General features: G+C 42.9%; 7 protein-coding genes across 9 annotated transcripts in view; 5 read left to right on the top strand and 2 right to left on the bottom strand.

Moving 5' to 3' along the window:
• Positions 1-11,037, top strand: part of syt10 (synaptotagmin X) — a gene marked incomplete at both ends in the record, with an annotated part of 14,567 nt that extends 3,530 nt beyond the window's left edge. For both annotated transcript variants that reach the window (XM_083934777.1, XM_083934776.1), the window contains 5 exons: positions 981-1,542; positions 4,144-4,264; positions 6,028-6,199; positions 6,307-6,436; positions 10,966-11,037. In XM_083934777.1, coding sequence (XP_083790903.1) covers positions 981-1,542; positions 4,144-4,264; positions 6,028-6,199; positions 6,307-6,436; positions 10,966-11,037 — 1,057 coding nt within the window. The remainder of the gene's footprint in view (positions 1-980; positions 1,543-4,143; positions 4,265-6,027; positions 6,200-6,306; positions 6,437-10,965) is intronic.
• Positions 11,038-30,047: 19,010 nt separating this feature from the next.
• Positions 30,048-30,893, bottom strand: tnnt2c (troponin T2c, cardiac; the record flags this gene model as incomplete). The annotated part of the gene is made up of 1 exon (XM_083935641.1): positions 30,048-30,893. One exon carries the CDS (start codon positions 30,891-30,893, stop codon positions 30,048-30,050), a length of 846 nt encoding a protein of 281 aa, XP_083791767.1.
• A 6,866-nt stretch (positions 30,894-37,759) lies between these two features.
• On the top strand, positions 37,760-41,628 carry LOC310963010 (transcription termination factor 2, mitochondrial-like). Its single transcript, XM_083935640.1, has 2 exons — positions 37,760-37,798; positions 40,392-41,628. Exon 2 carries the CDS (start codon positions 40,399-40,401, stop codon positions 41,587-41,589), a length of 1,191 nt encoding a protein of 396 aa, XP_083791766.1. The 5' UTR covers positions 37,760-37,798; positions 40,392-40,398; the 3' UTR covers positions 41,590-41,628.
• Positions 41,629-43,697: 2,069 nt separating this feature from the next.
• cry1a (cryptochrome circadian regulator 1a) lies at positions 43,698-55,916 on the bottom strand. Its single transcript, XM_083935210.1, has 13 exons — positions 54,982-55,916; positions 48,678-48,786; positions 48,440-48,582; positions 48,139-48,323; positions 47,801-48,030; positions 46,857-47,168; positions 46,413-46,564; positions 46,099-46,301; positions 45,862-45,972; positions 45,661-45,750; positions 45,451-45,522; positions 45,243-45,341; positions 43,698-44,110 (listed from the first exon to the last, which is right to left on the bottom strand). The coding sequence occupies exons 1-12, from the start codon at positions 55,137-55,139 to the stop codon at positions 45,247-45,249; spliced, it is 1,860 nt and encodes a 619-aa protein (XP_083791336.1). The 5' UTR covers positions 55,140-55,916; the 3' UTR covers positions 43,698-44,110; positions 45,243-45,246.
• Positions 55,917-61,077: 5,161 nt separating this feature from the next.
• btbd11a (BTB (POZ) domain containing 11a) lies at positions 61,078-250,525 on the top strand. Its single transcript, XM_083935417.1, has 17 exons — positions 61,078-62,098; positions 190,117-190,263; positions 218,768-218,981; positions 225,038-225,190; positions 226,815-226,980; positions 231,320-231,409; positions 233,554-233,655; positions 235,379-235,472; positions 236,746-236,881; positions 239,444-239,676; positions 241,327-241,505; positions 241,781-241,886; positions 242,791-242,893; positions 242,980-243,061; positions 243,981-244,049; positions 244,157-244,270; positions 245,640-250,525. Exons 1-17 carry the CDS (start codon positions 61,234-61,236, stop codon positions 245,871-245,873), a joined length of 3,087 nt encoding a protein of 1,028 aa, XP_083791543.1. The 5' UTR covers positions 61,078-61,233; the 3' UTR covers positions 245,874-250,525.
• Positions 250,526-254,268: 3,743 nt separating this feature from the next.
• Positions 254,269-262,827, top strand: LOC310963000 (uncharacterized protein). Its single transcript, XM_083935629.1, has 7 exons — positions 254,269-254,368; positions 256,146-256,348; positions 257,074-257,175; positions 257,262-257,357; positions 257,486-257,596; positions 259,842-259,965; positions 260,156-262,827. The coding sequence occupies exons 1-7, from the start codon at positions 254,341-254,343 to the stop codon at positions 262,747-262,749; spliced, it is 3,258 nt and encodes a 1,085-aa protein (XP_083791755.1). The 5' UTR covers positions 254,269-254,340; the 3' UTR covers positions 262,750-262,827.
• A 9,297-nt stretch (positions 262,828-272,124) lies between these two features.
• igf1 (insulin-like growth factor 1) lies at positions 272,125-287,209 on the top strand (the record flags this gene model as incomplete). 2 transcript variants are annotated; one of them, XM_083935468.1, is made up of 5 exons in its annotated part: positions 272,125-272,364; positions 273,712-273,871; positions 284,334-284,509; positions 285,641-285,676; positions 287,132-287,209. In XM_083935468.1, the coding sequence occupies exons 1-5, from the start codon at positions 272,317-272,319 to the stop codon at positions 287,189-287,191; spliced, it is 480 nt and encodes a 159-aa protein (XP_083791594.1). In that variant the 5' UTR covers positions 272,125-272,316. The 2 variants fall into 2 exon arrangements, with proteins under 2 accessions (XP_083791594.1, XP_083791593.1); XM_083935467.1 differs by having other exon boundaries at positions 284,334-284,590; positions 287,132-287,191.
• Positions 287,210-288,358: the final 1,149 nt, after the last annotated feature.

Raw genomic sequence — 288,358 nt, 5'->3', positions numbered from 1 at the left:
TCATTTCTTGCATTCAGCTATCAAATGGTTCTTCAGTTAATATTTATGCTTCTGCATGAGATCTCTGTCCTTCTTTCCTCAAAGACCAATTCAATTCAATTAAATTCAGTTCAATTCAATTTTATTTACAGTGCCAAATCGGAACAAAAGTTATCTCAGGACACTTTACAGAGTAGGTAAAGACCACACTCTATGACTTATTTATGATTTATATAGACCCAACAATTCCCCCGTAGAGTACCGTGGCAACGAAAACCTTCACTATAACAGACAGGAACGTCAGACAGACCCAGCTCTGTGGAGGACGGACATCTGTCTGCACCGGAGAGAGGGAGAGAAGGAGAGAGAGAGAGAGAAAAGACGGAAAGATGGACAGAGAGAGACAAAGACAGACACACTTCCAGTAACTATAATAATATCTATAGTAATGTGAATATAACATATATATATGCATATAAATATAATGTTATGGCAGTTAATACGGGGCAGACAGATGTGCGTCCTCCACAGAGCTGGGTCTGTCTGACGTTCCTGTCTGTTATAGGGAAGGTTTTCGTCGCCACCGTACTCTACGGGGGAATTGTTGGGTCTATGTAAATCATAAAATGAAATAAAATTGAATTGAATTGAATTAATACAGCAGAATAGTAGAAACAAGCACAGCTAAGGTGATAGAATATGAAAATGATAATAATTATGGTTGCAAACATGGTCAATGATGAGGAGTGGCAATAGCAGCTACGATACAGCGAGACACACCACTGATGGTGTTTTTATGGCAACAAAACCAACAAAAGACCATATCTCAAGCTATTCTACCAGATGGTAATAAGACGGCATGAGCGCCACATTAGTATGTATGATGCTTTCCAAATGGAGTTCTCTCCTGACAAACCATTAGTGCCCATCATAACAAAGCCACTCATGCATAGCAGTGACACTTGAGACATTTACCACATGCCCTTTACCCTTTTCAACAGGCACAATTCATTTCGGCGCCACCTCCCCCGTCAGATGAATGTCACCAGCGTTGACTTCAGCATGGACACAGTGCCTCTCCGCCAGTCTTCTACGGTGAGCATCGGGAGAATAAAGCCGGAACTCTACAAGCAGAAATCTGTGGACTCAGAAGACGGGGCCAAAGAGCCCGTGGAGACTTGCGGAAAGCTCAGTTTCTCGCTGCGCTACGATTACGAGGAGCAAGCTCTGGTGGTGAGGATCCTCAAGGCCTTGGACCTGCCTGCCAAAGACTTCATGGGCACCTCCGACCCGTACGTGAAGATCTACCTGCTACCGGAGAGGAAGAAGAAGTTCCAGACGCGCGTCCACCGCAAGAATCTGAACCCCATGTTCGACGAGACCTTCTGTTTCCCCGTGGTGTACGACGAGATTTGCAACCGCAAGCTGCACTTCAGCGTCTACGACTTTGACCGCTTCACCAGCCACGACATGATTGGCGAGGTGGTGGTGGACAACCTCTTTGAACTCTCTGATCTTTCCAGGGAGGCTGTCGTGTGGAAGGATATTCATGCAGCAACCACGGTGAGTTGGCGTTCACACTAACACACTGCCAAAAGCCTCACATATGTGGACACAGACACACCGGACGTCTGTGCTGAAACACACAGTGGTTGGGAACTTCTACTATTTTTAGTGTTGACCCGATGAATAGCCAGAATTCATCAAAACCTTTCCACAATCAAGTGTCTTGGGAAATGCCAAATCAGCCAAACACCCACACGCGTTTTCCAGAAACTACTTGGTATTCCACAAACATGAATACAGCAACTGAGAGTAAAATGATCCAATCACGAAATATATATATACACTGCATCAATGTCCTTTGAAACCTTGAAGTATTTACATCAGCAGTTGTAGCATACTGTGGATAGTGTTGCCTCGTAGAAATCGTTCTGAAGAAAGACTGATTTAGACTGATTTCACTCCTACGCTAACACACTTATCACCGTTTACTCAAGAGCCTCAGCTTTATATATGAATGTTTTCATTGTGATTAACACTGAGCCATTGTTGTCAGGTACACAATGGCTTCTGTTGGCTATATTAATAGAGACAAATAACTATATATTCAGCTTTGCACACACACTTACTAGAGATGATTCCCAATTAAGTTCAACTGGGTTTATTGGCTTTGAATAACAAAGGCTGATTTTGAAACGAGGCTGTTTCTTAAAAGCACTTATTGTTAATCTGTTAACACATTATTGCTTTTGATTACATCACTGGTGTTTACCTGCTCACCCCATTAGTACTGGAAAGCGATAATGATGCAAGGCAAAGCCACAGTCTGTTGTGCCTCTTAGGGTGTTTTCACACCTTCACTTTTAGTCTGGCTAAAAAGGATCCCCCTTGGTGTGACTGTTTGTGCAGGTGTGAACACAGTAATTGCATTCTTTAGAAGAGGCGGCCCAAAATAATCTCTAACATGAGCCGACCTTTACCTCCCCTCACCCTACTACCAGCTGTACTCCGCAGGTGTTGGGTTCTGGGATGCAGCAGATCACGCAGCAGATCATGCAAACTGTAGCTGCTTGCGTAGTAGTAAATAGTAAATGGACTTGTACTGATATAGCTTTCACACTACTTACCACATGCAACCATTCACACAGACGGTATTGGATCTATATACCATCTAATCTAACCATTCACACACCCATGTGCCACACAGGGAGCAATTTGGGGTTCAGTGTCTTGCCCAAGGACACCCAAGCCACAGCGGCCCCTAAAGTAGTAGGAGAAGTAGTAGTAGTAGTGCTAGGGGCTAGCTAGAAAATTGCATTGCAGCACCAGTTGCTTGCTAATGTTAGCTCAACAAAACCTAAGCTGATGTGGGTCGGCTGCAAACTTCTGTAATTGATTTTACAGCATTATACCAACATGATGCTGGTGAATTATGTTCTGCCTCACAGTTTTGGCTGGTAGTTGCTCATGGACATGGAGTGTGAGAGCATATGGGAACGAGCAACAAGATGCTTACTGCAGTTCAGTAACGGCCACCAGTGTCGCCAATAACAAGGTTTTTTGAAAGCTACACAAAGAGCCTTTAAACTCATACATGTGTACATGATAAAGATGTTTGCTATATTAGTTAACATAGAGCTACAGTTTAGGCTGTGAGCTCATAGTTGGAGCCCATTGTTAACTCTATCAAGGAGATTATGTTTTCATTGCATTTTATAAGTAAGGATAAACTGAAAATGTGGTATTTGGTGTAGTGTGAGGTCACTATTACTGCAGATCCACACCCTTTTCATAACACTGCAATACAGGACATTTTTTTTTCCCCCAAAACATTTCCAGGTAATCTAGAGAGTAAGATGTATGCATTCTTGTTGGTGCATTTACATGTCTTGGTAAACGAGAGTTAAATATGTACGTTTTTAAACTAGTTGTAGTAACATTTGAGGGCTTGCTTGTGAAGTCTAGTGAAAAGATTACATTTTCCTCCTCAAACTGCAGGTCATGAGTCAACCTTGAAAAAAAAACTTCCTCCTGTGTCGAATCGATACACCTGAGGGCAGCTACAGTTATTTTGTGGAGTTATACTTGAGATTGAGGTCTTGTATTAATCATTCTTAAAGGGTGTATATACTGTATGTATGTGTGTGTGTGTGTGTGTGTGTGTGTGTGTGTGTGTGTGTGTGTGTGTGTGTGTGTGTGTGTGTGTGTGTGTGTGAGAGAGAGAGAGGGGGGAGCGAGAGAGAGAGTTAGAGAGAGAGAGAAAGAGAGCTTTTATGATATGTGTAGCCATTTCAAAGGGTGTGAGTATCCAGGGTTACCCTCTAGACACAACCATCCTCTTAAAAAATGTTATGTAGTTGTTGACATGTTTCTGTTTGGACCAAAGTAGGGGACCACCTACTGCCATCCCTAGAACCCGCTGCTAGTGCGGCTAAAAAAGCAGATGATTCATCATTTACTATGAAGAATAGAGAGAATACTGACAAATAAGGAATACTGCATTTAAGGAATATCAACACGACCTGCCATGCTGCTAAAATGTTAAGTACCAGCTGCAACCTACCTTATTTACTGACCTGTTTACTCTGTTGCTTTGGCATTTAGATTCACAGAATGTGGTCGAGGCCTTTTAAATGCATGTCCTTCTTCTGTGTCCTCCAGGAGAGTGTTGACCTGGGAGAGATCATGTACTCGCTGTGCTACCTCCCCACAGCAGGGAGAATGACTCTAACAGTCATCAAATGCAGAAACCTCAAAGCCATGGACATCACAGGCTCTTCAGGTAACCCGACGGCCAATAAGATGTGGCTCACATCAATAGCACACACTGAGCCAGGGATCAAACTTAGCTGCAACGAGACAGCAGGTGGCCACTTACAATGGAGTGACAGGAGAGACGTAGGGAGACCAGTGGGAAGAAGTTATTGAAGGTGTTTGTATAGTAAAGTATAGTATTTGTATTCAGCATAATTTCCCTTAAAGGTCCCGTATTGTAAAAAGGGAGATTTCCATGTCTTTGTTTATTATAAAGCAGGTTGAGGTGCTGTAGATGCTGTCAAAACGCTCAATCCACAGAGAAATGTACACAGACGTATTCAGAAATTGTCTTTAAACGACCCCCAGGTCTTCTGTACCGTAGTGATGTCACAACTATACTATATAACTGCAGAAAGTGCAGATACAGTGCTGTTACAGTCATTTCCAGGCTGAAATGACGATGCAGAGACACCGACAACGCAAATGTGGGAGACCCGGAAACACTGACCAATGAAAGCAGACTGGGCTGTTTTAGGAGGGAGGCTTAAAGAGACAATTCACCCCAAAATCAAAAATTGAATTCCTCTTATTTTGTTCTTTTTTACTTTTTTTACCTCTTCCCTGTAGTGCCATTTATCAATCTAGACTGTTTCGGTGCGAGTCGCCCAGTGTTGAAGATGTCGGCCGTAGAGATGTCTGCCTCGGCTTGTGGTGCTCAAAAAAAAAAAATTCATTTGAGAAATTCAACATCAATGTCTCTTTCCGTTAATCATGACCTGGTTACTCAAGATTATCCATAGACCTTTGGTTAGCAGTTTCATGTAGGAACTATTTTCTTTCTACCAAACTACACCCGCTAACCGCATCACTAAGCAGAAGTCCCTCGTGGACCATGTTGCTATCTTGTGGTGATTAGTTTAATGCTAACGTTACAGCTCAGCCGAGGTGGACGCCATAAATGTTTACATCTTATGCTATCACAAGCACTAGCCTTTCATCCGTGAGTATGCTTCCTTCTGGGTGGTGATACAGTTGGCAGGTGTAGTTTGGTAGGAAGAAAGTACTTCCTACATGAAACCGCTCACAACAGGTGTGTGGATCATCTTAAGTAACCGGGTCTTGATTTCTGGAAAGAGACGTTGCTGTTGAGTTTTTCAAATATATTTTATTTGGCGTTTTGAGCACCACAAACCGAGTGCCATGCAGTTCCAATCAAATCAAATCAAATCAACCTTTATTTATTTGGCGCTTTTCATACAGAAAAGTATCGCAAAGTGCCTCACAGAGATGTACAGAAGAAGAGAAACATCAAATAAAATCAGGAGAAGAAAGTTAAAAGAACCCAACCCTCCCACAGTCATGCACAGAGACATACACAAATGTATATACGTTCATTCACACATTCACATAAACACACACAGCCATGCTGACACACAGACACACACACTCACACCTACACCAACGCTAGCTGTCACTACAGAGACATGGCCGGGCAGTGAGACCTGAGGTACAGAGGAGGCTAGAAAGTCTATATCCAATGATATTATAGAGAAGGCAGACACCTCTACAGCGACATCTCCAACATTGGGTAACTACTGCCAAAAATCTAGATTCATAAATAGCACTGCAGGAAAAATATGTAGTTTCGATTTTGAGGTGAACTGTCCCTTTAAAGAGAATAAACGTTTCAGACAGAGGGTAAATACAGGTATATTCAGACAGGATGAAGTATGATTGTTGATATCATCATCATCATCATCATCACCTGACGGTAAACGTGTCTCCCAGACCCTTATGTGAAGGTTTACCTGATATGTGATGGACGGAGGTTAAAGAAGCGGAAAACAACCACCAAGAAGAGCACGCTCAATCCAGTGTACAACGAGGCCATCATCTTCGACATTCCCCCGGAGAACGTGGAACAAGTTAGTCTGTCCATCATGGTGATGGATTATGATCGGTGAGTCAAGCAGCCGCTGTATAAAAGGGTATTGCGTCTGTTCCAGGACTACTCGAGGCTTTACAATGTGCATCCAAATGTGTGTTAATGTGTCTTATTACTAACAGGGTTGGACACAATGAGGTGATTGGCGTGTGTCGCACGGGGCCAGACGCTGAGGGTCTTGGACGAGATCACTGGAACGAAATGTTGGCTTACCCGCGGAAACCCATCACACACTGGCACGCTCTGGGAGAGGTACAGACACTACTTTTTAATCCCTGACAGCCTCAAAGAGCTCATATTTACAGAGCTTTCAAGAAGCTCCTGAATGTGACACTGACAAGAAGCAACACATCAGGGGCTGTATTCACAAAACATCTTAAGGCGGAGAGTAGGTCCTAACTTGCTGATTTTCACTGCTGATTTAAGGACTCCTAACTTTTTAAGATAAGTGTAATTCACAAAGCGTGTTACCGCTTAAAGTAGCTCCTAAATCTATAAAAACATAAGAGGAAGGAGCTAACATGTCTGCTGCAGTCAACATTATGGAGAGATTAAACGATAGTCAGCTTTAAAAAGGTATCGTCTTAACGGAGATGGCGTTATGAACGTGGTAGAGTTGGTCAGGGACGCCATCCCAACCAATAAAAACCACCCAGTATCACTGCAGATTAAAGTTGGTTCACCTCTCCGCTGTTTGACCACAGGGGAAATGCAGCTGCAGGATAGAGAAGGCAGCATGGACATGTGTGCAAACAGTTTGCCGTGCTTCTTTTTTTGTTTTTGTAGAGATCCCAACTCCAAACTTTCCTTTCATAACATCTTTCCTTTCATCTACAAGTTGAGCGAAAGAGTTGGTCACTGGTCCAGTTTGGTTTTCTCTTCAGTCTTGGCAGAGCGGACGTGACCGTATCAGCCATGGTTATTCTAGCCCTATAATTAAAATGCTTCTTATAGGACTACATATCCACTTAAAGTCTAATACGCTGCCCGTAGGCCTACCTGGCGGACAATATTCTAACCATACTTGACGAATAAGTATATTCCTGTTTTTATATTAAATCACATAATACATTTTTATTTATAACTCTTTATTTGCACATAGCAGGCTATTTCCCAAAGTGTTTCATCTTAAATTCACTCTTAGGGACTCATTTTCCTCTCAGCCAATCACTGTGGGCATAGAAGGTATGAACATAAGCCTGTGAATGTTCTCATTTGTCCAGGTCGTCGTTATCCCCAAAGCAATTTCAGTCAAAAGCAACTGGACTTGGTTATTTGTCTAGGAAGACGTTTCACCTCTCATCCAAGAGGCTTCATCAGTTCATGTACGCACCTGACCAGGCTGGGACTGGACCAGGACCAGGACCAGGCTGGGACTGGACCAGAACCAGGACCAGGCTGGGACTGGTCAGGTGCGTACATAAAGTCCAGTTTTGACTGAAATTGCTTTGGGGATAAGGTATTAACATGATTTCATCCATAGCATCAAGGTCAACCCCGCCCTCTAGTCTTATCTTAGGAGTCCTTCCCACTCCTAAGTAAAAGTTGGTTTCAGAGGCTTTGGGATGAAATTACTCTTTACTAAGAACTTTGAGTTCTCCTCCTGGCGCTAAAATAAAATGTTCTGTGAATACGACGCCTGGTGATCTGTTGAGCTTCTACCTTAATTACCTTTATGGAGACTACATTGTTTTTATTCTTCTTATTTATACAACAAAATCCATCAAATCAAAAACATGAACTAATGGAAAGATTGAGATGAAGATCGAATAGTACAAATGCCATTTCCTGTGCAAACACTTACATTTAGTAACGTTTCGAGCTTTCCAGCTTTCCAACAACTCCAATGCTGTCTTACTTGTTTGTTTGGTTGCGAATGTAGAAATGAAATAATTATATAGTGTTTTAATGAGCATTATGGCACTTCTCAGAACGTATGTGCTCATCGAGAAGTCGCAAACAGAACCCAGCGGATGGTGCTTTGCTGTTGAGTCCGTTAGTTAATCAAACAGCATGTTTAAATACTGTAAGACAGTTTCACAGTTGCTGGAAGGCTAACTGTGCCCCCCCCCCTTAATGTAATTGCCTATTTCACATGTTATCAATGTTTCTTCCTCTTTTGCCACACCCACTCCCCATCTGACGAGTAGGAAAAAGCAGGTGATTACCCGTTTTCAGTGGTGAATCTACTTTGTAATATAAAAACTGTGATCATAAGCAAAATCCGTGTCCTCTATGGCTCTTAAATAATAACCTAATAAAATAAGAAAATACTTTATCATGTTATGTATTTAATTCACACGAGAGTATACAAAAATAGGCAATTTTGGAGTTACCAGAGAACATGCATCCTTATCAAGATTTGAAATGACCTTTATCAGGATAGAAGACTTTGACCCTATCGTCCAGCGCTAAACTGCATTTTCAGCTATATTTTGATGAAAGTATGAGTTGTTTTTTTTTAACATGCCATGTATGCGAACAGAGAAGAGGATGTTGTTGTCAGAGTGGTTTCACATGTGTCTAACGATGTTTTGATAGTTGTGTCTATCTGTATTTTTATTTTTTTCACTGTACAAAATGCTGTAATCTGTACTTACTACCTAGATATTTAACAGCCACTGTGCTCCAAGAAGGAGCAGATGCTTTTACCACCATCTATCAGGCCTACGCAGAGGGTGTACTGTAGGATTCATACTCATAATATAAGACAACGTATTGTTTCATTGCATACAACTCGCTGTTTCAGAGGTAAACTCCTTAATCAACGACGCAAACAGTAAAATCGTCAATCCATGCACAGTCACACAAGTGCACCCAAACAAAAGAAAAAAATGTCAACGGTGCAATACCAAAATTAGGGTGGATTTGCATGATTTTTCAATGAGGGAAAACATGGCAAGAGGAAGCGAGAGTCCTTTCCCATTGCAGGTAGACAAGTATGCCTTTGTGTCAGAAATCAGGGTAATCAAAGAGTGGAAAGCAGAATTCAGAATGTGCTGCCTGGACTGAGACAGCCAGAAGTTGAGGCTGAGATGCTAAAGATTCGCAGAAGTTACAATTAGTGCGGGTGTCATGTTTCAATCGCTGCAGATCGGAGCTGGAGCCGCTGGAGACCGGCTATAATAATCTAGAATCTGGCCTTTGAATATTCTCATTTGTCCAGGTCATCGTTATCCCCAAAGCAATTTCAGTCAAAAGCAACTGGACTTGGTTAATTGTCTAGAAAGACTGGTCCAACTATCTGGTGTGGAGATCCAGGTATTTAATCTTTCACAAGGCCGATGATGTCACTGGAACCCGTTGTGCTCCAAGTGCCAACGACCGTCGTTAGAGTGAAAGTTGTTGGTGGGAAGTAGGTCTGGACTTCGTTAGTGCTCTATTGAGTCTTAACGACAGTCGTTGGAGACACAGGAGGCCATTTGTGAACAGTTGTTCTCTGAGGTGAGATTGTTGAATCTCCTGGGAAGGGATGAAAGGGCAGCATTGTAAATTGGAGATAAGTGGTGTCTCAGACCTCCTCCTCTGTTTAGCGTTGGTTTCTCTACTTTTGCATACACGGCTTCTTTTACTCCTCTTTCAAACCGTCTGTCCTCTCTGTCCAGGATGTGGACATTGTTGTCATCAAAGGAGTGGGCTTTCTCCTTGAGATGTAAGTGGACAGCAGAGTCCCGGCCTGAGGAGTTAGCTCTCCTGTGTAGGGCCATGCGTTAGGCGTTTATAAACGCACTAACGAAGTCGAAACCTACTTCCCACCAACGACTGTCACTCTAACAACGGTCGTTGGGGTTCCAGTGACATCATCGGCCTTGTGAAAGGTTAAATACCTGGATCTCCACACCAGTTAGTTGGACCAGTCCCAGCCTGGTCCTGGTCCTGGTCCTGGTCCTGGTCCAGTCCCAGCCTGGTCAGATGCGTACACAAACTGATGAAGCCTCCTGGATGAGAGGTGAAACGTCTTCCTAGACAAATAACCAAGTCCAGTTGCTTTTGACTGAAATAACTTTGGGGATAATCTAGAATCTGTAAACAACGGGAGAAGATCTGAGTAGCAGAAGCCGCCTGGTTTCCGTTCGCAGTCCAAGGAGTATTTACCAATCATGTTTGAGCCTGTTTTGGTTGCATCCGCTATTGTCTGATGAAGATTAGGTTCAATTAGCTTTTTGTTATTATTCTCATGCCTTATGTTGCTAATCGAGGTTGCCGCGACTACCGCAGAGTCATTTGTCCCGAGGATGAATGCCGACTGCAACCCTTCCCACTAAAGACAAAAGCCAGGTGTCAGAGGGTGATAGTGGGTTTTTTCGTCCAGTGGGTAAAGGGGGCTCAAGTTTCAAAGTTTAAAACTGATGTGGATGAATAAGGCATGCCACACATTGTCTAAAAAAGTAAAAGTAAATCGCTATAATAGTTAAAAAATATATATAGACTTCTTTTTGGCCACATCCCGTGGCTTGCCCGGGGAAAAGCTGCCTTGAAAAGAGAAATAAACAATTTATTCCCACTCTTAACAGACCTCGTTTGTGCCCTGCAGCAAAGTATTTCGTCTGGATGTGTACACACACTTCTTCACATCGCCTGGCCGACACAAACCCCCTCTCTCCTAAAAACAATCATCTGGCTCTTCTGCCTAATGTGACCTGACACAGCTGGGTCAATACAACTTTGCCTATGATCACAGTACATCCTAGAGGACTAGAGCAATAACCTGCTTGGTTACCACAAATTCACACTGAAAACGCTTTTATAATGTGTCGTGTTTCTGATGTTTTACCTTGCAGTGGCCTGGAAGAGCAGCAAGCTTTGAGAGTCAAGGTTCGTGTCCTTCGCCCAAGCCTCCGCAGACGCCCTGACGATCGCAGGTGGAGCGGTAACGCCCCCTCTGTAAGGAAGCAGACAGCTTGTTAAGAGTTGCTGAGATGCCTATGAGTCTCTTGTGAGCATGTTGTATGAAAATTCACCCTGACGCGTTTGCTGTATGTCAAAAAAAAAGAAAAAAGAAGAAGGCTGTATTGAAATTGTTGTTATTCGTTCATTTGAACTCGGGTCCTTCAAGTGCTCTACAGAGCTGGCTATGCACAGCACTCACGGTCACAAGACTCAGAAATTGCTGTATCACACATCTGCTAAATTCTTACTTTAATTGCAATCATTTACACAGACATGAATGGTAGGCCTCTCTGATTCACCTACACCCGCCTGTGTATCGACCCTTTCAAGACATTTTTCTGGCCCCAGAGCTCCGTAGTAACTGAGCATTTTACTTTGAAATGAAACAAAAACAAAAGGGCTACGCTGCTCAACGCCATGAAAACATTTGCTTGATAAAATACAGTCAATAAGGAAGAATGCAGGTAATTGAGCGGGATTAAAGGGCTGGGTAAATCTTGTATAGTCAGTCATAACTGTCACGGTTGTGTACAGTAAGACCGGCAAGATCTATTACCTGCAGGCATTCGAGACGGGACTCTCAGACTTAGAGAAAGTGTAGCAGACACATGTAGCACACGCTGAAAACAATAGTCACATCAAAGTGACATTAAATTTGTTTCTAAAATAAGCGGGAAAGACATGGAACATAACGATTTCACATTTTTGAAGACACTTGATCGATTTCAGCATTTTAAATTGAACCAGCATCTTAAACACATTAGTTAGACTCATCCTGTTCTATTAAAGGTTGAATATGTAAAATCTTTATTAAAAGCTATATTTTTATATAGTTTCGAGGGTAACAGAATCAAAGTATTGGTTTTCCATAAAAAAAAAATATATAGTCTGAATTATCCATCCATCCATCTTCAACCTCTTGTCCCTGTCGGGGTCGCGGGGGGCTGGAGCCGATCCCAGCTGACACCGGGCGTGAGGCGAAGTACACCCTGGACAGGACGCCAGTCTATGACAGGACACATAGAGACGCACAGAGACAGACAACCATTCACACCTACGGGCAATTTTAGAGTCATCAATTAACCGAACACCTGCACGTCTTTGGACTGTGGGAGGAAACCGGAGAACCCGGAGAAAACCCACGCAGACAAGGGGACAACATGCAAACTCCACACAGAAAGTCCCCAGCCCGGATGCTGTGAGGCGACAGTGCTAACCACCACACCACCGCGCAGCCCCTGGTGTGAATCAATATTTTTTAAATTATTGACAGGTTCGGTAATGACTTAGTCACGTTCTGTTTACATTGTATCAGTCAATAGCATCCTGCATAGCGGGTCACTAGGGTTGTCTGTTGTTTGGCGCAGCTACTGTAGGCTGGCACCGGGTGAATTTAAAAAGAGAAAAGAAAAATAAGGGAAATAAATATTTCTATAAAATGAAGAATTTACAGTCAACCGGAGACAGAATTCCAACCAACTCGTGAAGCTAACGTTGGAGTATTCAAGCCGTTTTTTTCATACTATCCAAAGTTTCCATTTCACAAATTCGGCACACAAAAAAGGAGATCGTCCGTGTCAGACGCGTTATCACTTCCTGGTCACTAAGCCAGTTTGTAATTTGGTGGTGAACAACAGAGTGTCTTGCCGTTTGTTGAATCTGTCTGCTGACCGAATTTTTGCGTTGCCGTCTTTGTGTAAATGACTCTTAAAGTTCATCTTCGGATGCTTGTTCTCTTTCCGTTTTCGTGCGAGCAGCATGATAGAAACGTCATCGCTGTGAATCCTCACCCTTTGGATGCAATCGGACATCACACAGACGTTTTACCAGGGAGCTGGCAGGGCTAAGTCCCTTTGACGTCCGGTCTAAGTGATTCAGACACTTGCATTGTCACATACAGCTCCTCTACTAATGTCTCAATACATTCAGGTTTGCAGTGCATGTGTGAAAGGGCGTCTTAGTTAGTCAGCAGATCAAATCTGCCAGCAACAGTTGTCATTTCAGCCAACACAATTGAAGGTCAACCTCTAACTGCTATTGCTGCCATTGTTTGGATGTTGTCACTCTAAGCTGCATGAGGCGCCGTGTGAAAATGGAAAAGCTTGACACGCGTAGCAACAGTAACTAGGGAGGGTGGATCTCCGCAAACACTCAATCAGCCGAATGCAGAGTATCAAAGACATCTCAATCCAAAAACTAGAAAGAAAAAAACCTTTTCCTCGCCAGTTGCAAATTCAGGGAATTATAATCCATAACACATTTGCAAATGTCGTGAATTATTTTCTTGTTTTACATAAAGCCATATGAAATTAAGTGTAAAGCATCGAACACAGAACAGCTTCTCCTCACGTCAGTAATAAGAAACTAATAAGAAACCAACATAGCAAATAGAAAAAGAAGGCTATGTACTGTTATCTTTCTTGCACATGCTTATGATGATGCCCCCCCCCCTCCCCCCGCACTGCCCTTAATATTAAAAAGAAATATTTTTACTTGTAGCATGCCTCTCACCACTTTAAAAACACAAGCAATTAATATGTTAAAGGTATTTAAAATGTCTAAAACTGTGTTTACATTTGTACATATATACTTGTCAATGGCACTGTTTGTATATATTGCAAAGTGAAATCTAACAAGTTGTCGTGAACTTACGGAGATAGAGACATCACAATGTATTTCTATTGTTTGGTGATCATTTGAAACGGCTCCGACTTGTACTCGAGTGAAAATTTATACACGTTCTGTAATAGTCGTGAACAAACAGTCCAGCCAGCTCGACTGCGTCACCTTATTATTCCATGTTTAGGAGATTAGAGCTTTGATCTGTAACTGTTTGCATATTTGGTTGAATCTATATGGAGCAAGAACAAACTCCAACTGCCGTCATGATGTGTACAGTTTGTGATAACTTTTGTAACACTTTAAAGTGAACATTTGGAATATGATTTATTGTATGTTTCTTATGTATTTTAACTAAATAAAGGGGGAAAAATGAAGAGTCAGTGTGCCGCTCTGTTATATGTTCATAGAAGTGTTTTTGACACAGCACACAACACAAGTTCTGAAGCGTTATTCAAGAGTCTGTGTTTGTTTCATCTGTCGTTTTGAATCGTTGGGATCATTACAAAGGAGAATAGACAATAATGTTGTCGGTGGGATAAATGCGGCGTGTTGGCATCAAACTGAACGGATGTATAACTCGAACTGAACTCAAACTGCTACGGAAAACGTATGTCGTCTCTTGGCAACTTGAATTCAGCTGAAACGTGTCGGTGAGTGACACATTCACATTAATCCCAAAGCGACTTAACTCTCCTCTAAGAGTAAGATAAACAAACACAAGAGAACATGGGGACAGGATCTAGAGAAAACAAAACACAACTAGCCCACATACAATAATACACTCCTCCTGCAAACACAGGTGAGGGTTTTTACTAAAGCTAACATCACTACTGTTGATGTATTGGTTATCAAATCAGTACAAATAGAGTTTTTTTATGGTGCCTGATTCAATAAATTTAAATTTATAGTGCCAAATCATAACAAAAGTTATCTCAAGACACTTTACATATAGTGTAGGTCTAGACCATAGACATTCACAGAATGGACGTAGCGTCTCCGTCAGGGTCCAGGGTCTATCAACTTGATCCAATCGTCCTCGCCTACTGGAGTCGCCATCTTGTCAGACGTTGACTCCGCCTCATTTCCTCTTACCAAAAAAGGGCATGTATGTGACGTTGGGGGGAGGGTGATACGTCCATCTGGCTGACGTTTACCTCCGAGGAGAAGTGAGGGCCAGAGGCTAGCTGTCACTCAAGAGACCACGCCCCTAATTATTCATAAACTTTAACCTCCAATAAAATAAAAACTAACCTGGTACAAAAAAATTCACCCCCCTCAGTGTCGTCATGGAGATATGACCTAAACATACAGACTAGAATGGTTTTTGTACCAGGCCTTAAACAGGTTTAATGATGCTGTGAAAACGGCTTGTTTAACATGGGGGTCAATGAGAAACCGCTCTATCGTGCAAACTACCCTAGTGGACACTCGGAGAACTGCAGTTTTTGGTACTTTGGTATTGGATCACCAGGAGGTCGCTGTGGTGGGGGCCTTGTCTAGACCACACACTTTGTGACTTATTCATTACTTACAGAGACCCTAGAAGTCTTTAATAAATGTAGTAATAATTATTATAGATAATTTAAACAGTATTAATCCAGCAATCTTGTGCACACAGTGGCAACGAAAACCTTCCCTTTAACAGGCAGGAACGTCAAAAACAGACCCAGCTCTGTGGAGGACGCACATCTGTCTTGACCGGTTCGGGAGGAAGAAAAGCAGAGAGAAAGAGAGAAGAGACAGCCTTTTGGTAAGTGCAAGCGGCTTCTCAACATGGTGTTTACACAATAATCAGAATAGCATTTCAATTTCACTGGAGTGCAAGAGATTTGACCTCTCCAGACTGCTGAAAAACATGAAAGAAGACAAATTCATCATTGCAAATATGAACTGGGTCACTGGAGCAGCCCTTTTCTCCAAACACCTGTTTTTCTCTGGTCGGCTGGCACCCTGCTGACCCCCTCAACCACTGCTCTGCTAACACTCGAGCTGAAGCGGATAAAAAAAATATTATACCACCACTCCATCCGACGAGGCCACGCGTTTTGTCGGAAGCTGTTAAGAAAGCTCGTCACATTTCCCCTTTCTCATCTCGCATCTGTTTGATGGTGAAACATGAAGAGAACATTTTGTGCTCTTGTACAGCGGGACACGCAGAACGCCGTCCTTTTGATCTGGAGTATTGGATGGAAACAGACAAAAGGGGCGGGGGGTGGGGTGGGGGGGCATTAGTTTCCCTGGCGATGAAACTGAAACATTAAACCCATATTTAGAGTGGAGTTGTATCTTTAGCTAGCACGGGCTTAATAGCTCCGTGTGGTGATGCATATAATTAAAGCTTTGTCGTTTCCTGAATGCGCCGCTTTAGCCGGGTGTTGTTCAGATTTAGGAGGAGAGGGGACGGGCCCATTGGCTCATCAAATGCATCTGCAGGATTAGTCATAATTTGGGGGGGGGGGGGGGGGGGGGGGGGTTATCCATCCCACTTTGTCAGCTTCTTTCAAATTCTCCTCTTTGAAGACATGTCTCGTTTTGAATAATGGCACCTTTAATCAGCCGACAGTAGCTTATCAAAGAGCCTCATTAATGCTAATTTAACACACACCCTTAAATTGAATCAAAGATATTCACTAAGATTTGTTCCGAAATATTAATTAAGTCGTGTTATCAAGTCCGTCTGGTTGCACCGGTGCTTGTGTTTACCAGATTTCCCAGACAAAAACACTTTGCAGCTAAACATATCGGTATGCACAGACAGGTCCGCTTTATTATAGCTCAATTCTCCATGCCACGCTGGATACAGAGGGTCAAAGGTGAACTCATTAATGCAGAGGTAGCGGGAGCTGGTTCTATTCTAAGAGCAATTACAGTTTAAGGGGTAAATGGACAGGCAGTTATGTAATGCCACCATTACCTTTTACAGCCTATAACGGGCGTTTTTATGGCCTTCGATTTTTCTCCATACGAGGAAAATCATGGCTCTCATCATGGCACATGCTTAGGGTACATTTGGTGGGAGCTTGGTTACATCATCCACACAAAAAAATATGATAATCATAAATGATTACATAACAGTTAGGTCCGACCAAAGAAACTGTTTCAATCCATCTCTAATAATTAAAAATCACGGGTGATATTAGACCGAACGAGAAACTCACAGTCGATCGATTTAATGAAGTTGAGCGAGGCGAATCACCTCCTGGGACATATCTGGAGAATCAGGGGGAAGCCTCGTTGTTTCTAAAGCCCGGGGCACGGTACGGGCGGACAGTGTGAGTGCGCCCGTAATGACTTCTTCGTCTGGCAGAGCATCAGACGCTCGTCTACATCTCGACACTGAGCTGTCAAAATCAGGGCTCTCTTGTACGGGTGAATAGATAAAAAAAAAGAATAAATAAGAGTGGGTGGAACTCGATGTTTGAGGACGTTTGGCTGTGAATTTTAAACAGCAGCTTCAACGACTCAAGGTCAGATGTGTGTTTTAGTCTAAAAGTCAAACTTTGGTTCAAGTAATCTGCCGTTTTTTACATTTTTTAATAGTTGTGAGTAGAACCTGGTGTATAATATGGAAGAAGCCATCACCATCACCATCACCAGCACCAGCAGAGAGGAGATAAAAGGCTAAGTGGCTATAAATAAATGTTTTACCCCATGGGTAGAAGAGCTCAGGAAGCCTCCCTCATTACAGTTCCTCCTCCAATTGATTTGTCTCGATGGAAACGTCCAACTCATGAATAACCACGACACGGACTCACATTTAGACCAGCAGTGGAAACAGCTGTGTGAAAGGTTTTATTTGTGACATTCAGAATGTCCCCGAGTGTTGTAATTACTATAGTTTAAGATTCAGATTGACACGTAGATATGCAAAGCGGGAAAAGACCAGAAGACGCATGGTCTCCCCATTCTGTATACTCATCATTGTGGGATTAGGGAAGCAAGTAGATTGGCAGCTGTCACTTGCAGCTATGCAGCGTGATGCCTTCAGGTGCTCCACACTTAACAGGTCCGAACAAAAAATGGGAAGGACGTAAAAAGGAACGGCGTAAAAAGGAACGGCGTAAAAAGGAATGACGTAAAAAGGAACGATGTAAAAAGAAACTGTGCGGCTCATTTGATTTTAGCGCAGTAAAGTCACAATGGACACTGTGCGGTTTATTCTTTTTAATTTTTAAATCTTATTTTGGCAGTTTTTAAGCCTTTATTGTACAGGACAGACAGGAAATGGGGTGAGAGAATGGGGGGAAGCAGGGGCCACAGGCCGGAGTCGAACCTTTGGCCGTTGGTCATCCGTACCCCCCCCCCCCCCCCCCCCCTCCAAGCCCATTTGTACTCACACTACCTTGGCCTCGGAGAATGCTTCTTGCTGCCTATACGTCATCACGCCGTAACATGTCTCACGCATTGATTGACGTCATCGCGATGCGTTGCTTTGTTTCTAAATCTTTCCGTAGACCTCAGAGTTTTTGTGCGTCTTGTCGACTGTTTTTGAATCTTTTCATGGACCAAATCTGCAGTAAACACTCCACCTCCACATCACACCAACGTCAACCTTTCGCCGCCATTGTCTTAAATGTCCGTGCATGGTCCGTCCTTCGTGTCCAAACAGGCGCATATAAAATGACGTCAGAGCCGCCGTAAGCCTCTTGCTCGTGGCTCGTACATGCTCGTGGCTCGTACATGTGCAAACGTGCTTTACAAAAGCCCACCTCTTCCAAACGGGCCGTGGACGATGGGCGCGGTACGGTTGCACTCACACTGGTCAAACGAACTAGAATTTACCCGTGAAACCTGTTTGGGCACGGTACGGATGGACAGTGTGAGTGTGCCCTTAGAGAGACGTGGTAGGCTGGATCCGCAAAAAGCAGTTTTTGCACACAATGTGTATTAGTGAAAAAAAAAATCCCTTGTATTAACATAATACGCCAACCAGAATCTAGCAGATTGTGTTAAAGGTTTTCATCATCCTTGCTGCTCTCTTCGCCCTCTGAATAAGACTTGTATCAACATATCAAGACCCTTTTCAAAATAAGGTTGGTGATTAAAGAAACCGGGAGCACCAGTGAGATGGGAGACACAAGGCTTCACTGTGGCTCTAACAGGTGTGAGCGCCGTCACGGTGTGGTAATAACAGGTTGTGTGCGCCGACAGGCCAATTCAGCTCCTCTGCTGATTTACATGGTGAGCAGAGGTGGAGGAGTCGGCATGAATCAACCGGGAGACAAAGAGGACACAGTGGCGGATGTGAGCTTGAATCCAAATGCAGCCGTTTATCAAATGCCTCTCATGCCGTCACAGGTATGTCTCATCAGGCAGCGCTGGGATTCATAACCGAGGACACATGCACAATGTCCAAATGAAACAGGTGGGCCGGGACGTACTGGGGAAACATTTGCCAGAGTAAAAATACAAACGTCAGATCTCTTCAGCGACAAGAACAAAGACTATTCTGCAAACTTCATCAGTGGGATGCTCAATTTGCATCACATCTCGCAAAGCCCTCGTAGGCACATTATCCAACTCATAAAGACGCACAATTTAAAATCATATTATCCATAAGGGACATTACGCCCACTGTGATGGACTGACATTTGTTATCAGAAAAACAGGTGCAGAAGAATCAGTCTTGGAGACATATGAGGATGATTATAGTTGGGAGGGTCAGGCGAGGACGACGCACTCAAGATCCAAGCAGGAGTCCTGCAGGAAGAACATAATTGGATAGTTTGCGAGTCGGAAATTGAAATTCATACATCAGGGTTCTCAGTAAAGCTACGATCGGGTCCAAACAATCAGGCTCGACCCCACATGAACCTGCAAAGTTTCTGTCCAAGTGCCAGAGCTCGAACCACGGCAGCAGTTTAGGGCCCGAACCTGATTAAATACCTGAATATCCACTGTAGTTTTTTTTATCCTGTGCTGATCACACCATTCTCATTTATCTAATTATGCATTCATTCATTCATCTTCAACTGCTTGTCCCTGTCGGGGTCGCGGGGGGCTGGAGCCGATCCCAGCTGACATCGGGCATGAGGCGGGGTCCAACCTGGACAGGACGCCAGTCTATCACAGGACACATAGAGACGAACAGAGACAGACAACCATTCACACCTACGGGTGATTTAGAGTCATCAATGAACCGAACACCTGCACGTCTTTGGACTGTGGGAGGAAACCGGAGAACCCGGAGAAAACCCACGCAGACACGGGGACAACATGCAAACTCCACACAGAAGGGCCCCAGCAGGGATGCGAACCGGGAATTCAATATGCACCTCTAGCAACCATCACTAAAGGTCATGCAAACCTGGGACCTTCTCACTGTGAGGCGACAGTGCTAACCACTACACCCCCGTGTAGCCCTCTAATAATAATAATAATGCATTTTGTAGCTAATTATTGTTCACTCTTAATTAAGTGTCTCCTGATTGAAATGGAGAAAGTGACCTTTTCCTTCACACTGTGATTTAACAACATATAAAGTACTGGGGATAAAAGGACCTTGAAATGCTGTCTGGGTACTTTAAAACTTACTTTAACCTGAAAACACAGATAAAAAGAAAGTTACAAAAGAAAAAAATATAAAACCATGCTGCAGCCAAACATGAGTGATGAAGGACTTACACAGTGAATAATAGCTGGAGTTGGAAATGGACCTCAAGTCTATCTCACACTCCAAAGTCCCACATTAGAGCCATATAACCTCCAAACTTCCACCTTCTTCCCGATGATGGTTTTAGAGTGAGACTGAAAACTTGACACAGCACCCGCCTTTGGCAAACCAACAGTTTTACACTGGAAATAAATTTATCTAAATTCTGAGTCATGATTTTAACCCACCATCAGCCCCAGAGCTCACGTACTTACGTCACGTCAACTCTTCAGCTAGCAGGTGTGTGTGTGTGTGTGTGTGTGTGTGTGTGTGTGTGTGTGTGTGTGTGTGTGTGTGTGTGTGTGTGTGTGTGTGTGTGTGTGTGTGTGTGTGTGTGTGTGTGTAGTATCTGAATTATTTTTCAATGAATGAACAGCCTGAGCTCCTACGTTCTGATGAATGGTGAGTCATAGTTTGACCTGCGTCCTCACAGTGTGATTGTGGGCGGCGGCGCCAGGAAACTGTTAGGTAACTGCATTGCTTTATATTTATAGTGTTTCCCCGCGATGCATGACAGAACAGGAACGGTACACACACACACAGACACACACACAGGCCCTGTGTCTTCTACAGGAGGCTATAGTCCAATACATCTGTATTTGTCACACTTAAAATGAGCAAGTTTGCTTTTATTAAAAACACAAGCAGGAAGAACACGATCTAAGAGCCGCAGCTCGATCGTGATTCCTCGTTAGATTGAAAGTGTTATGTCACTGTTAAATCACAAAGCTGGTACTGCACCATTCACAGAACCCAGTCTGACCTTCATTCATTCATCTTCAACCGCTTGTCCCTATGGGGGTCGCTCTGGGCTGGAGCCGATCCCAGCTGACATCGGGCGTGAGGCGGGGTACACCCTGGACAGGACGCCAGTCTATCACAGGGCACATAGAGACAAACAGAGACAGACAACCACTCACACCTACGGGCAATTTTAGAGTCATCAATGAACCGAACACCTGCACGTCTTTGGACTGTGGGAGGAAACCGGAGAACCCGGAGAGAACCCACGCAGACACGGGGAGAACATGCAAACTCCACACAGAAGGGCCCCAGCCAGGGTGCAAAGCCTCCTCTGTCTCTGTTTGTCTCTATGTGTCCTGTGATAGACTGGTGTCCTGTCCAGGGTGGACCCCGCCTCACGCCGATGTCAGCTGGGATTGGCTCCAGCCCCCCGCGACCCCGACAGGGGGAAAAAAAAGTGACATTTCCATGTCTTGTGTCAAGGTGCTGTATAAATCATGGGAAAGTATCAAAACACAAAATCCACAGACAAATGCACACAGCCTGTGTTCAGAAACTGTACTTAAACAAGCCGTCAGGACTTCTGTACGGTTGTGATGTCACAACTGTACTATATATAGAGATAGAAATTGTTGTTACAGTCATTCCCCGACTGCAGTGATGGTGCAGAGACACAGAGAGCGCAAATGCAGAGAACCAATCAGAGCAGACTGGGTTTTTCAGAAGGGGGTAAAGCCAAGTGTTTCAGACAGAAGGTGAATTCAGTCATATTCAGAATAAGGGGGTCAAAAGTATCAGTACTTCGACTGTACTATCGCCATTAATTATACATTGGATAGTCTCAAAAGTACCCAAGGTATAAAAAAACAAAAAACACAGACGACACAGCGTAGCTACCGGCGGTAGCATGCACTAATTAGCTTACCAATAGCCTGCAGCTGCATTTTTTGAGACCATTGCCACTGCCGGGGGCATGGATGATGAAGAAACAAAAGAACTGGAAAGTCACCGGTAAAGTCTAGAACATGGGTGTCAAACTGATCCAGTAAAGGGCCGTGTGGCTGCAGGTTTTCATTCCAACCAAGCAAGAACACACCTGACTCGACTTACTCAATCACCTGAACTGTCTTCACACAGGTGACTTGTTGGACCAGGTGTGTTTTTGATTGGTTGGAATGAAAACCTGCAGCCACACGGCCCTTTACTGGATCAGTTCGACACCCATGGTCTAAGGGATCCAACTGGACTTCATGGTGCACTCCGAGAAACTTTATCTGTTGTTGTGAAGTACGCTTCTGCCATCTGGATATTACTTTTTCTGTACCAGCCCTGTGGGCAGGTTGTTAGTATTTCTTTTGTGTGTGTCTAGGATGTTTTTCTCCTTTTTGCCATGGAGTATCATTTTTAATACCATTATCGTATCCAAGGTGACGACCTTAATTCAGACGCACAGTTTGAGAGGAATTATGTGTTTTTTGAACAGTAAACATGTAAACAGGTTTAACCCTAAATACGAGCTGTTGATTGGGATTTTCTCCAGTCCCCAGAGACTTATTATAGTTGCTCTTTTTGTTGATACTGTATTTTATGTATTTATGAAGTGCGTGCTGTTCTATTTACAATAAGCTGAGTTTCTCTTGAGGACAGTAAAATAAAGTGGAAAGAAGTAGATATTGTGGCTCATGAACAACAATTTCTATGCTAATGAACTCAAAACAGGCTCTTTTACTAGTGTGGAGCACCAGCAACCAAGTACATGGACCCTCTGTTACTATTCCCATATAGACTGTATAGTGTCGCTGCATTCCAGCGCTGAAGCTGTGTACTCAGGAAGTCATTCTCAAAGGGTTTCATTGAGGCGCCGTTGGATGCATGGCGACACTGAATCTTTATGTGGCCGGAGGGATCGGGGCTTGAAAAGTTGCAGCATGCTGAGGAGGTTTCTGAGATTAATGCCCTGTCGGACGGGCTAAATCTCCTTTATACCTCTGGCTGCCACCAACTCCCACCTCAATTTGGAGAAGGTTGGCGATAAGCCCAAACGGCACTGTCCCCAGGGCAGGATAATTTATCCACAAGGCTAAAGGCATCCGGAGAGCTGGAGCACAAGCATTTCTCCAACCTCGTTTCCCCTCTGGTATTCTGTGTGCATGTGTGTGTTTATAATGGAACAACACACTGAAGTCTGTTTGACATAAGGGGAAAAAAACACCTGTCAGAAAAGCTAACAGCCTCACATATGAGTTTTATTGTTTTAATTCTTACTTGACTTGTGAAGTTAATTTAATAAGGTGTCACGTTGCATAAATCACCTCCGGGGATCAATCAGGATTATTACTTGAGTACCCACTTCTCTGCCTGCCACTTCAGTTAACACATTAGTTGATTAAAGTGATTAATTTGCCCAATTATAAGGCTATTTTGAATTGAGATTGTATACGTCTGTATTACCTACAGAAGTACCTACAGAAGTACTTGCGGAGCACAGACACAGAAGCTACGCAATGTACTGCTGTGGACAGGGGCAGCATTTTACCACCTACGTACGTAAGTTGTCTTATGTTGGCTACTTAAAGTTATAATCCGTAACATTTGAGATACGTTGTTTCTAGCGGCCTCTTTGGTGGTAAGACGTAACTGCAGCAGATCTGGGACTTCATCTCCCAGAGTTCCTTTGGAAACCGAACAGTGTCGACTGTAGGTCAGTAGATGGGCAGCTCTCACCTGCAGCGATGCGACGTGGTGCCTTCACATGCTCCACACTGACAGGAAGTCTAGAAAAAGAGAAGGTGAACGGAGTAAAAAACGTCACTAACTGCGCGCCACGTTTGATTTTAACGCGGGAAAGTCGTCACAGACACTCAGATCGTATTTCTCTGCAAAGAAGCAAATACAAGCGCTTTCATTAGTCGGTCATATGATCAATCTCCATTGTTTTAACTCACTCTTTGATGGATAGAAGCTTAAAGTGAAATTTCCAGGGTCTTTTTCGGCAAATACATACATCAAATAAGCCATCGAGACAGTTTTTTTTTTCGGTGTATAAACTATTAACAGAGAAATACGGTAGAGTCGCTAACAGCCAATCGTGGCTAACACTGATTAGCTCGGGGCAGTACGGTGAAGGCAATTAAACGTCTTTTTTAACCACTAATTCTGCTCAAAATAACATTAAACGTCTTCGGTAGCATGAGAAGAGTCCGTACACGTAAAGCGAAGCAGCAATGGGCTCCTTTTACTTTGGGATTGACTTTGGTAATCCGTTTTAATGCATACACCGCGCTGCCCCGAGCTAATCAGTGTTGGCCGCATTACATTACATTAATTACTGTTAGCGACTGTCCGTTACTTCTGTTAATAGTTGTTACACGGAAAAAACGTCTCGATGGCTGTTTGGATGAGTGTATTTGCCAAAAAAGACCCTGGGATGATTTTACGCCGGATTTTCACTTTAACAGACATTTAACTAGAGGAAAATCTTACACACTACAACTTGAACTTACGTGTGTTAGTGAAGTTACATAACAAACATACTTATTATAACCCAAACCACAACCTTCTACTAAGAAGTTCTGTTTCAAAACTGCAACCTTTGCATTATTTGCACCTGTCCCTTGAATGTTTCTAGAAGACTATAATAAAAAAAACACCTCTTTTCCCTGATCAACATTTATGTCTTCATTTGCAGTAAAGATGAAACAAAAGTTGTACGCTCTGTTTTCTTTGTGGATTGGTACAAAATGTTGACAAGTGAACTATTTCAAAACAACAACCCACTGCCTGCCAGATGAATGAAAACTGGTATAATGAGAAAAGCTTTTAACATTGTCCCATTATTATTTATTTAACAGTTTCATCATTTCATCAAACTGACATTTCTCTTTGCAGTCATTGGATGTTACACTTACACTGTCGGGTGTCACTGAAACAAGATCAAAACAGAAACGTTTACAATTTAATTGAATAAAAATGGAAAAGCACACAGGAGTGGAAATGTGTTTTTATCTCTCATTCAATAAAATCGTGAATAATTAATAGGTACCATGAAGGGCTACATCGCCCGGGCTCGTGGCAGCCATTACCCAGGATCCTGTGCAGTTAAACACACACTGAAGCACACGGACATATTAGAAATTCAGACATTATGACTGAATCCTGAAAGCATCTTGAATCGTTTTGTTCCTCCGCGGCTACATTTAGATGCAGGCAGTCGCCTCGACCAGCTGCTGTTTATATCATGGTTACAGTCCCTATACGTGCTCGTGTATTTACATGAACCGTTGGGTGAGAATCAACTAATTAAACCACAGATGGATTAAAAAATAAAGCAAAAAACAACCTTAAAGAAGCCATCAAGGAGTGGATTGTTAGTTATCTTCTGCCTTAACTGTGAAATATTGGTTGTTTCTTCTGTAACACAGTGAAATGATCCTTTTTCGACATACGGGGGAGCAAATTTGTTGTGTATGTACATCTTGATTTACCAAATACAAACTGACTTATATGACAACAGATATTATCTCATCATCGCTCCAAAAATAAGACGTTTGCTTGCAGGACTCTTTAATCTTCCCCTTGAGCGTTCTGCTTGTTAGAAATGTCCATCATCCGTCGCTAATGCAGACACGCAATTTTGTCCAATTAAGTCATAAATGGTCCAATACCTAAACGGTGTGAATTCCTAACTGTTACATTTTAAAGAAGTCATGCTCGGAAAAATCTTAACACAATTAAAGGCCGACCGACGTTCATTCATTCATCTTTAACCGGTTGTCCCTGTCAGGGTCGCGGGGAAGGGGGCTTGAGCCTATCCCAGCTGCTACGGGCGTGAGGCGGGGTCCACCAGGACAAGACAAGACAAGACAGGACAGGCGGCAGTCTATCACATGGCACATAGAGACGAACAGAGACAGACAACCATTCACACCTACGGGTGATTTAGAGTCATCAATGAACCGAACACCTGCACGTCTTTGGACTGTGGGAGGAAACCGGAGAACCCGGAGAAAACCCACGCAGACACAGGGAGAACATGCAAACTCCACACAGAAAGGCCCCAGCCAGGATTTGAACCAGGAAACCTCTTGCTGTGAGACGACAGTGCTAACCACGACACTGTGTTAAGACAGAGGTAGGTAATCCCGGTCCTGGAGGGCCACTGTCCTGCATGTTTTAGGTTTCTCTCTGCTCCAACACACCTGATTCTAATGATTTGCTCGTTATCAAGCAGCTGAAGCCTGTCACAGTTTGATTATTGTTAGACTCAGGTGTGTTAGGTTAGGGAGACGCCTAAAACATGCAGGACAGTGGCTCTCCAGGACCGGAGTTGCCCACCCCTGTGTTAAGATATCTGCTTCAATGCAGAAAAAGTATATTAAAGCCTATTTTCGAAGTTCTGAGAGCAAAGATTTGATCAAAATACAGATCTAAGCACATAAGTTCCCGGTCAGAGTTGAAAGTGTGCAAGCGTCAATCCTCCCGTCTCTGCTGGGTACTAACGAGCAGGCGACGCCCCCCTGATGAGCCTGCAGCTGCTGGCAGGCACGTTTCAGCTCCACACGCATTCACCATAAAGTGCATTTTTAAAACTATAACAACAGAGCGCTGTAGCAGGTGTGGAGGAACCGAATCAACATCCAGCAACAGCTCGTTGTCTAATTAACCTCGAGAGTTTTGGGCACATCGTGCTCCCTGTTGCAGCACGGGCAGTTGATGGATGCACCAGTATGTCAAGAAGACGCCGTCCAGTCAGGCATTCCTCACAACATCATCAATACAGCGGGCGCGTTGAGGCGGACGGGGGTGTATATAGATGGCTTCTCCCAGTCTCTATGGTAACCTGTTGGCATACTGTGACTTGAAGGCTTTTTAATGGCTTGTCAAGGCCAAGAGAGCAAAACAGCGGTAAGGCATCTGCAGTCCAAAGTGACAATCAGGAAACACAGAGGAGAGAAATGTCCACACACCTTGGTCTGGCCTACTGCGGTTCACCGGCCCGCTGTTGGTAAAGTGGTGTTGAAAGAGTCCGTCTGTAAATAGGTAATTGGCATGCAAGGACAAAGACAGGACGTCTGTATCCACTGACCTTTCGCTAGGTACAATACATTCTGATTTAAAGGCTTTCCAATTATTTTGAAATCAAATATAACCACAAAATGTACAGAAACCCGTCCGCCTGAGATCATTTTAGGATTTAATGAGTAAACAGAAACATAAGTGTGTGTGTGTGTGTGTGTGTGTGTGTGTGTGTGTGTGTGTGTGTGTGTGTGTGAAAAGCTGTTTGATACAAACTGGTGCTCTAGTGCCACCTAGTGGGAATGACATTTCAATACCGCACGCATGATATTTAAGCACTACCAAGGACTAAAACTGAATACATGTTGCAAATCCTACCATGTGTAACAATTCTCTGCAGTGTGCTTTCAGCCTTTATATCACTTATTATATGTTTTTTTAGGTTTAAATGTGTTTTTTTTCAAAGATTAAGATCACGTTGCTTCCAAAAATGAGGATTTCCTTGTGTTATGAATAGAGTATATACTCACATTCAACACTTGACACAAAGCTTCTTATTCTAAATCTATAACCTGAGAAACATGTTGTTGCTTTGCATCTTTGTTTCATGCAAAAACAGTTCTGTCGCTCTCCTGGAAGAAGACCAATAAACAGAAGTTCATTGATTGGATCAAATAACCGTCCATAACTCTGCCTCCGTAAAGATTATTTACATTAGGGGGCGGCAGTGCATAGGTGACTTGGCTGGGAACTGTAGGGTCACTGGTTCAAGTCCCTGTGTGGACCATGTATGGATCGTGGACTCATGGTTGGAGAGGGGCCAGTTCATCTCCTGTGCACTGCTGAGGTGCTGTTGAGCAAGGCACCGAACCCCCAACTGCTCAGGGCGCTGGTCACTGGCAGCCCCCTCGCTCTAACATCTCTCCTTAATTGCATGGATATAGGTCCTGTTTGTGCATGTGTGTATTTCGGGCCTGTGTGTGTAACATGATTAATAATAAGAGTGAAAAAATTAAATTTCCCCGTTGCGGAATAAATAAAACAATTCTTCTTCTTCTTCTTCTATTAAAGGGAAATAATCACTCTTCTTGGTGGAAATTTGAGCTTGATATAATGTACGGATAATTAAAGTATGACATGAATATTATAACATGGGAAACATATTTTAAACAGAGAAATTTGATTTTAATTCTGTTATCTTCTCGTTGATTTAATACTACGATGACGTTTATTGTTGTTCTTTTTATTGGAAATAGTATAATTTGGAGGAAATTAAGTTAAGAATAGTTTCAGAAACATTAAATACTTGAGTGAGTGAATGTGAGGAAAATACTGCCTTTATATAAACCAACAGAACTATTTAGAATATCCTTGTCAAGTGTAGTGTGCTGCAAATAACGGTTATTGTCATTATGGATCGATCTTTCTTTCTGCAGTTACTGATCAACAAGTTTATTTTAGTTTGATATGATTAAAAATCTTCAGATTTGAGAGGCTGAAAACGGCCTTTTCTGCCACTTGTATGAAATATTACTTTAACGACCCAGCTTGGGATCAATAAAGTATTTCTATTCTAAAAAAATAGTTTACAATTCTCTTTTTTGCTCGATAATACAATAACTTTTCTGGTGCTACAGAATCCTGACTCTGAATTGATAAAGGAAATAAGAGAGTAACTATTTATTTAAAGTACTTTATGTCTTTTCGGTTAATGCGGTAACAATCATCCAGCTGATGTAAAGTCAGAGGTCAATAGTCGGAATTATCTAATAATTATTTCACCTAAAATCAGCTTGATTTGTCTAATCTTTCATTGCAAAAAGGTGAGAAATCATCTGTACATAAAGAGTTTTGAAGACGTTGGTCTTGTTGACTGCGGTTCGATATCTTTATGACATCAAACGCCCCTCTGTGAAGCCACTCCGGAGACTCTGTGGGTCGTGGGTTTGACCTTTCAGTCAACAGTTGGGTCTTTTTGCTAAAAACACTGCACAGCCAGTCCTGAGCCCCGGAGACTAAATTAGCTCCTGAAAAAGTCAGCTGTGCGACACCTGTTAGATCTTAACATAACCAAAATGACTCTCTTTAGCAGTTACTGGATTACTGGAAGTGACACAGCAACAAAAAGCCTTGAACAGTGACATGTTTAAAGAAGTTTACTGGGGAAAAGACATTTTTGAACCGCGTTTGGTGAGAATCAAGTACCCGGAATAACTTGATTTAAGGCGGATTATTCACCATGAAGAGAATAACGTCTCTTGACTCAAAGATATTAAAATGTGCTTCGATTTATTGCAAACAAATGACATTTTGGCACCTTTTTAAAACCCTCGATCACACATTTAAAACATTTGTGGGCATATAAAACAAACCCCTTAGGTACAGGTGAGAACACTGTTACTGGTACACAAAGATAAAACAACCACAAAAGCACTGTTTACGCTAGTGAAGCAGTGAAATCAACACCACTGAACACTGTAAGATTTAATCTTCAACCACAGCTTTGAATGCATGAACTGGTGAATATCACAACGTCAGATATTTATACGTCTTTTAAGATGAAATGGCCTGATTGACTTCACGAAGCCTACTTCAGTCTAGAGCTGCAACGATTAGTATATCAATTGTTCCAGATTGTTCCAAATTCTCTGATTTCAGCTTCTCAAATGTGAATATTTTCTGGTTTCTATGACATTCGACTGAATATCTTTGAGTTGTGAACAAAACAAGACAATTGAGAACATAAAGTTGGGCTTTAGGAAACACTGATCAACATTTTTCACCCTTTTCTGACATTTTATGGAGCAAACAACCAATCTTTCATAAGTGGAAGTCCTACTTCAGTCCCCCCTCTAATCCACACATAATCCCTGTGATAGCCTTTATGAGTCATGTTGAAAATAGGAGACGAATAGTCCAGAAATAACTCGGCAGTCCAGTTTACTTCCAGGAGCCAGACTTGCCCTTGGCCCCGCGGGAGGTCTTGGATGCTTTGGAGCCCCTCTGGTGGTCGCTGACTCGGTTTCGGAGCACGTAGATGTCGTACTTCTGCCTCTTGAGCTTCTCGGCCAGCTCAAACTTCTCTGCGTGCAGCTGGTGGAGCCACTGCCACAGGTCCTGCGCCTTCTCCGCCAGCTTCTCCTGGTTCAGGTGGTCGATGTTGAGCGGCTTCCGGCGCTCCAGCAGGGCCTTCTTCTTCTCCTCTCGCGCCGTCAGCTTCTTGCCCTTCTTCTGGTCCACCTTCTGCAGGTAGCCACCGAAGGACTTGTTGGTGAATATCTTCTTCTTCTTTGCCTCCTCTTCGTGGCGCAGTTTGGCCGCCTCCTCCTCACGCCTCGCCCTCTCCTCGGCCAGACGCGCTTGGCGTTCACGGTCCTGCTCGGTGCGGACGCGTTGCTGTTCAGCTCTGTCCGATCGGCGGCGTTCAATGCGGTTACGCAGCGCCACCAGCTCTTCCTCCTCTTTCTGGCGGGTGGAGAAATGGGACTCGATCAAGGTCTGGAGGTCGTTGAAATCCTTTTCTACTCTCTTGCGGTGCAGGTCATCAAAGTCAACCTTCTCACCGTCAGGGAGCTTTGGAGGAGCAATATTTGGCACATAAGTTGTCTTAGGACGCCATTTGGAGTCCTCTTCGTGCTCATTCTCCTCTGCATGCTTTTGTTTCGTCTCGGCTTCACCCTCCTCCTGCTCTTCTTCTTCTTCAACTTCTTCTTCTTCTTCTTCTTCCTCCTCTTCATTCACCTCCTCCTGTTCGTACTCCTCCACATTTTCCTCAGAGTCTGACATGATGGGAGGCGTTCTAGGGAAGAGAAAGCAGGATGAACGCCAAGACCAGTTGGTGTCTTGCACAAATGATGACTGGGGTCTCGGACGTGCAGCTTGGGGGGTGGGTTTTTAAGGGTTTGCCTTTACCATGTGACCGCAGGCACAAAAAGTCTCCAGAGTGTAGGTCAGCAGCGGGGCGGATTTTGAGACAGATGGAATAGTCTATTTTCTCCTCAACAAACTCTGTCAGCCACACCCCCCCGCGTGTCCCCTATAGACCCCCCTGCTCTCTACTCTGACCCTACAGCGCCTCCTCATTCCTTTGTAAGGACAAGATGAGAGACTATTTCAGATACACAACAGATGCGCACACACACCCAGCCCACAAAGCACCACAGAGTATCATCAAGAACACATAACATCCATGCTTTTAAAAGGCCGACTGAGCCTCCCGTGCTGACGAGACGAGACAGAGACGTGGAAGCAGAAATACAGGGGATAAATAGAGAGCGATGCACCACATCATCTTCAGTAGGTATCTCACAGCGGCTGAAATTTGAGGACCTCGCTAATCCATCATGATAGTTTAAAAGCCGCCGTGACAAAGTGCGCGGCGTTTAGGAACTTCCATTGACAAAGCTCAGCGCAATTTCTTAAGTACGTCAGACCACGAGGGAGGAATTTAAATGACGGGAAGTTACAGCTGTCTCACAGTGGCTAGTCCATTTCAAATGGGGGCTAGGGTTTTTTTCAGCAGTTGGTGAGCACTTCTGCTGTGGAAACTGCCCGGAAACCCCCTCCGCGATATCCGTAGGAAAGCCGTAAATCCTCTGAATACTCCAGGTCTCTTATTTGTGGTATTAAGGTTTCATGAGGCTGTGATTATCCTCGAGGTCACTTTATACAGTGACGTCAAAGAATGGTCCCTATACAAAGAATAACATCATCAAACATAAATACACCTGGGCTCATTGGATCCACAAGAGTCCCAGCTTTAGCTTCGTGGGACCATTCTGATCTCGCGAGCGTCATTGTATTTTACTCGCAGATCAGTCCGGTAATGCGCCACGGATAACATTTGGAGCTGTTGCCAAGCGAGCATCCAATCAGCGTTGGTTTTGAACAGTTTTGTGACGCAACAAGAAGTGATTGTTCAGTGTTAACAACATGGCGGCTTCCACGGATGAGATGAGCGCAGCTATATCGAGCAGGTTTTATCAGAATTAGAGAGTATTCCTTCGCTGAAAGAAGAGCAAAAAACAGCACTCTAGGCTTTTCTCAGAGGAAAAGATGCTTTTGCACTTCTTCCGACTGGTTTCGGCAATAGTTTGATCTACCAACTGGCTCCGCTTGAAATTGTGCCTTTTATCCGTAAATTCGCATGACACAAACGGCAAATATCCTTTACCGACATGTTTAGTACGTCATACGCTTCGTTGAACTCCCACCAACATAGGTGGTGATAGACAGATGGTTTATCCAATTAGCGAGCAGTATTTTCGCCCCTTCCCAGAAGATCTCCAAACGAGAGTTCCCAGATGGATGCGAGTTCCCAGATGGATATGCTGAGCAAATGAGAATCATGAGGATCAATCCATCTGGCGGAGTCAGATTATTTTAGCTTTCCAGTGAGACCAAATGTATGCAATTTATAAGACTGCATGGTTTTGCACCAAACTGTCTGGGATTATCAGAAAGTGGGTATGTCTGTAAATGGGAGACTCCTGGGTATCCACAGAACCCAATTTCATTAAGATATATTGAGGTCAGAGGTCAAGGGACCTCTTTGAAAATGGCCTTCGGTCTTATCAGCCTGATTCTTTATCGATTTCCTTATTGACTCCTGATCCATTTTCTGTGTGGGAAAAAAAGTCGGCCTACACAGGATTTCAGCATCACCGCACAGTTGTTTTGTTTTATCTTTGAGTCTGAACACAGTGTTGATGAAGTGAGAGAAAATGTGTACAGCTTTCTTTTTCATTTAGGGTTTCATGACTCTTAAAGAAAAGCATGCTCAGCCTGCCTTTGGCGCTAATAATGTTAGAACGTCACGCTTCGGACCGTTTCTTTCTCTCCATCATGACTACTTCACGTCACAAGTTTCAAGCAGCGTAGATGCAGAGTTTAACATCATTATTTAGCAATGTGCAATCGGCAAAAACATGCAGACATTATGAAATGAATTGATAAGCTCAGAGGCATCGATTCACCTATCAATTCCAATTTGTTACCAGTATCCACCTGGAACCCGTTTGTGATTCCCATTCCTCTTTTTAATCTACCTTTGGAGCATTTTTAGCCCCCTTCCTTACAAGCTAGCATGACACGGTTGGTACAATTGGATTCCCGATGGTGTTTGGTTTCATACAATCCTCACTATAGTCTGCTACAGCATCTTCAAGACACCCCCCCCCCCCCCCACCATTGCTGTCACATTTTCCAAAATGAGCCATTACTTTAAATATCCTAAGCCCCATTGCATTAACACTGTGAAGATAAAGGAGAATCCGTCTTTATTCATTTTTTGTCTTTGTCTGTTTAAATATCTGTGAAAAACTTTGTAAAGTTCATGTTGCTGCAGCAGACATTATGTTGTTCTTTGAATACCAACAGTTATTTCTGTAAAGCAAAACAACACTTAAAAGAGCATCAGCACCGGACAAGACCCTCAGTAAGAACAATGACGTGCAAGATGAGCTTTACTGCTCCAGCCCGGTCTCCACTTTGGAATGTAATTAAAACATTCTTGCTGTCGGAGACTGTCGGCTCTCAGCGCTGTGTGGATTAAAGTGTAATTGCTCCCATGCTGCGACACTTAAACGCCGATGTCAAGAATGTATGTTCTCGAGTCTTGAGTTATCAGTGGAAAGGGACAAATGCAGTTTGTAGAGGATGAGATAACTGACGGGGAGAGACAGGTGCTCTGTTGTGTCTGAGAATCCCAATTAAAGTGTTACCCGCGCCCTCCTTAGGATAAAGTTCCCGACGTTATTCTGCTCACGTACGAGGCAGATAACACATCATCTCCAGGGTTGGATTTCAGTCTCAATAGAAGTCTTCTGGAGCTCTGAGTGACGATAAATGCGGACCAAAAGACAAATCTTAACGCCTATGAGAATGTCCCATGTCTGTCTCATCCCAGAGTGGACTGAGCTCCCCTGAAACATGCCTGTGCACAACATGAGGACAGCAGGTGGTCCCATTATAATCAAGGCACTCTTGGTTGCTGGTGGCAAGGGACAACTGTGTCTATCAGCAAAGAAAGGCAACATGATGAGGGCTAGAAATAGCCGCACTCTCTGCTGTTTAACCGTCCGAAATGAACAAATAGAGTGAAACGGTGAAACGCAGCGCAACCGGTTTGTCAAGTATGTTTTTTAGGTGGTTAACCCCCTGCTCCTTTTTCAAAATAAAAGCAGTTTAATGCAAATAATGAACCAGCAAACAGAGTAAAGCCATCGTTTGTCGTGACGCCTGAAGAACTGACAGGATTACATTTCACTAGAATTGTATTTTTATAGGATTTAACGTGACAAACAAATTGATTGATGGTCGTAAAATACCTACCAGTGCTTCTTCACAGACAAAGTCAGTAAATTAAACCTTTTACAAGACAGAAAAAGTCTGTGCGGTTCATGGATAGAGGCGGTGACACTTCAGCAGGCAACACTCGCTGCACAGTGACCTCATCTGGTCAAACCTGTGCAGTACAGTTAAGTGTGTTCGACACTATTTCTCTCTACAGTAAATATTTTCTGCCACAGTGGGGACACTCACTGTCCATGCTGGTAAAGGCGACAGATTTATAGATTATAGCACAATATATTGTAACAGTACCTATTATCAATGTACACAACTGACTGAATTGTCGTGAAGGACCCATAGCTTCTAAAAATCATTCATTCATCTTCATCCGCTTGTCCCTGTCGGGGTCGCGGGGGGCTGGAGCCGATCCCAGCTGACATTGGGCGTGAGGCGGGGTCCACCCTGGACAGGACGCCAGTTTATCACAGGGCACATAGAGACAAACAGAGACAGACAACCATTCACACCTACGGGTGATTTAGAGTCATCAATGAACCGAACACCTGCACGTCTTTGGACTGTGGGAGGAAACCGGAGAACCCGGAGAAAACCCACGCAGACACGGGGAGAACATGCAAACTCCACACAGAAGGGCCCAGACGGGGTGTGAACCTGGTGTGAAGCTTCTTAAAATGGTTTAGTAAAATAAAATATCTAAAAATAAAACAGGTCTGTTCAAGTGGATCCACGTCGATGCAGAGAAACATTTAACATTTCCAAAATCTTTCTTAGCACAGGGGTGTCAAACTCCAATTCACAGTGGGCCAAATTTAAAAACTGGGACAAAGTTGCATCCCAAATTCAATATTTACTAAAAAAAAAAAAAAGGGCCGTGGTGTTTCTTCTGTTTATTCTTTGGTTACAGCCACAGTGGCTCTGCAGACGAGACAAACAGCTCTTTACCTTCAGACACACAGATCATCTGCCTCCCACCGCTGCTGAAAATATCCTGTTCTCCATCTTTCTTTGGGTCGTTTTTGTGGTGTTTTGCGTCTGTTTTTATTGATTTTGTCATGTTTTTGTGGTGTTTTCATCTTTCTTTACTGAAAAACCAAAAAAAAGACTGCAAATGTGCATGTTTCCCTTCTCTCCAGATGTGTAACGTTGAACCTTTCCAGTGCAGGTCCTTGTTCTTGTCGTGGTGTTTCTTCTGTTTGATTCTTTGGTTACAGCCACGGTGGCAAACAGCTCTTTACCTTCAGACACACATCATCTGCCTCCCACCGCTGCTGAAAGATCCTGTTCTCCATCTTTCTTTTGGTCGTTTTTGGGGAGGGGTGGATTAAGTTTGTCTGCAGAGACTGGTAGCACGGATGCTCATGGTTGTTAACAGAAAAGTAGACGTGGATGTGCTTTATACTCCCGGGCCAGCTCTCAGAGAACCATGATATGATCTTGCGGGCCACATATAATAACACCGCGTACCAGATTTGGCCCACGGGCCTGAGTTTTACAACCTTGTCTTAGCACTATTGTTAAGGGTAACAACAATGTTTACTATAATACATGGAAACCCCTTCTTGACTGTCTTCCTAATGATCTTGTTAACCTATTGCAGGCAGGGCGCCCGCACCTTGTCTTCATAAATAAGCCGTATAGATTGTTTAACATCTTGTCTTTGACACGACTCTAATTCAAACAATAATATATATATGTATGATGATCATATATATGTGTGCTGTAACCCATGTGCATTATTATTCTGTGTTTTGGCAAGACCTGAGCAGTGTGTTATTGTTTTTGTTTGCTTGTTATGTAAGAATACGATAGAAAAAAGAGGAAAAGAGGAATAAAATCCAGATTTACTCACCTCTAACATTTGTGTACAGGAGCCAGGAGGGTCCTCTTCTTTCTCCAAAGCTACCTGTGTGCAGCCTACATCTAAAAAACAATGTTACGTAGGTTTTTGAGCTGCAGAGGAAGAAGCAGGAACTCAAACAAAACATGCAACAAACAGCAAACAGCAAACAGCCAGGCCTACAGTTGAGCTAATTAGCCTCAGTTTATCACAATGTTTTTATGTTACAACGTTGCATTTCACCATAGTTTAGTTTAGTCTCTTTATTCCTGTAGGGTTATTAATGCATGCCCTGTTAGCTTAAGTGTAGCTAATGTTAGCTACGTATTTACAGGCTGAATGCTAATTATTTAAGTCAGGTTGTGTAGCTTATCCTTACATGCTAGCTTATGTTAGCTTACGTTAGCTTATGTTAGCTTACAGTTTAGCTGCAACTAACAACCGGAAGTGGATTGAAACGGACAGAAACCCCGTTACTTTTTTTTCTATATATTTATAATTTATTGTTTATTATTTTATACGTATTGTTTAGCTTTATTTTATGTATATTATTTGCACACTCGTCTTATTTGTATGATTTTTTTTTTAAAGAAAAGAAAAGCAATATTACATTTTTTATTTTTATTTTTTATTTTGAAATATATTAATTTCAGATTAGGAACAAAGCGAGGCAAGTTTATATTATAATTATTTATTTTATAGAACAATTCAACAACAAGGTAATTTAAAGTGCTTTAAATATAATAAAACATTAAAAGCATTGGGGAAAAAACGCAAGTAAAATTATAAACATTTTAAGAAAAGTGTTGGAAAACATAAAATGACATTTGAGTAATATATAAGTAAAAGATCATTGAACGCATTCATTGTCAATTAAGTATTATTTTCAAGACATGTATGGAAGTTACAGTTACAGTGCAGTACAAAGCAATATATAGATATTCATACAAATAAAACTAGTGTGTAGGCAATATCGAAAATATACCTAAACAATAGAGATAAAATATATATGAAAAAAATGACAAAAATAGTCACAATATGTCAAAACAATTCATCACAACACGTCCATGTGCGCTCGACTTTTCTCTTAAGATTCAGATCATTCTGCTTTGTGAACATGACATTTTTATTATTATTATTATTATTATTATTTATTTTTTAAGTGCAAAATACAATAACAATAAGCGTATTCAAATGACCAAACACAAGTATAAATAATGTTCATGTGACTTAAAGACTTTGGACACTATTGCATCGCTGCAGTGTGATTGTATCATCCGCATCCATGAAGGTCGGTGTCGGGGGGGGGGGGGGGGGCGGGTCAGGCGAGGATAGGATGCGGCTGCGGCGGCGGCCGTACATGGTCAGACGGGCGGGGCTGGACGCTCACAGCGCCGCCCTCCTCCGGGCTGCGGGAGCTCACATGCCTCCCATGTGTTCGCTCCGTGCCTCCGCCCAGCTCCGCCCAGCTCCACCCCTCCGTGTTATGAAAGCAGAGCAGTGGGTGTGATAACCGGAGTCATCTGGGAGGCTCTTCACATTGGTAAAGTCACCTATTTTATATATATATATTTATTTATTTTAACATAATAATAATACATTATGTTTGCTTTGCTATCATCACACCCTGCGTGATGTATCCGGGTCTTGTGTCGTGTGCAGCCGGGGTCATTAACATATGAATTACACATATATGTAACATGTAACATGGCGTGTACCGTGCAGCAGACAGGACACAATGTCCCAGCCTCCTCTTAAACCTATGGACGTTTCGTTATTCATAACTCCTAATTCGCATGTGTGCACTCGAGTATGGATATGAATGCGCTGCAGTCTTCATTCCTCTGCAGATGCTTGTGTAACGCAGTGGAAGCATGCGTGTAGGTCCTGGAGTCACCTCAAAGGGGTCTCAAGGGTCATGGCTTCAGTGGAAATCTTACATTTTTGGTTGCAGGAGTCAAAAAACAAGGTGATTTTGAGGATTCTGCAGAGAAATAGTGCTTAAGTTAGACACATCTTGGACATTTGGGTCTATTTATTTGAGATATTTGCAGGTTTTCTTGTGGTAAATTAGATTAAATACAAATTAATCTTGGTTAATGACATATGTTTGTGTTTTGGACTGTTGTTTTGACAAAATTTGATCAAATATTCTTAATGTGTTGGTGTAGGTTTTACAGTTTTCTGCGATATTATTATAGACCAAACAATAAATCAGTGGAATTGAGAAAACAATGGGAATATCAATCAGGAAAAGAAGTAACAGCTCAACATTATGCAGAGAAACATTTAACATTTCCCATATTTTTATATATATATATATATTATAATAATATAATTAAACAGCGGGCCAGATTTGGCCCACGGGCCTGAGTTTGACACCCCTGTCTTAGCACTATTGTTAAGGGTAACAACAATGTTTGCTATAATACATGGCAACCCCTTCTTGACTGTCTTCCTAATGATCTTGTTAACCTATTGCAGGCAGGGCGCCCGCACCTCGTCTTCATAAATAAGCCGTATAGATTGTTTAACATCTTGTCTTTGACACGACTCTAATGCGGGAAAGAAGGAACAGCTCAACATTAAAAAACAAAACAAACATGGCAACATTGAGCTCAAAGAAATAACGAATAACTGAGAAAACAACAACTGACCAGAAGTATAGATAAATGTTCTCGTAGCAAGTGTACAGCAGAAAAGGGAAGGAAATAAAACAATGAAAAGGGGAAATAAGGTTTTAACTAAAAGGTTACTTTTTCCTACTGTTCCTACCGTCACTACTTTTATAAATTATAAAATCTGTAGCCATAAAAAACACCATCAGTGGTATGTCTTGCTGTATCGTAGCTGCTATTGCCCCTACTCATCATTTTGTCATAATTATTTTCATTTTCATGTTCTGTCACCTTGGATGTGCGTGTTCCTGCTGTTCTGCTATGCAGACTGCCATAACATGTGGGTCATGCTCACATTACTATAGATATTGTTATAGTTACTGTTACTCGCTGGCTGCTTGCATCTCTGGAAGTGTGTCAGTCTCTCTGTCTTTTGTCTGTCTTTGTGTTTCTCTCTTTCTCTCTCCTTTTCTTCCTCCCCAACCGGTGCAGACAGTTGTCCTCCTCCACAGAGCTGGGTCTGTCTGACGTTCCTGTCTGTTATAGGGAAGGTTGTAGTTGCCACCGTACTCTACGGGGGAATTGTTGGGTCTTTACCTACTCTGTAAAGTGTCCTGAGATAACTTTGGTTATGATTTGACACTATAAATAAAATTGAATTGAATTGAATTGAATTGAATTCATAGCCCACCATTCATCACTCAAACATTAACCCGCTTTGTAGCTTCATTTACCATAAAGAACATAAAAATGAAATGCATATAATAAGCCTGTGAATGTTCTCATTCGTCCAGGTCGTCGTTCTCCTCAAAGCAATTTCAGTCGAAAGCAACTGGACTTGGTTGTTTGTCTAGGAAGACGTTTCACCTCTCATCCAAGAGGCTTCATCAGTTCATGTACGCATCTGACCAGGCTGGGACTGGTCCAGGACCAGGACCAGGACCAGGACCAGGACCAGGACCAGGCTGGGACTGGACCATGCGTACATGAACTGATGAAGCCTCTTGGATGAGAGGTGAAACGTCTTCCTAGACAAACAACCAAGTCCAGTTGCTTTTGACTGAAATTGCTTTGAGGACACATATAATAACTATAATAAACTGGCAGCTTAGTGTTTAACCAAGATGTTAAGAAGTCACTGTGTGTGGAGTGTTTGGAGAACTTGGTGACACAAGGAACCAGAATCAAATTATAATAAAAACAGCATTTATTCCTTAAAAACAATAACAGCATGTATTGTTCACTTCTCCCCCTCAGTTGAACAGTAGCGGTTGTCATGGTGATGCATTTAGAAAACGTAGTAAGTTATCTCGGCTCTTCCCATCGCAATCGCCGACTCTGTGAGAAAAGGTCCCTGTTCACACAGTGAAAGACAAAACGGTTAATGCAGAGTTCCCACGTTTAACTAATAATTACATTTCTACGTGTTTCCGTCAGAAGACACCAAACCAAAAAGCTGCATGAGTCCCGATGTAGTGTTGTTGTACATTTATGGCATGTTGTTTGTCCCCTATACAGATCCACCATGCTCCGCGTCACCTCTGCCTCCCTGTGCACCTACTGCCAGAGGATGAGGCTTCTCATCCCTGCCTCCTCCTCCTCCTCCTCCTCCTCCTCCTCCTCCTCCTCCTCCTCCTCCTCCTCCTCCTCCGCCTTCACAGTGACTTCTCCGAACAAAAGACAGGAAAACCAGCTCACGGTGGACTCCCTCTATCAACTGTCAGTGGACATCCGAAAGGTACGCAAGTTTAAGGGCTGGGTCCTGTCCGAGAGCTCTGCGTACGTGTCGGAGACCGCTGCCCTGCTGCAGGACATGGGTGCGGACGAGACAGCGGTCGCCCGCATCCTGGAGACTCACCCTGAGGCCGTCCTGTGTCAGCCGGAGGAAGTGGCCCGCCAGCGAGACCTCTGGGTGTCCGTGTGCCCCAACAAGCGTGAACTGATGAGCATCATCGAAAAGTTCCCGGCTTCTTTCTTCGCTTTAGCTCACCACGGCAACCAGCGAGCCAACATCCTTTACCTCCAGAGTCTACGCCTCAGCAACAGGATCATCGGCAAGCTGATGGCCAGCGCCCCGCAGAGCTTCAGTCGACCTGCGGAGCTCAACAAGGAGGTCATCCACACCCTGAGGGAGACCTACCTGGACCTGGGCGGAGACGAGGGCAACCTGCGCGTCTGGCTGCAGAAGCTCCTGAGCCAGAACCCGTACATCCTGCTGCGGCCGGCTGAAGCCTGGAGGGACAGCCTGGGCTTTCTGAGGGAGCAGGGCTTCACCACAGAGGAGCTCCTCAGCCTCGTGTCAAGCCTCAGAGCCTCCATCGCAGAGCTGCAGCCAGAGGCCATGCAGCGCGCGCTGGCCTACATCGAGGGGACTCTCGTCTGCTCCAAGGACGAACTCAAGCGAATTGTGATCGACTGCCCGGCCATCCTGTACTACTCCTTGCCCACACTGGTGGGGCGGTTCCAAGGACTCATGGACGTCGGAGTGACGGTGGAGCAGGTGAAGGATTCCCCGAACGTCCTTGAACTCACCACTCAAATCGTGCTTTATCGCGTCCAGAAGCTGGCCTCCTACGGGTATGACGTACGCTCCGGCAGCCTGGACGTCATTGTGGGAACCAAGAAGGACTTTGAGATGAGCTATGGCAAGCTGCACCTCAGGCAGCAGAGGCCGCTGTTCAACCCCGTCGCTCCCCTCAGATCTGCTGAAGAGTGAAGGGCAAAAATTCGATATGTGGGGGGGAAAAAAAGGTTTTGTGTTGTTGTTTGAGGCTGATATTGGGAAGGGGTTCGGAGTTCGGGGTTCGGGATTCGGGACTCTACCTTTAAACAAGACAAACGAAGAAAGGAGACATGTATCCAGCAGTGCACTCCTTGGAGTATTGAGAACAACTTTATTATGAAACTGATACGTTTCAGCCCGTGGCCTTCGTCAGTTGTTATTCGACGCAGCTCCTGTGGAAACATGACGGACTGTTTCACACTCTTCTTGAGAGAACGTCACGGCGCTGCATCTAATATGCCAAATATCCCGCCCCGTCTTCCTCGCAGTTTAAGATTCACTGCTGTTACTGACAACACGATTGTGATAACTGAGCGTGATGTGCAATAAACGACACGTCTGAATTTGTACTTGTATGTTTTTTTAACATTCATTTCTAAGTGTCATGAAGCTTTTTTCTAACTGCAGAGAAAACTTGTGCTGTACGTCCTGATGAGTGGTCTTCCAACAGTTCAGTGGGTTAATAACTGGTGCTCCATCATAATCATAAGTACCATTTAAATGTGCTTTAGAGTAAAACCGGAGCACCGATCTCGTGTAACGGGAGACTCAGGAAGATGTCAATCCATCACAGTTTACACCCGAGAGCCTTTGAGAAGAATTCCTTTATTAGTCCTACAATGGGGATATTCATGTTACACACACACAGGCCTGAAATACACACATGCACAAACAGGACCTGTATACATGCAATCTATGGAGAGATGTCAGAGCGAGGGGGCTGCCAGTGACCAGCGCCCCGAGCAGTTGGGGGCTTGGTGCCTTGCTCAACAGCACCACGGCAGTGCCCAGGAGATGAATTGGCACCGCTCCAGCCACCAGTCCACGCTCCATACATGGTCCACACAGGGACTCCGACCGGCGACCCTCCGGTTCCCAGCCCAGTCACCTGTGGGCTGAGCTACTGCCGCCCCAGTCGCTTTGTGGGTCGCCACAGATGCATCTTTAAACATCATTTTAATTCTAACCGTGCGACATTTTGAATAAATTCATTGCTTTCATTCTGTAATAAAGTCACAGCCTCACTGAGATGAAAGTGAGGGGTTTGATGTTAACAGCATAGGAAAGAAGAAAAACAGTTGTCGTCATCTTCCCTTCTTTTCTCTTGCAAAATACTGGATTCATAATCCAAAATACCCAAAGAAAACACGGGTCCCAGCTTCTTAAAGGCATAATATTTGCTGGTTGTCTTGGTCTTCCATTGTAGTAAATTGGGGCGACTGTGGGTCAGTGGAGAGTGGGTCGTCCTCCATTCAAAAGATCAGCGGTTTGATCCTCATCTCCCCCGGTCCGCATGTCGAAGTGTCCTTGGGCAAGACACTGAACCCCGGATTGCTCCTCGTGCTGCGCATGGGTGTGTAAATGTGGTGTGAATGGTCAGATTAGATGGTCTGTAGATGTTCACTGCCATCAGTGTGAATGTCTGTGTGAACGGGTGAATGTGACAAACACTGTGAAAGCGCCTTGAGTAGTCAGAAGACTAGAAAGGCGCTATATAAGTACAAGTCCATTTACCTTTTAAATTTGTTGGTGTTTGGATGCATTTGTGCGTTTAGGTTTAGGGGGAGTGTGTTCGTTCACTCCAGATTTAAAGAATAGACTGAAAACATTTGTATAATTAAGCCAGTTTTTATTAAAACACACACGTTGAGAAGGAACAAGAGGCAAGTGAAGCAGTTCTCTCAAGTGGTACATTTATTGGGGGTTACACAGGGAGGACACCATGATATGGAGAATTTGTCTTCCTGCCGCCTTCGTCCTCGTGACCATTGAAGTTAACGCGGTCATAGCGATGTTGCTACAGTGGTTATGATTAAAATGAGTACGGAGATAGAGAGAGGGAATGGTTAAAACACTCGTGTGGATAATATCTCGGCTCAAACAGGAGAAAGACGGGAAGTAGAATAAACGATTGATGATGGACCGGCAGCTTTATTAGAATAGATACAAGATTGTTCACTTTCTTTTTAAATGGACGGTCTATAAATGTTTTCATTTTTTATTGAAAATCCCCCCCTCCCCCCCCCAAAAAAGCTTTTTAAAGATCCATCCGCAATGATTTCTCATATCAAAAATATATCAATGGGTCTATGGCTACACAAAGAGAAGACACACATACAATATTAAATATGTACAAGTCTGTATGTCAAATTAGCAAATTCATTATATACACAGGGACTTTTGTCCCGGCAATATTAACCAAAAAAAAGAAAAGAAGATGAGCGCAGTGTAACGGCCGCTCCAGTGACGTCAGCACCGGCGGGGGTCCTGCAGTCCACGTGATAATGTACAGTCTTGTTACTCGAGGAAACTTGTGTGTGTGTGTGTGTGTGTGTTTAACGACGCTCCTCTTGAAGTCGTGTCCATGCAACAGTGTAGTAATAAAAATACAAGCCTCAAACGTCCATTTTGTTTTGGCTTAACGTCCATTTTGTTTCCGGCTCTGCGGACGCTCCTGGAAGGGAGACACAAAGGTTCACAAACGATTAGATAATGTAGATTAACAAACTTTCAGAGATTAACTCCTCCTGATAAATGCAAGCTAGCCTTCACCTTACACGACACATTACGGAAAAGGAAGATAAGGCAAAAACACTTTCATGCACTGGTCAATTGGGATGTTTTGAGCTCTTTTAGGTGTTTATTTAACTTCACTTTGTCCGTTTGTTTCTGTAGATTTCTACTATATTCACCAAAAGGTAGCATGAGATAAAGCCTCATTTACTTATTTAAACATGACATTTCAGAAAACTTGTAAAACAAAAAATAAATGGTCTTACTGGGAATGTTTCATGATGATATTTGTTGTTTTTTCTTTTAACAATTTGTGTCTTTAAAGGTCCTTTTCTCATATCACCTTCCATAACATTAAATGCAGCTTAAAGTGCATGAAACATTTTATTCCTTTTATTTTTATTATTGATTTTTTTAATGGCTGTTGAGGTTTTTTTGTTTGAAGGGATACAAATAGATATCTTAACCCTTTGTATTCTCTCTTTTTGATATTTCTGTTCTGGAAAAAAGTATGTAAATGACCAGATATTTTAACATTTCAGAAAACTAAATAAACTAAATAATTGTGTTTGGTAAATGGTAAATGGACTTGTACTTATATAGCGCCTTTCTAGTCATCTGACTACTCAAGGCGCTTCTCAGTGTCTGTCACATTCACCCATTCACACAGACATTCACACTGATGGCAGTGGACATCTACATACCATCTAATCTGATCTAACCATTCACACCACATTTACACACCCATGCGCAGCACGGGGAGCAATTCGGGGTTCAGTGTCTTGCCCAAGGATACTTCGACATGTGGACCAGGGGGAGATGGGGATCGAACCACCAATCTCTCGAACAGAGGACGACCCACTCTGCCACCAAGCCACAGCCGCCCCACTGTTTAAGTCAATAATCAACTGGGGATGTTTTCGTGGTGATATCTGTTTGTTAAATTTTTAAATATTCACCATAGTAGATATAATTTAAAGTATTTAAGGATCCATCCTCCCATTTCTTTCCATTTAAGGTCTGTGGCCTGAACATTTCAGCAGCAATAAGTTTGAACTTAGTTTCCGACTGACCTTTTCAGCGTGTACTCTGTCTCTGGACTTTAGAGCCTTTGCCATGTCCGGAGTCTTCGCTGTGCCTTTTGCCGATGGTCTGAGTGCTGCAGTGTAGTTCTAATCGTGACAAAAACAAACAGCACAGTTCAGAAAGTTTACTATCTCAGTATCAGACAAGAAAACACGGCTGATACAGGCTGGTGCCAAACGTAGAGTCATTTCTCACCTTTCTGAATCGCAGGAATCTGCTGTGCACCTTGGGTGTAACACACCATACTGCTACTGGTGCCCGCGTAACCTGCAATTAAAGCGAAGATTCGAGCGTTAGCCGAGAAGTTATTGCACGACAATATAAATGTGACATGAAGGGGAACATTTGGCGCACATGTATGTGTTCATGCAAAGAGTTTCATGTGTAGTGGCCGAGCGTCCTTACCCTGCTGGTTGCTGGTTTGCTGATCGCCCTGCATGTACATCCTAATGCCGCTTTGCCAGTCTCCCTGGGACTGAGCCGGCATCTGATAGCCTGTAAAACAAAGAAACAAAACAACAAATTTGAATTTTCACTATAGACACCACTTCATCTTAGCAGAGACGGAACATTTTGAAGAACTACTTTAGGTATTATTCCACTTACTAGATGGAGCTGCAGCATTGTGTGTTGCCTCAACAGGGAAGCTCATCCCTTCTGAGGACATCTCGCCGTTACCGTTACCGTGAGAGGTGGACGGTACTGTGGCCAAAAGACCTAAGGAAACATACAAGACAGTTAACAGCTTGTTCAAAGTAAAATAACATTAGACAGAAGTGTTGCAACCATCGTTCCTGCTTCATATTAATATTAGATATCTGTGAGGAATGACTCTCTTCTTACCGAGGCCTCTGTAACAGGAGAGCTGCTGGTAGATCTGTTTCATTCGCTCGATGTTGAGACGGCTGGCCTCTGCGTGGTGCACCATGGGCTTGGGGTAATGTACTCCGATAACACATTTGGCCGCCTTCTGCACACTTTCTGGGGCATTCCACGGGTCATAAATATACTTGGCTGGAAACCCTCTCAGAATGGGCAGGTAGCGCCTGGGAGAGACGAAGAGGTTTAGTGAGCATGTAAGGTTGTGACTTCAGTTTAAAATACAAGCATCGGTATCCATCAAGGTTCCCGACGTGCACTGCAGTTTCTCGGTTTACCGTATGTAATCTCCGTTGGGGTCCGTGCGCCGACCGAAACCCACGGGGCAGTAGCAGTGGAAGAACTGCTGGAAGAAAGAGCTGCAGGAGAGCCACATCCAGCTGCCTGCGTTCACACTCCAGTCTGCATCCAACAGCAGCTCCTCAAACACCTGGAGACACGCAAACAAGCCTTGTGTTAGCTGAGAAACACTCTGAGCGGAGGATCACAAACTGAATTCTTTAATAACAAGGAAAAATGGGGCGGCCGGGGGCTGAGTGGTTAGAGCAGTCGCCCTATGTAAACAGGCTGAAGGTCCTCGAGGCAGCGGCTGCGGGTTCCACTCCGACCTGCGGCCCGTTGCTGCATGTCTCCCCCTCTCTAACACTCTATTTCCTGTCAGTCCTAAATAGGCTTTTAAAAAAAAAGGAAAAATGTCTATAAAAAACTTCAACGTGGTCTACCTTCATGCCCTCCTCCCAGCCGATCCACAGGTCTCCTCGTGTCAGGAAACAGGCGACGGCGTGTCGGGCCAGGTGGTGGATCCAGCCCTCCTGCCTCAGCTGCGTCATGATGGCGTCGATCCAGGGGAAGCCCGTCCGACCCTCCGCCCACTTGGCCAGCGCCTCGGGGTTGCGATCCCACGGGATCTGAACGCAGATGGGGTTACTCTCCATCTTGTCGAAGCAGGGGTTGTTGGTGGCTGCCGTGTAGAAGAACTCGCGCCACAACAGCTGACCGTAGAGCGAGAGCGGAGGTGAGCTGTTCTTCTTCACCTGGAGGGGTCGGAGAAGTGACAGGATACGTGTTCATGCTTCAGGAAATCATAGTATTACTCATCATACATAAAGAAGTGGAAAGAACTAAAGGAGGACATAAACTGACATTAAAATAAATAAACTAATAAATGAATAAATAAATTAATTAATTCAAAAATGAAAGCCTCAGTTATCAAAAAACATGCAGGTTAATTTGAATATAAATATGCACATATTACTTTTTTTTTCAATGTATTATTTTCTATTTACACGTTTCTGTTTTTATCCATTTCGCCATTTATTCATTGATATTGATTTAATGTATGTACATTTGTCTAATACATAAATACATCTTATTATTTTTATTTATTTCTGAACCACTAGGTGGTGGTATAAACAAAAGACACATGCTGTAGCAGAAGTTATCCTGAATAATATCGCAGTGTGCAGAAAGACACAGTATAGTTCTATGTCTTTTGCATTTACTGTAAATCCAAAATAAAAGTAAATGTAGCACGAAAGCTAATTTTAATAACTGTAACAAATATAAGACAATCTCTCCTTCTTTCAGTTTTAAGATAATGTAATTCAGCCAATTGTTAGATACCAGAACCGCTCGTTCATATGTTCAGAGGTGATTGATGTCGTACCTTCTTGTAAAGGTCAGTGAGCTTGAAGTAGAAGAGGCGACAGGAGAGGCAGCCGAAGCGCAGGTACGGGCTGAGGCCTGTCGGGCTGGCGAGCAGCGAGTTGGCGTTCATTCTGGGACGCTCAAAGTTGGCCACCCACGCCTTCCTCTCCAGATGCCTCTCAAGCCGCGTGAGGGCTTCCGTCTCTCCCCCCGGCCACACGGCTGAGGACAGACCTTCAGTATCAAAACCTGCAGAAATCACACAAAGTATAAAACACATTAAATTCAGTCAATAATGTGTTCAGTTGTTGTTGTGCATGTGCATATTTCTACCTAATTCCTTCTGGCACCACTTACCTAGCTCCTCCAAGGAGGGGACGCCGAACTTGTCATCGTGGTCGTCAGACAGGGGCGTGCTGCATTTCCCCATGATGTCCGCCGTGATGGACTCTGCAGGCATCTCTGCCGGGTCCATACGGCTGATGAGGGTCTGGAACCGCTTGTAGGTAAGTGGGGACTGACCCCCATTTAACTCTATGATCCTGCAGGAGTGAAGTGAACACACAATACAGAGTCAAATACCTAAAAAATAATAATCATTCTATTGTTTAATGGATGCATTTAAATCAGAAGTACTAAAGGAAGGATATGAACTCACTTGTCCAGGTCATAGAGTGTGTGGGAGATGCGAACTGTCACCTCCACCCCAGCCTCACTGGCCAGTTTCTTAATAGCTGCATCTCGTTCTTTCCCGAAGGGCTCAGAGTCGTACTCGTAGGACAGGCGAGAAATATTCCATTCCTGGAGAGCCGAGAATTAACACAAGTTAGCTATAGGATAAACAAATAAAGGCGGTCGTGGGGCTTTTAGCTTTAAGGTTCAAATCAAGACTTCACCTTGAAAAGTCTGGGAAAGACATCAGTGGGTTGGCCCCGTATCACAAACAGTCGAGAGTTGAGCTTACGGAGACTAGAGTCCAAGTCTTCCAGACTCTGCAGTAAGAACCTGGGGGACGACAGGAATGAAGAACGAGTGGTTAAAACACTGACAGGAACAACACACTGCTAAATATTCAACAGTTTTACAATGTCGTGAACTCTTGTGAGGTTGAAACTGGGACAAAGCAAAACAGCTGGAGAAGAAAACACTGTTTGGCTATGCAGGAGGAATATTCAACATTCAACCTGCTCTTTGATACGTTCCTTTTATGCAGCAAGATACAGCAACATGTGTTCAAAGAAGGTGAATTAAACAAAAAAACAAACAGACAAATGCTGGTTCCCTTCACAAAACAATGACAGTCATCTGCATAGATCTGAAATATCATTTAAAAGGTTTCTGAATACGGGCTGTGCGCATTTCTCTGTGGATTTGATACTTTCAAATATATTTATATACCTTAACCTGCTTTATAATTTTTAAAAAAGGCATGGAAATCTCTTTTACGGGTAGTTACTGTTTCTGGTAAATGCATCACTGTGGGTTAGAAAAATAGGAAACTGGACATTCTGGACAATTATTAAACAAATAAAAGCAACTGGTGATGCATCAGGGAACCCTATTGTAACACTGGTATTGTTTCATTAATGTTATGGCATGCAAATGTCCTGTAATAGAAATCTCTGGACATGAGTTTTCTCCATTCTTATGACTATTATGCCTCCAACATTCACCCCTAAACAAATGTGACCAGGTAGCCGACAGCATCTCTCACACTGACTGTAGCATTACTTTGAGGCAGCATGCTAACTTTTAGTTTTTGTGTGTTTCCCTTCAGAAACAAGGGACAGAAGTGACCTCGGCACATCTTTCCTTCAACTCGTCCTCAAGGCTGAATCATGCTGGCAGTGGATGAGTCAACTGACCAGAAGCTTAATCATCACTGTGTGTGACGTCAGTGAAAAGAAATAAACAAAACACACCGACTCCACAAAAGTGAATATTACTTAAACAACAATGTGTGGTTCATCATTATACCATAATATCATTTGTACTGTGCTTTTGTTTTTTTATCTTTCCCTGAATAAAAACTGTAAACATCAGAGCACACACACACACACACACACACACAGGCCCACACATGCATGCAGACAGAGCGGGAGTAATACGGTGTTTCCCGTGCTGTTGCTATAGCTACCAAAGGTCGTAGGTGGAGGCTTCCTGTATCATTCGTATTGTGTCTTCGACTGAAATAAAATCCAGGTGGGTGCTGTGAATACTCACACACTCCCTGTTATTACCCCAATGTAAATATTTAAATTATTAACCAGGTTGTGATTATATTATTCCATGTGCAGGCCACTGGTCAGGGTGTCGGTCCGCATTCAAAGGCAACTCGTGAGCAAAATTATAAATGGGGATTGAGTTTTGAAGCAATTTCGTCATATATATATATATATATATACACTAAAGAATACATTTTATTCAACATCCATGTTTCTTGTTGTTCTTCCAGCCCCATTGCTCAGACCTCACCCACCTTTGAACTCAGCCTTCATTTGATCTCAACAACACACCTGTAAAGTGACAAAGTCTCTCCACAGATATAAACTGTGGTAGTTCTCACTACAGTAGGTGTCTCCCAGGTACTTTCAATTGCTCGCACACACACACACACACACACGCAGGGATGCCATTTACAAAAGGGCAAGCTCAAAAGAATAGGAGATGTGACACAGAGGTAAAGCTAGTTTATGGTGTAAAATGTCAGTATTTTGGGGAATCTAAATAATCCAGGAAGAAGCGGTAACTGTATCAGTCTAGCAGCCACTGGCGAGTTCGTTTTGGACCCTCTTCCTGATATAGCGGTGTCGTCTCTGCTGCTAAACAGAGACCATTTTCATTGGTAACTTCCTATTTTGAACAGAAGGGAAGTCGTAAAGTGGATTCACACTGAGTGATGTATTTCTTTTTCCCTAGAAGCAACCGGTCCTACTCTCAGACTCTGACACTTTGTACATGCACATCTGAAGGCAGCTGACGCTACAGTCTTATCTAACGTCTAAAACGCCCTCCAACATCTCAGCCAGCGCGTGGTCACTCAATGCTCCTTCCTGACCTCAAGGGTCAGTGTGCTGCAACAAGGACAGACCATCTGACTGCAGGAGGAAAGCACCGAGCCGTAATCTATAATCTAAAGACAAAACTGCAGTGCAGCGGCTGTTTTTCATTACTTTGCCATGCTGTCCTCCTTCAACACTCCTACGTTCCTCTTTCATGGAGCCACCCACTCTAATGACATCCTCATGAACTTCTTTCCCTTTAAATGTGGTCCGTCCGTCGTGATCATGGGCCACCCCGCATAATTCTGTATATTAGTATACACAGTTTTGAGCGTAAAGTGTGAGCATAGATATCAGATGGTATCGCAGCTTTGTTGGGATTAGGGCTCACCATAGATATGCGGGGTCTCTTGTAGCAGCATGAGAGGGAAAGTAGGTCAAAAAGACGTTTGAGGGAAGGTCCGCTCCAAACACACTGACCTACTTGCACCACGTGTAGAGATGTTGGGGGTGGGAGGGGAGCGGTGGAAAGTTATTGCGGTTATGTCATCCGCCATTGAACCCGCTGCCTCATTCACTGAGGATTGTCCCCCGGCTCAAGGACTGCACACTGCACACACTGCTCTCTGCTTACGTCTACAAAAGCTCTCGAATGATAGCAGGAGTGCAGGAACTACTGCTGATTACAGGAGCTGCAGCGCTGTGGCGAGCTTTTCGTAGCCCGAGGCGCAATTCTCATGTTCCATTTTGTGACGGTGAGTTTTTTTCTGCTTAGAGAAATGTAGAATCACAGACATACGCGTTGCAGAGCTACATAAATATCTCCATGGTTTTGGGCATGGGTATGACTCAGTTGTGATTCAGGCATGGTCCACTGTGTCACGCTTAGAACATTCAAATGGGGCTGCAACTAATTTGATTTTCTTGATTAATCATGGTCTACAAAATGTCAGAACATGGTAAAACAAAATGTTCATCCCAGTTTCTCAAAGACCAAGGTCATGTTGTTTAAAAAAAACATAGAAAAGCAGCACATTTCCATGTTTGCAAGGATTTATTATCAAAATAGTTGTCGGTTCTTTTTCTGATGATCGACTTAACGATTAGTTGACTAATCTTTGCAGCTCTAAATTCAAATAAACTTAACTTGTGTTGTTGAGAGTAAAATTCTCATTTGTAACCATTATTAAGCTTGTACAAACCCTGTATAATGTTCAGGTTTTATGGAAACTGTTTTAGAGAGCTGTTAATTAAACTTCAGGTAGTTTAGACGTAGGCCTAATGGTGGCACTGTTGAATTGTATCACATTAAACAGGTGACAGGTGTTTTTTATTATACCGTGCACCCATTTTGTATCACTGAGGGTAAACAACAGAAACCCCTCTCTCATGTGCATCACACGTTTAGTTACTAACCTGCTCCACTAAACCTCTTTCTGTAGACTTTCACATTATCTGTAACAACAAAGTGACGACACAGACAAAAATAAATAGAATATCTTGACTCTTAAAAGCGAGATTCTGATCCTTTGAAATATGTTTTTTTTGCTTTGTGCACTGTTTCTACTGTTTTTGAGAGATAAGGGGGTTTTACTTCATGTTCCTGTCTGATGTGTGCATAAAAAGGTGAAACAAAAGGGGAAAAACGAGGGATTCATCTGTGTGTGTGTGCTCTGCCTCACCCAATGCTGTTGTTGCATAACTGTAAAAGCATAACAGGCACGCCTTTGGTGCTGCTGCCCTACTCTTTCAGAGACGGCGTGGGACCAAAATCCAAACCCTGAGTGCACAGACGCCAGGAAAGGGAATAAAACCCACCCAGCGAGACACCTACTGTACTGTAAACCTCAAGAGGTCTATTATTCAGCCAGTTTCCACTCAGAAGCACTTTGCTGACAGCAGGATACAGCGCACATTAGCGATGAATTAAAGGTCCGGGTCACAGTACACGCTGGGTCCGAAAAGATGCCAACTGTTTAAAGTGGGAAGACTTTCCATGTGACACAGAAGGTCAACCCAGAGCGTCTGCTGGGTGGCTTATAGGGTGTCAAAGCGGGAGGACAAACGCTCCACTAATGATAACAGATCTCGCTCTTATCTCCGTCACATGAGCCTGCAAAGCTTCATATGTGTCACCGGACTAAAAACGGCGTGTCCCTATCTTGCACACAAGCACAAACACACACTTTTGGACCGTCTGGACTCTTCGAGAAATGCGAGTTATATAAAAGTGTTAGGGTTGAATAATGCATTGTCCCTTCACGACAGGAATGTGGACATGCAGGTCAAATTCAAACAGTATGTCATTTGAGAACAGACGGGCTGAAGGAGGAGCAGACGCACTCTCCTTCTGTCCCAACGTTTCGCTCCTTTCATTACTCGGAAACGAAAGCGAAGAGATTAAAACAAAGCTCGCTAACGCAGTATTCTCAGCGTTGGCAAACGAAGACTAATTAAGCTCCAGACATTTCGCTATTTCTATCTCAGGACTACATTTTCCACGCATTAGTCACTTAGGTACACCTCTGTCACGTCTCTAATCGCCGTGGAAGAAATAACCACCGTCATTTATAGTGCCAGGGTGCAGACCACAGATCAGGGAGCTGATGTAAAAAGGTCTGGAAATAGCTGCTGTAAGGACCAGGGGCGTAGTGATAAACCATTTAGGAATACAACACTAGCTATAAACGATGCTATAAAGCATTTTGCAATGGCGTATTAGCGTCATTGTAGGTAAAAAATAAATTACAGAGCAGAGGGACGGGGGTAATACCCCCAGGAAAAAACTCAGAAGTCAGATCAAACTTTGCAAAGTGAAGCTTCTCCTTGACAACAACAACAAAATCCTTTATTTATCTCATGAAGTTTTAATTCTTGTAAGTTTTCCCCTTAAAATTATCACTTTAACAGACCATTTTGACTTCCACAATAATTATAGTCTAGCAGGGAGGTGAGGATCAACACACCAAACACCATTTTAACAAATTGAGATCTTACACACCCTCTGAGGGGAACTTATGAATTATGTGTGATACCAGCGCGTGTTATTAATCTTGCCTCATTAAAATCATGCATCTAAAAGATCTAATTGATGTTTGGTTTTGTGATGATTACCAGGTTGATGACATGATGGTTTTAATTTGCCAATACGTGTCACAATTGACACTTTTACCAATAAATATTCATTAAGTGTTATGGTATCACTCTGTAATACAGCATAACTGATTAAATCTAGAGATATTAACCTCTTTAAGCTCTAAAAGTCAACTGTTTGTGTCCCCGGCATCTGTGTAACACTCAAAGATTAAATGTTCCTCCAGTGTCATAATGAACAAAAACACGGGGACAGTCAACATCTCAAGGATACACCTGCTGAGACCCAAAAGCTGCCACGTTTTTGTTATGGCTTACGTGTTTTCGATATTGGATATGAAGCGTGCTTATCTCTTGCTGCAGACGCTTCACAACAATGCGGTGTGTTTTGTAACAGAGCTGCAGAGGGCCAATGAACAGTGCTGAGACATCTGCATGTGCACAGGCACTCATGGCAGTTCAAATGTACTGGTTAGAGAGTGAAACTAACCTTTATCAGTGGCTTAGGGCTGGGACCGACAATCATTTTCATTATCAACCAATATGTTGCTTACTTTTGAATCAATCTATCCAAAAATGTCATGAAATAGGATCATGATAACATTTACACATGGCTCTGACCATTTATGGCAGACCCATACTCAGTTTACATCACAAGCATTCCTGCACGTTGCTAAAGTCACATTTGTGCACAATTTAAGGTGCATTTTCAAGCTTTTCCCGCACCTTGCAGCTGCGGTTAATTACATATTTACATAACAGTAAATACGGTTTAAGGTATACTGATCATTTCTCCCCTTCATCACATAAAATTCAGCTTTCCCATACATTTAAATGAAGCACAAACTAATATGTATAATAAGAAAGAATGCATAAGAGTGTCAAAAGAAAGGTGCATCTCAAAGTTTAAGCTGTGCATGATATGAATCGATATATAGATCCAGATGTGTGTGTTACACCCATCAATTACCAGCATAACAAACTAGCTAACAAGCAACTATGGCGCAGTACATGCACAGCCTCCAGAGGTGCATGGATGACACGGTGCATCAACTGTATTGTACGTGACTCGATGCTCGGGTGTGTGTTGTTTTTGCCCCCTCACCTCCACCTGTTGATCCCAACGTTGGAAGATCCAGCGAACCAGGGGTCGAGGATGTACACGCAGCGGACGGTATCCGCTCCCTGCAGAGATTCCTTGAGCGCCGGGTTGTCGTGGAGCCGCAAGCCCTTCCTGAACCAGTGGATCGTATTAATGACCATTACTCAACTGGATGAGCTTTGTTTTTTTCTGGAATTTTTTGTTTTTTTGGTAAAGCAAAGTCTCTTCGTGCTCAATCCACTCTTGTTCCGACTCCCTGATTAAAAGTATATATATTTCTGTATAGAGAAATATATAATGTATCCAAGGCGAAAACACTTCTCGACGTGTATGCAATAATTAGCACACAACTGACGCAGTCCAAAGCTCGCAGATTAACCTTGCTCTAACAGGACCTTTTCCATTATGTCGAAGAATTTTAAAACAGTGTGCTGCTGAACCATTTGGGCACGAGACGGTGCGCGCACTCCTGCAACGTGATGCGCAACCCCGCGGGCTTTAGGACCCGGTCGTTCTCGCGCTCTCCGGCGGCGCAGCAACCTCGTTTTTAGTGTTGTATAACTTGTTTTTCTGAATGATGAAAAAAAAAGCTTGTATAATTACACAGACACTAAAAAACGCTTTAAATATATATTATATAAGCACTGCGCGCGTGTAGTTAAGTAACAGAGTATTTACCTCGCGTGAAATTTGAAGGTTTCGCTTCTAACGGTCGAAAATAAACCGTTGGTGCTCGCCGTCGTGTATTAGCTGGTTATGTAAAAGAGCGTTTCAAGCGAGTTTAACGGAAAAATGTCGTCCGAGTGTCGTCTAAAGAAACACGTAGGTGTTGTAAATCCTTCTCGGTTCTTGCGTGAGTCGTCTCCGGGGTGTTTCGAGCGGCTGTATGACACAATTGTCCTCAACGGTCCGGTAATAGCTGCTCAATCTGCTCGCCTCCTTTCGCCGCACCTACACACCGTGACTCCGCCCACTCGTGGACGCGCACTAAGCTATGAGCTCTGTGATTGGTCCAGCGTGCTGCGTGCGTTCTCGCAGCGTTGTCACGTTTCTGCAGCGTGTTCTCTGTGTGTGTGTGTGTGTGTGTGTGTGTGTGTGTGTGTGTGTGTGTGTGTGTGTGTGTGTGTGGGTGTGTGTGTCTGTGTGTCTGTGTGTAATCTAAAACAGTGGAGGCAGTTTACAAGGAAAGTGTACATACTTTTGGGGATTTGTTGTTTTTACTGATTTGTGACCTGTTATGGTAATGATAACCAGAGCACACACACACACACACACACACACCCCCACACACACACACACACACACACAAGAAAAAATTTAAATTTTATCATTTTGGCTGCTTTAACCGTTGGTTGCTCAGTTTTCCTGTATATTCTTATCCAATTATTTAGTTTGTCTTGTGTGACACCTTTTGATTTGCGCATTTATCACTTTTAAAGCTTCTTATAATGTTTATGTTTTTAACATAAAGCACTTTGAGTTGCACATGTGTACGAAATGTGCTCTACTGAATTATTATTACCAAATAATACCGCGAGTTAAGATAGATTTGAGCACTATTCTGCTGTTTGTTTGTTTTTTGGTGTCTCATAAAAGTAGAACAACACGTTCATAATAAACACATATTAATAAAAGTTGTATAAGACGCGCACGTGCACTTAGGCCTAGTGTTGGTGTAAAACAAAACACAAATGCTTTAACTCATCAAATCAAATGTTTTGCTTGTCATGTAAAGCACTTTGAGTTGCATTGTTTTGTATGAAAGGTGCTCTATACATTAAGTTATTGTTATTATTATCAAATAATACGGCGAGTTTAGACCGAATCAAGCCCTATTTAGCAGTTTTGGGGGGTTTATACATGTTAAACAACACGTTAATAATAAAGAAATAAATGAATATAAGTTGTATAAGACGTGCACGCTCACTCGGGCCTAGTGTTGGTGTAAAAACGTAAAACAAAACCCTATGAACACGGCCCGCCTCCGCGCAGAGGCACCGGGCTTGTTTACCACGAAAGAACCCGGATGAGCACATGAAGTCTGGCATGAGCGGGGCGGGCGGGGGTCACGCGTCTGTGTGCGTGTCTCTTTCTCTCTCGGTGTGCGTGTGTGTGTGTGTGTGTGTGTGTGTCATAGTAGAGATGTAGGCTAGTTGTAGCTGACGCACTTCATATTACACCAGTTCTTTCGCGGTCAAATTCTCTGCAGTTGCATAAATGTGTTGCGCAGTGACGATCACACACTCTGATAATAAACTCCAGTGTTCATAATGCAGACAGAGGAGTTTTGCTGTATGTTCAGAAGTTAAGTGAATGTTATTGGCTTCATTTTCACATTATTTGCCTAACTTTGTGTAAGTCCAGGTCCCAAACTCCATTTAAACTCGGGACTATTTATTCTTATCTAACTTGTCTTTTTTGTTTGTTTTAAACATCACTTTTGTTTCTTACACCCCTCCCCTGAATGCAATCTATTGCGTTAAATACATTTAATTACCATGTTGTTATAATTCAGTTAGAGCCCCTATGCTTAGAGCAATATCACATACTTTACCTTAGACATGGTAGATTATATTAGGATCATTATCATTATTAGAAGCTGTAGTGGTTCGCATGTTTCTTATTTTCTCCATATTTTAGGTTTTTCACTGTCTAAATAAGAAATGCGTCACAATATTCACTTACATAAAGTGTTTTGTAATTATGCAAGAGATAAAATGCAGCCTTTGGACTGTAGAGGTATTAAAGTCTTTTGGCCACTGAGGGGCAGTGTAACACCATGCCACTGACACCCTCCTTATGTGTCAGATGATAACTTAATGTAATTCATCCATACATGATAATAAGAAGGTTTTATGGTGGTTGCTGCACTTTTTTTCCTCGTCTTTCACACTTTACGGTCCAATATTACCATTGAATCACGTTACTATGGTGATACACATGTTAAATAATAAAGTACAATAAATAAACAACATTCAATAGTTTAGAAGTGTCATTGAAGAACAAAATACACTGATAAAATTAAGATAAAACAAGCAAAACAAAAATGATTTACAATATAAAGAGATAAAAGAACTTTACAACAAAGAGACTTTTTTAAAAATCACATTATTTATTAAATTACCAAAGGAAAAACGTGACTGTGCAGCATGACTAAGGACGCATGTTCATATGAAACGCTCATCTTGCTGCGGGCAAAAATACTAACAATCCATCATCTTGCTGGGAAACTCATGATCATTTTTGCTGTTACCAGGCAACCGAGGCCAAATACATGAGGACGAGCTTTGGAGGACCACAGTCGGTGCATGTGGAGAAGCATCTGACAGCTGCCCACCTCCGCCGCTCTCACCTGAGTTAGTCAGCAAGACGATATGGTGCATTGCATCAAGAGATAAACCGAGCTGATGTCACGGAGCGGAGGAACGGATGTGCTAATGGTGTCATCTGCTTTATTTACAGGGAGAGTTCTCGGTGCAAAATCATCATTATAATCATTTAATTGAACGTTCAATTCACCGTTTTCTCTTTGGAGTTCACAGGTTTCCCTCTCAGCACCTTGGCAATTAAAAAAAATATCATATTCAGTGAATAAAAATGCTCCTTTTAATCCAAAAATGTCTTATCAAACAGCACTTAGAGACCAAATATGTTCCCACACAGAGATGCTTTGCTGTAAAACATACATTATGGAATGAATGCTATTGTTTACCATTCGTCAGACAAATAACGACACTTGCACGATTGGTTTTTGCATTTCTCCCCGTCAGTCACTCTGTGTGTGGGCGTCCCATCCTCCCTCAGAACTCTAGTCAGTGTAATGAGGTGGTGGAGCTGTTTAGCCCCAGTTCTGGCATGGGTACTGCAGTGTCATGCTAAGAAAATATCAAAGAGCCTCTGGCACGGCAGGCGGCGCGGACAGATGGTTGGTCCAGCTCAGGCGTACAAGGAGAAGCCCACCAGAACGGATGAATCATCGTTCCACCAACTGTTCCCCTCAGCGTGTCGTCAGAATTCAGAGTCAAACTCTTTGTTTTTTTTTATGGAACCAACAAAAAAACATTAGAGAATAAATTTGTTCAACAACATGACGATGGAGTGAGAGCTTGACGCAGGACTGCAGCATCACTGGATGTTGAGCAATGTGCTTTGAACAGTAAAATATTTATGATGTGGCATTAAAGCTTCTGGTGTTCCTCAGGAAAACTACTTTTGCTGCAGCCTCACTTTCACTTAGAGTTATCATTAGGTGTAGACACCATCACAAATGAATGATATGTCTCGATGCAGGACCCAGGGCTGTGTATTTCATCTGCATTTCATCTGCATTTCATCTGTATTTCATCTTTCTGGCATTAGAGAAACAGATTTTCTCAACGCAGGTTTGAAAGTCAAACTGGATATAATATGTTCTCCACTGTGATTTTGATTCGTGACTGTGATGGGCGGTCCAAATACATTTTACAGCTGGATATTCAAACAAAAATATATGTATATTAAGAGAAATGAAAAGAAAAAGGCCGAACAGAAACAGAAAGAGCAGGTGCGAATAAAATAAAAAATGTAAAAGCCACATTAAAGTTCATCTCATCTCATCTCATCTTCAGCCTCTTATCCGCGGTCGGGTCTCGGGGGCAGCAGCTTTAGCAGGGGACCCCAAACTTCCCTTTCCCGGGCCACATTAACCAGCTCTAACTGGGGGATCCTGAGGCGTTCCCAGGCCAGTGTGGAGATCTAATCTCTCCACCTTGTCAGTCATACAACAAAAATCAATAGTAATATACAAGTACAAATAAACAGGACATTATTATTATTATTATTATTAGCTGAGCAGAATGGGATATTACAATTTAGTGACATTTCCATGTCTGCTTTCATTATAAAGCAGGTCAAGGTGTGATTGTACTGTAATATAAATACTGTGAAGTATTTATTAAGTATCAACAGTCTGGCTTGTGTATGTTCTTTAAACCAATCACAGTTGTCTTGGGTGGAGCTATGTTGCTATGGGCTTGACATCTGGTGCGTGGCCTTTATCCCAGCATCCCTGCACACGGCCCTTATTCAGAAACTGTGTCTTTCAACGAGCCATCTGGACTTCCTGTACGGTTGTGATGTCACAACTACACCATACATAGGTAGAAAGGGTTGCTACAGTGCCGTTACAGTCATTCCCCGGCTGCAATGAGGGTGCAGAGAGTTCAAGAGTGCAGATGTTGGAAACACGGAAATGCTGACCAATCAGAGCAGACAGGGCTTTTTTCAGGAGGGGGTCTTAAAGAGACAGGCGCTAAAACAGAGCGTTTCAGACAGAGGGTGAATACAGGTGTATTCAGACAGACAGGATGAGAAAAATAATGTGTTTTTGAACATTAAAGCATGTAAACATGGTCTAGTTTAAACCCGAAATACAAGTATGAACCTGAAAATGAGCAGAATATGGGACCGTATGAAATATGTGTATCTCATTGAAGTTATTTCTACTTTAACTGAGGGAATAAATTGCACAGCCGGCTGATTTTACACACCTTTAACTGCTATCATGCCAGAACTGCTATGATTAGAATCAGGATAGCTGAAAGAGAGTAAACAACTGCAAGATCTTTGACCTCTGAAAAATGAATCATAATAATATTCCGGAGCCACTCTATCTCCTTGACAGTGTGATTGACAGCAGATTAAAATAAAAAGGTTAGATATGTTGTTATGCTGTCCTTCTCCTGGTGGGAACCCACTGTCTCTCATCCTGACACTCGATCACTTCCCTGCACACTGCAGCCACGACTACTAATTACGCATTGGTTGGCAAAGCTGCCTACGTGTGAACCTGTGGTCCTGCTGCTGTGTTCCACCAGCACCAGGTAGGCAGCCTCTGCTCAAAGGTAGCAGGTGGGTTGTCTGTGTCAGTCAAAGCTGACGGAGATGCGGATTGGCTTGTTGCAGCCCGCGGGGCTCCAGGCTCCACCTCTCCATCAGAGTCCTGCCTGTGCTGCGCTCGTTGCAGTGAGCGCGGAGGGTTTGTGCGCTCTCGGGTTACGCGTCTGAAGTTGTGGGCAAGAGGATATCGAAGACACCCAGCCACTTAGAGGAGGAGGAAAGTATACACAGAGGCTCCAGTCTGTCGTTTCTCTCTTTGAGCCGTGGAATACAATTAAGTCTTCGGACAGCTGCTGCTGCTGCAAAAAAAAAAGCAAGAGACGAGTTTGTGGCGTTTATCTGGGAAACCAAGCATACCCAACAGTATGCGGTGCAGTTATGGCAGGAAATGGTAAGACAGTCGTGAGGACGCTGGAGGATTTAACGCTTGATTCTGGTTATGGTGGAGCCGCGGACTCAGTCAGGTCGTCCAGCGTGTCGCTGTGCTGCTCCGACACGCATCAGTCCATCGTGCATGGGGGCAACTGCTGGCATCTGACGGAATCTATGCACAGCAGACAGAACAGTTTGGAGACAGTCAACACCGTCCTGGCGGAGGACACGGAGATACTGGAGTGCTCGGGTCAGTGCGCCAAGCTGCCCGAGCTGGAGGACGTGCCATGGAGCCTCGGCGAGGTGGAGGGCGCACTGAGGAAAGACGAGGAGCTGATGGTGGGCGACCCTCCACCGGAGGTCCTGGTGCGGCTCTCGGCTCTCATCAGCCGCGCGCTGGTGAGGGTGGCCCGGGAGGCGCAGCGGCTCAGCCTGCGCTACGCCAAGTGCACCAAGCATGAGATCCAGAGCGCCATCAAGGTGGTGCTCTCATGGACCATCTCCGTCAACTGCATCACGGCGGCTCTCAGCGCCCTGTCCCTCTACAATATGAGCACCGGGGACAAGTTCAGCCGAGGCAAGTCGGCGCGCTGCGGGATGGTCTTCTCCGTGGGGAAGTTCTTCAGGTGGATGGTGGATAGTCGGGTGGCCCTCAGGATCCACGAACACGCCGCCATATACCTCACCGCGTGCATGGAGAGTCTGTTCAGAGAGGTTTTCAGCCGCGTCCTGCGCAGCGCGCTGGTGGAGAGGGACAACGGGATCCCCAAGTTTACGCTGGAGTCACTGGAGCAAGCCATCAGCAACGACTCGGAGATCTGGGGTCTGCTGCAGCCCTACCAGCACCTCATCTGTGGGAAGAATTCAAGTGGTGAGAAAAAGTTCAAAAGAAAGGAAATACTTGTGATGCTAATCAGTTATTATCTGTTATTATCTGTCATATGACATGATCTGACTCTCTTTTGTCCCCTTGGTGGTCTATGCCGTGGGCTCATTTGTGTTTTGTGTATATATTCAACGCTCACACTGTGAAATCCACCATATCATATCAAGTTTTCCCCTGGAACAAGTACCACTTTATTCAAAGTGACGTGTTCCAAGAAATATCTAGAAACAAGTGTCTGTATCTCTTAACAATAAGGCAGATTGGTGACTCAACTGGGAGTGTTGGCTGAAAAAAAGTGTTTTTTCCTAAGAAACAAACTGAAAAACATACCTCTATTTCACCTTTTTGCCATTTCTGTTGAGAAAATATTATGTTTTAGATGAACACCACCTAAAATTAAGATTTCTAAAATGTCATTTTCAAGGCCTATAGAAAGTTCAATCAATATTGGTGAACATGAGCTGCTCTCTCTTCTCCTGTCTCTTTTTTTTTTATACCCAGTTGACCTTTATTCTACAGAACACAGAGTCATCTTTAATTTCTTTTCTGATTCATTGTCTATGGCTCTCAATCTCCAGGCTTTTGAGTTGTACCTCTACCATGGGTGGATTACCTAAAGGGTCTACCGGACACAGACCCAGGGGCCCATACAGTCAGGTGCCTTGACTCATAAAATCTTGCTGAAAAAAACACCAAATATGGAGATGGTAATTGACCACAAGTATACACAAAATGACAAAAAAATGACCAGAAAGAAACAAAAATGACTATAAGGGTGCAAAGCGACCACAAAGAGACAACAAAGACACGCACAATTACAAAAAATAGATATAAAATGACCCCAGAGAGAAACAAAATGACGACACAGAAATGTAAAATGACAAAAAATTGATGCAAAACCACCACAAAAAGATGCCAAATTACTAAAAATAGATGAAAAACAATTACGGAGATACAATACAATCACAAAGACATACATAACAACTAAAAATAGACGTAAAATGAGCAGAAAGAGACCCAAAATGATTACAAAACGACTAAAAGTCAACTCTTTGATTTTGGCTGTCTTGTTCCTACGTAGACAGAGTGGGGAGGGGGCTCTCAGACATCTGTGCCCCGAGGCCCATTGTCTTGGAATACGTCCATGATGTTTGCTAGTATCTCTTGGACTGTCTTACACCGTAGCAATAACATGGACAATGGACATATCTCCCATTGACGCAGCATGTTGTGATTGATTTTTAAGAGTATTTGATTGAGAACAAAGTGATAATGTGCTTAGTGACCAGTTGGAAAAGTAATGTGACTGCAAACTGTGTAATTATGCTGGTAAATAGCCACTGCGTGTCTAGCTTGTGTAATTGCATTCCCAAACAAAAGGACTTGACAGTTTCTTGACTATTTATTATCCTCAGCTTTAGACCCTCAAGGCTCTGAAACAGGAACTGCCTACGTTGGTTATCAAAAGCCCCGGAGCAACAGAATAGGTATTTACGGTCGGGGAAAAGATCAAACAAGCTCCGACTTCTATTGTCAGACTTTCACCGGAGACGGGAATGTTAATGATAATGATAATGATTGTTTTGCTTTGTGTGTGTGTGTGTGAATGATATGTGAGTCGTGATGTTGCAGAAGCAGGCTTGGTGTTTGCATTGTGTGCCGGGCTTGTTGGAAATGCTATTACTGTCTCACTCCAGAAGGTGTAAGCTGTCAGTGTGGGCCGGCCCTCTTATCCAAAGCCCTGAATGAGTTGGCTGGAACTATAAAGCAGAAGGGACTTGAAATGTTATTCTACAGCGACAGGGAGCCAAAACTGGGCCGCGCAACGTTGACCAAAGAATCATATTGCAGCTCGTTTGCTAATGGTTGCAGCGCGATTCGTTGTCTTTCAGCACTTATGACCTAATAGAGGTGAAAAACAAAGATGTACATGTGCAACCTGTCTTGCAGAATAAGCTATTCCTCTGTTATGGCACCAGAAAAGATGGTTCCAGAAGCAGAATTAGCTCTCAGGTTCCTCAGTGATATGACGGGATTTAATGTTATGGATGCAGCTTTTCCTTCCATAACAGGTTCTTCTCTGGAATCTGGACCCTTTAGCCTCAGTCACGCACAATTCATACACCAATAACCCCCTACCAGAGTCGTCACGAGTCATTTTTTGCAAGTCAAGACTCAAGTTTCTTACTTAATCATGCATCAAGTATCATCATTTCTTTATCTACTAGCATACAGTATCAGCATTGATCCGTTGTTTGGCATATAATCACTTTAAATAGGCTATTGCAATGCACCTCGAAAGAGACCGAGATAAAGATTGTTCACAAGTTCGAAGTCCAAGTAGAGTCTCAAGTCGCTGTGTGCTTCCCATCTTTGCCCCCGATACACTGACATGTGCAATGAGAAATTAGAAGCTAAACAGTCAATGAATGAATTGACGCCTCCAGTGAAAAAAACACCAAACATTTGGATGCTTCCAGCTTCTCATATGTGGATGTTTGCCGCTTTACATCTTAGTTAACTGTTGGTTGTACCACAAAAGATGGTACATTTAGTTAGGGGTGGGCCATATACATCTCATCTCATCTCATCTTCAACCTCTTATCCGGGGTCGGGTCTTGGGGGCAGCAGCTTTAGCAGGGGACCCCAAACTTCCCTTTCCCGGGCCACATTAACCAGCTCTAACTGGGGGATCCTGAGGCGTTCCCAGGCCAGTGTGGAGATCTAATCTCTCCACCTAGTCCTGGGTCTTCCCCGAGGCCTCCTCCCAGCTGGACGTGCCTGGAACACCTCCCTAGGGAGGCGCCCAGGGTTCATCCTTACCAGATGATCCTGAACCACCTCAACTGGCTCCTTTCAACGCAAAGGAGCAGCGGCTCTACTCCGAGTTCCTCATGGATGCTGAACTTCTCCCCCTCTCTCTAAGGGAGACTCCAGCCCCCCTCCTGAGAAAACCCATTTCGGCCGCTTGTACCCGCGACCTCGTTCTTTCGGTCATGACTCAGCCATATACAGTATATTGTCAAATTGATATTTGATATAAAAATTCATGTTGTTTATATGTATCTATATTGTCTTTATCGCGTTGTTGAAAAACCAGCAGCCAACGACCCTTTATGGTCTGATTCTTGCACGTATTTTTCATTCGACACATATTTAATTCACAAAGAAGTAAACAAAAATAGGCTTCATCATGTGCTTATTTCATATAGATTGATTTATTGATTATATACTGTATATCGTTATCGAGATATAAAATGACCTATATCTGGTATAGAAGATTTTAGCTATATCGCCCAGCAATACCTTGAGCTTTAATTTATCACCTCAGAAATGATAGGGAGCCCAGTTTACAGAGGCTGAAAGTCCTCGCCGCAGTGGCCCCTGGTTCCACTCTGACCTGCAGCCCTTTGCTGCATACCCCCCCCCCCCTCTCTCTCCCATCTTTACTCTCACTCTCCGTCTGTACTATCACAATAAAGGGATGAAGAAAAGCCGAATGAATGAATGAAGAGTGATGATGGACATTTTTCACTAAACAATAAGTAACTAATAGATCAGTGAATAATGCAGATTACTTGCAGCCCTAAAGAAATTGCAACTATCATCTGCTTCTCAGTAAATCCTTTGGACTATAAAATGTTCAATGATATTAGGGGGAAAATGCTGAAAAATGCAGTTTCCCAGAGCAAACAGTCTTCATATGTCTTTTTTACTCAGTTTAAAACCCCAAACCCAAAGACATTCCATCTTTAATTATACAAAACAGCAAAAAGCAACAGATTTGAGAAGCTAGAACCAGAAAATGTTTGTCATTTTTGCTTGAAAAACACCTGAAACCATGAAACAGATTATCAAAATAGTTGATGATTCATGTTCTTGCTTTATCAACAAACTGTTGCAGCTCTAAACTGGATGTGAGACATTTCCTCTCCCTCTTTAATCCCCTCATCCGTCTTCTTACGCCTCTTTATGTGACGTGTCGCTGAAGATGCTGCACACGACTGCTGCTTTCTCTTGATATTCCGACTGAGAAACAGGTCGTTCTCTGCAGACAAGATGCAGAACCAGAGCATGCATCCCCCTCCGCTCCACTCCTACTCATGGAGCGGATCATTTCCTGATGGTGCAGAGGAGGCTACAATTTGCACTCACACAACACGGCGTGGTGACGTCATTCTGTGACAGGAAGGAACGACGAAATGTGAGGGTTTTAGAAGTGTTATGTATTTAAGTAACGCATTAAAAAGTGATATATTTCAAACTGGAATATGAATCCAACATTCTCTCCTATGTGTGGAATTTCCCCTTTTCTCTATGTAATTCTGAGCCTTTGCAGACAAAGCTGAAAGCAATGAGTCAGAGGTGGGAGAGAGGAGGGTCGCCCCTTTTCTGAAAAATGTCACCTGGGTAATAAAAGCAGCACAGCACATAATAAACAAATCCATGCTGCTGTGCACTCCCACTGACCATATGCGACAGCCTCTTTGCTCAAACTAATGAGAAGAGCTAAATGCAGGCTTTTGTTCGCTTGCTTTATTTCCTGCCACTGCCGCCGTCTGAACGGGTACATTCTGATCATGTAGAGGATTTCTAACATTCACCGTTATAGAATAGAGACACCGCCTGCACTGTGTACGAAAACAAAGAGTGTGCAGACAGCTAGGTGAGTCATGGGGTTTGTGATGTGCTTACTAATAAACATACTGACACTAATTCTGATACGAGTTACACCCAGTATGTGAGGCGTTCATTTTTTACAGGTGGAAATGATTGGTTCATCCGCGACAAGCGAACCGCCCCATTAACGACTCTTTTGGTTCTGTATTTTTTTAGAGTTTAGAGAACATAATAAATCCGAGATAAAAGACTGAGAGAAGAGTTATTTCCATGCGATTCAATGTGATTTGTTACAAAATGTCATGTTCTATTTAACGCCATGAATCAGAGTCTAATGATATCTTACATAATATATGATATACTCTACTGGAGGCTTCGTAGTCCGAACCAACAAGGCAATCTTCTCTCCTTTCAACTTTGACAAATGACAGTGCATACCAGATCCATTTCTCCCGTTCTAATCTTTCACAATAAAAGACCTAGAATACGGTTTACCTGCTGGTATGGATATTTAAGCATTTTGCACTTTTATGTCGTTTATTTGTCACACCACCAGTGCGTAAAGGCCTTTAGGCTGCTGATATTTCAGAGCCATGGTCGGGGCCAAAGGTTCGACTTTCACAAATGTCAGTCGGATCAGTGAGTCAGGCCGACCAGACTAACTTACTCAGCTAAACAACCCCTCTGCCCCCTGAGCTCTCTTTACTGATAGGGGATGGAGAGGGGGATGGGAGGTTAACAAGGGACATGCATTTTGGTCATTTTGCCAATGAGGGGAATGACATACTGGTTACACCTATAATATGGTAACTGTCTACAGGTGGAGGGATCGTCAGAGATGAATAGTCGTACCAAATGACATGATGCTCCATTGGTGTGTGTTGTCAAAACCAACAAATCGGTTTACCTAACTTGTGGTCAGACATCGGACAAATATTGTGTGTGAAAATGTTTGTTTGACTCTCTGAGTCATGTTAAACCACCTAATGACAAGTGACGTCAGAGACAAACAGCGTGGTTATCAGCTTCCAAACCTGCCAGGGCGGCGTTTAAATTTGGGATCCCTAATGACTTGATTGCATTTGATAATGTCATTCTCCGTGACCTTGCCCCAGGAACCGATCCAAGCCCCGCAGGACAGATGACACAACATAATGGAATTGCATAGCCTGCTATAGCCAGTTTATTAAATTAGCAGTGGGGTGTCTGCTCTCTCTCCTTCCCCACTCCCTGTCTTTCACACCATATTTTATTGTGTTCCCTGCTAGAGGGCGGTCTCGACGTTTGCATATTTATTTTCCACTGTGGTTTTTAATAAGCTCAACTCATAACCACACCATCCTGGCAAAGCCTTTTGTTGTCCTTTCTGTTATTATTTTCCGCCTGTCCTTCCCCTCCTTGGGGTGGACTCACAGATGAGCTGACAGATTGCTGACATTCTGGTGGAGATGCGAGCACCCGGGCAGGCAAGCTGGTTGTGATGGATTTTTATCTCATGGTAATTTCATAAGACCAAAGGCTGCACACACATCCCTCCACCCTGACTCATTTGCAGCTACGATCAGCGATTGTGAAGGTATTTCAAGTTGTTTTCGGGGCCAAGATGTCTTTTATTAGCTGCATCAGTTTCTATTCTTCCTCCATGTTGTGAAAATATTGACTTTCAGTTCATATGCTTCTCTGTAATTTCACTGGTAGGGATTCCACAAACACCTATAACTCTGCTCTGGGCAAGTGGGACAGCAATGTTGTGGTTTTTATTACTTCCATGTCATTGGAGCACGGAGCCCCTTCAGAAACTAGGTGAAAGCACTGGGTCAGGATGAGATAATGAGAGAGCGTGAGCGTGCTGAATGCTTAATGTTATGAGGGAGTAAAAGTGCGGGAGGAGAAACCAGGCTTGAGTGTCAGCTGGAGGAGGAGTCGGCGAGGTTGCATTGGCGCAGGTCCCTCAGATATAATTATGCAGCTCTCTTTAATTAACGCTTTTGCTTATCTGGTAGTCATTAAGATTAGGAATTAGCAGCGGGAAACACAAGGGAGCTGGAGAGAACAAAGATGGTAATTCCTCTCATTCATTTTTAATACCCCTTGTGCAGGTCCACGTCCGCATGTTTCATCTGATCGGTCTGTGTGGCTGAGATAAAAGACATTCAGACCTGTGGACTTTCTTTGCAACGGCTCCTTCCTTGCACAGTGCCTCAAAGAAACTTGTTACGTCATTCGTCCTTGATGTTGACACTTTTTTTTACACCCTCAACAATAGATGTCTGCACGGTTGATCAGGGAAACAGCGTCGCTCAACAACACTGCTCATAGATTCCTGCAAGATTACATGCTATTGTATGCTAGTCAGCTTTTGGCAAATCTTGGAACCCATCAGCTATCGGTCTGATGGTGATTTAACCTTTGGGGGCAACGGCCAATAGTTCAGGTGTAGCCAGTGGATATCCGGGCCAAGACTTCCTCTTCTGTGTGCAGGGTTCATTTAACAATTTGAAATGCAAGAATATAATTGGGAGAGAACTTTTCCATAAACAGATATGTGCATAGGATACAGATACAATACTTAAAAGCGTATCTAGTATGCATAAATTATTCTAAAAATGTTTTTTATGTGACCCAAAGTCTACTCAGTTGGAAGAACAAAATGTTGATGCAAGTTAAGAAATATTTAGCATTAAAACAAGTGCAACAAGTGAGGAAAACCAGCAGTGTTCAGAGCCAACCGTAACATTAATGCTACAAACGTTAGCATCAACAAGGACACCTGCTTCCTTTGTAATGTGCTTATTCATTTTCTTAAAGACAGGCATACATTAGCTCCAGCTTGTTCCTCTAGTGTATTGTATAGACTACACATTAAGACACAAAGCTAGCTTGTAGCATCGGTTTTGCTAAAGGAAATCCCTGGTGAACCCTTGGACTGTACAGTAAATCCAATAAAACTATATTAGCCAATACCACTACTACTACTACTACTAATATTATTTTATTTTTTGGTGCCTTTTAAACACCCAAGGTCACTTTACATGTTAAAAAAACTCCAAAACAAAACAAAAACCATTAAATACAATAGCACATATAAATACATACACATATACAAGGACAATACAATGTTTGTAGATAAATAAGAAGGATATACATGACATATTGCCAAGCTCATATTCTAGAATAAAACATGTAATGGTATTATAATGGTAGATATACATGATAAGACTTTAATTTAGGTTCTGTAGCGTTACCTTTTCAATGGAATGCCATTGCTAGGCAACAGCCTGAGTCCCTGTTAACTTCCTGTGAGCAGATGTTAACATCTTTGTTGCACAGTCAAAGCTTAGGCACACATCTGCATCTTTTTACTCTTCATATCAATATTGTAACTACGACTAAAACATATCTGTTATAAGACATTTATTTGGTCTGAATGTGTTGATTCTCTGGTAGAAAAGTAAGAAATAAGCACCAGGATGTGCAGCTTCCTCATCTCTCTCGCTTCTTCTTTACACTTTCATCTCTTTTTGTTTTTCACACACACTTAATCATGACCATGCTAAAAGACGTTCTGGCACTGTCGCGTGTAATCACCTCCATCTGTTGACCCTAGACCCCCTTCTATGGGTGTGAAGTTGGAACAAAAGGCGGGCGATTGGTTAGCTGCGTTTGATGAGTTCATCCTACCCTCACACCTCGACAGGCGAGGAGGAAATCGATGGAAACAATGCTGCGATTGTCAAGATGACCTAATTGTACTTTCCCCGAGTTTAGCAAATTCACAACATCCTTGAAGTGACGCCGTGGTGAGATAAGATGACACATCCTGAAAGTCTGGAGATTCCTTCAGCTGCTTTGATGTCGACACAAGTTGTGACAGCGGCTGTCAGAACATACCGCGTGTTTGATGTTATCTGTCAGCAGTGCACAAACTAACTTCTATAGTTTTTTTGGTCCTTTGTTTCTTATAATAAAGACATTTTCATGGCCGTTCATCAGTGAAATCACTTCGACAGGTTCTTGATTTATCTCTCCAAAGGCATCTAACAAGTACAATGCATGTATAATTTAATTCTACTCTTATATCCTTTAGGGACTAATGAAGGGCCATCAGTTGTACTGCTACTTCTGTTTTAATTTTACCTTTTTTGTACCATATTTCTTTTTAAAAACGGACTAAAGAGAGTCACATTAATGCCAGAGGATGATGTTGACAGTCTCAACATGCCTGAAAAGGCCCGTTCACCCAACTAACAAGTCAACATATTTTTCTCCCTTACTCGGAGATGGTGTCTGGTCATGCAGAAAGTTTGATTTCACTTTGGATTTCAGATCACAGAGGGCATCTTTTTTCCGTTTTTCACTTCTGCTGTGAGTCAGTCAGTGTTGCATCTTTGTTTCTTTGCTTTAAAAGGTCAGTTCATCCAAATAACCAAACTAAATTATTTCCTCTTCAACATCATTTGGGGATACGACGTTATCCATTACATTTCAAGAAAACTTCGCTAGGAATTACACTGATATTGAACGATTTTGCACCTCCATGACTTACGTCAAATGCCGTTACAAAATGTTTCTACATCATATGGTCCTAAACTACCAGTCTGGTAGTTCAGCAAAAGTGAAACCAAAAGTGAGACCGTATGCGGCTGCTGTGATGTTGATTCATCGGTCTGTGAACCTGTGAAGTTTAAATCAGGCAGTTTGCATGTGCGGTTAAAACCCACATTATATCTTGTTAGCTATACTGTATGTTTTCCTCCTTGCTAGGTGTCTCAAGGTGCCTCTATGTGTCTCTAGGTCTCTGTTATCTCACTCTTGTTGCATTAGACTTGTGGTTTTCTTCTCTGAACCCTGTGATTATGCTTCTAAATTAAGGAACTAATATCAGGACTTCTGAGAAAGCACTCCTGTGACTAAAGCTGGTGACTGGTTGTGAAATGTTTGGTTTTCTGTAATACGGATGTCATTCTTGGACACAGGATGAGGATGTTGGTCTAAAAAAAACATCACATCCCCTGACACTCATTTATTGAGTCAGAGATTGTTGTTTTTTTTTGTCTTTTTGGGACTTTTCATGATTGCTTTTCAAACCACAGGCGGTGTCACTTCAAACTGTTTGTGTTGCTCTGTGGTGATTTTCCCCATGCTGTCAAAGAGGAGAATTTTCATGCTAGGATCAACAAAAAGAATTAACATTACAAAAGCTTTATGTGGGAACTCATCAAAAGATTTGGTCAAAAAAAAACAACAGAAAACTGGCTACTGGCTGATTGCTCTCTTGAGTTCATCGCTTCATTAAATCATTTGTTAGAGAAAGAATCGGCAATTTACGATGCAATCATATCACTTCAACAATATATTCATGTTTGGTTTTGTTACTCATTACTTCATATCCCTGTTGTGCTTGTGAATTATGCAGCGGGGCAGATGACTTACATTGTTCCTGCGTCGTGTAGGTTGTTTTTTAAAAGCGGCAGACATCAATCAGAACTCCCCCTCGTGCTTATTACCCTCCCACTGCTATAACTTAACACACCTGTTACAGATTCTTGGAGTTTAGATTGTTTACATTGAGAGAAATGCATGGAAAAGACAAACAAGCTATATGTTATTTCTTTTCTATACTGCTATGCTTGCTCCGAGTGCTCACTCAGAACTCACTACATAAGCAGTCGTTGATACCCGCTGACTGTACTTTAAAATGAAGGAAAGTGACAGATGCTTATCTCTCCGCTGACTTCTTTCCTCCAGACTATATTTCCGCTTATCCTTCCCTGCTCGCACTTCCCTTCAAGTGGAACTGAAATATGACAGTTCCTGCGTGAGGAAATACAATCTATTATGGCACTGGGGCTATATTGTATATATTTTTACATTTTTTTGGACACATTTGTGGAGATGGCGTCTAAGCTACGGGCCTCTGGGTTGGCAAAAGCAGAGATTGACTGACATCTGAGACCTCGCGCTGCTAGGAGACGAGCTGTCAACTTTCCTGACTGAGGAACTTCATAGCCCCGTATAGACCGAATCACTGGGACGTTGAGCTAACTACAAGCAAGCTAGTTTTTATCCACCCTGGTTGCTCCTTACCTTCAAATTGTATGTATACAGGGCTTTTCTATCTGGAAATTATGGCAAACAAATGTTGTGATTGGGAACAGACATAGACAAAAACATTTCTGTTGGTTTTTTAGCTGAATAGTTAGTTTAGCTTACTAATGTTAACACTGACTCCCACTCTACGTTTCTCGCAACATGAACCACTGTCATGCCGGTTTTTTGCCTAACTTGGCGTGTTATTTAGCCCCTTTCCCAACAAGTTAGCATGTCATCCAATGGATGCTCTAGGTTAATTTCATATGACACCCTCACTCTAGCTTTAAAAAAGAGCCTGTTACAGCCTCTTAAAATATGTAATGTCAGCTGAGATGTACGGTGTAATGTACGGTGGAACTAACTGTACGGGGTAGGAAACTCTCCCTACCCTTCCTCTGGTCTCTAGTCCACTCTCCCCTGCTGTACCTTCCTCTGCCCTTTCATTCTTTAAACTGACATTTCTTCTTCTCCCTAGTAGACCTGGTTTCCTGTAAAGAACTTCCCACAGCAACAGGAAGTCTTTTGTCTCTCGCCTTTACCCTGTGTACAAAGTCTTTTATGTGTCTGCTTGTGGTGTCTCAGAGCATCTTCAGTTGACCTCAGCTTGTTTGCAGCTTTTTTGCTGTCGCCTTCCTGTATGGCTGCACGTCGGCGGGTCCCATTTTAACAACTCTCATAGTTAGCTAACGTCTCCCAGCAGCCACGATAAGCACAGATTACCACAAACTATAACATGATTACTTGGCTTCCATTAGCATGTCCCTCGTGTTCTAGCAGGAGTGATTAAAGGCTTTGCTAGAATCAACAAGAAAGGTTTTTCACGTTTTTTTTTCAATGCTTGTCTGTGCTTTTTAAACAGGATCCAAATCCAGAGAAGACATCAGCACTTCTCCTTTAATGTGTTTTCATTTTTAATCATCACTTTAACTTCTGACAAAAAAAAAACCCAACAACATGGAAATAACCGTTTTTTTGTTTACTTTTAGTCAGCTGTCATTTAAGTGTTGAGGAGCTGCAATAAGTCGGTTTTAAGGGATCAGAAGGAGATTAAGAGCTGAATGTTAGCAAAAACACCTTTAATATGATGGCTTCCAGCTGGTGGCCAGTGGTGATGGATGCCCTTCGTGTAGTTTCATCTATGGGCTTACAAAGAACTCAAGCCTCCATTGAATTGTATAATGCGTGTGTAACACTTGTGTAACTTACGCAACAAGAAGAGTTTCTAAATGCAATAAGTCTCCTCTTTAAGCTTGCACACCGAAAGCAGTAATTCTGCCTGAAATCACAACAATTTATGGGCAAAAAGGTTTAATTTGATGTCTGATTAAGTCAGAAATGATTTGGTGACACATGCGTTTTGAAATGGCATTACGTCACGACTTAACGGCTGAATAGCCACCGCAATTTTTTGAAACATTAAACCCAGATTTTAAAGAACGGCAGCCCGCAAAACTACGCCTTAAACTACATACACCAGGGCTGTAACCAAGTCCAACAAGGCATGAGACCAAGACAAGACTTTGAAAAAGTGTACTTGAGTGCGTGTACACTACACCGTACAATTGATTGAGTGCAGGCGTTCCTCTGTTTGGTTTCCGATCAAAGGATTCAGCGAATTGTGGTGTTACTATGGCGATCAGCTGAGCATCCCGCCTACACTGAAGGGTTACTTTACACATTGGAAAATGAAAAAGAGAATTATGGTGGAAAAAAGTGCGTTGAGATGAGTCAAGCAGAGCCATCCTTGCAGTGGAAACACAAATAAAAGTAGACCTTTGAGCTTTTGTTACCTATAAATATCTGGGTTTTTGTCATTTTCCATTATTCTTTAACATTGTTCATTGTGCTGGGCTGAATACTGTCATCTTTTGACCTCCTGTGGAATTCAATTTGGCCAATATTCTGCAAAATGATGTTGTTTAATTTAAAAGAAAATATATAATTGAAATGAAAAAGCATCTTAATTAGTTTTGAAATGTTTAGTTTTTGATGATGAAATGCAACAACATGATTCATCAGAAAATATTCTCATTACTATTGTGAAATTAAGCCCAGACAGATCTCTCAGCTCAGTTTGAGTAGTTTAAACAAATAATTGATAATGAAAATAATCATCTTGTTCATCCACAATGCAGATTTGTTTTCATGTTTTTAATCGTGCACTAAATCTAAAGACATCAGGAGCGCATAGGGACAAAATTCTGCACTGGTCAGTAAAGTAAACACAGATAAATAGTGCTCCCTGCACTTAGTGCACATCCGCGTCCTCGTGTCCACCGAGCCACAGGGCTTCAGTGTTGTTGTGTCACATCCTGACAGGACAGGCACTTACTACCGCATGCCATTACAGCGTTTAATTAATGAGGGGTGAGTGCCGGATCAGTTTCTGGCTGTTCCCAGGTGGTGATGGGAAATTAGACTCCTTGCTCTGGGGAGAACCATCTGTTGCCTCAGTGACACAAAGTAGGCTATTGATGGGTATTCTTGGCATTCTGGGCAATGCGGTTTAGGGGAATACCGTTTGTGATCAAGACCCACGACCCACACTTCTACTAAACTTGGACTTGAACACATCCTCCTTCCCACGAGGCGGATTATGAGACAATGGGTCCATGGGCACTGACATGCAAAAGGCCGCCCCCATCTTTCTTTCATAGGAGCGAGGCACAGTGATGCTTTTGTCTGTTTTTGTTGTTGTTTTGTGTCTCTTTGAGGTTGTGTCCTGTCTCTTTGTATCTCTTTGTGGTCCTTTTGTGTCTGTTCTTTGTCTCTTTGTGGTTGTTTAATGTCTTTTTGTTTTCTCTGGGTAGGCGTTGTGTGTCTTTGACTCTTTGTAGGTATTTTGTGTCTCTTTGTTTTAATTTTGCATCTCTTTGTGGTGTTTTTGTGTCTCTGTGGTCATTTTGTGTATCTTTTTGGTCTTTTTGTGTATCTTTGTGGTCTTTTGTGTCTCTGGTGTCATTCTATGTCTGTTTGTGGTCATTTTTGTGTCTCTTTGTGATCTTTTTATAGTCATTTTGTGTCTCTTTGTGGTCTGTTTGTGTCTCTGGTGTCGTTCTGTGTCTCTTTGTGGTCATTTTTGTGTCTCTTTGTGATCTTTTTATAGTCATTTTGTGTCTCTTTGTGGTCTTTTTTGGTTCTCTTTGTGGTCATTTTGTGTCTCCTCGAGTGACATTTTGCTGGTGAAGGCCAGGAGGGCCCCTGACACTTTTGGCCCCTGGGCATGTGCCCGGGAGGCCTGTTCAGTAATCCATCCATGCTCCCTCCCGTGTTCTGCTTTTTTCTGTTGACTCTACCACTTAATCCTGACTTGACAAGTCAAATGCAAATGCCAACTCTTGTATCCCACCATAACAGACGGAACCCCCTTTTTTGTTTGTTTTGAAGCCTCAAAGTTACATAAGCTGTTTCTCAAAGAGTGCTCATTGAGAAACGCCGACAGCGACATAGTCCCACGACAGTATGCCTGACACTCTTTGAGTTGCTCACAACTTGACTCGTGAAGATGTAGCAATTTTGTTGAATGCTATTGTGTAGGCAGGAATACATCCTCCCACTGACATGAAGCATTTCATAACGATTACAAGATAGAGGTTGGAGAAAAAAAAGCAGCTACACAGAGAACTTCTGCTCAGCTCATTGCAATCAGTACATGGCTGCTGCTCCCACCAGCTCCCCTTGGTGACGTTTATTATTCTGAGGTTATTTAATTAGACATCTGTTGTCATCTCAGCCTGATCTTTTGTACCCTCCGCTAATTGCTGTTCTTTCTTAATAAGCAAAGTTTTGTTCATATTTTAAAGGGTTAAAATGGCAGCATGTATCTGCAATAAGGCTTAATTGTTATAAGAAAGCTAGATTTGACATTCTTGTGTGGGAGATTAGTTTGAACTACCAGGGTTCTGTGTTCTAGCACTCATGTCGGTGTTTGAATAGCGCTACTGACCTTAACATACAGTGCTAAAGTGTTTGGATTGACTAATGGAGCTGGTGATAATTGGATAATTTTGGTGTTTATGTTCGGGTTACTTATGTTCAGGTCCAAATTGGTTGTGTGTAAAGAAGAAAGCATGAGGGACAGAAATAGAGAGAAAAGAGCATTATGAAATAATCAATAGACAGCAGGATTCTTCAGAGACTAAATGCAAACAAGAAGTGCCACTCCACCCCACTGAGTCCTACAAATCAGCTCAAAGGAGTTCAATTAGAGCATTTGTTTAGTGAAGATGAAAGTGAAACTGTTTGGTTAGAATATTCATTTGTATGCAAAGCAAATATTTCCCACTTCAGTTAGTTGCCAAGCTTGGTTCCTCTGTTTATATAGTATTTCCTAATACTTGTGTACACCTGTAGCCTGGACATGATATTGCATATTAACAAATTATAATTACCCTCTGAGGTTTCTTTTGTGTATTTACTTCACTCTGCCGTGACTGCTGTCTGGTTGAACCTGCTTTGCATCATCCTGCAGCAATGTGGCCGACGTGACAGACGAGTAGAGGCACAGTGAAGGTTTAGACAGGTTGCATCACACTCACAGCTCCTGCTTACCGAACCCTGGTTCACTGCCAGTAACCGGCTTACTGCGGGCGTGCAGATCGACTCACAAACAGGTGTGTGAACACACATATGCACTTGTGCTGGAGTGTTTTGTGACAGCGATAAACCTCAAAGCTACACGCATATTTCCTGAATCCCAAGTCAATCATCATCAGTTAAACTCTAAACTGAAATTAATCTCTTAGAGGAGTGACTGTGAGCAACGTGTTGTCAATTTGCAAATGTCTCACCCTGAAAGTTTCCAACACCAAATGGTTCCCACTAAGGGTGCATTCACACACACTCAGGTAGATCTGGCAAATGAAGGGTTGCCCTGCGGTGGGAGTGTCATTTATGGCCCGTTTGTGTGACGCCCTTAACCCCTCAATGTAGTGTGTACACTTTATATTTCAAAAAGAGAGAGAAAATGTATTTATTATATCTTTGGGCATGGGAAAATCATTAGAAAATACATCAGGCTATACATGCTATAGTATGTGGTAATAAATTAATGTCCTATGCTTTGTAAAATATAAACATTTTAAACATTTTGAATAAACAAACATTTTAAAAATATACATATAAAAATAACATAAAATAAAGCAAACAAAAACTAATCATATATATGATCAAATTAAAATAAACAATAAATATAGATTGAAAATAATGTAAAATAAATAATAAAAAAAGAAAAAACTGAAAACTGAAATATGATGAAATATGATATAATATGTCACATAATAAAACAATAAAATAAAAATGAAAATATAATTAAAACACAAAGAAAACTATAAAAGAGAGGAAGAAAAGAGAGAAAAGAGGGACTGTGCAACTGTGCTGGTGCTTTTTGCAGGAAACAATCAGCTGTTACACAAACTCCTGGGCAGTTAACTGCTTGTGTTGTTGTTGTTGTTTTTCTCTTTGTTTTTTAAAACCCTCCTGTGGCAGTTATAGAGGCAGGGATGTTTACTGTTAAGAGACTCTCATGCCTCCTCAAACGGACTGTGACAAGTCTGATCACATCTGCCACCGCAGTATGGCGTCAGGTTGCGTTTCTCCAAACACTGCCGCTGTCTATAACGGCACAGACCCTTCACCAAAACCACTGTATCCTGAAACAGTCCTTTGAATTAATGAGAATTAACCCCTATTTTAAGGATTATCATGTCTAAAAAATACTTGTTTGTATAAATTACTTCCCAAAAATGTCCCCACATACATGTTTGTCCCCTCTCTTAATTTCTAAAACTCAAGGCAGTCCTCACAAAGACAGAAGAACAAGAACACACACACACACACACCGAGGATATGAGTGCCAGCCAACAATGCTGCATTCTCACTCACATGTTGCTTCAGCTGCACCCATGTGTAACAAAAAAAAGCTTGTGTCACTTACAGCATCTGTTGAATACGGTAACAGATATTCTGAAAACATTATCATCATTTCATGACATGCTAATGTAGCCACATAAAAAGCTCTAGTAATCTCAGAGTACAGCCACCGTTAAGTGCAGAGACAGTTATTCACGCGTATCCTGCAGTGCCAAGTTTATTCACCCAAGAACTCATTCACCTATGCTAATGCACACCTACACACGGCAGCTGCATGACGCCGCTCCTGCTTCCGTACATTCAAAGTCCATAATTCCTCGGGCTTCATGGCAGCATATTTCCAAAACAGAGACTGACTCTCTTTGCAGTACCCATAATCTAACATAATGTCCCAGAGGCCACCTGATTCCGTCATCAAAATACAGTTTTCTGGCTTGTTTTTGGCTGGTTAATGTGTCATCAGGGGGTGGTAGCATCTCTCTCCCTGACCTGCATTTTTACTCAGTGAAACCTTGGTTTAGATGTGTGAGTCAGGCGTGAGTCAATGTGAGTATACATAAAAACGCACGCTGAACTAGAAAATATCAAGGACATTTTTCTTTAGTCGATAAAACATCAGAGAATAGTGAACAATTTGTAATATCCTCTCAAAAAATACCGAACTGGCTGAAAGACTAAAACACAAGGCGGTTCAGTTTATGTACAACAGAGAATTTGGTACCCAATATTTTCATGTGACTAAAGAATGAATCCACAAATGGTTTCAGCATTAGTAATCCCCGATATTGAGATGAAAGGTGTGATGTACTTGGAATATGCTCAGTTGCCATGGAGACGGTTTAGTCATTATTACATGACATAAGTACTTAATTTCAGTCAAAAAGACATAGATAAACAGTATGTATATATATATATATATACTGTATATATATATATACTTAGGGCGCACTCACACTGTCCTTCCGTCCCGTGCCCCGTGCTTTAGGGTACTTGTCCCCCCCTCCAGGACCGTTTGTACTCACACTACCTGGGCCTCGGTCAATGCTTCTTGTCTCTCCATACGTCATCACGCCGTAACACGTCACACGCATTGATGACGTCATCGCAATGCGTCGCTTTGTTTACAAATCTTTCCATAGACCTCAGAGTTTTTGTGCGTCTTGTCGACTGTTTTTGAATCTTTTCATCGACCAAATCTGCAGTAAACACTCCACCTCCGCATCACACCAACGTGAACCTTTCGCCGCCATAGTTGTTGTTGTTAAATGTCCGCACATAAATTATGTCAGAACCGCCGTAGGCCTCGTGCTCGTGCTCGTACACGTGCGCACGCTCGTGCTCGTACATGTGCAAACGCGCTCTACAAAAGACCACCTCTCTCAGACGGGCTGCGGACGGCCAGCTGGCCTCTGCTATGCGCGGAGCGGTTGCACTCACACTGGTCAAACGCACTAGACTGTACCTGTAAAACCTGTTTTGGCCCGGTGTGGAAGGACAGTGTGAGTGCGCCATTCATTTAACTGGTTAACTCCCACTTTAAGCTGTTTACATCTTAGTTTTAGTAACTTCCTGCAGACTGTCACATCTCAAGGTGACTTAAGATCACGTACTCTCTTTGTTTGTCGGCAACAGTTGACAGTTGTTTCTTTCTTCTCCCTCTCGGCTGGAAGTCGGGGGACTGTGAAATAGTCCCGGAAATATCAATCACGCCTTTATTTCCCAGGCAAACCCTCCTCGACTCCGGCCCCGCCCCTACCACTGCCTCTGGTGGGCCCTCGGGGGTTTTCACCACGGCTGTTCTTATGCTCCTATCATTTTTAGTGCCTTCTCCACTGCATAAATCCCTGCATCCTCACAGGGGAGGAGGGCGAGGCTGACGGAGTACCCTGCAATAAGTTCTTGTGCAACAAGGTGTTGATATATTTATGTGTTTAGAAAGCTCATTCCAGAGGTTTGCCAGTGTTACAAAGAGGAGATATAACAGAGATTTCCCCCGCTGGGAGACGGAGCGAACGCCAGAATTTTATTTATTTTTATCCTTTTTAAGGCCCGCATGGGAACATCATTAGAAAATACATCAGGGTATAAATGTTATAGTATGTGGTGATGAATGAGTGTCTGTGCTGTTTACTCCTCTTTTAAAAATAGTAATTAATATTAGAAACATTATGAATAAACGAATAAACATATAATAAAATAAAGCAAACTGAAATAAATTATATATATGATATAAATGTATATATGAATTATGAATTATATATGAATTTAAAACACAAATACACATTAAATATATAAATATAAAAATGATTGAAAATGATTTAAAAGAAATAATAGTAATACAAATCTGAAAAATAAAATATTATGATAAAAATATATGTCACATAGTTAAATAATAAAATAAAAATGAAAACATAATAAAAACACAAAGAAAACTATAAAATATAAATTCAGTCATAATAAATAAATACATAAAAAATGAACCAATTAAGACAAAAAATGCTAAAATAAAAAACTAATTTTAATAAAAAATATAAATCATAAAAGAACAACAACAACAACAAAAAAAATAGGTTAAATAAATATTTAAGAATATATAAATAAAAAAATGGAGCCTAAAACAGCCTGTTTGTATTCTCCCCACTTTCCGCGGAGCAGATTAAGACCGTTCTCTCCGTCTCTCACAGTTTCATCACTGCAGAGACAAGACAGAGCTGACCAGCCCTAAATAATTCCAGTGTTTATAGCGAGCTGTCAGGAAGGTGACAAATAATGTGATCCGACAGAGTAAATTATACGCAGACGACAGTTTACTGTGTGATAGATGGAGCAAAATGTTGCTGCCTGTCACCTTGCTGCATATATTTCCATGCCTCCTTTTCTCATCACTCCTCAACTTCATCAAACTTTTAAGTCTGTCATCATTTTGTTTGTGTGTGTGAGGGATCCTTAGCATGACAATGCGTCTACGGGACCAGATGTACTCATAGACCAATTTCTGCCTTCAATGTCGGACTCTCCCAAATGCTGCCAGACACTCTTTGTTGCAGTTATTGTGTGTGTTCATCTGTGCATGAGCCTTTACTTCATAGAGATACTGCTCTGTCAGACGTTTTACAGCTGACACCATTAATCACTGAAGTATACACACACACACAGATACACAAACAGCCTGATGTGCATTCATGCAACGAGTCCAACAGGGGAAATAAACAAGTTTGCCTCCGTGGAGGAAAAACGGCAAAGACTTCTCAGGCAGCCGCTCCGAAATCAGCTGTGATCACCTTTCTTGTGGAGAATCGAGTGTCTGAAACGTTCTCCTGGGAGAAATGTGTTGAGCAGGATTAATTGAAAACACACTTCTGTCACAGTCAAAGATTTTTCACACTCTCTGCATCCGTAATGAAAGAAATCAGAGGCTTTCCCCTCGAAGGCTCATCAGAAGCATAAACACGTCTTTTGATCTGCAACAGAAAGGAGTTGTTTCTGTTGGTGTGTCTGTGTGTGTCTGTGTGTGTGTGTGTGTGTGTGTGTGTGTGTGTGTGTGTGTGTGTGTGTGTGTGTGTGTGTGTTTGTGTGTCTGTTTGAAATTCTGTGTTGGATTAATTTTGGCATTTAACTTTTGTTTGTTTGTGCGTGTGCTAGCTTTAACTTCTGAGGATTGGCAGCTTTGCTCCGTTTAAGATCACTGTGTTGAATATTTATCGGTGTTGAACACAACATTCTTTGACATTTTGTGAATACAATCAATACGCTGAAGCTATGAGCAGTACTAGACTATAAAATGCCGAATTATCTGCAGAGGTCTCCTCGTGTTTCTCTTAGGCTGCTCGGCTTGATTCTCTGATAACTTGAGATCCAGGCGTTTAGGATGTTTTGACCAGGAGCTGAATTATCCACAGAGGTTAATCTGTCAATAATTTTCTCAATTAATCAATTGGTTTGTGTCAGGCCCAGGCGGGAATGAGGACTCAGATGCGGAGGTTCGCGGATCAAAAAACTACACAGGAACGTGGCACAGAACAAAAGTCACAAACAAAAAATCTCTCCGCACAGGAGGAACAAAACAAAAGTCGCCAGTAATAAAACAAAGTACAAAATAAAGACGCTCCAACCAGGAGGGAAAAACAATGGAAAAACGAGAATTCAAAAACGCTACACTTACTTTGAAAAAACAAGAAATACTATCAGCAGAACATGGAAACGATAAACTCGAGGGCATGAACAAGACTGTTGGAACAAAACGCTGGATACATTCAACACAAGGCACAAAATAATCTGGCACGGAACAAGGGGGAAGACACGGACTTTATACACATGAGGGGAAGGGGAACCACAGGTGGAAACAATCGGGAATCAGGGAATGACGTCAGACTCGTTACACAAGAGGAAGGGCAAGTGACCTGGAACGAGAGGAGAGTTACTTTTCAAATTAAAACAGGAAATGCACAAGACAAAAACCCCAAGACATGACAGACCTCACCGCGGCGTGACAGTTTGTACATGAAATGTCATAAAAATGTGGAAAATATAGATCATTTGTTTACCAAAGCCCAAGATGACATCCCTAAATGTCTTCTTTGTCCACAACTCTAAAGATATTCAGTTTTTTGTCACAGAGGAGGAAAGAATCCAGAAAATATTCACGCTGAAGAAGCTGAAAGCAGAGGATTTGGACATTTGCTATTGAGGAATGACTTAAATGATAAATCGATTGCAAAATAGTGGGCGATTGATTTAATAGTTGACAACTAATCGACTGATTGCTGATAAACTTATCATCCAATGATTAAAATCCTTCATCCGGTTAAAATATATAGTTAAAACTGACAAAGATCTAAAAAATGTGTCCAAAATTACAACCTTGAATACAATGTCATGTTTCTCTGGTTTGAACTTTGGGATTATCCACAAACATAACTCAACAAGAAACATAACCTTGTTGTGTATGAACCTTTAAGTAAAAGTGCAGACGTTTTAGCAAATCAACTATAAACCAAAAACAAAATTGTCTTAAAGTATGAAAGTAAAAGTAGTCCCTGCCCAGAATGACTTCTGTATGTAGCAGGTAAAGGTGGGTGACTGCTTCATATACACTACTGTTGCGTGCAGTTTATAACAATGCAATAAACTGTAATTTTCAAAAGTAACTATAACAATTTAATAAATGAATTGACTGTGGCTTATTGGGTGAGTGGGTCATCTTCCATTCGAGAGATTGGCGGTTCGATACCCACCTCCCCGGTCCACATGTCGAAGTGTTTTTGGGCAAGACACTGAACCCCGAATTGCTTCTCGTGCTGCGCATGGGTGTGTAAATTTCGTGTGGATGGTTGGATTAGATTAGATGGTATGTAGATGTCCACTGTTGTCAGTGTGAATGTCTGTGTGAACGGGTGAATGTGAAAAACACTGTGAAAGCGCCTTGAGTAGTCAGAAGACTAGAAAGGCGCTATATAAGTACAAGTCCATTTACCATTTACCATGAAATGGTGGAGTAAAAGTATAAAGTAAGCAAAATGAAAACACTCCAGTAAAGTACCTCAGAACTGCACTTGATTACAATGCTTTAGTAAATACACTTTCCATATGGTCTTCATTAAAGACATTTAATACACATACAGTTAAAGATGGTAGCTTGAAAATGATTTCATATCTATCTTTGGTCCCGTCTGAAGTTCCTCCTTGATCTCTGTAACACCTGATTCAGCTGCTGGAAGTAGAGTCACCTGATTTTTCAGACGCATGTGCTCATCCTTTCAGGGTGTCATGTGGTTTCAGAATGACTTGATCCAAAAACCACAGCAAATATCATCAAACAGCTGCCACAATAACAAAAGCACCTCGTTATTTACTTCCATGTTGACCGTTTACCACGTTGTTCACTGACATGTGTTGTGGGTGTGGAGAGGGATGTTCACTGAGAGCCAAATAGCTGCAGGTCCCATCACCATCTGAATATCACTGAACCATTCAGGCACTTGTAGAGAGGTCATTGAGTGATGTAACTTAATACATCCTGATCCGAAAAAACATTTCAGTTGAAGTTTGCATTATGGGTTTATACTCTCCCTGTGGTTGAATTTATGCAACAGATTTGTGGGTGCAGGATGCAGAACTTCTTTTGGCTCCTGATATTGATTTTAAAACCTGAACTCCTGAACTTTAGTCGATGCTGGGTATTGATCTAACTGCAGTGCTCCTTTTTGCCTTTTTCAACAGGGATCATCCTTCTGTACATAAGGTTACATCAGGATGAAGATGTTCACATATACAAGTTATTTTTAGGCTTGTGCAAACTTGTATTACATTGTTTTTGAACTCAATACAAAGTTAGTTGTAATGTCAATGTCTGGACAGGACGCCAGTCTATCGCAGGGCACATAGAGACGAACAGAGACAGACAACCATTCACACCTACGGGTGATTTAGAGTCATCAATGAACCGAACACCTGCACGTCTTTGGACTGTGGGAGGAAACCGGAGAACCCGGAGAAAACCCACGCAGACACGGGGAGAACATGCAAACTCCACCACACCATTCTGTTTTTTTTAAATAGTTAACCAAGGCCCTCTTTAGACGAAGACGATCTAGAAAGGACACACAAAAGTGGCGTTGCATTCTCACTTTTTATCCCAGGTTTAGACAAGCGTCTTTGGGGGGAAATCTTTGTGGTGACGCAAAAGTGAAATTTGATGTAGTTTGCACGTCAGGTGGCTAGGTAGTGCTGTGAACCTGAATGTCAGACTGATGGAAATAGTCGGATATGTTAGTTGTCGATTACCTGTACTCTGCACATGGATGTTACGTAAACACGTATGCGCCGTGAGCCAGCGTGAGCAGATCAGAGCACACTTTTGCCTTTTTACCCCTTTACACGGAAACACAACGGTGAAGCGTTAAGATTTCCACTCTGGGGGGCGGTTTCACTTTTTTTGCGTTTTTAAACCCCAAAAACGCTGTCGCCGTCTAAAAAAAAGGCACACCTGATAAAATGTTGAGTCGTTTTCACCCGTGAGCGTTGTCGTGCAAACAGGGCCTTAAAGATTCAGTAAAAGCAACTCCTGGTCTGTTGGTCGGCCCACCACTGTGGTCCATGCTGAAATACCTTAACAACTGTTGGATGCATTATCATGAAGTGGATGGCGCCCAGAGGATCCGAAAGTATCCTAATGGCTTTGATGATCCCGTGACTTTGCCTCTCAACTGTTGAACAGATTGCCGTGACATTTGGTGCAGACATTCATGTCCCCCAGAGGACAAATTGTGTTAACTGCGGTGATCACTTAAATTTTGTTCCAGCCCAACATCATTTCAAAAGTGTAATTTTTCCAATACTTTGATTCGTGACCAATTATCATCAAGACTAATGACATTCACATTCCTCATCAATTAGCACTGGAGGACACATTGTAGTCTAGAAAGATGATGGCAGTGTGTATGTGCATACTTAGGGCGCACTCACACTGTCCATTCCTACCGTGCCCTGTGCTTTACCCTGCATTCACACCAAAGGCGTGGAGGCCATTTAACGCCTGGAACGTGAGTTGTGACTTTCTCACATTTGTCACATTTTTGATCATCGCTTCAATGGCAGGTAGCAGCCGAGGTGGCTAGCTAACTGAAGCTAACCTGGCTCAGCCTACTCTGTTGTTGTGCTAAATGGAAGTTATGCTAGTGCTAACCAGGGATCTGAATGCTTTGAAAGAACAGAAATGAGCTCTCAGATGAAGTAAAGAGCCGTTGTGTTGTAGTGAGATCAGGCCGTCAGTGATTTAACCTCTGAAGCCGTACAGGCTGCTGCCCGTTCTCCGGTGGATCAGACCGGGACAAGCTTCACTCAGCACTGATGGCTTTCTTCGTCTTCTTCTTCTGGATTTCCGGCAGACTAGTTGCCTAAAGGCGCGTCGCTGCCATCCACAGTTCATAGTTATATCCATTATATTATATCCATAGGAACAGTCTGGTTTCCCCCAAAGAGTGCAACAATAGTGGCTTTGGTGAGCCTCTGGATCTATCACGGAGAACTTTGATGATGCTTTCCGCAATCTCAAACGCTGATAGGCTGTTGCGGCACAACGCCACCCAATTGTCGCTTAAAAAGTTCAAATTTTTCAACTTCAAGCGACACAGGCGATGAGGCGATGGACGTTATGGACGTTATGGAGGCGATGGACGCATCATTGCACTTATCGCCCAAATTGCGTCGCCTTAAGCAACATTGCGTGTAATCTCGTCATTTACATTGATTTTGAATGGCAGCTTAATCGCCTCCATCACTTTTGGTGTGAATGCACAGTCGGGTGATTGTGATTGGCGCAGGCCTGCTGGTACTCCCATTACTTGAAATGATCTGGTCCGAGGCTCGATTACTTCTTGCTTATATGTCATCACCCCTTGGAGATTTAGTTTTGTCTGACTTTTTTCTTTCTAAGATTTTAGAGCACTGGAAGGTTTCAAATACAGTCCAAATTTTTAAGTATATGACCCAATTATGCATCACAGTGTCCCCCCGTTACCTCCTTTAGTGGTGTACATGCTTTTATAAAAACATCCCTCATTTTCTCCATTGTATAAAAACCTTTTTAGAATTGTTAACCACTCAGCATAAGTGGGGGGATCCCTCTAAAGCCATCTTAATGCTAATGATAAGAGACATTCTTTTCCTGCCATGAATATCATCCGGTTTCATCCTTGCTTTCAAAAGGGTCCCGTTTCTAACGCTGGCCATGTTTGTAAATGTGCAGCCCTGGTCTCTCCACATACGCTACAACATCTACTTTCTTTTTGTTTTTGCTACCAAAAAAAAAATGAAAAACCTGTTAATTAACTTGAAATGAGCCCCCTGGTTTTACTTACAGAGGATATGCACTGGAGAAGGGGGACTCTGCACTGCTCTACGTCTCTAATTTGCTCAGAATCCCCCTTTGAAAAATCTCTGACATAATTAAGCCCACCGCTTGAAAACCTCTACCTAATGCACAAATTGACAGCTGAAAAAAAATAAAATAACAACCTCCCCGTCGAGTGAGCTAATTTGTCACTGTGTGCGTGATGATCTTCAGCTGTTATCCGCCGTTCATGAGTCAGCATTGGGCAGAGCGGTAATTGAGGCCGGACTAATGAGGAAAGACTACTCTGAGGTCTAGTTACGCACTGTGTGGGACAGCGGGAACATGAGCATCTCAGTGTATTTAAGTGTCAGTTTAGGGAGCTTACAAAGCAGCCAGTTATAATTGGAATAATCTAGAGAAGTGAAAACAGACAGAAACATTGAGGCACATTCAGGATCTTCTCTGTTTGGCCAACACTACCATGCACTGGTTTCTTAGTCTGTCGTTGTGCTGTCAAAGTAATACTGCGTTGATTTATGTTTTATGTTTTCCTGTTAGACATGAGACAACGTGAAACATCTTATGTCACGATTATCCTGGCAAATATCAAATGAATTTCCCATCACATAGCAGCTAGAGTCTGAAAAAAAAACAACCAGGAACACATTTGAATGTTTTCCGATTGTGCCATGGGCCTACACACGAGGTTTTTGGAAACAATAGCAGTTGTTGAATAGCACTGACTTTGCTGTCATGCACCCACTCAGTCACCCTCATCAAACCCACATGTTGTGGATCAAGATGAACAAGCTCCCTGCGTTTGCTGTGCTCCTGCTTTCCCAGCATTGTGTCGTGTCCTGAGCGAGACAGCACGTATCAAAAGGTTCATAAATGAAACGTTGGCTTTGTGATCAACAGTTATATGTGAGCACATGAGAATCTAGTTGCATAAGACAGTACACAGTTTAACAAATCCAATCATTCCTCCAACAGCAGCCACCAAAACGCCCATCTCCTTACCTGCATCCTCCTCCTCTTGAGCCATCACCAGGCCTAATGGGATTTAAACTCACCAATGTGTTTTAATTCTGTCCCAGTGTTTCCTCTCAGTTGGACATGCTCAGAAAACCTCCAATATCTAAAAAACCGAGAGTCTTCATCTTAATTGACGACGCTCGCATCACCTCAGCTGACTTCTTTTGATGTGAATGCAGTAGCAGCCGCAGACACGCTGAGAAACTCCACTTGTAAACTTTTTCTTTTGATTTCATACCCTGTGTTTGCGTAGGTCATGCGGGGGAATATAAATCTATTATCAAATGAAAAACATCGCCTTCAGGCTCCCTCTTCAAGAAGTCAGGGGTGTTGTTTGAAGTTTTGTGATACTGGAGTTGCAGTACCACTTCTTTTTTTGATACATTACTGTGAGGAACATATTGCTTTTTCTGTTTTAGTCTGCATTTAACAAAACAAGACCAACTTCTCAGATGTATCGGTGTTCAATGCTGTCGTAAGCACGCAGGAACTTTCCCTAATAGCGTTTAAAATTAGCAAATGTATGTTTTAAAGTAAGGAAATGAATAGAAAGGACTTAATGGAAACAAAAAACGTCGTTAGCGATGCACAACTTTCCTGGTTCCCTGCATCAAAGCATATTAACTCTTCACAGAAACATGCATTTTGTTGCACATGCTAGGCAGATTGATGCATCCAGACTACCTTACCTTGCCCTTTTGTCTTATTGGTGTGAACTGATGTGCATCAAATGACGTTAAAAATCTGGCGGAGCATTTGATTCCAATGGTCTTACAGTTTGTGACAAACATGTGCAGTAAAGTCTTTATAGACTTACTGTATTTTACATATAGTATTGAAGTTTGATAGCCCTGAAGGTGCAGTATGCCAGAAACTAACTAGTCTGTGTGGTGTGCGGTCTGAAGAACAAGGTCTTTAAAGCTGCTCGATCAGAGAGCGGCAAGATATAAAGACTAAAGAAATGAAGACAGTGTTGCACCGATGGAAAGTAACACAAATAAATGAAAGAGAACTTCAGAGGGACGTTTAAACCTTGCCTATTGGCAATTCGCTGCATGAAATGGACATGATTGCGCGATTTTGAGTTCGAATACGTATAGAAATGATCGGACGCAGCCATCTTGTCACTCAAGAGGCCGCGCCCCTAATTATTCCTAAACTTTAACTTCCAATAAAATAAAAACTAGCTTGGAACAAAAAAAATCACCCCTCTCTGTGTTGTCATGGAGAAATTACCTAAACATACAGACTAGAATGTTTTTTTTGTACCGGGCCTTAAACAGGTTTAACGATGCTGTGAAAACGGCCTGTTTAACATGGGGGTCAATGAGAAACTGCTCTATTATGAAACCTGCCCCAAGTGGACACTCAGAGAACTGACATTTTTGGCACTTCCTTATTGGATCAACCAGGAAGTCGCTGTGGTGGTTGCTTGGACGCAGCCTACCCCCAAATTCTGAGCTCAGATAGGTTTGGGTGGGATGGAGCTGTTCGTATGCTCCAACAGAGCTGCTTGTCAGACGCCTTTTAGACGTCTAGTAAAGCGTCTCCACGATGTGTCATATACATTCACCCAGTGAGTTGTTTTTGCATAATGTGGTGTTTCTGTTTTATTATAACTGGTAGGGTTGTGTGAGGGATGTGATGTGGTCAGGAAGGGAATGTTCTGTGTTCAAACAACGAGAGAATAAGAAAACAGGATGTAAATTGCAAATGTAATCATGGTTTGTGGCATTGTTTTTTACACATTTGCACATCATTTTTCTTGCATGATTATGAGGTTAGGTAACTGCACTATATGTCTGTTTTACAACTGAAATCTGCTTGCAGAAGGTAATTTAATGCACTGATGCATGTTTCCCCTCGATGCCTATTTGGGCCATAGACAGGCTACATCCATCCAAGTGCCCTAAATGACCACTGCCGCCTGCTGTGCCTGTGTCTGTATGTGTGTGAGTGTGAGTGTGTGTGTGAGTGTGTGTGCATGTGCGTGTGCGTGTTTGTAAGGCTTGTGATTCAACCACAGATGGGGGTCATGACTTCAGTTGAGTGTAAATGGACCAGCAGACAGCGAGGACATGCTTTAGCTGACAGAGCCCCTCAGTGGATCTTCCCAACCTCTTCTGAGGGCTCAAAATAATGGTGGCCAGCAGGATGAGAGGTGAAGGAAGGCCAGACTAGTTCAGCCTGTTTGGTTATGCAGACCGGGCTTTAAAGTAGGCCAACTCATGCCTGCGAGCAGCCGTGCCAAATGAACTTCCTTGGTCGTCTTGTGAGGCGGCGTTTTAGAGGAACCTCCAGGGAGCCGGGGCTGTCAAGGCGATGAGAAGCATTGCAGTGAAAAGGAAACTCGCCTGGTTTGGTTAACAGTCCTTAAAGCAGTGCAGAAAGCTTCATCAAAAGGGCTGCAGCGGATTTTTTATTTTAGATTTTTATTAACATTCATATGTAAGTTCATTAAGGAGAGATCATTGAAAATTGAGACCAAAATTCATGAAGATTGAGACGTGAATCTTGTGGTTGACGAAGTATTTTGATATTTTACTTGAGTAAAAGTAGAAATTCTACAGTGTGAAAATACTCTGTTACAAGTAAAAGTCCTCATTCAAAATGTCACTTAAGTAAAAGTTTATATAATATTAAACTGCTGAAAGTTAAAGTACTGTGCAGAAAACGACCATTTCATAATTATAATGATATTACTGGTTAATAATATAATATGTGACCCCGACAGGGACAAGCGGTTGAAGATGAATGAATGAATATAATATGATGCATTCATGTGTACTTTAATGTCGCAGCTTGCAAGGGTGGGGCTGCTTTTAAATACTCTGTATAATGCTGGGTAGCTTACCTTTCATAATATATCCTCATTTACTAGTTGATCTATATTTTATATATTTTGTAATAATCTAAATTTGTAAAAACAAACAAACAAACAAAAAAAAAACAACTAACGTTAAGTTCAAGTACATTTGTCTCCTAAATGTAGTGGAATAGAAGTATAAAGTAGGATATAATGGAAATACTCAAGTGAAGAACCTCAAAACGATGCAGGACTTGAGTAAATGTTAAAGCTCATATGAATATTGTATATAGGACAGGACGCCCCGGTGGTGTTGGAGGAAAACCAGCAGGTGATTGATGGAAACTCAGTTTAATCCCATTGGTCACGGTGGTGATGGGGAAATGGTGGTTTGCACAACAGTAGGTCTGAGAGACAGTACGACAGAACTGCGGTGATGTTTAAAGAGTAGGGAAGATCATTGGTGAGGGATGGAGACGCCCGGGTTGGAAACGAAGTCAGCCCTAATCTGTTTTTGTCGATACTCCTTTTGATTTCAATAATTGAAATTGAAAGCTAATTTTGGTCGATTTTTGACATTTACCTTTTGGAGCGGACAATTATCCAATACTTTCTTTCTGTTTTCATGTTGCTTTGCTCACCAGCTAGTCGCTAACTTTGTCTGTGTGCCTTTAAGCGCTGGGAAAGTGGTTTACAGTGGGGGGTTTAACGCTGTTATGCTAAAAAAAACAAAAAAACAACAGGTGCCTCCTGGGGCCAAAAACGCTGCTGTGAGAGTGAAACAAAACTGCAAAGTTGTGGCCCTGAAAATCAAAACAATGAGCTCAAAGACACTATAAACCTCTGAAGGGAACTGAGCGATAATAATGTGTACGTTCATTACTAAGTGTCCCCTTTCATGTAGAAGTAATCATGTGACCCATTATTAATATAAAACTTCAGAGGGACGTTTATTGGCAATTCGCTGCATGAAATGGACGCGATTGTGAGTTTGAATACGTATAGAAATTATCGGTCGCAGCCATCTTGTCACTCAAGAGGCCGCGCCCCCTAATTATTCCTAAACTTTAACTTCCAATAAAATAGAAACTAGCCTGGAATAAAAAAAAATTCACCCCCCTCAGTGTTGTCATGGAGAAATGACCTAAACATACAGACTATAATGAAAAACAACAGGTGCCTCCTGGGCCCAAAAACGATGCTGTGAGAGTGAAACAAAACTGCAAAGTTGTGGCCCTGAAAATCAAAACAATGAGCTCAAAGACACTAGAAAGCTCTGAAGGGAACTGAGTGATAATTATGTGTACGTTCATTACTACAAGTGTCCCCTTTCAGGTAGAAGTAATCATGTGACCCATTATTAATATAAAACTATAAATATATATACAAAAATATTGATTTTAGTTGCAAAAGTGCATATTTTACTGTAGGTCATTTTACTTGAGTATTCCTTCAGGGAACACACCAATCAGCCATTATTTCCCTGACCTCAGCAACTTTTGGTTGGCTGAGGAAAAACCAATACTTCCATTATAAGAGCAGCCGACACCTTTAATCCTACATTTGGAGAGAAAACGCTCTCAGGCAAACAACCCCTTAAAACAAGAGTCTAACTCCAGAAACTTACAAAATATATTGAATTTCACATGCAGGGGTGCTATCAGAGGATTATTCCATTAAAAGACATCTCCACTCACATAGATAACCTATTGATATACATGTTTGACTGCCACTCACAGCAGGACTGGGATTATACACTTATTTAACTGTCAAAAATCCACCAGGAGAGTCTTTCAACAGTTTACTCGATGAAAAGGCAAAAGGTGTTAAACAGTCGAGGGAATCCCCCCGCTGCCAGACAAAGCTGTGTTAATGAAACTGCGGCCTTCCTGCTGTCTGGGGACACACAAAGAGAGACTCATTGCATTCATGTATTCACACATAGACACGCTCCAGATGTATGTATCATTCATGTTGATCTTTACCGTGTAGGAGAAAGTGAAGTGGAGAGGTGAGGAGATAATTGCACTGACTGAAGGGGAAACTAATACAGGAAGACAGAGGAGAGGAGGACTGAGAGGAGGAGGTGGAGAAGGGGGCGGCGAAGACTGGAGCGGCAGGGGCCCCCGTTCCCGCCGAGCAGGTCGGGATAATCAGAGCAGGGAAATGAGCCGAGTCCCACGCAGTGCTCGCCAACCGCCCCGGAGCGACCGATGACAAGCCTGATGGATGGCAGCGCACAGTGAACACACTCCTCTGGGAGCGAGGGAGGAGAAGGGAGGCGAGGGGAGGGATGTGAGGAGGGAGCTGCAGGTGGTCAGAGAGGTAGCCAGAGACCAGGAGACACGGGGAAGACGAAGAAGGGAGGATAAAAGTGTTATCAATGATCACTGAGAGGAAATGTTTGAGATGGAGTTATACAAATATTTGTTGGAGGTTGAGTTAAGCATCAGTTGCCTCGTTACACGCCACTGAACCGCCGCCGCCATCTCCCATTTTTTTGAAGCCCCTGGTGTTTTTCACTCAGGTGGGATTCAGAATGGGGACGCCATAATCTTGGATATCACGATTATTTAACAGTATTTATTGGTTTTTCTGCATTGAAAGAACATATTTTCATACACACAATACGCAATTCCCTCCCCCCACCGTTAACACCGACAATTCAGGGTAAAATAAAAATAAATATCATGACCGAAAGAACGAGGTCGCGGGAACAAGCGTCTGAAATGTGTTTCCTCAGGAGGGGGGCTGGAGTCTCCCTTAGAGAGAGGGGGAGAAGTTCAGCATCCGTGAGGAACTCGGAGTAGAGCCGCTGCTCCTTTGCGTTGAAAGGAGCCAGTTGAGGTGGTTCAGGATCATCTAGTAAGGATGAACCCTGGGCGCCTCCCTAGGGAGGTGTTCCAGGCACGTCCAGCTGGGAGGAGGCCTCGGGGAAGACCCAGGACCAGGTGGAGAGATTAGATCTCCACACTGGCCTGGGAACGCCTCAGGATCCCCCAGTTAGAGCTGGTTAATGTGGCCCGGGAAAGGGAAGTTTGGGGTCCCCTGCTAAGGCCCCCGGATAAGAGGCTGAAGATGAGATGAGATGAGAATAAATAAATAACATGAAATAAAATACAGATAAATAAATAAATAAAAATACACTACAAAAGATGATTAAGCTAAAAAACAAAACAAACAAAACAACAACAATTAATTAACATGTCTTAATGTATTTTAATAAATATATTAAGGAAGTTTATTCCAACAACAATAATAATGACAGCTATAACAATAACAATAATACTACTTTTTATAATAATTATAATTATAATCTCAGTGCCTTTTCTTTCTCTCATATCTGTTCTTTTTACTTTTACTCATTCATTCCAGCTTGATCCTCCTTCCTCTCCAGGAATTTCATGAAAAGTGTCCCATATTTTTCCAAATGCATTTAAATGTATTTGATTTTTAAAGAGAAACTTTGTATCAGTGGATTTTCTTGAACTCAAAATATAATTACACCGCAAAACAGCAAAAAATACTGAAGACGTAGCAGAATAAGCATCAGGAGTGCTTATAAGAATTCTTGTTCTGTCTTTTTTTTGTTGTATGACGCTAACGCCAGTCGTTTTACCTGCACGTTAGCAGCTGGTCTTACAGGCAGACAGAAGGAAACATGCTGGTTTTTATGTAAACTACTCATTATCGCCCTATCGGGAGAATTCAATTGAAAGGTCACCGCGGTAATTAAAATGCCTCACCTACTGTACATAGCTTCAGGCTGGTATGGCTGAAGTGAACTGGGATGGTCATTAGGATAATTGTCTTACGTGCATTACTTGTAGTGGTTTTACTAGACTGTGTTTTTCAATAGCTAGCAAGAAAACTAGGACTTCCAATCACAGTATGACTGTAGTTCTTTGGTCCACCGATAAAAGGACAGTCAACCAAAATGACGGCAGCTACGCGCCAGTCCGAAGTGCAACAAACAATCTTTAATGTTCAAAAGGGTGCAAGCATAGGTGCGAGGTGGAGGGGTAGTGCGAGGTCCCAGGATCCTGATGTGGTAGGTGAAGTCGACGAGGAGCGCGTGGATGCAGGTGGCGCGATGTGAGGTCCGCTGTAGGGGAATGGTGATGCAGTGAGAGAGCTCCGGGAAGTTTGCAGCAGGCAGGCAGGTCAACAGGCAGGCAGGGAGGAAGCAACGCTCAGGACTGCGCAGCAAAGCACAGTAATGTGAAGCAGGTAGCAGAAACACAAGGAGATTAGCTTCACAAGCTAAACACAGAGCACAGGGCAATAAATGCAATGATGCCAGGATCCAAACCAACACATAGACTGACGAACGATCTGGCGATGAGCAGGAGAGAAGCCAGTGGCTTTATGGGAGGCTTGATTGTAGAGTTCACCTGCTTCACCTGTGGAGCAGAAGCCACGCCCACAAGCACACACAGCACAGACAGGGGGAGAGACACAGGAGGAATAATACAGACAGGGACACAAAAACACACACAAGGAAAACTCAGGGCTGCCACGGTGGAATCATGACAGGGGCAATAAAAGTTCTGTTACCAAAATACCCGTGTTCGTGTGGACTGGGCCTAAGTTAATTAGAAAACGGTCCTAATTGGAAAATGAGTAGACTGTTTCTCAACACTTGTAGATGCAGTGTGAGGCGTTACATAATTGAACAGTAAGTCATCAACAATTAACGTGTTCACATAAGGAGCTCCTGATGACGTGTTTTCTTCTGCTTGAGCTCAGTGACATGAGAGATGTCCAGTGCCTCCTGCTCTTAACTGAAACCACTGTTGATCTATTATACTGCAGCTCCATAACGGGAATTGTGTCCTGCTGCCAAAAAATAAAAACAGTTTGTTCAACTGTCTGGAAAATAGACACACTATACTTCCCCGTCTTTCTCGCTCTTACACTTGCCCCTTTACCGCACCGCCGGGTCACACTCGGTGAAACATAATGTAAGAGAAGACGGGCTAGACTGTATCGGGGAATCTGAGCTCTGAGTTTCCAATTGGCTACACCGTATCCCCCCGGTCTGAATTGCACCTTGCGGGCCCATTGCTGGGAGCTCAGCAGCCAAGAGAAATAAACAAGGCCGTAAACACTAACTGCCAGAGGAGCAGCCACAGGGGAGAGCTTATTTTTCATTCTCCACAAGAGGCTTGCCCAATCAAAATATGTCCCAACTCCCCACAAAATCACACCAATCAGTTCACTTGAGGGTTTAAAGTATCGGGTGAGAATTATGGCTGTTTGGAGTGATATAAATGTCACCAACACAGCAGGGTAACGCTGTAATAAGGGAGGATTTTATGCCAATCTCGCCTAAATCAACAAATTGGGCCTCCCACAGTGCCAGACCCATAACTTATCCACCGCAGGCAATTAAGAGACATTGTCAATCAAGTATTGAGTAAGCGTGCATTGTTCCTTAAGCATACACAATTACCGCTTCTCAAACATGAGGATTTTCTGGTTTTCTTATGCATTTTGCTATTGATGGTGCAAAATTAGCATTTTTTTTAGATGTCACCTGTGATTTTCCACCTGTTGAAGCTTTTTTTTATAAATATATCCGAGGTGGATCACATTACCTCGTGTAGAGGGATCGCTTGTAGGGATAAACCCACAGAGAATCATCATCTGACTCAGGGTTGTCATTGGCTGCAGGTGTGTGCTACCAAAGTCGTACTGAGTGCCTGAGTGTACAGATGTTTTCCTCAGTAGATAGCGGAGAGACCACGGTCTCTGAGAAAAAAGAAAGGATATAAAAATAAGAGTGAATTTTAGACTTGCATTCATTTGTGTGTGGACACAAAAACGTAGCTTCATATCTGTTGGATGTGTAAAACGACACTTATTTTTCCACTAGAGTTGTGCTTAAATGTCCTTATTTGTGCAAAGACACACTGGAAGTCAGGCAGTAGAGCATGTGTGCGTTAGCATGTGTCGGGAGTAAATGCAGCTCACATTAGGTGCAAAGTGGGTTGATGTATTAGAGTGCGATGCAGATTGCAGATGGAGAGACGGTGCCAACGGTGAGCGCAGAGCAGCGTGCACCTCTGCCCCTCTCATCTGAAATGCATGGCAGACGTGCATCAGCAGGCGCCACTCGGCGATGTCAAAGACAAACATGTCAGGGTTGATGAAAAGTGACTGATTAGCATATCGGTGTCCAATTTAAATTCAGCGTGTAACAGACGCTGATGAATAAAGCCATCAAAAGTTTCAGCGGGAGCCGGCCGATGTAGAGGTACATTAGCTCATGTTAAATGATTTGTTAAAAAGATATTTGACTAAAGAAAACTCCAGGCGGACTGATAATGACTGATGAGCTCCATTTCTGGATAAAATATGAATCTCTGCTGCAGTTATTTTGTTATTACAGCCATTGTCGCTACAGAAATCTATCCTGTTAAGTCCCCTTTGGCAGTTATTAAGTCCTCAATGCTTTAATTTAAGGTAATTTAACCTGCTTCCAATGCTTATTTCAAGAACTCTCAAGACTAATTGTCTGCCCTGTCATCCACCTACCTTCAAGAGCGTTTCCCAATAAAGGCAATACACTACCTCTGCTTCCCCTTTGCCCTCTGCCCTCATTGAAATGAATAGAGGTTGCGAGTTACCACCCAGTGGTGTGAAAACAGCTTCAGTCTCATTGGTGCTTTGCGCTAAATGTTAACATCAGCATCCTAACTTATAGCCACAATGTCAATGCTAGCATACTTCTGTTTAGTAGGGATCATATTTACCATGTTCACCATCTTAGTTTAGCGTGTTAGCATGCTAAGACTTGTTAATTAACACTAACACACAGCTGAGGATGATGGGAATGTCATCAGTTTTGCAGGTAAAGAGATGTTCTGTTACGTCCACATCTAAGATTCTCAGTCAGGCTTTCCACCGTCACTCAATCTCCATCTCCTGTGTTCTTAAGCTGCCATGGCAATCAGAGAAAGTGTTTGTGTATCCTTGTGTGTGTGTCACTTTTTTAAAAGCCAGGTCTTGAATTATAGAGAGACGAAGCTTCTTTCCTTCAGGGAACGCACCATAAATAGTTTGTGGAGGTGCTAAAGTCCTGAGTACCTTCTGCTTTACTTCCAAGTTCAACATAAGGACTGTTTTAAGTTTCCTATCAGAGAAATTCAAGGATTGCATGCAAGGCTGTCTCTGTTGTGCTGCTTTCTGCCAAACCTCCACTTAGGGTGTTATTTATTTACTAGTAGACTTGCTTTGACTCCTATCCAGAGTTTAGGTAGAACATATCCCTGTATAGTGGATGATTTTTATGCAGTGTTGAGAATTAACTCTTCATGCACAAAATATGGTAACAACAATCAGTTCTCATCAATGAAACTGAAAAATATAATAAAATTTGAGCAGAAAATAGTTGTGGTTTGATGATAGCTAGTTTTAGCTAGGTAGCTAGCTGAAAGGGGGAGCCTACCTATGTTCCCTGGGTCGTATGTTCCCCACTTTGTATGTGACCGGGGACCATCGGGCCCTTATTTTGAAAAAAGGGTCCTATGTTCCACGCTTTCTATGTGACCGGGTAACAACGGACCCTTATTTTGAAAAAAGGGTCCTATGTTCCCCACTCGTCACAGAAAGGGTCCTTATCTTCCCCGGTCTGTTACATCAGTGCCAAATTCCCCGACAAATAGGCTTATGTAGACCCTAGCACTATCTCCTAACCCTGACCCTCAACATAACCCTTGCTGTGACCTCTCACCCTAACAAAATGTTGAATTAAATCAGCAAAGGCTAATGCTTAGTTTGTTTAGCTAGCAGTGTTTCAAGTGAATAATATATATTTTTACACTCCATTTTAATTAACAATATTATTTTGGGTGTATTCTGTTATATTGGTAACCATTCACTGAGTTTGGTCATTTTCAGAGCTCCATAGTGGTGTAGTGTGTCAAGAGCTACAAAGTAGGGAGGGATCGCAACGAATTGTTAGTTTGAGCCACACTACCAAATGCTGTAGTGAAGGTGAAGAGGCCAGATCACTGGTGAGAGCTGCACCGGGGTGTTTTCGAAGCTGAGAGGCTCTTGCTGGAGTGTGGCGGTCAGTGTAGCCTCAGAGTATAACCTTTCACACCAGCAGTTGGACCAAAATGAATGCCTCCCTGCAGGATATATGTATGAATGTGCAACAGAGATATAAAATTCAACAACAGCCATCACCCCCGGCCTCATATTCCAGACCCACATGCTCCCGAGGGCCTTATGAATAAATGAGCAGAGCAAAACGACGCCGCCTGACACTCCCAATTCTCTAATTGACCAGAACATGGGCCCCAAGGCCAGTTCTGGAGATGATGTTGCCTCTTTGTTCGGCGCTACTTACACCTGATTAAGCATGCATGTGATCTTTACTGTGAATGGCAAGCGAAGCCCTTAGCCGGGTCACTTCTGAGCTGATCTCGACATTTGCGTTTGTAAAACAAATCACCAACTCGTTTATGAATAACAGGGATGGCTTAGTTATTCGGGTGGCTCACAAGAGACGGCTAATATTTCTTATTGTCTAAAAGAAGTGGAATGATCATGCAGGTAGGATCCAAATAATACCAAGGCAGCAGTGTCACCCATGTAGATTATTACCGTGCGTGTAGCTTTAGTACAAAATGCCCCTAAAAGTGCCTGGAGTTGTGCAGATGGTATTTTGTATTCTGCATGCGTAAAAGCTGTGCTTCCAGCAGCGTCTACCCTCAAACATGAGACCAACACAACTGTAAAACTGTGCAGCTGCTACATGCTGTGTACTGTACCATGCCCTTGTGTGTGTGTGTGTGTGTGTGTGGTAAATGTTGCTTGCACCCTGCACTTTCTCTTCCTTTCACGTTAACTTTCCCAGTTCTCACCACCAAACGAAACCATTAGCTTTATTGGTAGCCAATGTTCCACCACACTGACATAAATCAGAGCCTAATGAGGACATCTGTATGCTCGACATATCATCTGTTAAATTTACTGCAGACAGCATCAACACTATGGCATCTTCGACATGCTAACAAGCGCGTGAAAAATGTAATTTATAAGGCTGTTGTTTTCTTGGTTTGGAATTGCTCCTAAGAAAGTGGTACGACCTCTCAGATGGGTTCTTCACTGATGGACTGGGTTGGATTTTTATTAATGTTACTAAAATTTGCCACACCTCAGCAGGTGCAGTGGTGTCAGTGAAGGACTCTGAAGCATCATCTTGCAGAATTTGGGTTCTTTAAGGTTTTTAATCCTTTGGTGTTGGATTAACTTATGCATGATGAGTTCTCTTATACGCATTTAAGCTGCAGTAGGAGAAAAGCAAAAAAGAAATGCCAGAATTTTAAAGCAGAGTGAGACTTCCTGCAGCTCTCATGAGCCAATAGGAGCTCTCCCTCTCTCTAAAATGACCTGTCATTGGTTGAAGTCTCCCGTCACAAGCTAGATTTTCTAAAGCCTGAAAACAGAGCCAAGAGGAGCTGCAGTAGTCGGCTTTCCTCTCAGAACACTTGAATTACAACAGGATAAAAAGGAATATGGATTTTTTTTTGACAGACTATGCCAAGAGAAACAGATACAGAGGCCTTAATACAGAAGCAACACATAAAACAGGCCACAGTGCTGCACTGAAATGATTTATTTTGAATTAAACGGAGCATTTAAAAATCAACGTTTTAAAATTAAACAATGTAAAATTAAACTATATTAAAGAATTATATTCATGTATGTATATGGAAATAAAAATCAATACTAATGTTGATAACATCAACATAAATGAACAATTCTTGTCTGACAGGGAGTTGGAATAAGCTTAATTCTTATCTAGTTTTACTCCTATTCTATATCAATCTAATCAATATTTTATCAGTAACATTAACCAACTCTTCGCCCCTGCATCCGCTCAACAACAACTAAACCACTACTTACATCCTCTTCATACATGACCTACAGCACGACTCAATCAAGAATGTGAAAAACAAAAAATATATATCTTTTTTTGAGGACTGTAGTGTTGAAATCTTTCTAATGTACTAAATATGAACATCCTTTTTTTTACTGAACTGAAGATTCACCCATTGTTTGCTTATTGAGCAGCAGGACCCTCTGGGAGACTGAACTGAGACACAATGGTGCTTTTGGCTAAATGCTAATGCTAGCATGCCAACAATCTTAGCGACATTGCTAACACGCTGATATTTCGCAGGTACAGTGTTTACCGTGTTTACCGTGATCACATCACAGTTTAGTGTGTTAACGTGCTAACAATAGCTAAATAGGAAAATACAAAGTAAAGTTGAGGCCAATGTCATTATATAGTGTGGGGTGTATGTCAAATTAAGATGTCAGCATGATGTTGGCACAAGAGGAAAAGTAACCTCAGGGGGACATGAATGTTTGCACCAAATTTTCATGCCAATCAGCCCAATAGTTGTTGAGACAGTTCACCAAAATCTACAAGCAACTGGAGGAAAAGTCAAGTGATCACCAAAGTCACTGGAATTTATCCTCTGGGGACCATGAATGACAAGAGTTTAGAGCCACAAAACGTAATCTATCAAAATAAATGAATTGGTCATGAAAATGATCACTAATTATTCATGTATAGTACAGCGTTTGTTAAATTTCACTCTGGGACTTGGAAGATATTTTTCTTCTTAATCAACAGCCTTAAGAGAAACAGAATCTTGAAATTAAATATGATAATTCTGCTTCTTGTCCGTCCCTTTGCATTTCCAGATCCACAGGCCTCAAACACGAGCCATGTGCCAAATTATCTCCCCCATCCTCCCCTTGTGGTTCCAGTTCCCCCTTGCTGTTAAGCCGTACAGAGGCTTTTTTTTTATACCTTGGGGACTGACATCGGCGTGTAGGAATGCTGCCAAGCTGGTACAGTAAGATAGGCACGCAACGCAGTGCTATTCCCAGCAGATAAGCCCGCTGAAAGAAAGCAGAGAGGAAGCAGGCGAGTGGTTGAGTCTAGCGTACTGCAGGGGTCAGTGGCTCGATTATCTACCCTCTCTGAGGCCCTCCATTGTTGCAAGGGTCCATCTTATCTCCAGGCACTAGATCTCTGACACAAATGAAGAATCACACCCCTTATCGCCACGTGGTCACAATCCATCCCAGGCGTACAGCAGCGATCCATGGGAACACAGAGCAGCTTTTTTATCTGTAGTGGTCCAGTATGAATGTGTGTACAAAAGTGTACAGAGGAGAAACTGTGACTTCAGTAGGATACTGTAGGGAGGTGGTGGACATTTGGTTAGGTAACGGTGATGGACCTCAGTGCCCTGCACAGTACCCACTGTAATCTCCTTGCAGCTCTTTTATTGACTGGCTGTCGTCGTTCTCTTTAGCCCGACAAGGACTCCATCTGTCATACATCTAGCTGTACAGGACTTGCCAAACTGAACCATTGGCCCAGTTGAGTCATCTGCACTCATTTAAGAAGCCTTAGATGTTTGCCAGCTGTGCAAAGAGCTAAATTGTTTCGTAAATGTCGCTCACACTTTTACTTCCACTGGATTCTCTGAAAATGCACTAGAGGCCATGTCGGGACACCACATCACCCAATTATTTCAGCACAAAGATTTGGTGAGGTTGCTTGGGATTTTGCACACACCACGGTTCAACCAGTGTGTTCTATTTACGTGCCCTCTTCAACAAGGCACATAAAAAAGAGGAAATAATTGTGTTTACTCCCACAGTTGTTCCACCTCAAGGACTCAAATCACTGCAAGCAGGATAAAGAAAGCACAATAATGAAGTTGACAATGGAGAGGCCCAATCATTCACAACAAGGCAGTTGGCAATCATAACTCCGAAAATTATAGCATTTACCAAATAGAAGAGAATAAATCTTTTTTCAGCACGATACTTAATAACAAATGGGCCTTTATGTGGCGTTTTTGCATGGCCTCCAAGGGTTGCATTCGTTCCCATGACTACTCCATGCTTAGGTCACCTACAGATGAGAGTAGCACGCCCACGCCCCGGCTTTGACTGGCGGTAAATACAAATCCTACTGTAATCTATCCTGATTTCATCTATTTTACGTTAACCGGCCTGGAAACCTCCTGCAATGGCTAATTATTATCAAATCAGATCCTTAAACTGTACATTAACCTGACAAACACCTGTAGCAGAAATGGTCGGGGTGGATTATTTGGTATAACTACCAACAGTCACAATGTTGGTTACCTCCTACCATGACCACAATTTTTGCTGAAGCTAAACCAAGTAGCGTCTGTGCCCAAAGCTCACCAACCCTTAATTGTAGTAGTGGCAGATAATACAACTCTCGAGTGAATCATTTCTGTGGTTAACGAGCCTGTGAAACTATTGATTAGGACATCAGAACACGGAAAACGCTCCTGTGGCTGTTAAAATAGAGAATATAGCCACTTATAAAGAGAGAAAGAACAAATATCTGTTGTTGTTTTTTTTTCTATAAACATAATGAAAGATAAAAGATGAAAGGATATTACATACAGAAGAAGGAAGGAATTAGAAAAGCGAGGTGAGAGGGAGAAGCAGGTAACTCGACTAGCAAACGGAGCGACATGGGAGGGGCAAAGTGCCCTGTTGAATGAGCCCGCTGAGGTGCACAATGGATTTTGCCATAATGAAACTATTACCCACACAAATGACCTGGTGTGACGAGGAAACGGAGCAGTTATGTTGAAAGACAATCTGACCACATATCTGCGGTTAACGTAACCTGCTTCGTGTTCAAAATCCAAATCAACATGTTGTCAAGGGTTGTCGTGAGGAAGCGGTTTTCTTTATTGTGATGACTTTAAATCACCCGTAGGTGTGAATGGTTGTCTGTCTCTGTTAGTCTCTATGTGTCCTGTGATAGACTGGCGTCCTGTCCAGGGTGGACCCCGCCTCACGCCCGATGTCAGCTGGGATCGGCTCTAGCCCCCCCGCGACCCCGACAGGGACAACCCTATTGCAATATTCGTGATATCAAAATCTCATATGGTGACTTCCAAAATGTTGTCGAATCGTTGAAAATAGTTTGGATGTTTTTAGCGGATCAGACATTTCCTGGCAGCTTCATGTCACGCAACAGACAGTTTGCAGCTCCTGATGGCTTTTTAATTAAGTCTTGCTTATTAGGCCTCAATGTTTTTAATTTGATTATAGTGTGTACAAGCAAACTGACTTCCATTTTCCATTGGCTCGGTGAACGCTGTTACTTGGCACATTACAGCAAGAGATGTTAAGAAATTTAAATTGTAATGAAATGTGAACAACGTAAGCAGTCTCTGGGAAGTTTTATTGAATCAAAGTATTATTTTATTGTTTTTTTTTCTCCTCAGACAAGGAGATTATGTTTTTGGCTCAGCTTGGTTGTTCGTCTTACAACAAGATTACGGAAAAACGACTGACTCGCCTTTCATGAAACTTGGTGGAAGGGTGTAGGAAGAACCTATTAAGGGGCAGATACACAAACTATTTCTCTGTTTAACATTGCGAGAGAGGGTGTTTCTACTGCACTCATGTGGCTTTGGAATAATGGGAAACGTTCAGACTTCATTAACATTGGGGTAAAGCATACCTTTGCGGTTTTAGGCAAACATTTGAGCATGTTACTTATAGTGGAGACAACAACATAAATGTAGAAATATATAAGAAATCGGTAAAAGCTCAAATGTTTAATGAAAATCTGTGCCTTTTTTAAAGTCTCTGTGTTTCGAAGTAGTTTTAATGTGATAAAGTACATGACACTCGACTGCTCACGAAACGGTCACGGTGATACTCGCAGCCTTAAGCCCCATTTGGGCGGGATTAGTTTAATGTGGGGACGTGGGGTAAAATAGTTTTTACCTCAGGACATCTGTAATATAAATGGCCAATTTGCACAGGGGGACTACACGGTGGTGCAGTGGTTAGCACTGGTTCCAAGTTCACATCCTGGCTGGGGCCTTTCTGTGTGGAGTTTGCATGTTCTCCCCGTGTCTGCGTGGGTTTCCTCCGGGTTCTCCGGTTTCCTCCCACAGTCCAAAGACGTGCAGGTGTTCGGTTCATTGATGACTCTAAATCACCCGTAGGTGTGAATGGTTGTCTGTCTCTGTTCGTCTCTATGTGCCCTGCGATAGACTGGCGTCCGGTCCAGGGTGTACCCAACCTCACGCCCGATGTCAGCTGGGATCGGCTCCAGCCCCCCCGCGACCCCGACAGGGACAAGCGTTTGAAGATGAATGAATGAATGAATTTGCACAGGATTAAGAAATCCCTGTATTCCACCAAAGATGGGAGGGGTTACTCGATCTACGCACTGCATCACCTCCCTGTCTCCATGTGCGTGCTACGTAACTTCCCGGTATCACAGAATTAAGTAAACGCGAAACTAAAAGACAGAATCGATGATCTAATAAAAGTGATAAAAGTGCTTCTTCCATGCTCAAAAGAAACTATGCATTCACAGGATATGACAGAATATCAACACAAGTTTTACCTGAGGGATTTTTTTCATTTTACAGAAGTTGAGAATCAGCATATTTTCTTTCTCTGACATTCTCCAGAATAATTACCGACACGGTGCATTCAGGCGGGACTAAAACCTCCTGTCAAAATGGCCGTGTACCCCACGTCACCGCATTAAACTAATCCCGTCCGAATAGGGCTTTAGTCATCAAAAACTCCAACATTAAGTCAGAGCCTTTCTAATTGTGCTCTTTCAAAATCAACGGAGCGTGACCATAAATGTGCAGGACGGATACAGAACAGCAGGAAGCCGGCGCTCGCCCCCACAACACGTACACAAACTTAGCTGACCAAAGCAATCTATGGACATCGAGCGGCACATAAACACCGAGCCCTACGGAAACAGATCCCAGCGTATCGGTTTTACACATGAGCAGCTCTCCTGCTGTCACATGCCTTCACTTCACTCACTGATCTCATGCAGCTACAGTCACTTTAACCCCTCGTGCTCCGACCGCTGCCAATGTACTGTAAATGGTATCACATAACAGTGTGTGTGGAATTGACAGGCTCAAAACACACACACAGTGTCCAGCAGCGTGCCCTGAGGGGGTCGGTTGTTTGTCCACTTTTGCAGCATGTTGGTTCAGGTTCTTGGGGCGAATCAATGGCAACCATGGTGGAAAAATCAAACTAATGTGGAGTAGGAAGGATTGTTTCTGACAAAATGGGAGCTAGTAGTGTAAGAGTTGTTTGTTTGTCTGTTTATGGCCAACACATTTTCACCAACTTTTACACACACACACACACACACACACACACACACACACACACACACACACACACACACACACACACACACACACACACACACACACACACACACAACATTTCATTTATACTTCATTTAGTAGCTTATTTAAAAAAAATAGATCTCTCTTATAGGGGGCGACACAGTGATGTGGTGGTCAGCACTATCTCCTCACAACAAGAGGGTTCCCGGTTTGAATCCCGGCTGGGGCCCTTCTGTGTGGAGTTTGCGTGTTCTCCCCGTGTCTGCGTGGGTTTTCTCCGGGTTCTCCGGTTTCCTCCCACAGTCCAAAGACGTGCAGGTGTTCGGTTCATTGATGACTCTAAATTGCCCGTAGGTGTGAATGGTTGTCTGTCTCTGTTCGTCTCTATGTGCCCTGTGATAGACTGGCGTCCTGTCCAGGGTGTACCCCGCCTCACGCCCGATGTCAGCTGGGATCGGCTCCAGCCCCCCAAGATGAATGAATGAATGAATGAAAGATCTCTTAGAGATTTTATCAGCAAATACACATTAAACCCACTTTGATCAGACAATAACACACATGTGTGAGCCAAATGGAGAAAAACATTCATAATTAAATAAATGTATGAACACAGAAGTGCTCAGACTTCACATAAAAACAGTAGAAAGTTGTTGTTTTTTCCCCTCTCCCTGCTCCAGCACAGCTGACTCAAATCAGCTCATTATCAAGCAGCTTCAGGAGTTCGTAACGAGTCATTGGACTCAGCTGTGTTGGAGCAGGGAGAGATCTGAAGCACAAGAGCAAAGAGTTGCGGCTTTATATTTACATAAAACTGTAGACTTGTGCAGAGAACATCAAAGCAGGATAAAGAAATTATACTTATTCTAAATGATAAAGGATGAAGCTGTGGAGGTATTCCATAATCAGTACTGTAACTGGGGAGAAACAAGTATTTAAATGTATTATTTTAAATAATTACAAGACTCGCTGAAAGTCTTTCGCGCTGAGCTCGTCTCGGTCTACAACGCATTTGATCGCGTTGCCATGGTGACCAAAAACCAGTGCAAAAGATTCCCGGGCAATTATGAGAACATTACCTTCATTACGGAGTGTGGGAGTGTAATCATGGTCGGTTGGGGTTGTGAGGATATGAAACCGCCATTTGTTTAATTTAAAAAAGGGTAGCGACTGAGAGAAGCCTCGTGAATCTCGGGGTATGATGAATGTGGTTTTTCAAAAAATTGCATTTTGAAGGAAGAATTTGAATCAGACTATATCCTACGGAGAGTGCAGCAGCGTCTCGGCTTTGCAGAATTACCGCAGACTCCGAGAGGATCAAACTCTGCTGCTACTCTTTGTCTCTCCGTCCTCCGTTTCATACCGTTCTCAGCAGATTCCCTTTAAATTTATGGGCCTGTTATGGCTTCTTAATTTGAGTCACAGCCAGTCCTCCCCGGCCGCAGAGCAGTGCCTGTGGAGGAGGCCATTACGGCTCTGCTCTGGGTTTAGAGATGACCCGGGTCACGGATGACATCAGAAAGTCTCATTCCCCCTCGCCAGAGCCTTCCAGATTTCAGCACCGCAACGAGGTGGCAGAGCTGGCAGAGTGTCTTCCTCTTCTGCTGCTGCTGTCGTCATTTTCATCTCATTTTAAGTTTTTTTTTTTTGGAGCTGGAACTTTGCAGATAAAAACTTTTCCAGCAGTAATTAGAGACAGAAAAAAAAATGCAGCCAATAAAAATGAGAATCATAATTAATCTGAACAGACTGACATTGCAGTTAACTGATTGTCTGACTGCTTGGTTTCATCATTGCTGCACTAAAAATGAACTATAAGTTATCTTTAGTCATCATCTGTCACTCTGCTTTAGGGAAGAGACTGTCACAACACACGCAGGGACAGATTTAATCCCTGTGGTAATTTGGGGGATTTAAACTCACCCTGTGTGTTTCACTGAACACATTTCTGTGCTGCTTTTCTAATGAGGGCCATTTAAAAACTAACCTTAACTGTATCCGTCCCAAACAGATGCCTTACGCTAACACTTCACCTACTCAGAACTTGGGCCGAAATGTAAGCTTCAGGGAAAAGTTTGACATTTTGGAAAATATACTTTTTCACTTACTTTCTGAGAGAAGATGGATTTCTTGTCCGTACGGTAAAGCTGGTTAGCGTAGCATAAAGACGCCAAACAATGTGAAACAATAAAAATGACATATTGTGATTCTACGGGAGTTTTTGTGCTGGACTGTATTTTGGTTGATGCTGTGGTTACCACGACAGGAACAATATAAGGTGCGTTTCCATTAGGGTAAAATGTGGCCGCCCGGAAAGTTTCAAGTTAAAAAAAAGGCCCCAGAGGGATTTACGAGACTCCGGAAGTGACATACCACTCTGAATGCGTTTCGATCGCCAATCAGAGCGGCCGTTCTTTCTCCAAGTGAAATACAGAATAGTTGCAGTTTGGATTAAGATTAACAATTTCAATTTATGTACAAGTAACATGAGAGAAAACACTCCACATTAAAAATGCTGGGCGCTGTAAAAGTGTTTGTCAGCCCGCTGTGTGTGTGTGTGTGTGTGTGTGTGTGTGTGTGTGTGTGTGTGTGTGTGTGTGTGTGTGTGTGTGTGTGTGTGTGTGTGTGTGTGTGTGTGTGTGTGTGGAACTTGCAACAAAGGGCCGCAGGTCAGAATCCAACCCGGCCACTAGAGCACTAATTTAACAAGCCCGTGCAAAGATGTGCGTGCACCGATCGTTTTCTGCACTGCGTTCTTCTACCGGTTAAAAGTGTCTACTCTACTTCGTCCGTGTTGTTGTGGCATCTTTACTACATCCCGTCACATCCTGCTGAGAGCCACATCCAATCAGCAACCGGGCTTCTCTCAGGGGAGAAAAACGGCCCTGCTCTCCCACAGGGCCAACAAACGGCCACTCGAGTCCTGCACAAATGCTGCTAAAATAATTAGAAAAGCATGTTAAAATCATCAGTTCATTTCATCTCTTCTTCTCTCTTCTTCATATTCTATATACAAAACATTAGATATAGACGGTCGTCAAAACTAAAACCTCAATAAATAATCTTCTGACTCAAACTATGGCAGTAGTTAAATCAATCTGATTTATACCTCAATATACATCAGCCCTGTACTGATGCGAGGAATGAGATTGGTAGAGTAAGAAGCCCATCAGAGGCAGAGCAGAGCGGGTCATGCCTTTGACATCAACCCTATTTCTTCGCTGTGTGCAGTGACTCAGCTGGTTGCCTGGCAACCTCACGATGATCATAGGACTCCAAGAAGTCACTCACACCCTGAAAAACTGCGACATGTTTCTTTTTTTCACACTTATACGGATTAAAAGTGTTAATTAGTGATCTTTAAGAGGTGTTTTATGCATGTTGCCTGTATCCATGTTTTCAGACTTTATGCTCAGCCAAGCAGCGGCTTACGGTAGCTCAACAGTTACATTTTACGGGTGGTAATTCGAGACGAGAACGCAAAATGGACTATATCTTTAACCGTTAAAGCACTCGGTCCTCCCTTTTTTCGGAAAGGGTCCTCACAAAGACAGAGGCACAAGACCAAACAGACACACACACCCATGCACTAAAGCCCTCCCTTCCCCCGACACACAGCCCAACTCATCACTCAACATTACATCATGCAATTAAACTTGAACATAGGAACTTTGGCCGGGCTTACGTCCAAACACAGTGTAACTCAGAATTGATTTCCCCTCAACACAACCCCACACTGGCATAGAAACAACCCTGTAGATTACTGTGGCAGAACGGTTACAGCCGGGTACCATAGCAGACTTGTTTAAGACACCAGTCGAGCACACGCCCTACCACAGGAGATCAGCCATCATAATCGAATGAGTCTCACAAGTGAGGAATTATGGGTAATTAGGAGTTTACTGCAGCCCGTTAAGGGAACACCTAGTCTCAAGTCTCTATTTATGAACGCTTTATGAATATTAATCATTTGGTTCATGAATCAGAGGTATCTAGGTGAAGGACTCATTAAGGGAACTTCATTTCTTGGAAGCATCGATGCTCTGGAGACAAAATAACTCGTTGGTTGAGTAAAATAGGTCAAGGCTTAATAGACGGAGCCAAAGAATCGTAGTGGGATTGGCGAAGAAACTCGACGTTAAAGCCTGTAACCAAATCAGCGGGATTCATCCCCAGCTAAAACCTTTTTAATCTTGCATACAAACGCAGATGCTGGTACACTGTTCACGTCAAGTCTGTTCCTATGATGAAGGAACTACAGATATTAAGACAGAAACAGAAAATTACAAACAAAAAATGAAGTTCTCATGCCAACCATCACATGCCAGAAAGAAACTGTTTAAAGCTCTGCGCACTAGGGTTGTCAAAAAAATAGATACTCAAAAATAATCGATACTTAAAATTAGTATCTCCTCCAGTTGGCGGGTAACGTTTTCTTTATCCCTAGAAGCTGCTGCAGAGTGAGTGCCCTTCACTTTTACTCTGCTCTCAGTTACAAGGAGGCTTTTCCTGGTCTGGTGTTGAAATAACGTTATCGTCTGCCTTCTGCCTAGAAGTGGTAAATTTACCCCTCACAACAACTTAACACGATAAAGTCGCTGGCTTTTGTTTGATATCTATTGTCGTTGTTGCACATTTCCGCTCTGTCGTTGGGATAGTTAGCATGCATTAGCTCGTAGAGCTAGAAATCTAGTGATTCAATGAAGCATATGAAAAAAGGAATCAATCAAATCCGATGTTTGTGTTGAACAGCCAAATACAATTCGAGTCAGGTACAGAGCTAATATTCTATGTGGAAAGAAATGCATTCAAAACATTTGTTAGGACTTAAGGATACACACAATGTCACATCACCATAGCTATCTATCTCCACAATCATAAAGGCCCTACTTGGTCATGAATAAAATAACAACAAAAAAAAACAAACATTATTTACTTTAAATGTAGATTTTTTATTCTTTCTATGTATTGAAATTTCATTCTTCTTCGGTTAAGTGCCATCAAATAGATTATTCTTATTCGGGCTCTTCAGTCGAGATTCTAGCCTAGATACATACAGCTGCATTGTAATGAAGTGAGACAGCACTTACTGACACAAACAGCAAAAGGGCAAAGAATCTCACATCCCCATATAATGCAGGAGTAGACAGTGGAAGACGCCCACCGGGGATGGCGCTTTGGCCAGTTCTCACTTATTAGGATGGCTGCATGATTATGCAGACGCCCGGAGGGGAGAGGATGTTGAGATGGTGGGTGGTGCCACTTCAGTATTCCTCAGGATAGTTTTTGTCTGTGTGAGAGGGGGGTCAGGGACCATGTATTGTGTGCACTTCCTTGCTTTAGCTTTGTGCATCCTCGTTGGGGAGATCTGCTGGCAACCAGCTATATGTTGGAAGAAGTTAAAAGGGAAAAGAACTAGAGTGGTTGAGACTGAAGTATATTTTTGAATTGGATAACAGTTCATTTGGAGAGCTTCTTTAGTTTCTTCCTTGTTCGTATTTCAGTATCATATTTGGTCCATCGCTCCAAACGCGTGAATGACGATGATGATGCCTATCTGCCTTTACCCAACAGCCAGCTAACAGCAGCTCGGAGTGCCAAGGCGAGACTGGCTGCTCTCGCTAGAGGCGGCGGCTAGCAGCCCCGATAGTGAGGCCTCGGTCTCGCCAAAGTTGACAGCTGGCAGTCCCGGTCTCGCCTCGGCACACCAAGCTGCTGTTAGCTGGCTGCCGGTTGCTCGTTGGTGGGTGGCGCTGTAACAAAATAGTTAGGGTCCATGGAAGTCTTCAGGATTGCAACATGTCTACTCTTCTGATTGACTCACCTGAAAATTTCAATATTTTCAATGCGCTCGTTGGATTCGACATTGTGTTTATATCGTTCCGCGAATCGAAGTTGCGTCTGTACATTGATTTTGTATGTAATCCAGACGTTCTGTCGCAGCCTGGTGTGAACGTACCTTTAGATATTAGTTAGAAAAGGTCTGCTGCACCATCTAGTAGGTTCAGAATAATAAGTAATCATCTCTTCACATTAAAAACAATCATGTGGTCACGTAACGGTCATCGTTAGCTTCGCCAAGACCCTGCTCTGGGAGTGGGAGTCCTGTTGAAAACGTTACTTGGGTAGGTTTAGGAAAGTTATGAGTAAGTAAGTGAACTTATGTATCCAATGACGTAACTTAAGAAAAGTCAATGTTGTCCTTTATACTACTACATTACAGCTCCTGCTTTTAAAATGTATGTGGATGGGCACTCCAGTTTAGCAATAGACGGTAACCGCCTACTAAGCCAACTAGGACGTAGAGTGGGCGCTTACCGCCTCATAACAATGATTGTATAGAAACTGATAACACCCATTCAGTCGGCTGATAACACTCAAACAGCGAGTGATTGAACCAGCTGACATTTTTTCTCTTGATCTGATTTCAAGTGAGGGGATGTTTCGAGGGTGGTGCAATCATACCGCTTGCTTGAACCAGTCCAGATGTGAGCAGATGGGACTGGTTAAAATGCATGAAAAGCCAAGATAATTCTGGGAATCTATTGAGACAGTAAAGAAATTAAGCTAACAAGTGGGTTAACATAAAAAACCAGCAGGTACTGTGTTACATTGTGGTGTAAACTCAGCAGTGCTGACACTCAATTCTAATGCACAGTCGATAAACAGATAATGGCATGTCCTGGTGAAATAATGTCAACACGCTGGTAATCAACCCCTCCGTGCAGACTTTGTGTGGACTGTATCATTGACCCAACAAGCGTCTGTGATCAATGTCCCATGTGAGCGAGTGTGACATTACTACCTTTGGGCAACTGGCAGTGATTGCACGTGTCCACTGCAACAACATGGCCAACGGGGCTTCTGTGCTGCAGAGGCATCATGACCAGTGTTTCACATCCCATATATGGAGGTGGAAGGTGAACCTGGAGGTGGTGATGTGGAGAGAAAAACGGAGATGTGACTCACATGTACGTCAAGGGTTGACCTTTGGTATTCAAAGAAAAGGATGAAATGTCAAGTTACAGAGGAATGAGTAGTGAGGTACAAATCAGGTACAAACTCCTTATTCATGAATAATTAACAGCTTTGTATCAGAAGTTAAAGTACTTGAGGTGAGACGAGAGGAAATCCTGCTGAAGCTTCAACTTTTCCCTTTCTCTCTCTCTCTCTCTCGCTGCAGTATCTGTTGTCTAACTTTGCAGTTGGCCGGCTCGCTCTCTGACAGAGCTCAGTGAAGCGTGAGACCAGTTCAAAAGACAGGGCTGCCCAGGATCCTGCATCCATGGCGTCCCAGTCGGCCTCACACCGAGGCAGCAGCCCTTTATCTCTGGTCAGCCCCAGCTAACAAGCTCAAATAAGAGTAGCCACAGCTACAGCAGCCTGGTTGGATGTGCCTCTGGTCACACTAGTTAGCTACAGGGTGGGATACAAAGATTTTTTATTTTTATTTCAGCACAATACTCAGATGGTGATGGCAAAGGGAGAGATCCAGTTGTCGATATCTTCCAGTATTAACAGCCATTCTTTTAAAGAACATGTGCTGCAATTATAAAGGGGACGTTTAACTACGGTATAAAAATATAGGTTTATCATTTACATTTAATACATATTGGGCCTCATGCAAGACGCTTTATGCACATTTGGAAAAACATATTTCCTTTTGTTTGTATCCAGGATTCGTTCTTCGTTTTGTTTGGGATTCACCAATGTTTTGAGGATGGCGAAGTCCACACCACAGCTACAACGACAGCAACAGTAGGGAACAGTATCAGTGGCATCACTTTCAGAGCGATTCAATTAATAATAAAAACACTGACAACCAATCAATATCCATCTGACTTTACAGGGAATCAGACTAAACTCTATATAATAAAGATAATAATACAAATATACAAGCCTTTCTTGCATGTCTCAGTTAGAGCACTCAGTGCTTGCCTCCAAAGTCCCACCCTCTTCCCCCTGCCTGACCTCTGACGCTACCTCCTCAAGTGCATTGAGAGAGAATTCCTGCATTCAAGTGCAATGGGAAGTCTCAAGTTTCGGACCTCCAACTAGGCAAAGTGCAAATTCAGGGGAGGTCCAGAACCTCGGGGGAAGACATTCGCTAGTAGAAGGTTCCACTTTGATGAGGCATGAGCAGCACGAGTGAAACGGAGCAACAGATGACAGGCTTCCCCAGTGTGGACGTCGATATCGTTATAGTTCTTGTTGTGGACGGCCCTATCTGGCTGTCAAGTCTGACGTAACAGCCTTTCAAAATAGGATTTTGTGGTCCAAACGCTTCGTTGAAATAAAACAGACAACAACGGCTGAACACGTGAACAATTCAATCACCTCTTTCATCACATAGACGTCTTTTTCATCCATAGGAAAGAGGTAAAATGACAATTACGTGTTTTAAAAACTCAAATCTGTTCAAACAACTGGGAACGCGGCACTGCTGCGTTGTAGAAATACGAAGCTCGGAAAGGCTTGGACCCGGAAATCACATTTTGAAAGGGCGTTACGTCACGACTTAACAATCGGATAAAAGCTCTTCCACTACACTATCAGGTACGCGTCACAGCTAAAAAATATTTTGTAATTCGCACGAACTGACCCTTTTTAACAAACAGCCAGTGAAAGAGAGAAAGAGAGAGAGAGAGAGAGAGAAATATGCGGAGTGAACACCAGCTCTCACACCACTGCTGATCAGCATGTATTTGGGAACTCTACACTCCGTGAATATTCCCTCGTCATATCGATGCCCTGATTCAAAGAGAAAGCTGTTGGCTTTGTTACCGCTCCAGACAGCGCTCGACTGAAGAGTGGAGGTTGTCTGAAGGTATTTATACAGTCGGGGGGAAATGTGCCAAATTCACTCATCAGCAGCTCGTATAAATCATGTTGTCAGCTTGTAGGGTTTGGTAAGGTCAGGCTGTCATTCGTTTGGTCCTAAAAAAAAAAGAAAGAAAGACAGACAGAAAGCCACAGGCGATGCACAGACATGTACAGTGGAGGTTTCTCTGGCATCCATACTGGAGCTTATCTCACTCCACGGAGCAGCAGACTCACGGGAGCCTTGAGTTTTAATCAAGAGGACGACAAACTCGGCTTTCTATTTGCTTTCACAGTGGTGGTTTATCACAAATTACAGTCGTGTTGTGATTGTTTTTTTACATTTTATTTGCTTTTAATTAAATAGTCACAGCAGAGAGAGCGAGAGAGAGAGAGAGAGAGGGGGGAGGGAAATATTTGAAGATAGATAAAGCTCCCCGACTAAAGGGTGCGTGAATGTTACATCAGTAGCCAGCCAACTTGTCTCCACCAGGATGGTATATCAAAAAAACAACAACCACCAAATGCATAAATTGAGGCTGTGCAGTCAGTGGTGCAGTGGTTACAGTAGCATTGTCTCCTCACTGCAGGAGGATCCTGGGAGTTTTAGTGTGTTTATGTAGGTTTTCTCCAGCTTCTGCCCACAGTCCAAAGACACACATGAGGTTAAGTGTTGAATTATTGCACGTAGGTGTGAACGGTTGTCTCTGTGTGTGTGTGTGTCAGGATAAGCAATTACCGATAATGGAATGGAAGTATTAATTAACAAAACACACTCACCTCAAGGCCCGTTTTCAGAGTTGTACTAATATGATCGAAAACCTCCAGAGCAGCTTTTAAAGGGAGTTTGAGGTGTTTATTGAACCACTGTTTCCATGGTGCCACAATAAACACAACATCAAACTTAAACTACATTACTGACACTTAACTGAAGCCTCTTTCACACCTGAACTGTGGATCTGAAATGTCTGAATTAGTTGGATCGAGTCATCGAAACGGTATTTTACCATAAGTCTTTGTATATTTTTTACTCTTTGTATATTTTTATTATTTTTATTATGTTGTATGTATATGCCGATTGCACTGGGTCTGAGAGGACTGTAATTTCATTTTTTGCATTTGTATGTCATACATATTGCAATTGCTGACTTGACTTGACTTGAAGTCTGCGTAATGTCCAACTGAGCCCACCAGTGATGAGAGCAGGTCACGCCCACTCCTTCGCAGCGAGGGAGGGGGCGTGACAGAAGAAGAAGACAAACACCCAAGGGTGAAGAAAAAGGATGATTTACATGAAAGATATGAACAAAAATGTCTCACTGGAGAGACGATGAGATTTGGGAACTTCTGTCGGTATCGCAGTCAAATTCAAGCGATTGCAAGAGACTCAGTTGTTTGGGATCGAATTACATACGGGCTCTGTGGCCGCGGTGTAATCCGCTTCATGTCCTGCCTCCTGTACGCTCTACACCCTAAACCAAATGGAGGATTTTGTAACACAGAAACTTCTTAAAGAGAAAGTTCACATCTGAGAAAATGACTTGAGCCTAATTAGAAGAAGAAGAAGAATTACTTTATTTATCCCGCAATGGGAATAATTGAATTTTTTCACTCTTATTATTAATCATGTTACACACACAGGCCTGAAATACACACACAGGACCTATATACATAATGGCGAGATGTTAGAGCGAGGGGGCTGCTAGTGACCAGCGCCCCGAGCAGTTGGGGGTTCGGTGCCTTGCTCAACAGCACCTCGGCTGTGCACAGGAGATGAACTGGCACCTCTCCAGCCACCAGTCCACGCTCCATACATGATCCACACAAGGACTTGAACCAGTGACCCTGCGGTTCCCAGCCAAGTCCCCTATGGACTGAGCTACTGCCGCCCCAATTGTAGTCAACTTTATCCTTTTATCTATTGAACTAGCAAATAATGAAGGAGTTCTGATGATTTCTTTTGTTTCACTGGAACAAATACTAAGGCCAAAATCCAAATATCGTAATCGTCTGAAGGATCATTATTCTTTTAATTCAGAATTCAATTATACTCTCTGGTTCTTCTCCTTTTATCATATCTTGTTTCAATATTTAAAATTCACTCCACCTCTGCATCATTCTGCCAACTTTCCAGACTCGCTCAAATGTTCATTTTGGACTTACTCAAACATCGCTGGTCCTGGACCTGTGCAGAAATGTTCTGTCCTGGATATTCAAAAAGGGTGTTATCTACTGCAAACGGTCTGAAAATATCAAAGCAGATGTAATATCTATCGTTTTGTTCTTCCTCGTTGGTTCCGTTTCTATTACACGGGAGAAAGAGCAGAATATTTTACACCTCATTGACTCAATTGAGATAGGAAAAGTTTCTTTGGTAAGACGTAACCTTCTCCCTCGTTTTTATATCCGCGGCTCGATCCCTGACCATGTTCCGTTTCAGCCGACCTCCAAAACCACACGTTCTACAAGCAAATCTTTTACCTTCGGCTGCTTTATTAAGGTGCTTCCCTCAGTGTTTCCATATGTACTTAGTATTCAAGTCTCCTCCCAGGACTGTCACCTTGGGACACTTTTCTGCAGCCGCGGAGAGTCAAGTAAATGCCGTTTTTTGGGGGTGGATAATTGGACACTGGAACTTCGCAGGAGGGATTTACTACTCTGACTGTCTGGCATCCAGGTTAACGTCGGCTCCAGGAAATTCCTGGCCTTACACAGACGATCTGACACATCTGTGCCGTTTTTTTTAAATTTAATTCCCATTTCTAACCACTGTAATGCCCTTACCCTTCTCAGTCAAATGACTTATTAAAATGCAGGGCTGATGAATATTACAGAGGTGAACGGATAAACATCTCTCTCCGGGACTCTCGTCTGAGGTAAAAGTTCTTCTGGCGGTCAAACATTTGACAATACTGCGGCTCTTAAAATGTGTCTGGATGAACAGATGTTAATGTTGAACCTCATTATGGCGTTTACAGTACGTCCTGAACTGTGCTTAGATGGGCAATTTTGAAGCCTCCAGATGTTCTTGAAATCACTCTTAAATATATGTGAAAGCAAACACTGAATCATTATCTTTTAGAAATTTGGTGACCATAAGGGAAGAGATGAATGTACAGGTCATACAGCCAGATTTCCCCAAACGCCAAGATAAGAAACACGCGCCCTATCACTAAGGATGTGACTCGTATCTGATTGGCTTTTGACAGTGTGAACAGCACAAGTCGCATTTAATCTGACATTTTCAAATCAGAATTGGGTCAATTTCAAATGTGCTACTGAATAGATAGATAACTTTATTTATCCCCGGGGGGAATTAGGTCATTGTAGCAGCTGTACAATACAATCAGAAATGCAAAATATAAATACAATAAGAATACAGTATCACAATTTAAAACACTATATACAATATACAATAAGATGCTTGGCAGTTCCAGATAAAAAATAATATTAAATATTGAATACTGGGCAGAATGGAACTAAGTGGATTTTAAGATGCAAGATAAAGAAAGAAATGTGCATTTTTAAAGACAGTGGTAGGATTTAAGTAATAAGCCACTTAAATTATGTGAGTGTGTTTCCTGAGCGTTGATGTGAAGCGATGTAGAGTCTGATGGCAGCAGGTAGGAATGATTTCTGAATCGGATGTTATCGGATTTGTTTGAGTGCTTCTTCAATCTGAGCAGCCAGGTCGCATTTAATGTGCCTTTGATGTCATTCTGACCCACGTTGCACTGTTTTGTAAATGAATGACTAATTATTGACTAAGTTGATTGGAAAAAAAAAACTTTGCAACAGGCGGGAGCCAGGAACAGGATCAAAACAAACATGGAGGACAGTCGTGGAGCAGGCGGCCAGTGGAGGGAGAGTTTAGCTGCAGCCTTAGCATTAAGCCAAAAAGCCTGGTTTCTGAAAACAAGGATGTATTTAGACTGAATGCAAAACAACAAAATATATATATAATCATATTTTGTAACAGACATTAAAAATAATTGTGTGACTGTTTTCTGTTTTGGAAACTCAGATCCTTCGTGTTGCACTGAAAGCACCGATTTAGTGGGTGTCACCTGTTTAATACCCGACACATACTGCTAATTGGCGAACCACCACCCTGTGATGTAGTTACTTCAAAGTTCAAGTCCTTTCTCATGTGGTGTTATTGTATCCTTCTCTGTTATTCCTTAGAAAAAGACCTTTTACCCTCGTAATCTGACCATTTGATTGACAGGCAGGCTTTCTTTCATTTCAGTGGGTGGTGCGTTACGTATGGCGGAGGGTTGACGGAGGCAAGATTGCCCTCCACGTAGCCTTGGACATCTAATCCATTTAGCTACAGGCCAACGCACTGCATTGTGAAACATGCCCAAGGTTGTGTTTTTTAACTACTTTTCATATAAAAGGTCACTATGGAAACAAGTAAAAAAAAAACAACACACTGAATAATGTATCTCACTCTTTGTACTAGGCACATTAACATCCATTCAGAGCCAACAGTTACTGTTGCCACTGCTGTGTTTTTCTCTTTATTTGGAGCTTTAGCAACAAAGTGGGAGTAAAGTGTGCTAATTGAACTTTTTGTTCACTAGTCAAATGGCTGGGAATAAAAAAGTAATTTAAATGAAGTAATGATGTTCATCTCTACACAGCATTAATAGATAACAGATTTAGCAGTTAAAGGTGGATTACGCTAACCTGACTCTCGCCAGATGAATTAAGTTCTCTACGAATCTGGGATCGCTCCATAGGAAAGTGATTTCAGGAGGCGGGGTCTTATCAGAAATTCTTGCATATGATTGGATAAACCACTTGTCCGTCATCTTTATTGACGTGCTACTTCAACCGCTCACATCGAAACCAACCTGTGACGCTGATGAGAGTGAGGCAGGGAAAAGCCCAACAGAACAGCCGACATGGTTTCCACCAACAAAAGCCTTCAGAGCCGCTCTCTGGTTCTTTTAAAGGAGAGAGATTCTCTAGATTGAGCAACACGGATGAAATAGCAGCACAATGTTGACGCCTGCTTCCTCGATGCGAGCCGCCATTGTTGTCTGACTCACAACAGTCGCTTCTCAGCTACGTCACATCTATAAAAAACCCGCCCGGCGGTCGTGATTGGCTCGACCACCTGAAATCACTTTCCTATGGAGCGATCCCAGATGGTTGAGTGGAGCTAGGCGGACAGCAAGGCGGAACGAAAGTCATCTGGCAATAGTCAGGTTAGGATTATGCGATTCTGGAGAAACATTATTTATATCTGAACTCAACAAATACACCCCTCGGGTCAGCGCTCTGTTTTTACCTTCTCTCTCGCTCCTACTGTCTTCCTCTTTATGCATCCATGGCCTTTCCCCCGTCCTGTGCATGAGCACAAGCTTTGGCTGGAATAGTATTTTACGACTCGGCCCGTGCCACCTTCTTTGTTTACCCTTTACAGTGCCAGGCCTGTGAACACTGGGTGGCACAACTCAAGCACTTTCCTCTTCCTTTGTGCCGTAAAGCGCGTTTTACCGTGACTTCTTCAGTGGAAGTGAGGCTTATAGGGAACCAGTCTAAATGCCGGTGGGGTCAATATTCTGTAGCCATTGCGTCGTGCAATCAACATCGATAATGACAAGTAAAAACAGAAAAATTATCTTTCGGCACAACTGAATAAAGAATGCATTCATTGATCTTCAACCGCTTGTCCCTATCTGGGTTGCGGGGGGGCTGGAGCCGATCCCAGCTGACATCGGGCGTGAGGCGGGTTACACCCTGGACAGGATGTCAGTCTATCACAGGGCACGTAGAGACAGACAACCATCCACACACACATTCACACCTACAGGCAATTTAGAGTCATCAATTAACCTAACACATACATGTCTTTAGACTGTGGGAGGTAGCCGGAGACCCCGGAGAAAACCCACGCAGACACGGGGAGAACATGCAAACACCACACAGAAGGGCCCCGGTCGGGAGTTGAACCAGGAACCCTCTCGCTTTGAGGCAACAGTGCTAACCACCACCCCACTTTGTCACCTGAATAAAGAATACATAAAATAAATAAATGTCAATTCCACAGTTTTTGTTTTTGCAGTGTGGTCAAAACACCTTCACAAATCCCTTGCTATGACCCTTCATCCAGTCACTGTGTTGCTGTAGCAACCTCAGAGAAAACCAAACCGTGTACAGTATTTAAAAAAGGACTGTTAGGGAAAAAAAGGAAAAAGTGTCAGTGGAAACTCTACTCCTCATGCGTGCCCGTCTTTAAAAATCATTACCACTGAAATTAGAAAAGTGGAATAATTCATTGACATGGTTCGGGCATTTCTTTGTTCCGATTATGAACAGTAATAGCCTCCTCAAGGGAGCCTTAATTAGAAAACCGAGGCATCCATCAACCCCTAATGCTTATGATATCATTGAATAGATAATTACCTCCAGGCAATTTATGTGACGTCCACTCACAACAATTACTGAAATCTAGCCGTGGGCTTTAAAGTGATACACTCTTGAAATATAAGTTCATACCTGAGCTTCATTGTTACTGATTGTTACCGACTACCACAGAATTACTGCCACAATATGATTTAAAATGATCTTCTCATCTGGATTTAAGCGTGTCATTCTTGCTAATTATCTTTCTCTTTCTTTCCATGCTGCTGGACATCGTCTCCCTGCTGTCCACTACAGGTAAGCCTCTTTGTGTTGCACTAACAGTCGACAATGGATGTGTTTTCTCACTCTACTTTGCAGTGTAATGGTTCGGGCCGCTTGCCAAGCATGAAAACAATTTACTGCAGCCTAACAAGTTGTGAAATTGGAATCTGTACATTTTCCAACTGTATTACAGCCAGCGGATGTGCTGGCTTTCTCTCATCGCTCTGAAGTTGGCAGCGTGAAAAGCAAAATGTTATTTTGTTGGGATGTTGTGTAACTAATTAAAAGAAGCCGAGAGATAACCCTTCTCGCTCGTTGTCTCCTCTCAACAGTTCGGTTTGTTATGTCTCTTAAGGATGCTGGAGCTGATAATTCCCTTTTTTACTATGTTTTGCTCTTTTAACAGTTTAAAAAGTGTGATATCTCATTATCAGGTCACTTCTTCGCTGCTAGTTGAGCTTTTTCTTTCAAATCTCAGGAAGTTTCAAATCCATGCTTCAGTGAACTACAGCACACTTTAGCTCCTGCTTTAAATCGTTTAAAGTACGCAGCTGCTGTCCTTTCAAACCTTACCCTTTATTTCTGCACTTGTATCCCGTAAACTGTCATACGATTTTTTGGCCGAAAGAACGAGGTCGCGGGTACAAGTGGCCGAAATGTGTTTTCTCAGGAGGGGGGCTGGAGTCTCCCTTAGAGAGAGGGTGAGAAGTTCAGCATCCGTGAGGAACTCGGAGTAGAGCCGCTGCTCCTTTGCGTTGAAAGGAGCCAGTTGAGGTGGTTCTGGCATCTAGTAAGGATGCCCCCTGGGCGCCTCCCTAGGGAGGTGTTCCAGGCACGTCCAGCTGGGAGGAGGCCTCAGGGAAGACCCAGGACCAGGTGGAGAGATTATATCCCAGTTAGAGCTGGTTAATGTGACCCTGGAAAGGGAAGTTTGAGGTCCCCTGCTAAAGCTGCTGCCCCCGAGACCCAATGAGATGAGATTACTGAATTGGTAGTCTGCTGAATATGTCCAGTGTTGCTGAACTTCCTGCAGCCTTCTGTGTAAAACCTGGACCACCTGTGCCCACTAAACCAGAGATTTCCAACTGCCTGCAATCAAAAGAGCAGGGGAGGTTGATGGAAAGTGATGGAGGTTGGAGTTAGTTGGAAACAGCTGGCTCAGCACTTTTGTCCGGACAAAACCATTAGTGCTGGTATTTCGGAGAGACCTCTTCCCCTGAAATGTTTGTCAAAAAGACACTTTATTTTATAAGCCCAATAGTTTCCTTTAATTCCGTAGAAAATGTGCTTGTCCTGTAAGGAACGCCTTTCGACCCAAAGCCCTGATGTCGAAGATTCATTGTGGTTGTTCCCCCGAACCCTAACCGATCTCACTCCTCATGCCTAAATTAAACCAACCCAACCAACAAAGGCAATGAATACTAGCCAATCAGAGGAAGAGTAGGGCAGGTCATACCTTAAGCATAGTGGGAAGGTCCGATAACGTTATTCTGCATAACACTGTGATTAGCCACATGCTTCTGTTTGTAGCGTATTTTATTGGAGAAACAGCCCCGTCGTAGTAATGCAAATTTTTTCTCTCAGGATAGGGGTCTGTTAGACAAATGGGCTTTGGGAACCAATGGGACATTTTTCGGACTATTGGAGCTTTGGATTTATGATCCATGGGAACAACTGGCAGTCCCCGCTCGGTGGTCAGCTTAATAGAGCAGCTCTTGAAAGAGAATTACTCTGGAAACTGCTGACAAACTCAATGCGAGTTCATTCTAAAAACCTTCTCAGAGCTTGGCCGCTTTCCCCCTCATAATTAGCACCAAACTGCGTAGTTATTAAGAGGAAATGTCATTGGACAGTGTTGTAACCTAAAGCTCATATTGAACAAACTGGAAGATATACAGCACTGTATGTTGATTATGATGTTGTATCTGTTTCAAACCTTCGTTCCCCGGCTCTGTCGGTCTCTTCTTCCCAGATAGGATTCTCTTTAGCTGTTTTGGATCCTGCTGTTAAGAGGGTTTCATGTATTTGCATTAATGTGTCTTCCAGAAGGGATTCAGAGCTTTGATCCTGCAGCAACACTGTGCTCTGTCCACTGTTCGAAATTATTTCCCCACCGAGCGCCAAATGCAGGCAGAAATTGTCTTTGGCAGGGGAAATAAAATGGGGTCACCGGCTGGTTGGGTGGTAATTTATTTGGGAAATTACCGCCGGGCTGAAAACACTGCACTTTTATGTACTCTGACCAGCTGAGAGGAACAATATCATGACCCGTACATGTCCCCCTAAAAGAATGTGATGTGAAGATGTGAGGGAATAAAATCCAAATGGTTTAAAACATGTCAGATATCTTTAAATGTGAGGGCCAGTAAAAGCTGCAATGTTCATTTTACGCCACTTTCGAAATGTTTTCAGCAAAACAAACAACACACTGACGGTTTTTGAGTCTCTGTGAGAGGTGGAATGATGCTGTTTTTAAAGGTTAGTAAAAAATATGTCTGGACGATCAATATCTCGGTGCTCCTGTCACCGACGGATGGGCCAGAAAGTACATTTTTGTTCCTGGCTCCGGCTGTTGGGCATTGTGCCCTGCAACAGGCGCTTAAGCATTAGATGGCAGAAATTAGATGATGAATGTAGCACGGCTATTTATGATAGCAAGTGGCTCTCTGTCACAGTGTAAATACCACTCTGCCAGTGGTGGCTCTTCTCTCACATGAAAAGGAAAATGGCACAGACTCTTAACCTTGAACGTCCCCTCCATGCTGTAAAATGTTGGGCGTCGTGTTCGTCTTTAACTCTAATGTTTGACTTGTTAAAGTATGAAGAGACTTTTGCTTGACGTGCACTTTTGAGCTTAAGGACTTCCACCTTACATCAAATGTTGGGGAGGATGGGGAGGGATTAACAATGTGCCATTCTCCTCAGGCTGACAGTGCATCTTTACAGCTTTTACAAATACTTGGTTGGCGCTTGATTAGACAGACGATCATCACCATAGAAACAGCAGTATAGGTTTTTGTGCAAGCAGCTGATCACGACCCATATTTACGTTTGAGGTAAGTGTCATGGGAGCAAATGAGGAAGTAAAGGGATGAAGTATAATGCGTGCATAGTGAGAAAACATATTCTCATGAACAGGTTCGTCTGATATCGGATGAAAAGTTCTGCACAAAAAGTCATATGATATCTTACAAAACAGTGAACAAAAGTGGGCCGCGAGACGGTGACAAACAGGAAGTGGACCGCAGCACTAAGGCACCAGGCCCATCCACCATCCCAATCGGCCTCCAGGATCAGAGATTCCCTGTTTTATACTACGTCATCTGTTTTCAATACGTAGAATACACACAAAATGAATCTGTGGAAAATGCACATTCACAGTGTGCATTTCTTTTGGAGGTCGGGAACGTAAAGACTTAAGTGACAGAAGTCTGTGATGTAGTGACGTCCCTGACTCAAATATCTTACATTAATTTGAGGTTAAAATGTGTCAAATGAGCCTCATTTTGCCTGATGATTGTCCTTCACATGAAATACTGATAAAAAAGCGCTCTGACAGAAGCTCCACCACTTCGTATTTCTCCGCAACTTGGCACCCGAACACATGGGTTTTGCCTCAGTGACATTTGTGCGTGAAATGAAAAACGCAAGGTCAATTGAGACTAAATGGCATGAAACGACACCCAAAAATCATGAAACGCCTTGTGATTACACGCAAAATAACTTAAGAAAGCATTATTCACACACCTTTTGGTGATACCAGGCTGCTCCACGATCTTTCCCAAAGTCTAACCAAGTAGTTTTGTTGCCTAAATGTAACCAAATAGTTCTGTTTCTCAATATTAACCACGTGTTTAAAACTGTGACTGTGAGGATGCGTTGGAAGAAAGTGTACTAGGTTCAGAAAGTGAGGAGAGAGAGGGGTATGACACGGTGCTCCAAACCACCAACATTTTTGACTGAGGATTAAAGATTAGTAACTCAAACCATTCAAAGCACTTGTCAGTTTCCAGGCACTCTCCCATTAACATTCACATCCTCACACTATTTTTACTATCAAACACAGTGTGTTGCATTTCTATCGAGCTGTTCCAGGTTCTGCAGTCGTGCAGTCGGGAGTTCATGTATAAGGAGAAGCAGAACGAGCCTGTTCTCTATACACTGACGTATACGGCAGCTGTAGGGGGTGATGCATCCTACATCTAATGACACTATAGCTTGTGCCGCCATAAATAAACCAACAATCGCACGGCGCACGCCTCCACTCGCCACCTCAGGTTTCAGCGCGGTGGGCCGATGACACCTAAATATTTAATTTTCCGTTTATATTTTGACGCCTGGTGAAAGAAATAATAGCATTGGTGAAATCCTCCTCCTAGTGCAGCTTCTCAAGAAGACATTTTACCTTCTATACATTCTGACATTTTTAGGAAACAACGGAAAGCTCCGGTGAACATGATGAATGTCTTGTTCTTGCATAGTGCGTTATAAGGTGCTGCTGGTAACACCTGTATCCCAGGTGGAATGGCATTTCTCTACCAGTGACCTCGGCCAGCGGGAGAGGCAGGAAAGGTTGAAGTGCTACATCTCCTGTGCGCTATACGTAAGAGGGAAAGATTTATTATTCAACCCCAGGGGAACAGAAAAAGGTTTCTGGTTTTCTCATCGTGTGAAATGACATTAGAGGATCTACTTTTTTTTAAATTCAGCTCACTCCAACTTTTCACCACTCATTAGTTTCCTCCAGCCTTATCACATTCAAATTACGCAGTGAGCTCATCGGTGCAGCCGCAGGGAACCTGTCCTCTCTCATTTCCTCTTTTTTTTCCCAGCCTTCTGCTGATATCTCCAAGTCTGTGCTTACGACCACGTGGTAAAATCCTGTTTGTATTCATGCGGCAGCCGCCCTCTGACTTCTGCAGTTGTCATTTAAAGGGATATAATTAGCTAATGGAGCGTGTCTGACTCAGGTCAGTTAGTCTGAACGCAGAGTTCTAGTCCAACTCAACCAGCCCCTCGTTTCCATTTAGCCTGAATATGATTCAACCGGATGGATGTTGGCTGCTGTTGCTTTTGTTTTTAAAGAGCCTCTTGAATAAATGAATGCGGGAGCACGCAGAGGAGCGACTGCTATAAATGATACAATGAAGATGGGATTCTTGTTGGTACTAAATATGATCTAATCAGTTGAATCTTCTGTGCGCTTCATCTAATATTTATGCACTTTCTTTTTCATTTACACAAAAAGGGAAATCAAGGACTCCCTGTTTTCATCGCTGCGGAGCCTTTTGTCATCTCCCCCACCTGTTGACCTACATTCAATCTCAAGAGTTACCTGTGTGTCTTCGCAGCGCTGCTCCACGAACCACAATGCTTTGCTCTTGTACACAAAGTTACATAACGTGTCAGGGCGCAACAGAGGAAGCCAAAATTTCTGCAGAGCATTTTGGAAGCGTCTCTTTGGGAGCTTCCTCGGTGAATAATTCAGAGCCGCTACCATGAAGACGCAGGAGCCGCTGGCTTCGTCTTATGTGTTTGCTGTCATGTTTCTTCGGGGAGGACAAGGGTACGCTGGCCACCCGGGGTTCACAGAGAGGGTTACACAGGCTTTTTGGCTGTAGAGCAAGCAGACTTAATCAGTTGGATACTGTTGGATGGCTGCCTTTTGAGGGTCAGTTGTCAAAGTCATGAAGGCAGCATCTACTAAAAGATACACGCATTGAATAAAAAGTTTTACAAAAATGCGAGTGACACATGTTTTCCAGAGTATTTGACCATGTCTCCCTGAACTTGGTGGAATGTATTTCATTACCTGGTCATGGATTATTTAATCCAATCCTTTCTATTGGTATTACGTACAGAGGTTTATTTTTCGGGATGTTCAGTCCTTGTGGCCTCGATTGTATTCAGGTTGCTGTTGTGAATGAATTAGATACAGACTTAAGGGTTTAAAGAGGACATACAGTATAATGCTTCAGGTTCATACTTGTATTTTGGGTTTTTACTAGAATATTTTAACATGCTTTAATGCTCAAAAAACATATTTTTCTCATCCTGTCTGTCTGAATATCCCTGTATTCACTCTCTGTCTGAAACGCTCCATTTTAGCGCCTGTCTCTTTAAGACCCCCTCCTGAAAAAGCCCAGTCTGTTCTGATTGGTCTGCGTTTCTGGGTCTTCTGCATCTCTGCATCGTCATTGCAACCGGGGAATAACTGTAGCAGCACTTTCTACCTATATATAGTATAGTTGTGACATCATAACTATACAGGAAGTCCTGAGAAGCCTTTTAAAGACAGATTCTGAATCAGGGCTGTGTGCTTTTCTGTTGATTGAGCGTTTTGATACAGTATTTATACAGCACCTCCACCTGCTCTGATCTCAGTTTTTACAATATGGGAACTTTAAAGGTATAATCCATAAGATTTCAGGCAGACTAACAATAAAAACCACTATATAGTAAATACATTGATAAGTTGAAAATAAGCCACATAGATAGTGTCAGAAACAGGGTTTGATGCCATGAAACTCTTGTAATTTGAAGCTCTTCTGCTCGTTATTCTCAGCGTTTCGACTTGGAAGTACTCAGGAAGAAGCCGATCTCTTCCCAGAATGCCCCTGTGGCCTCGCTGTCTCCCTGCTCTTAGCTGGGCTGTCAGCCTCCCTCACATCAGCAGGGTGAGGCGGGCCAAGCTAAGAGTTCACGGCTGGACAATTGACTGTGTAGATGTCTCGGCCTCCCTCTCATAACTGTCAGGGAAATAGATAAAGAGGTGTGTGTGTGTGTGTGTTTGTGTGCGAGAGTGTTAATGACTAAGAGCACGTGTTGAGGTTGATATCTAAACTAATCCCAACCTTAAATATCTCCACTTTTACCTGTTTTTAGACTTCTAATTGTATTTTATCATATAAGTCCTGACACTTTTTCTCAGTAGTCGTGCAGTGATGCGTCTCTGGGCCATAACCACCAGTGAGGACACTCAGGGCATGTCCTCTGCATTTTTTTGGTCATGTCCACTTCCATTTTGTCACAGCCTGCTAGTGTAACAGTGCATCGTGAACCGCTCAGTACTGGATATCCATTTCTACTATCAGGATACAACTTAGATATAATTTAGGCATTTTTTGCACATAGCTACATACATGCATCTCTGTTAGCAGCCAGTCACTTAAGAGTTTGTGCTGGAGGCCTGGTCGTAATTCTTCTGCCCTCCATTTTGGACTTTCTGACTCTCTCCATTCCATCGAAGGTCAGCACTGTCAAGACGATTTGCAGGCAGTCAGTAGGTCAGATTCACACATCAAAGTTAAAGTCAGCACCGTGAAAATTTACTGCACAATTTCACTGAAATGCATTGTTCAACATTAACCGTGACTCAATGACCTTTGGCCACTATATATCCGTCTGTGACCACCACGTGTTATCAGGTCAAATAGATGCTGAATGATCACAAACACACAAAAAACTACTATAAAGGACCCAAAATGACTAGAGATGCAAAATGAGCACAAAGAGATGCTAAATGATTGACACAAATCAATCAAAAACATGATGACAAACAACCAGAAGCACGCAAAACAACTAAAACAGATGAAAACGACCACAAAAAGACCACATGGAGGTGCAAAACGACTCCAAATAAATGCAAAAGACCACAAAATGATGACAAAATGACTAAATACAGATGGAAAACAATCACAAAATGACCACATAGAGGTGCAAAATGATTGAAAGTAGTAGTTAAGTTTGAGTTTGGATGTCTAGTTCAGGTGGGGGGGCCTCTTACGTGTCTGTGCCCAGGGGCCCATTATCCCATAATCCGTCCATGGCTAGCAGTGTGCTAGCTTTAAGTTGGGACTACTGAAGTATGGGTTTAGTAAGCTGTAGGCCCCTACACATGATACGTGGTAAAAACGCTTTGCGCCGGCCATTCCATTCATTTCCTATGGAAGAGGCGGTAGCGCCCAATGTAGCGGCTTGCCTCTCTGCCCCTGCGCTTAAAGTTCAAATCAGTTGAAATTTGACCTTGTTGCCGCTGACCTTTCAAAAGAGCAACCAATGAGATGGAGGCTTTGAGTGTGACGTTTACATTTCGCAGGCAACCAGAGAGCGACTTCGAGCCGTTGAGAAAAATGGAGATAAAACAGATCATCATTCATCTTACACCTCTTGTCTCTGTCGGGGGGCTGGAGCCGATCCCAACTGACATCGGGCGTGAGGCGGGGTCCACCCTGGACAGGACGCCAGTCTATCACGGGGCACATAGAGACGAACAGAGACAGACAACCATTCACACCTACGGGCAACTTTAGAGTCATCAATGAACCGAACACCTGCACGTCTTTGGACTGTGGGACAAAGACCTGCACAGCGCATCGAGATGCAAGTACTGTACCCCGGAGAAAACCCTCACAGACACGGGGAGGACATGCAACATGCACACAGAAGGGCCCCAGCCGAGATTTGAACCAGGAACCCTCTCGCTGTGAGGCGACAGTGCTAACCACCACACCACCGTGTCACCCGATAAAACAGATTGTGTGTCCTGAGTTTCCTGAACTAATAATGGAGGTTTATAAGCATCACACCAGGTTTGGGAATAGTCAGTTTACGATTGTTATAATACTAACGTTGATTTAGCCGTTTACTGGGTGCCTGAGCCGACCTCGCGGTGAGCCCAGCGCAAAAAGCTGATCATGTGAAGGCCCTTTTAATCAATCGTGATCAAAAGGACCAGAAACACAAAAAGTGGAATATATTAATAAGACAAAATGAAAATCCAGGAGTGAATGGTTTGACCGTGACACTTTTAAGGACTTAATTTTCTTAGAATCTGTGTGCGCCTTCAGTTCCCTCAACAAGCTCAGAAGTGTAGCTGCGTTTCACATCGTCCACTCCTTTGTTCTTTTTTTTGCCAGACCTCCAGTCTCACATAGTTTTAGTTCAATAAACCTTTTAATGCTTTAAAACTAAAACCTCGGGTCATGGAGTCCTTTGAATGTGTCGCTGGTCACAAGGCTGAGCCAAATTCTTTTATTGTGGCCGCAACAACTGCAAACTAAGAGTGAGAGAATACAAACCGTATGTTTACAAAGAGCTCGACTTTGCACTTTAAATAGATAATTATATATTTTCACTCTGTTTATGTCTTTTCTTTCATTCGAGTGTCACAGTTAAGGAAAAGGCTGATTGTCTGTTATTGTTTTAACATGAAATTACATTTGGGCCGCCACAAATATACTGATCACATATTATTCAGGATTCAAGATTCAAGAAGCTTTATTTATTTATTCATCCCGAGGGAAATTACTGTTATATTATTGTAATATTATGAAATTAATGGATTTGGTTCTAAAGTTGTGCCGTTGTGGATGCTGGTGGTGTTAAGAAATGAAGACGTGTCAGCATTTCGCTCATCTCACCCCAGTGTGTCTTCTTCTCAGAGAGACGCTGACCCGGGTTTTATTCTTTTTATAGATTTACTAAGCATGTGTCAAAGTGTGGCTATGACCTAATGTTTACAGCAGGAACAATGAGCCACAAATAACCAGAACTATGACCTCAAACTATATTTTGCGGTCATGAATATGGAATTTTAAAATTGACTTAAACAACCCGTATTCTCCCATATCAACAGTGAGCCTCCGGTCCTGAATCCAGGCTCCCGGAGTTGTTTTTGAAGAATAACTTTACACCCCTAATTCTGTTGTGTTCTGTTGTTTTGCTGACGTCCGGCGGTTTAAATTTCTCTGCGGTGACGTACGGGCTTTAAAGATGCAGATAGTGCAGTGAAATCCACTGTTTTGGGTCCAAATCCAAGTCAAATTACAAAGCAAATTGGATGCTCAGTCCCTCTTTGCTCTCTGTCTTTCCTTTTCTTCCTCCCCAACCGGTCAAGACAGAATCAGAATCAGAATCAGAATCAGGTTTATTGCCAGGCAATTTTCATTACAAGGAATTTGACTTGATTTGACGGTGCCTACATAAATATAAGCATGAACACAAGCAAACTAAACATATGGCATTGAATTATATACATGAAATATAAGTGAGTGCATTTGCATGACCAGTGCAGGTGGTAGTGTGCACGTTAAAGTGTCCAGTGAAAGGGGGGGTTGTTAATATAACACCTGTGATTTGGGTACATTAATATAATGGATGTTTGAAGTTGATTTTATTTGAAAACAGGGACAGTGCACATTAATAACATTACTGTAAATGCGCCAGAATGAGCCAAGAGACTATTTTTCATCTGTAGTCCCTGGAGAGATGTTAAAGTCACCCTAAAAACAGAACAAAATATAGAATACAGAAACAATGAGATTAAAATTAAAAAAGTTACAGCCAAGGCAATCTACAAAACATGCACAGCGGTTAACAAACATGACAAAATAGCATCAATTTAGAAAACATCATTCAAGACGCAAGACACATCACACCACAGCACGCGAAGCAGACGCACAAAAACAGAATGCATGCAAGAGAATAAAAACAAGACCACAATGAGACAGCACGCAGTAGGAAGAGAAGATGGCTACAGGTGTAGCACAGACGGACCGAGGACAGGAAGGTGTCATCAAGTGTTAGTGCAGACAGATGTGCGTCCTCCACAGAGCTGGGTCTGTCTGACGTTCCTGTCTGTTATAGTGAAGGTTTTCGTTGCCACCGTACTCTACGGGGGAATTGTTGGGTCTATGTAAATCATAAATAAGTCATAGAGTGTGGTCTTTACCTACTCTGTAAAGTGTCCTGAGATAACTTTTTTAATGATTTGGTACTGTAAATAAAATTGAATTGAATTTAATTGAAATGTACGTGCAAGATCGGCCTGTCGCTGCCATGTTCTGGGACTTTTATCAGGTCAAAACTTGAGACTTGAATGTTTTTTTGCCCTAGTTCAAGTCAAGTCTACAGGGAGTAAAGGCTAAAGTAAGTCAAGTCTCTTAGCAACCAAGTGTGTATAATTTGACAGTTCTCATTTTGAGTGTCACAAACTAAAGCTCATGAGAGAAGACATTTGCAAGTGAGCAGTGCAACGTAAAAAGAAGAGTTCAACAAATCCAACTATCCATTCATCCACTTCCAGTAGATTCCCCACGCTGACAGACAGCTGCATGCTGCAGATCTACATCTCTAAATGCACTGAAAATATCATCCGCAGGACTTTTTTTGGTGCCCTAACAAGAGCTCTCCCTCTTCCTCCGATGACATAAACTCCCCTCTTTTATCTCCCTGCTTGTCAAATCTCTTAATTATCCCCCGTTGCCAGGGTAGATTTCTCTTCTTCTTTTTTTTTAACTCTTCAGACAAGTGATCCAACAGATAAGGCAGGTGAGGGATACAAGATCGATTGGAGCGAAGCGCTGCTGCAGGGGCTGAATTAGAATTTGTCGCAGTCTCCCCCCTCCTCCTCCTCACTTCCACTTCCCAGCCGATCGTCTGACACGCACACATGCAGAGAGACACACGCTCGTATCCAGGAAGGGAAAAACAATCAAGTTCAAGAAGAAAGAAAGGGGCTCATTTCCTTTACTCCCAGTGTGTGTGTGTGTGTGTGTGTGTGTGTGTGTGTGTGTGTGTGTGTGTGTGTGTTTATGCTGGCGAGGGATCATTCCGTATTTCTGTGGCAGTAAATTAAACTGCTGTGGCACTTTCAGCAGAGGTATTAATCAGAAATGGTTGCCCCCATTGGCCTCACTGAGTCAGGATTGATTCCTCCTGAAGGGGGATCAATTGAATCAGCCGCGACTCACGAGGTCTCACATTGCAGCGATGAGGGAGTCGTCGACTTGTCGCTTGACTTGTGGATGTAGAGAAGGCAGCAGCAGCGGCAGCAGTGGTAGCAGCAGCAGCGGCTCCTCAGAAAGGGGAAGCTGCGGGGAACGCTGTGAGAATTGAGGCTTTGCAAAGAGATTTGAATTCGCTCTGAAGATTTAAATTCTTTGCTGGACGGTGAAATACGCTCTGTTAAGCTCTCGTATTGATCCGAGAAGGGCAATGACAGTGAACGATGGCCTTCGAGAAAAGGCAATCATAGAAACAGAATGGCCCCGTCCACCTTTTACCTGACCTAATGGATTTCTGTGAAGGCATGTTGTTTGGAGAGTGAAGTTCTTGTTGTGTGTGTGCTGGATACTGTATCGCTTATTGGTCACCCCGGATGGATTCAACCCAACATTAAAACAAAACACACGAGCACAGTGGTGCGGAGGAAGCCCTATGTTTGCGTTCAAAATCGGTTTTGGGCCCAAAATTAAACTAGATTCAACATTTTACCCTCAGATGTGCTGACCTCTAAAAGATACGCCCTGATTCGTTCTGGCAGACAGGAAGTGAAATATTAAGGGTGCCAAATTTTACGGCACATATACATTCATGTCATAAATATGAGTTATATGGCACAGTGGCGCTCCTCCAGTTGTACACATCAAGGTCACTTTACCTGACATGACTCTGTTCACCTGTTGGAAACAGTTTTAATATGTCTTCTGTCTTTTAGGAAAGAGCTTTCCAGTTTTCAAGTTCAATAACCGGCTTTGTCTTGAAGGCTTTGAAATTGAGTTAATTTTTGCGTTCAGCGCCCATGTGTGTGTGTGTGTGTGTGTGTGTGTGTGTGTGTGTGCGGCGCCTCGTACAGCAGCAGAGGAGCAGGAGTCAGTCTCACTTCACATGATGAGTCTGAGGATTTGGCGTCAAAGTGAAAAACAAAAGTTCAGCATTGGATTGCACGGACGGACAGTGTGAGTGCGCCCTAATTTGTATTTGTTCATGTTTCAAAAACCTGAGCCAGGACGTCCAGCAACAATAGCGATCATATCACATCCATAAAAACAAAATAAATAGCAATATATATATATATTTTTTACGCACTGGTGTCGGGTAGGTACTTGGTATCGGCCGATACGCAAGTTCAGGTCTCAGGAAAGGATGCGGTACTGTAACATCTCTGTGTGTTTTCAGAGGCTTTGCGATGCTTCCTGTCCCAACCCGGCGTGAGACACTCTGCGGTGCGTTCGCGATGCAATCAGTAACATCGATTACATCAAAGTTTTTTAACCACTGGGGAAAATGTCCTCATCGTGACATCCTTACTCCTTGCACTGAGGGGAGGACAGTCATGATATTAAGCTGCTGCGTATCAATTTTTAAGAACCAAAAGTAATAGGTTATCACATTATTCATGGCAGGACTAAATATATCTTGACGGCTCACACCTACATGGACCAACTGTTTCGTGTTTCTGGGGATGAAAGTCTGGTCGGACCGTACTGTAAATGGAACGTCATCTAAAGCCCTGGTTGCATGGTTAGTGTCACGAGGACAACTCTCATGTCTTATTCTCTCTGTATGATGCATTGGTAATCACACTTGTGTATTGATGTGTTGGGGAAACATAATGGGTCACAGATGATGTTTTCCTTCAGCCTGTCCGAATATTTATATCGATTGTGAACGGGAACAACGGGAACAACAAGCACTGACAGTGATTGGAATGATTATTCCCACAGTATCTGAAAATGACACCTTGGGGTGGCAGTAGCTCAGTCCATAGGTTGCCGGTTGGAGTCCCTGTGTGGACCATGAATGGAGTGTGGACTGGTGGCTGGAGAGGTGCCAGTTCATCTCTCTGCTGTTGAGCAAGGCTCCGAACCCCCAACTGCTCGGGGCGCTGGTCACTGGCAGCCTCCTCACTCTGACATCTCTCCATTAATTGCATGTGTATAGGTCCTGGTTGTGCATGTGTGCGTATTTCGGACCTGTGTGTGTGTAACATGAATAATAGAGTGAAAAAATTGAATTTCCCTGTTGCGGGACTAATAAAGGAATTCTTCTTCTTCTTCTTCTTCTTCTATGTTTGGTTAAATTTAGATTCAGATCAGAGAAATACTCACACATGCATTCACAACTCTGACCTCCACACCCTCACTTTTCGTGCAACACAACATGATCACTGAGCGGAATCAGTGTTTTGTAAATATCAACATTATTATTCACTATCAGCTCGCCCTCCACTCTGCAATTAACCTAAGCTTGACCCGACGCCGGTGACCGCCGCTCGCCCGATATTCACGAGTGAAAAATCAACTCATCGGGCCGCTGCGATGATGACTCAGGCACGATGGGTTGATTATTGATCGTGTGCAGGTTGTGATGGCAAAAATCATTCAGCCCATCCCGCCAGAGTGGACACTGCCCCGAGGAAAACACGCATCGATCTCACTCTACCAACACAAGTCCCAAATATTATCTCTAAATCACAGCTCCTGACACAAACACTTTGCTTTGACATCAATCATTTACAGTGTTCTGACTGTTTTGGCGTACGGCTGAATAAAGCTGTTTTGAAATGTTCACTTTTGCATGTAACTGATGGACACAGCACCTTAAACGAGATTTAGTTTTATCCAATTAGTCCCTCAAAGCTGTCGTTTTCACCACCAGACCTGGCGCGGGCTGTAATTTGAGTCAAAGTGAACGGGGATCGAACAAAAACAGCTCTCAGTTTTTTGATCAGTGGTGCAATTAGAGCGCAAAGTAAAGAGGCAGATTAAAAAAAGAGGATGGCTCCCGTGCTTTCACACTTTCATTACTGAGTAATTCCTGAGCAATTCTGCTGAGAGACATCGTGTTTAGCTGAGTGTAGCTCAAACGGGTAACCACAGGAAGTTGGTATGTCGAGTATAACCCAACATGACCTGAAAAGAAAACCCAGGTTTGAGTGCACCGATGTATTTTTGTGTCATTTCAATTACACGGTTTATCAGAGAGAGATCCTTTTCTTCTTCTTCCTTTTCCTCTTCTTGTCTTCTTCTTCCTTTTCTTTTTCTTCTTCCTTTTCCTCTTCTTCTTCTTCCTTTTCCTCTTCTTTGTCTTCTTCACATTCATCTTCCTTTTTCTTTTCTTCCTTTTCCTCTTCTTCTTCCTTTCCCTCTTCTTCTCCTTCTTCTTCATCTTCTTCTTCTTTCTTTCCCTCTTCTTCTTCTTCCTCTTCTTCTTCCTCTTCTTCTTCTCCTTCTTCTTCTTCTTCTTATTATATGTAATGTTTACAAATATATTGAGGAAGATTATTACAACAATGACAGTTTTAACAAGAACAATAATAATACCATTATATTAATAATGTGAATAATATCAGTTATTAGTGTTTTCCTTCATGCTATACTCATTAGTTTCAGCTTGATCACTCTCCAGGAATTGCAAGTGTCCCATATTTCTCCAAATGTATTTAAGTTCCCTCTGACTATATAAGTCCATTTCTCCTTAGCGACAAGTTGGACTGCTCGTGTTAATTAATGTGCACTGACCGTTAAATAAATAAGCATAAACACATGAAACGCTCCTTCGTTTGTCTCTCTGGTGCGGCAGTCAGGGGGAAAGTAAATTGCATAAGAATGTGTCACTGCTCTGGATTTGTATTGTTCTGTTTGTAATGACTTGACCCACTGGAAATTGGCTTCATCCGTGTTCAATCAAAGCCCTGGGTGATTGTCGAGGTGCACCTGTAGAGTGACCCACATACAGGGTGACTCGTAACGCATGCCTTATCATGCACCGAAATGTCTCTGCACAGCCCTGTAACGTATCAAATACAAATTTAATCCAAACCCCGTTGTGTTTTCCGTGTGCGTCTCCCCGACGCTGCAGCAGATTTAAATTAAAATAAACTTGTTTTCTATGAATCTTTATTCTAGCACCGTGTTTTTAAACACAGACACGTTTACAGAAAAGTCTCGGAACAAGTTGATTTGTATTGGGCAAAGGTTGAGTCCTTATTAGCTAACACTTCACTGAATATCTGCAAAAAAACGATTTAATTTACCTTATTTTAGTCTGTAATTGAGTCCTTGGAGTCTAATTTTCTTATAACGAGTGAATAAATCTGCAGAGATCCTGAACCAGACACGATATTTCTACTTCTCTCCCATTAAAATGTTTCAACTATTGTCAAAAACTTGGTTTATCCGTCTTGATTTTAGTGCGGCATCATGCTTTTCTTATCTTTCCCGCATTGACAGAAAATAGTTTTTTTAAGGACTCCATTATCGACAGGAATGACTTGATAGGATGGAGTTTCCAGCACATATGATCACCTAACAGCAGTCGTTGTATCTCCTGAGCTTGCTTGCTGGAAGTTGTCTGTCGAGTCCGACGAAGACGTCATTTCATGCGTAGACAAGATGATGAAGACACTAGGGTAGACACTTTCTGGGGGTCACACTGGACGGGTTCTGCGATGGCTGTGAAGTCCGATGCGGGACTTGCAGACACAGTTGCAAATGTCACAGGGGAAGTTTCCATCTTGAGCTGGTTGCTGATGGCGACAAGCGAGCTTCTCATCTGCTTTGCGTTCTAGATCTGACGTATAGATCCTGACGCCTTCTTCACAAGAAGTTTGCCACTTGTGACGGTCAGTGGCGAGGGTCTCAAGGGCCGGGGGTTGGAGATTGCATTTCTTGAGAGATGTTTTCAGGTGGTCTTTATACCGCTTACGCTGACCTCCTGCAGACCGGCAACCAGCAGAGAGCTATCCGTATAGTACGTTACGTGGAAGTCTATCCTCTGGCATTCTGGCAACATGTTCCAGCCAGCGTAGTTGTATTTTGAGTAGGATGACTTCGAGAGGCTCGATGTTTTCTCGCCTGCGTATTTCTGTGTATGGCAATTTTCACCCGCCACTTAAGCCCCAGGATGTGTTGTAAGCGGCTCGTGTGAAAAGCCTCTAGTTTTGATATATGTCTTCTGTAGGGGACCCAAGATTCAGAACCGTACAGTAGGATAGACAGACAAATGGCTTTGTATACAGCTAAGATAATAATAATAATAATAATAGAGCAGTTGTATCTCCAGAGCAGTGGCAAAGGTGAAAGCATGTTGTTTCTAACCCTGCCCTGCCCTGACATCAGTGGCTCTTGTCAGGCACACTTACGGTCCAGGTTTATGGGGGTATCCCTGCGCCTTGGCTGAGCCCCCAGCTCCCCTCCTCTCCCCTCCCCTGCCGCCTGTAGATCAGCCCGGGTGTTTATGAGCTGTCTCTACCCTGTCTACCTCCGTTAATCTCACATCAGCTATTAACAGGGGCAACTCTGGCCCCGGCCTCGCGTGGCAACGCTGCTGTCTGATCCTGCTGCTGCTGTTTGGAGGGGTGAGGCTGACTGCTGACACACCATTCAGGGAGAGAGAGAGAGAGAGAGAGAGAGAGAGAGAGAGAGAGAGAGAGAGAGAGAGAGAGAGAGAGAGAGAGAGAGAGAGAGAGAGAGAGAGAGAGAGAGAGAGAGAGAGAGAGAGAGAGAGAGAGAGAGAGAGAGAGAGAGAGAGAGAGAGAGAGAGAGAGAGAGAGAGAGGCAGGGAGGGAGGGCGAGTCGGTCAGTGAGTTTTCTGAAGTGCCATTAACCAACAAATCCCTTCTTCTGAGTGTTTTAATGATAATATAAGTCTAAAATAATAGCAAGTGACTGTTTAAATGTTCTTTTTTGCACTCCATGAATGCAGCACAAATGATAATGTCAGCCTGTACAAGCTGGATCCTCTGCACTGTTGACGCCGTTTTGCTGCAAAATCTGTTTTATTTTCTTCTTGTAGGTCAAAAGAAACTTACATCAAAGACGTGAAATGTCAAAAAAATATAACATAAGTGATTTTTTGGCCGCGTTTGGAACTCTGTGCGTGTGGTTACTGTTTAGAGATTGTGTGTGTGTGTGTTTGTGTGTCTATGTATGTGTGTCTATGTGCATGTATTGCATAGCGAGATGAGAAAAGCCCCCCGTAATCGGATTATTATACAAAAGCACGCTGGTGGAAACAGAGCTTGGTAATTAGCAGAATTTGAGCAGAATTCAATGGTCTATTAAATCTCCCTGTCAGTCTGTTTGTGTGTCTCTGTGTGCCATGCGGAGATAGTAGAAAGCAAATGGCACGTGACGGTTAGTTAGCAAGCCAAAAAACTCTATTTCATTTGTTTGAGAGCTGCAATTAATGGTTATTTTCATTGTACTTACTTGCAGAGGCATGTCGAGCTCAAAGTACTTCACTACAGAAAATGCATGCAAATACACAACAGAGGAGTAAATACAGAATCACTGCAAGCTGCAGAGAAAATGCATTTTGCAGGCGACACCAACACTGACCAACACCCGCTTTTCCCAAAAAAAGGTCCTGTGTTCCCAGGTCTGTTATTTTTCCCACAATTAGTGCAGAATTCCCCGGCAAATAGGCCTATGTAGACCGTAACACTACCCCCTAAACCTGACCCTAACCGGGTAACATCAGCCGCTAACCCTAACCAAATGCTAAATTAAATCAGCGGAGGCATAAGTGACCGGGAAACATAGGACCTGGGAAACGTAGGACCTGGGAAACATAGGACCTGGGAAACATGGGTATCCTCAAATTCCCGCACATCAAAGATTGCTAGTTAGCTCGTAGTTAGCAACATTATCAACATAGCAAAGCTTACGTTGTTTTTAAACGTCTCCATTATCTTCATCATGTTTAGCCGTGACAGCGAGTTCGCTAAAATTCCCGCCTACTTACTGATTCACTTCCGTCAAGCAAGGGGCTTTGTCAAGTGAGGGACCTGTGTCTAGTGAGGGGCTTGTACTCCGGGTCTGCAGCTGGATGCTACTCGTCAGGCCGCCCGTCCCCTACGATGGAAACTAGCGGATGCTTTTAGGAGCAGACGGAGCAGAAGGAGGAGGTAGAGCGACATTAGTTTTTCACAGATCGTCCGTCTCTTTGTGCTTTCAGGATACAGAGACAGTTTAAGCAAATGTGAAGAAAAAAAACATTCCTCCCAGAAAGTTATCGACTTCGGCTGTAATTGCTTTTTTTGCACTTTCTGTTCAAAATGCTAGAGAATAGTATAAAAGGCTTGTTTTGTCAGACCAACAGTCTGAAACTCAAATATATTCCAGGGGACTTTACAGGGATATAAATGAGAGAGAAGCAAAAAGCAAAAGAAGCTGGATCTGTCTAGAATTGGCTGGTATTTTTGCTTCATTGTGTTCCTAAATGACTGGAATAATAAGATTCATCTTCAATGGCCAATTAATTTGGGCTATAGTTGAGTTTGTGTTGCATCACTGTAGGTCTCTTGATGCCAGTGTGTGGCCACTTGGGAATCCGCGGAGCAAATTTCAATCAGTGGGCTCCCCAGAACAACTCTCGATGTGTTAAATTACTCCCTGGTGAAAAATTTAAAATCAGCAGGGTATCATTGCGAGGCACCGAGCTGCACACCTGTCTCATTTACTTCCCTCGAGTGTGCCACACACGCAACACGCAATGCACTTATTCCTACGGGTTTGTTATCACACTGTTATTCCGCGCGTGTCACCCCAAGTATTAATTATTGGTGGTTGATAACCACCTGCATACGCTTAATTTTGACTCTGACATTTCATTAGTTAATATCAGATGCCTTCATTAGTCTTCTGGAATCACAATGCAGGATATTAAGTGGGACGGCATTAACTTTCAGTCTGCAAATTTATCTGATGAACCTCGTAAATTGTAAATCTTGTATTATTTCACCCGCTGGAAGTGTAATTTCAGCCACGGGTTTTATTGCTTGGTACATATTTAGTCTCTGCAGTGTGATTTTTCACTTTTTGAGAGCATGAATTATACATTTCTGGAGTGATTTTGTGGATCTGCGGAGGGCTGGTTTCATGATCCCAGATTTACTGACGAGTACTAAATCCAGCTCCGTGTTTTCGTCTGTTTGGTGTCCTTACGCAGCGTCTGAGAGGACTGCCATCTCTGCATCAGGACAACCTTTGACATCTGGTTGTATAGATAATGTCACAGGTCAGTGGAGTGGAGTAATGGCTGCCTGGATTTACATGCAGCGTGGGAAGAGCAACACTGATGCCAGCAGATTTGTGATCCGGCTAATGGAATACAATATGTATGCAAATAAAAGTGCATTATAAGTCACATCATAACTGCATTTTCATCAGGACATATTGAATTATTCTGTACCCCACGATTTATGTTCACTAACTAGGAAGCAGTGTGCTCTCTCTCTCTGTAGTAAGGGATTAATGGAGTGCTGCAGGAGTGAGTCCTCAACAACAGCATGGGTCAGTGGATTTTTGATTAGACGCCTGAAAAAAAACAAAAATAAGAGATTTAAACATTTTGCTCTACTACATAAAATACGTAGTATCGTGGTAAACACCTCACTCGTGAATTTTGAAGCATTTACTCGTTTTAAAAAAAGGCCGTTGCTAGCAAGTGGCTAAATGATGCTACAGAGGTTAGCATTGATATTAGTCTTTTGCTTCTGGCGTTTGCATTTAAGCTTCAAAAATCACAAAAGAGATGTTCAATCGTCTGTTGCTGAACAAAACGTAATTAAGTATCATGAACTTTTGTTAGCAGCAGATGACTGTTTTGTCTGTAATACAAAAATATGTCATCCCTGCATCACTCTATGATGGTGGTTTGACGTGTCATCATATACAATTTACATTTACAACACCTTTCCCTAACCCTTCCCTGTGTGTTTTAATCGCCTGACCCTAAACCAACCTTCATCATAATTTCTGTCCCTCAGGGTTGTCCTTGATTAAATAAATTCTTAGTCTACGGACACGAGCTAACACCATGGATTAGTTGATTTAATGAATAGAGTTTCTCCGCAAATAATCGTGCGGAAGCACTACTTTAAATTTGATGAAGTGCTAATTGGTTATTCAGCATGTGAAAAGCATGGAAAATTACTAATCATAAACAACATCTCAGTCGACTAAGAGGACGCAGAGAAAATGCATTTTGCAGGAGACACCAACACTGACCAACACCTGCTTTTCCCAAAAAAGGGTCCTGTGTTCCCAGGTCTGTTATTTTTTTCACAATAAGTGCAAATTCCCCGGCAAATAGGCCTATGTAGACCGTAACACTACCCCCTATACTGACCCTAACCAGGGAACATCAGCCGCTAACCCTAACCAAATGCTAAATTAAATCAGCGGAGGCACAAGCGACCAGGAAACATGGGACCTGGAAAACATAGGACCTGGGAAACATCGGACCTGGGGAACATAGGACCTGGGGAACATAGGACCTGGGAAACATAGGACCTGGGAAACATAGGACCTGGGAAACATAGGACCTGGGAAACATAGGACCTGGGGAACATAGGACCTGGGAAACATAGGACCTGGGAAACATAGGACCTGGGGAACATAGGACCTGGGAAAACATAGGACCTGGGCAACATAGGACCTGGGAAACATAGGACCTGGGGAGCATAGGACCTGGGAAACATAGGACCTGGGAACATAGGACCTGGGGAACATAGGACTTGGGGAACATAGGACCTGGGGAACATACGACCTGGGGAACATAGGACCCGCGGAACATAGGACCTGGGAAACATAGGACCTGGGAACATAGGACCTGGGAAACATAGGACCTGGGAACATAGGACCTGGGCAACATAGGACCTGGGGAGCATAGGACCTGGGGAACATAGGACCTGGGAAACATAGGACCTGGGAACATAGGACCTGGGGAACATAGGACTTGGGGAACATAGGACCTTGGGAGCATAGGGATGACCCCTGGAGTTTCTCACTCCATGAGTTAGCGTGATACAATCTCTGTTAGCGTATACATAATATACAAGGTGTGTAGCAGGTAGGGGTGGGCAAAAAAACGATTCATGTAAAAATTGTGATTCCTATCTTCTAAGATTCACTACTTTAAATTTTATGAGGTGTTAATTGGTTATTCAGCATGTAAAAAGCATGAAAAATGACTAATCATAAATACAATCTCAGTCGACTAAGAGGGAGCGTCCCTGACCTTAACCACTATTGTTCTGTGTGCAGATACTGAAGAAAGAGTTGTAAAAACATCGCCTCGGGACATAAAAAGAGCTGCCGCGTCCTTCTCTGGCAATAATGTCCTAATATAACAAATGCAAAATCAATCAATACTTTATTTGTTAGGGACAGTGCACCTTAATGAACAACGATAACAACATATCACTGTAAAAGTGCCGGATTATAGCAAAGATGCTAATTTGCATCCGTAGTCCCTGCTAAAAAAGGATAGAAAAAATACAAATACTACTAAATAAATAAATAAAATACAAATAGAAGAGACAAGACACACCGCACAATGCATTACATACTCAGGGGGACACCAGACCCACACAGGATCAAAACAATGAAATAAAACGTCATGTGCAATATCAGATGGGGGATTTGATAATGCTGATCACACTGGATGATTCATTATATATCAAAGAAATCACTGGACAGCAACGTCTGCCAGAGAGGGTTTTTGCACAATTGACTTTTTGCCAAGAGTAGACGCACATCGAGTCCAACTGAACTCCTTTGTGGTGTCTCTCTCCTTGTACTATTTTCAGTAAGTAGCAGTCAATATCAACCATTCCAGTTGAACAAACACCGTGATTGGTGTATGAGATCAATCTCGCACGAGTCTCAAAGACATTCTGCAGCAGCGAGGCCGACCTCACCGCGCGTTTCCTTCCATGCGCACAACAATCCACTCTCTGCGCTTAAAAGGGAGGAGGTGAGGATGGCAAGAAGGAAGCGTGCCTCTGATTAAAATAAGCTCCTTCTGAGTTGTGGCCCCGCCCGCCCGCCCGCCCGTGGCAGCGCTCCAGATCTGCTGATGAGGACGCTTCAGTGAGGCGGGCAGTCTCTCTGCTCTCTCTCTGTGGGCCGACACGGGGGCTTTCTGTCCAAGGCGTAGCTCCTTTTGTCTATAAACATTTTCCCCGTCAAGTGCCGGCCTCTAATTCACCTGGCAGCTCACTCAGCATTATATAAGACATCCCAGTGTTTTTACTGTTAAAGTGAAAGCTGTAACCCAGCATGGCTCAAAGACTCAGCAGAATTTTTGTGATTCAAAGGATACAAACGAAATCAATCGGTCTGTGTATACACTCAAAAACACGCCTCTTTGTCCACAACACAGGAAGGCAGATTGCATTTGGCTTTTACTGGAATGAGAGGAAACATAAAAATATATATTTGAATTAGCAAATGAATGAATACATGATTCCAGATCGTCCTTGTCCTGTAAATGTAATAACACGCATCAGTACCTGCCAAATACTTAACGCGGACTAATTTTGGATTTGGCGTGTGTGTGTGTGTGTGTGTGTGTGTGGGGGGGGGGGGGGGGGCGTATTCAATTTTGAGATGAAAAGTTTAGAAACCACCCCCCCCCCCCCCCCCCGGTGCCGTTTAAAACCTTTAATCAAGCTCCAAGGTTAAAAAATCCGGCCATGCATTTGATTTCCCTGTGCTTTACGGTCTCTGTGGCATCTAACCTGTAACTTAAGAGGGATATTTATCAAAGTGCGGTATGTTACAGGATCCGGATCCGTCACTTAACATTAGCGAGTGTGCAAAAGAAGAAAAAGAACATCAGAGCGGATTAGAAGTTTGTTGGAGGAAAAACCCAGAAGCAGATGGTGGTATGCTGCGACCTATGATGTAATAACTGCTGGAGCAAAAACACAAAAAGTCCTTTATTTTCTTTTTTTAATTGACTCATTTTAAGGAAATTCCCTGTATATGTTTCATGAAGCATCCTTTGGTGGATCACAAGAAGACATTTCCAAGTCACTGACCTGCATTTGACCTCACTGCCTTCCCTGATACTATAATGGTCCCCATGTGTTTTCCATATTATTGTATAGAGTATTTACAGTGGCGCACACTGGATTTGCTGTATCAGTGTCTTAGGAGTCGGCGTGGTGATGCGATGCCGCAATTTTGATCCGCTCTTATCTGTTTGGACAGGAAGGCACTCAGATGTGAGGTTGGAGATAACAAAGTCTTTCTAAGAAAGACATCCAGTCTGCGATCGGACACTTTTTTGGCAGGCTGAACACACTGTGATGGAGCGGAGAGGGCACGGCAACAGGCCGCCCCAGCTGAGTCCAGATCATCATGTGGAGGTTTTTAGGGGTTCATTACAGAGCTGTGCCGATGTTGTCGCTGGTCATTTGATAACTCTTTTTGATTTATGGGGGAAGACGCTTGATTGCCTGTTTTGGCAAAGTTGTTTTCAGTCTCAGTGTGGACTTCAAGGGTTTTTCCTTGGGCTTGGGTCAACCATAACCAAGACATGTGTTTCCAATACTGACAGTTTTGATGATCTCCTCCCCCTCAACTCGAGGCGGCTCAGGAGGGAAAGATGGCCGTCCTTTATTCACAAAGTTGGCGGTTTGGTCGCGGACTCCTCCTGTTCGTATATGACAGGCCGGTGCCTCGCATGGGCAGCTCCGCAACGCTCTCCGTATGAATGAAAAGGTGAATTAGAGGCAAATACTAAAGTGCTTTGTCCCGTAAGGTAGAAAGCTATTTACATGCAGTCCATTTACCATTTACTCAGCTGTGTCAGCGGAGGCTAAACTGTGTCTGCGCTGAACTCTAGAGAGAAGTATCTGTTTTAAAAGCCTCTCAGCTCTCAGGACTTTTGTAGCTTTGACCTGAATCTCTGTGGTGCTCTTTGTACTCTCGGATACAAGCCTTAGTGTGTCGTTTACTATCGGAGCTGTGTTAAGTCACTGATGATGCAAACCCAACCTTTGCTGCTTCACGGTGAAGGATACCCACTGGTGTGCAGGGACGCTTTAATTGTAGAGAGTCATAGGTAATGCAGAGCGTTTGTCTAAAAGTTAGCAGAGCGCCATTAGCGGTGCTATTCATTTTTAAATGGATTTGTTTAATACTTTATGCTGATTGGTCAGTTACGTGATTTTACGGTTTGACTGATGATTGGACTCTTTAACTGACGGTTCACAAGTGTTTATTTTTGAGCACAATAGATGATACTATCGCTCCATTAAAACCTCTGACACCTTGAACACTCTGAACGCACCGTAAGAGCCATGGAATGACACAAAAATAAAGTATTAACATCTTCGTAATAGCATGTTATGAAAAAAGTGTGGTTTGAATTCTCATTTAAAATCATAGCTTTTAGCTTAATTACAACCTAGAGTGCAGTAAACAAACATATTTAACTTAAAAAATATACTTTTACTGTCATTTTGCAGCTTTAACCCTCCAAAAATTGTACTGTATTTATTAAATACAAGCAGTTTACTGAGATAACTTTCTCTCTCAGACCGACAGATGCCTTGAATCGCGCCAAAACAGCATTATTGTCGGGGTCGTGGGGGGCTGGAGCAGATCCCAGCTGACATCGGGCGTGAGGCGGGGTACACCCTGGACAGGACGCCAGTCTATCACAGGGCACATAGAGACAAACAGAGACAGACAACCATTCACACTCACATTCACACCTACGGGCAATTTAGAGCCATCAATTAACCTAACACGAGCACGTCTTTGGACTGTGGGAGGAAGCCAGAGAACCCGGAGAAAACCCACGCAGACACGGGGACAACATGCAAACTCCACACAGAAGGGATTTGAACCAGGAACCTCTCGTTGTGAGGTGAAGCTTCAATGTCACATAAATAATTATCAAAACTCATCTTTGTGGACCCTCAGATCCCACATTTTGTGTCCCTCAGATGGGGAAAAATATGGTCAAAGTCAACATTATTTGTATAACACTTTTCTCAAGCAACACACAGAGACACAATAAAGAACAGATCTTCACACGCACGCACATAAGCGTGTGCTGCCGGTGTGATTTGCATGAAAATCCTGCCTATAAAAGTATCTTTTTATTGGGGATTTAAAACATGAAACTGGTTTTGCTAGCCTCAGGCAGTGCGTTACAAAGTGCAGGCGCAGTAAATATTTAAAAAACTATGTAAATTCACTCTCTGCAATGTTCGCTGCTCTTCTGATCGGCGATAAAGAAAAAGAAGAGCGTTTGAAAAGCCGCCGTCAGAGGTGCACTTCTGAGGTGTTCATTATTGCTGCGATGAGGCCGGAATGATTATATTTCCAACTCTCGTGTGTTTAACGATTCACTCCACAAAGTCTTTTTCACTCATATTCACCGTGTCATATTCATACTGATGGGTTTTTACCTTCCATAAAAAGGAGAGACGGCACGGCGGTTCCTCTACTTTGTACGGAGGAAGTTGAGCTGACTCGATTCCCAACCTGCATGGGGATGTTTCTCACTTTACTCCCGTCCTCCTGTGTTCAATAAGACGATATTTAATTACTCTGGACCATTTAATCAAGTACATGATAATCTGGATTGATTTTGACTTGAACCTTAATTAAGCGGGCCGGTTGCATCACTCTTTCGTCTCTATTTGATTCATTTCCACTTTGTGGGACTGTCTAATGACATCAGATGACTCGGATAACAGTAACAAACTGACTTATTTCAACCCAAACCCAGATCTTAAAGTCGTTTTTTAGCCATTCACAACATAATAAGGGGTTTAAAAGAACTGAACTGCCATCTGAGAGGGAAATGATTCGTATAGGAACGTACTTTTGTAGGAGACAGGGTTGCCATGACAATTTACAGACTGACTTACTGGTTCAACTTTGACCGGACCAGGTTATTACCAGCATTTCAGGTGCGTTCACTTGATGGGCGATATGGCCAGAATCTTCATCTTCATCTTCAACCGCTTGTCCCTGTCGGGGTCGCGGGGGGGCTGGAGCTGATCCCAGCTGACATCGGGCGTGAGGCGGGGTCCACCCTGGACAGGACGCCAGTTTATCACAGGACACATAGAGACGAACAGAGACAGACAACCATTCACACCTACGGGTGATTTAGAATCTTTTATTCCATTATAATAAATTTCACATCTCAATAACAATATATATCAAGGTAAAGCATGTTTTCTGGTAAATCGATACTCTGAATGAACAAGTATTGTCTCGTTGCAGAATTAACACAACATGCATGAAAAGATCAGAGGACAGGCTTTCCTCTTTATACGTTTTGCAGTGGCTCCAGCGCTTCGGAATTTTATGAAATGTCATGAAGATTATTTTGCACGTGAGTATAGTCTGCGAACTATTTTCTTTAAGATTACATACACACAGATCGGAGTATTACAAAGTGTAGTTTTTTTCGGATAAAGGTCAATTTTTAGACCAACATCTTCTCATTAACATCTCATCTCATCTCATCTTCAGCCTCTTATCCGGGTTTTCTACGTCACGATAGAAATGATCTAGAAATATATATTTATGACACTTTCTGTTTTCATATCCCATAGAAATGACACCCACATTCTAATAAACAGGGATTCACACTTTAATTATCTCAAAAATAAAGGTGGGATCACGAAAGCATTATTATATAAATTTATCGACGTAATTGAAATAAATTATTCCAGGTGGCACTTTTGCTAGCTCCGAGCGATCATCTATGGAAGTGAGTCGCAACAACAGAAGGCAACAACTGCAAAATCAGGAAATAAAACCACATTTTGTTTGTTTTGAAGCAATAAAACAGATTTCGGCTTCCTGAAAGTAATTCCTCACTATGGTTTCGTCTAATAGCACCTGCGAGGTAAACACGACGAGACTGTTTGAGAAGATGTTTTCTTGATTCTTGAGGAACACAAAGACACAGCAACGCTCGAGGGCCTGTTATTCATTAGGGGCTTACACTGCCGTAAACGGGCGCGCCAACAAATTGGATTAGCAAAGCATTTAGGAGAATGAAATCGCATTCTGTGGAAAATTGATCAGGAACGAAATGAGATACATGAAAGAGCCCCAAAGTGCACACCGAAAACCTGCCACTGCTCTTCTTTCATCTTCATAATTCACTCCCTGGAGGGAAAAAGATCCATATCTGAAAAAACAATATCTCCCCCTGTCTGTTTGATATCTATAATGTGCGCAGGTTCACAAGAAAACACTGCGGTTCACTCTCATGGATGGCTTTACATAGAAACACCTTTGCTTGAACGCAGCTAGGGGCTTCATCTTCTTCATCTTCTTCTCCTCCAGACTGATTAATGGCCGCCTCTGAAAATCCAAACCCCTCTTTGTTTTTACACCAAAATACAAAGACCGGGGTCATTTGAGGGAATTGTTCTATTTGGACCAGCTGTGGTACATTTCTAGCTGCTCTCTCACTCCAGTGTGGGTGTGTGTGTGTGTGTGTGTGTGTTTGCAGACAGAGTGGGTGTTATGTAAAGCCTCCACCCATCCGGGGTATGCAGGGGCAGATCAGTTATAGCAGTGGATTTTAGGAGGGGAGTGTAAGATCCTTCTGGAGCAAAGATGTAAAACCTTCAAAGTGAAATATTTATGCTCCACGCTGCAGGAAAGCTAATGGTGTCGCACCATTTGTTTTCATTTCCCCGCGTGGAGTTTTCCCAGGCAAGTAACAATGTGTGTACAGCATTAAAACAAGCTCGGGATGACAAAGGAGGGTTTGCACCGCGGACGTGAACAATACAGATGACTGTGCAGCCTCGTTCGGGAACTTCAGGGAAGTTTGTGTCCTGTACCTGAAACGCAGCGGGACCATGTCGCGCAGCAGGGGGGCGGTGAAATACGTCAACATCATCATTATGCATGAAAAAAAAAGGTCTTATTTGGACACATTTGAGAAGATAGAGGATTTATTCTGATACGGGGAGAATCGGTGCCTCATTAGAGGAGGAACCTGTCTGCAGCAATTCCCGTTGAATTTACTGTGTGTTTCTGAGAATAATGAGGTGAAGCACACTGGCAGTAAACTCATCTCCCGAGCAGCCTACAGCAACTTCAGTGTTGCTTTCTGTTTCTCGCGGAGGCTCTCTGACCTCAATAAGAAAAACAACTCATAAAGTAAGTAGGGCCTGTGTTTTTAGAGGGTGTTTTTTTTAAAGGAATCTACTAGTCCATGATATTTTGGAGTATCTAAAATAGGGTCGGGCAGTGTGTTAGCAGTTTAAAACCAGCCACTGTCTACGCAACAGCAGACATATCCATGCAGATGTGTGTGCAGCACTTATTTTCCTCATTAAACAGGAAAATACAACTGTTCACCTTCTGATTTTGAGACTCTCTCTTTCACCGACGAGCTTAACGGCCTTGTTAACTCATCTTAAAACACACACTTCCTTCAAACTCAGCAGAAACAAAGTCTCACCAAAACACTCTTGGTTAGCGTTTCCAATGATCCCCATCTCTTTAAGTCAAAATTAACCCTTAACAGAATAAGATGTGAAAAGAAAGCGCTGTTCTATGTTCTCCTCAAGGCCACCAGACACCGGATGTTATTTTACAACACTGATCATTGTTTTTAAACTTTATTTAAACATAAACAAAATAAAAACTCTGTTAGGGCCCATCCACACGAAGACGCGGTTTCCTGTAACCGCACAACTTTAGGGTAGTTTTGGTCGACCATCCACACGCGGCCGGCGTTATCGGAGCCTGGAAATGGTATATTTGGCCCTTTTGCTTGAAAAACTACATGTGAATATTGATGTAATACTGTTTTTTTCCTACCCATAATGGGTAAAGTACAAAATAATTGCATTGGATACAATGACTGAAATTGTTTCACATCCGACCCAGTGACTGTTAGTGTATACAGCGTGTGTGGTGGGGATTTAGACATCGTCCAAGCTTCACGGAATAATATGAAAAAATAAACATACATTAGGGTTGCTGCAGATTTCTAGCCAGTTTTCTCTCTGCAAAAGCCACATCCTTGGCTTCTATGCTGTGTATTTACGGATCATCTATGTATATCGTATGCTAACCCGGTGGATGAGGTCAGGAGCGAGACGCCAGCCTCCCTGTCAACGGCTGTGGCTGGAAGTTCGACTTGTGCTATTCTCATTGAGCCAAAAGTGCTCTGAGTGAATAAAGGGGTTAAGAATGACCGCGCCCTGAGAGGAGAGCTGCTGTGTACGGACGACTGGTCCTCCAGCTGACCCAGCTCACTAATTGGATAGTGTTACATAAGCCGGACTCCCCCAGTGCCCTGGAAGAAAAAACAGAGTGAGTGTGCACACAAGGATGCACAGTGTATGGAGGGATGTAAAGTGTGATTTCAGGGATAAATTGGAGGGCTCTGTCAAAGATTAAAAAGGGGAAATTGTGTGTTCAATACTGACCCATAAATACACAAAAAAAACCCACAAAATCTTACTGTTATTGTCAAACGTCGAGCCTGATTGCATCTGTCTTTAAATTGGTATCAGTGATTCCCTCAGTGGGCAGTGGATGTTGTCCTTGCCAACAGCTCCAAGCTGAATTTTAGTGTTTCAGAGGGATTTGGAACTTCCTATGTAGCACTACTCTATAGTCTTAATGTTGGGTTTGAATCCAGTACATTAGCTTCGCCAGGATCCGCCAGCCTTGCAGCTACAGTCTGCTGAGAGCACAGTGCTTCCCCTCCTTTCTGTTTCATCTAAAGAGAAGCTATCAGGAGAGTCATCACAGGGCTAAATTTAGTATGAGGTAAGGTATAGGAGGTAGATAAGGTAGATAAGGTAGATAAGGTAGATAAGGTGGATAAAGTAGCTGTTTTGTGGGCTGGAAAGTGCCTGGTTGTTTAGCATAAACCAGCTTTAGGAATCTGTAGTTGAGTATTCAATTCAATTCTTATTTATAGTGCCAAATCATAACCAAAGTTATCTCAAGACACTTTACATATAGAGTCACACTGTGATGATTTATAGAGTCACAACAATTCCCCCATGAGCAGCTAAAAGTTGCACTATCTTCAATGAAAATAGTAATACTTATTATAGTTATTATATCCTGTATTAATCCGGCAATCTTGTGCACACAGTGGCGTTGAAAACCTTCCCTTTAACAGGCAGGAACATCAAGCAGACAAAGGAGGACGCACATCTGTCTGCACCGGTTGGGGAGGAAGAAAAGGAGAGAGAAAGAGAGAAAAGAGGGACAGATGGACAGAGAGAGACAGACAGAGAGACACTTTCAGAGATGCAAGCAACCACAAAAGTAACAGTAACTTTAATAATATTTTAGTAATGTGAGTATGACTTATATGTCATGGCAGTTAATATAGTAGAATAGTAGAGACAAGCACTAAGGTGATAAAATACGATGTTGCTTCTGTCGAAAATTTCAAGAATATTTAATGTTGATCAATCTCAGAATCCATCGACCGTCGGTCTGAAGACGATTGCACCTAGTGTTTGTAAAAGTTCTGTCAAACAGATCAAACTGTATGTGATCAAATATGACTGAGCTCTCCCATCCTCAGCCTCATGTTTGCATATTCTCCTAATGCTTTAACTGTATTTGACTTTTATCCTATTTCTAACTCACGTTGACTGTGGTGAAGCCAAACACAATTTACCCACATTGTGAGCAGTAAAGTTTCTGACCTAGATCGTCGTCAGAGAATGGACAATGTGTTCAGAGATTGCATTTTGTCCGATGTGTTCTGCCTCTTTTTCTCTCCACACAACCAAAGCGTGCTCAAATGTGATCGGCCAATACGACTGGGACTACCAACAGAATACAAATAGAAACCAGGAGGCTTCAGTTGCCTACTGATTCTGCATTCATATGCAGATATCTGTTTACAGAGATTAGACGTTGATTAAAAAGTAAAACAACAAAGTAGACTTTAACCGCAGCATGCATACTAAATATGTCTGATTGTTCATATTCACCCGCAACGCAATTCACAAAGGAAATGGAGGAGCAGCTCACAGCTGGTCTGATAAATAAAGTGTGGATGTGGGAAACGAACAAAAAGAAGAAGTAATGAATGTTAAAGTGGCAGTAACTGATTCTTGGCCACACAAAGGGCAATGGAAACTACATTCTTCCCTTATTAATTTGTTGTTGAAAACAGATCTTGTAACTTCAGTTAGGGTTGTATGGTTAAATCTTGCACATTTACATGTAGGACTCAAGTGCTCATGTCAATTACTGTGCTTTGTCCCCTCTTCAAGCAATTCTTACCTGTCTTGCATGTCTCACAGCACTTCCCTCCAAAGTCCCACCCTCTTCCCCCTGCCTGACCTCTGACGCCCCCTCGTCCCTCGACTCGTGCGTTGAGAGAGAAATGCTGCGTTCAATTGCCATGGCCGAAGTTTCGGACCTCCAACTATGTCAAGGCACTGGAATGCCTGTCAAAGTGAAACCTCCTACTATCGAATTGGGAAAGATCGACCTATCCCCAATGGACGTTCACTTTGACAGGCACTCCTGTGCACTTTACATAGTTGGAGGTACGAAACTTTGGACTACCCATTGCACTTGAACGCAGCTTGAGCAGCGCAAGTGAAACGGAGCGACGGATGACAGGCAGGAAGCTCTACAAATCATTTTTAAGATTACAAAGAAAAGTGTAAAAATGCCAGAAAGGTAAGAATTGCTTTAAATAACTAAACATGACAAGGTGAGAGAGACAGCCTATCTTCACAGTAATAAGCCGCATAATCGTCTGATTTCAAACTTTGGTGTTTTTTATTTCTACAAAGCGAAGTCAATTACAGCTATGTGCATGAAATGACAATACAGCATTTTCTCCAAATACCCACCGCTGTTATCTACTTATTATTTACCCTTGAGCTGGAAGGCTTTGAAAATGGAAAAGCCGGAGAAAGTTCTGGCAAAGCTCCTGCCATGTGTGCAGGTGTAGGGGGAGAGTAAGAAGCTTTTCAGGCTTTATTCTTTTGTGACTAAATACTGTATCCGAAAGGGCTGGGAGGGAGTGTTGACTTATTCCCTCAGCTTGTTACTTGAGGATGCTCGAGTTGACAACAGCACCCATGCATCGTCTTAATCCGTCACACAACTTTGAGGTCGTCTCTGCTCGCTGTAAAATCAGTCGCGTGATGATGAAAGTCTGCAGCTGAGGCCGTGGGTGCCGTGCATAAATAACGATAAAAGAAAGAGGTAGGCATTGAAAAAAAGTAACTGATCGCTTTGATATGCGAGGGGTTTTATCGCAGAAGGTAACGTGTTTTACAATTTCTGGCTCTGGTCCAACATGTGGGGAGCAGGTGTCGAGGAGGAGGGGGGGGGGACCACTTTACTGAGACTCTGCAGACAGAAAGAATAAAACCTAATTTCCCTTACAAGGGAAGGAGCGAATATCACAAAGATAGTCATGACTTTACATTTACACTTTTTGCCAAATGAGGCTGTTAACGCTGAGGAGAAACACTCAGAAAATGATAACAAAGGTGCCTGCTCAAGCACCGCAGCGGCATCCCTTTAGAGTCAAAGTGAAAGCCAGGCCTTGGAAATGAAGGGTTTCTAGAACTGCAGTGAAAGAGAGATAATCTCCAATTGTTCCCTTCAGCCCTGCGTAAGCCGCCCCGATTTACTTTCAAATCAAATCATTCATTTTGCAGCCTCATCGGAGCACATGAAGAGTATCGGAAGTCTCTCAAGTTGCAGCATTAAAGGCAGTTAGTATTGGACGGCACGGACTGGAGCTGTGCCTTTTAGCCGAGAAACACAAAGCTCTGCCAGGCTCATTTATTAGTTTACACTGAATTAAACAGGTCATCAATTTTCATGATTGGTAAACTCTTTTAGTCTTGTGGCTTCCACAAAGAGAAAGAAGAAGGTAGTGCTTTCTGTGAAGACCACAGCATTAGGAGGGCATTCGTAGTGAATAATAATAGGATTCCAGCCTTTGTGCTAAGCTAACTGGCTGCTAGCTTTAGCCTCATATTCAGGGTATCAATGTCACCCTCACTTAGTGCATTTACATGCAAAGCAGTAAACCCAAAATTGTCTTTCCCTGTTTAAGGGAATAATCGGATTATTGAATTTTATATGGAGGAAAATGACGGGAGTAACACGACCTCCGGTGCAGTAGGTGGCGCTCTGCCAACATAGAGCTGGTTGAAATACAGCTCTTTCTTCCGGTTTACCCTTTGTCAAAATCACAAGCAGGGAAAACATGGCCGACTTTCGGACAGAAGACAGAAACAGGTCTTCTTGGTAGTGATGTGATGTTACTTGCCGTGGCGAAGTCCTCCATCGGTTTAAAGGTAAAGTTTGTGTTGTTGTTTTTTCATGTTGTTTTCGGCGCTGTTGCTTCCTGGTTTATTCTATTTCCAGTTCAGAAACCACTGCCGCACAGTGGTGAGTTATGGCACATGCGCAGACCTGAATCCTGCATGTTTACATGCACGTAGGAGTCATCTAGGTCTGTAAACCTGGGTATGAGAACGAGGTGAGGAGTGTGCCCTTAACCCGAATATAACCAGGTTTTTAGTGATAAAGCCAGAAACTTTTGCTTTTGCACATTCATCTAAATTATTACTGTCAGACCACTTTACTTGCACTGCTAAATTCTGCACCATCTTGCCTCATCTTGTAATATTTGTCGACTGAACAAATCTGGACAAATAGCCCGCCACCGCCCAAATCTATTCGTCTTCTTCATGCCGTTCATTAGAAACAAACTTACTTGAGAGGTATTAGGAGACGAATAAAAAATCTGTGACAGGTGTGATTATATCAGCTGTTGGTGCAGTACCTGCTCCTGCTTAAAAAATAAATATTAATAACACTCATTACTTTCAAATTTGGTGATTGAGTACGCTCATTATTTTTCGGATCTTGACAGTCTGGAGGGCAAGCCGGGTAATTAATGGGGAATGCATTGGCGAGCAGACACACTCGTCCCTGAGATGAAAGTATCTAATGGAGACGAGACGTATTATTATAATAACAACCGTGTATATGCTAATCAACCCGGGCAATGCAGGAGGTGTTACAGTCCTCTTGCTTTATTTGTAAAGAACCGTGAAATCAATCTTTCGGCCGCATTGTCTGGCTTCATGTCACGTTTGAAATCATGTTCAGAGCAATTGAAACCTATTTCATGACGATGAAGCCAATAGAGACGGTGGGGGGATGCATTTTGCCTGTGAAAATGATCACAGTGAGGGGTTCTGTTTAAACATGAGTGAGCCCCCGACAGCAGGGAACATGATACAAGAGGTCTAATAATCACAGCAGAATACAATAACAGCGTTGTGGGATTGAAATCTGCTTCCAGAGGTGTCATATTAGATCTAATAGAAATGCGGCGTGTATCGTGGGCCAGGGTTGTTATTAAAAGCAATTCCACTCACCGGGGTGTTGGTCGTGTCTGTTCCCCACTGGGATCCTGGATGACTTCAGGTCATTCAGTTAATACATGTGTCAGTTAGAGAGCAACAGCTACCTCTCTGCACCCAGCTGATGAAACTGCAAAACGACTGTTTTCATTGCTTTCTCCCACAGTGGAGCCCCGCAAATAGACTGTTATTGAAGCTCATCAGCAATATGTTGATATCGTTTGTTGGCCCTGATATGGACTGAGACAAGGACTTACGGTACAGTACATGTCCAATGATATGGGATTTAGAGGGTAGAAATCACAGATTAGCAGTGAAGTTCATTCATTCATTCATCTTCAACCGCTTGTCCCTGTCGGGGTCGCGGGGGGCTGGAGTCGATCCCAACTGACATGGGGCGTGAGGCTGGGTACACCCTGGACAGGACGCAAGTCTATCGCAGGGCACACATAGAGACAAACAGAGACAGACAACCTTTCACACCTACGGGTGATTTAGAGTCATCAATGAACCCAACACCTGCACGTCTTTGGACTGTGGGAGGAAACCGGAGAACCCGGAGAAAACCCAAGCAGACACGGGGAGAACATGCAAACTCCACACAGAAAGGTCCCAGCTGTTAGGCGACAGTGCTAACCACTACACCACCGTGTCGCCCTTAGCAGTTAAGTGCACAGACATTTCGCAGGGCTGTTGCTTTAATTCCTCAAAAAGTGCGAAATATCACAAAAATCACTCTCTGTCTGTATATATATATAACATTATATATAAATATAAAAATATATTGTCAGTTTGACTATTTGTGATTTTACAAAATATTAACATAAGGAGGTTTCTGATAATCATCCCTAATGCCATCACTGTAATGCAGCCTTTAAAAGCAACATTTGTTCTTTTGATACAATATCGAAAATCTAAGATGATATTCTGTCTCTAATCTAATAATAAAACACAAAATGACTACATTGGGACACAAAAAGACCACATACAAAAGTAAAATGACTATAAATGGTTGCAAAATAACTGCTATGATACACAAAATGACTAAAAATAGATGCAAAACAATCACAAAAACATGCATAATGACCAAAATCACATGCAAAATGACTGCAAACGACCCAAAATGACTACAAAGAGACCCAAAATGACTACAAAGAGACACAAAATGACTACAAAGAGACACAAAATGACTAATAATAATAATAAACTCTTCAGGTCAGGGTTCGGGCAAACACTGGAATGAAAATTTAACTTTTTTAGGGCTGATTTTTCACCAATTTGACTCTGAAAAGGATCTCAGAAGGCTGCTTTCTTCAGCATAAAACTTTATTAAAGAAGATTTCACATTAATAAACATTATAGCCAGGTCCCGAAAAGCTAGCTGTTAGCAAAGGCAAGTGTACTGTAGCATTGCTAGGGGACCCAAGGAAATAGAGTATCATATTTGAAGTTGTTTGGATGAAAAATAAGAATAATAAGAAGAATACGGAGGTCATGCAATTGTCCCGTACTCAAAAGGCACTCGTTTATAACACTAAGGGAAGGTTGAGTAACTTAATCTCTGTATAACACACAGTTCGATAGCAGCGCTAATGACATCCTCATTGAATCACTACCTCTCTAAACAGTTTAACGACATTATAACCTTTGTGACAGTCAGATTTATCGCAGGAGAGTATATAGATATTATATTGTGTTAGTTTAGGTATTAAACTAAAGATCATGATCACGACTCAGCTCTGTTTCCTCTCATTTATATCTCCTGTTGGAAGAAAAACAACTTGACACACTTCTTCTTCTCTCTCTTGGTACGGGAGTAGGTGTGGGTAGTGAAGTGGTCCCCACATTGGCCCACGATGCTTCAATGCACTTGTGCAGAGCCAGGTAACTAGGCAACAGCCCTGCCGGTTGGCGGAGGTGGATTTGCAGAGGATGCGGCAGGGAGACTGTGACTTTTTGAGATCCTCCTATTGCGTCACTCATACTATACGGCTCTCAACGAGGGGCTTTTCGCTTATAGCTGGGACAAAATACAGGGCAATTTTTAAAAAATGTATATATTTAGTTCATGCGGAGTAGGAATATCCTCTCCCTGCAGCTTTTACCGGCAGCCTAAAGCTTGTCATTTTCTTGGCCGTCCCAAACTCCCACCTCGACTCCCACAGAGCCGGGCTGCCTGCCATATGGTGTGGGACACGGTTGAAGAAGACGTGCACCGGGGGAGTTTCTTCCCTCGAACTGGGTCACTAAGATTCCCGGCTTCTAATCAGGCACACACCTAAAGTCACTTTTACAGTTCCGTACTTCGTGATGTAAATTCAAGATTAAAAGCATTAAAGTGATGTCGTCTAATATGCAGATACGGCCTGCCAACGGGATAAATCGATGCTTTTCTGAATAATTAATAGATTTCCGTTTCCACTGGGGATTACTTACCATACGATGATCGCAGAGTAGGCGTAGTGTACTCACCTTTATATTTACCTCAGCTGTTACATACAGAGCCGCGCGTCGTTTTCTCTCTGTGATGCCGTCAGGGTGGGTCCGTCCATCTGTTTGTTTGTTTGTTAGTTTTAATGAAAGTTAAGGGAATGATTCATATCAGCCGAGCGGTATAGTGTTTACTGATTAGCTCAAGGGGGGGCGTCACAACGATAGGTCAGAGTTATGAATTTTAATGAGGAGTGTCGCCGCCCCCGCACACTGAAATAACTGAGTTCTGATGCATATATTCAGCTTTCCTTACTCTGCAGATTTGCCTCCGGGTTTATCAATGTACTGTACATCACGTTGAGTTTTTCACCATCTCAAAAAAAAGGCAGTTTTTATTTATCTACTGCGTGTCCTGGCCGCCCCTCCGTGGGGCTGCATCATGCCTCGGTGAGATGACAAGTTTACTTTTTGTTTTTCCCTTCACGGTTTCCTCTTGTGCAGCTCAGCTTGTGTGTTCCCCTCGTCTAAATTTGGTGCACAAGGTGTGCGCACACAGAGTTCCTGGAATTGTGTTCATGTTTAATTCATGCGGGACTTCATGTATAAACCAGGCATCCTCTGTCAGGTTGACTCTTCCTCTTCCCCCGGCTGCCTGGAGCTGAAGCCACGGCAGGAAACGCGAGCAGACGGGTCAATTTGATCGGAGACCCGCCTCCAAACAGCTCGCAAGGATTTAAAGTAGACTTACCTGTCAATCACAGCTGTGAGTCGCAAAAGACGACCTTAAGTTTGAAAAACATATTTGCCCAGCGAGAGTTCTGCCTCGAAGGTGCAACAACAAACACACCTCGCTGCACTTTTGTGGCCTCGAGTGAAACTGAGAGAGCTGTTTGATTTCAGTCTTTTTTAAGGTTTGGTAGTTTCTGCGTGAGGTGTTTAGTCCAGGTTCTGCTGCACAGTGCCGTTTGAGATATTATAAGAGTGACTTTACAGGAAAACTGAGCAGATTTATGGCATTTGAAGCCGAGCAGATGGTAATTTGGGTTGATTGGATTGGTGTACATTTGGAAAGAAAAAAATCTTTGCAACAAAAATACCTCCTTTTGGAGATTGAACCCTTTTAGTTCTGGAGACTAATTCAATGTTTGTGCACCTCAAACTCTCATATTATGCGTGTAGTCTTCAAAGTCTCATATTATACGTGCAGTCTCCAAAGTCTCATATTATGCATGCAGTCTCTCCATCATGCATTTGAGATGTATGATGTATTATGTGAGTGTGTCTTTGAGAGGAAATGCTCAAAGTTCAAGTTCCCCAAAGCTCAAGGTTGACGTATTCAGTTTGCAGTCCAAACTCTAAAGATTTTCAACTGAGAATGATATAAAAGAGAGAAAAGCTGCAAATCTAAATGTGGAAGCTGCTGCTTTTTAGCTTAGAAAAAATGACGATTGGACGCTGATTAACTTTCTGCTAAGTGACAAACTGATCGATCGACTTAGGGCGCACTGTTCTTCTGCACCGTGCCCCGGGCTTTAGGGTACTTGTCCCCCCTCCCTCTCCCCCCGCGCCCCAGGCCCGTTTGTACTCACATTGCCTGGGCCTCGCGCAAATGCTTCTTGCTGTCTATATGTCATCCACCGTAACACATCACACGCATTGATTGACGTCATCTCGATGCGTGGCTTTGTTTACAAATCTTTCCATAGACCTCGGAGTTTTTGTGCATCTTGTCGACTGTTTTTGAATCTTTTCATCGACCAAATCTGCAGTAAACACTCCACCTCCGCATCACACCAACGTGAACCTTTCACCGCTGTTGTTGTTGTTGTTAAATGTCCGCGCATGGTTCCTCCTTCTATTTTCTATGTCCGAACAGGCGCACATAAATTACGTCAGAACCGTCGTAGGCCTCGTGCTCGTGCTCGTACACGTGCTCATGCTCGTACATGTGCAAACGCGCTCTACAAAAGCCCACCTCTCTCAGGCGGGCTGTGGACGGCCAGCTGGCCGCAGTTATGCTCGGAGTGGGTGCACTCACACTGGTCAAACGCACTAGGCTTGACCCGAAAAACCTGTTTTGGTCCGGTGCGGAAGGACAGTGCGCCCTTATTGTCTCAGTGTCAGTACAGAGGTTGGCTCCTAGGGGATCACACGACTACGTTCGTATCTTGGTAAGCATAAACAACAGAGTCTCTTGTCCCTTGAAACTGTCTGTGGATTTCAGTGTTGGCCCTCACCAACAGAAGCTCCCAAATCTTGTCGTGTCTCTTTTCACACCTTTTCGTTGCCGTCTTCATGTAAATCATCCTCCTTCTTCACCCTCTGGTATTTGTTTTCTTACGGTTAAAGCCGCACGATAGTCATTTCCTCAACACACCCACTTGCTCACTGTGAATTCCCACATGGGCTCAATTGGACAGACTTTGTACCAGGCTGCTGGCAGGGTAAAGTCCACTCCAATGTCCGGTCAAACTAACTCAGACATTTGGGTTCTCAAGTACAGATCCTGCGGGTAATGTCTCTGTAATTCCATCGGTGTGAAAGGGGCTTATGTGAGATGCATCGATTGGCTTGCATGTAACTAACTATGGACAGGATGTCCGTCTCTTTAGAGGGTACAGAATTAAAAACATAAAAATATTACAGTGAATTCATACATGCTCCTGTTGTGTCCATCTGTGTTTGCTCACGCGGCAGTGCTCTGTCATAACACTCTCTAAACCCAGAGACAGATGAAGACAAATGAAGTCACGGTGCCCTTTTTTCTGATTGTTTTCTCTTTGTCAATTTAGAGATTCCACGGTCGACAGCCGACACACCTGCTCCCGTGCAGTCACCAATGACCCGCCATTTTTGCACACAGTAATTGTCTCGTTTCGTAGCTAATCTGGGCCGATAGCAGCAGGACACCGGCACAGACAGAAGCTTCGACAGGAGGGGGGGAGGAGACTTTGAGCCCTGCTGAGATTTGTGATCCCCTCCTCTTTTATTTGTTTTACTCGCGGCGCCACTTCATAGGAACATGTCAGATGTGGTTTGTAACAGAGCCTCAGAAAAAAGCGAGCGCTCCTTCTTACCTGACACCTCCATTAAGAGGTGACAGCGGAGGTCAGAGGTGACAGGTCCGCTTTTCTCTGGGCTGTAACGGCGCAGCTGACAGCATGCCCTGACACACACGATCCCCCCGGGCGGCACAGCGGTGACAGAAAGTGGCAGACAGAGATGGTGCCCTGATGTGACACCCGCTGCAGCTCTGACCCGGGTTCTTCGGTGGCCCCTGGCCTCTCTCCACGAGTCAGCACCAGCCGTCACCATCTGCTGTCAGCAGAGAGCCTGACAGGCGAGTTGGCTAGCCCTCTCTCTCCGGGTCCTTGAGCCGAATCTTACTGCAGAGTTACAACGCAGCCGTGTGGACTGCAGATAACAAAAGGTTAGAGAGTCAGTGATCCTCAACCTTTTCAGCTTGGCGACCCTTCAAACAAAGCAGGAGCACCATCCCGGCCCAAACGTGTCTACGTGCTGGGAACAGTCACCATGAGGATATATTTTCAATTTGCTTTATTTTTATAATCTCAAGAGGTGAAATGATCAAGATTAGAGTAAATACATGATTCAGTTTTTATATCCTGTTGGTTATTCCGGCTTTAATACATTCGTTTTATTTTTACACACACAGTAGACGGTTCATTTTAAGCACCGAAACGATTTGGTTAAGATTAGAAAAAAGGTTGTGTTTAGGGACTCACCCACCACCCTGACCCTCACTAGCACTATTGTACTACGTTACCTGATTTCCCAGAGTGCATTACTACAAACAGTGCATGAGGACAGCCTGCACCACAGCTGTGAAATGCGGAGCGCTTTCCCTGACAGCGTCTAAGATAGGCTTAATCAGCGTTGTGCAGACTTGTTTGGCGAGGGCTTGACTGTAAAGGTTCATTTATACATTATAGTCCTGTACTTCAGCTTTGAACTTGAGAAATAATACACATTAAATGCTTAACCGTAGTGCATCTTAATTCTGTATTTTCAAGTAAAAGAACGGTGCATCTCTTCACCAGGAAGGTGTTGTTTTTGTTATCTGGAACTGCAACCTCACGGTCTCTCTAACAACACCTCCACTGAGAACCGGGCTTCCAGGAGTCTTATTAGCCTCGAGATGGGAGCAGACAGGCAGCGAGTCGGTGACCGTGTAACTCCACTCCTCCCGTCATGTTCATGAAGAGCCGATCCCGGGCTTCAAGGCTTCGTCAGAGCCAGACACTAAGCTCCTCATCTCCCCTTCTTCTGCCACCCATCAAGGATTTATCTCCCTTTTAACAGACCGCGAGCGGCGTGTCAGCACTGCAAAGTCACGCAAGGGCAGCTGTCAGAGGAGTTAACAGGGAGCCGGTGCAGTCAGATTTCAGATTTCAAAGCGCAAGTATTCGTGCCAAATCATCTTCCTCCCTGCCTTCTATGCTAATCTGACATGTGATACACACAAGAGGGGGATTCTTTTTTTTACTAAATTCCCAAACCTTCCCTGGTTACCCACCCTCCCTCCCTCCTCCGGTGAGAGCATGCTCAGCTAATTTGCCTCAGAGGAGAGGCTGTAAGGGGATGGAGCAGACGCATCGCAGCCGTCCAGAGGTGTAATTACGCCACAACTCAACCTCTGTGGCAGCCCAGATGCTCTGTATGTCGAGTTTCACTGCGCTCCTGGTTCTCAGTCTTAAAGGGTGTTAAGAGGGTTTGTGGGACCAGGAGGAAGGGACCTCCGGGGACTTCGCATTGCTAGACCTACCTCCACAACGCTGTGTAGTGGGCCACCCACAGAAACGTGTTGGCCCCTGAAAAGGTCCAGTGATTGGGCCAAATCCCCAAAATCTGCTTTACACATATCAACACGTGTGCACACTCTTTGACCTACACAGCATACATGCAACCTGAGAGAGACAAGTTAAAAAACACACTGCCTCCACAGCACGCCAAGTCACACGAGTCAAGTCCGTGTCGACACTTTTTACAATGTGTTATCACTACTCTTGCTTAAATGAAACATCGGATTTCTTCTCCACCTCTGAATTATATTAAAATCATATGTGGACACCCACTACTGAAACTTGACTTCTCACCTGAGTGAGCTACAGCGCACTAGGCAATACATAAGGACTCTTTAAGGATGGGATGTTCTCCCCATGTCTGCGTGGGTTTTCTCCGGGTTCTCCGGTTTCCTCCCACAGTCCAAAGACGTGCAGGTGTTCGGTTAATTGATGACTCTAAAATTGCCCGTAGGTGTGAATGGTTGTCTGTCTCTGTTCGTCTCTATGTGTCCTGTGATAGACTGGCGTCCTGTCCAGGGTGAACCCCGCCTCACGCCCGATGTCAGCTGGGATCGGCTCCAGCAGCCCCACGACCCTGACCCCGGGATAAGCGGTTGAAGATGAAGATGAAGATTGTGGGTCATATAGCTCTGTATATTTCTCAACCTCAAAACCTTTTGCTCAGTTTCAGAGGCTACACGAGCGTTGGTACACGCTTTTCTGGCAACCTGATTTATAGCAACAAAACGTCCCTGCATCATTAACTAATAGTTAGTTTGGATCAGTAAATACCCCAGGTAACGTTTCTACAGTTCAACAGCTGCATTCAAAAAAACTACTACTAACGCAACAATGATAATTTACATTTAAAGTGTAAGTCCTGCAAAAATGGATCCCATGGAGAATGCTTGGAGAGACGCTAGGTTTATATTCTAACAGATCTTTGCTTGAAAATAATGCACAATTTGAGGCACATCCCCTGAAAGCAATACATTCATTTGTGTTTACTTATATCTGCACCTGCAAACTAAAGGATGTTTAACATATGTGTGGTTATATTTAAGCAACTCTTGGTTAGCGAAAGAGAAGAGCAACACAAAAACACAACTGGTGCAGCATCTGGGCGCTCCAGTTGAGGATAATTGAACGTAATTGCAGGGGGGGGGGGGGGGGGGTAAACGAAGCGTAGAGACTGTCTAAAAAAAAACCTGTGGGAAGTGAGGCGTAATAATACGACCACACCTGAGTCCCTGAAGACACATCAGCAATAACGGTGTAATTGGGGTGAAGGTGGTGCTGCAGTAGTTTCCGTGATTTGTTTCTGGAGACTCACATGAAGCCTGAAGACGCGGGCGTTTCGTTTTTTGGGAGAGAAACATCCTGTTCAATCGGTCGTTTTGGCACAAAGTCAATCATATCCTCAGACTTTTTCTTTTCAGTGGAAATGAGAACGATTGCGTGTGTTTTTTATTTAATCAGACGGGATTATGTTGATTGTTGTGAGGTGCAATTGATGGAGAAAATGGTGAAATCATCTTTCTCCATTAGACAGTTTTAGACTTAAATTGTGATGTTCCAGACTGAAATATCTCTTTAATGGATTATCATGAAATGCTTCACATTATAAAAAGTGCTTAGTTCGCAAATTTAAAGCGAGAAAGCAACTTTTCTTAAGGTTTCAGCCCTGAACTAAGCATTCAGACTAGACATTCAGGCTATTTTGTCATGTTTGTTAACCGCTGTGCATGTTTTGTAGATTGCCCTGGCTGTAACTTTGTAATTTTAATCTGATTTTTTTTAATATTCTATATTCTGTTCTGTTTTTAGGGTGACTTTAACATCTGTCCAGGGACTACAGATGAAAAATAGCCTCTTGGCTAATTCTGGCGCATTTACAGTAATGTTATTAATGTGCACTGTCCCTGTTCTAAAATAAACTAAACTTCACACTTCACATATGTCCCATTTCGTCCTGGTTTTGCACTCATCAGACATAGATGAGTGTGTGGTGTCGCCCTAAATGGTCACATGACTTAGTTGTATTGCCTCCTGTTGTTCTGTTTGCTGGTTTACTTCATCTTCTACACTTTTAAATTAAATGCAAAAATGCAGACGTTAACTTATTTGGTCTGTGCTTGAAGATGATCTATTATGCTTTTCTGACCTATAAACGTAGTTATAATGTTTTATCGTCATGTTAAATAATACCAAAGTGTCAAATAATGAGGTATTTGCATTTAGACATGAGCCCTGCCGACCGTCTTGCTAGCTCTGATCGCTAGGGTGTCAGTCGCTATAAGTGATTTCGCCAAATTTTCAGGATCTGTCTCCGTAGAAGAATCCTGACTTCCCTATTGGTCATGCTGCTACACACAGGCTCAAACTGTACGCTGTGAGTTCAGCCACTTTTATGCTGTTTATTTTGGAGGTTAACCTGTTAAAGCTAATGTTAGCATGTTGCACAGCTAACATGTTTTTTCACGTGTTTTTACACGTGTTTTCAGCTGCTGGGGTGACTGAATTCGTATATCGTAACAGGCATAACATTTCCCTGTACGCAGCATAAACAGTTGACTAATCACTGCAGAGCAGACAAGCCGACCAATCAGAGCACACTGGACTATTGGGGGGCAGGAGCTCAGACAGAGCTGCATGGGTGCTGCAGCAATGGACAATATGAGAAACATAATGTGTAAGATAGAAGCATGTAAACCTATTGTAGTTGACCCGGAAAATACAAATATTACCCTGAAAATTAGCACAAATAGGCTCTTAAATAATTAAAATCAAGTTATTCATCAGGCTGATTGTATAAAAGATATAAGTCTTTGCAAGTAGTGATGTTTTTTCCCCCCTCACTACAACGACTACTCCCTGTCAACACAGATATTGTTTTGTTTGTTTGCACCAGTGAATCCATGTATTCATCCATGTGCCTGTGTGAGTGTGAGTGTGAGTGTGAGTGTGAGTGTGTGTGTGTGTGTGTGTGTGTGTGTGTGTGTGTGTGTGTGTGTGTGTGTGTGTGTGTTGGACATGACCAGACCCGCTGCCAGCTGTGACTCCTCCTCAGGTGTCTGTGTCGATGTCAGTGTCTCCTCGCGGTATAAAGCTGTGAGACAGTAATTGTGGCAAACGCAGCCGGCTCATATTCCCCTACTGAGGCGTACTTTGTCTGACATCCCTCCCAAAAAAATGCAGACTCTACCCATCTTTCACTTCACAACTCATTCTATCTCAATTAAAGTCATGGTCCTGTCTCTTAAGTCAATAACGACTGTTTGAACTTCTTTACTTTCTTGTTGGAGTTGACTGGAGGGCAGAAGTTCCTGGAGATGTACTGCAGGTTTAAGTGACTCACATAAGAGTGTGTGGGCTTTGTTATGCAGTTTATCAATCGACTATTTTCTCACTTAATTGGGAAATCATTTAGACATGTTACGGTAGGAAAAGCACGGATAAATACTTAGGATTCATAAATGGCTGGTTTCCATTCAGATGCTCTAGTTTCACTCTCATGGTGTCGTGTCGTGTATCTCCATCTTGTTTGTTTTGTTCAACAAACAAAACAAGACTAAAAAAATTAAAGATTTGCAAAGATGAAAAACTGAGAAAAGCAGTGAACACTCACATTTGATGGGCTGCAACGAAGCAAATGATTGAAGTTACCGTTTGATTGTTGACTTAAAGATTTATAAATTATCAAAATGTCTGATGGTTTATTTCTTGTTAATTAAATAATACATTTAAAAACAGATCATAGCTCCTTTACAAACAGATCATAGCTCCTTCTGGGCAACTGTGGCTCAATGCAAGAGTGGGTCGTCCTCCATTCGAGAGATTGGCGGTTCGATCCACAGGTCCGCATGTCGAAGTGTCCTTGGGAAAGACACTGAACCCCAAATTGCTCCCTGTGCTGCGCATGGGTGTGTAAATGTGGTGTGAATGGTTAGATTAGATCATGGGTGTCAAAGTCAAGGCCCGCGGGCCAAGATCATTCATTCACGGGCCGGATCTGGCCTCGCCTTGACTTTGACATGATGATTAGTATTAGAAACGGCCCACACGCCACAGCCGCCTGCTGGTGGTTTTCACACACCAAAACTACATTTCCCACAATGCAACGGTAGCCCGCAAACGCACTGCAGTACCGCAAGTGGGCCGCCTCGGCTTCATTATTCATCAGCATTCAGGGCAGATGTCAACTTTCAGCAAGACGATATGGAAATTTTAATTATCTAGAGAATCATTAAAATATGCTAAAAACTCCTAAAAATGACTCTGAGACGCACTGTAAAGCACTTTACCTCACATTTGGTTGAGAAATAACGATTTTTATTGCGTCACAAACGATCTTAAATAAGGTTATCATGAATCATAACGCCCCCTGATTACAACTGTCATACAAAATCACAGCAGAACGGACTTGCGGCAATCACAGAGAGCATAGTAAATGATCAAAATTACAATTGTTGTTATGTTGTTGATTAAAAAGGTCATTTTTTCAATCCCCTGATTACACCGTTATTGGCAGAAAAGGTATTTGTATCTGTAGTAAACCCACTACCAAATAAAAAACATTTATTTCAAACTATTTCATCTCAAATTGGAGAGAACAGCATTATCTTAATGTTCCAGGCTGTTCCAGGATGAAGTGGAGACGCGAGGAACAGACTCCTCTTTTTTTTAAGTAATGAGCCCGACACTGTTTGCTGTAGTGCTTTGGTTATTCATATGTTAATTACACATGATATAAGAGCTCCTTAACAAACACTAGAGGGGTAACAAGAGGTAAACAAACCACTGCGCTCAGGAAATGCGCATTCCTTGTCGTCCCTGTCTGCTCTCGTGTGTTCTCACCTCGCCGTATGTGGTGTGCGGACATATGGTGACCATCTGTGCAGGCCCAGGGATGTCAGAACATTGCGATATTTGGGGGGCCCGCAGGTCACGGTAACCCTCTCAGTGGCGAGCAGAAGAAGAGAGGACAGACGGTCGACTGTTAATACGAGCTAGCGCCGGAGCAGTCGGCCCGGGAATGACAACGTGAGAAGGAACCCTCTCTCTGTCTGTCACACACACAAACACACACACACACACACACACACACACACACACACACACACACACACAAACTACTTCACCTTCCGAGACACATCCAGGTTTTATCAGCGTGATGTCAGCAGTTTAAGATTAGAAAATAGAAGTGCAGAGGTTTGACACTCTCTATGATTATGATTTGTTGCTCTGCGTCGTCCTTCATTCACTTGGGAGCGCTCATTGTGAAAGAGCAGCGTCTCCCCCACAGGAAATTAACATCAGGGTACCTACTTTTGGTGCTACGCCCGTCAAACTCTCCGCTCTGACATAAGAGGTAAACACCATAACTGTGTTGGGATTCACTTTATGAAATCAAATCTTTTGGAACATATAACTAAACAAAAGCAGGTCACTCATTTCTAGACAAAAATGGCGGATTTTGATGGCCAACACCACGACTGTTGCTAGCTAGGTAGCTAATCAAACTCAGTGTTTCCGTCTAATGTTTTTTGAAAAGATAATCATGTGATCATGTAATCATGGTCTACAATATGCATATTTTTTCTTTCGTTAAAGGGAAATTACGGCGTTAAATCATCCCATGGTCTGGGCCGAAACAGTTTTTGTCGTATATGAACTATTAACGGAGAAATCCCGTAGAGTCGCTAACAGCCGGACGATGCTAACAGTGATTAGCTCGGGCAGTACGATGAAGGCATTCAAACGTCTTTTTTAACCACTAATACTGCTGAAAATAACAGCAAACCTCTGCAGCAGCATGAGAAGAGTCCCTACACACAAAACAAAGCATCAACAACGTAGTTCGTGAACCCAGAGTTTATTAAAAGAGTGTTTTAAAGACTTACCTACTGGCCCCTGTACCAGCTCCTCTCATAGTAAAGTCCATTCACGTGGATTACCAAAGTCAATCCCAAAGGAAAACTTCTGTCTTGATATATGTCATTTCATATCTCGTTAACGATATATATGGCTATATAGCGTGTTTTCTGGTAATTCAATAGGTAAATAGTCTGTATGAAATAACCACAGGGTACAGCCTATTTTAGTTTACTCCTTAAATAAAAATGAAATACCAGACGGATGGAAAGTATTTTTTAATTTAATTAAATGCAAAATGAACATAATGTGAATGGATCATAATATTAAGCACTGTCCAAACTACTTAAATATCGCTGTAACACAGTTTGGCCGCTGGTTTTTCAACATTGTGATAGAAAAGATATAGAAAAAATATTTTTGATAGACATTTTTAGATCATTATGACAATATACTGTATCATATTATCCCCCCCATCACTAGTCTGAAGGAACATTCTCCGGTAGCAGCTAAAAAGTATTCAGATGCTTGTTTACGCATACACCTTGGTAAAAAAGACTTCTCACATTCAGATCCACAAGGTAAACAGTGGAATCACGCCACTTATTCAGCAAAGCATCTGATTAAACAACACTGCTGAAGGACATTGCATTGCAGAGGCTCAGATGTTTTTGTCAAACGTCTCTTTGTGTAGTTTTTCTGACGGAGTCGGTCACTTTCCTTCAGGCCGGGAACAGAGGATGAGTCCTCAAAAAGACGAATCACAGTGCGAGCGAAAGATAAAAACATGACTTCCTGGCTCTCTGTCTTTTTCAAGTGCTCACAGCTCCCCCTTTACAATCTCCACACATCAATCACTTTTGTTCTTTGTGATTTTTTTTGAACGCTGTACATGTCTGCTTCTGTCTGCATCCTTCAGGTTCATTGTACTTCGTTCCCATTGTTCTTGCACACTCTCTTGATCATCTCTGTCGTGCTCTCGCGCTCTCATCGTGGGATCAGAGCTCTACGGTTCTGCGGGGACGTGTGGAATATCGGGGGCTTGCCGTTGGGCTTCGGCCAGTCACAGCTGTGTAACCTCAACCATTTCCCAACCTTAGACGACTGGACCCTGATGCCCTGCAGCCCGGTGACCTGTGAGCACGCTGCATGCTCAGCGTCAACACATCACCAACCTTAACGTCAAGACTTAAGTCATATCGCCCCCGAATATAGAGCTGCCACTCCGAATCTGCATGGATTGTTTGACTTGCGTCACGGCTATTGTTTCAGTTCAAAATGGATTTTATGCCTTGCTTTAGAAAACATCCCCAGAAGAGAAGCAACTGCTGTAGTTAATAGATAAACAAGTGTTTTTTTTACTGCCCAAAAAGACCCATTTGTGTGAAAGATGTTATAGTCTTTTTTGGCTTCAGCAGCTTTTCTGTTAAATTCATTTCTTTAGGGTATAAAGACAAAAGTTCATGGATTGCGGAGGCCATTTAGCAACCACTGTAATAAAAGTTAATAATGTACGAAATGATATTTCACACCATTATTAGGTCTTTATTTAAAATGTGTTGGTGACGAAGGCTTCCTTCAAAAAGGCCCAAAGTAAAGACAGTTATCATGCAGTTTTTTGTTTTGTTTTTAACTCATGGCCTTTACAGCCCCGGGGGCGTGATGAATAAACAACACCTTTCGCACCAAACTGTAAGCTATTTTAGGGAGCTTCCTTTTAGCAGGATGCTCTGACCTGAAGTAGCATTCGCTCTGGTAAAAAAGTTAGCTAAGTAGTATGTGTCTAAGGCTTTTATTGTGAAAAGCAATGGAAGGACTGGATCTGGTATGTCAGAACCAGAATCAGAAAAGATAAAAAATAGCAAAAATAAGCAATAAAGTTAAATTTAAAAAGGGAAGAAATGGAAATAGACATATGTATATATTCACATGATGTAGTGCAGTTGTTCTTGTTTTGTAATAATATAGTATTGAATAAATAAACATGAGTAAATATGACTAAATAGTGCAAAAACAGAAGTGACCTTAGAACAGGCATGTTGCACAGTGCAGGGTACAGGATGAGGGCAATAGTCTATTTGGAGCAGTGCTGATTGTAAAGTCTGTATGTGCTGCTTTCGTTAAAGTTGAAGGGCTATAGGTGCCCTGTAGCCTACCTGGCAGAGCGAGTGCCCCGTATACAGAGGCTGTATACTTCTAATTCATTAAAAGCCCAAAAATAATTATTAAAGAAAAGAAAAGAAGAAGTCGAAGGAGTAATAAAGTGGTGACAACGTGATTGGTTGATGCCTTTGTTCGTGTCGTGGAAAAAAAGCTCGGAAAAATCGACCTGGGTTCAAATTAACGGTGCTTTTTCAGCATTTTATGGTTTGATCTCATTTATCTCGAAGCCTTCGGGCAATTGGGAAGTGCCTGTGTTTCTGATTTTTACTCTTTGGTTAAGATTCTGCACTTTATCTGCAAATCAATCCGCTGATTATTGTGTTTGTGAACTGTTTTGTTTGTTTGTTTCATCATGTAATGCTTCTATGACACGTGCTGCTGCCTTCTAGGCCAGGTCACCCTGGTGGAAGAGATCATGATGTCAATTATTATGTGATTATATTATGGCTTTGATTTATATAGCGCCTTCCTCAGTGCTCCAGGCGCTTTACAGTCCAGGTTCCATTCACACAGACATACATGGTGGTGGTGGTAAACTACGCAGTGGTCACAGCTGCCCCGGGGCCGACTGACGGAAGAGTAGCTGCTAATCAGCGCCTACGGCCCTTCCGACCACCTCCTCAAACATGCAGCAGTCACACACATTCACATGAGGAAAGGTGGGCGAAGTGTCTCGCCCAAGGACACAACGACCATGACACAAGTAGGGCAGGGCAGGGATCGAACCACCAAGACATTGGCTGACTCGCTCTACCAGCTGAGCCACAGTCGCCCCAATGGGTCAAAGGGTTATTTATCTGGTTAAATAAAAAATATTAGATAGATAGATAGATATATACACACACTGTATACACACACACACACGTGAATATATATATATATATATTACCATTCTGTGATAAAGTACTCACTAAAGTACACAAAACCAACAGCTTAAAAACACTAATAACAAAGTGCTGAAGTTAGGCTGAACTGCACTGACTTATAAAGTAAATGAATAAAATAAATAAAAATAAAATATAATATATATATAAAATAATAAACATTTATCTCAGCTACAGGTAGGATGAGCTTTGCGAGACGTCCACCTTGTTGAGACAGTGCAGGTCCTGGAGGGCATTTTATCAACGTGTGTTATAAGTATAACCAGGACATTATACTGTACTTAAAGTCACAACACAACCAATAAAACATGTATAAAATAGAAATGTAAGAGGCAGAAATAGTTTATCTTTTCAATCTGTTGTTCAATATTGTAAAGATTATTCATTTTAATGTGTTGTTTTCAAACCAAACTAATAAGATTTCAACACGTTCAGAAGTCCAGGTGGAGCCGGAGCGATGATTTTCACATCAGATGAATTAAAGGCCCACACATCCACACAGGTGTTTCCCATCCTGCGCTTGATTAGATCCCTCGTCAGGTTGAAGTTGGAGAGAGCCGAGCTGGAAGCGGAGCTCTAATCAGGCGTAAGTGAAAACACCTGTGCGGATGGACTATTGCCACGTTCGTGTTTGTGAGTCATCGCACTCACCAGCTTTCAGACACGCACGGCCTTCCTGTAAACATAATTACGTATCTGAGAGCTCCAGTGTCTCTGTATGATTTGGAGCTTGTCCATACAAACGTGCGTGAAAAACCAAACAAACACGGATGACATCACAACATAACATCAATCGAGGTTATTAAAGCCACGTTTAATGGATACGGCGGACAAAACGCAGACGTGAAATCTTTCACATTGGAAACGCGGGGTTGTTTCGCATCACCGCCATCCAGATTTGTGCTAAAAGTACTGAGGATTTAACTTGATTATAGTTGCAGGAAGTGCATGGTTATTACAGCAAACATAAGTCATAATAGCACATTAAGTGATAGTTATAATTCAGATTTTTTTTGCCAAATCACATCATTTTATCAGTGTTTATCAGTGCTTTTAATTTGGTTTACACCTTCCACACGACACAAAAGAGTACTAAAGGGAGGACCAGTGTCTCAAAACACGTTTGTTTTTCCTTTCTCTTCTCAGAAGGGTTTGTTGTTGTTGTTCAAGGGTTTTGTTTTTTAAAACTGTTTTCTCATGATAACAATATTTTAGTGACATCTTAAAACTAGAAAGGCATTCGGAGAGTATAGACCTCTGCAAAGGCCAAGATAAAATAAGATATCCCTTCATTAGTCCCACAAAGGGGAAATTTCCTTATTACAGCAGCAAAGTGGTTAGCAAACATAGAAAAAGCATCAATAAGAAACAATAAAGTGTAACAAACAATATAAACAAGGACATATCGGGAGAAAATGAACAATATAAACACTGTGAATTATACAATATTTGTGAATTTACAACACTGCACAGAGAAAATAGTAGTATCGCACATTGACCGAGATTGAAATTTGCCTGAGCTTCATATTTCCCTCTTTGAAGTGAACACAGTTGGTGAACATTACAGTTTTGGTGTGTGCGCGGTTTACTGGGAGCAGTGCTGGTTGTGCCCCATCTCGCAATGTTGAGAAAAGGTGGGAAAAAAAATAGCTTGGACCCTGTGAATCTGATCTGCGGGCATGTTGACCTGTGCGTCACCCTTCCACTGAGTTTCATGGAAATCGGGCCGGTAATTTTTCCGTAATCCTTCTGACAAACAGACAAACTGATCAAAGAAACATCCCTTTGGCGTAGGCAATAAAGGTCTTCTTCCGAGCTTATCTGGATCACATACATGCCCTTTTTTTGGTAAGAGGAAATGAGGCGGAGTCAAAGTCTGACAAGAGGTCGACTCCTGTGGTGAGGACGATTGGATCAAGTTGAGAGAACGGACCCCGACGGAGAGGCTACGTCCTTTTTTATACAGTCTATGGTCTGGTATGGACATTTGACAGAAGTCCTAGAGTACTTTATTTAACAGTCAGCTGTTTTGCGTCCACAGTCAGAAGAAGTTTGGGAGAGGATCAAGCTCCAGCCCCGCTCTGTTTCACCTCCCTCCAGCTTTTTCTGCTGCCTCACGCTGCTTCTGCTCCAAATCGAACGGCATTTTGGAAGAATTACCCAATCGATAAAGCTCCCCTGTCGTGGGGATTTTTTGTGTTTGAGGTACACTGACTGATGCAGTGTGAGAACATCCTGCTGAAGGCAGAGAACAGATGAGGTGTTGTTCGGTAACATCCTAATGCAAGGTTATTATTCTTCCCGCAGGGCGGACGATCCAAATGTCAGCATCGCCGTTGCCAAAAATTAGATATGTGTGTTGTTTGCGTGCACACGGTTAAAGGGCTGGATGGTATCAGTACACCTCTTTACACCTGGTACATTTGTAAAAAGAAAATACCCAAATAGGTGAATAACAAGTGGATTGTTGCAGGGAAACCCCAGTGGAAAGAGTCTCCTCCACACTATTAAAAAAGCTGCAGATGTGTGATCCCTTGCTGCTTCAAAGCTGACCGTTTAATACATTCAGGTGCTATATTTAACTGTAATGTCACATGGCTCTTTTGGGACTTGGACTTTATTAAAATGCAGTACACAAACCCCCAACGGCCGTCATCTTATTTTAGGATGTTTTCCATAAAGCACTGTGTCTGTTGAAGCACCTGAGCTGTCCTCTGTATTCAGCAGGATGCTCATTTAAATGAAAAAATTCCCTCAAAACACATTATCGATCAGGTAAATCTTCTAAAATGCTGTTTGATTAAGAGCGAAGCAGTGTGAGGATGCAACACATACATCATACTGTCCAGTACCAACAAGCTCACACTTTAAAATGCTTAATATTCCTCTTTAACATTAAGAGTTTCCCTTTAAGTTGTTTTAAGTTTATTATCATCTTATCCCACTGACACTCTCACATATACATTTTGCAATTCATTGTTCCAACTCTTCATTGAAGCTACATGATGTTTAACCCACACACACTCTTTTAAAAAGGATTACCTGAAAACTTAACTAACTACAGTTAACACACCACACACTACACTTAACTACAAAATAAGTTATATATAAAGCTTGGAAAAAATATTCTCTGTTATTATTTCTCAAGAGTTTAGGGCTCACAACACAAGCAAAGAAGCCCACAGCTATCATCACATAATAATATGATATAATATAATAAATACATCATTGTTAAATCCTAATTAGTTGAGCCTCTGCCACTTCAAAAGTTTGAGAAGATCACAGACGAACCTCTCGTGAAAGAACCAAATCTGTCCCCGGCCTTGGCAGAGAGTTGTGTGGTTCTCGTACAAAAACAAAGAAGTGAATTGAGAAATCTTTTAGCTTTCAGGGCCTTTTTAAAACATAATTATAGCCTGGACTAAATTTGTGTAATTCAAAGTCGTTCTGAAGTGAGCATCGACTTTCTTTAGTCGGCGTTTGTCCTTCTTTCGGGTTCATGGTACAAGCTTCAAATCGAACACAAATGGTGACCTACTGTAGCTGATGCTTGTGTGCAGAGGGGATGGATCCAGGGACCGAGATGATTGTGATTGGTTTAAAGACATGCTAACGAGTCCGAACATTTGTTTCCCCTATCCCAAAATGTTAGCTCAGGTGCAGCCAAACTTTTCTCCACTGCTGACACAGCGCTGCGATACAGTATGACGCAGGGCATGTTCAGGCACGTACTGTGACGTCGGCTGCCGAAAACTTTGTTTCTCCCTGTACACGCAAACGTGCAACCAGTTTTCTGAGCTGTTTTCTGGTATAAAGAGGACACACCCAAGTCATTATTTGTTCTACAAAGCTCAAATTGGCTCCGTTGCTGTTCCATCTGAGGAAACAGCTGTCATTGAGCACCAGACCTATTTAATTTGCTGCAAGAATCAGAGATGCGGACATTTCAGGGGTCTAATGACATCATACTTATCAAAAGAAAGGGATGTTTTGTAGCTGTTGGCTGAACCCTTTTCATACTTTTTTATATATAAATGTTGTCAGCACAGCAAAGTTGGACTGTAATATTCTGTTGAAGCTTTTATTGGTACAATAAAGGAGAATTAACTGTGGGCTAGTTTTATGTAAACAATATGGGCAGTAAAGCTGCTCTCAGATCATCATGTGAATTCCACAGTAGCTAGAATTCATTTTGAAATATGTGCCAAAACTATTTTTTAACTTTATTTATTTTTCTGTATTTGAATCATAGAAGTGCACTGATGCCTCGAAGGTTTGTGTGTTTCTTTCAGACGACTTAATGCTGACCCTCTTTGACGCCACTGTTCTTCTTCCCGTCGTCCCCTCTTGTTACACACTGAGGGCTGATATTTGTGTTGCGTCTGATTGCATTACGCTGCCTCTGTGCGTGTGTGTCTTCACCCCTGGTGATTAGGGATGAGTCAGAGGGTCCATTGAGAACAGACACTGACCCGGGGAACGCAGGCGACTCCTTTTGAATATAAAATGTATCTGGCTACTGAAAACTGACAACGCAGCATGACACAGAGGAGGCTGTGTGCTGCATTTAATTTGTGCCACGATACGGCTCTGGATGGAGTTTGTAAATTTAGTATAGGCATCTGGCGTGCCACCTGCAACCTGTCTGGCTGCGTGTGATAAAGATTCCCGAATAATGAAGCATTAATCTCCTCTTGTGACTCTGCAGCTATGTTACAAAACAACCTGCGAAGAGCGACATACCACGTTCACGTCGGTGGGTTTTTTTGTGATGCAGGACGTGAATTTACCACATCACATGAAGCACCTTGGCTTCAGTTCGCCCCACTTGTTTATGACGCCATGTTCCCTCGCTGTGGAGTCGGCACAGGACCAGAAAGTTGTTTGGAAGGCCATCTGGTGCAACACCTTTCGCCCTGGAAAGAATATTTCTCTTGTGATGGTTATTGTTGTAGCAGCTTACGCATGTAGGGCTTAGAGTGAGGTTTGTTATGTACTTTTACTTAAAGTGGCTTAACATCGTATCAAATGACGGTGTAAGGAGAGTTATCATCTGGATCTTTACAGAGCTTTTATAGTAGTGCTGGGTGGTATGATCAAACTTTAATATCACAGTATTTTAAAAAGATTCTGGCACTTTCACAGGTTTTTTTTTGCATGACGGGGCCTTTTTCTAATGCCAAGAGTACCTAGAATATAAAATCATTTTAATGTCCTTATATATACTGAAGGCTATGATTACTATAATATTATACAATAAGGAATCAGAACGCACGAAACCATTGCAGAATGTAAACCAATTTAATGAAGAACATCAAAATAAATAGATATGCCGACGACTTCAATATTGCCTTCTTTTCAAAACAAAATATTTCAAGGTAACGTTTGTTGTATGAACACAGACTTACCTTCACCAAAGGTCTGTTGTTAAATGTGCTTTGTTTTTTCTGGTATAATGTGGGGATAGCAGGCAAGACATTCCTCAAATCCAGTATTATAATCGCTGATCCGAACCCCAAATGTCTGCAGCAGGACCGTTTCCCTGCATAAGTGGGATTTTTACTGCGTTCCTAATGTTCTTCCACCTCTTACTTCCCCGTCGTATGCATGTGTCTCGAGCAAATGCCTCTTCGTGTGATGTCTGAACCTCTGGCTTCACAGTAATCATCACCTCTGTCACCATTACTGTACTGTAAAGATCAGGAGACAGGGAGACATGAGACCCCAGTGTCAGCTTTTAGAAACTTTATTTAACTTACTTTCTCTCTCCGGCATGTCGCCATGACACGCTCAGACACTTTTGTTTGCCACTTCATGCAGGTGCAGTGAGAAAAAAAGGCTTTGACGGTGGGGAATCGACTCGTAGATCTGCTTCAACTGTGCGAGAACAACGATGGCTGACCAAAAAACAAGCATCCATTTGTCGGGCCATCATCGTTCCACACTCCCCCTGTACACTGCACGCAAAATGACGCCCAATGAGGCTGAAATTCGGGCTGACTATAAAATTTGTCGCGCAGCTCACATATTGTGTCAGAAACAGGCTCAAATCGTACAGCGTATGCTCAGCTTAAGGTGAAAGACTTGCTAGTGTTAGCACCCATTAGCACCACCACCACCACTAATTAGTAGCTAGTGAAGAAGAAGAAGAAGAATTCCTTTATTTGTTGAAATTCAATTTTCACTCTATTATTATTTTTCATGTTACACACACAGGCCCGAAATACACACACATGCACAGACAGGACCTATATACATGCAATTAATGGAGAGATGTCAGAGCGAGGGGGCTGCCAGTGACCGGCGCCCCGAGTAGTTGGGGGTTCGGTGCCTTGCTCAACAGCACCTCAGCAGTGCCCAGGAGATGAACTGGCACCTCACCAGCCACCAGTCCACGCTCCATTCATGGTCCACACAGGGACTCAGACCAGCGACCATCCTGTTCCCACCCAAGTCACCTATGGACTGAGCTACTGCCGCCCCATAGTGTTAGCACCCATTAGCACCACCACCACCAACACTAATTTGTAAGTTGGATTTTTTCAAACCATCCGACAGCAGACTGAGCAGCTCCTTTCTTGGCCACAAGCTCTTCTGGTGCACCCTGAGTTCAAATGTTATTTTTCAAAAAGTTTGTAACGTTCATATTCAGTTTTTATTCAGGGAAACTTTCATTCAAGCTTGTCTGTTTGACACAGTAGTGCAAGGGTACACACACACACACACACACACACACACACACACTTAGAGAAAAAGACTGCAGTGATGCAAATATGTCGATAAAATAAAGTCTGAAATCATGCAGAGAGTCCAAGGAAGGAAATCAAAGTTTGAATGTTGTTATCAGATGCAGCTGGTTTGCAGTGGATAAGCATCAGGCTGTAAAAACCCTTCCAAGTAAACACATCTGCCTGTGTTTGCATTACATGGCTGGATTTATGTGTTTTGATTTATTAATGAGGATGTGAGGGCCCAAACTTGCTGTTACACTGGAGGAGAGGGTGGATTTTCACAGGAAACAAGCGTGATAGAAAACAGTGGAGAACTCGAACGTCAATGGCCGCATGGAGCAACTAAAGACTACAGTCGTAAAGCCACGCTTGCAGCCCCATGACACTGAAATGTCTATAACTCAAAAAGCAGTTTGATGTAAAATGGACTTCACTTTGTCCATTTTAGTTCATCTTTCCGTTTCATATGCAAACTGCTCGTTAGGCGTTTAGACTCCGACCTTGGCGCTCTCCACAAGGAAACATCCAGTTCAGCGCAGCAGGACGTAGCGATAATAACATCCCAGAGCCAGCAGGTGGATGCTGAAGTGGTGACGGCACAGTAAGCAGAGTAACTGAAGCCTTAAAAGTTAGTTTCACGCTATTTTGCGGAGGCAGTGAAGAAGACTGCACTCAAGCAAACGTGGATGTAAACATTGAACAGCTGTAAAAAAAAAGCAGATGTTTTATGAGGAAGAAAATGCATTCAACACGTTTGACGCTCCATTAGGGATGCACACGATGCATTTAATTAGTAAAAGACTTTAAATACACCACCATAATGATGTATAAAGTACCGTATGTTGCAGTGGAAGGATTATGCTCGTTCCACATCAATGGCAGGTACGTCTGAAATCACTGACAATTGGTTCAATAAAAAAAAGAGACACACCGTACTTTGCATCAATGTAGAATGACAAAAGTAGATAATTTCGGCTTAATTTCAAGGCTAGCAGTCGGGCTAACCCAAAATCTGCCCAATTATGCTCCTGCGTGTGGGGCCAGCATCAAGAGCGGTTCAGAGGTAACATTACCTACTCATAAACTGAGGTGTGGGACAAGTGGAAATTTGAACATGTCAGTGGTGTGAAATGACGCCCTTCAGCACTTTCCACTCTCTTTGTAGTGGTGGCTTTTAGGGAGTGAAAATGCTCCTCTCTGCAGCAGGTTCACCCACTGAAACGTTTGTACTTTACCATGTCGCTCGCCTCATGAATAACAATCGGCTCCATCTGAATGCAATTTGTGAGGGTAACATGAGTCTGATGTCTTAACTGGAGAGAATGAAGCATGCTTTTTTGGTTACATTAGATTTAAGTCACAGATTTATGTTCAGCTCCAGTGAGCTTTCTTTCGTAATAAGTGAAGGACCTCGGCGGCACCCCTTTTAGTCGAAAAATGCAAGGATTTCCATTAAGAGCTGCTCTCGCAATGTGTGCCAAAAATGATTGTATTACTCTCTCTGACACTTGTGTGCGTCGCTTGACTGCAGAGCGAGCAGGCACCGAAACCCAGTGGAGTAAACATGTCAGAGTACGGCAACGAGCTGTTATCGACGATGTAGCTGGTGCTCCTCGGTGGCGAGTGCAACGCTGTCGCTGTGTGCACACGTTGGAAGCAGAGACGCAGAACAACTTTATATTGTAATACATTCATTTAAAGGCCTTTATCTTTTCATTTGTGACATTCACGATCATGGAAGACGTGATAACTTTTCTCTCCATAGCTACAGCATGTGCATCTTTTTATGTGGTAACTGTGTTTATGGATTTCATTATTTCAGTTAGTATGACGTTAGCTTCCTCTTTCCCTTACTTTGTAAACCTATAACTTGTCTCAGTCAAATGCTCAATAGCCAGAAATGTGTGTTTATTTATGAGTTATTTTACTCAACTAATAAGATCATTTCAGGCTCTAGATTTGTTCTGTTGCAAAGTCCCAGAAAATAAATTTTGTTTTCAGCAGTAACCCGGAAATGGTTTTACCCCGGTTAAGGTAATACTCAGGTTATTAAAGTTCCCCCGGTTTACATAAAATGGGGAAATGACGGGAGTAACTCAACCTCCGGTACAGTTGGTGGCGCTCCACCAACATAGAGCAGGTCTGAATACGGCTTTGTCTTCCGGTTCATTCATTCATCTTCAACCGCTTGTCCCTGTCGGGGTCGCGGGGGGGCTGGAGCCGATCCCAGCTGACAGCGGGCGTGAGTCGGGGTACACCCTGGACAGGACGCCAGTCTATCACAGGGCACATAGAGACGAACAGAGACAGACAACTATTCACACCTACGGGTGATTTTAGAGTCATCACAAGCAGGCTCAAAATGGCCGACTTTTGGACAGAATTAAGACAAAAACATGTCTTCTTGGTAGTGATGTTACTTGCCATGGAAGTCCTCCCTCGGTTTGAAGGTAACGCTCTATTGTTGTTGTTTTTTCACGTTGTTTTTGGTACTGTTGCTTCCTGGTTTATTCTATTTCCAAGTCAAACGCGACTGCTGCGGGACGGGGAGGGGCAGTTATAACCCACAGAGCATGCTCAGACGCGAAAGCTAAGCTGTTTACATGCACAAAGTATTACCGATGTGTCAGGTGCTTCGTTAACGTGAGCAGAGAGGAGCTATAAAGTCAGATACAAACATTTGAAACCCACACTATAGTGTGAATCTGGTTTTTCATCTCTGTGTGATTTTTGAGTCCTCCCTTGCTGCACTATACTTTTATTTTTACTCTTTTACGGCGCAGCTCATGCAACTCTTGCCAGTGACACAAGTATAAAAAAACAAAGAAAAGTCATCTGGGACTTTGGGGTTTCTGTACTCTGCATAATTTATCTGAAACATCACACAAAGCTATTGAAACCATATGGTGAAGCCTGATATAGTGTATACATATGTGCCTGGGAGACGGTATAGCTGCTGCAGCTGATGATGCCAACAAGAACTCACGTGGTTCATTATAATTAATGGTGGAGATGAGAGCTGCTGATCAACGTGGGAGCCTCAGAACTAAGACTACACTTAAAAATGCAAAACTAATTAGACCTTCACATTGCCAGGAAAGCACAATAGGGCTCTACTGAATCTGTTCGGTGTCCACTCTCTGTCACCGCTGTGGGCGCCGACCAGCAGCTGGGTCATGGATCTACGGCTGACATTTGCAGTTATCCAGTTGGGTCGGGCCGTTTAATCATTTTGGCCATTTCACCGCTAATGTGGTCTGAGTCCCAAGTACATTCATTCATTATTGATGAGAGAATAAATGTCTCTCTGGTGCATTACATGCAGCAATTACCCAACTGAGTCATCCCCCTATGATGAGATGCCTTTGTGTTGGATGGCTGGTCATCCATGCGGATGTGGCTCCGGGGGCTTAAAACTCTCAGAGCAGCAAGAGAGTTTTCTTGTGTATGTGCTTTTTTCCTTACAGTAAAAAAAAAAAAAAAAAAGAGAGAAATGGTGCTTTTTACAGCTCAGGCAATCACTGCGCTGTTAGGCAGCAGTCGCTTGTTGCCATGGCAACTACCTGTTAATATTCCGGCAGAGTTTTCCCACTGACAAGGGGCGAGCGCCACTTTTCTCACAACAGAAAATCGATTGGACATTCCTGCAGAAAAATAAGGGAGCCGAGCCTCGTGGTCACAGAGAGAATGGAGCCGCAATACCAACACGTGTTTGGCGCGCTGATGCTTCCTGGCGTCAAAGTGACCCACTTGACCTTGACTTGTCCTTCAGAGCGGAAGAGGCTCAGTGCATGTGGCTTAGAGCAAATCAAAATGCCATTCATTCGTCAGGCTTCAGCTCTTAGTGGGCAGTCACTTATTGTTTTTTTTTCTTCTTCTTCTTGAGCAGAGATTTCTCTCGAGGACGCTGTTCAAAGGTCGGGCATTAGGGAATTGAGCTTTCTTTGCTCTTGAGTGGTGAACCCATTCAGAGAGGATTGGCTGTCTATCATGAAAAGGGACGGCATTGATCACGAATCCCATTATGCCCTGGGCTTGATCTCCAAACAGTCCAGACAATCCCTTCTCCCATTTGTCTTCTGAAAAAAAAGGCATTTTTGATGTCTGAGTTTCTCTGTCTGTGCATGTAGAAGCACATTAATAGCAAAGAGCCATATGTAGAGCTGAGAGCGTTGAGTTGATAAATCATTTACTTGATTGTCCAAAAAAACAAACTCAGTGATGAGAAATTCCTTCTTTTATTTATTTTATACGTCAGTAAAATTGAGTATCTTTGGATTTTGGTGTGTTGGTGGGACAAGGCTGCGATTCTGAAGACGTCACCTTGGCTTTTATGAAATTTATGATCACCACTTTCTGACAGTTTGATCTGCAGATACATCCATTTGGCCTCAAATTTGAAGGAGCAGAGGTACAAAGAGACATGATGCATCTTTTTACCTCTTGTTTCAGGCAACAAGAGTCTGGTGTAGACAAATAGCTTGAATTCAAAATGTCAAGGTGTCCCATTTCAACCTGCAGTGTTTTTTCTTCCACTCCAGGTACAAAGCACACTGTAATGTGAGTTGCAGCATTCAGTCCACTGAACTCACATCACAGACCGTCTCACGTCAGCTGCTGCGTGGAAAGGGCAATGACGTCATCATCAGTGTCCTGTTCATATCTGTTCAGTTAAATTGTCCAACATTTTGGGGATTCGGCTCAGATATGAAAGGATTAGGATAGTTACTAACTCTGAAGAGAACCTATGCTTTGACGTAACCTTTTGTAGGTCAGTACTTAACCTTAACCATCTAACCTTAACTAGGTAACTGACGTGATTGGTCAATACTACTCAGGCTACAAACGGACTACATCCGCTACCCAAATCCTGTCCCATTGCCTAAAGATTCTGCTTTCACCTGAAGGATCTGTTTATAGAGATTATAGCCATCTAACCATCTAACCATTCAAGGTCAATGCCTGACCTGAACCATCTCGCAATAGTTTCGCAAATCTTGGGTTACCGTCTAGCACTCCCATATCTGCCTGTTAAATGTTAAGCTTCAGTCAAGAGACAGTTAGCTTAGCTCAGCTTAGCTTAGCATACGGACTAAAAATAGTGGGCAACTTGGTGCTGTCCAAAGATTTTTAAAACATACACCAACCAACCCCTCTAAAGCTCAGAATTAACAATGGCGGATGCTATTTGCACCCTGTGTTGCTGCGTAAAGCTAACCTGATACAAACAAGATATAATGTGTTGGCTTTAGATGTGCTAATAGGGAGAGAGCCAGGCTAGCTGTTTCCACTGCATCTACTGTCGTGCTTCTAGTCTCACAAACCCCCACAACAGCGACTTCCTGGTTGATCCAATAAGGAAGGGGCAAAAAAATGTCGGTTCTCTGAGTGCTCTCTACGGCAGGTTTGATAATAGAGCAGTTTCTCATTGACCCCCATGTTAAACAGGTCGTTCTCACAGCATAATTAAACCTATTTAAGGCCTGGTACATTCTAGTCTGTATGTCTAGGTCATATCTCCATGACAACACTGAGGGGGTTGAACGGACCTCAACGAGGAGCTACGTCCATTTTTTATACAGTCTATGCTTTCACAGTATCTCAACCTGCATTTACTACAATATGGGACCTTTTAAGGGTGTTATGGCACGATATGTTTGAGCTTTTGCACTGGTCAGCGGAACAAACCTGCAGGTCAAGATTCACAATGACAAGCAACCAACTGTGTGTTACAGCTCATTTCAAAATATGCCGCCCCCCCAAAAGAAAGAAGAAGCATGTTTGCGTTGCTTCCTCTTGAACCATTTTCAGCTCATCAGGCTCGTGTAAATATGGTAGCGGCTTTAAAGCTGGATACTATCCGAATCTTTGTTCCACAGTTTCAAGCTGTGAGTTTGCTTTTTGCTTTTTCTCTGCAAAAATGAATTCTCCCAACCTTTTTTCTCCGATGATCTATTTCCATAGAGACAGCTGTTGTGTGCATACACCGACACAGCTCAATATCCTCTACATTATTTATGGGGGGGTTGCGCGAGCAGCGGTATTGCTGCGGAGATGACTCAGGGGAGTTGGGTACACCGCTCGGAGCTTTAAAGTAGTCTTGTCCCCATGACCCGGTCTCCATCTTCATCTTCCCGACAGCAGTGGAGATGAAGGGAGCCCCGGAATAGAAAATGCAGGTCATATCTGTTTATCTGGGATTAGACTCTTTCTCACTGTATACTGCTGAACTCGTGCGATTGCCTCGGAGGTCACGCTAAGATGTCACACCGCAGTCTCATGTCATTTTATAATCAGACGTTTGTGTCAGCATCCCCACTTTCCTCCTTTCCCCGCCTCTCTTCCCTCTTTCCCCCTGTCTCAAAGGGGCCAGACTGGCTCCTTTCTCACCTCTGATGTTTATTACACAAACAGCACCTAGGATCAAATATTCATACTTTTTTTTTTCTATCCGGTGAAGCCAAGTGTTGGTGAGAGATAACATGTAGAGGGTGTGGGAGGTGGGTAAAGAGAGCTGCAGACTTGTTTATATGTCTTGATCTGACTGGATGAATTATTCAGCAAACGGCTCCCCGGCACCCCAGGATCATATTAAAAGAATAGTTGGGGCAGTGGGGGGAAAAAAACAAAAACGCGTCGGGGTGATGGAGAAGATGGGATGCCTTGATTGCGGAGCGCACTGTGAATTATTCAAAATTGTTTTCCCATCGAAAAACACACAAGTGCCAAAACTCCAGCAGAGGAAGCCGTGAACGCCGATATAGTTTCGGTGAGATTGACTGACGGCCTCCTTTCTACCCGAGGTCGGAGGGATTCCTGCTTTGCCACCAGGCACTCAGAAAACTTCTTTCAGAATTTTTTACTTGACTCTTTTTGGGCTTTGCTTTCCCCAGACGATCGCAGCGCTGAGCATTTTTGCAGTTTGCAGGGCAACACTGATGTGTTGTTTACTCTGCAGTTTCCCAGACTTGTTTTTTTTTCAAAACATAACTTTTGATCTCTGGCCGTCTATTAATAAAAACATGCATTAGTCCCGAGGTAGCTTTAAAGTGGGATTTACAGGTCGAGATTAACGGTGCTAAAGGTGTTGGATTGATGATCACTTCAAATGAATTTAAAGCTCCCATATTGTAAACAGTGAAAATGTATTTCTTTATATATTATATAAATACACAATTCACAGAGAAATGCAAACAGCCCATATTCAGAAGCTTTGGCTTTAAATGAGCCGTCAAAACATCCTGTACCGTCGTGATGTCATAACTATACTATATATACAGAATCTACAGTAGCTAGAAAGTGCAGCTACAGTGACGTTACAGTTATTCCCCGGCTGCAAAAACATGCATTAGTCCCAAGATAGCTTTATAGTGTGATTTACAGGTCAAAATACATGTAGATGTCAAGATTAACTGGGCTAAACGTGGGTGTTCATTTGTAAAGGTGTTGGATTGACGACCACTTCAAAAGAATTTAAAGCTCCCATATTGTAAACAGTGAAAATGTATTTTTTTATATAGTATGTAAATACTCAATCAGAGAAATGCAAACAGCCCATATTCAGAAACTTTGGCTTTAAATGAGCCGTCAAAACTACCTGTGGCGTTTAGATTAGCTTAGATTTATATAGCGTCTTTCTCAGTGCTCAATGCACTTTACAGAGTCCAGGTTCCATTAATTCACACAGACGTACATGGTTGTGGTGGTAAACTACGTAGTAGTCACAGCTGCTCTGGGGCAGACTGACGGAAGCGTGGCAGCCAATCAGCGCCTACGGCCCCTCGGACCACCTCCTCAAACATGCAGCAGTCATACACATTCACACGAGGCAAGGTGGGTGAAGTGTACGTCGAATGAACGACCATGACACGAGTAGGGCAGGGAGGGGATCGGACCGCCTACTCTTCGGACATTGGCCGACTCGCTCTACCAACTGAGCCACAGTCGCCCCAACTATACTATATTTACAGAATCTACAGTAGCTAGAAAGTGCAGCTACAGTGACGTTACAGTTATTTCCCGGCTGCAATGGCGGTGCAGAGATACGACAGACCCAGAAATGCTGACCAATCAGAGCAGACTGGGTTTTTCCAGGAGGGGGTCTTAAAGAGACAGGCGCTAAAAAGGAGCGTTTTAGACACAGGGTGAAAACAGGTGTATTCAGACAGACAGGATGAGAAAAATAATGTGTGTTATGAACATTAAAGCATGAAAACATGTTCTAGTAGAAGCCCAAAATACAATACCTGAAAATGAGCAAAATACGTCCCCTTTTAAATGACTATATTTCAGTGTGAAGTAGCTCTAAACTATACTTTATATATATTTATTTAAATGCAGCGGTTAGATACTTTACACCCAAATGTAGCCCAGTTTTCTCTGTCCTGCAAAACACACAATAATTGCTTACAGGGGAATCGTTTTTCTCTTTAACCACTGCAGACCGTACATTTCAAGAAATTGCACGAGACACACTTTAATACTAGCTGTTCCATCGATACAGTTCAGTGTTTAAACAGTCGTAGAAAAAGCAGCTGGAATCATTATCGGAGGCTCCAAATAAAGCTGACCTCCCCGGAAAAGGCTGTGGGAGGAAGAGGGAACGGGACTGTGACCGGGGAATACTGGAATTCTTGGGCTGGACACTGTGAGAAAGAGGACATGGTGGGAGGACTCGAGGGGAAGACTCCAGACTCCCGAGGCTGCAGCAGTGTGTGTCCGCTGCGTGGGTCTTTTGTCTTAGGCGCTGGCATCGCGCACGGACAAATTGACTAAGTTCCTCCATGTTGTAATTACTGTTTGTTGAGAAACGGCGTATCCCTCTGCGCTGTGTCATTAGGATTAGCACTCGGCGGGGTGTTGCTTTCCATTCTCCTGTAGCAAAAAACTCAATACCCCATCTGTCACGAGCCTTTCTCTGCAGCTAAACAAAACCTTGGCTGCAGTAATGCCACATAAATGGATTAATCCTCTCCAGCCAACACTATCAGCAGCACCTTGTTTGCAGGACGGGATAATAAGAAAACACACAGTACACACCTTTTGATCAAATACACGACTGAACACTGTTTACGCTCACGGCCGTGCTTTGGATTTACAGCTTTCAAGTAACAAATGTTGCTCAGAGCCTAATTGGCCCAATTTGAGCTCAAGCTATGAACTAAAAGTCAGGCGTAAAGCCAAGAGGAGAGTATCAAACTGCAAGGCTCAAAATTTCACTGTAGAGACAATTTATTTCAAAGACGATAACCGGTTCTGCTGCAATGATCAGCCTGGTCTCAACAAAAGGCGTGTGAATGGCACGCCATTTCTCTCAAGCCATCTCGCGCATAATTACAACGCATTTCATGATTTTTGCGTGTCATTTCACGCCATGTAGTCTCAATAGACTTGTATAGTGCAGAGATGGCGTTGTCATTTGACGCACAAATGTCATTGAGGGAAAACCCAAGTGGTGGAGCTTTCTGCCAGAGGGTTGTTTTTAAATCAATATTTCATGTGAAGGATGGCTGAAATAACGGGCGTGAAATGCCCTAACCCTTACCCCAACCCCTAACCCTAACCCTAACCCCAACCCCTAACCGTAACCCTGGGGAACTACGGGCGTTAAATGACATTCGAAAAGCTTAATATGCGTAGACATGCACGCGAAAAGTCATGAAAGTCACGAAAAGTGGCGTGCTATTTATACGCCCTCCCATGAGACCACGTAGCAATGATGCACCTCCAGTCATGTCATTCTGATGCTCAAAAGAGACCTTTGTTTAGAAGAGCTGCTGCACATCACCAGAGACAAAATACATCAACATCCCATTCACCCAAACGTTCAGTCTGACTCTATGTTCATGACACCAGCTGTGATGTTTCACCACAAACGTTAAGACGTACGGCGCAGTTTGCTATTAACCTGCGTCTCCACATTTAATCCTCAAACAAATATTTGCCGTCCAGCTGCTGCATGTGAAACAGTATCCATTTTACCCAGCTTACCCTGTTTTGAATATTTAACGTAAAGTGCTGATCAGTGTGTTGTAGGCTTTTTTCCCAGAGTTGGCATTCCCCCTGATATTTCAAAGTCGGGGATTCGTTTGACATCAGCGAAAAAAAAGAAGAAGCGAGAAGCTGAAATGTGCTGCAGATTCAAACTTTTTTTAATTCCCAGCGTATAAATGTTTCCTGTCTTTGTCCTTTTTGCCCCGTCCGCAGGTGTGCTGAGCCTGCCGGAGAGTTTGAACCTGCACCGGGACCAGCAGCGCCTAGGCAGGGCCGAGGGTCAGGGATACACCCAGGCCGAGCTGCGCACGCTGGAACAGTCGCTGCTCGCTACACGGGTGGGCAGCATCGCAGAGCTGAGTGAGTACCCGCAGAAGTATTCACATGGTTCACTTAACTGACTGAAAGGAAAAGCAGTAGTGTAGGCATGATACTGAAATTTGACACCTTATTGATACCTTATATCAATATTTGAAACCATTTTCAATCCCACAGGGCCTCAGTGCACAGGGCACTTTCCTTGTGATGGGAAATATTTCCTGCTGTTTTATTTATCACCCAAAATAAACTGCGGAAGCTCTGCACTTGACATTTTAATGAGCTTACACCATGACAAAACAGAGTATTATAATCAACTGGAGCGAATGAGACGTGTGACGAGGAGACGGCACTGTGAGTGAGGGGAGTTTCTTTTTATAAAATGCAGAGTTTCTTCCATTAAAGGATGTTTTTTTACAAGCAGATCTGCAGTATATCCACATAAAACTGCATCATAATGAAAATGCCTCTATGAGAATGCAAAAAGCGGCTCGCATCGAGGAAGCAGGCGTCAACATGGATGCTGCTATTTCATTCGTGTTGTCCAATCTAGAGAATCTAAAGGAACACCAGAGAACGGCTCTGAAGGCTTTTGTTGGTGGAAACCGTGTTTTCGCCCGTCGCTCTCATCAGCGTCACGGGTTGGTTTCATGTGAGCGGTTGAAGTAGCACGTCAATAAAGATGACGGACAAGTGGTTTATCCAATCATGTGCAAGGGTTCTTGATAAGGCCCAGCCTCCTGCAATCATCATTGCAGCCTGTGAATGACTGTAACAGCGCTGTAGCAGCACTTTCTACCTTTACATAGTATAGTTGTGACATCACAACCGTACAGAAGTCCTGACGGCTTGTTTGAAGACACAGTTTCTTAACTCGTGTGCGTATATTTGTGGATTGAGAGTTGTCATGCTTTCACAGTATTTATAAAGCACTTGTACCTGCTTTATAATTTAAAAAGACGTGGAAATCTCACTTTTTACAATATGGGGCCTTTAATATGTTACACATAAGAGATCACAGAGAGATGATTTATATGTAGCAGGCTCATAAACAGGTGTTTAGTGAAGATAACAGAGCTATTACCTTAGCAGAGTTTTATTAATACACTCTACTTATAATATATAGCAAATATAGTGTTAAGATGACCCATAATAATCTATTTAAATACTACATTAAATTTTTATACCTTGTTAAAGCGTCCTATTAAACTTAAAGGGGCATTAAAATAGATATTAAACACGGCCCATTATATATATGAGCAACTTAAGGCTACAGTGATTGCCTCTCAGACACTCGTGTTTGATGATGTTAGAAATGCAGCAGCAGTGATTGTTACGCACATCAAATCATCCCAAGGACTTATTTCCATAACTACTTGCCAAAGAGTCCCATTAGTGTGAAGGAACGCATACTCCCCATCCCTGTGGGCGACCGCGGTGGTCTGAGGACAAGCCACCGCCTTTCTACGGTCCCCTTAGCCCCTCTCCCCGCCTCGTCCGTCTCTCCCCCTCAGCCAGACTCTGCTCCACCACAGCTGCTCTAACACCTGTTTATGAGTCACACCAGAGACCTTTAAATCCAAGGTCACCGCCTCGGAGGCTTTTAACCTCCACTTGAAAGCAAAGAGTGCACCACCTTTAACTCTGACACCCCCACTACCTCCTGTCCCCACCCCACCTCACCCCACCCTCTCCACAGTCACATATTAGATCACCCTGTCCCCTCCGGATATCCGCACGCAGAATCCGTGCACATTTGTCCTGCATGAAGGTTTATTTTGTCCCCACAGTGCATTACAAACCAGCGATTCACTATGCATCATTGATTAAAATAAGAATTTGTAGTCTTTCCAGTATCTGTGTCACAGCAATGATTACGCCTTTAAGCACTCTGTGCAGCTTTGTCTTTGCATGCTTGGAATAAATATAATAAGGACCGGTTAGTTAGCACGAGAAGTCAAATGTGTGCCACTGTAGCTGAAGAGATGGATAGAAGAACGAAACCCCACATACAGAAACGGATGAGGGTGCAATCATAATATAGTATAATAAAAATATGTAAGAAAGGAAGATGACAAAGCTTCTGTGTTCTTAAAGTGTGGGGGTGAGAGATGGGACCCCCAGTATGAAGATCAGTTTGTTAGCATTCATTCACTGTGAGGCTAAACAGATATGACAACTGCAAGAGTGCAAACAAACAAACAGTCTCCATGGAAACAGTATATTTTTACCGGACACTTTGAAAAGGTTCCTAAAGGGGCCTTCACATGATCAGCCTTTTGTGCTGGCCTCACCTCTCATTGTATATATTATTGTCCCATTGCAGATTATTATTATTCATTTATTTATTTAATTTTATTTATAATGTATCTTATTTCATTATATATATATTTTTCTCTTCTCCCATATCCCCTTACCCTCCTCTTATTTTTTACTCATTACCTTATTTTATTTACTTGTATCGTATCATCTACTGTATATACGCCATATTATGTGTATATAATACCATACAGTCCACCTCTCATTCACTCACACACACACACACACACACACACACACACACACACACACACACACACACACACACACACACCTGTACTACCCATATACTATACATATTGTAATTTTACATTGTATTCTGTTGTTAGCTGTACTTTATATCCACAGTCTGTGTTTGTGGTCCACATGGTGTGATGTATTTGTCCTTCGTGTCACATTATCTGTCACTTAATTTCACAAATACAAAAAATAATAAAAATAGTTTGTCAGACACACAAACATTCTTCCTCCATCTTTCTAGCCGGCTTGATGTCGCTCTCTGGAAACGTATACGTTACTCCCAAAGCTTCTATCTCATGGGCTGCGCTTTTGAAAGGTCAGCGGCAACAAGGTCAAAGTTCAACTGATTTTAATTTTGAGGGCAGCGTCAGAGAGGCAAATCTGAGCGGTGCGTGTCGCTACCTTGGGTGCTGCCACTACACTGAGCTCTACCGCCTCCTCCATAGGAAATGAATGGAACGACCGGCGCAGAGCGTTTTTAGTGCAGATCATGTGTAGGGGCCTTAAGTTTGTCCCTCAGCAAAGAAGAAATTCAGATTTAAGTCTCATATTTAAGGAGAAAACGAGTGTTCTGTGTAACCAGCCTCTGGCTCTTAAGCAGCTAAATGCTCCAGTATGTTCACCAGCTCGCTGCAAACTATTTCTGTCTGCTGTTTGGTTTAGTAAAGGATTCATTTACCGGGATGCTGCGGGTACCTTGTGAGGGAAAAATCATCAACATCACTGTGTGGCAGATGCAGCGACGACTGCTCACACTTTGAAGGCATCATTAGCATCAAAGCGCAGGACATTCTGCTCACACACTTCAGTCAGAAGGCAGAAAAAGCGGCGCAGGATGTTGTTTGATTCCTGTTTAAAGCTCCGTGCGTTTGACCGCCTCAGATGGACGTCCTCACCTCCAGGGACGGACAGTCGAGTTGCCAGAGTTTCGACGTGTGGCCCTTAATACAGTTGATGCCAGCTGCTCATAGTCATTTAGAGGATTTCACTCTGTGGCATAATTTCTTCCCTGTGTTGCATTACGTGAACAGATTGATCTACTGACTAACATGAGTGTGAATGTGCTTTATCACGTGCATAATGATTGCATTAAGGGCGCTACTTTTAGCATGTTCTGCCATCTGTATTTCCTGGAGATCAAGAAGATGTGTTGGAACTTTTCTATTACAGCTCACAGGCTTTAGTTTGTTTATCAGAAACTGGTTTAACAACCTGCAAGAGTTGGCAAGTTTGCCTGTCACCTCGGATTTATGCGTGCGTTTAAAGGATAGCTGTGGTAACACTGCATTCGTTATGGCAAACAAATCCAGACAAAAGACCAAAAGCAAAATGATCACACAAGTATTGTGTGTTCTTGCATGGGGGTTCCTGAAACATCAACATGCACTGCTGCAGGTGTGGACGAGCCAGATAGGGCTGACGTCCTGCGGTCATTTAGTCAATCGGTCGGTCAATATGCTCTCGAGCGACAAAAATTCTCATTGAACTTGATCTTCTGATGAATGCACCCGGTGTTCGAGGTCATTGGAGGGTTATGTCCGCAGAAGTAAAAATGCCGGCACAAGTTAGAGAGCGTGCTCTGGGTGACGGCTGAAGCACGTAGAGAGGGGACAGATGTATACGATCCAGCCTCGTTCAGTTCTCCTCAGTTGTTGTTGTTCAGCACTTGTACATGGAGGATGTGACCGCTGTTCTTCGTGGTCAGTGTATATGTCCGGCCCCTCCTCCACTGGGATTAAACAGCTTGGTAAAAAACGTCGACACACTGTGCATGCGGACGAAGTTCATCCAGAGATAACGTGGAGATTTTTTCCCCATCCACCAATCGATTGGTTTGAAGAGTAGGAATTTTTGTTATTGTTCAGCTCTACAGCCAGAGCGACAGAGATGAACAGGCACCACCAGACACTCCAACAAGGGCTTCGTAGATTAGCGGTTGTAACATATCATATAAATGTCGTGTGGTCGTCTGTTTTATGTAGAAGTGTGTCCTCCTTTTAGCACATGTACTGACGTGAAAGAAAATGAACTGAACATATGGCCATAATAAGCATTATAGCATCTATACATCATATACATACTAGCATAATAAAGAGAGTGTACTACTGTAGTGGCGAAAAAAGATAAAAGAACACAATCTGACTTCCTGTCAACAAGAAAAGCGGAAGCTTTTACTGACGTGCTAGTGCGCTGGTGATTCAACTCCTTTGAGAACATGTTTACGAATGTGCATTAGGCTGCAATTACATGAGACGTGAACCGTGCTGATGACGTGTACTGAACATTCTGCACCAGCTGCCCTTGTTTCTGTATTTCTGCTCTATTTGTATCGTGGGGGGCTTCTATACTAAGGTGTCCATATTTTTGGTTTCATCGGTTTCATTTGGAAGAAAAATGTTTGTTTTGTTGCTTCAACAAATCAATTTCACCATCATAACATTATAATTGTTAAAAACACCATCAGTGGTGTGTCTCGCTGTATCTTAGCTGATATTGCCACTCCTAATCATTGATCATGTTTGCCAACATTGTTATTATCATTGTCATATTCTGTCACCTTAGCTGTGCGTGATCCTACTATTCTGCTGTATTAACTGCCATAACATATAAGTCATATTCACATTACTATAGATATTATTATAGGAACTGTTACTCGTTGGCTGCTTGCATCTGTGGAAGTGTGTCAGTCTCTCTGTCTTTGTCTCTCTCTCTCTCTCCTTTTCTTCCTCCCCAACCGGTGCAGACAGATGTCCGTCCTCCACAGAGCTGGGTCTGTCTGACGTTCCTGTCTGTTATAGGGAAGGTTTTCAACGCCACCGTACTCTACGGGGGAATTGTTGGGTCTCTGTAAATCATAAATAAGTCATAGAGTGTTGTCTTTACCTACTCTGTAAAGTGTCCTGAGATAACTTTTGTTATGATTTGGCACTGTCGCCTCACAGTGAGAAGGTTCTCCTTCTGTGTGGAGTTTGCATGTTCTCCCCGTGTCTACGTGGGTTTTCTCCGGGTTCTCTGGTTTCCTCCCACAGTCCAAAGACGTGCAGGTGTTGGGTTCATTGATGACTCTAAAATCGCCCGTAGGTGTGAATGGTTGTCTGTCTCTGTTCGTCTCTATGTGCCCTGGGATAAACTGGCGTCCTCTCCAGGGTGGACCCCATCTCACGCCCGATGTCAGCTGGGATCGGCTCCAGCCCCCCCCCCCCCCCCCCCGCGACCCCGACAGGGACAAGCAGTTGCTGATGAATGAATGAATAATTGTCTTTTTATTCCTGAACCGTCGACTTAACGGGCACATGGTTTATCAACAGTTATCATTAGAACACAGACTGAAATTACCTCTGTGTTTATACAGTTTGTTTATAATAATCTGGCATATTAATTATGAAAATGGCTCCACCATAAATAATTAAAACTAAAATAAATAATAAATAATAATTATAGAGGTTATGTAAATTGATACATTATTAATGCATTAACTCTACAGACAATTGCATTTACAGTAGTTTCTATTGATAGAAACCTGATACTTAACTAAAGATAAATATTGCATGTTTATATTATTTTAATGAAAAACATACAGAGGGGGTTGAATGTTTATTTATGTGCACTATTATGTATACTGTGTACATCTGCACCAATGAGAGGCGAAACCTCGGCCAAAGAAAGCCTGAAAGCTCAGTTCTGCTCGTAAAAGCTTAATACAGCAAGTGCATTATGATAATTGATAATTTAATAAAATATGCATGTCAACATTTTTATCTCTCCTCTCATTTGGGTTTTGGCAGCTGAACAGTTAGAGGACCTTGTTTAGGGCGATTTTAGTGAATAAATCTAACTGAAACTCAGCCAGAGCCGTATTTAGTTACCGCTAATGCACATTGAACATTTCCTACACCACTGCTTCACTTGTGAGGGCAACTTGAGAGAAAAACGCAGCTACCTAAGTAGCTCCGGCTCTACCTGTTTTCATTTGTGTCATAATTCAGCTTCCATACTGCCCAAAAATATGAGAATATGCAGATTTCCTCAGTGTTTGTGAACAACAGCGCCTCTGGCTCATAAGCGTTCTGGAGGCGGCCACTCACCTCGGCGGTAGCCTGGTTTATTCATGCAAATTGAATGAATGTTTATAATAATAAATCACGTACTATCTCATCTCATCTTCACTCTCTTATCCGGGGTCGGGTCGCGGGGGCAGCAGCTTTAGCAGGGGACCCCAAACTTCCCTTTCCCGGGCCACATTAACCAGCTCTAACTGGGGGATCCTGAGGCGTTCCCAGGCCAGTGTGGAGATCTAATCTCTCCACCTGGTCCTGGGTCTTCCCCGAGGCCTCCTCCCAGCTGGACGTGCCTGGAACACCTCCCTAGGGAGGCGCCCAGGGTTCATCCTTACTAGATGATCCTGAACCACCTCAACTGGCTCCTTTCAACGCAAAGGAGCAGCGGCTCTACTCCGAGTTCCTCACGGATGCTGAACTTCTCACCCTCTCTCTAAGGGAGACTCCAGCCCCCCTCCTGAGGAAACCCATATCGGCCGCTTGTACCCGCGATCACGTACTAATGATAGATTAATGTACATATGCTGCACATACCCTCTCTCACATCACAACAGCAGAGAGCTGGAACAAACGGATGATAAGAAGCAGGTGTTGCACGGTCAGAAGCAAAATCGGCGCGGTATCAACACATTTAAACAGTTGAAATTAAAAATCAATCATTGAAGCTATAAGCTCAATATCTGAACAATAAACAGGATCAGTCTAAAGTTAAGCGGCCACACAGAGCAGGTTGTCGGGGCAATTTCACACCCGAGTCATTTTGTAATTAATGGATGACAGAAGAGGCTGTTAAAGAGCGACATTCATCACTATATCCATAATTTCATTCTTCAGAGGTGGAAAAATAAGTCTTTTTTCTGAGGTCACCATTATCTCACTGCTCGTCGTATTTCACGTCTTCTTGTTGGAGTGATGAGAGCAGATCGCCGACGGCAGATTTGGGCAGTTGATGCTCTGGGTGTTTGCGTTCTCCCTCATTTCTCTTGACTCGTTGCCTTGAAGGATAGCTTTCTCTCCCCGTTTGCCTTCCCATGCCGCGTCGTGTGTGTGTGATCTGTAGGCGCTGAACTGACATATTGTGACCAGGTGTGGCGGGGAAAGGCCGTTCATCTGTCAGCACGGGGGCCGGCCCTTGGGGTCAGAGAGCAGCCACTAGGCAAATAAACGGCGTAATGTAATACAGTGCAGGACTCTAACAATGGGGCCCTCATTCCTTTCCTGAAGCTGGGTGTGCCTCTCTACCACGGGAGAAATGTTCAGTATGCATGGGCTTTTGTTAAAGTTAGAATTCATGATTTCATACTGCCAAAGTAACTTCTTTCTGCTCCTTTGGGACGGTTAATATTTATTTATTTATGGTAAATGGTCAATGGACTTGTACTTATATAGCGCCTTTCTAGTCTTCTGACTACTCAAGGCGCTTTCACAGTGTTTGTCACATTCACCAGTTCACACAGACATTCACACTGATGGCAGTGGACATCTACAGACCATCTAATCTAACCCCACACCACATTTACACACCCATGCGCAGCACGGGGAGCAATTTGGGGTTCAGTGTCTTGCCCAAGGACACTTAGACATGTGGACCAGGGGAGGTGGGGATCGAACTGCCAATCACTCAAATGGAGGACGATCCACATATGTTCTTTATGAGAATTTGTATATTGAGTTTAACGTATTGAATGTTTACTGTTCATTTTATTGAGTTATATATATGTGTGTGTGTGTGTGTGTGTGTGTGTTTGCCATTTTCCACTCTATAAAGTTTTATTCTTCGTAGCAGAGTCTGCCCTGGATTCAAATTGCCGTCAAACTAATGATGCAGCGTGCGATCTACAGTAGTGTTAGTGTTTTTAATTTCATCTCATTAATATCAGCTTCCCTGTTGAATGTTCACTGCCCTGCAGCCCCGTCAGAGCCAGATCAGGTTACTGCCAAAGCAAATCAGACATTTCCTACTGCTGCTGCTGCTGCTGCTGCTGCTGCTGCTGCTGCTGCTGCTGCTGCATATTAAAAACATTCAACTGGCTTTTATTGAAGGGAAATAGTTACAGGAAATGGAATAACATACTTTACATAGCTGCAGTGGTTAGCGCTGATAGCAATCGGTTATTAAAACAGCATCCATGACACAAGACTATGGTTTCCTTTAAAGTATATTTTGACAACAAATTGGTTTCAAATATTGCAGCAAGTAATGGACCCAGGAGCAGCCGCAGTCAGCTGATAGGGCTCTGTATTCTAAGGCTGGGCATAAATAAGCCTTAGCAGCCTATCCATACCACCGTTTGTGGGGACAATGTAGCCTATGGTTCAAGTGAGACATGACCACAGGACAAAGACATTTTAAAAAATGGCAGAAGAGCTCAGTATTGCATGTATTCAACTGCCTAACAGACCACTGTTGCAATGCTGCCTCCGGTTTTGGCTCTTAGGGCGCACTCACACTGTCCTTCTGCACCGTGCCCCGGGCTTTAGGGTACTTGTCCCCCCCTCCAGGCCCGTTTGTACTCACACTACCTGGGCCTCGCACAAATGCTTCTTGCCTGTCTATACGTCATCACGCTGTAACACGTCACACGCATTGATTGACGTCGACGTCAGACCTCTGAGTTTTTGTGCGTCTTGTCGACTGTTTTTGAATATTTTCATCGACCAAATCTGCAGTAAACACTCCACCTCCGCATCACACCAACGTGAACCTTTCGCCGCCATTGTTGTTGTTGTTAAATGTCCGCACATGGTCCCTCCTTCTTTTTTCAAACGCACTAGGCTTGACCCGAAAAACCTGTTTTGGCCCGGTGCGGAAGGACAGTGTGAGTGCGCCCTTATCTTGGGTGTTACAATATTAAGACCTCCTCCTCCGTCATATTTGTTGTTGTCCTAAACTTTTAACTGATCTGTCCTCTAGAGGATTTATGGAAAAACATATATGCCAATGTAAAGGATGCAAAGTGTGCAGTGACAGTTACATTAAATCAATATATCTATTTTCATATGTAAAGGGAACATAAATGAACCTTTAGCAGCAACAGGCTGCACACACGAGCTATGAAATCAGATCCATCGAACGACTACTTCATCCAAACAGTTCATTTGGCTGCACTATAAACACATACAGATGATCTTTGGTTGTATTTCTGACTCTGCAGCTGCACGGGGAGTATTTTCTGTTGCTTTAAACTGCACTTGCTGTTACCAAGGTAACCACGGTTGTCACGAAATCGACCAGGACGAAATGTGAAGGATTAAAACTTTAAGTTCCATGGGAAAAGAAAATCATGTCTAATTTGCACCTTTCTGTTTGACGACTAAATACGCAGTTGTCAGTTTGAGTTTTAGGGTGATGGTGGTTCTTAATCATTCAGGCAACACTCCCTCTGTATTTTCCCGGGCTGACAATAGCCACGTTGAAAAAAAATGAGTAATTTTGTATTCTACTGTGCATAGGCAGAGAGGAAAAGTGCTTATTCTTCAGGCCTGAGTGGATTTCACAAAGAGAGGAATCCCTCTACGCCTGCAAAGCTGCAGGAGCTGTGGGCTGGTTTGAAAGGGTACAGAAAATTGCACAGTGATGGGATGTTGTTTCTGTTTTTTTCCAGGAAGTGAATGCGAATACCTGTCTAATATTTTGGCTGGTGACCATAGGCTTCAAATTTAGCACCCCACATTTCAACAGGATTTCATGAATATCACAGTCTCTGCTCCATTATCCCAGTCACTAAGTGGATGTGAGATAATGGGTTAGCTTCACACACACACACACACACACACTGACGGAGGAGATTCACTGGGAGGTGTTACATTTCATCTTAAAAACCGTCCATGCTATTCTCATTTTTCATCATATTAGAGTTGAAATACTTCTCCTGCTTCGCCATGCGTCATCTTTCTTAATCTCACATCTGACCCACTTTTCAGCATGGGTGATAGAAAATTTAAAAAATGACTCAGTCAGACTTATTTTCTCTGGAGTTGATAAAAGCTCAGGAAAAAAAACAATGTCTTGCATTCAGAAAATGGGGTGATGCAGTTTGAGCCGTAAGGTTGCATTTATCTACTTCTTTTCCTCTGGGTGGACATGAGTACTAAAAAAAGCTAATTTTGACATCAGTATTCATTCAATTACATGGATCAAGTACTCGCTTCTAATTTTTTTTACTTTGTAACTGTCAATATCTCACTACGATGTGCTACTATGAAAAATGAATCTTGCAGCCACCAAGCTAATGTGTACAGTAATGTTATAATATTATGAAAACGTTCAATACGCTCATAAAATCATTTTAAGTATGATTGTTTTGACCATGGACAACAGCGGTCGGCTCCCTCCTGACTCAATTCTCCACATAACATAAGCTGCGGTAGCTGTGTGGGTAGTCAATTCATCTAATAGTAAGGTAGAAAGTTATCTAGCTAGCTAGCATACCACAAGATCCCGGCGTATCTCCCAGCCGCTAGTAGAATTTCCTCAGTGGAGAGGGGACTGCAAGTTAGGAGTATACAGGCGGCTAGCTAGTAAGCTAGCTATCTTGCTAATTCCCCATGTTCTACATTGGTTACTGTTAGCATATTGGGTAACCCTACGCATCAAACCATGACACTTTACACACCGCAGTTTTAAACACATGGTCAACATTGAGAATTCTAACAAAACTTCTTATTTAGGTTTAGAAAAATTTTGGTTTGGGTTCAAATAAGTCTGATGGTTTTGTGACTTACATGTGTGGCAATTGTTAAGCACGTAAATTACGTAACAAAAGTAAGTTTTAAGTCACATTGACTTTTCTCTCACGTGGGAAGCAAACAGCCGTCTCCTGGGTGAAAGTTGTGTATTTGATTGTGTATCCGTCCACCTGACTTCCTCCCTACGAGGACTTTGTTGCTCTTTGCACTATGTCAGCTGACGTCCTCCTTAGAGGCAGCCCTGGACGTCCTTGGGCGTCATTTATAAAGGTGCCGTACACACAGAAGAGGGCGTACGGTACTTTCTGAGCAAACTTTGGGATTTATAAAAAGCAAACTTGACGGGAGAGCAATGTCCTGTTCCTCAAATGTAACCGGTGCTGTTGACTGCACTCATGTCACTATAAGAGCACCGAGTGAGAGTGAAAATACTTTCATTCATCTCTTTTTCATGTCGGCCATGGTTCGACCTTCTGATGCTGCATTAACTGTGTCTACCACATGTCGAAACTCTACAGCCGTTTTGGATTTAGAGTTGATTGTGATTGAAGGGGAACCGGCGTAGGATGTGCGTGCACACTGTTTTATAAATCCTGATAGTTTTATGCGCATGCACATCCTATGTTTTGTCCGTGCGCCACCTTTGACGTGAATCCTACGCACAGTTTTATAAATGAGGCCACTAGCGTCCTCATGATTACGTGGGTTATACGAATCATTGAGGCTGTCTCTTTCAAGAAAGATCATGCTGTGACAAGAGTGTGTGGACGAAACATTAAGTTTTTAAACCTTACTCATTTAGCATAAGGGGGTCATGGCGGGTTGGTGGCCAGTGGCAGCGCTAATGGCAGCTTAAGCTAGCTGATCTGGTGGGGTCTCAACACTCATGATCCCCATCACGTACTAATCAAATAATCAAGAACTAATTCCAGAAACCATTCTTGTGTTTTGCGAGTGCTCTACAATAATGTAATGTGAGTTCTCAAATAGGGAAATTACTTGAAATGTCCATCCTTACTTTGACCCCTGCAGCTACTGATGATAATGTCACCCTCATGTCCTTTTCAGTGTGGCTCTCTAATGGACATGTCAGGGCAGAACAGTATCTCAATGTGCTGAGGAAAGGTTCCTGCTGTCGTTTCGTCCTCTTCATTTCATCTTTCTGTCCTCCCAAAGGTCCACTGTGCCTTTCACGTCTTCATGTCTGTCCATCTTAGAGACAGAAAAAAAGGAAAATGTTGACTTGGCTGTAAAGATGAGGCTGCTCATTCAGTCACAGGAGCAGGGTGCAGCCATTTTCCTTATCTGTCTCCCAGCACCTTCAAGAGGACGGCAGGGGCATGCCGACACAAACGAACCCTCATCACAATCCTCCAGACACACACCTCCTCATCGCACACAAAAGACACATGCTGGAGAACCTTGTAGGCTGTTGCTGCATGCTGCAGTAATTACGCAAGGCTGGATTCATTATTGTATAATGGTTTAATGTCCCTCGATACCTGCCACAGGATCCCGCTCACTCACGGCAGCTCATTGCTGCAAAGACAAGAATAGCGATTAAAGAGCTGTTTGAGGAATAACTGGAGCACAAAAGGAAGATGTAAGACCACGTTTTCTGTGCTGAATTACTCAGACACTGGGGGTCTTTCTCATTTTGCATTCTCGTGTCTTCATAAGCACGGCGTGGGTAATTTCAAGGTCAAAAGACATCTACGTTAAAGCAGGCCGAATGTGGCTGAAAAATGAGTGTTTTTATTCTGTAATCTCTAGTTGGATGCCCATTAGCTTCCACAAAGTGATCATTAGTCTTCCTAGGGTCCACACCAAAATGGTAACGATAAAACAGTCTATGAATAAAGCAAACAAATTAAAATTGCACTATATCGATACAAGAAAAAGCAGGAAGTTAAATAGTTCTAAATAGGAAACAGTAGTTTTTAGACCTCCAGGATGTACATCACTGTAGTTTCACAGCATCCCACTGACTGTATTTCAAGTGCTTACAACAATGTACTTACAACTAACTTGACACTGAACATCATCAATAAACAACAACTACATAAACAGTAGTAGTACTTGAAAGTAACTGTTGATCAAGGAAGCAAACTTCCCATTCATTCAATTAATACTGGGGAGAAAAATAACAATCCGGCCCTCGAGGGAATATTTACTGGCCCTTTGAGTAGAAGCCTATGTGAAAAAGTAATTCATGGCTGCTGTCCTCTCTCGTATCTATCTCAGTGCAACTGTCTCAGCGCGTCAAGTACCGGTGCGCTGGGAGGTTTGCTCCACACGCTCCATGCATGCGTGCGGCCACAACTGTCCGTGCACTTCCGCTACGCTCTTGGCAACAGTTCGCCAAGCTACGCTGTAATGGTTTCAGTCTGGTTAAATCTGTGGTTAAATCGTCACCGCAATGTCTCTTTCTACTCTGGAAAAAAGAAAGGTTGATACAGAAAACCCTCAGTTCACCAGCGAATGGACAGAGAAGTTTTTGTTTATAACTGTCACTCCTCTATTATGAAATCTGCCCCATAGTGGACACTCGGAAGTCGCTGTGGTGGGGGCTTGCTTGGTATAAGTTATTTTTGTATTTTCAACACATAACTTCCTTGTAACTTAGCATCTACTTGTGTCTTTGCATCAACTTTATTTGCAAGCTTTAAATATGCTCCTCTGTTCGCTTTCTCCTTGACTTTTTGGAACTAAAGCTTACAACAAAGCCAAGAATTAGCATTCTTGTATTTGTTATTCACCCCTGGTCTGGTTCAAAAAAGCATTACTGGATGTGGTTTTGTCCTCCATAAAGCATTGACAAAAGGCTGATGTGCAATTTCCAAAACACAAAGAAAGAACAAGGACGAACGGTGGATAAAGATCTCAGCAGTTTACTTGCCAACTGAGAATGCATCGCATGGCAACTTGGCCGGCGGCGGCGAATGGGGAAAGCTAAAAACTCACTAAAAGAACGACCTATCAAGCCCAAACAACAGTGCACTCCATTTTACAGCCCTGATTACACAACAACACCAAAGCATTCAACACCAGACCAATTTGAAATAGTTTCTTTTCTCATGTTCTTGAGGTTAATTGAAAGATACGACCATTGACTAAAGGACTCCTGAAGTTAATAACCACCAACTTGTTGTTAGTGGAGATTGAGATCTAATTACTGTGTTTCCTAATCACGTTTAAGGTCAGCTGCCTCTGTTTACGTCTCCAGTCAATGTTGTCAATGGATCACGCCGTTGCCATGTTGCCCAAGTGTTGAATTCTAATTAAAGTCTATTGAACGTATTGCATTTCCAACGAGGCCGGTGAGTGCACGGGACTGCATCGGCATATGTGAGCGTTCAAGTGTGCGACACCTCTCCGGAGAGGTACAACACTCGCGGGCAGATGTTCTTCATTAATAATCATCACGCATCAGCCTGACATGCGAGAGCCGACGATACTCGAGCCTCTCCCTCCCTCAGCTCTGACTTTAGTGGCCGGGGGGCAAGCTGAAGTAATCCAAGTTCAACATCCACTTTACACTCGAGTCCTGCTGCAATGAGACGGCGGACATTACACCACAGACCTCTCAGCGGTGCTGCTGAGAGATAATGCACGCTCGCTAATTGAGTGGTTTTGGAGAGAGCCCAGAAGGCTAATGGAAGTTTTGGGGTAATAAGGCGTTGAATTGAACAGGCTGCTCCTCGTTCTCATCTCACTGTTTCCAGTAAGGGAAGACAGGGGCAGCTGTTTGGAGGCAAATATAGGCAGCTGTTTTGCAGAAGTGATCTGATGGAAAGGGGACTTCACAAAAGGGCCTAATAGCTGTTGGTATTCTGACCGAACTTCTGTCGTTCGGAGGTTATTACTCTCCGGCTTCATTGGCAGTTTATCTTTGACTCATCATTCATTTGCTGTTACAAGTCGAGTCCGTCTTCTGCGATTACGGCTTTTAACTCAGCGGAGTCCTTACACACATGTATACTACTGATAAAGATGGGAGGTTTTTGAGTAACTGAGCTGCTTCAATGGGAACTTGCGTAAAGTTTGGGTAGGATTTTATTCAAGTGAGAAATTAGACACCAATTCTCGATTAAAAGGGTTTTTTTCCAACTGCTTTAATGCTGTAAAGTACATTTCATTCATGTTTTCTCTACAGGATATCATTTTGAAATGTTCTGACCTTCGATGATTATGGTGCGATTTCTTTTTTCTTTCTCAAATTTAAAAAAACACAGAAAATGTGACCAAACACGAGAGTGGATGAGGACTTTTCAGAAGGTTATCACAATAATAAATTGGCCTTAAAAACACTCCGTTTCCTCCTGTTTCCAGACTTTATGCTAAGGCCAGGACACTCTTGAAAAAGAGAATTTTAATCTCAATGAGTCTTTTTTCCAGGTTAAATAAAGGTTTGATTTAAAACCTGTTTTATGTTTGACACTGGGAATATTTGACCTTTGCTGTTAATCATATGTAAGTACAAGAAAGTACAAGAGCTCCTTAAAAGTAGCGCCTGTACCCCTTTTTTTAGCCAGTGGCATCGCTCTCGGGAGGGTCTGTCCGTCTGTCGTTTGCTTGGCTGGTCTAAATGACTTGGATGATCTTCTAACTTTTCCTCTATCACCACCATGGTAGTGTCTGTTGGTCCCCCACTTTGGTCCAGACTCATATGTCTTGACAACTATTGGATGAATCTCCAAGAAATTGACATTTCCATCGACCTCTGCTGTACTTTGTGTTCTGTTCCAATTATCAAATGTTAGCAAAATGCGCTTTCATTGTGAAGCATTTCTAAAATAAAATAAAACCACTATAAGGCCACTAACTTAAATATAAATGCAATACTATTGAAGCACATTTGATGCAGTGTGTAATCAAAACCACAGACAAGAGAGTTATTTTTTATACATTGCAGCAGACTGCAGTCGTGCTTCTGCAGATCTTCACAGAAGAGCCATTAAAGTCCCTAAAAGAGCCATTAGACAAAGAGAGAGAGAGGGGGAGGGAGAGAGAGAGAGAGAGAGAGATGTTCATGTAGTTGGACGTCATTTCAAGGGCGATATTAACCACGATTTCCTGTGTAAAGGCCGCTGATGCTGTGTTCTGATTGGTGTTTTGGTGGAGAGAGAGAGAGAGAGAGAGAGAGAGAGAGAGAGAGAGAGAGAGAGAGAGAGAGAGAGAGAGAGAGAGAGAGAGAGAGAGAGAGAGAGAGAGAGAGAGAGAGAGAGAGAGAGAGAGAGAGAGAGAGAGAGAGAGAGAGAGAGAGAGAGAGAGAGAGAGAGAGAGAGAGAGAGAGAGAGAGAGAGAGAGCTCCATCTCCACAGACTGGAAAGATCTGGACAAAAATGAAGACAGGATGATGAAGCAATATAAAGATACAGTTCAGAAAGTATTGTCTTGTGTTATTTTCCACAGTTGTTAATGAACAGACTTTCTCGGGGAACCCTGGGACTTTGGAGCCACTTCTTTTTCTCGATACGCTGGCCACTTCTTGTTTTTGTTTCATTGCTTTTGCAGACAATCATCAGTCCGGGAGCGGACAGGTGCAGCGGACGAGGGGCTTCTATGGGACGCGGTAATGGCCAAATAGAAGGAATCATAGTTTCTGCAGCACAACTTCTTTCCAATGTGATATAGAAACAGTGCAGAAACACAAGCTTGACTTTGTTAAACTGGTATTTCTTTCAAATTGCGACATCTTGCATCACCTTCTTTCCACATATTTAGTCAAAATACCCTCCAGGGAGGACGGGGGGTAGAATAGAGACTAGACATTTGACCCCCCGATACTCAAATAAAAGAATTGAAATAAATGTAATATGTTTTAAGATAATTTCTCATTTAAAAGTAAACAATTCAATAAATTATTCTGTACCCACTGTTCTGTTGAAGGATCCTGGGGGTGAACAGATGGTATATCATTCCTCTGTTGCCTTCAAGGGATCCCTTTTAAGCACCTGCCTCCAGAGATGCACTATTTTGTGGCTGGTGGTTGGTTAGAAACTGCACATTAACTAAGTTTTAATTAGTTTTTTCAGTGAAGTTAATGCACGACACCTTAACCTTGAAGAAACATTTATAGCTGAGATAATGGACTTTTTTTTGCCACTTTGGGGGCTGAGGTGGTCACAGTTGCTCTATTCTCACTTTTCTATTATAATTATCGCACTCTAAACTTTAAACATGTCCTCTGGAGTTTATGTTTCAGCATTTCACTGCACATATTTAGGAATATGTGACGGATAAATCCTTGAATGTTGAATGTAGTCATCACCTTGTAAAGTCGTAATGCTAACATGCTAGAGGGCTGACATGTGAGGTCACGTTTCTGGCCACCAGATGAATTTAAGCCCAGAATTTTCTCAGCTTCACGCGCTATTTTGATCGCTACCAACTCAAAAATATCACGGTCTTTAGCTGCTAATTACTCCAATTCATCAGCAAGCGCTGTTGCTAACTTTGCAGATAGTGTACAGATGATTTATTAGTGCTTTTTTTTATCAACCTCTGCTGGAAACAGGGTTAAGGAGAGCTTCAAGACTAAATCAAAGAGTGAAATTGCATTAAAAAGAAAAAGAATATTAGCTAAAAGAGGCTTAAAAGTGCCCGTAGTGCTGCAGAGTGTCATGCTAACTCCATGGACTGAGACCTTCCTCTACCAAAAAGATTCCCCATAGGTTGTTCAAGCACATTATTCACATTTATTGTGGCTGTGAACTCTAGTCTTTTACATTGTAATGAGGGGTATAAGGAGTAAGTCAGGTGACAAAGTCTGTATGGGGAGGAGGTCAGGGTCTGACCACTATTCTTGACCCACGTTGGGAGTTTTTTTTTGTGTGTTTTTTTGCCTAAACCTCACTAAATTGTGACTTTTTAACAATGTAAACCACATTTTTTCATAAAGGTATGAGATGTGTTGATCTTCCGCCTCTGTAGGTCGTATAAGAGGGTATGAACAAACGAGCTACGTGTATTTGGTCGTAAGGGTTGGAGGACTTGTTGCACAATAAATCACTAAATTCAGTGATATTGTAAAAGTATTAGAGCTTTAACATTAGGAGTCATTTGTCTATCATTTCCAGTTATTTTGTGATATTTTCAGCATTTTCCTTGCTCTAAAATATATATTTTCATCATCTTTGCTAGTCATATGTACTGCTTTTAGTCATTCATGTGAGCATTGAACGCTATTTTCAGCAGAGGTTGAAGGCAGCTGAATGGCTGGGACATGGCTAATGCTGCTCTCATGTCTGGTGCTTCAGAATGAATGAATCATCGTGTAGCATTTGTAGCTAGGCCCTTTATACGTTCCCTCTTAGATGTTTTTGGTTCTTTTTTCAGCACCACTTTTGCAGATGGTGCCCTGTTGCTTTTCCATGTTGCGGGGATTTATTCGGATCACAAACACTGTGTCACATTACAATGAGTTGTATAAAAAGATGAAATAGCAGATGCATCAGTTGTCCTCTTGTGACCGACACTACCTCTCTTCCCCTCTGCAGAGCCAGTAGAAAGGAATAGAAAAAAACAGTTATTTTCAGTCCTGTTTGGCTCCTCTCTGGCTCACAGGTCCACTGGTCCAGAGGTTAAACTCCCAGAACCCCAGATGGTCACTCAGCTACTGATCTTTTTTATAGGTCACTGTAAAAGTGTGATTATAGACCCACCAGGCTGCGAACATATATAGAGACATATAAAATCTTAAAAGCAGCCACTGTACTTTACCTGTTAATGGATGTGCTGTCTATTTAAACACTTAACTTATCACTGACCTCCCTTCACATTTCCCATATTAAATATGTCTGCTGGTGATTAATTTCCACTTGAACAGCACGGGTAAAAGTATCTGCTAGTCCTGTGTTGATGATGACATGTCCTGTAATTGACTGTGATTAATAGTTGCCATGGAATTGCTAATGTTCCCCAAAGGCAGAGCTCTGAGTCGGTCATATTACCAAGTGATGATTAAATGTCCTCGGTTCGGCCCCCGGGGGAACTATAGGCCATGGCAGTGTGTCAGAGGACAGCGGAGGAATCTTCCATCTCAGTCCTCCATTAGGGAACATAACAGTTGTCTTGCAGTGACAATCTTGGGTCACATCTGACAAGAAATTGGCTCACCACACTTTGTCTGCTTGAATCACAGGCCTGTTTGCTGACTTTTACTTTAGGTACAGACAATGTGCGCTAAAAACACTACACAAATACGTCTGTTGTGGATGTTAAATATTCAAAATAAGCCTATTTTAAAGAGCCCGTGTTGTAGAAAGTGATATTCCCATGTCTTTTTGAATATAACGCTGTTGGAGTTGCTATACAAATACTGTGAAAGAATCAAAAAACTCAATCCACAGAGAAACGCACACAGTCCGTATCCAGAAACTGCACCTTAAACGGTTGTGATGTCAAAACTGTACTATATATAGGTAGAAAGTTCTGCTACAGTGCTGTTACAGTCATTCAACGACTGCAATGATGTTGCAAAGACACCAAGAGTGCCGATGTGGAAGCCTGGGTGTACTGACCAATCAGAGCAGAAGGTGCTTTTTTCAGGAGGGGGTCTTAAAGAGACAGGTGCTAAAACAGAGCGTGAGATTGGCGGTTCGATCCCCACCTCCCCCGGTCCACATGTCGAGGTGTCCTTGGGCAAGACACTGAACCCTGGATTGCTCCCTGTGCTGCACATGGGTGTGTAACTTAGGTGTGAATGGTTAGATTAGATGGTCTGTAGATGTCCATTGCCATCAGTGTGAATGTCTGTGTGAACGGGTGAATGTGACAAACACTGTGAAAGCGCCTTGAGAAGTCAGAAGACTAGAAAGGCGCTATATAAGTACAAGTTCGTTTACCATTTACCAAGTCCAGGTATATTCAGACAGACAGGAAGAGAAAAAAATGTGTTTTTTGAACATTCAAGCGTGTAAATATCTTCTAGTAGAAACCAAAAATACAAGAATGAACCTGAAAATGACGTTTAACACCCTAGAGGCCTAAAGTCGGTTATTTGGCATAAATGGATGTGATCTTTACTCACATTTCTACATACTGTAGATTTAAATGTGTTCAATTTTAAATGGATAGGCATTTTGATAGAACATCTCATGCTCAAAGTAGGGTTACACCCCTATTAAGTTAAAGCGACTACAAAATATGCAATTTTTATAATCATGGATGAGAAAACTGCAGCTTCACAGCTGACTTCATACTGAGACTGTTTTGTTTTTCTGTTTAACTGCTTAACTGCTCCAAAAACATCCAAAATAGGTCAAGCGTCCTCGGTTTCAAGAGTTAGTCAACTGCACTTACATAATTAAGGCAACAGGAATAAATATTTATGTATGTACATTTTTGAGCACTTTTGTTAATCGTTGTGAAGCTCTGGTGGCTCGGAGTAACTAGAGGTGTCGCCACATCAGTGTAGTTGTGTCCAAGTGTTTAACTGAAGATACAGCATAAACGTGACGCAACATTTACGCTTTGGTTGCTTGCGTCTCTGGAAGTGTGTCTGTCTGTCTCTCTCTGTCCATCTGTGCGTCTTTTCTCTCTTTCTCTCTCCTTCTCTTCCTCTCTCCGGTGCAGACAGATGTCCGTTCTCCACAGAGCTGGGTCTGTCTGACGTTCCTGTCTGTTATAGTGAAGGTTTTCGTTGCCACCGTACTCTACGGGGGAATTGTTGGGTCTCTGTAAATCATAAATAAGTCATAGAGTGTGGTCTTTACCTACTCTGTAAAGTGTCCTGAGATAACTTTTGTTATGATTTGACACTATAAATTGAATTGAATTGAATTTAAGTATGCTCTTTCCAAGTTGTGAGCTTTGAGCCTGCTGGGAGATAACATGATACTAAATGCTGCTCTGCATCGCATCCATCTAATTATCAATAAACATTTTGCTCTTTTGACAGATCCGTGCTTCCTCCACCCCAGAACAGCCTCCATGCTGAGTTAGCTGCAGGAGATGAGTCTCCTGAATCTGCACCCAATGCTATCACAACTCAAATGAATAATTTCCACTGCTTCCTCACTAATTCTGCACCAAACTGATGATGAAAAAAAGCTGTCAAAAGCCAACAAATCTCTGCAAAAATACAAAACACATAGAATAAACAAACAATACATATTAGAAGATGATTATCCAAAAAACTACATTTAAAGTGTACAATGGCTGATGAGAAAATACAACCGTATAGAATCACTGCGATGCATCATTGTGGTCTTTAATTATATTGTCTCTATTGTGTGGCTGATGTAGTAAAAATATAATCACACATTTAATGACTGTCAAAACATATCATTGGACTCATAATTAAGTGTATAACTAAACTAAGATAACAGTTCAATAAACACAGTACTGTAAGTACAATAAGTCAAACCACATTCCCCGTGGCTTCTCGTTATGAGACCATAATTATGTTTCAAACTGTGGTTTATTATACCTTTTGCAGAGGAGTGCACTGTTGCATCAAAAGGTGCATACTGTGAAGTGAAGTAGGTTATAAATGCAATCTTAACTTAAAAAGACAGTCTTTAACCTGGACCCACATACAGACACAAGAAGAGAAAACATTATGAAAGCCTTTTGACGTCACATTGAATGACTTTAATGCATTAAAGTCATTCAATGTGTTGTCAAAAGGCTTTAATGAGGTGTTAACATGTGAGGTGAAGCAGCTACACATTTTAATTTGTATGCTGAAATATCGCTAAAATAATATAACAACATTTGGTTGGACTGCGATGAAATGTTGAACAGACATTCAGAGTTTCTCCTGACTCCTCTAGCGCCACCATGATGTGGATGTTTGTGGTTTTTAGTGAAATATCTCCGTGAGTTTCCATGATATTTGGTTCACACCAAGCCCCAACACAACGACTTCCTGGTTGATCCAATGAGGAAGTGCCAAAAACTGCAGTTCTCCGAGTGTCCACTAGGTACAGCTTGACCCCCATATTAAACAGGCCATAATTAAACCTATTTAAAACTGGTACAAAAAACATTCTAGTCTGTATGTTTCGGTCATATTGGGGAATAATTAGGGCCGTGGTCTCTTGAGTGACAGCTAGCCCCTGGCCCTCACTTCTCCTCGGAGGTATACGTCAGCCAGATGGATGTATCTCCCTCCCCCCAACTTCACATACATGCCCTTTTTTGGTAAGAGGAAATGAGGCGGAGTCAAAGTCTGACAAGATGGCGACTCGAACCAGTTGGATCAAGTTGAGAGAACAGAGAGGCTACATCTATGGTACACACATTCATGTCCTCCTCAGGATGAATTCAAAATGGTTACAATGCATTTATAACCAAACCTGTAAACACTGATGACATTTGCATCAGTTGTACTCTCTGCTTAGTGTGAATTAGCAAATGTTAGCATGCTAACACGCTAAACTAAGAGGGTGAACATGGTGATGATTACTAAACATTAGCATTAGCATGTAGCTCAAATCACTGCTGTACCTAGGTGTCTGAGTAGAGCGTGCAGGAGGCAGGACATGACGGATTACACCGATGTTTAGTCATAAACAACTTAGACTCCTCAGTTTGACATTTTCTTTGGTGTCTTCTTGTAAATCACACTTCCTCTTCACCCTTAGATGTTTGTTTTCTTCTGGTTACTTCACACGAGACCCATGATAGAAACCTCATCAACACGTCCACTCGCTCGCTGTGAGTTCCTGCTCCATTCACACATGGGCTCAATCAGACATCGCACTGACTTGGTATGAAGGAGCCGGTAGGGTGAACACGGTTTGATATCCAATCCAACTGATTCAAACATGTCCGTTCTCACCTACAGCTCTTCCAGGTCATTATCTCTGTAAATCCAGGTTTGCAGTGCATGTGTGAAAGGGGCTTTAATCTTGTTTGTCGTTGTGGAGTCGGAGGTTACTTTTATCTTGTCACATGATAATGATTAGCCCCGTGAAAACATTCAACCCTTAACTTGCATTAGAATAGTTCTTATGCATTGGTTGTAATATATTAGAGAAGACAATGTAAGAAAAAGACAGCAGGAAACCGGTGGATTGCTTACTCCGGGTAGGGAATGAGTCCTTACCCCAAGTGAATGAGTTCAAGTACCTTTGACCGGAGAATTGGAACAGCGGGGGCGGTGTTGCAGTCGCTCTACCGCACCGTTGTGACGAAAAGAGAGCTGAGGAAAACAAAGCCAGTTGAGGTGGTTCGGTCATCTAGTAAGGATGAACCCTGGGCGCCTCCCTAGGGAGGTGTTCCAGGCACGTCCAGCTGGGAGGAGGCCTCGGGGAAGACCCAGGACTAGGTGGAGAGATTATATCTCCACACTGGCCAGGGAACGCCTCGGGATCCCCCAGTTAGAGCTGGTTAATGTGGCCCAGGAAAGGGAAGTTTGGGGTCCCCTGCTAAAGCTGCTGCCCCCGAGACCTGACCCCGGATAAGAGGCTGAAGATGAGATGAGATGAGAAGACAATGTAATATTTAGAGGGCTTTGTAGCTTCTATATGACAGAATTTGCAGTGTTGACATTTCATTATAGCGGGGACTTCATGCTCTGTGCTGTTTCACCATGTTCTTTCTCAGGGAATAAAAAAACAAAGTTCTGCTCTTTAATGAGTCCTTCCAAGAGGGAAGGGCTTGGCCGGGAGAAACGAAAGACACTAAGCCGTCCCCTATGATTAATTCAAATGAGATGAAGCATGAACCCCATAGGAGTGTCGCTTAGATAATTACAGCAAAGGAGACAGGAGCAAATGTTGTCCTGCTGACAAAACCCAAAGTCACAAGAACAATTAAAGACAGCAGGGAAAGCTTGATTATCAGACCCCGCACTGGCTTTTAGCCCAGAGGGGCCACGGGACGCTTTAACCACTTGCATGACGGCAGCCTGTTATGTGTGTTGTGGTAAAAAAACAACTAGATGTCTTTTATTTACGGACATGTTGTGGTTATGGAGTTCTGTTTTTGCTCGGCAAGCGCTGCGGTCCCCGTGGAGCGATGTCAGTTCCTGGAGTAAGTGTTTCTCTGTCGTCTGCTTCGCGGTTAGTTTCCCGCTGTGTGAGTGTGAGGTTTTTTATAACGTCAATGCACGTTGCAGTCCTCTTTGTTTTATATCCTTTATCTTATCTCAACTCCTCTTATTATTCAGGCCAGTAGCACGCTGTGTAAACTCACTCCGAACAGCACAGGCAGTCCTGAGCACCTGGAGTGGAAAGGTTTTCTGTGCTGAATATTTCAGCCTAATTGATGTTTGGAGCGAAACGCCACGGACTAAACAAGCATAGCAAACAGAGTCTACGAGCTTTTTTTGTCTAATAAGCAGTTTAGGTGTTATATTCATCTTCAACCGCTTGTCCCTGTCGGGTCGCGGGGGGCTGGAGCCAATCCCAGCTGACATCGGGCGTGAGGCGGGGTCCACCCTGGACAGGACGCCAGTCTATCACAGGGCACATAGAGACAAACAGGGACAGACAACCATTCACACCTACGGGTGATTTAGAGTCATCAATGAACCGAACACCTGCACGTCTTTGGACTGTGGGAGGAAACCGGAGAACCCGGAGAAAACCTATGCAGACACGGGGAGAACATGCAAACTCCACACAGAAAGGACCCAGCCCAGATGCGAACCTGGACCCTTCTCACTGTGAGGCGACAGTGCTAACCACTACACCACCGTGTAGCCAGTTTAGGTGTTATATCATATTATATTCTGTTGGACTGAGAGAGTCATTAAATCTCACATTGTGAAGCTGGAAAGAGTTTGTGTGTTTTGTGGATGAATGACTTAAACAGTTGATGCTTTTGATGAATGAACTAAACATATTAGCTGTTATGAAAAGTGCATTTTTATATGCGTATAGGTATAGGTAAGTATGTTAAAGTAAGTTTAATCTAAAGTTTCTAAAAGATGTCTATATAATAAGAAGTTCTCGATCGTGTTTTGTCTTTTAAAGCCCCTAAAATCTCAGTTTCATTTCTCTATGAGATTAGATGTTCATGACTAACTAAGCAACAAGTATTGAAACAAACTTAGATATTATTTGTTCAGTAAAACTCAAAAGCTCAACTAATCTGCTTCATCAGGACCGTGTGGATGTGGTTTGATCACCAACTGTCTTCAGTTTTGGATTCAAATGTTGCCAAACTCTGATTATGTGCACAAGTGTAGGTGATTCATCCTTTTCAAACCAGTCAGAAGAGCCCAGACAAAACAAAACAATAAAAATCAGTTTCTAACATTTTTAGTTATTTATTCATGTCTTTCAATATGAAATGATGTGTCCAAACTGGTCTTTGTGTGTGTGTATATCGTGTTTTTAACGTGCTGTCTATTTTTGTTTGCCTGTGAAAGGCAAATGTTCACATTGTGGACAATGAAGTTATCGTGTTCGTATAACACAAACTAACTGATCAGGGCAGCAGCAGACCAGCAACTCCAGTCTGTTAGGTAAAAGTACTGTTTTGGTGAATGGAGTCTGGTGGCTTTGACATGCATGGAGCAGCTTTATTTCCCTCATTGTAAACTGAAACACCTGTCTGAAAACAGCGTAAAGCGACAAGTATATTCCAAATATAGTCATTTCTCATTTATGTGGACTGATTGCGGCAGCCCTAATTGTTGTATTCACATATAACCCATGTATGCAGTTTGTTTGTTTGTTGGTTGGTTTAATTGATGACTCTAAAATTGCCCGTAGGTGTGAATGGTTGTCTGTCTCTGTTCGTCTCTATGTGCCCTGCGATAGAGACAGGGACAAGCAACCCCGACAGGGACAAGCAGTTGAAGATGAATGAGTTTATAAGCTAGGGGCTATTCTTCCTGGGGTCCTGCAGTTTATGTAGTGACAATACAATTTACACAATCACATCAAACACAGTAGTCAAACAGTAGACATTACATCACATGACACAAAATACATTTCATGAATAGTTACAGAATTACAGCTAAACATAACGAAACATACACACATTACACGACTCTGCAGGAATCTATAATCTATAATAATCTGTGATAGGAAAAAGCCCATGCAACCAACTCACTACATCTGTATTACTGAAGTTATTTAGAAGGTAATGTCCTATGCGTGACTTTTCTAAAACTATATCGAGCGTTCTGTCGCGTAGTATTATTTGGGAGTAAGCTTGAACCTCCAGCGTTCCAATAAACCAGTAAATAATTAGATCAATGGGGGGAATTTATCTTCCTGAGGAATCGACCCTGCAGGTTCACGCTGCAGTACTTTCCCTCTCAGAGCAGTATCGTTCTTCTTAAACGCATCACTAACGACCTCATCGATAAACCGCTGTGAAGTGCCTAAATCAGAGATGTTATGACTCTCTGAATATCTGCCTCTGTGGTACACAGGTTTGAAATTCATGCCTCCTCCTCCTCGTTTTCTACTATTTCAGTTGTTAAACGTCTCATTCATTTGGTCCCTGCTCCTGCTGCGTTTACAGACGTGGCTTGAAATATGTTCATACAGAAAACAATTATAAAGGGAAATAGCAGGAGATGTTTTCAACTCTGCCTTGAGTAAAGGTTGATTTAATCTCTGTGGGTTGTGTTTTTACAGAACTATGTTCAGTTATGAGTGTTTTTTATTTTTATTCATGGGTCCTCAGTATTACAAGATGTCTCCATCATGAATAAACTAATGTTAGACTTTATTGAACAACATTTTGGAGTAATGCCCCCCTCAAAAACACACTTATATCTTACCACTTAAGAGGACATTCATTCTCTGTGTAATCCCAACCTTCACACAACCCATAATCAAAACCTGTGTGAAAATATTTTTGGCCCTGTAACGTGACTTCAATGTGTTCAATCTTATTGCAGTTTGGATCTTATTATTATATATATATTTTAATCATTTTGATAACACCTGGGAGCACAGCCCTCTGAATCTTGGTCCCCATCTCTAATGTTTTGATAAGATATCTCTCCATTATGTGTTAAACTGGAGAGGGATGGCTTAGCCTAGCTTAGCACAAAGACAGAATCCAACTGCTAGCACCTAAAGCTCACATTTTGTCTTGTTTGCCATTAAAAAACTGACAATTTGCTATTTCACAGGGGTTATACATCCACCAAAATATTGTGCCATTCCTTTAATTGCCATATTTCTTTAAATAGTGTGAAAATTTGTAATTGTATTGTTCCAAGCTAATGCTGCTGCAGTAAATGTGATCTTATTTTTGCAGTTTTTATTTCTTCTACTTTTCATACCCCTTTTGGTCGACAGTTGGATGATATCTCTCGTATCTGTCCGTTAAATGTAAAGCCACATCTAGCAGCTAGTTAGCTTAGCTTAGCACCAAGACTGAAAACATGGGCAGCTAGCACATAACCTCCCTGTAAAATGCTAAATTACCTTTTTTTTTTAAGGACAAACAAGATAAAATGTGGGCTTTAAATGTGTTTGAAGGTGAATTTTGTTCTCTTGGGACAGACCCTGGCTAGTAATTTCCCCATTTCCAGTTTTTGTGCTAAGCTAAGCTAAGCTAATCTTTTCATCGCTCCAGATATGAGAGCGGTATCAATCTAATAAAAAAACAAGATGTGGGCCAAGATTCAGAGGGTTACCACGTTCCTATGGTCAAAATATAAATGATAATAATAAGCTGAAATGAACCTTTAGTAACATTGCAGGGACCACCCGTCTTCATAAATTCTGAACCATCCCTATAATGCAAAAGTCCGTCATATTCCAACCTACGTTCATATTTGTAATGACAGGAAGATTACAACATTTTAAAATTCTCTTCAGATTAATTTAACATTTTGCACACGCACACTATCACTACATTGTAGTTTCCCCATGACTCCCTCGATGGTCAGGTAAGAAGAAAATAGAGCAGAAGGTAAAATGGAGACAGCATGAGAGCTCAAACTCCTAAGTAATTTTCTGAGAAAAGCACAATGTGCATAAGACTTTATTTCAAGGCAGCAATTTCCCACTCAGCAAGGAATTGTGTGGGCACTTGTATGACTAAATACACAGGGAATCAGAGGGTGTGTGAAGGAGGGAGTCGCTCCTTCATCACAGAAGTGCTGCGAGTATTCGCATAACAAAGGAGTGTTGAAGTAAATGAATTTGTGCTGAGAGTAATGCGTAGGACTTTGTTATCATGATCAAATCTTTTCTCTACTACGCAATGTTACGAATGTCTGTCACTTTTTTTATATAGTCTCTGGATCTTTATCACAATATGTCGGTCACATCCTTGCACCGTTCTGACGTATTAAAAATATTCTCCAGGTGATCTGGTATCCCGGGCCATGCACCACCTCCAGCCCCTGCACATCAAGAACCCCAGCAATGGGACTCCGGTCCACCAGAAGACCACCACCAACACCACGGTGCACTGGGAGCCCGAGGCCCTCTACACCCTGTGTTACTTCATGCACTGCCCACAGATGGAGTGGGAGAACCCCAACGTTGAGCCCTCCAAAGTCACCTTACAGACCGAGAGGTGAGTCCAGCAGTAGAGATGGTGATGCTGCTTTCATTCTTTTATATGAGCAAAGTTGCCCGTTCACAACAGGAGATTATTTAATATCTGGTCCAGCTAGTTTGGACCTTTGCGTTCTCACATACAGCTCCTAGGGGTAATGCATACCTGTATCATCAAATGGCCTCGTATAACCCTACGCTACAGATGAACAGAATAAATACAGGAATGTAGAAGTAAGGGCGCACTCACACTGTCCTTCTGCACCGCGCCCCGGGCTTTAGGGTACACTCCACCTCCGCATCACACCAACGTGAACCTTTCGCCACCATTGTTGTTGTTGATAAATGTCCGCGCATGGTTCGTCCTTCTATTTTCTATGTCCGACAGTGTGAGTGCGCCCTGAAACAACTTTTACTTGGCATTTACATTTAGCTATGTGTGAGGTATGTGTGTCCCCACCAGCGACCAACACCGCTGATAATAACATCCACAACACAAGTGATCGTTGCATTGTGAAAGCTGGTTAAGATCAGGGGAACAGCCCGGGGGGAAGTAGGATACGATTCTACTAGTTTCATCATTTCATTCCTTGAGTTAAAGCTCAGTAGGTGGAGACAAAAGCTGTGTCCCGAGTTTCCTCTTCAGCATTAGACGGTGAACCCACACAGACACGCAAAACTCGTAGTGTATTCAGGCCTTTACATCCACTTAAAGTAAAGTCAGTAACATTCTTCAAACTTTATTTCAGATTCAAAAGAGAGTCCACAGCACAAAGATGACAAAGTAGACAGACAACCAATCTAAACTGACAAGATTTGATCCTGCCAGTGTTTTCTAAGCCCTGAAAGCTCGTCCTAAGGCTGCTTAAAGCCTCTATCAGTGCGTTTATTTGCACAGCAGTAACCCGAAAATGCTCTTTCCCCGGTTAAGGGAATTATCTGATTATGAAGTTCCCCCCATTTACATGAGTGGGGGGGGCGACTTTTGGACAGAATTATGACAGAAACGTGACTTCTTGGTAGTGATGTTACTTCCTCCCTCGGTTTAAAGGTAAAGCTTGTGTTTTTTTCACGTTGTTTTGATGACTTTGCTTCCTGATTTATTCTATTACCGGTCAGAAACCACCGCGGCAGAGTGGGGAGGGGCAGTAATAACCGATGCACAGACACATAACTCTATCATAACCCGGGAGCGCTGTTTACAAACACGAATAATCGGGGTACTGAAGGAGTTTAAGGAGGTCTCTTAACCCCGATATGATAACTCCAATATTACCTGGGGTCAGTGTTTACATGGCGTTTGACAAACAGGTGTATGCCCTTTTTAAACTGCATGTAAACACACTGACTGTTGCTGTTCTCAGACTCTAAAGACTGCACATTAAATACCTTAAAAGTCACTCACATGTAGGGACACCAGAGGACACTAACTGTTGACTGGCACCATGCCACATAGGAACCTGAAGCAACGACCTCATTACATCATTGTAAGTCTCAATGAACCTCTGTGTAGTGCTACAACTGAGGTTTATCACCAGAAAGTCGCCTTCAAACAGCCAACAAGGTGTAAATCAAAGTGGTTTATGTTCCAGGAAGCTCAGCTGTGAGTGTGATTGGTGATAATTCACTCCAGAACTTGACAGACAACTGTAACGCCCTGCGATTAATGTATTCAGGTTACTAACAACAACAACAACAACAAATGCAGGACACGGACAGAGCCGGGGTGGTTTTTATTTTAGAACAGGATCTGGGCAGGGATGGGAATCAGGTGGCAGCAGGGAGGCAGTGGAGATAATGGAGGACAAGGCTGGCGTGAGTGTGGAATGAGGGGGAAGCGTGGCAGGCAGGGGTAGCCATGAAGGCTAGGTTAGACACACAAAGATAATTAATCTACTACAGAAATAACTAAGTTGGCCCTGAAGCGTAACTACTACTGCGGTCGAATCAACAATTTGGCAAAGAATGGTTGAAGAGCCGGCTGGGTTGATGAGCTGATGAGAGGCAGGTGAGCAGACTGGGATGTTATGTGATGGGCTGATTGCAGACAGATGTGCACGAGGAGCAGATGAGCGAGCCAAGACACAAACATAAACAGAGAGAAACAGACCGACAGAGAGTTCTTCTGGGGGGCAGGGCCACGGCTGTAACACGCTGGATTTTGCAGCACGTCTGGCTCCCATTATTGACACTGAAGTGGCTTTTTATTCGCAATATTTCAAGCGATTTACCTGATTTGCGTGACCACCCAAACAGGGGGATATTTCTGCGCTCTACCAGTTGTCAATGACCACCTTAACTCTGTTAGGGCCCAGACACAGCAAGCTGACTTCTAAGAACTCGTGACAAAGAAAGGCTGACTGTTGTGTCACCTCACGTCGCCTGTGTCTTGGAAAATGTTTCACTTAAACACACCGCAAACACTACAGCCTACAGGCAATTAGCACGTAGAATTAACTCCATACCAGCAGGCAGCGTGAGTCTGTATTCATCAATCAAAAAGGGAAACCAGAAGAGCGACAGGACGGATTCAAGACGCCGGTTAGCCAGTTAGTTTCTCTTATCGACGTTGATCAAACATCCTGGATCGGACTGAAAAAGGGACTAGTGCCAACAATGCGGGACACACCGCAAATACTAGGATGACGGATGCTCACAGAGGGCCCGACATTGACAAATGGACGTCTGTTGGTGTGTGTCAGGGCTCTTAAAGATCCTACCTGCACACAAAGGATCAGTTTAGGCAACAGAAAGCAGCGTTTTCTTGGCTGCATTTTGAGAAGGCTCTTAAATGGCACAGACCCCAGCAGACACTTAGCGGACGTCTCCACTCATCAAGCTTTAAATCAAGCGGCAGGATGACTTTTTTTTTATCAATGAGAAATGTTTGCATGAGTTAAAATCCAATCTCCCAAAACGTCCGTCACCAACCACTTCTGGCACACTTTACACACTGGAAGAGCTCTCCGTCTTGATAGGTAGACACGTATCCCTTCAACCCAACTGCCTCTGTCAGTAGAATAATATCAACTGTTCTAAAAGGTTAGTACAGGCATCCCTACTTTATCGCACAAGTTTTTCACCCCATAAGCTTTCCCGATGTAACATGTTGCGTGGGCTGGTCAGCGCTGACACTCCCCTAGGCATGGAGCAGATTGACGGGAACCAGAGGGACTTCACTTGGACGGACGGATGGACAGATTTTCCAACATCTTTCCTCCACTCTGAAGAGATAAAACTCTGTCCTGACGACCCTTGGGAGCATAAGGAGCGACAGGCGGAGTGACATGTCAGCAAGCTCTCGGGTCCCCGGAGAGAAAATTCTCTATTTAGCATTCTGCTGAAAGGTTGAAGACAAGTAGGGAGGACCTGCATAACACAGCGGGATGAGACAGGAGGGAGATTAAATGGGATAAAATGATCTTTCCATGTTGTTTTGTGAAGCTTCAGCTTGTGTAGGGTGAAATGACTCCTCCACCTTTAAACCTGACGTCTACGTAGATGGAAAGTGGTTCGTCGCCCCTTCTTTAAAGTTCGAAAAAGGTGACAAAGTAGAGGAATTTAAAATAGTAACAGCTGCAGCAGATTACGGCTTGTGGTATTTCTGGTCCAGACATTTGCTCCAAAGGAGGAATCCGTACACTGTCAGCTCTGGGTGTTGGTTGTCGCTGCGGGCCCGCTGTCTGTACCGATGGATAACATAACCCTCACTGTTTTCATTCCAGGGCCAGGGCCTCTTTTGCAAACGCAGAACGGTAGATATGTCTTTAAGGGGAAGCAAACATCAGTCAGAGCACAAGCACTGAGAAAAGGGAGGAGATCTCACATTAGTCAGCCAACTGCTGCGGAGAGAGAGAGAAAAAAAGCAAGGATAGCATCAGAAACAGATGTGGACAAGTCAAACACAGTGTGTCAATATCTAAAAGCTGCTGTGTTGATTAAACAGCTAAATTACAGGCGGACAGGGCAGCTGCATCAAGGGTAAACATACCCATCCCAAATGGTTTCTCTCCTCTCTGCTTCTGTTTGAGTCTGTTTTTTCAGAAATGAATGGATGCCAGAGGGTCATGAAGGAATAAAGCTCCACGGGGAACTTTACTGATGGATTCATTATATAAATTAACTGACTATAACATGAAATTAAGCTTTTTACAGCTTTTAAAGGCTTTCATTATTTATCCTTACTATACTGTAATTAATGTTTCTTGTAGAATGAGTGCGTGTTGCATCCTGAATACCATCCCAGATAGATGAGTTAATTCAAAGATCAAAGTCATTTTGGCTAAATCCAAATGGGAATGATATCAAGTGATATCTGTTGAATGAGACGCCAAAGGGATTTTTCATATTTACCAACGACCTGCTTTGAAGGCGCACCCTCCAGTATATTTTACATATTGTGCAGTCATTAGCTCTCTTCTACGGAGTAGAGGAACGAGAGCTTTATGACCCTGAGAGGATAATTATTATGAATGAGGATAATTTACTGAAGGCACGCTGCCAAGCGGATGGACTCGTGGTGATAATTCAGATCTATGGACTTCATCAAGTCCAGGAAAACAATCAAGTTTTGCGATACAGAATATGTTTTATGATGATGCGGGATGAAACAAGAACGCAGCTGCTGACACAGTTATTCCACTACATGGGGTTTGATACATGAAATAAATATTATAATTAATGAATATACAATAAGTAAAATGATCAGATATAAATGAAAGCATAGGGCTCTGCAATATGAGCAAAATATTCTCTCCTGATATTGGTCATTTCATTTCTTCTGGTGTTTCATAAAAGTAGTAGAATATAATAAATAGTCTATAGAAGAAGAAGAAATAGACACATTGTAAAACCCGATTGAGCAAAATAATACCGTATTTCCCGCACTCTAAGTTGCACCTAAAAACCTTCAAATTTCTCAAAAGCCGACTGTGCGCCTTATAATCCGCCTTATTAGTTTTTTTTTTTACTTTTTATACATTTATAAATACACTTTCAGCATTGGGCATATGTCATACCCCAAAGCTCACTTTTTGTGTGACCCAGCCTCCTTTTATTAGCCTTGGGTGAGTTCAGTTTCAAGGGCAATCAATCTACTTTTATAACTCAGCAAGAAAGGAAACAACTGTGTGTGTTTGTTTGTTTTTTAAGAAGTTAGGAAGCCGTACATGTATAAAGAAATTCAATTATATTAGTAAATCTTTTTGTTCTCAAAGACAAAAGCTCATTTTGCTTGAAGAGTGATGTAAAGAGGTTCAGTTCCGACGGACGACTGACCTGGATTTTGCTGCTGCTGTTGCACTGCGGAGGGAGAGATAAATAACAGACAGAACAACAAAAGAGAGATTAGGTGATTTACAGGTTATGTGATCACACACACACACACACACACACACACACACACACGCACACACACTAACCCTGGAAATAAATGATGAAATATGACCGTGTCAGCCATGCCAGACCCATTACTGATTTTGATTAAAGAAGGTAATAACAGCGTTTAGGGAGGTTGCAGCATCTAAATCTCTTTCTGTTCCGGACTATCTGAGATATAAATTATGAATATGGATTTGGTGTATCTGCCTTTTCAGTCATCTGTGGGGGCATCTTCAATTAGAAAGTCTGTGTGCTATCAGTGTTGGACCGGAGTCTCTATTAAGGGATTTTATTTTGAAAGGTGATTAGAGCAGCAATGTGTTTTAAAGGATTAGGTGGTAGTTATTGATTCTGGCGTACAAAGGTCACATTAATCATGATACGTCGTATTGATATGACCTGTGACATTCTGCAAATCTTCATTTGTGAATGTAACTGAGTGGACTCTTTTCTCCTCTATAGCTCTCTCTAGATCTGTTTTTCTTGGGTAATAGTCCGAGAAAAAAGCTCCAATTTCCAAGATTAAAGTTGTAAATTGACAAAATTTACAAATTTAAGAGAAAAAACTTGAATATTCTCGGATATTATAGCCTCATACGAAAGATATCTAATATAAAAATCCTCATTAATGCAAAAAATGAGGACTGATTTGTACATTTGATGTGAGCCAAACCAACCTTTGTTTTTCCCCTGCAGGCCGTTCCTGGTACTGCCCCCTCTGATGGAGTGGATCCGGGTGGCGGTCGCCCACACTGAGCATCGACGAAGCTTCTCCGTTGACAGCGATGACGTGAGGCAGGCCGCCCGGCTGCTGCTCCCCGGCGTGGACTGCGAACCGCGACAAATAAAGTAAGGCCGTGATGCGTATGAAAACGCAACGAGCAAGCTGCTCATGAGGGTGGAAGTAATGTCACTGGTTTAGTTAAACCTCAGTGAGTGAAGGAGTCTTTCGTCTTTCGTCTGGAAGTGCTTAATCATCATAAACTTTCGCACATAAGCCCGGGAGCTCAACTCATAAAATCTCTTCGGGGATACCAAAGCTCCGGCTTTGTACACATCGATTCAAATCCTCAATAAATTATCCTCGAAAAAAGTGTGTTCCTATAAGTCTATAAAGCCTTCTGTTGGACTGGAACTAATTATAACATGCGAGCCACGTCCCTTGTCTGAGTGTTGTTTATACTTTGTGAGGCGTTTGATCTGTTTTATGAACAATGGGTTACTCGAGGTCCACAGACATTACCATAGTTTTTATGCCTGGAGCCTGAAAGATGCGTTTCAAATCTGGCACAAACGTCCACTTGGACTCAGAGATGAAGTGATGAAGTGATGACATTTTGGCTCCAAAAGGTCACCTTCACTGTGACATCATAACGTTTCTGTCCATTATTCGACGCCGTGACTCAGGGACAGAAGAGCAGATGCTGAATCGGTAAAACTGTGCTGACTCTATAGATCTTCTGTGCTGCTGAGCATCAAGGTTTCGCCCAAAAATACTCTTAATACCTTTCATTAAAATCCTCCAAAGTCTCCACTTCATGTATTATGTGAGTCTCGACAGTCATGGGTGTAAGCGGCAAGGCGGTAATTCTAGATTTGTAATATATTATTACTTGAAACGTGTGGTTAATGGACTTCAGGTGAAAGAGTTTCATGTTTGACATTCTGGGTAAAGTCACAGTGATTGTTGATTGCATTCACCTGTTAACTTACCTCACTTGCCTCCTTAATTAGGGGTTGTGCACCTGCATTTCTACACACTAATGAAGACAAATGATCTCGTAAACTTGTTGAATGATATATTTCTGTGGCCCCCTCTCTTCTTTCTTTTCTTCCTCCCTCTTTCACGGCCAGCAGCAACCAGCCTGCTGCCTCTGTGACTTGGGGATAAATCTTCCCTCTGCATGTTTTCTGTCTCCCGTTTCTCTTCCCTCCTTCACAAACACTCCGCAGCAGCCACGCGGTTGTCACGTTGCAGCTCAGTCAGCGATGTTGCGTCAGAAGTCCTATCGCATCTCAAAAACTTGAGGAAAATAATAAATAGAAAACAATGAGAGGTGCGAACTGCCAATCAGCATTTGCAGATGTCAGGTATAATTGCCGTTTAACATTTGACAAACATCATGACACGGTTCCCCTGTGACCCCCGTAGAAACGACGCTGTGACAGATGCTTGGATTAAGAGGCTTTGCGTGGAAACGCGAATTAGTTCTAATGAGTCACAGCGAAAGCCTTACCTGGAGAAAAGCTAAGAACCAGCACAGAAAAATGACAAACAGCTCAATACTTGAAATAAACTCATGAAAGTGCAGTTAATTTTTATCATTTTAAGGATTTTAAGTTGTGAAAAGAGCAACGTAGCCATCGTTTTCTGTTCCCTTCAGAGTGCTGTGGAGATGTTTATCCACAAAATCCATTCCTGAGATAATCTCCCACTCAATCACGGTAATGGATCTGCTGTTTCCATCTGCAGAGCCGAGGACTGTTTCTGTGCCACCAGGAAGCTGGACGCCGCCTCCACGGAGGCCAAGTTCCTGCAGGATCTGGGCTTCAGGATGCTCAACTGCGGACGGACGGACCTTGTCAAGCAGGCGGTGAACCTGCTGGGGCCTGATGGCATTAACAGCATGAGCGAACAGGTCCGGCATTTAATGCACACTCCTACATGTAAATCAAACAGCATTAACATCACACACCTACACAGGAATAGTGGAGAGTTAAACACAATGGGTTTCTAAGTATAACCTGGGAATACGTCCTGGTTCACACACATGCTGGGCACAGGCTGCTCCCTATGAGTCATGCAATGTACTTACAGAAGAACATGTTGGTTTCTTTTGTGTCTGTGTATAAGGTTGTTAATGGGAATACAAATGCCGCGTATGAATATACAGATATGGGCGGAATCTGAATATTTTGCTTTAATATTCGCCACAATATTCAAACGTTACATCGCTTCTTTTCAGAGTTATTATGTCGGTTAAGGATATTTGCTGTTTGTGTAACGCAAATTTACGGATAAAAGGCACAATTTCAGGTGCCCAGTCCATATTGCAAAAGAAAAACGTGTTAGCGAGCCGCTTGCTCGATAGCTGCGCTCATCTCACCCATGGAAGCCGCCATGTTGTTTACACTGAACAGTCACTTCTCGGTTCGTCACACTTAAATCCACCTCAAAACCAACGCTGCTTGGGTCGGTCGCTTGGCAAATCAGGATGGTCTCACGAGGCTAGACATACAGACATTTAATTTACTTGTAAAACCAGCTAAATGGTGCAGGGGACCGGGCGGCGTTACAGGAGCAACAAAGTAAAAGTTTCGGTCTGACGACACTCGATGATCATTAGGGTGGGCTGTCTATCATCCTGTTGATTAAGTAGTTCAGTATCTATCATATTTGCCTGTGTTGCACATAATGGTCCAGATCAGATTGGAGGCTTCTTATGAAAGCCTGTCCACTCTTTACAGTCTTCTATTCTATAGATAGTCTGATAAATGCCAAGAACTTGCCACAGGCTTGGATATAAAGTTCTTTTGTTATTTTTCCTCTTTGCAATATAACACTTAGATGAGGCTTCACCCTGCGGCTCGGAGCATAATGTGTGTGGGCGTGTCAGGCTCAAGAGATTGACCTGTGCATATGGTGCCATGTAGAGATGTAATGTTCGGAGTTTCACAGCCCCGTCTGCGCTGTCACTCTAATCGGAAAAAGTCACGGTTATTTTTGAGGCAGTTATGATTATGTCAGGGAAATTGGACCCTGGGATAAACTGCTGAAAATACCTCTGATTGATGAGGAGGGAACTGTTGTAATATATAATCTTTAGACACGGGGCTTATCGGTAGCCTGCAGTGAACGTGCACTGAGGTTACTTAGGTTACTTGTGTGATTTAAAGAACATTACCTAAAGAAAGAGCAGCTGGCTCCTTATAGATCAGCTAATGGTCTCCAAAGGGCTTCGCTAATAGCACTGAAATCCACATTTTCCATGGTATGGTTAAGAGAAATGGCAAAAGAATGTGTTATGAGGTTAATTATGAATCAACTTTAACAGGCGAGTACACTTATTTTATGAGGTGTTGAATCCTCAAAAAAAACACTCCAATCAGGATAACATTCATTCATCTTCAACTGTTGTCCCTGTCGGGGTCGTGGGGGGCTGGAGCCGATCCCAGCTGACATCGGGCGTGAGGCGGGGTCCACCCTGGACAGGACGCCAGTCTATCGCAGGGCACATAGAGACGAACAGAGACAGACAACCATTCACACCTACGGGCAATTTAGAGTCATCAATGAACCGAACACCTGCACGTCTTTGGACTGTGGGAGGAAACCGGAGAACCCGGAGAAAACCCACGCAGACACGGGGCGAACATGCAAACTCCACACAGAACCAAGAACCCTCTCGCTGTGAGGCAACAGTGCTAACCACCACACCATTGGATATTCATTCATTCATTCATCTTCAACCGCTTATCCCAGGGTTGGGGTCGCGGGGGGCTGGAGCCGATCCCAGCTGACATCAGGCGTGAGGCGGGGTACACCCTGGACAGGACGCCAGTCTATCGCACATAGAGACGAATCACTATAATCACTATACATTGGTGAGCCTGTGAATGTTCTCATTCGTCCAGGTCATCGTTATCCTCAAAGCAATTTCAGTCAAAAACAACTGGACTGGTTGTTTGTCTAGGAAGACGTTTCACCTCTCATCCAAGAGGCTTCATCAGTTCATGTACGCATCTGACCAGGCTGGGACTGGTCCAACTAACTGGTGTGGAGATCCAGGTATTTAACCTCTCACAAGGCCGATGATGTCACTGAAACCCTTTGTGCTCCAAATGCCCACGCCCGTCGTTAGAGTGACAGTCGGTGGTGGGCAGTTGGTTTCGACGTCGTTAGTTCTCTATTGCGTCTGAACGACAGTCGTTGGGGTCACCCGGGCCATGTGTGAACAGTTGTCCTTTGAGGTTAGATTGTTGAATCTCCTGGGAAGGGATGAAAGGGCGGCATTGTAAATTGGAGATAAGTGGTGTCTCAGACCCCCTCCTCTGTTTAGCGATGGTTTCTCCACTTTTACATAGATGGCTTCTTTTACTCCTCTTTCAAACCATCTGTCCTCTCTGTCCAAGATTTGGACATTGCTGTCATCAAAGGAGTGGGCTTTCTCCTTGAGGTGTATTACACCTCAAGGAGAAAGCCCACACCACTTATCTCCAATTTACAATGCCGCCCTTTCATCCCTTCCCAGGAGATTCAACAATCTAACCTCAAAGGACAACTGTTCACACATGGCCCGGGTGACCCCAACGACTGTCGTTCAGACGCAATAGAGAACTAACGACGTCGAAACCAACTGCCCACCACCGACTGTCACTCTAACGACGGGCGTGGGCATTTGGAGCACAAAGGGTTTCAGTGACATCATCGGCCTTGTGAGAGGTTAAATACCTGGATCTCCACACCAGTTAGTTGGACCAGTCCCAGCCTGGTCAGATGCGTACATGAACTGATGAAGCCTCTTGGATGAGAGGTGAAACGTCTTCCTAGACAAACAACCAGTCCAGTTGTTTTTGACTGAAATTGCTTTGAGGGTATACATTGGTGATGTCTGAACATGTCTTTGTCAGTCTATTTTCTATTCTTCTACATTTGTAGAATAATGTATCCCTCTGTAGCACTCCCAATCAATAACTCTAAAGTATGTTACAGAGCTGATAGGACCCTGCCTAATTATTCATCCCATATTACTGCTCATAACCTCAAATAAAGACCTCTTTGTGACTGAGTTTTACAGCTTTTGTTTGGTTTAGTGGATAGTCTTTTTACGATTGCTGTAATCGCTCCTCACGTTCATAGTTGACGTAAAAAGTGTCATTTCTAATGTAAGAACATAAAGTAACTACATTTCTATTTTATCTCAGCCTATAACAATGCATCATGTTTTATAGCATTGATCATCAACTGGCCGCCTGCCAGATCTTCTTTTAAAGCATGAGTGAAGATATTGGCATCATATGAAAGTAGACGACCTAAGGCCTCCGTTGGTACCAACCACGTCATGCTCGCAAAATAACGCTCCAAAGTTAGGCGTAGTTTGTGGAGTTTAAATTAAAAACAATTAGAATGGTATTAAGGGCGCACTCCCACTGTCCGTCCGTACCGCGCCCCGTGCTTTAGGGTCCTTGTCCCCCCCCCCTCCAGGCCCGTTTGTACTCACACTACCTGGGCCTCGGCGAATGCTTCTTGCTGCCTATACGTCATCACGCCGTAACACGTCACACGCATTGATTGACGTCATCGCGATGCATGGCTTTGTTTACAAATCTTTCCGTAGACCACGGAGTTTTTGTGCGTCTTGTCGACTGTTTTTCAATCTTTTCATCGACCAAATCTGCAGTAAACACTCCACCTCCGCATCACACCAACGTGAACCTTTCACCGCCATTGTTTTAAATGTCCGCGCATGGTCCCTCCTTCTTCTTTCTATGTCCGAACAGGCGCACATAAAATGACGTCAGAGCCGCCGTAGGCCTCGTGCTCGTACACGTGTGCAAGCTCGTGCTCATACACGTGCAAATGCGCTTACAAAAGCCCAGTTCTCCCAAACGGGCTGTGGCCGGTAGGCGCGGTACGGTTGCACTCACACTGGTCAAACAAACTAGGCTGTACCCGTAAAACCTGTTTGGTCACGGTACGAATGGACAGTGTTAGTGCGCCCTTATAAGTGGCATTAAATAATAATATGGGCAATTGTGTCTTTGTTTCGTACTGAGACCAATTCCCTGGAAATCAGAATTTTTACGGCATTAATGTACTTTTTCAATCCAAAAGAAATCAGAAACAGATTAAGTTTGCGATTGCTGAAAACAATCCCCTGAAAGAAATTCAGTTGATCCCCTTTCCTCTGTACAAAAAGCACAACAATCCATCCTGAGCCCTTTAACCCTCCTCCTCTTCTCTCCCCTCCCCTACAGGGAATGACCCCTCTCATGTACGCCTGTGTCCGCGGTGACGAGGCCATGGTTCAGATGCTGCTCGACGCTGGGGCCGACATCAACAGCGAGGTCAGTGTTCACCAGACACCACCCGTACGTCAAAATGTCACATTTACTCCACATTTTTGTGTGTGTTTTTATTTGTCTAAAATGTTCCTTTACATTTGTTATGTGAAAACGATAAAACCCACTTTGTGTTGCTCCCCCCCTCTCCTTCTCTGTCTTCATTGTCTCACCTGCTGTCGGCATGCTCTCTGTTCTCCTGGCAGCTTATTACATAAAGTGCACTGATAAGCAATAAAGGAGGATTATTTGCACAGTAACTGCCATAAAATAAAAATCCACTGATAGCCCCTCAGTGCAGTCAGTTATTACATTTTACAGTGTAGACGTTCAGCTACAGTTAGCTTTGTACTGCATCAATAATGCATTACTGTTGTACAAATGTGTGCACTTAGTGTAACTCGCTCCCACAGACTGTACATGAAGCATGCACTTCATTGCACTTGTTTTGAACTAAGAACAGTGTGTGTGTGTGTGTGTGTGTGTGTGTGTGTGTGTGTGTGTGTGTGTGTGTGTGTGTGTGTGTGTTTGTGTTTGTGTGTGTGTGTGTGTGTGTATGTGTGCGTGTGTGTGGCTGCTTTAATGTTAATAACAGTAATTAAGAATAGAAATGCTTCATGGACTCTCCTCCACCACAGAGACTTCCTTGTTGATTGTGATCGCTCCATTGGTTTAGTGCTCGTAATTCAGTGCACGTGTGTTGACTCTCAAGCAAAGCGCTACCTGTATGAACCATCCAATAGGAGTCCAGTGTCACAATACATACATATTTAAAGGTCACATATGGTAGAAAGTGAGATATTATGTCTTTTTAATTCTAAAGTAGGTTGAGGTGCTGTAGAAATAATGTGAAAATATCAAAACACTCAATCTACAGAGACAGCCTGTATTCTGAAACTGTGTCTTTAAACGAGCCGTCATGACTTCTGTACGTCGTTTATGTCACAACTATACTATATATAGGTAGATAAGTGCAGGTACAGTGCCGTTACAGTCATTCCCCGGCTGCAATGATGGTGCAGAGAGTGCAGATGCAGAAGACCCGGAAGCACTGGCCAATAAGAGAAGACTGGACTTATTCAGGAGGGGGTCTTAAAGAGACAGGATCTACAAGGGAGCGTGGGGATACGGGTATATTCATACAGACAGAATGAGAAAAAGTGTAAACATGTCCTAGTAGAAACCCAAAAACACAAGAACGACCCAGAAAACGAGCACGATAAGGGACCTTTAAAGGGTCACAAGCCACAAAGTCTTTTGAAGATGTCCAGAACAAGGTCTATGGATTATGACGCCTTAATGTGATGACATTTTTCAACATCGCAAGCTCCAGACATTACTTTCCAATCATTATCCCACTGTATACAGGTGACCGCAAAACCCTAAACACACACCGCTGAGCCCGAAAGTACAGTAAAACAAATGACGTTGCATAACACCGGTCGAAAATTACACTATTTACACGTTTTGTTGTTATACCTCTCTGCAGTGATGATATTTTAGTCCATGTTCCTGCTGAAACGGTCTTATATTAAAAAGTAATTAATAATTCATCACTGTGAACACAAAAAACGAGCCCCTCTGTCGTTTAGCGTCAGATCTCTAATGGAATGTGACATTACATTAAACGTCTGTCAAAAAAAAGCTGCCCTCCTCCAGGCGACATTTAGATATAATTCCTGTAATTTGCTCTGCGATAAAGCCACTTTAGAACAACATCGGGACCGTACGGCCGCGTAGATTTCCCTCCGACGCCGCTTTGTTCATGAGTCAGCACCTGCCGTCTTGACTGTGTTTGTGGTCTCTGCCAATGTTGTGTGTATTCTCTCTGGTTTCATTCTCCTTTGAAATGAAACACAATGGAGCTAGGCAGATAGTGCAAAGTGTGGTCAGAGAACCGTACCCGGGCAAACAGACTCGAAAGGCTGAGGATTGAGATGAGGAATGAGAGTCGAGCGGCTCAAGATTTTCTGTGAAACTCAAGAGGAAAATCTCCCTCTGCCACCTTGCCCTCCTTTGCTTACACTTCTCCTCCTGCATACTGCTTCTCGCTGCTCCCTCCTCCTCCCCCCACCACCATCCCCCGCCCTGAGCTGTGAATGTTAATGGCTGTATATCTCTCTCCCTGAACTTCACCTATGACTTCCCAGGTGCCAAGCACAGTAAACAAGCACCCCTCAGTTTATCCTGAAACGCGCCAGGGGACGCCAATCACTTTCGCCGTGTTACACGGACACGTGCCTGTCGTGCAGGTAGTGACGTTTATGACCTGTACCCATTAACCTGTGGCCCTTGCCCTGAGCCTTTGCACCAAAATGAGGATATAATGATGATGATTATTATTATTATGCTGCAACATAATAATAATAGTACTAACAATAATGGATGTTATACTTGAGGATGGTTGGTAGAGTGGAAAGAAAGACTCGCCACAAAAGAGAGATACATAAACAATTAGGTTGTTCAGACAACTAATGAGAAAAAACCTTACACAAGACACTGGCCCTCTTCCTTCCTGTGTTTTAGGCAAACTCTTCACATTAAAGCGATGGTTCGGATTGTTTTGAAGTGGGGTCGTAAAAGGTAGTCAGGCAGAAAAGTAAGAAATGTACTGTTGTGGACGGGGTGGCAGCAGCTAAACATGCTTTATCCACCTAAAAAAAGAAATATGTGTTTAAGTGTTGAGTATTTTCACCACTTTACCTTGCCATCAGTTATCTCTGCTCCCTTCAAAGCCACCAGACTCCATTGACAAAAACAGTCATTTTGCCTCACCGAACACAGTTGCTGGTCTACCGCTGCTTCGATTGGTTACGTCCAAACTACATGGCTGTGAGTTGTTTTGTTTTTTTAATTCCTAACTTTTTAAAACAGGGGTGTCAAACTGATCCAGTAAAGGGCCGTGTGGCTGCAGGTTTTCATTCCAACCAAGCAAGAACACACCTGACTCGACTTACTCAATCACCTGAACTGTCTTCACACAGTTGATTTGTTGGACCAGGTGTGTTTTTGATTGGTCGGAATGAAAACCTGCAGCCACACGGCCCTTTACTGGATCAGTTTGACACCCCTGCTTTAAAACACTAAAAACAGAAAAACAGAATAACACAAAGAAACTATCCGGTCGATGCCCAGATGCCTCGTGTTTCTGTGAGGTACATTTTTTTTCAATGGAGTCTGGTGGCTTTGAAGGGCGCGTAGAGCAGCTGCGGAAATTTAAACCGTCTGGACTGTCTGATGGCAAGGTAAAGTGGTGACAATATTCCAAATATAGCGTACACATAAACTGATATTGATTCTTTTTGCAGTTGTCTAAAACACGCTGTTGACCTGTCAACCACAATAGTACATTTCTTAGCTCCTGTTGTCCTTCCAGTATCACACTGACACACTGGAAGTACCTCATGCAACCACACTTCCAAAAAATCCCTTTGAACTGCCCCTTTAAGTTTGTTAATAGTGAATGCTCCTCAGATGTGTAGATGAGTCACGCAGCCCCCTGGTTTTCACCACAACTGAATTTAGGGATTGGTCCGACAGCAGCTGGGAGAAACCTCCGGGGGCAAACTAAACAGAGCAGAGCTCAGCCAGCCTGATACACAGCCTCAGGGATGCCAAATTTCAGTGTTTTGTTCATTTTTTTAAATATATATATATATATATATAATACATTTTGTTGCAGTTGTTATTATACGAGCTGATGAACAGCGTCGCCCTCAGGATTATTCTCAATTATTAATCTGCACCAACGCAATCAGAGGTTGTTTTGGGATAGAAACATTTGTGATTCCTCCAAACAAGAAGCTAACGAGGAGGTGAAGATAGGAGTGTTTTTAGTGTCCAGAGCTCACACAATCCCAGTGCCTGAGTGTAACCACGCTTTCCCCTTCCCCTGTTTTCTTCCTCCCTCCTGGTTTGTTTCCCCCTTCCCTCCTTCCCTCCCTCCCTCCCTCTCTCCCTCCATTCCTGCCACAGTTGTTGCTGGATAACAGAGCGAACGTGGAGGGCGCCCTGCAGGATGGGGCGGAGAACTACACGGAGACGCCGCTTCAGCTGGCCTCTGCCGCAGGTAAATCACATACAAGCAGCCAATATGTGGATTTTTCTGCACTTTCAGATTCCTGACCCGAGTATTTCTTTTCTCTCTTTTGAGATGGCGTGTAAAGCATTAGTCATGACACGCTCGACTCTGAGCTCACCAGAAGGCATTCTCACTCTGCTTTAATCATCTAATTAATTCATCACTTTCAATTATATCTGAGACTCATGAATACAGTGAATTGTAAACGCTGCTTCTCATGAAAGAATTTGCAGTTGCATTGATTCAAAATGGACTTTAAACTGGACGAGATTATCGGTCAAAACAGAACCACGTGTAGTTTGACATTTGGAGAAACATTCACTTTCTTGCCGAGAGTTAGAAGAGAAGATAGGTACAAATCTCATATCTTTCCATTAGCTTAGCTTAGCTTAGCATAGCATAAAGACTAGAAACAGAGGGAGAAGCTAGCCTGGCTTTGTTCAAACTGAATTCGCCAGCTCTAAAGATCAACTTCTAAACACTGAAGTGTTAAACGTGACTATTCATTCATTCATCTTCAACCGCTTGTCCCTGTCGGGGTCGCCGGGGGCTGGAGCCGATCCCAGCTGACATCGGCCGTGAGGCGGGGTCCACCCTGGACAGGACACCAGTTTATCACAGGACACATAGAGACGAACAGAGACAGACAACCATTCACACCTACGGGTGATTTTAGAGTCATCAATGAACCGAACACCTGCACGTCTTTGGACTGTGGGAGGAAACCGGAGAACCCGGAGAAAACCCACGCAGACACGGGGAGAACATGCAAACTCCACACAGAAGGGCCCCAGCCCGGGATTCAAACCAGGAACCCTCTCAATGCTAAGCACCACACCATTCTAATTCTTTTTTTAACCACTAATTCTGCTCAAAATAACACCAAACCTCTGCAGGAGCATGATGAGAGTCCCTACACATACACCAAATTTTCGCGTTCCCGGTGTGTAAAGGCCGTAATGTGCAATAATGACCCATACATTATTGCTTATTACACGGCTACTTATTAAGGAAATCAATTATTTTACAAATGAAATAGAAAGGAGTCTGAAGCCTGTTTTTAGCATGTTTTTACTGCTTTTATTCAGAATATGCTTTGAGTGAAAAGAAGAATGAAGTAGCATAAAATGGAAATACTCAAGAAGAGTACACGTATGTCAAAACTGTACTTAGTTCAATTCCACCGCTGATCAGCAGAGCATCAAATGTAAGCTGAATTTGATTGTATTCACCCTTTATTCATGTGTATCTTTCCGGTCAGGTAACTTTGAGCTGGTGAGTTTGCTTTTGGAGAGAGGGGCCGACCCCATGATCGGGACCGTGTGTCGAAACGGCATCTCCTCTTCCCCCCTGGGCGACATGAACTCATTCAGCCTGGCAGCCTCACACGGCCACAGGTAACACTGGCAATCACACACACAGGAACACACACACACACAGACACACGGGGCACATACACAAGTGCCAGACAGCAGAGATGTATCCATTACCACAGTATTGATCCATTTACACACTGTGCCCTGGTCCCACTGTGCCTCTCACAAAATCCTGCAGAATATGAGAGGCAGATATCTCCCTGTCAGACAGCGGGCGAGGATAAGCACTGCAGTCTATTCACCAGCACTTATGGCTTCGCTTTGACATCATTTCCCTGCAGCTGAGTGAGATAAACTCCATTAACATTCAGGGCATTCAGAGCTGTCAGGGAGTGGTATGGTGAGCCAACAACACAATGCAGCATTATTGAGACCATCAATTACAGAACGATGACCGTGTGCAGCTTCAACCTGCAGCAGGATCGGTCCTGAGTTGGTGTTCTCACGTGACATCAAGTTTGTGTATAAGGCAAGAAGAAGAAGAGGAATTAGGAATGAGACAGCAGTATTTAGAAACCGAGCGCACCTATGTTCCCCGGGTCCTATGTTCCCCGGCTTTCACAGAAAGGGTCCTATGTTCCCTGGTCGGTTATTTTTTCCATAATCAGTGCCGAATTCCCTGGCAAATAGACTTATGTAGACCCTGACACTGACCCTGACACTAACCGTAACCCCTAACCCTAACAAAATGCTAAATTAAATCAGCGGGGCATAGGCTTATGCGACTGGGGAACATAGGACTTGGTGAACAAAGGGATGACCCCTTTACAAATATGAGCACCCTTGTAAATGTTTTCAGAAATGTGACTAAAGACACATGGTAAATGGACTTGTACTTATAAAGCGGTGCTTTTCACAGTGTTTGTCACATTCACACTGATGGCAGTGGACATCTACATACAATCTAATCTGACCATTCACACCACGTTTACACACCCATGCGCAGCACGGGGAGCAATTCGGGGTTCAGTGTCTTCCACTTCGACATGTGGACCGGGGGAGGTGGGGATCGAACAGCTGATCTCTCAAATGGACAATTTCTCGAATGGAGGACGACCCACTCTTCCACTGAGCCACAGCCCCACATCTAGACGCCAGCATAAAGCTACATTACTTCAGTAATTAAAGGGAAACTTTCTGCGATTTGTTCGAAAAATTCACTTGTTAGTAGTCTCACCGAGAGTTAGACGAGAATATTGATGTCTGTTTTATTCAGTGCTGTAGGGAGACTGTTGCAACAAGTTAGCATTCATCTGGAAGCAGGAAACAGGTATCAACAAAAAAACAGCTCCAGACTTGTTTTGTGTCTTAGCTTGTAAGCTATAGCCACCAACGTATCCACAAATGACCTGGGTTTTGTTTAGACTCAAGCCTCTTACCCGCTGGACAAAGGAACCCACTAAAACTGCTTTTTGTCCGTAGTGGGAAAGGTTACAATCGGCATTCATGCCCCGGACAAATGTATCAGCTCCAGCATCGATCAGCAGTGATGAAAACATGACATCTGGGTGCACACAATCATTTTCACCCCCTTTCTCCAGGTCGATGCTATCATGCTATGACGCACCCTGTCTGTAACTTCTCGTCATCTCAGCCCCAAATTCTGTTTGCTTTCATCTGAGCAGCACTTGAACATCACTCTAAATTAGTGAGCACCGAGAGAGACTGAATAATGAACTGATATCTATATAAACCACCATTACACTGTCACCTCCATGCTGCTTTTTGCTCGTTAATAACCCTGTTTTTTCCAGCGCATTCCTGACTTCAAACATGACACACCAGAAAAAAAAAAAACCCAGAGAGGCGTCATGCTCACTGATGCTTTTGCGGCTGAACGGGAGCAAATCCCTGCAGCCAGTCTCTAAAATCCAAAGAGTGGCGGCACATTAATGCCCCTGGCTAAGGAATGAGATGTTCAAGGTGTTTGGGTGTCAGTCTGCGTACTTTTGGGGGCATGTCATGTAGATCCTTAGACTAAACCAGAGGAAATACCATGGCTGTCTGCTCAATCACTGATGCACAGTCAAACCCAGCAGACTCCTTCAAAGAGACGGCAGCGAGCCTCCCTCTGACTTGTCATCGGTGATCAAACGCTCTCAAAAACAGGATATGATGTCGTGTTTTGCCTCTGAACCGGCCCCATCCTCGCTGAAGCAGATGGTGCAGCGATGCAGCGATGCAGAGTGTGATCACCCTGTATACGTTAGGTCGCAGAAACAGCACCAACGAATCTGCTGACTGAAAGATATTTTGCAACATCTCTTCTTTTTAGAAAGGAGATAATCAGTTTCATATATTTATTCATATATATATATATATTTATTTATTCGACTCTGCAGAAGAGAGTACCCAATTAATGAGAGTACATGATGATATTTTGAGTGTCATCAGAGCCAGAGAGCTGGAAGAGGAGTAAACGCGGTACGTGAATGCTTAATTTAGATCCATTTTCCACTCTGTGATCATCCACTCCACCGCTTCTCTTCCTATTATTCAGAGAGAGCCATGTTAGGTGTTTTTCTCTCGTCACTGCTTCCCTTTCATCTCCGTCCTGGTTTTATTTTTCTGCTCCCTCTCCAGGAATGTGTTCCGGAAGCTCCTGGCCCAGTCGGAGCAGGAGAAGGGGGACGTGCTGTCTCTGGAGGAAATCCTGGCCGAGAGCTCGGATCCCGCGGAGAAGAGGTTGGCGCCGCAGGCCAACGGCGGGGGGACGCTGCGAACAGGAAAGGCCAAGCTGAGGGCCCTGAGAGAGGCCATGTACCATAGCGCAGAGCACGGCCATGTGGACATCACCATAGACATCCGCAGCTTAGGTCAGATTTACTAATACATGCTTCACTGGCACACATGCATCGCTCTCTGGTGCCTCCAGCTGTCCTGGAGATGTGCTCATGCTGTGCCTGTCCTGTCCTGTCCCGTCCCGTCCCGTCCTGTACACACAATCACCGCTACTCATCTAACCATGAAACAGGATGTAGGACTTTTTTTTTTAAATAACTCAAGGCCAAATAGTGAAAAGGTGTCCTCAAGCAGTGCTCAATCTGTCCATGTGGCAATCATCAGCTTTCACCTCAGCATCGTCCAGTTCATTTGGCATGAAACCAGATGTGTCTGTTAATTAGGATTCATTTTATTTCGGTTAGCAAAACAATCTCAGCACGAGTCAAATTGTATCTGTCGTATTACACAATCCAGGTATCTCGGAACTGTAGACGTTCAATGTGAGTTTGAGAAATACTCCAGCCTTTGTACTGTAAATCTGAAGCTACAGCCAGCAGCCGGTTAGCTTAGCTGATTTTAGCATTCAGACTAGAAACAGCTATGCAGGTGCTCTGCTAAAGGTGAAAAACAATCTTCCTACCAGCTCCTCTAAAGCTTATTAACATGTTATATCTTATTATAACCCTGGATAAAACAAAAGTTTTCTCTTTTAAGCTTTGTACCGATGAAACAGACAAGACATAATTCAACTCAGCTTTATTTATGGAGCACCTTTCATACAAACATGCAGTAAAAGTACACAAAAAACAAATAATAATGAATAAATAAATAAAAATACATAACAATGAATATGATTTATTACAACAAGATAAAAAAATAATAAATAAACGCTTGTTTTCCATGTGCTGTATGTATTTTCTCCATCATTGGTTCTATTCTCATTAAAATGTTTTCGCCATTTTTCATGTTGTTTAGGCAAATATGACAAAGCAACTCCTATTCTTGCTGTGTGTGTGTGTGTGTGTGTGTGTGTGTGTGTGTGTGTGTGTGTGTGTGTGTGTGTGTGTGTGTGTGTGTGTGTGTGTGTGTGTGTGTGTGTGTGTGTGTGTGTGTGTGTGTGTGTGTGTGTGTGTGTGTGTGTGTGTGTGTGTGTGTGTGTGTGTGTGTGTGTGTGTGTGTGTGCGTGCGTGCGTGCGTGCGTGCGTGCGTGCGTGCGTGTCTTTCCTCCTCCTGTTTCGACTCTTTGAGCTAAGCTAAGCTAACCATCTCCTGGCCGACCGTGTGTTGAGATTGTTTTGTGAACGACTGTTTCCAAGGTCACGAGTTGACTTTCAATCGACAAAACAGCGACGACTGCTCATTGCAAGTTCCCTAAGTGACATTTTTAAAAGTGGATGAACTTGTTTGCCATTCATCATTTCAGCAGAGCTGTCGATACACGCAGCATCCACTGTCATGTCATTATTTATGTTGATCCCACATAAACATCATCCAGTGCTTATCTTATTGTTGCAGAACATTGCAGCCATTTCTTTTTGACTGGACTTTCTTTAATTATGTCTAACTGCTGTCTCTATATTCCCACCGACCTCCCACTAATCCAACACTCACCATGCAAACGCCCTTCAACTCACACAAAAACGCCACAAAGTGATGGAAACATGGTCGGTTCTGTCGCCCTTGAGACCGCCGCTCTGACTGGGACGAGTGTGTATTCACTGTTCTTGTGCTGGTGTTCCCAGGTGTCCCCTGGACGCTGCACACCTGGCTCGAGTCCCTGCGTACCTGCTTCTTCCAGCACCGCCGGCCGCTGATCCAGGGCCTGCTCAAAGACTTCAGCTGCATCCAGGAGGAGGAGTACACAGAGGAGCTCATAACGCACGGCCTGCCGCTCATGTTCCAGATCCTCCGAGCCAGCAAGGTCGCCGGGGCTTCCTTTCATGCGCATGTAAACAAAATGCTCGTTAGAGAGACATCAGACGAAGTGAGGCTGGGTTTGCTGGGAATACAAACTGCATGCTCGTGTGTTAGGGTGACATTAACACTCATATTTTGCATATATTTAGTTGCACTCTAAAACCGCATTATCATACATTTGCATAGGATTTTTAGCTCATGGGAAACAGAGGCCGGAAAACTCTAATGGGCATGAAGTTTTTTTTGTCCTCACTTGTGTTGTGTTGTGTCTGTTTGCAGAACGAGGTGATAAGCCAGCAGCTGTCAGTCATTTTCACCCAGTGCTATGGGCCCTTCCCTATCCCGAAGCTGACAGAGATGAAGAGGAAGCAGACCTCGCGTTTAGGTGAGACGGAGAGCTCGAAATTCATCAGAAAATCAAGTTTTATGTGATTTATCAGTCTGATCTGATATCAAAAGCTCCTTTAAAGTGCGGAAGGTCACAGACATTCCCACATTTTCATTTAGTTTCTGGTGTTTGGATACAATTAGAGGAGCTGAAGCATTTAGCGACTGTGCTGCAGCACCACCTAGTGTTGGATCAACAACAGGGTTAGAATGAAATGACAAGAAGAAGAAGAAGAAGAAGAAGAAGAGAAGTAATGCTTTAAAAACCATTTGACAACCAATGAATTGATCAGGATATTCACTTTAACAAGCAGCTCAAAGGGGCCGGATATCAAATTCAACTGCCTGCACTTTAGGATACTTCTCATCTCATCTTCAGCCTCTTATCCGGGGTCGGGTCGCGGGGGCAGCAGCTTTAGCAGGGGACCCCAAACTTCCCTTTCCCGGGCCACATTAACCAGCTCTAACTGGGGGATCCTGAGGCGTTCCCAGGCCAGTGTGGAGATCTAATCTCTCCACCTGGTCCTGGGTCTTCCCCGAGGCCTCCTCCCAGCTGGACGTGCCTGGAACACCTCCCTAGGGAGGCGCCCAGGGTTCATCCTTACCAGATGATCCCGAACCACCTCAACTGGCTCCTTTCAACACAAAGGAGCAGCGGCTCTACCCCGAGTTCCTCACGGATGCTGAACTTCTCCCCCTCTCTCTAAGGGAGACTCCAGCCCCCCTCCTGAGGAAACACATTTCGGCCGCTTGTACCCGCGACCTCGTTCTTTTGATCATGACCCAGCTTTCATGTTATTTGGATCAAACTCAGAGTAGTTAATAACCACATTAACTTCATCTTCTGCTGTTTTGCATCCATTGAATAAGTAATGGATCTTTGTTTTTGTCGTCTTCTTCAGACCCCCACTTCCTTAACAACAAGGACATGTCTGACGTGACTTTCCTGGTGGAGGGGAAACCGTTTTATGCACATAAGGTTCTGCTGTTTACAGCTTCACCCAGGTAATGACGATGTTTGCTGTTTGTTGGTTGGTTGTTTTTCTCCTCCACAGCTTCACTAAACCTCTGAATTCTTCTGTTTCACCCAGGTTCAAGTCGCTGCTCCAGAACCGGCCGGCGGCGGAGAACACCTGTATTGAGATCAGCCATGTCAAGTACAATATTTTCCATGTAAGAATTTTATTGTCGTGGAAAATCTCTGTAATAGTTTTGTGTGTTTTTTTTAAATCCAGTCAATTAGGGCAGTAACTATCACACAGTAAACTCTCGTCTGCGTATCATTTACTCTGTGGGAACACATTATCCGTCACCTTCCTGACAGCTCGCTATAAACATTATTAACATTATTATTAATTATTAACAGTTATTTAGGGCTGGTCGGTTGTCTTGTCTCTGCAGTGGTGAAACTGTGAGCGCCCAATGTTTATCTGTTCTGCAAGCAGGCAGTTTAAAGGCCTGTGCATTTATATATGACTTTCATTCAATGTGATTTTAATTTTTGTCGTTTTTTTAGTCTTCATTTTTAAAGATTTTTCATTTTTTTAATCTAAGTTTATAATTTTCTTCATTTTTTTTATTTTTATATATATTTTTATATAATTATATTTTTTATTTTATATTATCTTATTATGCGACAAAAAATGATATATTTTTTCTAAATTCCCGATTTGTATTTTTCATTGTTTTTTATTAATACATTTTTTTATTGTTTCTACATTATTTTAATTTTATTTTCTCACTTATTTTTAATATATTTTTTATATTTATATATTATATGAATCATATTATATTTATACATTTTATATTATTTTAATACAATTTCTTTAATGTGTTGACATTATTTGTATTATATTTTTTATATTTATATATTATATTAAACATAATAATATATTTATACATTTTACATTATTTTAATAACATTTCTAAATGTATTTTTACATTATTTTATTTTTTAATTCAGGTTATTTGTTTGTTTTACTTTTTTATTATTTTTGTGTGTGTGCACAGGAACCGAATTAAAAAATAGTCAAAACACAATAAGAGGAAACAGATGCTATAAGTGTAACCCTGCTGTTGTTGTGTGTTCCAGCTGGTCATGCAGTATCTGTACTGTGGAGGCACCGAGTCTTTGCACATACGCAACACTGAAGTCATGGAGGTAAGAGAGACTTAACCAGAGCCCGCTGAGCGACAGTGCCGGTATTAACATTTCTAATCCCAAAGTCCTGTGCTTCACTCTGTGTGTGGCTGTACTGTTCCCCGCAGCTCCTGTCTGCAGCCAAATTCTTCCAACTAGAGGCCCTTCAGAGACACTGTGAGATCATCTGCTCCAAGAACATCACCACGGAAACCTGCGTGGACCTTTACAAACATGCCAAGGTGAGGTGCAAACAGGACGTTCATTAAAACTGTCACACAAATCATCTATTTAAAGCTTCAATATTACATGTTCTATATTAAGGCTTTGCTCATAGTGATAAAGAGGATTATTCAATTCAATTTATAACGTCAAATCATAACAATTATCTCATCTCATCTTCATCTGCTTATCCGGGGTCAGGTCTCGGGGGCAGCAGCTTTATCAGGGGACCCCAAACTTCCCTTTCAGGGGCCACGTTAACCAGCTCTAACTGGGGGATCCTGAGGCGTTCCCAGGCCAGTGTGGAGATCTAATCTCTCCACCTGGTCCTGGGTCTTCCCCGAGGCCTCCTCCCAGCTGGACGTGCCTGGAACACCTCCCTAGGGAGGCGCCCAGGGTTCATCCTTACTAGATGATCCTGAACCACCTCAACTGGCTCCTTTCAACGCAAAGGAGCAGCGGCTCTACTCCGAGTTCCTCACGGATGGCTGAACTTTTCACCCTTTCTCTAAGGGAGACTCCGGCCACCCTCATTTCGGCCGCATGTACCCGCGACCCCGTTCTTTCGGTGATGACCCAGCTTTCATGACCAACAGTTATCTCAGGACACTTAAATAGAGCAGACCACACTTTGATTTACAGAGACCCAACACTTCCTCCGTGAGTAAGACGTTGATGCAATTGAGCATCTTTTAACATTTGGTTTTTGTATTTTTACAGCCCACATCTTTATCGTTTTGGTTCACTCTCAGCACTGTCATCATCATCAAACAGCCGACAGACGAAGTTAGCAGCTAGCTGGTGAACATAGCAATAGCATCTTGAACCTAAAAGTGTTATTTCCCGGGGAAACTTGGCAAAACAAATCATAGAAAAGCAACACTGCATCAATTTTGACCAGGAATGCCAAATGTTTCTATGAACAACTGAGAACATGCTATATCATGATGTATAGAGCTGGTTAATGTGGCCCGGGAAAGGGAAGTTTAGGGTCCCCTGCTGGAGCTGCTGCCCCCGTGACCCGACCCCGGATAAGCGGTTGAAGATGAGATATCGTGATACATTTTGTGACTCGTTGACTCTCGAACCTTCGGATTTTTTTCAACTAACCGTTGGTGATCTAAAATACAGCCAGATTCAGCAACTCTGTGGCTTATTTCTCCCCTCAAACGCTTTCAGACACATTTCAGTGAACGTTTTTCTAATGTACGAGAAGAAAGTTGGTTTGCTACAAACCCAAGAGCGGAGCAACCCAGTGAAATCATCCAATCAGGTGCAGCCACTGGGGTTGCAAGAGCCTGTATTCTGAGGCCACGTTCCTTATTACCGACCCTTCAGAATGGTTAAAAACTCTCTGCCGTTGTCTCTCCATCATCTTTCTCCCTGTAGTTCCTCGGTGCCTCGGAGCTCACGGCTTTCATCGAGGGCTATTTCCTGAAGAACATGGTGCTGCTGATCGAACTCGACGGCTTCAAGCAGCTGCTGTACGAACCCCCTCCCCCCGTGGAGAGCCCCGCGTCCAGCCCCGGCATCTGCTCCGACATCCTCCTCGACCTGGAGAAGACTCTGGCCACACGCATCCACTCCATCCACCTCTCCACCTCCAAGGGCTCCGTGGTGTGACGTCGTCCTCTCCCAACGCCCTCCTCCGATCCAGGCACAGCGTCCATGTAACACCACTTCCAGCATCCAGTGACCTGCTAATACAGCCCCTCCCCCCCTCCCCGTTCCACCTGCCCTCGCCCCCCACTGCTGAAGAGGGACTGTCGGATGTCTTTATGTCAGGGATTCCCTTTAATTCTGCCTGTTGCGGTCCCCCTCCTCCCCCCGAGGGTGGTATACGTACTTTCTCACCCTGTTGTCCTAACGGCTCCCATGGATCACTCCACACCCCTATAGTAATAAAAACCATCATCCAAAAAGACTCAACCCAGCAGTATCCCTTAGACCTCATCGTGATGATGAAACGTATTGTATTTCATATAGGATACATGCATGAAATACATTCTTTACGCTTAAAAGGGTAGAGTAGGAACTCAACAGAAGCAGCTTTCTCATCATCTCTGATATGAGACTCTAGGTTTACAACCGTCACTTTACGGAAGTGGATGCCATCGCAGTGTAACGTTTGACACATGCCAAAATATAATCCTACTATACAACCAATACAAAAGTGACTCGTAGCAATGCCAGCAGACGGACTTTAGGTGTTGAACTTCTTCACATTTCATCCCGTCACTTCTCTGTTGGATACGTCTCACTGTGTTCTATCTACTGTGCGCAGAGGCCAAACAGATCACAGGCACTTCCAGCGTGAACTAACGACGGCCCGCTCGGTGAAATCTATGCTGACGTATGCTTGAAACACGGATGTCCAACTGGGAAATTAACTTGTGATAATAACTCCACGAACACTGTTAACTTTTTTTTTTGCATGACACCTCCTCAAACTGAGCTGCCCTGATATTGCTTTTTATGCAGAGCTTACTTCGCGGACCACTTTCGCCCAGGGGGACGTAAAGGCGGATTAAAACGCTGCTTATTAACTTTCTATCCACCGCAAAAAAAAAAATGACTGAGCGGGATCTGGAGATGGATTTCGATTGGCAGGGACTTTCTCTTCAAAGCAACATGTAAATACGTCCTTAAAAAGTCATCGTGCTGGTCGTTCTTTCCTTCTTTTTGTAAACTGATGTACAGTATTCTCCTACGCTCGCTTGACTGATGACTCCAGTCTCATTGAATGTGCTCCCCGAAACAGTTTGTCCCTGCTGTATGTGTCTGTTTTATGCAAAGTCGCATGTTTAATCTGTTTGTTTGCTTGTTTGTTTGTTTGTTTGAATCCTCCGTTACGCTTTAGGTGTGTGCTTTCCGTGTAGGTGGGTTGGTAGGGCCGAGCAGGGTGTTGATTGTTCCAGTCCAGTCAGAAGACGATCCCTTCGAGTATTTTCTGATACATTCCAGATGATCGGTGTAGGTCACGAGATGCGTTCAAAGTCACTTTTTGTTTTAGGCTTCACCTCAGCTGAACTTATGAGTACACTGAGTTTATTAGAGACACAACATTTACGTTGAGACACAACGATTGTTAGAGATGCAACGTTCGGTGGAACGAAAAAAATCAAAAGACGCAGGTGTTCATTTGTCTGATACGTTTGGTTTTGACAACGTCATGATTGATGGCTGTTATCGACTTGTGATTGGTCAGTCAGGGCCTCTGTGACGAGGCTCTACCGCCCGATCACTACTGCGCTGACTCTGGTTGCAAAATTACAAACTGGTGCCGCCTGTATCCGGGATATTCTGGCTTCAGTATGTACAGTGAGAGGAAGTGGAGAGACGGTGTCCATGTTTATATGCAGTCTATGTAAGAACACGCAGAACATTTCAATACAAAACAACCACTAAAAGCTAAATGCGACAAAGTGCAATGGACACAGACTTGAATAGTGAATTAATCGCGATGTGCATGAAGCGTTAAAGTTGTTCTCTGTAAGATTTCCATCTATTGCCTTTTAAGTTGATATCTATCACAGAGTGAGTTAACACAATGGTGACTGATGATCTGACCCACTAATGAAAGCACTGCTACTTGCCCTTTTTTGCCAATTATTCCAGTATCCGTGTCTGCGGTGACATTCGCGGGCTGGATGTTAAAAAGCCGCCATGTTAGTGACGTCTGCCGGCCCAGATCGTCCCCAACGGTTATGCTGCGTCCACTTGTAATCAGAAATCGTAAATTCCAACTTCTGAGTCAGGCTTGTAGTAAGGGTAGAAGTATAATAGGAACGTGTGTATGCGTGTGTGTGTGTGTGTATGGATTTAAGAGGGTAACGCAGGGGACGGACTGGAAGTAGAGAGGTGAATGTGTTTCAGTAAAGTTTACAACAAAAGCAAAAGCATATATACAATTGTAAACACATAGTGACCGTGAACGTGACCAAATGGAGGCTCTGAAAGAACAGGCTCGCCTGCAGTTACATCTTACCACCACAAAGGCCGCTAGAAACAAGGTATCTCAAATCTTAGGGAGTACAACTTTAAAGAAAAACATTAAAGGGGATTACAGAATGAGGAAAACATTTGTGAACAGCTGTGGACACATTCGTGCGTAACCGCAAACAGTTGGGCACAGGTCCGCAGCTGTCCGCAGGATGAGGAAAGTATGTCTAAGCAAGTCGCACGGGTGAACCTGGACTCGTTTTTTAACGGTTAAAGAGGGTTTGTGGTCATAAAAAAGTCCATTAGCATCAGTAAATCCAATTTAACAATAATAAATAACAAAATGACGGTGCTTTTTTTTATTTCCCAGCTCCACACAGGTGGGCCCCGCGTTGGTCTCTGCGTGTTAGCATTTTTCCCGCGTTACCTCGGCGACGTGTAACGTTAGACAGCCAATCACCGGCATTATTAGATCTTGTTACAAGCATGCTGCATGCTTATTGGCGCTGACGCTGATCACATTTAAGTCTTTGGTGGTGAATTTTTCGCTCCTCGATGTTATGGAGAAAATTCGGCCAGAGCCCGTCGAGGCCGTATTCACAACGCGAAACAACACATCGTTATGGTAAAGCCGATAAACATCTCAATTACCACGTCAATAATTGATATTATATATAAAGTCCAAATAGAGGAGACAGATCTGACAATAACCAGTCCAAGTTTCATAACCAGGTTTCATTTTTGAATACTATTCTCTGTCACATCCTGGTTTTTATATCAATTATTAATGTGGGATTTGTTTCACGTGTTGGAGATTCGCTCTCCTCCTTCATTGGTTTTTCACAACCTTTAATATAAAAGGTTGGTTCAAATTGTGAATTTGCTGCCTGACGAGCGTCCGTGAAATATTGTGTCTCTAATGAATTCGGTGTGGCAAGCTTGCCGAAGTGAAACCCTTTTTTTGCACGCACCCGTCCGTCCACCAGGTGTGCGTCAGGTGGAACCCATTACTCAGCAGCAGCCTCTGGGGGTTCAGCGCGTGAGTCCTTTCACTCAGACACACTTCATCTCAATTTCAGAGGTATTCAAAGAACCTACAGTACATTTTATGAATGTAAAAAAGATACACAAGACGTGAAGCAACAAACCAAAAAAAAAAAGATGCTCCCCTCTGTTTGCAGTGGCTTACAAATGTCTCTACGGTGTCCATACTTTGTGACGTCGTCTCTACATGAACGCGACGGCCTTCACACAAGAGACGCATCTTTACATATTGTAGCCCACTCAAAATTACTTAAATATTAGTTTTGGGCCCAATAAAACAACACATTTCGAGCTGGTTTTGAGTTCTGTAAATAGTTACAGAAAATTAAATATAGATATTATCCTACAAGTTTATTTTCTTACCTACATACATAGCACTATATATTTTATTTTACATTCCGCAGCTATTTTGTTTTACAAAAGTGAAAAAGATTCTATAAAAAGATGCTTTGAAATGTTGAAATTGAGCAATATTTCCATGAGACTGTCTTAACTTTGAGTGTCACGGTCATCGATCTGCCACAGGATGTTACGGAGCTACGGTTTAAATGTGAATTTAAAGACACGACATGAACAAATGAGTGACTGAGACAAAGAAAAAGCCTGAATATTCACTATTTTGGTTCCTTTTCGTGACATCCGTGGTGTATTTTATTGTCTTTCACTCATTTTAAAAATAAGACTTTTTTTTATTTATAAGCTGTTGATTTAACCATGATGGCTTTAATAATAATAATAATAATTTATTTAGACCGATTCTGGTTGAAAGAACTCACATCTTTACATCGAATCATCGTATACGCCCACATTTGGATTGAAACGTGCCATTTAAAGGTGAAATGTAACTTAGAGATGCAAACCGTTTTGTCTCCGCAGAGGTCACAAACAGGTTCATAATGATGTCAAGCACTCCTTGTGCCAGTGTTACTCACGGTATTTTAACAGTTAACAGTCTTATTGTGGTTAAACAGCAGCTGAATATGGCTTTAGAATTAGCGAATAAGCCAAAAGACGTTATCTCTGTGTTTCTTTTATTAGTCCTAACGTGACGCCATTAGCAGAAGACTAACTTTAGCTTGGGTCAAAGCCGTAGAGTAACCGTCGGTCCGCATGGCTCTTCTTGTTTAATGTTGTTGAGAATGTGCTTTGTACACCAGCTTTGTCAAACGACACTCTCCCCTTAATTTGTCCGAGCATTTATTTACCTGTGTATTTGTGTTTCCTGGTAATAAACAACCTTTTCTCCTAGACGCAGTGGAAACATGCATGGGATGTTCACTAGATTTCAGATCCACAGGGGATGGATGGAGATGGTGATGAGGGGGGGGCGGGGACTTTTGCTATTATCTTTCCTTTGATGAGAACATGTATATTGTACAAAATATATATATGAGATATAAATTATACATGGTGTGAGAAGCAGGGATGTGGTGGAGTATAACAACAAAAGGAATGTTACACTCGGGCTACAGTTGTTCCATGACATGCTTTTGTGGACGGCTAATAAATGACCAGAGTTTAAACCGCATGATGGTCTCTTTTTTTCTGCTTTATTTATTATAGATAAGAATACTGAACAAAAGATGTGGAATAACAATTAGAGATGATATACAGCGAGTAAAGGTCGTGTCCAGATGGTAACCCACGAGATGGTTAAGGTAAGAAATGGACCCTGAATGGTAAAAGGTTGGTGGTTAGGGTTAGAAAATGGACCTTAAATGGTTAAATTTAGATTGTTAGGGTTAGAAATTGACCTTGAATGGTTAGATTTAGATTGTTAGTGTTAGAAATGAACCTTAAATTGTTAAAGGTCGATGGTTAAGTTTAGAAATGGACCTTGAATGGTTAAATTTAGATGGTTAGGGCTAGAAATTGACCTTAAATGGTTAAAGGTCGGTGGTTAGGGTTAGAAATGGACCTTAAATGGTTAAATTTAGATTGTTAGGGTTAGAAATGGACCTTGAATGGTTAAATTTAGATGGTTTAGGTTAGAAATGGACCTTGAATCGTTAAATTTAGATGGTTAGGGTTAGAAATAGACCTTAAATGGTTAAAGTTTGGTGGTTAGGGTTAGAAATGGACCTTAAATGGTTAAATTTAGATTGTTATGGTTAGAAATGGACCTTGAATGGCTAAAGGTTGATGGTTATGGTAAGAAATTGACCTTAAATGGTTAAATTTAGATGGTTATGGGAAGAAATTGACCTTGCATGGTTAAAGGTTGATGGTTAAGATTAGAAATGATCTTGAATGGTTGAAGGTCGATGGTTATGGTTAGAAATGGACCTTGAATGGTTAAATTTAGATGTTTATGGTTAGAAATGGACCTTGAATGGTTAAAGGTTGATGGTTAAGATTAGAAATTGATCTTGAATGGTTAAAGGTTGGTGGTTGGGGTTAGAAATGGACCTTGAATGGTTAAATTTAGATGGTTAAGGTTAGAAATTGAGCTTAAATGGTTAAAGGTCAATGGTTAAAGTTAAAAATGGACCTTGAATGGTCAAATTTAGATGGTTATGGTTAGAAATGGGCCTTGAATGGTTAAAGGTCGATGGTTAAGATTAGAAATTGACCTTAAATGGTTAAATGTTGATGGTTAAGGTTAGAAATGGACCTTAAATGGTTAAATTTATATTTTTAGGGTTAGAAATGGACCTTGAATGGTTAAAGGTTGATGGTTAAGGCTAGAAATGGACCTTAAATGGTTAAATTTAGATGGTTAAGATTAGAAATTGACCTTGAATGGTTAAAGGTCGATGGTCATGGCTATAAATTGACCTTGAATGGTTAAATGTTGATGGTTAAGGTTAAAAATGGACCTTGAATGGTTAAATTTAGATGGTTAAGGTTAGAAATTGACCTTGAATGGTTAAATTTAGATGGTTAAGATTAGAAATGGACCTTTAATGGTTAAAGTTAGATGGTTAAGGTTAGAAATTGACCTTGAATGGTTAAATTTAGATGGTTAAGATTAGAAATGGACCTTGAATGGTTAAAGTTCGATGGTTAAAGTTAGAAATGGACCCTGATTGGTTAAAGGTTGGTGGTTAGGGTAAGAAATCGACCCTAAGTGGTTAAAGGTCAATGGTTAGGGTTAGAAATGGACCTTGAATGAGTAAATTTAGATGGTTAAGGTTAGAAATGGACCTTGAATGGTTACATTTAGATAGTTATGGTTAGAAATGGACCTTGAATGGTTAAATTTAGATGGTAATGGTTAGAAATGGACCTTAAATGGTTAAATTTATATAGTTAAAATTAGAAATGGGCCTTGAATGGTTAAAGGTTGATGGTTAAGGTTAGAAATGGACCTTGAATGGTTAAATTTAGATGGTTAAGGTTAGAAATGGACCTTGAATGGTTAAAGGTCGATGGTTAAGGTTAGAAATGGACCTTGAATGGTTAAATTTAGATGGTTAAGGTTAGAAATGGACCTTGAATGGTTAAAGGTCGATGGTTAAGGTTAGAAATGGACCTTGAATGGTTAAAGTTAGATGGTAAAGATTAGAAATGGACCTTGAATGGTTAGGTCACCAGGAAGTTAGTCTCGTGAGAGTTTTCACAAACATCGGGTGACCATTTAGACACGACCACACATAAGGGCGAGCGGTCATTATTCGCAATAATGATAATGACCGGCTCGCTCTACATTATCAGCTTATTACACGACTACGACTCTCAATTTAAAAAGGACTTTATTAAATGGAAAATGATCCTCCAGAGTCTATGAATTTAACAAAGCCGTGTAATAACAGAAATAACAGATGACTCTCTCTGTAGATTCATCCTTCCATGCATCTATATATCTGATTTTATTACGTTACAACGGCACTGCGGTATCCCCCTGAATAAAAATGTGACACATCGGGCCACGGTCCAGCAGCAGGGGTTTTTTATCGATCCTTTTACTTACACCGAGCAAATGATTCAAGGTACTTAAAGTCATGACAGCTCCCTTTACAAAGAGAGTGGGCTGTCTGCAGCCAGACTGATGCAGAAATACAAGGTCATAAAAACAGTCTGGAGGAGAATTTGGCTGTGAGGCCCCTTTTTTTGTGTATGTGTGTGTGTGTGTGTGTCTGTGTGTGTCTATGTGTGTGTGTGTGTGTGGGGGGGGGGTTCTGCAGCAGTGCAGTAATCAGCCTGCCACCGTTCCTTTATGAAATAATTATACCATGACATTGTCACATAATTCAACTCAATTCAATTCAATTCAATTTTATTTATAGTGCCAAACCATAACAAAGGTTATCTCAGGACACAAACTAGGTAAAGACCACACTCTATGACTTATGTATTATAGTTACTGGAAGTGTGTCCGTCTCTGTCTTTATGTCCGTCCTCCCCGACCGGTGCAGACAGATGTCCGTCCTCCACAGAGCTGGGTCTGTCTGACGTTCCTGTCTGTTATAGTGAACGTTTTCAACGCCACCGTAATTTACGGGGGAATTGTTGGGTCTATGTAAATCATAAAGTCATAGAGTGTGGTCTTTACCTACTCTGTAAAGTGTCCTGAGATAACTTTTGTTATGATTTGGCACTTTAAATAAAATTTAACTGAATTGAATTGAATTAACCATCGGACTTCAAACATTCAAGGTCATTTTCTGATCAGGAGTCGCTTATTTGAATTTCTTGTTCAACAAATAAGAAGTTTTTGCGACATTTGCTGCAGAAAATGCTCGTTTTAAAAATAAATGTTTTGGGCGCGTTTCCCCAAACGGCCTCTAGGTGGCGGTAATCTCCTACAACACATTAATGTGACTCTGACATTCCTCAGGCGAAGAAGGGCAACATGTTTCCGTTGCAGAAAACCCCCAAAGTTGGTCAAATTATTCCACAATGTCTTTTTAATTAACTAAAGTTAACATTACACATGTGTGAGCAGGTCGCACGAGTGGACACGAACCCGCATTAAACCGCTGCAACTGAGGGAAACCGGTGAAACGTATGTTAGAGACCGCGCATGCGCACTCCGAGCAGCACACCGAGCCGACCATTAGTCTCCTCCCCGCCAGCTTTGCACCGCAGGGTCGGGCGGACGTCGACTAACAACAACCCCTGGTTCCTTCGCGTACCGCACCGAGCATTTTTTACACGTAAAATGGAGAGCCCGTGTCGCGCTGAAAACGGTAAGCCCGTTATAATTTCAACATGTGTCACCCGTGGCGAGTTATCGGGTTTACTATTGGATTGTGTGCGTCCGATTTTGAACATGGCGTACCCCGCTCTGAGATGGCGGTGGCGCTTTTTTGTGCAACCGTAGCGCCTCTTGTAACGTTAGTAGCTACGGGAGGAAGCGTCAGTTAGACTAACCGTTGGAATAGCTTAGTGTTACTTAGCAACTGAAAACTAGCAGTTTAACGGTTGACAGATGCTGCCTTCGGGGACTTCAAGTAAAACTGCAAAGCTAGTTAGCTTGCGGCTAAAAACACAAGTCAGCTAACGTATTAAAATTAAAAACACACAGCAACTAATTTTCTTAAATAAAACACCCCTCCAAAAAAGCAATATGACATTTACATTAATGCTTACAGTGCCAGCAACTCGTGTGAAATAGAAAGGCACGACTTCCCCAGCCAGATTTACCACTTTTGTTGTGGTGGTCATGTGTTGTGAGTCATAATTACGACACAGTTAACAGTCCGTGAAGGCAACCAGGGGCTTGGTGTGTGCAGGGGCCACAGACCAATGTGAATATTAATATATATACATAAATATGTGAAATATGTTGGTGCTAGATGTTTGAAAATATAATGGGAATTTTTTGATTTTATGATCCCAGTTTATATATTTAAATTGAATGATTTAATTCCTAGATAAATGTGTTTATTTTGATTTACCATATAAAACAATTACCTTGCATTAAACCTGGGGTCATGTAGGTTCCAGCATAGTAACAATGCCTTGATTTAAGGGCTGTAGCCAAAGTATAATCAAGCTGTCAATCATCACTGTACAATAACAGCTTAAACTCTGTTCATAACAACACAGTCTCCAAGCACCTTATATGTTATTACATAATCTGTTCACAGCACCTTATAGGTTTTTACGTAATCAGTTGACGACACTATTTATTACTATAGGTCTACTTTGCACTAGAATAAGATCCCTTATGTATACATATTTTATATTACTTTTTTTTTATTTGACTGTTTTGATGTGTCTGTGTGTTGTTACCGTGTGTAATGCTGCTGCCACGCTGCAATTTCCCTGCTTTGGATCAATAAAGTATATCTATCTATCTGTCCTATGTAATCTGCAGTGTGTACTTTACTTTACTGACACTTGAAGAAGGGCAAAAGCTAACAGTTATTTTCATTATGGATCAAAAATTGCAAATTGCTTGTTTTGTTCAACAAACAGTCCAATACCAAAATATATTCAATTTGTTACCATAAAGGACTATTTAACCTGCTTTTAGTCACATTTGTTGATTAAAAGTTGATTTTTTTCCAGGTATTCAGTGTTTCCTAAACAAATTGTGTAATTAGTTTGATGAATCAACCTCCGACACTAAAGACTACACACACTGGACTATGAGATGCTTACAAACTCTTTACTGAAACATGTAGTAAGACAAATACCTAATAATAGTATTTTACTATTGATAAAAAAATATATATACTCATTAATTCCTATTTGTTTGTAATTCATTCCAAATATCAAAAGAGGTCCTGTAAAATATACACAGACATAATTTATAAACAGATTTAACATCTATTATTTCTTAATATTCATGACATTTGACATCTGTACATTTGTAAATGTGCATCTCCAAGTTATTTTCACAACTATCACTTTTCACTACGCTGCTATTTTGTTGCTTTTGCTGCTGTTTCTAACGCTGCTATTAGATTTGGTCACAATGTGGTCATATAAATTCATATTCTGTAAAATCATGTCCAGATTTGCCTCTCCTGCTGCCGTCTCTCCGCCTCTTCATCCCTCCTCTGCGCCTGGTGTCCGCGGCCATGTGGCAGGTCGTCCAGAGGGGAAGCGTGCAGGACTACGGCACGGTGGAGGAGTTCGTCAGCACCGTTTCCGAAATCGTACCTGACCTTTTGAATGCGGATCAGAAAGCTCAGCTCCTCCTGGGACTCAGAGCGCGGGTGAGACTTTAGGATATTGTTGTTGAGTCGTGAGCAAAGACATTTGATGCTTTACGTAAGTAAACCTAAAATAACAAAAGCCGTTTAGCTGTCAGAACAAGTCAGAAAACGTGTTGTTGTGTGTTCTAGACAGAGACTAAAGGTGCAGTTGATGAGCAAATTTAATATTTGTTCTATGCAGAAAATGTCAGCACCACTTGTGAGGCCTCTGTCTTATCTTGAGAGAGTTATTAAAGATGTACATGTCCGTGGTCAGCACTGTCGCCTCACAGCGAGAAGGTTCCAGGTTCGTATCCCGGCCTGGGCCCTTCTGTGTGGAGTTTGCGTGTTCTCCCCGAGTCTGCGTGGGTTTTCTCCGGGTTCTCCGGTTTCCTCCAACAGTCCAAAGACATGCACGTGTTAGGTTAATTGATGACTCTAAAAATTGCCCTTAGCCCGTAGGTGTGAATGGTTGTCTGTCTTCGTTCGTCTCTATGTGCCCTGCGATAGACTGGTGTCCTGTCCAGGGTGGACCCCGCCTCACGCCCGATGTCAGCTGGGATCGGCTCCAGCCCCCCCCCCCCGCGCGACCCCGACCCCGGGATAAGCGGTTGAGGATGAATGAATGAATGAATGAATGAATGTATGTATGTCCGCGCGCTGAATCTTTGCGCGTACCGTCAATGAATAACATTTCCAGGCGCTGTCAGATGTATTTACCCCGAGGTGACCCCATTTGTTTGCAGGTGGTTCTCGAATTGTGTCGGGCCGAGCAGATAAGAGACAGAGAAACCATCGAGATGCACCTGCAGCGGATCAAGGCCCTCATATCCACCTGGGCAGCACAGGTTAGCGTCTTTAAATGTGATGTTTAAGTCCCCATCGTTGTCGTGTTTTCTATTTAAATTTCATCCGCGCGTGTTTGTGGTTGCAGCCGTGTTTCGCAGAAGTCCAGTTTCCAGAATCCAACTTTGTCGATCAAGTTGAACTGCTGCTGAAAGACACTGTAGAGAAGGAGAAGTTTTTCCAGGTTTGTCACTATTCGTGTCTTTGAATGTATGCGTTACGTCAACTCTTGGTGTGTGTGGGCTTGGCAGAACATATACTATACAGTGGTTGTGGTGTACTTGAGCATTAAACTGTGCGGATTTGTTCCAGGATGTTTTCCCTACAGATTTTGGGCCTGATTATGACAGCGCTCTGCAGGTGCTGATGCTGGATTTCCTGTCCAGACTGGAGAAGCTTCTTCCAGTACCGGACATTCAGCAGGTATGGGAACGTAAAAGAGGCAGTTTCTTACTCCACAACTTGCCTGAGAATCATCACGTTTATAAATTCTTTTCAGTATCAATGTGATCCAGTTGTAGTTGTGCGTACATCCAGGCGTACAAAGCACACAGTAACTGCTAATGGTTCACTTAGCATACTTGTAAGGGTGCCATTCTGTCAAAATATAAACAAATACAGGGCTCAGGTTTTAGTCCACGGTGCATTTCACTGAATCATACCTTCTGTTTACATCATTTTCATGTTTCACTATCAATATTTGTTTAAAATAACTACAATCTGCTCCAAGTTGTGATGTAACGACCTTTTAAAGAACTATTTCCTACATACCTGTTCACTGTTGTTTGAACAAATCTGAGTATTTATAAAACATACTTTTTACCGCTCGCCTGTCGATAGAAATGTGTCTCACCGAAGAAAGAAGTGTAAAAGCTTCACAGGTTGGGCTGTTGTTTGTTTTGTTCAACGGAGTAAAGACCAGATTAAGATGTTCAAATATATATTTTTTCCATTACCAATTCCGATACCAGCGCATTAAAAAAAACATAATTTCAACAGCTCCATACTACGGACCCTGTATGCAGGGTCAGATCTACAGGGGGCAAGGGAAGAGCCGTGCCTCTCTAACATTTGTGTTCTTAAAACTAAACTTGTAAAACAAACCCCTAATATGTCCACAAGCTTCTTTAAGTATTGAAACAAAAGTGAAATCGCTCGCTTGTGATTTGAAAGAGCATTTTGCCCTTTGATTAGTTTTGGTTTTAGTAAAGAAAAGAACCGCTTCATACACTATATTCAAAAACCGGTTTGGTTGCGAGGGGATCGATCATTTTGATTAGATTAGTTAATTATTACTGTAAAATCACTTACTCTCACACACCACAGCAACGAGGCTGCACCAATTAAACCAGGTTACATCCTTTACAGTCAAACAGGGAAAAATTACAAATACAACGTTAACTAATCTAATTATAACTGTTGTGTATGTGTGATTTAATGTGGTGGTTAGCACTGTCGCCTCACAGCGAGAGGGTTTCTGGTTTGAATCCCGGCTGGGTTCTTTCTGTGTGGAGTTTGCATGTTCTCCCCGTGTCTTCATGGGTTTTTTCCGGGTTCTCCGGTTTCCTCCCACAGTCCAAAGACATGCAGGTGTTCGGTTCATTGATGACTCTAAATCACCCGTAGGTGTGAATGGTTGTCTGTCTCTGTTCGTCTCTATGTGTCCTGTGATAGACTGGCGTCCTGTCCAGGGTGTACCCCGCCTCACGCCTGATGTCCGCTGGGATCGGCCCCAGCCCCCATGCAACCCCGACAGGGACAAGCGGTTGAAGATGAATGAATGATTTTACATTACTTCAAATACGTATTAGCTAATACAAGGATAACCAGAGCTTTTCACGTCTTGACTCTTGCAGGCCAGAGTAGCTGCAGCATAAAAATGAAAAGGAAAGCTAAAAAGTGGGGATACATTTTTGCTAGAGACGAGCACAGGAGGAAGAGGAGGGAAATGAAGAAGGAGAGGGCAGTACAATTTAGAGACCAGCAGGGTCAGAGCAGGAGGAGGCCACAGAAGGTGAAGGAGAAGAGGAAGAAGAAGAATTGAGTGTGGGAGACGCAGAGGAGGCTCCAGATTCAGAGAGAGGGACAGAGGCAGGGAGTGACAGTAGGAGGCAGATGAAGATGGAAGAGGGTAGAACTGCAGTTCCCCCTGGACCACATGGTAGGCTGTGTTTTTATTCTTCGGTATAAATTGGGCTTGTTTCTGTTGCACGTTAAGAAGGCTTTAGTGTGGTAGGGCGTGATGAAACAGGAAATACTTTCAAATCCATTTACATAGGGGGATCGCTGCGTACCGTTCTCCCATGCCACCCTGCCAAGATCTCTTGCCACAGCTTTGTCACCCCATGTAAAATTTTCTAGATCTGCCGTACTCTTGTATGGATGGGACGTGGCTATCATTGCTGTATGACCCGGCTCAGGTTACACCCTTTCTAAAACATCAACAAATACATACAGAAAATAAAAAAGTTAATAAATTGATGATAAACTACCTGGTATCGGATCGGTACATCGACGTGAATGCCCGCGATACAATACGTTTACTACGCTCACATGCAAATTAACTGCATTTCTGCCGAAGCCCGACTTAAAACATTCAAGTTAAACATAGAAGTGTGTTTAGTCTGTGTCTTCATTTCCGTTTTTTTATCTTGTGCCTCTTCTTTAGACTGCATCCATGCTCAGTGCTGTCCCATCTGCCCTGGAGGAGTGTGTGCACTCTGTCCCTGATCCACAGCACCTGAAAACTGTGCTCCAGTACCACACAACACTTGGGCATTTCGATTTATGCGGTGAGTCACATCTGGGCTGCATTTACAGTATTTCAAACCTACTTTTCTAAGATTACAGAGACAACTTTAATATCAGTACCGCTGTGTGTATGAATGATGAATCATTGGTTTTTATAAAATTTGTCTGGTTTTAGTTTTCTTTATAGCCGCTACTGACAAAGCTAATGGTGTTCTTCCTCCCCCCCCACAGATGAAACTCAGGCTATTCCTTCTTCCTTTGGTAACTGCATCCTCTCTTCGCTGTCCCTCCCTCAACTGGAGAAGGTTGTAATAGACGCAGAGCACATTCAGTTACAGCCTCCGTCAGAGCAGATGCAGGGCTGTATGACCGTCCAGGTGGAGGGTGAAACTGTGACGCTGTTGGACTACATACAGATCGAACCGCCGTCAGGTTTGGTCGAGCCTGATAATGAAGAGGAAGAAGAAGAAGAAGAAAATGAAATAAACGAGGAGGAAGCTGAGGATGCGGGTGACGCCCTGAAGCCGGCGGCTTTTCAACCGCTGAAACAAAGCAAGAGGCTCCAGGTGAAGAGAAAAGCTTTGAAAGAAAAAGACTCAGAGACCGCCAAGAGGCAAAGAAAGAAATACCCCAATAACAAGACGTGTCCTGTGTGCAACAAGATCTTCCTGCGGGCGGCGGCCATGAGGCGACACCAGGAAACCCATTCTGCCAATCGGGAATTCAAGTACAAGTGCGCCAACTGTGACAAGCGATTCAGGGACCATTACGACATGAACCGGCACAACATGCGTGTTCATGAAAAGGAAGGGATCGATAACAACACTAAAGAGGAGGACGCGGGAGATCCCAGCACTTCTGAGATGTCAGAGAACAAAAACTGCGCTCTGTGTGGGAAGTACTTTGGCCGTCGAGTCGACATGGAGCGGCACATGAGGTCCCACTCGGAGGACCGCCCGTTTAACTGTTGTTTTTGTGAGAAGAAATTCAAGAACCCCTACGTGTTAAAGAGACACCAGCAGGAGATCTGTAAGAGCAGAGAGCTGAAAAAGCCAAAGAAGAGAGAGACGCATCGCTCAAGTCCACAGCAACCGCCAGGGTCCGCGGAGGGCAAAGTGTGTCCCATCTGCAGCAGGGTCGTACCTTGCACCGCCGACATCGCAAAGCATTTGCGATCTCACTCGGAGGAGCGTCCTTTTATTTGCATCACTTGTGAGAAGGGCTTCAAGTACAAGGACACGTTGAAGAAGCATCAGATCATTCACGGCCACGAGGGGATCAGAGAGGAGCAGAGCAAGACGGTGGAGGAGATTTTGGCTGAAGCCGACGTCGGTAACCTTGATAAAAAAGAGAATAATCCAGATGCACCTGCCGACACTTCTGAGGAGTCTCCATCTGCGTCCGTGCAAAAAGTCAAGAAGAAAGCCCCTAAAGTATGTCCCGTCTGTTCAAGAGTGTTCGACAGCGTCAAAACGCTCAACAGGCACATACAGTGTCACACAGAGGACCGTCCTTATCATTGCGTCCACTGCAAAAAGCGGTTTAAACACATGCACGGCCTGAAAAGGCACCAGATTTATGCCATCTGTCACAAAAAAGTCAACCGGTTCTCGTGGAAAAAGGAGCAGAGGGCAGGGCCCAGCCACAGCAGTCTACCCAGCACTGACACGCAGCAGGGGGCGCCTCTGAAAATCCCCGTATGGTGCTCAAACTGCGGCAAACACTTTGAGTACCCGTCTGCTCTGAAGGAGCACCAAGAGAACGTTTGCAAAGTGGAAGTGAGCGAAATCATGAGGTGCGACGACTGCGGGAAAGAGTTCAAGAGCATGACGATGCTCAAGGTGCACCAGAGGATTCACGACCCGTTCTACTGCAAGGAGTGCGGGAAGATCCTGGCCAACGAGCCTGCGTTTGAGAGGCACAAGCTCATGCACAGGCCGATGTCGTGCACGATGTGCGACAAGACTTTTACGTTGCTGAGGCGTTTGAGGGAACACTACGAGAAGCAGCACGAGTTCACAGGACCCTATCCTTGCACACAGTGCGACAAAACCTTCATCCAGCTGTCCTACCTCGCCATCCACCAGAGAATCCACAAAGGAGAGTTCCCGTACATCTGCAGCATGTGTCCAGAGAAGTTCAGGTCCTCCAACTGTCTCACGGTTCATCAGAGGAAACACACCGGGGAAAAACCCTTCCTGTGCTGGCAGTGTGGAAAGTGTTACCGCTCGGCGTCGGAGCTCACAGTGCACATGGGCACCCATTCCGAGGAGAAGCCCTGGGCCTGCACGCAGTGCGACATGGCGTACCGCACGAAGCTGCAGCTGACGAATCACGTCGAACAAATCCACATCGGCGTCAGGTACCCCTGCGTCAGCTGCGGGAAGCAGTTCATGAAGGAGACGTCCCTGAAGAGGCACGAGCTCATCCACACGGGCGAGAGGCCGCACCAGTGCACGGTGTGCGGTAAGACCTTCCTGACAGCCAACGAGCTCAGGCTCCACAACCGCTACCACACCGGGGAGCGGCCGTACAAGTGTGAGGTTTGCGGGAAAGCCTTCATACAGTCGGGATATCTAAAGTCGCACATGCGCATCCACACGGGGGAGAAGCCGTTTAAATGCGACGTATGTGACAAAGGGTTCAGGTTGTCTTATCACATGAAGAAACACAGGCGGACTCACGCCGGGAAGCCAAAGAGCTACGTGTGCGAGGAGTGCGGGTTAGCGTTCCTCCATAAAAAGTCTCTCTGGGAACACTCGCTTAGTCACAACATTAAAGTGGAATCATCGTTTACTGACGAAGTGAGGATAGAGTTTCAATAGAACTGTTTCATGAAGGTTAATTTTATTTCTATGTGTAAATATGCATTCTGAGCCGGGATCATCGTCACCAAAAGCACTCGATTCTTAATTTGCTCTTCTGTATTTAAGTTGTCACTTCCTGTTGAAGCTTACTGATGAGGCATGTCTATATTGAAAGCTGATTATTTCTGCTTACATGACTTTTCTAAAAAATAAATTTATCTTGAATGTAATTTTTGCTGCTTTCATTTTTATTTCAAACAGTGCTCGGTTGAGTCACAGACAATCAAACAAATAATTGACCGTATTTATTTAACTCATCTCATCTCATCTTCAGCCTCTTATCCGGGGTCGGGTCGCGGGGGCAGCAGCTTTAGCAGGGGACCCCAAACTTCCCTTTCCCGGGCCACATTAACCAGCTCTAACTGGGGGATCCTGAGGCGTTCCCAGACCAGTGTGGAGATCTAATCTCTCCACCTGGTCCTGGGTCTTCCCCGAGGCCTCCTCCCAGCTGGACGTGCCTGGAACACCTCCCTAGGGAGGCGCCCGGGGTTCATCCTTACTAGATGATCCTGAACCACCTCAACTGGCTCCTTTCAACGCAAAGTAGCAGCGGCTCTACTCCGAGTTCCTCATGGATGCTGAACTTCTCCCCCTATCTCTAAGGGAGACTCCAGCCCCCCTCCTGAGAAAACCCATTTCGGCCTCTTGTACCCGCGACCTGGTTCTTTCGGCCCTGACCCAGCTTTCATGACCACAGGTGAGGGTAGGAACCAAGATTGACCGGTAGATCCAGAGCTTTGCCTTCCTCAGCTCTCTTTTCGTCACAACGGTGCGGTAGAGCGACTGCAGCTCCGCCCCCGCTGCTCCGATTCTCCGGCCAAACTCACGCTCCATCGTCCCCTCACTCGTGAACATGATCCCGAGGTTCTTGAACTCCTTCAGTTAGGGTAAGGACTCATTCCCTACCTGGAGTAAGCAATGCACCGGTTTTATTTATTTATTTATTTAACTGTTTTATATTAGTGCGTGTTTATTATCTTCAGTGTTTTGAACTGTTAGTTAAAATAATTTGTAGGTTTTACCAGAGCTGTAGGGGACGGATGCATGTTTTCCTTTTTTTTTGTATTCTGACATTTTAGACGAGACATTTGACTATTCTATCATTACTGATAGACTATTGGCTTTTTTAGCACTCGTAATAAAAGGTTTATACAGTAAGCAGTACTTTGTTAACTTCCAAAACGAAACAGGTTTATTTAGAGCACATTTCAGCAACAAGGCCATTCAAAGTGCTTCACATAAAACATTAAAAAGTCATTGGAGAGAATCAGAAACCAGTTCACATACAATCAGATGGGTGTAAGATACAAAAACTACTGTGCAGTGTCGGAAATTAATATTTATCGAAAGGCACATTCTGTCATTCAGTTGTTTTCAAATAAATAATCTGATAAGTTTAGACAACTGTAGTATTTCCCTGCAAGAGCTGCTGAACTACTGCACCTGTCACCAGGGGAGATGGAGGAGACTTTTTTTTCACATATGAGACGGAGCAGACGCCTCGGTGGTTTGTAAAGGGCTTGTTTTTTGAATATACTACTTGAAAAATACTCGATTTTCAACATAATCTGGTGTTTCATCGACCCAATCGCAAACCCAAACAGCATTAGGTACTAATCACGATCAAAACACACAGTTAATATAAAAAAATGGGTAAAATTTACTAAGATTGCTGATGTATTTAAATGCATTTAGTACAATTGAGATGAGACGATAAAGGCTTTGAGAGTGGACATTTTTGTTCCAGGCACCTTGATAAGTGCTTGAATTTTACTCTTAAACCTTTCAGGGTTCATCCATACATCTAAGTGAAGTGAGTGCAGGACATTAAAGTCTATATGTTTCCTGTGTCCATGGGCAGTCAAACCCTTTTTATCCCCAGTAACCACAGTGTTTTGTCAGTAGTGTCCCTGAACCAGAAGATGGCAGTGTCGTAGTGATTATGAGACTAGGGGGCTCAGCAGCTGTACTTAACAGGGGTGGGAGAGCTGTCGGCATTGCCCCCTGCTGCCTCAGCTTGTGTTGGAGGCCCTCGACTCTGCGAGCTTCCTTACGCATAAATAGTAATCCGGTGTTTATCCTTCATTAGCATCCATATCTCAAGTACAACACGCCTAGACATCTGTTTACATTGTAATTTGAGGGGAAGCTTGTTTGTTTACTCAGCGTTGCACTTTATGCAACATAAATTTCCCAACGATTGTTTATACAGGCTCAGTGACTGCAAATCAATATTTATGCTCTGCTCTTCCTCACAGTCCGTGTCACCTGACTGTTTACTCAGCCTGAGTGACAGTTTAAACCACGAGAGCGGCATCCCTCCCCAATTCCCGAGAAACGGCTCTCATCTCTCAGAAAAATCAAAGGCCGACTGAGTCAGAGCCTCTCCAGAGTGTTGGGAGCAGATCACTTTTTAACCCGAAGCATATTGATTTATATGGGGCTGTAATTGCTTCAGTGTGTCCTGGATTATTCCCCCAGTAATTGAGGCCTGGCAGAAGTCTCTTTCCTAGACATAGCCTCCTCGATGCCAGGTGGTGGGCAGAGAGGAGCACCACACCCACTCCCCAGCTATAGCCAGGAGAGAGCCAGGGAGTGGTGGCCCTAACCCCCACAAAACCACTCCACGTCGTGGGCTAAGTAAACAGCACAAGCGGTACACGTCCCTGCATGCCCTGAGGTGTCTCACACCCAGGCCCTCGTCCAGCTCGCTCTTACGATGAGCAAAGCTGGATGGGACGGACAGCTCCATGCAATATCGCTGACACTTAAAAGTCCTGAATGTGTGCATTTGTTTGGATCTTTGGCTCCGTGGTTCGTCTCTTCAGGATTAGTTGTGTTTATGAAACCGCATTTAAGAAAGCCTGAAATTATGCTATTGTTCAAGTATTTGTGTTTTTGTTCGTGACTCAGTGGAACATTCCTGAACGCTTGCACGATCCAACAAGGTCCAGAGATTTCCGTGGTGTCACAAATACAGTACAGAAATGAATGTAAACACTCGGCCTGTAAAGACTCCACGGCTTCGTCTTTGCTGGTATGTGCCATACGTTGCACCTGCAGTTCATGTGGTCACAGGATGACCATGAAGGAGAGCTATATTTCTGTTGGAGAAGATTCAGTTTTCCCTCGTTTTTGCTTTTCTTATGAAATACTGGATCCATCCACCTCTTTAGGCCTCTAATAATCCTTCAAATGAAACAATCAGAGAAGCTCTTTCAACGAACTACAAAGGCCCGTTGCTTTTTACGAGGAGACGCGAGTAGACATTTATTAGTGTTATGAGTCACGAGCCACAGAAGTTGTGGGCCAGTCGTATTTGTATTGTTATCGCAATAATTCAAAGAGCTATTTGTAGAGAAGCTCACAGTAATTAACCCGCAGAGAATGATCAGCCAATTCTGCAACCAAGAGGCAGTTTGTTAGCTTCTTTTCAGCATCAGCGGCATTGACTGTTCTTGAGTTATGTGGAGGACAGTCATGCATAGAGGGACAGAGATTCCTTCTTTTGTAGTGAGATGCTGCTGCTTCATCGCCACCTATTGGCCAGGAATCACCACATCGGGCATGTCCACTCAGACATCTGCACGTTCACATGATGTGGTTGCATCAGCAGAATCAGATATACTTTAATAATCCCAGGGGGAAATAGTTTTTGTTTCTAAATCCAGGTATACAAACAACATATTTAACAACAATATACGCCTCAGGATCCCCCAGTTAGAGCTGGTTAATGTGGCCCGGGAAAGGGAAGTCTGGGGTCCCCTGCTAGAGCTGCTGCCCCCGCGACCCGACCTCGGATAAGTGGATGAAGATGAGATGAGATGAGATATACAGTATAGCAATATTGTTTTTACATCTGTGTATATATACACAGATATATATATATATATATATATATATATATATATGCGCTCACCGGCCACTTTATTAGGTGCACCTGTCCACCTGCTCGTTAACGCACATTTCTAATCAGCCAATCACATGGCAGCAACTCTATGCATTCAGGCATGTAGACATGGTCAAGAAGATGTGCTGCTGTTCAAAGCAGCATCAGAACGGGGAAGAAAGGTGATTGAAGTGACTTTGAACGTGAATTGGTTGTTGATGCCAGACAGGAGCTCTGAGTATTTCACAAACTGCTGATCTACTGGGATTATCAAGCACAACCATCTCTAGGGTTTTTACAGAGAACGGTCCCAAAAAGAGGAAATATCCAGTGAGAGGCAGTTCTGTGTGAGCAAATGCCTTGTTGATGCCAGAGGTCAGAGGAGAATGGCCAGACTGGTTGGAGCTGATAGAAAGGCAACAGTGACTCAAATATCCACTGGTTGCAACAGAGGAGAGCATCTGTGAACACACAACACCACCGACCTACAGAGAGGGAACACCAGCAGAAGACCACACTGACACTTTATTAAGTACCTAATAAAGTGGCCGGTGAGTGTATATTTATATATATATATATATAAAATTTTATATACAATATGGGACCTTTAAGTGATAACAGATCAGCATTGTTAAGACTTAAATAAATCAGCTATTTCAGACTAAAAATACCTTTTCCCCTTCAAAGTGAGTTTACTCAGATGTGATTTGATGAAAATCCTTCCACTTCCATCCTGCGCGCTCAGAGATCATAAACAGTTAAAATGTCCCGGAGATATTTTTTTTAGAGAAAGAGTAGGTTTTGATCATCAGCAGACGCCACGGAATTTCCTGACCTTTTTTGCCAGAATACTGTGACCCCTGCGAGTTACTACGGAAGCATAGCGTATCAAAACAAGCGCCCCATTTAAACATTTTTTTTTTCTCTTGCTCCATGACTCACTTTATTTCTTCCATATGAACGGTGTATGGCACAGCAGAGGGCTTTGATAACAATATTTGAATGCCACACACAAACTCATGTACGTCTGCACCGCACCGTGTTTAACCACTGACCTTTGGAAAGCAATAGACAGGAAAAATGACTTGCGGTTGATACTTTCATTGATTTTGCAAAGCTGTTTTTTATCTGATTCAATTGATAACAGAGGAAAAGTCTCAGACTCATCAAGAGAACAAAGGAATTCTGTATAAATCAAGTGTGTTTACCCTACATATGCTTGAATGTGTGTCCTCGAGTGAACCTGTGTGTGTGTGTGTGTGTGTGTGTGTGTGTGTGTGTGTGTGTCCAGACATACCCCCAGCCTCACACATTCCCTCCCATGTTGGGTACCAGCCCTGCAGTCACCACACACAGCCCTCCTCCATCCATCCTCCCCTGACGCTGCGGTGTTCACGCGGGTTTATCTTGTTTTTGATCCACTCTAATTCGTCCTCCGTCCTCTCACTTTTCATCCACTAACATTCATTTGCATTCTGCACCGCTGTCTGTAACTGTGTCCCTCTGCTTTAGACATTTGTTTGGCAGGAGAGAAACCAGACTGGGTGCTGTTAACACTGCAAAAAATGTCTGTTAACATATCAAGATTCTTCCAAATAGGGTAAAATAACTCAACAAATCTGTTGAGTAAATCTTCTTTTGTCTTTGACGAGTCAGATCCCACACCATCATCGATAAAATGACACTAAATTCAGGAAAATCTCCTTTAAAGAGATTGAATACATTAATTCAAGTAAATCTCCTGGTGGCAACATATTTAAACATTTGTTTAAAGATGCACATTTTTTGCAGTGACTTTCTCCTTCCTACACCAGAAGGGAGTGAAAACAAGCCATTCCCTGGTCAATGAGTTCACCGGGGCGACGTCTCCTTAGACAAGGCTGAAGGGGGGGTTAGGAAGGGGGAGGTGGGGGGGTTCAAAAGTCTTGCAACCAAAGAGAAAAGAGTCGGATTGAGGGAGGGAGAGAGGGAGAAACCTGGCACCAAGACAGTTCAGAGCACTGGGAATTAAGAGACGGCAAACAAGGGAAGGTCAACCCCCCCCCCCCCCCTTCTTCTTCTTCCTACTACTGCATCAGCAGATGCACAAGCCGATTGTCAATACTGCCAGACCACAGAGATAACAGGAAAGCCTGTGATGAAGCATTTACATGCTACATTGTGGGGTTTTTTTTTTTTTTATAATGTCAAAGAGTCAGTGAAAGATGAGATGATTTCACATCTAAAGACCAGCTACTGACAGAGGCTTACAGGCATCAGTGACAGGCTACGTCCCTGATCTGATGCTAACAAGGTCATCCTCTGGTCTGAAAGCAGCTTTGTCCCTCTAATCAGAGAAGCATCATCATCATATTCAACGTTGTATCAGCAGCTCTGGACGGTGACGCAATCGCGGCCAGGGGAGGCTGGTCGGTGTACGTCTCAGGGAGAGAAATCAGCTCACGTTGACGAGGAGCTGGGATTCTGAATGCAGATGGGTTATTTTGTTTTGATGCACCAACTGTCTTCTGCTTTTTGTGTGAATGACACTTTCTTCGACGCTCTACGGTCGCAGCTTTAAACGCGTGGTTTACGTCGTGAATTCAAACAGAAATGACTCATATTACTTCGGTTTAAGCATCAAAACTACAGGTTTGCGAAAGTTTTACATTCATTCATTCATTCATTCATTCATCTTCAACTGCTTATCCCGGGGTCGGGGTCGCAGGGGGGGGGCTGGAGCCGATCCCAGCTGACATCGGGCGTGAGGCAGGGTCCACCCTGGACAGGACGCCAGTCTATCACAGGACACATAGAGACGAACAGAGACAGACAACCATTCACACCTACGGGTGATGTTGTAGAGTCATATGAACATGAATTGAGTTCTCCGGAGTGAAAGTCTATGTTACGTTTAAACTCCTCCCTTAGTTGAGTTTGAGTCTTATTATAGTGCGTCACCTGGCTTCCCAGGAACTTGCTGTCAGTTGTAAGTCGAAAAGTGCCGAGGCAAAAACGATAAATATCAACGTGTCTGTGGTTTGCAGAAAAATACAATGCCAACTTTTTTTTTTTTCTTGGAACCAGTGTTTTTTTTCATGACAAAAACATATGAAATGAGAATTAGGCACATTTACATCAACTGGTTTGGAGAGAATCATCTTGACGAGACCGTAGATTGGTGAGGTTGGCGCTGTAGGCTACGCATGGCTGTGATCCGCCAATAAGACGCTGCAAACTGGAAACAAAACAAATGCTGAGATGGTCTTCAGGAATTTGTTTCAGTTTGGCAGGTTTGAGTTAACCGGATTCCGCCGGATGGATTGATTTGCGTTATTCGCATTTGCTCAGCATATCCACTGGGAACTCTCGGTTGGAGATCTTTTGGGAATAGGCGAAAATACTGGTTACTGATTGGATAAACCATCTGTCTATCACCACCTATGTTGGAGATTGACCAACCAATCAATCAACCATCAGATCAACGAAGCGTATGACGTAGTAACCGCGTTGAGACAAAGCTCAGAAAGGAAACAACATGTCGGTAAAGGATATTTGCCGTTTGTGTAACGCAAATTTACGAATAAAAGCACAATTTCAGGTGCCTGGTCCATATTCCAACAGAAGGATCACAGAGAAAAAAGTGTTAGCGAGCGGCTTGCTCCATAGCTGCTCATCACATCAGTCGAAGTCGCCACGTTGTTTACACTGAACGATCGCTACTCGTTTCGTCACACTTCAAACCGCCTCAAAACCAACGCTGATTGGTTCGGTCGCTGGTCAAACGGCAGCAAGTTACCAGACTGATCTGCTAGTAAAATACAATGGAGCTAGCCTCAAACCTAGTTTCGCGAGTGCATCCTGATCTTGCGAGGCTAGGTTTGAGTTGTTCTTTCATGTCATATTGTTCATGTCTCATGCTGTCTGGACACAGAGACAAATCGGTGTACCATCCAGGAGGACGCAGAGAGAGGAATGAGCTGATCACTCATGTGAGTTAAATGTTCGCTACATCAGTATTTTATCAGATATTACCAATTACATCCAGCTTTTCTAATGCAATACTTCATAAAACATATGTTTATAGAAAAGAGTTATTATTCTTATTACGAAACAATCTATTTCTAAAACCAAATCTTTGATAAAAAAATGTTCTTCTTCTCACTTTGTGACCCCTCACATTCAACTTGCGACCCCTTCAAGAGCCCCCAACCCTCATGTTGGAAACTACTCATTGAGTTAAGTTGGGATAGGAGTGGCCTCTGCAGCCTCAGTACCGCTGATCGTGCTTCAGTGCTGCCTGTGTCATGTGGGGACATTTGATCTGTTTGTGTTTTGACCCACTTTTACCCCCAACAACCCTAAACGATGCGTGTCTTTAGCCTTGGTCCCCTTTTGGATCTGACCTTGCTTACGATGTACTCACACACACACACTGGCCGAGCATGCTGGGATACACGCCGGTGTCCTGTTTTATGATTGGGTCACAGCACTGATCTCATGTTTAGTGCTTGGATCAGTGTTGATGTGCAGTCCCTGCTGAAAGCCCCGGCCTCGTGTGAAGCTGTGTTCTGTCACTGCTGCTTCTCTCTCCTGTGGAACAGTGGGAACGCTTGGGCCTTACTCTAATATGATGAGGGTGGGTGCACAGTGGTTGCCATCAAGTGTTGGTCAGTCCGGTAGTAAAGCATCCGGCTCTAGCTTGCTCCGAGCAGGTGGCTGAAATATGAAATAAATGTCATCTTCCTCATAAACACACACACACATGTTCTTTTTGTTTTTCCACACTTTTTCCCCCATCAGTCACTCAGTTCATGAAGGCATCAAATGTCATCAGATCTCATTTGCAGACAAAATGTGCAACACAGGGACGAGAGCAGTGACTTATTTCAGATGTGAAATCAAGGACAGAGTGCAGAAAAGCAGCAAATCCTGCACAGGAGCACAAAGTTTGGAGAGAACTGCACTTCAGATTAAGCTTTTCTGGTTTAAATTTGCTCTGCAATGTAATAAAAATGTCACATTATCCCGTATTCACTCCAGTTTGCATGTATTTTATGATGCAGTCAACGTAGCAGTAAACGTTAATGATTTTTAAACGTTATTCAGACTTTGGATGGAAAGGGGCTGCGGAATTACGCGGTGCCAAATTACGCACGACAACCAGCAGTCACATGAAAACCTCCAGATTGCCTTTAACTTCTCCTTCAATAGTGTGTTGTGTGAGTGCGAGCTGCTGCTGTTGGGGCAGCGCCGCTTTTTTTTCTATCTTGATCTGAACTACTAACCAAGTCTTAGAGAGATCAAAATTCAATCCCGTTCTGAGAAGGAGGAAAAAAAAGAAAAGAGAAATGACGTTATTTGAATATGTGCCCAAAATCCTTAATGAATAACTTAGGACGAGTAGGAGGCAAATGCTGCCCCAGCTGTTTCCTGTTGAAAATGTCTGTGTAATGTAGATAAATGTGAGGGATTTTCTCTCTAAATCCGTCTCCTGTTCGCTAAATCTCACTTCTCCAAAACGAGCCTGCGCAATGGAACAAAGTCGGAATATTGAGATGTGACATTGCCCGCATCTCATCCTCTTTCTCCCCGTTTTTTAATGACTTCAAACAAGTTCATTTTCGCCGGGCTTTGTCTTGCGGAGACCCGTGGGGATGTCTAGCGCTCTTTCCTTTCAGTGGCATTTATGTGATGTCTTCAAGGTAACTTACCTGCTTTCCTTTGACACTTTACATTATCACCTTCACTTGCTCGTTGTTTGCACAGAGCATCCTTAGTTAGGACCGGACTTGTTTCAGTTTGATTCTTTCACTGCTCATGAATGCATGCCAGATGTGGATTTATTCTGTTTTTAACCCGGTTTATTCAGTTTAGAGAGCAGATGTCCTGCATGTCTTTTAACAAAATAATGTACACCTAATTGACTTTTTTCTTTTTGGTATTCTTGACATGAATCGTGCATGAGTTGCAGTTTGCATTCAGATGAATGAGGTTTCATCCTCTTCAGCTTCTGTGCGCCCCGTGCGCTCTTTTTCACCAGAAAGCCCGAATGCAGCTCTGCAACTTTCAAAGTAATTACTGCTGAGTGTGCATTATGAAGGGCTAAATATCCGACCTGAGGGCTGCGGGGTTAAGAGAGAGGAGAGCTTAACATGCAATGCTCAAGGGCGTCGCGACCGTGCGGTTGGGGTCGTGGTGCAGATGGAGTGTCCTGTGTTTATTCTTTTTATTATGTATATTTGGCCCACTCAGCTTCCTCGGCCGAGTTTGGCGGGAGAGCCGTTTTCCATCTCACAGTTTGGATCGGAAAGATCCCTGGCGCTTTTTGCATCTCGTATTCTGCTTTTTAAATTGTGCAGCATTTTTAATTTACTTCTGTGCGTAATGATGCGCTGACAGCTTGCGTCTGGCACAGAAGGGACATGCTGTAAGTCTCATTACCAAGTATCTAGTAACGCTAGATTTTTTTTTAAATATTTCCTCGACTAAAATGGATTGTTATTAACTTGTGAAGGCATATGCAGAGGCTGAGTAGCGAGCTGATAAGGAGAACCGTGTGTTTTCCATTTGGACGCGCTCTGCTCAGTTGCGCACAGGCGCTCCGGAGCATCAGAGCCGGTCAGCCTCCGGTTTGACTGTTTGATTCTGGCACCAAGAGGAAGTTTGGATTTAATACATTTTCCTCCACATCTACAAACCCCTGTAAAGTTCCCATCTGTGGCCACGGCTACTTCTATTTCTTCTTTTATTTCACCTTTTTTTCTTTTAGCAGGGCAAAATGAACTTAGGGAAACAATCCTCCAGCTTCACTGGGTTCATATCTTCTGTGGGAGAATGTTTAGTGTTGCCACCACTGATGTGTCACTGTGCAAGGCACTGAGCCACCAACCGTCACAGCGGCAGCTCTGCTCAGTGTCCAGCTTTGATGTCATATGAGAGCAGAGAAAAGTGTGATTTAAGTGAAATGCAAATCTCTTTCTCTCTCTGATGATGCTCTGCGTTTAACAGTGGAAATGTTAAAGCTCTCCCTCTCTCTCCCTGTGCTGCAGAGTGCGATGTGCTGTATCTCCTGTAGCCACACCCTCTCACTACTGCTGTGCGTCCTCACCCTGACTCCGACGGCAACAGGGGCGGGCCCAGAGACCCTGTGCGGGGCGGAGCTGGTCGACACGCTGCAGTTTGTGTGTGGAGAAAGAGGCTTTTATTTCAGTAAGTGCACCTTTTTATTTATTCATAAAGGTTGGCTGTATCTGTCCCAGAGCTCTCCACCTCCAGCGAGCTCATAAATAAAAAAGCAGCCAGTTTGACATCTTGTCTTGACTTTCCCTGCATTAATGTTCCCTTTCTTCCTTCATTCATTCCTCTTCCACTGTTACATCTTTTCATCCCTTGCACATTCGCTTTAATGCTCCGCTGTCATCGATGGACATGAGCCCAGATTTTGAGCAACATAAATGAAATATGGAATAATGATAATTAACTATATACTGTTGGTGGCGATTCGCAGTTTAGAGCTATTAAGTGGGATTTGGCTGTCTGTTTTCTAAGAGGAGGGTTAGAAAGTCAATGTTGCAAGTGAAGTTTTTTCTTTTTTCCACCAGAGAAGTGAAAGCGACCCAAAGAAAACCCTCCATCAACAATCCAGGATTTAAATCTCAAAATTTTCCATTAAGGGTACAACCCAGCCCAGAACAGAATAGAACAGGATATATGGAGCGATCGAGGTTAGGTGCAATGTTCCACCGGCTGCCAGTGTTTCTGAGGACATGTATCCTGATCTTTCTGTCAGAGACGAAAAGTGTGACCGTACATTAACATTATAGCTGGCTCAAGCACAACAGAGCTGAGGTTTATAACCTCATTATTCACATTTCCTTGGCTGACATCCACCAATTAGGCCGATTTGCATGGAATGACCCAGAGGAGCATCATATCTTTCTAAAATAAATTCACATAATAAGTGATTGTCCCTGTGACTCCTGTGACGCTTTGACATAACAATCCATTATTAATGGTTTGGTTCATTGGCAAAGTTATGAAAGATTTTCCACATGTGGTAGACTTTGTCAGCTGCCAATTTCAAAAAGAAAAGGAGATATAAGATTTCTGTGGGAAATCAGCAGCATCTATAGTGTTCTCTTTTCCAGTAATTGATTGCTTTCGCCTCAACCTGAACCTGGAGTGGTTTGTAGATACACCTTCTCGAGAACTTGGTGACTGATGGAAGATTCGGGAGCCAGGAGGGGGCCCACTCGTTGAATCCCAGCCTCAGTACAGCAGGGGGATATGCAGGAGTGGCCTCATGTAACCTATATTAATGCAAATGTAAAGCCATTGAAAGCCAAAAGCAAATGCTATTGGTAAGATAATAACAAAGTAGTCCACAGTAATGCTCATTTGTCATTGGCCATAAACCAAAGTATTGGGCAAATGATGGCGATATAGGAAAGTTTAAGGGTTCACCAAAGTTTCTGTAAATGTCGTGGTTATCAAGACATTTCATATAAAAACCTCATGGTGTTGCCAGAGTAAAAGTCATTACGAATTATCCCCTTGGGACTAAGAATGTCTGTACAATGTCCACTGGAGCCATTTTAAAGCTAACTCTGCCGTTTCAGGGGTTTGGTATATTCTCCGCTGCCCGTTTTGTTAGAAATTGCACTTACCTGCACATGGTGTTCTTGATTCTTGGCCGTCTTCATGCGATTAGCAACTCTGTCCAATCCTTTCATGAAGTGCCTGTTCACTTCTGTCCTTGAACAACTTTCTTGGTTCAAACGCCAGCAAACATTTGCAAAAAAATAGCCCCTGCAAAGATTTACAGGGAATTTGAATGTCTTTGATTCCTCTGAAACACCTCAATGGTGGTTTTTGCAAAGGCAGCTGGTAGTACCTGTGCCTATGATACTTGCTACATCCTTTAGCACCTGCCCATGGTGCCAACAAAGCATTCTTTTACGAGACGGCTGAAGACTTGCTCCAACATTGTGTTCTTAAAGCAACGTGATGGTGATGGTGATGGTGATGGTGACGGCTCTACTTTGCCCTTGAATGGGGTTGAATGGGCAGGGAAGCGCAGGGTAGTATGATCTCAAGCCTTTGACCATCCAACACTATTGACTTACAAAAATGTTGATACTGGACTTAAAAATGATCTGTGCATGACAATGTATGGTATGGTTAAGGGGTAGGGAAAGATTGCCGCTGTGGTTAATAAAACGTTAATTGCAGGCTTGTGATGGAACACAAACTCTAGTTTCCTGCATGGTAGTTGAACGTGCTACACGTGGATTTCACCACCTCAACCTCCACGCTACATGTGCCTGCATAAAGAGCACACTGCTTCCTGCTTCAGCACTGCAGATTGGCATTGGATGTACAGAAAATTGTTGTCGAATGTAGAAGTAATTCCATGTTATACTGGGCTGGATCGACAGACTTCTCAGGTCATTTGCTACATGCTCTAAACCATAACTTTAATTTAACTCTAATCCAGTGTTTCAGTTGCCTACCCTTAACAATATGCTAACATTTGCCATTCACGGGCATCATAGAAATACTTTAAGAACGGTTGCATGGACCGTCTCATGACGTTGAATGTAATCCTTCGTTTTTTTGGAGTCATCCAATATCAATGTTCTGTCTGGCAGTCGTGTCACCATGCACCTTGCTGCTGCTGCTGCTCTCAACCATCCCACTGCCTCATTCCTCTAACCCTTGCATGCAGCATTTCCAAGACCAGTCAACATCATTCTCTGCAACGGGTCCTTTTTGTACGATGTTTGCCAGAGACTTTGTTGGAGAACCACCAAGCTGCTGCAAAGCTGCGAGTCTTGTTCATCCAGATGCTGCTGGCAACACCAACATGCTGTGAAGTGGTCATGACAGCCTGCTCGATTTGCCAGTTTTCTGCCAGCTAAGACTTTTATGGTCTTTGGATTCCCTCTGCTGCAGTACTTCTCTGGTATACATGACCATGTTCTCTGCATTTAGGCAGAGAGACAGTTAAAGATCACAGACTGTGTGATCAAAGAGAGCTTTTTGGTAAATCATGCAACACATTTAGCGTCTACGTGACGCAAGGATAAAATCTTTAACACCAACAAGACTTGGCATTCTCTTCTCAGATGGTGACGCAATGCATCTTTTTCTTTCTCACTGATAAATCCCATCTTAGTGCTTCATATCTCAGTTTGAAGGGTTGTAAAATGGTCCCAAGAAGTGTCCGCAGCTTAAATTTGATAAAATGTTTGAGATTTTGACATGGTTTGAGGGTGTCCAAAGATGGGACGATGTGAGAATGTGACAAAGTGTTGGCTTCCGATAGCAGAGGTTCGCTACAACTTTGTAAATGTTTCTCACAGACTATTGAAGTGAAGCACTACTGTCCATATTCATCTCATGAGAAAGTGTTGAATGGAGGCCAAAGTAACTCATGAATCCTCATGCAGGATACACATTTCTTAAACAGGAACAGACCTTTTTGTGGTACGGGGAATGTATTTGTCTTTCCCGCATTACCTTACACTTTGCAGTCACTGAACTGCACAGCGTCCATCTATCAATGCCACATTTTCCTGCGTTGAAAAAGAGGTGTATTTCACGAACACTCCATCCTTTTTCTGAAGAGACGATGAGGTTTTGAGCAGCGGGGTGCTGTGCCTTGGAAAATATGCTTCTCCCTGTCTTCCTCTGTTTCTCTCGCTCTCTCATATTCTCTCTGTCATTCCTTTTCCTTCTCCTTTTTCAGTCGCCACATGTACCAGTGGCTGTTTTTGCGTAAAAATATCTGGAGAATCCATTTGAGTGCTGTCGTCTGTGGACACAGCAGCGTAACAGGCTTGGCCAAAGGAGGCGTGCTCCTTTCCCTGAACTCTTCCCCTCCAGTCTGGCCGTGTTGAACTTGGCAGCCGTCTGATTGATAATGTGTCCAGAGTCGGTGTTGCAACGACAGTGGGCTTTCTGTGCTCAGAGTGCTTTTGCCAATCCACCTTACGCATGTCACCAGTAAAGTAGCACACTTGCATTTTAAGACTACAGGTTTCCTACCCTGACAGAAATGCTAAATACTAGTTGGTGGAAATTTTCTTTTTTAGGTAGTGAAACAAACTGCGGTCTATGAAACAGAAAAAAAACCCACAACCGTAGTCAGTTTTTCCAATTATTAGCCTGACCTAGAAATCCTCAGTTGTCTTTGTAATGCTTTAGCAGGCAGGACCATGGGGTGATTTCACTGAAATGTTCATTCCATGAATCAAATCTGTTATGGGAGTTTTTTGGCTAAAGAAGGAGTGCTAAGTGCCTTCAAGTCCTAAGTCACTTCATATTTTATCAGTTCATGCTAGAATATTCACATTTATTCTACAATGAACATGATATATATATATATATATGTACTGTATATATATATATATATATATAAATATATCTTTTTGATGATTTCTGTAAAATGAATGACGTACAAATTCTTTTGAATTACGCCAAAATGGAATAATCCATTATTTGGGGGTCAAGAGGTGAATGTTGGCACACAAAGCTCAACCAAATATAACCCGGGGTAATTGTTTTTATAGGTGTTTGGGCTTGTACATGTGAGTTGAAGGTGGAAAGGAGACCCTCCTCTTCAGTGTTTGTCCCTGTCAATTTTTTTTTTCAAAGCCACTGGACGCAAACAGCACGTCACACGCATGAACGCACACATGCATGCACTCAAACACACACACACATAGCTGGGCCTTGTCCCTCAGCAGCAGGGGATTATGTGGATTACAGGATGATCAGGACACCCCCTCCCCTCCCCTCCATTCTCTGCCCTCCCTAGTTTTACACTTGGACCTGAACACACAGCGGAAGCTACTGACATCTGAAGAAAGACCTCCTGTGTCCTCTCCATCACTGAGAAAAGGTGTCATTTTCCCCATTAAGACCTGAACTCAAAAATCTCAGACCCCTTCTGTGAAATACTGCTTGGCGGAACAAAGAGGCGTCTCATGAAAAGGACAGGCAGGCGTCCTCCAGATTTAGATCTGTACATTAGCCGAAGCTGAGACACGAGGGATTTGAGGACACTCTGGGGACTAAACAGTGCTTTATCTTTGAGTCTCTTCATCAGTTTCATCCAATCACATAATGTAAGACCTCATCAAAGAAGAACGAGGATGTATCTAGTTGCATTCGTGCACTAGTCTTCACCTTAGGTAGTCTCAGAAGTTTCTTTCATTTCACATTCTAGTTGTCTAACCCCCTTGATAATAAAATACAGCCATTCTCATTCAATGTTTGTACATATAACCAACTTATCCATGTATTTATCACAGTAGAAACTGCATCCAGAGCAAAGAAGGAAATCAGGTGACGTAGTATAAAACAGCCCTATCTCCGTGTAGGCTGGGGTCGGGGTGGAGGATGGGTCCAAAACACAGGACTTTCAACCAGGGGATCGGTGTTTGTGTCCCGGAAGTACAAACTTAACCAAGATGCCTATCTCTAACCGTCACCTTTGTTGCCTACACTGAAGCAGTTCACTTCCAGGCGCCCTTTCACCATTTTTCATAAGATATAATACGAATTGTTGTGCAGAAGTTTTTTGTATATCATACAATCTGTTGATGATAATACATTGCATATCTTATGATCTGGCGGTAACCAAAGAATCCAGACATATTGTGATCATTTGCACTTACTTAATTAACGTTAGACCTTCATTATGTGCACGTCAGTTCCTGGTTCCTTCAGGGTCAGGAGTTTTTTTCATTCTATGCACCTGTCAATACAACTCAAAAATGTTATCCATCTAACACTTCAATCTAGCAACAGTGTCTTTGGATAAGATTCTAGTGGCGCAGTAATGTGAAGGAACACTTCACTCATGCCATAAACTCTTTGTGGTACCAGTGATAAAGAGGTAGTTTCCAGTACTTTAGCAGCTCTTATAGTCCCTGCCCAGCCGTAAACTGCTTGACACTTTGCAGGAAGAGCAGCGTACAGGTTCCAAGAATCCACTGGTTTTTATTGACCATGACCAAGCTGTAAAACTCAGATGCTTTCTGTACCACTCTGGAATGGGGGAATCCAGCCATCTCTCTCTCCAGTGCCGCTCCTTAGAGGAATGAACACTATGTGTGCTGAGGCTGTCAAGCACCAAACCAAAAGATGTTAGATGGGAGCAGTGCAGTGGCATCAGATGAAACACTTAGTCAGCACTAAATTTGACAGGTTAAAGACAGTTGGTGCTCATGCATAGTTTTCTGTTAAGAAGGATGCTGGCCCTCCACATCAAGAGAATACTCTTCATAGTATCAAGCACTTCTAAGTCCACGTAGGGAAGCGGTCGGGGTGGTGGACGGATTCCTGGTGTCCTGTGGATCCTGTGCGTCACTTTAGTTTAGTTTCAAAAATACTTATTTTAACCCCCTTCCAAAATCTTTTCCAACTGAGTGGTTGTGTGCCTAACCAAGAACCTAATGTTTGATTTAACCTAACCAAGAGTTTTGTTAGGATTCGCAATGTTAACCGTGTATTCCCCATGTTTAAGATGGCAACCCTAGTGGAGCATCACAGTGCTCACAGTGACGTGCAGGGCTACCCAGGGTGTGAGGAGTTGAAATGAAAACAGGTTCATTCAAAGGCGACTGATGGCGAGTAATGGAAAACATGCCAGAAAACATCCATAGAAATGTCTTTAACCACTTGTGCATCATAAGGCCATCTCCAGACAAGCACCTTTTCTATTTCGATGAGAACGCCAACAAAAAGAATGCAAGGTCCTCCCGCGAAAACCTTTTAACTTGCTCAACTTTTGCAACAATAAAACATGGCATCATCCGCCAAAGTGGGCAGTCAAACATATGCTTGCAAACCCAAAGTTTTAAATTCTTTATCATAGTATTAAAAAGTGTTTTGACATCTGACAAGCTTTCAAACTCCTCAAGTGTACTGTCATCTCACTGCTATACAGAGCAACACACCCCTACAGTGCAGGCCCTTGAGTACTCTACCGATTTCGCATTGCACTTCTACAAAATTGTTGGACTCTATTTCACGCCTCAATCCTCAAGTTTAATTTAATGTCTGTGATGCAGAGACACTAAAATTGAAACATATTAAGCATGAAGATGTAAGTCATATTCACATTGCTTTAGCTAGCACTATAGTCACTTTTGTGGTTGCTTGCATCTCTGGAAGTGTCTCTCTGTCTGTCTTTGTCTCTCTCTGTCCATCTGTCTGTCTTTTCTCTCTTCTTTTCTTCCTCCCCAACCGGTCAAGACCGATGTCCGTCCTCTATAGAGCCGGGTCTGTCCGACGTTCCTGCCTGTTAAAAGGAAGGCTTTCGTTGCCCCCGTACTCTACGGGGGAATTGTTGGGTCTATGTAAATCATAAATAAGTCATAGAGTGTGGTCTCTACCTACTCTGTAAAGTGTCCTGAGATAACTTTTGTTTTTGAATACAATTGAATTGAATTGAACTAAAGATAAAGAAAAGAGAAGTAGATTATGCTGCAGGAGAACTACGTTTTGACAAACTGAAGTACATTTTAATCCTACAAGTGAGTATTTGATACACAAAAGATAAGATTTCCGGTGTCGTATTTCTTTAAATGAACTTTCTCTTCCTTATACAGTGAACATGATAAATCATTAACATAAGAGGACAAAAAGCAACTCGACTAACTGCACTCTGCCTCGTCATGATGGCTGACGCACGCTTTCTAATCTGACCTGAAACCCTCCCTCATCAACATGCGTGATCCCTGCATCCTCTATCCAGAGTCCATTTGAAAAAGCCGAGGGCCGTGAGGCGGGAAGCACTGGCAGAAAAATTATGTTTACCCTCATTTGTTTAACAACAGTCGCAGGAAAAACTCTATTTATGAGGGATTACAGCAGCTATCCATGGAACCGAAGCATTTAAAACCTTCCAAAGCTTTTAGACCTATGCGTGTTTTTCCCAAACCTGCCCCAGCTGATTATCCTACATGTTACAACCGGTGCCAGCTGATTTTTCTCTCCCTTCCAGCTGTTTGTGCAGCAGGGTTGCAAGCTATTTTCAGAATAATAGCGGATGTTAATTTGTAAGGCTTTATTGGGAGGGATTGAAAAACAGGCCAGGCAACGAGGCACGGCCCCTCTTTTGGCTTTCAGCAGCCATTATATAATCTCCAGCCAGGGATCAACGTCATATTTCTCTCTTTCTAAATTTCTTGACATCAGGTGTTAATATAGCAGCCAAGGTCGGTCCCAGTGATACACATGAGGGAATAGCAGATTCTGTTAGTTCAGACAAGTGAAAGGACTGAAAAGAAAGAATAACAAAAAGGTGTAGATGTCATTTGGAATTAATACAAATGCAAATGTCGGATTTTTGTCCTCTACATATTTCATTTAACACAACTCTTTTGGCAGTTTGAGACCTGGGTGAATCTTGGTTCTCCTGTTCCCTAAATAATGCAGGTGCACAGAATATTTTTAGCACCATTCTACCTGATGTGCAACATGAAAGCCTCTCTCATTGTTCCCCCTTTTCCTCCCTCTCATTTACACCTCCATTGTCTTCCGCTGTGCTTTGTAACCGGGGGTCCGAGGAGAAAGATGCTTCTGTTTCTGAATGAAAGCTGCTCTCTGTCCAGAACAACATTGTCAGGACAAGGCAGACAGAGAGCAGAAGTTAATGCACTTTGTCAGCACTGGCAGGCTTCTGAGCCAAGAGCTATTAACTCTGAGAGGGAAAGGCATTTCCTCCTTGTAAATGCCATATTAAATTATTATTATTTTATTTGGTAACAGGGAAAAGCCCATCAGGGCTATATTGCTCAAGGTGAGCAGGGAATTGTTAATGGAGAGTCTGCGTTTTTCTAAGGCCACCAAAAGAGGGTGGGTTTGGGGGTAAGGGAGCCGGAAAAGGAAGTGAGTATTGGCGTCATGGTAGCTTGATGTGGTCACTGAGTCAACAAACTGAGCATCACACTTTTAAATGATGTTTAAGTTAGTGATAATATATACAGCACAATTTCCACCTCACCTCTACTTATCAAGTGCATCATGCGACTATCTTCAGCATCCTTGTTAGACACTTTAGGGGGCTCAGGCTGCTGCCAAATGAAAATGTGAATGAACAGTGGGGCACAGCCAATGGGGGTGCGGCCTCAAAGCCCGCCTGGCTGTTCCTGTGGGTTGATCAGGCCCAGAGGGCCTGTGGCTTGGCCTCGCTGGACGGGTAAAAGGTACCTGGGCCAAAATGGCTGAGCGTGATATTCTCAACATTTGGGTGACTGCAGCCCCCTTTTTACAGGGAAGCAGCTGCCAAAAAGGGTCCACAGTGTGCAACATGATACACTGTAAATTATGCACGGAAGAAATCCATGTCATTAAGGCTGTTAATATATTAGAGTAATCAGACCCGTGACCTGGCCATTATTACTGCTTTATTACAAGCATAGTGTCTGGCCATTAGTCGCAATTAGTTTGATTAAATCTGCTGTCTACCCTTAGTAACTGTCGCCTGTCAAGCTTTTTATTGTCGCACGGAATTGGCAGCGTAAAACAAGATTTACCTCCTGAAATTCGTAGTAAATTTCAAAACAATGAGTCCTTGACTTCAGAAAGTGGAGGACAAAAGTAGGCTTAATGTCGAGCTGTTGGCTGAAAAGAGGACTGTGGTTAGATACATTTTATCAGCCGTAGAAAACTAATTAAAAGGTAGTTTCCTGAATTGATTAAAATCTCCAGCTGACTTTCTTGTGTTTATATAAATTATACCATGCTAAAAGACAGCGGCTAACGCTGCATGTTCAGGGCAAAAAGTCCTTAACACAACATACGACATTAAAATTAAGAAACAGCCCTGTTCTTAGTAAAAGTGTAAGATAAATCCTGCTTATCTTACGTGCTAGGACAAGCAAGACAGAAGTTGGATTATGGTTTGTTGTGCATATTTTTTTAACGTTACAAGAGAGGCCAGTCTAAAAGGCTGTCTCTGAACACAAATTTGTGGAGCGTACCCATGTTCCCTGGGTCCCATGTTCCCTGGGTCCCATGTTCCCTGCTTTGTATGTGACCAGGAAACATCGGACGCCCTTTTTTATGAAATGGGTCCGATGTTCCCCATTTTCCACAATCAGTGCCGAATTCCCGAATTAACCATAACACCTAACCCTAACAAAATGCTAGATTAAATCAGAAGAGGCATAAGCTTATGTGACCGGGGAACACAGGACCATTTTGGGGGAACATAGGACCCAGGGAACATAGAGATGACCCCAAAATGTGCCCGTCCAATAAGGTAGGACAGACTACACAGTAGGTAGGACAATAAGTAATTTACAGAACCTATAACCCAGAAAAATAAGTAAGAAATTCTGCATGCCTCTAAAGAAACGTTTCTACTGTATGGCGTAAGCTAGTTAGCTGGACATGCTAACATTTGTGGCTAACGTTAGAGCAGATAACACACTTGTTTTATCCATTCCTTAAACTTTTGCTCTTGTAATTTTGGTTCTGGAGAGGGTGAAAAAGACTTTAAAGAAAAAGACTATAAAATCTTAACAGCTGTTTTTTTGAACAATGAAAAAACAACACTGAAGGAATTAGATACTCAGAGATTCAGCAGTTATGATCAGCGATGTTTCTGCCAAAACTAACTAACTGACTCCTCCTGCTGTTCCCTCTCAAACAGGTAAACCAACAGGCTATGGCCCCAATGCACGGCGGTCACGTGGCATTGTGGACGAGTGCTGCTTCCAAAGCTGTGAGCTGCGGCGCCTGGAGATGTACTGTGCACCTGCCAAGACTAGCAAGGCTGCTCGCTCTGTGCGTGCACAGCGCCACACAGACATGCCGAGAGCACCTAAGGTTAGTACCGCAGGGCACAAAGTGGACAAGGGCACAGAGCGTAGGACAGCACAGCAGCCAGACAAGACAAAAAACAAGAAGGTGAGCACAGCACCGAACAGATACACTCTAAAAAAAATCAGGAAATGTGTAAGAAAAAAGAGAATAGGATTGTTTTGGTAGTTTCTGTCAGAGCATGCACTCATTCTTGTTGACTTGCTGAGAGATAGATGAGAAGATTGATACCACTCTTTCTGTTAAGTATGAGATTACAGCAGATAGTTAGCTTAGCGTAGCTTAGCTTAGCATGAAGACAGAGGAATCGATTATAGTGATTGATAATTAAATGGTGTAAAACTAAAGTCTAACTTATGACCTTTCTAACCAAGTATTGTTTTAACCACTTACTTTAGATTTGTCTTTACAAGAGTCGGCAAAAGCATGCTAACACCAGTGGATTAGCCATGTGCTGCTGGTCGTCCAAATTAACATCAATGGACACATCTGGGACTGTAGTTCAATCCTTCCCAATACAATAACGTGCTTCAACAACCCTAAAATATGCTGTTAAAGCTAATTCATTTTCATTTTCAATGCAAGAGCTTTGACCAAATGTTCTTACGGCTTTCTCTCATCAAAGTCACTCTGTATACTAATTTGACACGAAAATGCTCATGAACAAATATGAAATTTCACTTGTAGATTCTTAGAAGTGTAAAAAAAAGACTGATAATTGCATCAGGCCGGATGTGTCCGTATATGGCCAATAACAGCAAACAGTCACAAGCGATGACACAGAAATGCTAGCCTAGCTCTATCTACAGGTGCCCAGCCAATAAATAGTAGTATTATATGGATTAAACAAACAAAATTAGTCTGAATCTGTCATCTTTGGACAGAGCCAGGTACTTCCTTGCAGACCAAGGCTAGCTGTTTCCCTGTTTCCAGTCTTTATGCTAAGCTAAGCTAACCAGCTGTAACCGGCTACTCATATTCAGCGTACAGACATGGGAGTGGTGTCAAACTTCTCATTGAACTAAGTTACTTACTGCTACTTTAAGGGGTCGGTAGATTCAAGTTTGCTAGCAACTATACTGTATAACAAGATAAATGAATCCATTGAACTTAAGTGGCTTCATCTTCCTCCCACAGAGACCTTTACCTGGACATAGTCATTCATCCTTCAAGGTATGCATGCCAGTGGATACTTTTTATTTAATTTCATTGTTACTTTTCATTCCTTTAGTCATTTAGACCTCCTGTAAACCTTAAAATCTCCACTCTGACATTCTCAAGAGTTTCGAAAAGCGGATTCATTTAAACAATATTTGCCCTAAAATCTTAATCTCATGGCCAAAGAAAGACACGAAAGAAAGAAAGAAAGAAAGTGTGAGGTCTAAATGCAGACTCTGTTTCATCCTCGAGTTGCCAACCTGCAGGAGAGTGTGATCCTTTTAAGATTTGACCGTGTGCTTTTTACCCTTCTCTCAAAAAAGAAAACCATTAGCAAGAGAAGGAACTAAGTGGTTTTTGTGGTAGCGCCAGTGGCACTCCTGCTCCCCAGGCAGAACCTCCACTCTGCTACTGTACATTATGTGCAGAAATTCTGGCATCTCACCATAACGAGACTGACACATGCGAGGTCCGGAGATGAAGCAAGCATATCACGTTCGGTGTATCTCCCATGTGCGGCTTCCACATCACTCATCTGTTTATTAATTTGTGGATTGTGTTGCACTGTAAAACTGTGGTACTGCTGAATGAATCATCCTCTTGTTTTTCTCTAAGTCAAACTGGAATTTGGATTTTCTTCACTTTTTGTGAGTTTGTTTATATTTTTTCCCATTTTTCAAAAGAAGATAAACCATTTTTGGAGACATTTGAGTAAACAGCGTCTAAGCTTCAGGCCTGTGGGTGAACGGTTTACCTGGCAGTGGTCGCCTGACATTTGAGAGCCATCGTTGCTTGGAGACGCACAAATAACTATAATACAAATGTTTATACAAGATGATTTTCCCCGTCTTTTTAAACAAGCCCACATAGCCTTGGTTATACTAGTATCAATCTAAAACATCTGTCCCATTACAATACATAATATTTAGGATAACTCTTGCTGTTAAGTTGCCTTAAAATTTAGAAAGTGGGAGTTAGCTAGCTAGGCTAAGTAGCTTATAGCTTGCTAACTTGCAAAGACTCACACTGGATGTTACTTTTTGTTCAACACTTAACCACCCTCTTACTAGAGCACATCATAGCCCTGTAGCTTACAAACATTGGTGCAAGATGTGTTTTCCCCCTTTTTCAGTAAGCACACATAGCGTCGATGTAACCCGGAGGACATTTTTGTCCAAAGTGGCTTAAAATAAGTGCAATGTGTACTTCACACCCCTCGGAAAACACTAATGTAGGGGGCTCTGTCTCCTGATGAATATGTATAACTTAAAACTCTTTTTTTTATTACAATTTAGACCCAATAATTGCACAAGTCAAAACAAAAGCTAAGGATACATGTATTTTGAATTCAGTTTGACTTTAAGTTTTATTTTCACCATCCATCCAACACAGATGCATATTAAAAGCATGCTCACTTTATTGTGTATCCACTCTGCTTCATGTCTAAAATGTGTTTCTCTTTTATTGCAGGAAGTGCATCAGAAAAACTCAAGTCGAGGCAACACGGGGGGCAGAAATTACAGAATGTAGGGAAGGAGCGAATGGACAAATGCCCAGCGACTTGGGAAGAGAGAAGGGAGTGGCCTTACCCGGTACCCCTGTGGAATGGTTCACTGTAAATCAAAACAAAGAGGATGCTAACAAAGGTCCGAAAAGCTCTTCAAAATGATTGAAATCTAAGAGCTAAGTGGTGTTTAGGGGTTTGATGAGGGGTCTTGTGATTATTTTATACACTGCACCATTCCATATCGGGAGGAATTCTTTGTTAATGCAATGTAACAGACTAGTTTAGCTGCTAAGACACGAACAAGAGCTTATTATACCTCCATGTGTGAGCTGCAGCATCCCCTGGCTCCAGGAAAGATGGGAACGCATCTTGGCTTCAGCCAATCAGAGAGCCACTGGCTGTGTTTGAGAATGAGTGGTCCATCCTGTCCCCTGAACTTTGCGGAGGTAAATCCTTTTACTCTGAGAGAGTGGATTCATTTACTCCTTCTGTAAGACAGGATACTTTGTCACCTGTCACATATAACAGTTACTACCCCAGTTAAAATCTGATTATCTTACCTTCAGAGTTTGTTTTTATGCACCATGCATTACTGAGGATGTTTTTTGATAAGTGAAAACAAGGTTGGCTTTAAAAGGACGAAGACCAGATGATTCATTATCAGACTTTAAACATTGAAAGTTGTTTTTACCTTGAACCCAAGTCAAATCCCTACTTCTCATTGACTCCTGACGGCAGCGTTCAGGAAGGTTTGAGTCCGATCCAAATCCCTCCTAAGCCTCAGGAAGTGTTGAGAACCTGAGGACTGGGTCTACAATCCAAACACCACTATAGCAACAGATCAAGCACCATTAGAAGGGATTTTAAGAAAGATGGGAAGTACAAAAGCAAGATTGTGCCAGTTTTTAAAAAAACAACAGAAACTAATTAACCAGAAGCTAAATTGAATTAAGGTTTTTCTTTTCAGAACATGGTGCTTGTTTGGTTTCCAGAAATGGGTCATTCATTGGATTCAAAGTGCATTTGGCACAAGTCAGCGGAATAAGTCAAATAGCGACAATCGGGCAAAATGTCGTGCCAAATCTGATTTTTGTCAACAACCCAGTCACTGGTGATCAACATTTCTGTCTGAGTGGTGGCTTGTGTTCAAGGTTAAGTCATGAAAGTTTAGTCACAGCAGGTCAACAAGC

Source organism: Echiichthys vipera (assembly GCF_963691815.1).
Source record: "Echiichthys vipera genome assembly, chromosome: 20".
NCBI lineage: Eukaryota > Metazoa > Chordata > Actinopteri > Perciformes > Trachinidae > Echiichthys > Echiichthys vipera.
This window is presented reverse-complemented; position numbering and strand designations above follow the sequence as displayed.

Excerpts from the sequence above, each read along its gene's own strand:
- LOC310963000 (XM_083935629.1), top strand. The coding sequence starts at position 254,341 with ATGGAGAGCCCGTGTCGCGCTGAAAACG. Across the intron at positions 257,176-257,261 it reads TATCCACCTGGGCAGCACAG|CCGTGTTTCGCAGAAGTCCA; the intron begins GTTAGCGTCTTT and ends TTGTGGTTGCAG. Across the intron at positions 257,597-259,841 it reads CAGTACCGGACATTCAGCAG|ACTGCATCCATGCTCAGTGC; the intron begins GTATGGGAACGT and ends CCTCTTCTTTAG.
- btbd11a (XM_083935417.1), top strand. The coding sequence starts at position 61,234 with ATGGCAGGAAATGGTAAGACAGTCGTGAGGACGCTGGAGGATTTAACG. Across the intron at positions 241,506-241,780 it reads AGATCCTCCGAGCCAGCAAG|AACGAGGTGATAAGCCAGCA; the intron begins GTCGCCGGGGCT and ends GTCTGTTTGCAG. Across the intron at positions 242,894-242,979 it reads CTGTTTACAGCTTCACCCAG|GTTCAAGTCGCTGCTCCAGA; the intron begins GTAATGACGATG and ends TGTTTCACCCAG.
- LOC310963010 (XM_083935640.1), top strand. The coding sequence starts at position 40,399 with ATGCTCCGCGTCACCTCTGCCTCCCTGTGCACCTACTGCCAGAGGATG.
- cry1a (XM_083935210.1), bottom strand. The coding sequence starts at position 55,139 with ATGGTCATTAATACGATCCACTGGTTCAGGAAGGGCTTGCGGCTCCAC. Across the intron at positions 48,787-54,981 it reads GTTGGGATCAACAGGTGGAG|GTTCTTACTGCAGAGTCTGG; the intron begins GTGAGGGGGCAA and ends GTCGTCCCCCAG. Across the intron at positions 45,751-45,861 it reads CAATGCTGCAGCTCCATCTA|GCTATCAGATGCCGGCTCAG; the intron begins GTAAGTGGAATA and ends TTTGTTTTACAG.